Source organism: Toxotes jaculatrix, chromosome 5 (genome assembly GCF_017976425.1).
Source record: "Toxotes jaculatrix isolate fToxJac2 chromosome 5, fToxJac2.pri, whole genome shotgun sequence".
Classification (NCBI taxonomy): Eukaryota; Metazoa; Chordata; class Actinopteri; family Toxotidae; genus Toxotes; species Toxotes jaculatrix.
The window spans coordinates 16,322,331-16,592,727 of record NC_054398.1 but is presented as its reverse complement, the minus strand read 5'-3'; the positions used below and the strand labels follow the sequence as shown (position 1 = coordinate 16,592,727).

General features: G+C 40.3%; 22 protein-coding genes across 32 annotated transcripts; 13 read left to right on the top strand and 9 right to left on the bottom strand.

Annotated features, from left to right (window-relative positions):
* The first annotated feature begins 16,325 nt into the window (after window positions 1-16,325).
* On the top strand, window positions 16,326-18,606 carry nr2e3 (nuclear receptor subfamily 2, group E, member 3). Its single transcript, XM_041038706.1, has 8 exons — window positions 16,326-16,401; window positions 16,575-16,725; window positions 16,865-16,968; window positions 17,112-17,366; window positions 17,610-17,797; window positions 17,905-18,145; window positions 18,230-18,335; window positions 18,474-18,606. The coding sequence occupies exons 1-8, from the start codon at window positions 16,326-16,328 to the stop codon at window positions 18,604-18,606; spliced, it is 1,254 nt and encodes a 417-aa protein (XP_040894640.1).
* Window positions 18,607-19,662: 1,056 nt separating this feature from the next.
* On the top strand, window positions 19,663-22,728 carry stoml1 (stomatin (EPB72)-like 1). 2 transcript variants are annotated; one of them, XM_041038395.1, is made up of 7 exons: window positions 19,663-20,021; window positions 20,374-20,480; window positions 20,576-20,725; window positions 21,453-21,656; window positions 21,745-21,955; window positions 22,047-22,238; window positions 22,434-22,728. In XM_041038395.1, exons 1-7 carry the CDS (start codon window positions 19,865-19,867, stop codon window positions 22,628-22,630), a joined length of 1,218 nt encoding a protein of 405 aa, XP_040894329.1. In that variant the 5' UTR covers window positions 19,663-19,864; the 3' UTR covers window positions 22,631-22,728. The 2 variants fall into 2 exon arrangements, with proteins under 2 accessions (XP_040894329.1, XP_040894328.1); XM_041038394.1 differs by having other exon boundaries at window positions 22,044-22,238.
* Window positions 22,729-23,114: 386 nt separating this feature from the next.
* On the top strand, window positions 23,115-25,904 carry LOC121181976 (cholesterol side-chain cleavage enzyme, mitochondrial). The gene is made up of 9 exons (XM_041038223.1): window positions 23,115-23,386; window positions 23,629-23,784; window positions 23,938-24,137; window positions 24,237-24,440; window positions 24,609-24,769; window positions 24,849-25,015; window positions 25,307-25,385; window positions 25,496-25,687; window positions 25,782-25,904. Exons 1-9 carry the CDS (start codon window positions 23,115-23,117, stop codon window positions 25,902-25,904), a joined length of 1,554 nt encoding a protein of 517 aa, XP_040894157.1.
* A 527-nt stretch (window positions 25,905-26,431) lies between these two features.
* ccdc33 (coiled-coil domain containing 33) lies at window positions 26,432-46,517 on the bottom strand. The gene is made up of 13 exons (XM_041038218.1): window positions 46,512-46,517; window positions 45,960-46,100; window positions 45,564-45,692; window positions 45,336-45,404; window positions 30,924-31,109; window positions 28,604-28,799; window positions 27,825-27,913; window positions 27,575-27,706; window positions 27,340-27,433; window positions 27,159-27,209; window positions 26,930-27,054; window positions 26,658-26,747; window positions 26,432-26,557 (listed from the first exon to the last, which is right to left on the bottom strand). Exons 1-13 carry the CDS (start codon window positions 46,515-46,517, stop codon window positions 26,432-26,434), a joined length of 1,434 nt encoding a protein of 477 aa, XP_040894152.1.
* Window positions 46,518-71,244: 24,727 nt separating this feature from the next.
* On the top strand, window positions 71,245-83,878 carry stra6 (signaling receptor and transporter of retinol STRA6). Its single transcript, XM_041038948.1, has 17 exons — window positions 71,245-71,315; window positions 72,593-72,659; window positions 73,500-73,582; window positions 74,306-74,439; window positions 75,028-75,194; window positions 76,173-76,298; window positions 76,928-76,998; window positions 77,781-77,860; window positions 77,963-78,024; window positions 78,294-78,456; window positions 78,730-78,805; window positions 79,229-79,362; window positions 79,616-79,733; window positions 80,125-80,226; window positions 80,356-80,519; window positions 81,255-81,392; window positions 82,785-83,878. The coding sequence occupies exons 1-17, from the start codon at window positions 71,245-71,247 to the stop codon at window positions 83,021-83,023; spliced, it is 1,995 nt and encodes a 664-aa protein (XP_040894882.1). The 3' UTR covers window positions 83,024-83,878.
* Window positions 83,879-84,380: 502 nt separating this feature from the next.
* Window positions 84,381-88,596, bottom strand: islr2 (immunoglobulin superfamily containing leucine-rich repeat 2). Its single transcript, XM_041038947.1, has 2 exons — window positions 88,375-88,596; window positions 84,381-87,742 (listed from the first exon to the last, which is right to left on the bottom strand). The coding sequence occupies exon 2, from the start codon at window positions 87,731-87,733 to the stop codon at window positions 85,592-85,594; it is 2,142 nt and encodes a 713-aa protein (XP_040894881.1). The 5' UTR covers window positions 87,734-87,742; window positions 88,375-88,596; the 3' UTR covers window positions 84,381-85,591.
* A 6,564-nt stretch (window positions 88,597-95,160) lies between these two features.
* On the bottom strand, window positions 95,161-104,707 carry sema7a (semaphorin 7A). Of its 4 annotated transcripts, none has more exons than XM_041037516.1 (15): window positions 104,593-104,707; window positions 103,925-104,160; window positions 103,498-103,637; window positions 102,788-102,829; window positions 102,551-102,652; window positions 102,216-102,318; window positions 101,906-102,016; window positions 101,433-101,575; window positions 100,061-100,239; window positions 98,876-98,984; window positions 98,121-98,316; window positions 97,824-97,936; window positions 97,359-97,504; window positions 97,185-97,243; window positions 95,161-97,103 (listed from the first exon to the last, which is right to left on the bottom strand). In XM_041037516.1, exons 2-15 carry the CDS (start codon window positions 104,043-104,045, stop codon window positions 96,682-96,684), a joined length of 1,986 nt encoding a protein of 661 aa, XP_040893450.1. In that variant the 5' UTR covers window positions 104,046-104,160; window positions 104,593-104,707; the 3' UTR covers window positions 95,161-96,681. The 4 variants fall into 4 exon arrangements, with proteins under 4 accessions (XP_040893450.1, XP_040893453.1, XP_040893451.1 ...); XM_041037519.1 differs by having other exon boundaries at window positions 102,557-102,652; XM_041037517.1 differs by having other exon boundaries at window positions 104,588-104,703.
* A 640-nt stretch (window positions 104,708-105,347) lies between these two features.
* Window positions 105,348-108,553, top strand: commd4 (COMM domain containing 4). Of its 2 annotated transcripts, XM_041037522.1 has the most exons (8): window positions 105,348-105,406; window positions 105,682-105,753; window positions 105,884-105,949; window positions 106,070-106,109; window positions 106,842-106,961; window positions 107,692-107,772; window positions 107,891-108,067; window positions 108,190-108,548. In XM_041037522.1, exons 1-8 carry the CDS (start codon window positions 105,404-105,406, stop codon window positions 108,228-108,230), a joined length of 600 nt encoding a protein of 199 aa, XP_040893456.1. In that variant the 5' UTR covers window positions 105,348-105,403; the 3' UTR covers window positions 108,231-108,548. The 2 variants fall into 2 exon arrangements, with proteins under 2 accessions (XP_040893456.1, XP_040893457.1); XM_041037523.1 differs by lacking the exons at window positions 107,692-107,772; window positions 107,891-108,067 and having other exon boundaries at window positions 105,372-105,406; window positions 108,190-108,553.
* A 129-nt stretch (window positions 108,554-108,682) lies between these two features.
* neil1 (nei-like DNA glycosylase 1) lies at window positions 108,683-112,599 on the top strand. Its single transcript, XM_041037520.1, has 9 exons — window positions 108,683-110,899; window positions 110,983-111,102; window positions 111,286-111,394; window positions 111,495-111,588; window positions 111,695-111,816; window positions 111,899-111,926; window positions 112,028-112,098; window positions 112,187-112,397; window positions 112,476-112,599. Exons 1-9 carry the CDS (start codon window positions 110,445-110,447, stop codon window positions 112,520-112,522), a joined length of 1,257 nt encoding a protein of 418 aa, XP_040893454.1. The 5' UTR covers window positions 108,683-110,444; the 3' UTR covers window positions 112,523-112,599.
* Window positions 112,600-112,622: 23 nt separating this feature from the next.
* Window positions 112,623-119,575, bottom strand: man2c1 (mannosidase, alpha, class 2C, member 1). Of its 2 annotated transcripts, none has more exons than XM_041037514.1 (26): window positions 119,400-119,575; window positions 118,860-118,985; window positions 118,649-118,772; window positions 118,465-118,535; window positions 118,186-118,363; window positions 117,889-118,078; window positions 117,354-117,460; window positions 117,147-117,257; window positions 116,960-117,052; window positions 116,751-116,867; window positions 116,572-116,667; window positions 116,326-116,471; window positions 115,869-115,992; window positions 115,379-115,500; window positions 115,187-115,272; window positions 114,944-115,090; window positions 114,777-114,856; window positions 114,591-114,685; window positions 114,399-114,503; window positions 114,144-114,300; window positions 113,909-114,052; window positions 113,715-113,824; window positions 113,527-113,606; window positions 113,269-113,411; window positions 113,082-113,185; window positions 112,623-112,999 (listed from the first exon to the last, which is right to left on the bottom strand). In XM_041037514.1, exons 1-26 carry the CDS (start codon window positions 119,498-119,500, stop codon window positions 112,888-112,890), a joined length of 3,069 nt encoding a protein of 1,022 aa, XP_040893448.1. In that variant the 5' UTR covers window positions 119,501-119,575; the 3' UTR covers window positions 112,623-112,887. The 2 variants fall into 2 exon arrangements, with proteins under 2 accessions (XP_040893448.1, XP_040893449.1); XM_041037515.1 differs by having other exon boundaries at window positions 114,959-115,090.
* A 4,555-nt stretch (window positions 119,576-124,130) lies between these two features.
* ca12 (carbonic anhydrase XII) lies at window positions 124,131-133,947 on the bottom strand. The gene is made up of 9 exons (XM_041038731.1): window positions 133,816-133,947; window positions 133,406-133,426; window positions 130,368-130,547; window positions 129,083-129,225; window positions 127,017-127,112; window positions 126,867-126,930; window positions 126,503-126,660; window positions 126,200-126,326; window positions 124,131-125,522 (listed from the first exon to the last, which is right to left on the bottom strand). Exons 1-9 carry the CDS (start codon window positions 133,877-133,879, stop codon window positions 124,870-124,872), a joined length of 1,506 nt encoding a protein of 501 aa, XP_040894665.1. The 5' UTR covers window positions 133,880-133,947; the 3' UTR covers window positions 124,131-124,869.
* Window positions 133,948-136,547: 2,600 nt separating this feature from the next.
* On the top strand, window positions 136,548-141,121 carry si:dkeyp-73b11.8 (BPTI/Kunitz domain-containing protein). Its single transcript, XM_041038732.1, has 6 exons — window positions 136,548-136,623; window positions 137,875-138,066; window positions 138,826-139,002; window positions 139,152-139,196; window positions 139,498-139,576; window positions 139,703-141,121. Exons 1-6 carry the CDS (start codon window positions 136,557-136,559, stop codon window positions 139,785-139,787), a joined length of 645 nt encoding a protein of 214 aa, XP_040894666.1. The 5' UTR covers window positions 136,548-136,556; the 3' UTR covers window positions 139,788-141,121.
* A 694-nt stretch (window positions 141,122-141,815) lies between these two features.
* usp3 (ubiquitin specific peptidase 3) lies at window positions 141,816-153,205 on the top strand. Its single transcript, XM_041038730.1, has 15 exons — window positions 141,816-142,306; window positions 142,644-142,704; window positions 143,662-143,799; window positions 144,218-144,301; window positions 144,548-144,629; window positions 145,019-145,098; window positions 146,432-146,545; window positions 146,915-147,028; window positions 147,217-147,366; window positions 147,855-147,961; window positions 148,221-148,301; window positions 148,419-148,537; window positions 148,657-148,770; window positions 150,283-150,350; window positions 151,019-153,205. Exons 1-15 carry the CDS (start codon window positions 142,216-142,218, stop codon window positions 151,479-151,481), a joined length of 1,866 nt encoding a protein of 621 aa, XP_040894664.1. The 5' UTR covers window positions 141,816-142,215; the 3' UTR covers window positions 151,482-153,205.
* Window positions 153,206-154,590: 1,385 nt separating this feature from the next.
* fbxl22 (F-box and leucine-rich repeat protein 22) lies at window positions 154,591-161,646 on the top strand. Its single transcript, XM_041037397.1, has 2 exons — window positions 154,591-155,151; window positions 158,696-161,646. The coding sequence occupies exons 1-2, from the start codon at window positions 154,814-154,816 to the stop codon at window positions 159,042-159,044; spliced, it is 687 nt and encodes a 228-aa protein (XP_040893331.1). The 5' UTR covers window positions 154,591-154,813; the 3' UTR covers window positions 159,045-161,646.
* Window positions 161,647-181,506: 19,860 nt separating this feature from the next.
* On the top strand, window positions 181,507-190,551 carry LOC121181811 (circadian-associated transcriptional repressor). 2 transcript variants are annotated; one of them, XM_041037961.1, is made up of 6 exons: window positions 181,507-181,663; window positions 184,125-184,584; window positions 184,941-185,016; window positions 185,677-185,755; window positions 187,554-187,680; window positions 188,940-190,551. In XM_041037961.1, the coding sequence occupies exons 2-6, from the start codon at window positions 184,165-184,167 to the stop codon at window positions 189,330-189,332; spliced, it is 1,095 nt and encodes a 364-aa protein (XP_040893895.1). In that variant the 5' UTR covers window positions 181,507-181,663; window positions 184,125-184,164; the 3' UTR covers window positions 189,333-190,551. The 2 variants fall into 2 exon arrangements, with proteins under 2 accessions (XP_040893895.1, XP_040893896.1); XM_041037962.1 differs by having other exon boundaries at window positions 181,524-181,663; window positions 184,130-184,584.
* Window positions 190,552-199,572: 9,021 nt separating this feature from the next.
* Window positions 199,573-215,117, bottom strand: dapk2b (death-associated protein kinase 2b). 2 transcript variants are annotated; one of them, XM_041037914.1, is made up of 12 exons: window positions 214,984-215,117; window positions 214,199-214,356; window positions 207,660-207,881; window positions 206,728-206,866; window positions 205,876-206,005; window positions 205,724-205,772; window positions 205,605-205,631; window positions 205,347-205,499; window positions 204,829-204,874; window positions 201,346-201,435; window positions 201,139-201,219; window positions 199,573-200,599 (listed from the first exon to the last, which is right to left on the bottom strand). In XM_041037914.1, exons 2-12 carry the CDS (start codon window positions 214,273-214,275, stop codon window positions 200,522-200,524), a joined length of 1,092 nt encoding a protein of 363 aa, XP_040893848.1. In that variant the 5' UTR covers window positions 214,276-214,356; window positions 214,984-215,117; the 3' UTR covers window positions 199,573-200,521. The 2 variants fall into 2 exon arrangements, with proteins under 2 accessions (XP_040893848.1, XP_040893850.1); XM_041037916.1 differs by lacking the exons at window positions 199,573-200,599; window positions 201,139-201,219; window positions 201,346-201,435 and adding an exon at window positions 201,453-204,108.
* Window positions 215,118-215,686: 569 nt separating this feature from the next.
* Window positions 215,687-228,443, bottom strand: tbc1d2b (TBC1 domain family, member 2B). The gene is made up of 13 exons (XM_041038102.1): window positions 228,017-228,443; window positions 226,997-227,147; window positions 224,933-225,107; window positions 223,713-223,864; window positions 223,163-223,416; window positions 221,835-222,260; window positions 221,453-221,563; window positions 221,137-221,333; window positions 219,891-220,385; window positions 219,685-219,802; window positions 219,283-219,468; window positions 217,774-217,895; window positions 215,687-217,483 (listed from the first exon to the last, which is right to left on the bottom strand). The coding sequence occupies exons 1-13, from the start codon at window positions 228,353-228,355 to the stop codon at window positions 217,288-217,290; spliced, it is 2,922 nt and encodes a 973-aa protein (XP_040894036.1). The 5' UTR covers window positions 228,356-228,443; the 3' UTR covers window positions 215,687-217,287.
* A 4,645-nt stretch (window positions 228,444-233,088) lies between these two features.
* LOC121182182 (SH2 domain-containing protein 7-like) lies at window positions 233,089-237,095 on the top strand. The gene is made up of 8 exons (XM_041038553.1): window positions 233,089-233,305; window positions 233,429-233,499; window positions 234,000-234,166; window positions 234,900-234,989; window positions 235,483-235,648; window positions 235,728-235,883; window positions 235,997-236,653; window positions 236,805-237,095. The coding sequence occupies exons 1-8, from the start codon at window positions 233,251-233,253 to the stop codon at window positions 236,850-236,852; spliced, it is 1,410 nt and encodes a 469-aa protein (XP_040894487.1). The 5' UTR covers window positions 233,089-233,250; the 3' UTR covers window positions 236,853-237,095.
* Window positions 237,096-240,799: 3,704 nt separating this feature from the next.
* On the bottom strand, window positions 240,800-246,650 carry cib2 (calcium and integrin binding family member 2). 2 transcript variants are annotated; one of them, XM_041038762.1, is made up of 6 exons: window positions 246,600-246,650; window positions 245,196-245,230; window positions 243,271-243,382; window positions 241,978-242,125; window positions 241,692-241,887; window positions 240,800-241,279 (listed from the first exon to the last, which is right to left on the bottom strand). In XM_041038762.1, the coding sequence occupies exons 1-6, from the start codon at window positions 246,648-246,650 to the stop codon at window positions 241,258-241,260; spliced, it is 564 nt and encodes a 187-aa protein (XP_040894696.1). In that variant the 3' UTR covers window positions 240,800-241,257. The 2 variants fall into 2 exon arrangements, with proteins under 2 accessions (XP_040894696.1, XP_040894694.1); XM_041038760.1 differs by lacking the exon at window positions 246,600-246,650 and adding an exon at window positions 245,522-245,570 and having other exon boundaries at window positions 245,196-245,250.
* Window positions 246,651-247,772: 1,122 nt separating this feature from the next.
* lrrc61 (leucine rich repeat containing 61) lies at window positions 247,773-251,196 on the top strand. Its single transcript, XM_041038875.1, has 10 exons — window positions 247,773-247,817; window positions 247,938-247,995; window positions 249,041-249,136; window positions 249,222-249,368; window positions 249,483-249,543; window positions 249,718-249,803; window positions 249,889-249,954; window positions 250,054-250,122; window positions 250,333-250,458; window positions 250,582-251,196. Exons 2-10 carry the CDS (start codon window positions 247,968-247,970, stop codon window positions 250,686-250,688), a joined length of 786 nt encoding a protein of 261 aa, XP_040894809.1. The 5' UTR covers window positions 247,773-247,817; window positions 247,938-247,967; the 3' UTR covers window positions 250,689-251,196.
* Window positions 251,197-251,901: 705 nt separating this feature from the next.
* On the top strand, window positions 251,902-256,824 carry idh3a (isocitrate dehydrogenase (NAD(+)) 3 catalytic subunit alpha). 2 transcript variants are annotated; one of them, XM_041038873.1, is made up of 12 exons: window positions 251,925-251,983; window positions 252,330-252,395; window positions 253,051-253,113; window positions 253,258-253,341; window positions 253,507-253,621; window positions 254,010-254,197; window positions 254,443-254,576; window positions 254,722-254,824; window positions 254,959-255,023; window positions 255,431-255,515; window positions 255,683-255,835; window positions 255,924-256,824. In XM_041038873.1, the coding sequence occupies exons 1-12, from the start codon at window positions 251,957-251,959 to the stop codon at window positions 256,005-256,007; spliced, it is 1,167 nt and encodes a 388-aa protein (XP_040894807.1). In that variant the 5' UTR covers window positions 251,925-251,956; the 3' UTR covers window positions 256,008-256,824. The 2 variants fall into 2 exon arrangements, with proteins under 2 accessions (XP_040894808.1, XP_040894807.1); XM_041038874.1 differs by lacking the exon at window positions 252,330-252,395 and having other exon boundaries at window positions 251,902-251,983; window positions 255,924-256,820.
* Window positions 256,825-256,866: 42 nt separating this feature from the next.
* acsbg1 (acyl-CoA synthetase bubblegum family member 1) lies at window positions 256,867-261,522 on the bottom strand. Its single transcript, XM_041038871.1, has 14 exons — window positions 261,476-261,522; window positions 260,920-260,975; window positions 260,465-260,733; window positions 260,258-260,346; window positions 259,941-260,061; window positions 259,780-259,860; window positions 259,536-259,685; window positions 259,213-259,389; window positions 258,650-258,819; window positions 258,311-258,541; window positions 258,017-258,234; window positions 257,695-257,834; window positions 257,128-257,374; window positions 256,867-257,026 (listed from the first exon to the last, which is right to left on the bottom strand). Exons 1-14 carry the CDS (start codon window positions 261,520-261,522, stop codon window positions 256,950-256,952), a joined length of 2,073 nt encoding a protein of 690 aa, XP_040894805.1. The 3' UTR covers window positions 256,867-256,949.
* Between the last annotated feature and the right edge of the window lie 8,875 nt (window positions 261,523-270,397).

Genomic DNA, 270,397 nt, shown 5'->3' with positions numbered 1-270,397 from the left:
CAGTGTATTTTTATTTAAATATTAACATTGCCAGTATGCTGTAGCATGTGGTCTTTCACTAAAATGTAATTAAAGGAAGTTGGTGTGCAGACATCATCACCCTGATTTTTTTTTTCAGTGTACTGAGGACTTAGGTTGCCATCACGAAGCTAACAAAAACAGAAAAACAAATACACTGACAGCTCTCGCCTCTCACATGTTGGCAGTTTAGACTTTCCAGGTTGTAAAACCTGCTTGTCTTTAGGAAAAAATTAGCACCCACAGAACAAAAGCAGACATGGCAAGAAAATGTAGCTACACAGAAATTTATGTCCAATTTATTTTATTTATATAGCACAGAACATGTTTGTCTCAGAGGACTATAAGTTTATCAACACATGACAATCTCATCCTCAGAAATTTGATCCAAATAAGGAACTCCACATAAAAACCCATTAACAGGAAAAATGGGAGAAACCTTAGGAAGTGAAGAGAAATCTTTTCTCACTATTTCATGAATTTAAAAAAGTAATGATAATGATAATAGTAATATTAAAAATTACATGTCACAGCACATTTCTGAAAACTGACATTTCAGTTTACAGAAAGAGCAGGAAAACACATATTATTTGTGCTTTATGAAAAGAAACCACTTTGACTGATCCCTCAGTTCAATTCTATTTATACAGGGCTGAATGATAACATAAGTTATCTAAAGGAACTTATGATATAGAGCACGTCTAAACTGTACTCTTTATAATATTATTTACAGAGACCCAACATTCCCCCAAGAGCAAGCACTTGGCGACAGTGGCAAGGAAAAACTCCCTTTTAACAGGAAGAAACCTTGAACAGAACCTGGCTCATGGTGGGCGGCCGTCTGCCTCGACCGGTTGGTTTGAGAGAGAGAGAAGGAGGGAAGGGGAGCAATAGAGGAGGAAAGAAAACAAAGGACAATGCAGGTTTCATGATGACAGCAGGATTAAAAGTAATACGAGGATATTGGCATTAATAAAAGGACAAATGGCAATACAATAACAATAGAAGAATTAATCATGGTAACACTAATAATAGGACAAATAATTATCATTAATGACACTAATAAAAGGGGCAGCATGGTGGTTCAGTGGTTAGCACTGTCGCCTCACAGCAAGAGGGTTCGACCCTAGTCTGGGCTCTTCTGTGCGGAGGTTGCATGTTCTCCTTGTGGCTGTGTGGGTTCTCTCCGGGTACTCCAGTACACCGGAAAAAAGAAACTCTTTTGACACCTCCCTCTTGTGATTAGTATTTACGCAATAAAAAGAAGGAAGAAAAAGAACACAATTTGACACTTCATGTCCTCTTCCAGGGCATGAAGGTGTCTTAACAGTTTTCAAAATGCAAATGATGAACATACATGTAACAAAAAGCACAGGCCAGACATTTAGGTGTCAAAATGGTTTCAAGACACTGTCATGCCATGGAAGAGGGCCCCTCTTGTGTATGATGAATATTTATGCAATAAAAAGAGTGAAGAAAAAGAAAACAATTTGACATGTACCTCTAGTGAGCAAGAAAACCTCCAGAAAACTGGAGATGTCCATGGAAAGAAATACACAAGAGGGGTCCTCTTCCAGGGCATGAAGGTGTCTTGACAGTAAAAACAATCAACATGACAAGTGATACTTAAAAAAAAAAAGGAAAAAAGAATCAGTTTTGACACCTCACTCTTGTGAGCAAGAAAACATCTCCAGAAAACTGGAGAAGTACTTGGGAAGAAATACACAAGAGGGGCCCTCTTCCAGGGCATGTAGGTGTCTTGACAGTAAAAACAATGAACATGACAAGTGATAATTACTTAACAGAAATGGATAAAAGAAACTGTTTTGACACCTCCCTCTTGTGAGCAAGAAAACATCTCCAGAAAACTGGAGAGGTCCATGGAAAGAAATACATAAGAGGGGCCCTCTTCCAGGGCATGAAGGTGTCTTGACAGTAAAAACAATCAACATGACAAGTGATAATTACTTAACAGAAATGGACAAAAGAAACTGTTTTGACACCTCCCTCTTGTGAGCAAGAAAACATCTCCAGAAAACTGGAGAAGTACTTGGGAAGAAATACACAAGAGGGGCCCTCTTCCAGGGCATGAAGGTGTCTTAACAGTTTTCACAATGCAAATGATGAACATATATGTAAAAAAAAAAAAACACAGGCAAGACCTTTAGGTGTCAAAATGGTTTCAAGACACTGTCACGCCATGGAAGAGGGCCCCTCTTGTGTATGATGAATATTTATGCAATTAAAAGAGGGAAGAAAAAGAAAACAATTTGACATGTCCCTCTAGTGAGCAAGAAAACATCTCCAGAAAACTGGAAAGGTCCATGGAAAGAAATACACAAAGGGGTCCTCTTCGAGGGCGTGAAGGTGTCTTGACAGTAAAAACAATGAACATGACAAGTGATACTTAAAAAAAAACAGAAAAAAAAAACAGTTTTGACACCTCCCTCTTGTGAGCAAGAAAACATCTCCAGAAAACTGAAGAAGTACTTGGGAAGAAATACACAAGAGGGGCCATTTCCATGGACCTTTCCATGGAAAGGTCCATGGAAAGAAATACATAAGAGGGGCCCTCTTCCAGGGCATGAAGGTGTCTTGACAGTAAAAACAATGAACATGACAAGTGATACTTACTTAACAGAAATGGACAAAAGAAACTGTTTTGACACCTCCCTCTTGTGAGCAAGAAAACATCTCCAGAAAACTGGTGAAGTACTTGGGAAGAAATACACAAGAGGGGCCCTCTTCCAGGGCATGAAGGTGTCTTGACAGTAAAAACAATGAACATGACAAGTGATAATTACTTAACAGAAATGGACAAAAGAAACTGTTTTGACACCTCCCTCTTGTGAGCAAGAAAACATCTCCAGAAAACTGGAGAAGTACTTGGGAAGAAATACACAAGAGGGGCCCTCTTCCAGGGCATGAAGGTGTCTTAACAGTTTTCACAATGCAAATGATGAACATATATGTAAAAAAAAAAAACACAGGCAAGACCTTTAGGTGTCAAAATGGTTTCAAGACACTGTCACGCCATGGAAGAGGGCCCCTCTTGTGTATGATGAATATTTATGCAATAAAAAGAGGGAAGAAAAAGAAAACAATTTGACATGTCCCTCTAGTGAGCAAGAAAACATCTCCAGAAAACTGGAGATGTCCATGGAAAGAAATACACAAAGGGGTCCTCTTCGAGGGTGTGAAGGTGTCTTGACAGTAAAAACAATGAACATGACAAGTGATACTTAAAAAAAAACTGAAAAAAAAAACCCAGTTTTGACACCTCCCTCTTGTGAGCAAGAAAACATCTCCAGAAAACTGGAGAGGTCCATGGAAAGAAATACATAAGAGGGGCCCTCTTCCAGGGCATGAAGGTGTCTTGACAGTAAAAACAATCAACATGACAAGTGATACTTAACAGAAATGGACAAAAGAAACTGTTTTGACACCTCCCTCTCGTGAGCAAGAAAACATCTCCAGAAAACTGGTGAAGTACTTGGGAAGAAATACACAAGAGGGGCCCTCTTCCAGGGCATGAAGGTGTCTTGACAGTAAAAACAATGAACATGACAAGTGATAATTACTTAACAGAAATGGACAAAAGAAACTGTTTTGACACCTCCCTCTTGTGAGCAAGAAAACATCTCCAGAAAACTGGAGAAGTCCTTGGGAAGAAATACACAAGAGGGGCCCTCTTCCAGGGCATGAAGGTGTCTTAACAGTTTTCACAATGCAAATGATGAACATATATGTAAAAAAAAAAAAAAAAAAAAAAAAACACAGGCAAGACCTTTAGGTGTCAAAATGGTTTCAAGACACTGTCACGCCATGGAAGAGGGCCCCTCTTGTGTATGATGAATATTTATGCAAGAAAAAGAGGGAAGAAAAAGAAAACAATTTGACATGTCCCTCTAGTGAGCAAGAAAACATCTCCAGAAAACTGGAGATGTCCATGGAAAGAAATACACAAAGGGGTCCTCTTCCAGGGCGTGAAGGTGTCTTGACAGTAAAAACAATCAACATGACAAGTGATAATTACTTAACAGAAATGGACAAAAGAAACTGTTTTGACACCTCCCTCTTGTGAGCAAGAAAACATCTCCAGAAAACTGGAGAAGTCCTTGGGAAGAAATACACAAGAGGGGCCCTCTTCCAGGGCATGAAGGTGTCTTAACAGTTTTCACAATGCAAATGATGAACATATATGTAACAAAAAGCACAGGCAAGACATTTAGGTGCCAACATGGTTTCAACAGAGCTTCATGCCATGGAAGAGGGCCCCTCTTGTGTATGATGAATATTTTTGCAATAAAAAGAGGGAAGTAAAAGAAAACAATTTGACATGTCCCTCTAGTGAGCAAGAAAACATCTCCAGAAAACTGGAGAGGTCCATGGAAAGAAATACATAAGAGGGGCCCTCTTCCAGGGCATGAAGGTGTCTTGACAGTAAAAACAATCAACATGATAAGTGATAATTACTTAACAGAAATGGACAAAAGAAACTGTTTTGACACCTCCCTCTTGTGAGCAAGAAAACATCTCCAGAAAACTGGTGAAGTACTTGGGAAGAAATACACAAGAGGGGCCCTCTTCCAGGGCATGAAGGTGTCTTGACAGTAAAAACAATGAACATGACAAGTGATACTTACTTAACAGAAATGGACAAAAGAAACTGTTTTGACACCTCCCTCATGTGAGCAAGAAAACATCTCCAGAAAACTGGAGAAGTCCTTGGGAAGAAATACACAAGAGGGGCCCTCTTCCAGGGCATGAAGGTGTCTTAACAGTTTTCACAATGCAAATGATGAACATATATGTAAAAAAAAAAAAAAAAAAAAAAAAACACAGGCAAGACCTTTAGGTGTCAAAATGGTTTCAAGACACTGTCACGCCATGGAAGAGGGCCCCTCTTGTGTATGATGAATATTTATGCAAGAAAAAGAGGGAAGAAAAAGAAAACAATTTGACATGTCCCTCTAGTGAGCAAGAAAACATCTCCAGAAAGCTGGAGATGTCCATGGAAAGAAATACACAAAGGGGTCCTCTTCGAGGGCGTGAAGGTGTCTTGACAGTAAAAACAATCAACATGACAAGTGATAATTACTTAACAGAAATGGACAAAAGAAACTGTTTTGACACCTCCCTCTTGTGAGCAAGAAAACATCTCCAGAAAACTGGAGAAGTCCTTGGGAAGAAATACACAAGAGGGGCCCTCTTCCAGGGCATGAAGGTGTCTTAACAGTTTTCACAATGCAAATGATGAACATATATGTAACAAAAAGCACAGGCAAGACATTTAGGTGCCAACATGGTTTCAACAGAGCTTCATGCCATGGAAGAGGGCCCCTCTTGTGTATGATGAATATTTTTGCAATAAAAAGAGGGAAGTAAAAGAAAACAATTTGACATGTCCCTCTAGTGAGCAAGAAAACATCTCCAGAAAACTGGAGAGGTCCATGGAAAGAAATACATAAGAGGGGCCCTCTTCCAGGGCATGAAGGTGTCTTGACAGTAAAAACAATCAACATGACAAGTGATAATTACTTAACAGAAATGGACAAAAGAAACTTTTGACACCTCCCTCTTGTGAGCAAGAAAACATCTCCAGAAAACTGGAGAAGTCCTTGGGAAGAAATACACAAGAGGGGCCCTCTTCCAGGGCATGAAGGTGTCTTAACAGTTTTCACAATGCAAATGATGAACTAATATGTAAAAAAAACACAGGCAAGAACTTTAGGTGCCAAAATGGTTTCAAGACACGATCATGCCATGGAAGAGGGCCCCTCTTGTGTATGATGAATATTTTTGCAATAAAAAGAGGGAAGTAAAAGAAAACAATTTGACATGTCCCTCCAGTGAGCAAGAAAACATCTCCAGAAAACTGGAGAGGTCCATGGAAAGAAATACATAAGAGGGGCCCTCTTCCAGGGCATGAAGGTGTCTTGACAGTAAAAACAATCAACATGACAAGTGATACTAAACAGAAATGGACAAAAGAAACTGTTTTGACATCTCCCTCTTGTGAGCAAGAAAACATCTCCAGAAAACTGGAGAAGTCCTTGGGAAGAAATACACAAGAGGGGTCCTCTTCCAGGGCATGAAGGTGTCTTAACAGTTTTCACAATGCAAATGATGAACATATATGTAAAAAAAAAAAAACACAGGCAAGACCTTTAGGTGTCAAAATGGTTTCAAGACACTGTCACGCCATGGAAGAGGGCCCCTCTTGTGTATGATGAATATTTATGCAATAAAAAGAGGGAAGAAAAAGAAAACAATTTGACATGTCCCTCTATTGAGCAAGAAAACCTCCAGAAAACTGGAGATGTCCATGGAAAGAAATACACAAGAGGGGTCCTCTTCCAGGGCATGAAGGTGTCTTGACAGTAAAAACAATGAACATGACAAGTGATACTTAAAAAAAAACAGAAAAAAAAAAAACAGTTTTGACACCTCCCTCTTGTGAGCAAGAAAACATCTCCAGAGAACTGGAGAAGTCCTTGGGAAGAAATACACAAGAGGGGTCCTCTTCCAGGGCATGAAGGTGTCTTAACAGTTTTCACAATGCAAATGATGAACATATATGTAAAAAAAAAAAAAAAAAAAAAAACACAGGCAAGACCTTTAGGTGTCAAAATGGTTTCAAGACACTGTCACGCCATGGAAGAGGGCCCCTCTTGTGTATGATGAATATTTATGCAAGAAAAAGAGGGAAGAAAAAGAAAACAATTTGACATGTCCCTCTAGTGAGCAAGAAAACATCTCCAGAAAACTGGAGATGTCCATGGAAAGAAATACACAAAGGGGTCCTCTTCGAGGGCGTGAAGGTGTCTTGACAGTAAAAACAATCAACATGACAAGTGATAATTACTTAACAGAAATGGACAAAAGAAACTGTTTTGACACCTCCCTCTTGTGAGCAAGAAAACATCTCCAGAAAACTGGAGAAGTCCTTGGGAAGAAATACACAAGAGGGGCCCTCTTCCAGGGCATGAAGGTGTCTTAACAGTTTTCACAATGCAAATGATGAACATATATGTAACAAAAAGCACAGGCAAGACATTTAGGTGCCAACATGGTTTCAACAGAGCTTCATGCCATGGAAGAGGGCCCCTCTTGTGTATGATGAATATTTTTGCAATAAAAAGAGGGAAGTAAAAGAAAACAATTTGACATGTCCCTCTAGTGAGCAAGAAAACATCTCCAGAAAACTGGAGAGGTCCATGGAAAGAAATACATAAGAGGGGCCCTCTTCCAGGGCATGAAGGTGTCTTGACAGTAAAAACAATCAACATGACAAGTGATACTAAACAGAAATGGACAAAAGAAACTGTTTTGACATCTCCCTCTTGTGAGCAAGAAAACATCTCCAGAAAACTGGAGAAGTCCTTGGGAAGAAATACACAAGAGGGGTCCTCTTCCAGGGCATGAAGGTGTCTTAACAGTTTTCACAATGCAAATGATGAACATATATGTAAAAAAAAAAAAACACAGGCAAGACCTTTAGGTGTCAAAATGGTTTCAAGACACTGTCACGCCATGGAAGAGGGCCCCTCTTGTGTATGATGAATATTTATACAATAAAAAGAGGGAAGAAAAAGAAAACAATTTGACATGTCCCTCTATTGAGCAAGAAAACCTCTCCAGAAAACTGGAGATATCCATGGAAAGAAATACAGAAAGGGGTCCTCTTCCAGGGCATGAAGGTGTCTTGACAGTAAAAACAATGAACATGACAAGTGATACTTACTTAACAGAAATGGAAAAAAGAAACTGTTTTGACACCTCCCTCTTGTGAGCAAGAAAACATCTCCAGAAAACTGGAGAAGTCCTTGGGAAGAAATACACAAGAGGGGCCCTCTTCCAGGGTATGAAGGTGTCTTAACAGTTTTCACAATGCAAATGATGAACTAATATGTAAAAAAAAAACAAAGACAGGCAAGACATTTAGGTGTCAAAATGGTTTCAAGACACCGTCACGCCATGGAAGAGGGCCCCTCTTGTGTATGATGAATATTTATGCAAGAAAAAGAGGGAAGAAAAAGAAAACAATTTGACACCTCCCTCTAGTGAGCAAGAAAACATCTCCAGAAAACTGGAGAGATCCATGGAAAGAAATACACAAAGGGGTCCTCTTCCAGGGCATGAAGGTGTCTTAACAGTTTTCACAATGCAAATTATGAACATATATGTAACAAAAAGCACAGGCAAGACATTTAGGTGCCAAAATGGTTTCAACAGAGCTTCACGCCATGGAAGAGGGCCCCTCTTGTGTATGACGAATATTTATGCAATAAAAAGAGGGAAGTAAAAGAAAACAATTTGACATGTCCCTCTAGTGAGCAAGAAAACATCTCCAGAAAACTGGAGAGATCCATGGAAAGAAATACACAAAGGGGTCCTCTTCCAGGGCATGAAGGTGTCTTAACAGTTTTCACAATGCAAATGATGAACATATATGTAAAAAAAAAAAAAAAACAGGCAAGACCTTTAGGTGTCAAAATGGTTTCAAGACACTGTCACGCCATGGAAGAGGGCCCCTCTTGTGTATGATGAATATTTATGCAATAAAAAGAGGGAAGAAAAAGAAAACAATTTGACATGTCCCTCTATTGAGCAAGAAAACCTCCAGAAAACTGGAGATGTCCATGGAAAGAAATACACAAGAGGGGCCCTCTTCCAGGGCATGAAGGTGTCTTGACAGTAAAAACAATGAACATGACAAGTGATACTTAAAAAAAAACTGAAAAAAAAAACTGTTTTGACACCTCCCTCTTGTGAGCAAGAAAACATCTCCAGAGAACTGGAGAAGTACTTGGGAAGAAATACACAAGAGGGGCCCTCTTCCAGGGCATGAAGGTGTCTTAACAGTTTTCACAATGCAAATTATGAACATATATGTAACAAAAAGCACAGGCAAGACATTTAGGTGCCAACATGGTTTCAACAGAGCTTCATGCCATGGAAGAGGGCCCCTCTTGTGTATGATGAATATTTTTGCAATAAAAAGAGGGAAGTAAAAGAAAACAATTTGACATGTCCCTCTAGTGAGCAAGAAAACATCTCCAGAAAACTGGAGAGGTCCATGGAAAGAAATACATAAGAGGGGCCCTCTTCCAGGGCATGAAGGTGTCTTGACAGTAAAAACAATCAACATGACAAGTGATAATTATTTAACAGAAATGGACAAAAGAAACTTTTGACACCTCCCTCTTGTGAGCAAGAAAACATCTCCAGAAAACTGGAGAAGTCCTTGGGAAGAAATACACAAGAGGGGCCCTCTTCCAGGGCATGAAGGCGTCTTAACAGTTTTCACAATGCAAATGATGAACTAATATGTAAAAAAAACACAGGCAAGAACTTTAGGTGCCAAAATGGTTTCAAGACACGATCATGCCATGGAAGAGGGCCCCTCTTGTGTATGATGAATATTTTTGCAATAAAAAGAGGGAAGAAAAAGAAAACAATTTGACATGTCCCTCTAGTGAGCAAGAAAACATCTCCAGAAAACTGGAAAGGTCCATGGAAAGAAATACAGAAAGGGGTCCTCTTCCAGGGCATGAAGGTGTCTTGACAGTAAAAACAATGAACATGACAAGTGATACTTACTTAACAGAAATGGAAAAAAGAAACTGTTTTGACACCTCCCTCTTGTGAGCAAGAAAACATCTCCAGAAAACTGGAGAAGTCCTTGGGAAGAAATACACAAGAGGGGCCCTCTTCCAGGGCATGAAGGTGTCTTAACAGTTTTCACAATGCAAATGATGAACATATATACACAACATATATCAAAAACCTGCAGTTTTTACACCTCCATTTACTAAGCAAGAACAATCTCTGAGACAATGGTTTCAGAAATGCTATGCCATGGAAATACAGCAAGTGGTCTCTGAGCACACAAAGAGAAGCTTATGCAGAGCAATATCTCACTATGTCAAAGCTTGAAAAGAAAAAACATCTGTAGCTTCAGCCATGTTCACAGAGTGCATAGCAGTAATGTGAGACAGAAAAAAGAGTGGCTATGAAAACAGAGACCACTGCACTAACATAAACCTCACACTAGTGCCCTTCGGGACACACACCATCACGTAACATTACAGTCAGCATTACAGCCCTGTAATGCATTAACAGGCCCAAATGAAATCTCTTATTCAGCACGTCGATCCTTACCTGTTAGAGCCAGCATGTCCATGCCTGCTGCAAGACCTCACCAATCTGATTTGCGAAACTTGAAACAGTCAACAAACGCTATTGTGACACTAGATGCCAGTCACAATGTGGGAAAAAAAGCATATTCCTTCTCTCCCACAAATGGTGGAAATTTTTCCATGTGTCTCGAGAATTCACAAGCATGGGAAAGTTAAAAAAAAACTTCAATAATGAGGAAAACTCCTATGTATCTCCAATCCAACCAGATCCAAAGTGTGTCTGCCAGGTAGTCTGTGCAGCCTCTGGAGGGACATTCTAAAGTGACCGGCATATGGTAATGAGTAGAACTTTGAATGACATGTCTTTATGAGGTCACAGGATTCTGACACACACACACACACACACACACACATACACACACACACACACACACACACACACACACACACACACACACACACTTGTTTTACCATATTTGTGGGGTCCTGTCATTGACATTATGCATTCCCCAGCCCCTTACCCTAATTTTAACATCACAGCTTAATGCCTAACCTTAACCCTTACACCAGCAGCTGTGTTTGGAATTATTATCATTTCATTTAACTGTAAATATTCTGCCAAGATTTTCTATATGTTTCAATATGGGTACAGCAGAAAAGCACGGAATTTGCTCTTTTTTCTGTTTTGAATGTTTTTAACAGTTATGAAAACAATATGTTAGTGTGCAAATGTACTGCAAATACAGTATTTAGTGTTTCACGGGATTACTTACCTATTGCCACTGTACCTGTCATCAAACTTTTGTTTTAATTAATATGTAAATAGGTCGACTGCACCTTAGATACACCATGGACAGTTTCAGTTGTTTTATAATCAAATAAATTCAATCTGCAGTGGTTTCAGGGAACTATTCTCATTCCTTCAGACTTCAGATGTTGCTTTACTGCAGTACACGCAATTCACGCAGTTAGCAGTCAATTATAGTTTTTGTTTTTTATCCCTTGTCAAATAAAAGTACAGTTACAAATAATAGCAATAGGTAAAAGTCTTTTTGACATTTCACCAGATTACATTTTTTACCTCATGTCATTGCTCACTTTTCCATCTTGTTCTTACTAGAAATCTCACTTTCAGTTTAATTGGTTTAAATGAGAAAAACAAAAAAAAAAAAATCTGTGCAAAATAATAATGCTGTGGTCACTAGTTTCCAACATGGATGAATTAGATCCTGCATCATGTCAGAGTTTTCACATTGCTCCTCCAAAACTCCTTCAACTCTCAACTTTTCTTGGATACATAAAGAGACATACTGATATATTCTTCCGCTGACACTGTTTTGAGCAAATGTAAGGGAAACCAAACTGGGTTTAAATTAACACGGATGTGACCCAGAAGATCCTATTACTGTAACTGAATGGTAACATATAAGCCTATCAATGCTCCAGTTTCAAACAGCATCTCTGACTCATCAGCTGTGGGTTTACTCAGCTCTAATCAGCTCCACTGCCTGTGACCACACTTTTGTGAAACAATCAGATAGCGACTGTCTCCCTCTAGAGACCAACCTGGGATCCACAGTGTTGATGAAGACCGTGACAGCTGAAAGGACAAGCTTGTGGCCACTGATTGTCACAAAGGCCAGAAAGTTGATATTTTACTTTATCTTAATTTGCAACAGGCTACACAGAACCACCTGTAGACCACAGCAAACTGTGTATATGGTACAGTACATTATTTTTGCTGTAGTGACGTTTCAGAGTATGTTTGGCCTTCTTTTTAATATCCAATTAGAGCATTATAAGCTATCGCAAAAAATAAGGTGAATGGTTCAACTGCAAGAAAAGTAAATAATTTCATTGCATGAAACCATCTCTCAAACAATGTGACTGTTTATTTACATTTAAATTTCTGATCAATTATTTGGAACATTCTGTTTCATCTACGCCAGAGAGTATGAGCTTTTATTAGGCCATGACCAAATAAGCTTCATGATTCCTTCGTCAGCAGTAACATGGATTTTACATCAAGTCTCGCTGATGTTAATTCATCTGCTGAGGTGAGCTGACATGACTTTGATATAGACTGAGACAGCTGATTTTCTCAGTGTGGATTACAATAGTGGCAGCAGATGGCAAGGCGGGGCAATCCCTGGTAGCCATAGTGCTGACACCTCAATCCTTCTACTTCATCTGACTCGGGGGAGGCGCACAGGAAACGCTGAACTGAACCTAACAAAGCTTAACCAAGCAAGCTTGGTTAGCCACTCTCTGCAGCTGCTTGGAATCAGATCGACATGCTGAGTGCAGTGTAACAGAAGCTTATGCCATGATAACAGGGCAGGAATAAGATTATCCTGCTGGGATATTTCACAGTATTTATTTGTGTGTAATGGTTAACTTTTAAGTTTGTGCATAAGTAGTTATAAAAGTTTATTCTGATAAGAATTTTATTTAATTCATCTGTCTGTTTTGTAAGGCCAAAATGTGTCTACCTATAAACATTCTTATGTCAACTGTGACATACTTTATGCCTCAGCAACTTGAGACACCTGCTCCCTGTGTGTAAAGACAACAGCAACAACTTTAAAAGTTAATCTCACTCTTTGACAATAGCTGACATTCAAAGAGATTATAATAAAAAAGCTGCTTAGACTGATGCAAAGATTTGTGAACTCACATTCAAGGGCATCATCTGAATGACAATAAAATTGTTGTGCACGTGTTGCTTCTGCAGTGGATGTGTCTCCAATGTTTTATGAGCTGCTAAAGATTACAATGAAAAGTATTACATAGTCACAATATCGAGAAAGGTAATGGCACTCCGAAACAAATGAACAGCCGATCTGTCTGATCTGCCAGTCAACTGAGCTAGCGTTTTGCTTGTGACGTATGTTCAGTCACCTGCAGGGCTCTTGTCATCACAAATGTTCTCACTAAATACATAATCATCCGATTGCCTCATGGCAGCAGGCTGCTAAAGATTGGCTGCATCTGTACAACAATCACAGGGCTGAGGAGTGAAGAAACTTGACAGTTATCCCTGCCAGGTAAAACCTCAAAGCAGCACTTTGCTGATGGCAGCAGCATTTCACTCGTGCTGACAACTGGAGAGTTGGGATTCCAAGGAAAGACACGAAGGACTATTACAAGTTTTACTATCTTGGAATCACAAGCAAACTTGACAAACTCTAAAATTTTAAATGGTCTGAAACATCCAACCAATCATTTAGCTCAATGGTAACCTTTGAGAATACACCTTACAGGTAAATTTCCTGTCTGATAGTTTGAAGAACAAGATAATCAGCTCCTCCTGACATGTGAGTAACACCTGTGTTATGTAATCTGATATGGAACTCCAGATTACTGTATTCAGTACTGCTTAGGTCAGTATAAAAATGTATTTCTGGCTTATCCATGAAGTAGAATCAGCAACGGCAAGACAATATCTTTTCATTGCCAGAATGTTTATTGTAAAAGTTAGTTATGCAAATGGATCTAAGTGTCAAGTGACAGAGCAAGACGCAAGACAGAGAAAGCAAAAGGCATTTATTGTTCCGCCTCACTCATCCATCACACTGGTCTGAACCGGTTTTCTGAAGACTTACTCAAGCACATAGTCTTCCCATGGTCCATCAAAGTCTGGCCTTGGCTAGTGCTGATAACAAATAATGAATTTCTGCACAGATACTGTAACAAGTAATGAGTTAGGCAGGAAAATTCAAATAAAGCTAATCTTTTCCACTTGCAGCATCAGCAGACTTAGATGCATGAAAGTCACAAAGTGTGAAAGATCATTTTTTAAGCATAACTCATTAATTCCTTCTTGAAGTCACCCAGAAAATATGAGAATTTCCCTCACAACTGTCTGTTTAGAGTGCATAAACATCCAAACTCTATTTATTTATGCCACATTTCTCACCAATAGCTGTGACTGAAGAGCACACATGCATTTTTTTGTATCATATTTTTACAGGTTCCCACAGACAAAATTAGCTGAGAAGTGAAATCAGATTAGAAGTAGTTACTAAAGGTGCATGTGAAATGTTTTGATTTAAACTTTTTAAAAACTCCTTTCTACTGTTCTAAATGGTTTTACATCCAATCGGTATTAAACACAAACACAAAATTCCTCAAATGCAATGCTTAGAATAAAATTGGTTAAAGTATAATAAAATTAAAGAACTCAGAATTCTGCAAACATATCACAAATGCATCTAAGGTATAACTGTATTATAGGAGTCTGTTTTTCCCACGGTAATAGTGTAAGCTACGGCATTACTAAGATATCTAAAACAACACCACGTAAAAAATAAACATGAACGTCAAGGCTGACGATTATTATATGTATGTAATATTGCAACTACTTAGGCCACTGAAATCCCGAGGATTATAAAACTGATTCAGACAACATGTTCTGAGTTCAAAGGACTCTGTGTGTTCAACCCCTGTAGTCTGTAATCCTTTTATACGCCAGTTTAAGTCAACAGAAAGAGCTCTGTTTTCCACACTAAGTTCTTCTCCTAAAATCAAGAGTGACTTAATAGGGATTACAGATGTGACAGAAATCAACAGAGCACATAGTGACTTCAGTATCTCTAGTGTCTCTGTTGTTGATCTGATTAAAGAGCTGAACTAGATTTTATTAGCTATATGCAATAGTGCCTTAAGTCAAAATTGTTATTGGCAGACAGGTACAGAAAATAGCAAGCAGGTGTTGATGGTTCTGGTGTTTCTTTGTGGCTACCTGCTGTTTAATACCTTAGGGTAAAGAAAAGAGAGAAAATCAGTGACGAGGAGCCTTATTAATAGTAAATTGCACTTGGGTCACTAATTAGGCAGACCAAGGCCCCAGAGAGCAGCCACCATATGGCAGAAGAATGGAATTAAGGGTCAACTTTGCTGGTCTTTCAATCTCTGCACTAATTGTTTTTCTTCTCATCACCCCCTTTCGTGACCCCCCTCCAAGCAGAAGACCACATTTCATGGAAGGTTAAGCTACTTTGCTGATTTGGGGTGGCTGTACACTCCTGAGACCATTAGTGTCATTGACAGGGCCAATATGGCACAGAGGGAATGTCTTAACTAGACCACAGTGTAAGAGTAACTCTGTTAACAGGAAGGTGAGGGACATATGTGTACTAGGAGAGGGACAAATAATCAATATTACAGTATCTTGAAATATTTCATTGAATAACAGTAGTTGAATAGTCTGCTTATTCATTAATAGTCAACAAGAGGACCTTAAGTTCATGCTGTGGGCTGTAGTGGACTACTCATGGATGGTTTTAGCCAGCATCACCTGATCCAGAATAGTTTAGATAACGTGTGAAGCATATTGGCTTATCTTTCCTCAGTTCAATATGATAATAATAATGATAATATTAATACAAAAGACAGACCCACACGTTATATGATCTTTCAGAAAGCCACTGAAGGAGCTGCACTTGTATTAAAAAGAAGTTCTATGCACACTGGTGTTTTTGCAGCTTTTTTGGTCACCATTGGTGACAATGGTGACCATTAATATGTAGCAGTCTTTTCATGAAGAGTCATTTCATAGTGGTGAAGGTAAGAAGAGATATTGTTTTCCTTTTCTTTTTCCATTGTTCACCTGTGTTGAATGTGGTTATGCCTGCAAACAGTGTGACTGATTGATTCACCCTTATAGACAGTAAAGATTAAGAGGATGACAAATCAGCATTTGCTTACACAGCGCCTCTGGCTAATCTCCTTGTCTTCCTCCAGAAAGCCCCCAGACGACTCAGGCTCACACACTCATTCTAACAGAGAGAAAGAAACAAGACAGGGAGTAACTCAGTTGACCCCATGTTACATCAGAAAAGGCAGAGAAAGGACGTCAGCACTGGATCAAGATTGTCGAGCACTCCTGGAATTTATGTCTGATGATCTCTGAAGAAATTATATCTGAACCAAAAGCTTTAGTGGAAATTCTACCTCTTTTTTTTTGTTTTTGGGGAATTGCATGTGTCAACACTTCACATGATAAAATGCTTTGATCCAGCCGGGCAACCACACACACACACATACACACACACAAAAAAAAAAACTTTATACAGAAGAGAAAATATTTCTGGGAGCAAAGTTATAATTTTCCAAAAACAAGTTATAAAGTGAAGCTCAGACATTAGAACACATCTTAAAATGGAGGACCACATGAGCAAAATGAACATGTTTTCTTCTGACATCTCTAATGACTGCACAGATGGAACTCAATCAGGTGAGCAACTTTTGTAATATGCTCGTCGCTCCACAGGAAATTATGTTGTCAGAATATTGATGTCCATAATATTTTTGTGTATTGTGTTTACACTATTTTAAGTCTTCTGTTTATTCTTAAAAGAATGTACGTATAATAAGTAAGTATTTATTTCGTCTGTATGTTCTCTACAGAAAAAAGTTCAGTCCAAGGTAAAGCACTTGGCCAAGGACTGCTTTGTAAAGTGTGTTCTGATTCAAGCAGTGGTAAACACTATGGCATCTATGCCTGTAATGGCTGCAGTGGCTTCTTCAAGCGCAGTGTAAGACGAAGACTCATCTACAGGTGAGTAGGACGCAGACTATAGTGTATGACATTTTGCAGAAGAACGTCAAATATAACAGAAAAATAATTGTCAATTAACTGTTTGCAATTTTACATTTGACTTGTCTTTATTTAAAAACATTTTTCATTAAAATCATAGGTGTCAGGCTGGAACTGGGAGGTGTCCTGTTGACAAGGCTCATCGGAACCAGTGCCAAGCTTGTCGACTAAAGAAATGTCTCCAAGCTGGCATGAACAAAGATGGTGAGAAATTTTTTCAATAAAGTCACTGTAGAGTATACTCTCTGTGCACGTTTCTTTTGTATTACAGCACAGTACAAATCTTGTGTAGCCTTGACTGTCCCTACATAATATAATACCTCCTGATTTATCTGTTTGCTTGGCAGCTGTGCAGAATGAGCGACAGCCCAGAAGCACAGCACATGTCAGTCTAGACTCTATAAGCGTGGACCCTAAAAAGGAGCACTTGGCCACCACACGGGAACTCACCTCTTCTACCACGTACCCATCGGCCATCTGCAGACCTCAGGTCACTTCATCTGTCACCAACATACAGCCCTGCAGCAACCCCAGTAACAGCCACCGCTTCATGGTCAGCCTGCTGACTGCTGAGACCTGTGCGAAACTGGAACCTGAAGATGGTAAGATCAAATGAAGGATGTTACATTTTTGGATATAATGGATATGATGCATATAAGCACAACACATTTTCACAAGTATGATGTCACACCTGGGACAAATCATTCTTAAAAAACACATTATGATTTTCTTTTTGCTGACCTACGTGTCAGTTTGCCTTTGTCAGTCACAAAAACTGAATACCTTTACAGTATTTTACTCCCAGAAATAGGAACATTTGTTTAATCTCTTTCTCTAATGTACAGTGGAGGAGAATATTGATGTGACAACAAACGATTCAGAGAGAGATCGGACTCCCTCTGACTTTCGCACGACCCCGTACACCTCCAGCTGTTCAGAGAGTGTATATGAGACATCGGCAAGACTCCTCTTCATGTCTGTCAAGTGGGCAAAAAATTTGCCTGTTTTTGCTCACTTGCCATTTCGAGATCAGGTGAGAGTGACTGGCATGAGTTTTTGTATGTTTACTGAAGTGATTTACACATACATGAATCATGGGTGAGGCTCACAACACGTGCTGTATTTCTGTGATATCCTCAGGTGATCCTCCTTGAAGAAGCTTGGAGTGAGATGTTCCTCCTCTGTGCCATCCAGTGGTCCCTGCCCATGGACAGCTGTCCCCTTCTGTCTCTGCCAGACCTTTCCCCCACACAGCAGGCCAAGAGCAGCCTCCCCACAGCTGACCTGCGCATCCTGGAAGAGGTCTTCAATCGCTTCAAGGCCCTGGCTGTTGACCCTACTGAGTTTGCTTGCCTGAAGGCCATTTTACTGTTCAAGCCAGGTAGGGAGATATTTATCCAGCGACTGGTGCTCCTTTTTGAATGGACAATGTAACTAATGTCTGTTTTTTGACTTCCTGGAGCAGAGACGTGCAGCCTCAAAGACCCAGAGCAGGTGGAGAATCTGCAGGACCAGTCGCAGGTGTTGCTGAGTCAGCATATCCATTCAATATACCCCAGCCAGAGTGCCAGGTGACCTTGCTGTACCTTTATTTTCTGACAGAATACAAAGATTTTCAAACGTAAGAACATCTAGAGTATATGAAGTTTGTCATGTAAATGGCAGTGTAGAAACATTAAGTTCACTCTACTTTGTTCTTGTCCATCAAGGTTTGGGAGACTGTTACTGCTGCTGCCTTCCCTCCGCTTTGTGAGCTCTGAGAAAATAGAACAGCTGTTCTTTCACAGGACCATTGGTAGCACGCCCATGGAGAAGCTGCTGTGTGACATGTTTAAAAACTGAACAAGCATTGAGAGAAGCTGCACTCTACTAGGAAAACCCAATAGACCAACCCCCATACAACAAGTTTCCTCACAGTACAGTTCACATATTCTGGTTTTTAAAACTCAGCATAATAGACATTTTCACAGAGGGCATTTTGACATGTCACAATAGGAAAAGCACAGGTAAAACTATTAAAACTAATGATGGCTGACTTCCATTTAGCTGCTTCGGTTTCAGAGTCCTGGTAGTGTGCCTGTGCCTGCTCACTGTCACATTGTCACAACTTATCAGGGCACTAAAATAAAACTGAGTCAACGTTTATATCATTTGTAATACCTGTACTTTTCTGACTACAAGTCAAAATGTCCCAAAAACCTGTTAAGCTTTATGACATTCTGATTTTTAAATAAGCACCATTTACTTTGTAAATATTACAATTTTGTTGACCACAGACATAGCAAATAATTTTTTGTAGGTAATGAGTTGCAAGGAAAAGCATCTTTTTTTACTACAGCATAATAATGAAAATATGTGCTTAAATTTAAGCATTTGTCCTAAATAAAGTTTGGATTTGCTTTATTTGAGAAGCATGTTCTTTTTTGGTCATTTCTGTCCTTTATTGGGTCATCAGAAACGAAACAAAACAGAATAAATAACACAAGACACATTACAAAAAGTTTAGTTTTAAAGGTTAAAAAGGTTAATTTTAAAAACACAATCAAATATCTGTGGCGTCCTGAAAAATCCAGTGAGTTCTGTCCAGCGAGGACAATCTTTGGAGTGGCTACACAGCTTGCTAAAAAATGGAATCAACTGTTTTCTTTCCAGACAACGGTCTTGGATACTGTGCAGCTGTACTTTCCATCACCTCAGACAGTAAAAAAAAAAAATTAAATAAATAAATATATTTGACTGTGGCAGTAAATACAATAACATTTGACAGCAAAAATATCCGAAATGGGGAAACCATGGAAGATCGGCTCTGCTCTGTCCTGGAGTGGAAACGTCAGTGGGGCTATATTACCAGTAGGTGGCGGTAGTGAGCGTATTCACTGATGAGTCTTGTAAACAAAGCGAAGAAGAGCTGCAACAAGACACAGAAGAACTTTACCTAGCTAGGTAGCATAATTAGCTAAATCGCCCTGCATTTTAAAAACACAACCACTTTGTTTGTTTGTTTGTTTTAAACAAGCGGTTTTGGCTGACAGCTGGAGTGGGGACTGATAAATGATAAGATGTTGCTTTAAATAAGAAACAGCGGGTATTTTGTATCACAATGTTTAGCAAGTCGTATCAGCTGCTCCCTCAGAGAGACTCCACCGCTCCGAGGACTCCTGGCCTGTTTGTGGACAGTAACAGCTTCACACAGCGCAGCTACCACAAAGGACTTTCATTTGACTACATCCCCAATGTTTCTGAAAACGACTTTACCGGTAGGTAACTAACTAGCATCGACGGTAGCATGTTTTAAGGGCGTGGTGAGCTACTGTATTAAATGACTGCTGACCTAAGTTCAGCAAACCTGCCTCAATAAACTACTAAAATAAAATGTTAATGCCCAGTCCATCATTTTAACTTCAAAGTTACCTGTAACGTTGAAAAGCATATAGAATTTATACAGTCTCCGAGCCTTAGAAAACATCATTTCAGTCATTTTTTGAAATCAAAGTTAACCTCAAAGTTACAGACATCATAACAGTTTTTTCAGGCTAGTCTGTTCTCCCCATGAAAGTGACATTAAAACTGGTAACTCTTTTGTTTCATTGTTTGTGTCTTTTTCTTAAGATACCTCTCAGGGATGGCTGTCCTGGATTTGCAACCTGGTTGTTGTCTTCCTCGTCTACATCTGCACCTTTATAACCTTCCCTATATCAGGATGGTTTGTACTGAAAGTAAGCTCAAATGATGTCTCAACAGTTACTCCCACAGCATGTCCACTTACTCGCTGAGAATATAAACAACCAACTGCCACTGATTTTGTCTGCAGACAGTGCCTAACTACCAGAGGATAGTAGTGTTTCGTTTGGGGCGAATTTGTCCTCCAAAAGGCCCTGGTATTGTCCTTGTGCTGCCCCTCATTGACCAGTGGCAGAAAGTAGACCTGCGCACCCGTGCTTTCAACATCCCTCCTTGCCAGGTAATCCACCACGCTCCATTCATCATTACTCAGCTGATGTGATGGACAACTCGTTGAAGTCATTACAGATCACAGGCAGACAGATTCAAACACAGTGTCTTGTGTCACTGTGTATCACACTGAATCATGTGATTCTTGCAGTACACACGAGCCGAAGAGCTGCAGTTCCTCAGCAACCATACAGAGTCAAATCAGCTTTTCTGTTAGTTTTCTATGTTTAACTTTGTCCTGTAGATGGCAGTATTGTTTCACTGTTGTTCAGTGTGAAGGTGACGCATGTAAGTTTAAACTGGCAGAACTCTGATCAGTGTATGAAACTTGCAATAGGTTCCAAAAGTCTGAGACCACTTCACTTGAATGGGAAAGTGCTCTCAGACTTTTGGACCCCACTATAAAGCTGAAACCTCTTTATATTTGGCACTGCTCTAATGTTAGTATTAAACTGTAGGTACATTAAACTTTTTGTTGCACTGAAAGTTTTGTCTTTAGTCGTACTCATATTTGCATTGCTTAGCTTTCCAGTCTTTGCCTCCATAAACTTCATAATTACAAGCAAATGCCTAATTTAATGATACCAAGACTGAGCAGTTAGAATGAGTATGAGTTGTTGAGTATTACACAGACAAGGTTGCCTGGTCAATACTTGCAGTAAGAATGAAAGAAGAATGAATGAATTCAGCCATAGCCATAGTCATATTAAATATAAAATGTTATTATTCTGTTGTAGGTGACCACTCAGGATGGCGGTATGTTGTCAGTGGGAGCAGACATCCAGTTCAGGATCTGGAACCCTGTCATGTCAGTAGTATCAGTCCAAGACCTGAATGCCTCAACCAGGATGACAGCACAGAATGCTTTGACCCACAGCTTGGTCAAAAAGACTGTCCGGGAAATCCAAACTGAGAAGGTTAAACTGGGAGAATATCTCAGGGTGAGACTACATTGAAGCTACTTTCTGCCAGATTTTTGCTGATTCAGCTTCAGCTGGTTCAACTTACACCCTTTCCTGCTGTCTACAGGTGGACATTAATGAGATGACTCAGCCCTGGGGGTTGGAGGTGGACAGGGTAGAGCTTACTCTGGGCTCTCTCCTGAAGGCCCCAGAAGAAGGCCCCTCTGGACCACTCATCATGCCTCCCTCTGTGCCTGGACTGGAAGGCCTCACAGGCCCCATTCAGCAGTTGGCCATGCACTTTCTGAGCCACAGTGGCAGTTCACAGCCTCAGCAGGGTATGGCCCTACACTCACAACTGTTTCTGCACAACATGCACCCATTGTGAGGATGTTGTTTAATATAATTGTGCCTTTTATTCCTCAGAAGACAGCATAACATTTACAGATGAGCTCAGCAGTGTCCCTCAGGCTATCATACCGAGTTCTGTTGAAGAGCTGCTCACCGGGGTCCAGCTGGTGCTTTCTGAAACTTTGGTCTGCCGGGTCGGGGCCTGTTTCCAGTTTGACATCAGCTCTGGAGATGGACAACATCACAGTTACTATGTGGATTTAAGCCAAGGTTCTGGTTCATGTATTTTTCTAAATATGCAACAGTTAAAAGAGAGTTTTCATAGAGATGAGCCCTGTAATTGAATGATTGCTGTGTAAGCTAAATCTGCATAATGAGTCAAATGTTTGTGGTAAATAGAAACAAGTACAGGTACAGTTACATAAATACCAAATATCTCTGTTTCTTTGTGTGTGTACTCTGTAGGCAGTGGTGCAGTTGGAGTGGGGTCCTTGTGCAGGGAACCAGATGTGACACTGAGTATGAGTGACAGCGACCTTCTGGCCATGTTCCAGGGCGGGCTACGACCATTTGCTGCATACACCAGTGGCAGACTTAAAATCCAGGGAGACATTAAGACTGCCATGAAGCTGGAGGAACTCATAAAGCTACTAAAGAGATAGTGTTCCTAGTAAAATGTTTATATGTATTTATTAATTGTTTGTCATTTTAACTGTAAAGTCGATGTTTTTCCTGGATGCACTGATTACACTTGCTATAAACTGAATTTCTGTGACGGCCTTGTCTTTCTTCACAAATCAAAGCAAATGCTTGTTTACAAAAACAGCAAAGTTTTTGAAGGTCTTTAGGTCTTCAGGTTTGAGTTTAGATAGTCCAAATAGTTTCTGACGCACTGAAGGATGATTAAAGGATGCTATGTTATAAAATAAAAATATTCAGTAACACAGCTCAACTATGCCATAGCACATATACAGACACGTTGTGTTGTATTCTATTGGGCTGTAAATATCAACAAGAGAGCCTTGATCAGCACAGCAAGGAGGGGGCTGAGTATTTAGGCCAGCGTCCTTATTTTGCACCAGATGTCCCTGGGAGAGCCAGAGTAGCTGCTGAAGGTAGAGCAGAGAGAGCATTTTTGTTGCTGTGATGACCAGGTGGAGTTTGTGGCGCAGCCCTGTAACGCTTCCCCTGTCCTGGATAGAAGAGCTGCCAGCATCAGGTGTGCGCTGCAGCAGTAGTATGCCAGTGGTCAAACAGGTGTTCTCAGAAGGTAGCAGTATTGTCAGACCTTTCAGAGAGATTCCTGGACTGTGGAAGAATGGGGTGGCCAACTTGTACAACTTCTGGAAACTGGATGGCTTCAGAAACCTTCACCGCATTATGGTGCAGAACTTCAACACGTTTGGACCCATCTACAGGTATGGAAAGCAAAGCAGTTTATACAAATCTTTAGTAAAACAGAAACTGCATAATGCTACTCATCTTGTCATTAGGTCAGTAGACAAAACAGTAATGACTTTGAATTACATCACTAATTTGAAGTTATTTTTTGTTCATGAAAAATATCCGTGACCAACATTCCACAAGGTCATGTTTTCTAAAAGCAAGTAGCTGATGCAGCATTTTCACCCTTTCTTTTCTCTTGCTTTGTGTGTGTCAGAGAAAAAATAGGTTATTATGAAAGTGTAAATATCATCAGTCCTGAGGATGCTGCCATTGTGTTCAAAGCGGAGGGCCATTATCCTAAAAGGCTGAAAGTTGAAGCATGGACAGCATACAGAGACTACAGGAATCGTAAATATGGAGTCTTACTAAAGTATGTGGTATTATTATCCACTTCCACCTATATAATTTCTGTATTACTAATATTTTGACACTTTGATGGAACCATAGATTTTTATTAAGTGCTATAAGACTGCGTGTACTAGTTGCCTGGCTACTTTTAAGTTAACATCCAATTTTCTGACAGGAACGGAGAAGACTGGAGATCAAACCGGGTGATTCTCAACAAGGAGGTGATTTCCCCCAAAGTGCTGGAAAACTTTGTGCCTTTGCTGGACGAAGTGGGTCAGGATTTTGTGGCCAGGGTTCACAAAAAGATAAAGAGAAGTGGCCAGAACAAATGGACAACTGACCTCTCACAAGAACTCTTTAAATATGCTCTAGAATGTGAGACTGACTTTTTTGAAATTATATATAATTATTATTCTTTGTCTGTCTGTTAAGACAATTTCTTTCCTCACATAATGCTTAATCTGTCCTACACAGCGGTGAGCTCAGTGCTGTATGGCGAGCGTCTGGGTTTGATGCTGGACTACATTGACCCTGAAGCCCAACATTTTATTGACTGCATCACCCTCATGTTCAAGACTACCTCACCCATGCTGTACATACCGCCTGCTCTGTTGAGACAGATTGGAGCGAAGGTGTGGCGGGACCACGTGGAAGCTTGGGATGGGATCTTCAACCAAGGTAGGACTCAGAGGACAACCAGGATGAACATGATGTTTTCAAGATGTATCAGCTGACCACTAAGTCCAGATCTTAGTTCTGTCATTTGAAAACCAAATTTTCCATTTTTCCATTTGTAGTGTATATGGAGCAGTTTCTTATTTCATTTGTCTCCTTTTGTTGCTTCAGCGGACCGCTGCATCCAGAACATCTACCGGCAGCTGCGTCAGGAGACTGGCACTCCAAAGAAATACCCAGGAGTCCTGGCCAGCTTGCTTATGCTGGATAAGCTGTCCATTGAAGACATCAAGGCCAGCGTCACTGAGCTAATGGCTGGAGGAGTAGATACAGTAAGAAATAAATAATTTCTATCCAGAATGTGACTTCTTTTCGACTTTTTCAGACTGCTTGATTCTATTTGTGTTTCAGACTTCTATAACACTGCTGTGGACATTGTATGAACTAGCCAGGCACCCCAACCTCCAGGAAGAGCTGAGGGCAGAGGTGGCTGCAGCTCGGGCTGAGAGCCAGGGAGACATGCTGCAGATGCTGAAGCGGATTCCTTTGGTGAAAGGAGCTCTGAAGGAAACGCTGAGGTGAAAGAAATGGTTGCGCAAGATTTGCGACAGTAGCAATGATACTTCAGAGACAGGATGCAGTAGATTATAGATGCATTGAAAGACTTGAATTTCCTCAGCCACATTCTACAAGCGCACCTTTTGTAAAGACACATTATAAAATATTAGACATAGTTTCTCTTTCACATTTCTCTTACATTTTCCCATAACACATGCTGCAGTTGCTTTGTAACTCTCTCAGTTCTGCCATTTACTGTCATGAAGTTAATAAGTCTCCTTTCATATAGAATTTTCACTTTCATACTTCAGGTTACACCCGGTTGCAGTGAGCTTGCAAAGATACATAGCAGAAGATATCATTATTCAAAACTACCACATCCCAGCTGGGGTAAGAGCAATTTAAAATTAGAAATCATCTTATCATGTTTTTGTATTTAAGCTTTTCTTTTTGTGTGCAGTGTCAGGAGCAGTGCTCACTGTTTTTTTGTGTGTGTTTAGACTTTGGTTCAGTTAGGACTATATGCAATGGGGAGAGACCCCAAGGTGTTTTTTCGTCCGGAGCAGTATCAGCCTTCCCGCTGGTTGAGGACAGAGACGCACTACTTCAGAAGCCTGGGCTTCGGATTTGGCCCCCGTCAGTGTTTAGGACGCAGAATAGCTGAGACAGAGATGCAACTCTTCCTTATCCATGTGAGATGTACAAAGAATAAAGAGCAGTTTCACCATATTTTGTAGTTCATTTAGACATCATGTTAACTGTTCGCGTTATCTTTTGCATTTGCAGATGCTTGAGAACTTCAGAGTGGAGAAACAGCGCCATGTGGAAGTGCAGAGCACCTTTGAGCTCATTCTCTTACCAGACAAGCCTATAATTTTAACTTTGAAACCTCTACAACACCATTTTTGAAAGGAAATGGTGATGCATTTTTGTAGTCCTTTATCACAAATAACTGTTATGGGCTTCAGAAAACATGATGATATAAATATTGAATAAAATCTTCCAACCATATACACTGATAGAAAGCAAGAAAAAACGCTAGGAAAGAAAACGCTAAAAATGTGCATGAACAAATTACCTCAGCAATCCCATAAGTGATGAACAACGTCATTATATCTATTGTATATTAGTTAGTGAATAATAATAGAAATGTATAATCTGTGTCTGTATATAATATACTGGCAAACCTGGAATGTACAGTACCTTTATTCCATGTGTAAATGGCAAAAATATCAAAAAATAACAATCCACGCTAATGAATAAAACAATACACCTGACTCAAAATATGCCGTGTAATATGTAATTTTATTACATAGTTTAATGCCTAAACCTATTTCTTAGTCAAGTAGATCATTTGCAGGCCATTTTTCAGGTTTCTACTTCCTTTGTGAATGCTTTTCTAATGTAATGAATCTGTAAGAACTAGAAAACTGCACTCAACGGACCGAAGAAGCATTATGAAGGATTGTGGTGGACGTTCGTACAAAGCCGTGCCTGTGCTCGCTAAGTTTGGTCAACATTTCTTGTTTCTGTCTCCCCCACAATTTAGAGTTTTCCTCCAGCTGAAAAAAGGCAAAACATGGAATCGACCATGAACGAAAAAGTGATCAGTGACCTTAATCCTTTGAGACATATACAGTCAAAGAATATCTCATTTTTTACCTGTGCCTCCAGTATTTGGACTCTTGCTTCAGCCTTCTCCAGTTTGTTTAGTAAACTCAGTTTCTCCTTGACTGGTAGTACCTCTTTTGTCTGAGGAGGACATGATTTGAGATTTCAGTAATTGCAAGGAAATTATAGTATATTCTACTGGACATACTGTATGGAGTCTTGACATTGAGCTGTACTGAGTCCTCATCCCTTAAATTAGATAAAAGTTTACACCACTTTCATATTACTGTGTTTGAATGCTGGCTTGAATGTGTGGGAGGTACCTGCACTGACTGCTGTATAATGACAGGGGCAGGCTGCCTGTGAATCCTGTCCAGCTCTTCACGGAGACGAGCGTTTTCTGCAGCCAGGGCCGACTCTACCTTTTCTGTATTGTGATCAGTCTTGCCTACACAGCATCGAGAGAAGTCGAGTGTCCTAGCCACATAAATTGTCGTGAATATAAATTTGCAGAGCACTTTATTAGGAACAAGTGTACACCTGCTTGCCATTATCCAATCAGCCGATCATGTGACAGTAGTGCAAGTAGTGGAGCTGACAAATCTGCAGAAATGATGTGATGATGATCATGTCAATGTGAACCAGAATCTCAAAGGAAAGTTTTAGTATTAGTGTGGTGTTCCTAATAAAGTGCTTGGTGAGTGTCTTTTTTCACCTCACCCAGTCCACTCACCTCTGTGCTTTTTCAACACCAGACTTTTGTCACCACTTTGTTTGGTCTTCTCTCTGAGTTTGCCATCTAATGCTTTCTCCATCCTCTCAATGACCTAAAAAATCGGGATAGCACAAGTATAAAGGATATTTCATAACATTTAACTGTTACATTTTATAGACAGAAGCATTCCCTGTTGAGAAATTGAATTGGTATACCAATGTGTGCCGAGTGGACAGCACTGCTAACTGTTCACCTTTTCCTGTTGTTTGACTCTGGCCTCCAAAGCTGCCATCTTTGCCAAGCGACTTTGGTGGTGCTGCAGATCCTCCTGCTGTTGCTGGTGGATTCCCTGAAGTTTCAGCAGCTCCTTCTCACTGTCATTCTTCTGCACAACACACATGAGAGGAAGACAGCAAGTAGAAAGCTACATAAACACTACAAATACACTGACACAAATTGCTTAACTTTAATTTGCGTAATGTGTCTAATGTGTTTCTTCTAACCTTGATCAACTCATTCTGCAGCTGATGAATCCTGTCCCTTTGTGAGACTGCCTTACTGGTCTCACTGGCCAGCTTGAATTTCAGAGAGGCTTCAAAAGAACAGCAGGGCAAAGCGCACACAGTGGAATAAATCTGGGTATAGATACACTTAAGTCTGTTATTTGTGCAGTTGAGAGTTAGCATTTGATATGTTACCACTGAAACAATTTCAAATTTAGAATGATGAACATGTCAAGTTGAAGACTTTTACATTTGAACCATAATGATCAAGAACAACCATCAATAATTCTTTTGAAATCTAATGGATTTTCTTTTGGATGTGACTTAAATCCTGTCCCTTGGCTTTGATGCCAACAGTGAGACCTTGAGGAACATCCTTTCACTGAGGGTCACAAACTGTCCTTCAGGAGATAAGGGATGTTACTACCCACAGAGCTTATCAGGGCCTGTGGCCTAAATGAGCTGCCTTATCACAAAATGACACAGTCTGCTTGGGAAGAGACACTCACAAGGATTAGCAAACACACAGTGGACCACCTTGCACATCACTACTTCATCTGCCAGTGAAATTCCCTTAAATCCAACGACATGGAGAGAAGGTTCAGCAGTTGCTAGCTGGGTAGTAAACTTTGAGACATTAATAAATCTGAACATTTGATCTCAACTTTTGAAGAGCAAGAAGAATCAAAGTTAGTGTTTTAGCATGGTTTTAATTCATGCTTGTGTTATAATATATTGTATGGTAAAATAATTAACCACAGAGTTTTGCTGTGGTTTACCTATACGGTCAGCAATTTCAGCCTTGGTCATGACGTCGATGTCTGTGTCATCCAGCAGATTTCGACCAAGGTCCTGGTGCAGAGACAGATCACTGCGGAGCTGGCTGTTTTCCGCCTCCAATGCCACCACCTGTGTCCTCAGCGCTATGATGTCCTCTGCCATCTTACTCATGGCAGCACGATAGTTTTCCACCTCCTGATGGAGAGGTGTTTCCTGTCAGTCTCACACAAGGAGCTTGAAGGGGGATATTTGTTACAGTGTGTTAACAAGAGTAATTCAATGCCCTATTTTTAATCCTCATTTCAAGCTTATCGGGGCTCATTAGTTGAGTGTTTGCGTTGCATGGGTACAATCTAGGTTGGTGTGAAGTGCAAAAAGGTCTGAAAACTATTTCCTGTTTTTTTTTTTAATCGGTTGCATATCTTTTCTACAAAATTCAAAAACATATAAGGACCAATGTCACACAGCTGTCAACACTATCCCCAGCAGCCCAGTGGGATGTTTTGATGTTGTGTGGTTCTGCATGATCATCCCCTCTAGATGTCTCTTCAACTCCATCTTTTGATAAAGTCCTCTAGGATGCAGTCAACAGGACATTTCTGTACATGAAGAGAATTTTAAAACATCCCAGCAGAAAATGCATATTGCATGTACAGTTTGGCATGAGGCTCAGTGTCTCAATAAATAATTGATTTCTCCTGGTTTTCGGAAGAGCACATAACATGAGAAATTAGTAATGGGACATAGCTGAGCCTAAAAAAGAAAATGATCTCATACAGTGTGATGTTCCTGTAATCGATTGTCTCAGGCTGGGTTGCAATGTATTCAGACCCCAGCTCTTGAATTCCAGAGGGACAATAACACCCTATCCTTCCAAGGTCTTTTGTCACGGAAGCTTTAACCAAGGATTTTGTGTAAATCCTAGTTGTGCATTCACGGTGCGTTGTACTGTGAAAGCCCATTTGCTGAAATGTACAGGCAAAACTCATGCCAAATTCTTGAGACTGCTTCAGTGAGACAGACTAAAGAAAAACACTGAATTTTAGAAGAATCTTCAAAAATTCACTGACTATAACTTCCTGTAAGGAAATCAGAGCTGCTTTCCAGGAATTGTTGAAGAGCTCTGTTATCAAGACATTTCTCTGTGTAAGGCATGTGTCTGTCCTCTGTCCGCATTGTTCCCTGGTCTGTCACATGCTCCTCCATCAGACAGGATTGAATGGAAACTGGGAGCAGGGTCCAGCTGCATGTGGAGGGAGAGGGGGGGTTGCGATTAGGGGATTCCAATCTTGGATGGTGTAGTTGTGACTCCCGTGGGACACAAGGGTGAAATTGAGCATCTAATTGAAAGGCCAGAGAGGAGGTGACAATCATGACTGTAGATGAGATGGTGTCTCTGTTGGGGGGCCCACAGGCATGATGGGAAGGACGGCTCCCCATGATGAGTCTGGAAAGTCCCTTCATATGTCAAAAATAAAAGGGGAGTCTCTGTTCCTGCTGGGGAATAGTGGAGGTTCCCTCCCCCCTCTGTGATTTGAAGACACTAAAATGGCCTTGCTGTCATACACACCATCCACTCAGAGATATCGTACCAAAGAAAGAAGGCAGCTGGATTGAAGCACGAGGATGTGATGTTTACATCTGTTATCATCACCATTATGCATGTGCAGCAGTACTATGCACTAATGTATGCACTGTCACTCTGAAATCATCCAATTAATACCAAGAAATCTGTCAAACTGCATGAATCAGCACATAATTCCAGTCAGTCAGTCTATCTAAACAGTGAATTTAAATAAGTAAATTTAATTATGAAGAAAAGATCACAGCAACAGGAGAAAATGCCAAGATATGCATATATAACACCCTCAGACCTCAGCATAAGTTTAGACCTCATCAACTCGATCCTCCTTCAGTGCAATCAGTCTGAGAAATGTTAATCTATTCTACTAGCTGCCATTTTGTCTCCCAACTGTGAGTTTCTGCTTCAGTATACTGTCTCATCTCACAGGCCTTCCCATGTCACTGTTCACTAACTAAACGTGACATTGGGGATTGCCTCACTGATTGATTGTAGATCATGTATTGATTATGTCCAGTCACCTTAGTTTGGAGGTCGGTGATCCCTGCCATGTTAGGATCATCTTCAAAGTCATGAAGGGGGGCTCTGAAGCATAGACGCATTTAATCAAAGTGACTCACTAGTGAAGTTAATGCATAAAATCATTTTTAGTCTTGTTGAAATACTGTTTATTCAATGATCGTCACAATAAATCCATGTCTCACACGTCTGTCTTACCGTTTATGTGGATGATGTACTTGATATGTGCGGTTTATGTTGGGTTTGTTGGCCTGTGTAACTTCTGCCCTCTGAGTAGATCTCTCCTGCTCCTGATAGGTTGTGTTTTGGAGCTCAGTCTTCGCTTCACTGGCAAAGTTCCGGTGATCTGGTAGGATCTGTGCGAGGGCATCATGAGATGGGAGGCGATATCCGTTCTTCTGAAGCTGTAGAAGAAATATTGTTTTCAGTGACAGAATCTATCTCCACTGCTTGTAAAAATGGTTTTGAACTGCAGTGAAACATGATTAAATACGGTGGATTTTCATTGGCTCTGTATCTGTGATTGGTGTTGGCAATCATTTTTATGCTGTGCTAGCCCTCCCAAATCCAAAATGGGTCTCTTAGGGTTTATGACCTCAATTGACCTCAAACAAAAGTAATCGCATATATGAAATCTCCAAGGCCAGTTTGTGGCAAAGGGAATGATTAACAATTAAATATTTTCCTAAAAATTGGGATTTAAAGTCAGAAGAAAAGGAAAATATTTAAAGGAAAAAACTGATTGATATTGGAATCACTATTATTATTATTACATGTACGGCAGGAAGTAAAGCCAATTTCAGCAAAACACGGGGCAACAAGGGTTAAATACACAGCAGAAGTCACAAGCAAGGAGCATTAACTCTTGGCTTGTGCGGAACAAGCAAAATGGTAAACAACCTCCCATATCAATGTGGGAGAACTAAATGACCTATGCAATGGTAACATTAAACCTAACAGTCCTGTTTTTACAGAAAACAAAAGCTTTTATCCAAAAAAACGTTGTAGCTATGACCTTCCCCTACTCACTGTGCTTGTATGTGGCCTGTTCTACCTCTTCATCTCTTGAATATAAAGGATGTTACATCACTATGCATACAGTACCCACTCTATATCAAGAGAGCTCTTAGTCAATAGCTCTAAAAACCTTCAAGTATGAGCCTTGTACATACAATGTACAACACCATCAACGGTCACGGTTGCCAGGTAGCAGAAATTCAAAGAAATGCCATGAAACAGAATCATTATCTATTATCTTCCCACCGGCTCTCCCTCCAACACAAATACCTCCACACTGTCAGAGCGTACCTTCACAGCTGCAGGGCTGCTGAGTGATTTTGTCTTTTTTGAGGCCTTCATCCAACAGCAAATGTCAGAGTCCTCACTAGAAGAATGAACATGTAACTGATGGTGGATGTGAAAGTTGGAGCTGTGTCATCAAGTTAGAGCGATCAACCTGTTACCACAACAGAAGCCTTAGCAACATTTTCAGGCCAATGAGAAGGATTCCTGTTGTGTACAAAACACTGTGGTATCATGTTTTATAATCGAGAGTTCAAAGTAAAACAACAATACATTATGTATTTGTATCAAGAATTTCAAAATCCCTCTTTTGTACTGATATAAAGTAACAAAGTACATTTACTCAAGTACTGTACTTGTGTACAGTATTATTATAGATTCAGCTACCAGGCAGTATGTGAATTAGTTAAAATCAACTCCACCTTTACAAGCTTCAGCATTAAAGTAATAATAATAAGTGTCTATTAATAAATTGTTCTGAAATGGGCCACTCTGTGTGATGAGTACTTTTACTTTTGGTGGTTTCAGTGTATTTTGATGCTATTATTTCTATGCTTCAGTAATATTCTGAATGTAATGTCTTTTATCTGTAAGAGTATTACTACACTGTGGTATTGCTACTTTTAGCTGTACGTTTAGTTAAAGGCCTGAGTATTTCTGACAGCAATGCTCTTTTGTATCCTACCATTATTAAAAACAAAATAAAATCAAACCTTATATTTATGCCTGGAAGCATTAGGTAAGAATCAATGGAATCAAAGGGAGGTTCCTGCTCAGTAAATACCAGCCCCCGGATGAATTCTGTCTTTAGCCTGGATAAGCAGATTGATGGGGACTGACTAATGATTTCTAAATGACGTGCTGTGCAGCACCTGTGGCGCCTGCTGAGCATTTATTCCCAACTCCACTCAACTCAGTGAGGGTCTGATGTCAAATCACCAATACTGTGTGAAAGAAATATTTCATTTCAGTGAGAGTTGGGTTTAAAACAATTTTATAGAAAAACAAAGCAAAATATAAACAAATTGTCACTGTCAAGTAAAAACCATGTATCTCCAAATTTGAAAGTTTTCAGGGAATAAAAAACAGAATAAGTGTTCTGTTGTTTTCTGCTTGAGCTAAAGTAACCATTTAATTTGATTATCTGAAATATACAATGTCACAAAGATGAATACGAAGAGATACATGTTTCTGTGTGTACACATACTTCCATGCAAATGTATGTGAAACCCTCAATAGCTGTGGATCAATAACTTTTCTGCTTAGGTTGCTCATTAGTGGTGAGGCTGGGAGTGACAATCACTGATGTCACAAGATCTGACTGAAACTAATTGATAAAAGTGGGGGAAGGGAGGAAGAATACATTTGAGAGGTAAACAGTGAACTTCTTTCACATGCAATTAGCAAAATGTCCTGCTTTAGCCGTTTGTTTTCAGTTGGACACAGATTATTTTAGCAAAACAGCTACGAAAAAAAATAGTGACCAAATACATTTTAATAAATCTTTGTTCAAATATATGCTTTTCCAAAGTAAACGAATAAACATGTGCGTGGATCTCTCTGCTGCAGCTTACCATTTAAAAATCCTACTCTGTTCAGTTTTTAGATAAATATTTTCAGAGCTGACTGCTTTAATTCATGATAAATAATTCACTCGGTGCTTGCAGCTATGTGCTTTGCTAGAAGACATAATCTCTTGTAATCCAACAAGGGAAAACCTGTACAACTGAAAACACTTCCCGCAGAGTCTAATATCACATTATTATGTATGAAATTGCCTGGCAAATTTACAGAATCCTCAGAACGAAATAATTCATATTCACATGTTGTTCTTGGTGGTCGCTGCTCGTGTTCAGAATGTCTCTGACCCTGTTACATATAATCTGTGAAGAGCCTGGGAGGGGAATGGGATGTGTGACGTGTATCCCCATACAGGAGAGTGGTCAGGGGTGGGAGTGTGGTGGGGTGAAGGGGGGGTCTCAGTGACAGAGTCTCGGTCTGTGGCTGGAGCTTTTGGTAACATAATCAGAATTCAGCACACAGCCTGCAAAATGCAGCAAATGGGCTCTTCATGGGAGTGACAGCTCTGAGTCTGCTGCCACACAGAGCTTCAATTAGCCTGCCAGAGCAAGGCGGCTCCCAGGAGCTTTCTCTACCTCCCTCCCTCTACATATTCCACCTTTTCTGTCCACCACCTTTTCTGTCGACCTTTTTTTTTTATTCCGTCCTTCATCTGACCCAGAATGTTTTTCCCTTTTTTCTCACATTTACGCTCAGCATCCTCCCCATTCATCCTGCTTTCTCAACCCTCCCATGCCAAGGTCTGCACAAAACAAGCCAAGCGGAAGTACTTGCAGTGTTTTAATGGACACAGAGGTAAAGGGGGCAATGGAGAACTGATGACAATTGAAGCAGAACAGAATAAAAAAACAGAGAAAAGAGGATGTGGTGCCTTACACAGATGGTCTGTTAGTCACCACAGGAATTCAACACAACAGTGCTCAGTTCCTGTTCGTTTGCACATGTCTGTGCTGCTGCACTGAAGATCTTAATCAAGGAATAATAGCATTAAAAGGGAGAAGCAACTGTTACAGAGTCCCACTTATCTTTAACAAGAGGACATTAAAGTATTCTTTTCTCATAAATATACACTCTGTGTTCACCCTGTGGTTGGAAATGGAGATGTAAATACAGACGGTTTTATTTTGATAAACCTGCTCATTAATGTTGATATTCGGTTTAGACATTGGATATGTTCCGTAAGATCATAGCCATTATTAACTATTGTTACTTGCTAAGATGACATTTTTGTTTATATTCTTTTACATGACACAGAATTCAAGTGACTTTAAATCTTTACAGGCCATTGACTGCTACATTTTTGTCAAACTAATCTAATCTGTATAATTCTCATGCACCAAACAATAAAAGCCTTCATCAGTTGTAGAACTGAATCATATCTGGTTCTGCCAAATTCATAATAATTGATCTGCATTTAGGCTCTATGTGCAATAACACTCAAAAATGTAAAATTGAGTTCCAGCTAATTGTTGTTCCAACCTGCTGTGACTAAAATGTGTCTTGTGGCACCAAAAAATGTAATTACTAGGCTCCCCTGAGAAAATGACATTTTGCTCTGTATGTAATTACATCTGTGCCCTGTCAGCAAAACAAAATCACATCTGCAGTGAGCCGTTACCGGACTGTGGGTATAAAGGATTTTAAAACATGGCAGTAGAGAGGGAGGAGGAAGGCAGAGAGAGGGAGGAATGTGTCAAGGGCATCATGCAGCTTTGATTCAAGGACGTGTGAGGCTGAGAGCCAGTACTACTCCCTATGAGGTCCACAGTGAGAGCAAAGCCAAGGATTATGAGTAAATCAACGTCTGTCAATTACAGTTATGTTGCCCGGAAACCACAACACTCCATAAACAAACAGGGCATATACGTAAAAGCAGGGTCAGCCCTGAGTATAATGAAAAGAGCGGCCAATGAGTGCATCCATGCACAGCCCAGTAACAACTGTGGGGCTGGGTATATTGGGTTGAATTGTTTGAATATCTTGACTAGATCCTTCTACACATTAAATTAACAAATTAAGAGCTTCTTTTAAGTGTAACCTGAGGTAAACAGGAGCTCATGTCGTGTCTATTATCATGCTTTTGTGTAAAAAATAGAGCAGGGGTACCTACCTATAACTTCCCAATCACAGCCATGACAGCAGCACATCATAATGTCCCTGATACCTAAAAGAAGAACAAAACAGTTGCTTAGGGACTATCAAAAGCCTCTTAGAGTCTTAGGGACAAATTCAAATTAAGATTCTGACATCGTAATTAATCTTATCATTGATCTTATGCTTTTTTTCAACGTAAAATTTAGTAGCTGTCAGATTAATGTCAAGGAGCAACAGCTTTAAATCGACTGAAGCACAAAATGCATAAAATGTAAATACTCGAATAAATTAAACTTTAAATTTGTACGTTAATACAGAAAGAGGGTAGAATTCCACCACTGCAAAAAGTTCAAATTGGTTTCAGAGATCAGAGTAAGGAGACTAAGCGAGCCAAAAGTTCAAAACTGATGTTTAAATAGCTTTGAAGGAAAACAAAACAGCAAACCAAATCCATGATAGAACATACATAGGCCTTTTAATTTCTCTGTGTTTTCTGTGAATTCAATAACCCAACATGCATTGGTAGCATGAGTAAGCGTCTGGGGACAATGAAGTAATCTGAACCAGCCCTAAAGCCTCCAGCAGGTTGGTCTCCAGGCCACACTCAGCCACAGCACAGCGAGTATCAGTGACTGCTTTTCCCCACCGGCTCAACGTGACCTTTCCAAAATGCTATACAACCGAAGCTTAATGGCTAACACACCAGCTGACATTTACCGAAGCCAGCTTGCCATCAAATAGTTCAGAGAAGCAACAAAAACGCTAATGTTGCTTGTATCCAAAAGGGCCCCCCCCCCCCCACCGCTCCCCCCGCCCCCCACCCAAGAGTGAGAGGTAGGGAGAGATGTGTGAAACTTAGCACAGTGCATCGGTATCTGAAATAAACTTTAAAAACATACTTTTCAAGAGAGTTTACAGAAATTGTCCAATAGCACAGTGGGGCATCATGTTGGGTAGCTACAACAACAAAACAAACATATCCACATGGACTAAACATATCTGTTTAAAATTAAAAGCATGCCACGTCCTGTCTGAGGCTGTGGAAAGGGCTTGAAGATTGATGAGAGAGTGGTAGGCACGCCTGTTGTGTTATACATCATTCCCATTTTGGCAGGACTGTCACTGCGATTGAATTTACATCAGAGAGTGGACAAGTGATGTAACAATGTCAACACCCAGCCACACACCCTTTCCTGAAAACATGGGTCTGAGGTCAGACAGCCAACTGATGTAATTACAAAGCTTAGGGAGAAACACCCTAGATACCGTAAGGAGATGGATGTCTTGAAAACATTATGTGTCTGAAAGCCGATGACCTGCATCTTGATTATTCCAGTATGAGAGAACAGGTCAGAGGAGCAACTGCCATAGAAGAAAGGGTCAATGGATCCAAATAATGACCATATAAATTATCCCCATTCCAGTGTACATTACTGTGGAGAAGATGGCTATGAAGAGTGCTGTTTGGTATGCATTCATCAGTCATAGCTTCTATGCAACCTTGGAAAAGAACCTTTATCATGTGTAGAGAGGAATTAATGGCATTAGCCAGGGGTCCATCAGAGGGTTAAAGACCTTACATTAGCTTCATATCGACCAAGGAGAGTGAAAGCGCAGGGGGCTGACGGGATATTTTGCAGTCTGCATGCATGATTTACATTTCTAAAATCAGATAAGACTGTGGAATAGACAAGTTAACCCTTCAACCCTTTTTTGTGCGGAACAATGCTCCAGTCTTTAATGACCAGGCTGGGCTATTCAGTAGGGTTCCATGATGGACAGCCCTGCATAGATGGACAGATGATATAAGCCATTAGCTGGAGCATAGCTGACACAAGACAAGCTAGACAATAGCTGACACTGCTGGAACAGCTTCATTGTGAAGCAGCAGCACATCTGTATTCAGGGATGATTGTGAGGTTAAACATTTAGCTGAGGTGGGAATAGTGGAATAGCTTTAAATCTGTTCTACACGGTCTGCTCCAGCTGCAGAGTATAGATACAGGCCTCCACATGGCACTTCAAACAGAGCAGCCCAAGACCAGCCCAACCTGCATGCCAGACAGGGGCCAAGGAGCTCCCACCATTCCCACTACACCCTTATCAGAGAACAGCAGGAGAATGAAGTAAACAACTGAGGAATTAGCTGTAAATAAGCCTTGTAAGAGCTGTTTTAGTGACTCTGTTGTCTGTTAAATGTTGAATCATGGAGTGCTGTACACAGGGTTTGGTAAATACAATTCCCAAGAAATGCCTCTCAAGTAAGTTAAATTGGAAATTTACATAAATGGTGTTTTCTTGTTCACTCCAAGTGATAATAATAATAATAATAATAATAATAAACACATGCCTGAGGCTCTTCCATATAACAGCTGTCTGAACCTTGGCTTATAATGACCCTCAGTGTTCAAGGTCTCCAAAGCTCTCAGCTCTTGTATTTGGAGTCAGAGTCTGAACCGCCCACTTCATGGTTCCCCCTCCCACACATGGCTGGTTTGCTGCAGAGCCTTTCTTTCTGCTATTGTCTGTCAAGGCCAGCGTGTATCACATCGGCTTTGCCTACATTTCAGTCCAAGCCTTATTTGTAATGTACCGTGCCAAATTCCTGTTGGCCTTGTTGATTACATTATCGGTTTTCAATTTCAGTGATTAAATGAAAAAAAAAAAAAAAAAAGAAACAATCACTGTCTGCATTCCAGCACAAACACAACACCGAGATGGAAAATTCCAACAGCAGGTTAGAAAGGTATTTATGAGAAAAGAGAGACAGTCAAGGTTGGACTCATAATCATAAGAGGAATATATTTTACACGTGAAAAGATGTGAACAGTTTCAGTTAATACTGTTACCAATTGGTGTCCTAAAACTAGAAAACATAATTTTTTACCAAAAATTAAACTCACTTGACAATTTATTTGTAATGGTCAAACTATTCAAAACAAAATCAGATGATCACAATCCAGGAGACACTTCACAGTGACAACACATAGTCACTAGGTGTCACTGTGGCCCCACTTCATCGTCTATCAGCTGATTGTCCGACACTAACCTCTCTCAGTACCGCCTCTTCAATGGGATGCCTACACTACTGTGTCTAAACTGCACAGCTGCAATGTGTGGAAAGTGTCTGTAAGGTTATTACTATTCAAGACCACTTCCACTCTTCCTTTCCCTTCTGTCTGCAATACTCTCAAAACACAACAGTGCCCGGCAGCGGGGGGGGCTTTGGAAATTACTGTACGCTGCAGCTCTGCTGGAGTAGGACTGCATATATTATGCTGCATCTGAACCTGAGGTCCTGCCTGTAGGGAGTACAACAGCCCTGCCAATAAAAACACACACAAAGGATTTCACACATGCTTACTGTTATTGTTGAAACAATTGCAGTGGTGATGATGCTCGGAGAACAGTTTGACAATCAAATCGAAGATAATTTTAATATGATGCTGACTGATATCACATGCTAGGTTGATTTCACTAAATGATTAAAAGCAGAGAGATCACACGTAACAAGACTGACAAAAACATGCTTTCTAAAAGGGACAAATCATGTCAATACTTCTTATCCTATCCCTCTCTTTCTTTCTCTCCCTTCACATTCATACCTTTCAGCCATATAACACAATAATGCACAGTGGAAGTATTAATGCAGGGGAAATCTACCTGACTGCTGCTATCAAGCCTCTGTTTGTTCTGACTGATGGGGGAAAAAAAGTAATCAGATTCTTTTCAGAGCAGCCATTGCACAAAATCAATACTATATAAGGAGGCCTGATGAATTTGAAATTTGTACTCAGAGTGAGTATTGATCAGTCACAGTCAAAAGACTTTTGAAAGCCCATGTAGATTTACAATCAATATGTAGTTTAAAACACAAAACTCTACGGTTATAAATCTAACATCACTTAGAATGCATGTGAGTAATAGCTATGCCATTAATCTGTTTATTTTAAAATAACTTAGCTTGATCATAGTGTAACATACAAAGCTGCTATAGCTTTTGTATTCATCAGATAAAATGCGGACACATACAATATCACTGAGACTCTAGCGGGAGGACTTACAGAGAGCTGGTCTGGGCGTGGTGCTTTTGCCTGGGATGGACAACATGAGCAAAGGACCCCTCCTCCTGGCCTGCCTCAAGCAGGAGAGATGGGACGGAGACTGGGAGACCGCATGGAGCAATCAATAGAGATTCTGGACAGCACCCAGATGCTGGATTAAATACCACCACACAGTCAATGCATTACGCCAGGCATTAATGGCATCAGTATTTTCAATGATATTATAGAAATGCAAAATTCATACGTGATTAATAAAATGCAATTACATATTATTTTGCATTGGTTATGTAACCTTGATACTCTTGAAAGACTCATGGTATCTGAGAGAACATTGCAGCGTAGTAGACGGAGCCTGCATCATGTGAGGTTGAAATTATCTCAGTCCAGTCTTCCTCTGGCTCATCAAAATAAGAGCTGTGTGCTGGAAGGTATTCTCCAGACTCCTATCTAATATCATTAGGAGCGGATATACAAAGCCTGGACTAATCCAGATGTTCCCCACAATTACATTTTAGCCTCTTAGAGATATGTGGCCATTGCAGTTCACTACAATAACGCTTTCTGGGCAGTTCATAATAATTAAGTCACTGGCTGGGGATGGAGTCTGATAAAAATACTTATGAGTCCCATTCATACTTAATTCACTTTCAAAGATATTTCAACCAGGGCCGCAATTAAACACTATTTTCATTGCCAGTTAATCTGCAGTTTGTTTACTTGATTAATTGATTCATTATAGTGAAAAATGCGTGTTATGATTTCCCACAGCTCAAAGAGATGTATTCAAATTGCCTGTTTTATTAGACCAACAGCACAAAGACATTCAGTTTAGTCATATGGGTCAAACAAAAGAGACAAATCTTCACGTTTGAAGAGCTTGAATTAGTAAATGTTTAGCATTTTTTGCTTGACAAATGATTTAAACAACTAATTATCAATTATCGAAAACAGTGGAAGATTGATTTTGTGTGGATCAACTAACTCATTAATCATCTACATGTTGCTCTAATCTAAGCTAAGACCTTTTGCAACAGTCAAAATATAAGATGTCTGCCAGACTTATATAAAGGGAATTACCTATGGGGCCAAGGACTACATAATGAATATTTACATTGGCAACAGCTCAGATTCAAATGAGAACTTTAAACATGACCAAAAAACAACGGAGCATTGTTGTTCAAAGCAACACAGAAATACTATGTTTAAATCTCAGTGCCAGATCAAAGTAAAAGTTAAAAGTTCAGCTGGAGCAAAGACACACATACTGAATAACATTTGTAGAAAACAGATTAGCCAACAGGATGAGGATGCTGCATGCATCTCAGAGACAGACGAGCCAGACTCTGCTTTCTATCTTGCAATTTGAATCCTGGCTCACAAATGGATCCTTCATTAACCTGGCATCTGGAGGTCATCTAATAAGCAGACTTTTCCTTGGAGCACAACTCCAATCTGTCTCTCTGAAATGAGGGTGCTGAACTGCGAGGAGCGCCAAGGATGTGTATCGTCTGTGTCTGTGCATGTTTGAGGAAAAAGAGAGACTGTCACAGAAGAAATAGGCACTAAGCTATGCGCAGTCACACCATCCTGTCTTTGTCTTCTTAACATTTGTTTGTCCTGCTTGTCTGGCCCACCTGCCCACTGACACATGAATTATTCTGAGGGGATGTTCTATCAAATACAGATTAAATGGGCTATTGAACCTTTCGATCTTTCTTGTTGGGCCAGCTCCCCCAATCTAAAGCTGGACTAGTAATTTATGGTGTTGTAGAGTCTAACACACCAATCTTCAGCCTCAGTGCAGGAGTGTAATGAGAACAGCTGCAGAGATAGGCACTGTCAGAGCGCAGCAGTGATGATGTGCCTCTCCATCCAGCAGCAGGCAACCAGTTGCAACGAAGCCCCCCTGGCACTGTCCATGGTTCTGAGGAGAACAAAAGCATCAAAGCCAGAGCTCTCCTCCTCGCTCCTCTCATACGGGAGGGGCCGAGCTGTGAAGGGGGAGGCACCATGTGTACTTGATTCAATTAGGCAGTCTGTGAGGCCTCCCCTGGGAGCGGGCTGCAAAGAAGGGGGCTGCAGGCCTGTCTAACAAAGACGTTCAGCCCACCCCTTTGCCCCGAATGAATCCACCTCATTAGTCAGCCGAGTAAGTGTTGATCATCTCAAACCGTGTCCTCACCACACAACAGTAAGAGCAGGAACAGATCTTCTTCTGACTCTCTGTCAGGCTGAAGAGAGGCAACATGAAAGAATAAAAAACAAAACAACAACAACAAAAAAAAAACGAGAAGAACAATAGCTTTAGCTAAAGCTATAGAGGTACCTAGTGTACAATGCAAAGCAATGCACCGCTAAAAACCTTATTTTGTGCATTTTATATATACTCTATATTTCATCTTCCATGTCATGATTACTAGTTAAAATTGCTTTTCTGTAAAAGTTAATATATACTTCTTTTTATCCATACAAGTTGAGCCATTGCAGCGCAAACAGATATTAACACAGGAATTCAGAATGAAAATAAACCAGCTGCAATATCTCTGTCGGTCCAGGCTGTGTGAGAGCATCAATACAAAACCATATCTCTTGGCAAACATCTGTCGTATCCATTATCTGACTCCCACCACTGAAAGTCCTACATGTTTCAAAGTTTCCTCTGTATCACAGAGAATAAGTAGAGCATTCAGATCTTTTGAATGCCAGACAGATAGATGTGGTCCGGCGACATTAGTATTCATTTTCCATCCTGCTGGTCCTTTGAAACACAGCAGATGTCTGTGTTTCTGTGTTTGCACGTTGTCAGAGTTGCTTAGAAGCAATGGAGGAATTTTAAAGGAAAAAAAAATTGAAACATCTGGCAGGTCTGCCTTAATCAGTGCTACACTATTTCTGTCAACACCTATCTGTTCAAAAATATCTTCAAGATCATTATACAGCAAAGTGAAACATGGCAGGCTGAAAAAACATGTTAATGCAGTGAGTTATAATATAGCAGTAGGTAACACAGGCCAGATTTGAGGTTGGAAGTTTTCGGATAAGACCGCAGTGTGATATATGGTATTTGATCCCTCAGGAGACTTTTGGCTCTCATGGTTATATTAAGCACCGTGCAATAAATCAGACTTGAGCTGTTTCCTTTTAATCAAATTCTTGTGATTTGTACAAGTAACTACTAGTGTGCCACTGTCATCGCAGATGAACAAAAAACAAACCTATCAGTTCAGTCACAGCCACAACTGCTCGTGTGCACTCATATCCACCGACAGGCCCACCAACCTGCAGTCTGACAGTCACACCTGCTGTGCTCTGGGACCACTTGGCTGTTTTAGCAATCATTGCCATCATAGGAACCAGAGATAATTACACAGCTTCCACCCACCAGGCTGGCCTGCTTCGCTAAAACCGTATTGCTCCAGTGCAGCAATAACACTTGTCTAAATGAATGCACACCACTTTACTGCACAACTGACAGCGCCCATTTATTCTGCCGTCCAACTGGAAAGAAAAAACAAATTAATTTGGCACTTAAGGCCCCCACCGGTGTGAATAATATATCACCGTTCCCCCAAACCACCACCCCGTCCTAAAATCACTATCATTCAGTCTGTTTTTATAATTCTCGGCTTTAGCTAACACAACAGCTAAAGAGTCTTCCATCAAAGCCTTTTTACATTTATACAGAGAGATGAATCACTGGTGTTTGATCTCAATCTGTTCTCATCAGCATTGTCATTTATCTTGTGCTATTATTACGTTTGTCTAAAACAAGCATCTATTCACTGTCTCTCCTTTAAAGACAATGGAAAATGTCCATCTGTCAAACTAAAGAGATGGGCAAATTGTAATAGTGCTCTGGAGACAAACTAATTGAGCTACACGTTTTAAAAAAAATTTAGTGTTGAGTTTTGAAAGTCAGTATCAGGTTTATGGTGCATTTGCTTGTTAGCCACCATTTCTTTGTTCACTTCACACTGTGTAGTTTATGGTCTGGGTGTCAGAATAACAGCTCTCTAACAATTATCACTTGTGCACCCAGATCCCAGTAACACCTCTCCTCCTCCCCTTGGGGAGGACAGACATTGGGCTTTACACTCTCTTGTGCCCCATTATATTTATGCAAATGAGAATAAAATCAGGGGAAATCAGGGGGCATCCTTTCCTGTTAGTGCTAATTAGCAATGAATGCTATATTGTATACATTATGCATGAGATCCCGCTGTATGCAGCTATACATTGTGACCTTGAGCACAAGGCCAAGTTTGGATTGTAACACCAATAACTCTTGATTTCTACACTTTCTGACAGCGTACACACAGTCTCAGCCAAACAGCGACAAATTCTGTACACATCTGCAATAAAATGTTGAAGTGACAGTCTGGAGAATACCTTTTTGAAAATCATTGTGGGAACATAATTCTTAATAGTGTAACGCTCAAGAGACCCATCCTGGCTGCACAGAGATCTATTAATACTGTATGGCTAAAGCTTGCCAATGAATCAGACCTCATAAAGGAGCCAAACAGCGGGAGAGAGGCAGCAGGGACATAGGTGACGAGACACATCACATTCAAGATTGCCACTCTGCTCCCGAGAGCTAGTAAATGGTATTTTCACAGATCCTATAAAAGAGGCTGCATTATGATAATAATGTTGAAAAGCAATTATTAAAGAGCAATAAAGTATGTTTAGTACCCTCTCCAGGCAAGTGGTGCAGATATTTTTTTAGTAACTGAGCTAGGATGTGAGACCTGGGGCCCCAAAGCTATCTGGTTGGCTTCATGTGAAAAAGAAAAGAAAGGAAAATGATTTCTGACAAAGTAGGCATGAATATTTTCTTTGTTATAGTTGAGTCTTTTAAAAAAGCAAACCTATTTCTTAGCTAATCTTGTTTTAAACCGAATACAAGGTTTGTGACCAAGTTCAAAATCATTGACTCCTGAGGAAACAGAGAAAACATCTACTGAAAACGGAGATAAAATGAACCCCTAAATCTGGCCAATATGGAGTGTAAAAATGAAAAGCATCCATGAAGGAAAGCAGTGAGGATTAAATGCAGAGTTACAATGATATAAATCATTACCGCAGAGGTAAGGAGTATGTGATATACTACAAGTTATTAAAATGATTTAAACTGAAAATGACCAAAAATCCAAACTTCTTAATGAAGCTCACAAAGTGCTTAAATCAGGAATTGCAGCATTTAGTGATTCTAAAAGTCACTTACACAGTATGTAGATATTTCTGACAGAACAAAACATCATTATTTGAAGTAAAAAAAAAAAAAAAAAAAAAAAAAAAAGATATCAGAGTTTTTTCACTGGTTGTGACTGAACATCATGTCATGCTGACAGCTAGCGTGTTTAAATCCATGAAGAAAATCAACAATTCACCCTTCCCCTGAATGTACAGTATATCTATAACAATAAAGGAAAACAGTCCAACAGGAAACACAAAGAATTGTGGTTGTCATGACAATATATTTAAAACCTTGTGAAACAGGACACTATGTACCACCTGTAATGAAATACAGTATAGCAGTGAAAAAGTATTACAAGTTAAGCATAAGCAATTAAGCTCCTCACTCACCCTGAGGAGAACCATTTTCACCTTCATCCCCTTCTGCCCCATTTCTGATATCAGCTTCCTGTGCAGCTCCTGGCGGAGGAGCCATGTGAATACAGCGCTAACTTACACAGAACAGCAACACTCAACTCTGCTGGAAGGATTCAGGGCACATTCAGAACTGTGTAAACATCCCTGATTTAGCAACAGTTTAGTTTCACATATTCACCCATACATGTTGGACTATGTTACCATGTGGTTATGGAATACTCCAACGTCAGAGCAGCAGCTCCAGTAAACAATGGTTGCAAAGTCTTGCTGCAGAAACCGAAAGCTGTGGTTCCACACAGGCTTTGTCTCGAGGGAAACAACCTTGGAGACCTGCAGCGAACACATGGGAGGAGCACAGCAACACACAACAAAGACTGTGGGCTCAGGAAATTATCTGCATTCATCAAAAATTTAAACATACTCTGAAACCATCTTTAGTCTACTGTGAATCTATATTAAGCACAGCTTGTGCCTGGGTTAATAAGAGAGTCTCTGGGCGGGACTGAGAGGACATGATGATCAACAGTTGGCACAGCGAGGCTGATCCCAGCAGGCAGTGCTGTTGTGGCATAGCTGGGGTGCGAGCATGCCCAGCACCTGGTTAGAGTCCTGAGGGGAGCTGGCAGATGGTAGTGACGCTAGGGCGTGCAAAAGAAGGAGGGCGCCTGCAGGTGAGGCGAGGAGGTAGTGCCAAACAGAGGCTGGGGGGGTCGGGCAAGGGGACTCCAATGGACTGGGCTGTAGAGGGGTCACAATATGCCCCAGGCAGACAGATGTTCCAGCTCATTAGGGCTTATAACACTGGTCTGCATCCTTTACTGAACAAATGAATTATTTATTTCTGTAATGTCTGCATCTTTCTGTAACCTGTCTCTAACTCCCTTGAAGTATTTTCTGGCTCTACGCTACAATGTAGCTCATACTGAACATACAGCGCAGACTGCTTCGGTGCATCTATGCGTTCTGCCAGAATGAGCACTGTTTAGAAACACACACAGATTGCCAAGAGTGTCATTTACACCCCGTCTGATGAGTGCTTATCCACGGGGACCTTTGAGCTTAAAATGTCATTGGCTGAGGGTCCTCTGAGCGCACACAAAGGTCACCAGTGACACCGGTTCCAGAGCTCCTTATTGATTCCCAATCTACCGCCATTATGCCTGACAATTACAGACGGAACAGAAATTTTAATCATGGAAATAAATTCAGTGTGAGGGTGTATCTGGAATTGTAATGTAGTGCCAATACATGTATAATTCAATCTAAGATCAGGGATTCCTCTGTGTGTTGGTGGACACTTTTCCCACTGCTGCATCAACATGTGCCACGATTAATGATGATATTAATACTTTCAGTGTTAATATCGAACAAATGCTGTCAAAACAATTTAAATTCAAGACAAATTTTAAATATTAAAAAATGGTGATGTACAAACATCACGTCACAAAAAGGGACATGATAGGCTGACAGAATAGGCATCTCCATCACCATGCTATTAAAGTAAAAGTGATAGAAGCAACCATTCAGTATTTAGCTACAAATATATATTATCATAGCTTGGTGTTTGACGCAGCTCATGTTTTTTTTTTTGGTTTGTTTTTTGTTTTCCCTTTTTTTGGTTTTGTTTCTGCACCTACTTGATGAAAAAAAGGTTGGACACACAGTAGCTCTGACATCAAACAGAAGCTAAGTACAACCTTAGATGAAAGCAGAAGTAAACTGACAACATTAATTGTAGAATCAATTGCAAATACTTTGATACCACGCAGTAATTAGATGCATGTCAGCCTCAAACCTAAAATTCTAATTACCCAGTTTGCCTAGATTATCGTTAAAGTAACGCAACAATCACTAGGACTGCGTGGCCTTTCACAATTATTTTTAGAGTACGGCATATTTGTTATTTAGAACTGAAGACATCTTCATATTTTAAACTAGCAAAAAACAAACAAACAAAAATAGAGCTGTGTGGCTGTATGGAGAGTGTGAGAGTGTATGAAGTGGCCTGTCGCCTGCCTAAGCACAGATGGTGGCAGAGCAGGATGTACCGACCTGTAATTGTGCCCACATGCACGTGCACACATACACACTCAACACACACATGCATTCAGAGTAATGACATATGCATGGGTGCATATGTAAATACACCCCTCATACATACACACCCACACATAGGTCCTGATCAGCCAAGTCGAGAGCTCATTCTATGGCTCAGGAAGTGACTGCAGATAGACAGATTGGTCATTTAAGAAGGCATCACACTTGTTTTACAAAGATCAGAAGTCAAAACCCAACCTACTCCTAATTCTTTAATCAAAATTGTTTCTCTCCTTTTTCAACAGTGATGCAAGACATCCAGACATGTCGATCAAAGGCTGACTGCAGTTCACAGAGACATCCAAGGCCAAGCAGGATAATTAGTGCACCGAAACGATCAATACGCCTCGCGTGGGGGTTGTATGCAGAGGAAAAAGCAATCTAAGGAAGAGTTGGAAGAGAACTGCAAGGGAAAGCAAATTCCAAACAGGCGGCATATATTACACAGTAAGAGATTTACACCACTCACTGTGTGTGAGGAGTACATACTGGGTGCAGGATGTCCAGCTTTTTGGATCCATATTAAAACCTCTAATATTCATTATTTATATTCTAAACATAGAGGAACACAACTTATTGATTACTAACAAAAGGGAGTGAGTGTACAGACGTGCACAGTAAAGCCTGGAGACAAATGGCAAACCGTAAAGACAGGAAGATGGAAAGAGAGGTGGATGAATGAAGGCGAGGGTTCAGCAGATCGATTGGCAGAGGAAGAGTAGGGGTCCCTCGGGGGGAACGGGGCCTTTTTAGCACTATGTGAGGAGAGAAGGATGACATGTTTCCCCTTTGAGGTGTTGAGTATGTGAGGGAGGGTTGTGCCATGATGGCCAGGATGGAAAGATGCATGAGAGGAGAATGTGTGGCCACGGCGCTCTGCGGCGTGACAGACGGTGATAGTGAGCGACAAACAGAGCACTCTGAGAGAGGAGGACATGCCGGTTCTCCAGACTCCAGCTCCCCGCCATGACTCTGGGAAGTCAGCCATGCCCTGCCCATCCTCGTTCAGTTACAGCCATCAAGAGAAACACAGAGCTTTTGATTTGATCTGGAGGCTTTTGGATACATCATCCCGTCGCCTTTCTGGAAGAACTTCAGGGGGAAACCCAATTAGAACAGGCCAAAAAGCACACGACAAGAATATCTGAAGTCAGCCCTGTGCAGTGAGGTGTGGAGGATGAAAGCAGAAGGGTGGAAAATATATTATGGTCACAGATAGTCCTGCCGCTTATGCCAACCTTTAAAACCAAATGACAAATAACATTTTTTTCCAACATTGCTACTACGTTATTATTAACAATCATTTTTTTAGGGAAATGTTCAGTTGTCACTGTCCCAAATTCACCATTTACATTAAACTGAGTGGTGGAAACATGGCTTCTATGGACATATAGAAAATTGCGCCCGGATTTCCAGAATAATAAGAATTTGTAATGGCTACCCCCACTCACAAAAGGCATAAATGAAAACATGATGCGGGTGTCGACCGCCATCCCTGCAACAGATTAAGGTTCTGACACTCAGCTAGGAAATCCATTTGAGTGAACAAATAAATAAAACATTGAGTTGCACCATTTGCACCTTGGCAATATCTATTAAAACGTAGTGGACAAAATGTCACTCCAACAGAGGTCTAATCTGTAATGACAATTCCTATCATGGCATTAAACACACACATTTGCTTCACACATTAGAACTGTAAGCAGTGCTTTTAGCTTGCAATGCACAGGACAGTTGTCCATTGTCTGTCTTAATTGATGTCAGAGCCCTGAGGTGCATTAGTGTGTTACAGGATGAGCCCATGCTGGTGTGCATTTGCCCTCGCTGCAAGAAGCACCCGGCTCAGCCACCAGCTGCACAATACAGCCAGAGCATATTGATTATACTGCTCATGACGGCAGAGGGATATTTTTTCTGACTGACCTGTTTGAGTGCTAGTTAGGGACAATATTGGCCACGGTGGACAGGAGACCTACTATAGAGGGTTCCTCATTGGGCTTTTCCATAGCCTGCAGGAGCACCTAAAAGCATGACTGATTTATTGAGCAGGAGACGAAAGAGAGGGAGGGAGGGAGGGAGGGAGGGAGGGAGAGAGAGAGAGAGAGAGAGAGAGAGAGAGCATGGACACCACAGATCCCTAACACTGTCTAATCTGCAAACATGGCACATCTCTGCTGGTCAGTTTAAGTTATGCAGTATCACATGCAGACATTTAAACTCATGCAATGCAATACCACCTGGCGGGGCAGAAGATCAATGGAGAGATTCAGTTAATATCAAATTCTCACTTGATTAAGTTATAATCTTTTTCATCTCGCTGGTACAGAGATGTGAAAACGGAAAACTGAGATTGGGTATCTTATCAGATATTCCAAGATCTAATTAAAGCAAAATGATTTGTCGGCATTATAATTGCTTGAATTCAGAGCCCGAAAACGCCTTTTTGCATCTCACTGGATATTTATCACCTCCAGACGACTTAATCCATTTATCAACCATACAGAGGGAAATGTGGGTTTGATAACAAATGTATAAACCAACTCATGCTGGATGGCTACTGAGGGCTACTGAGGTAGGATGTGGACTTTCCTGATCACAAGAGACCTCAGCTGGCACAGAGTGGTAAAAGGAACAAAATAGGCACAATGTGGCACTTGGCCACAGCAATATTACTGCCACAGTGGGGCAGTAGTCCATTAAACTATAATTCATTACTGTAGTATGATATATCCTCAGCAGTAGCATTCATTGCATAATTCACCTGGCAAGAAATAGTGTTGATGATTAGTAAAGCTACAGCAATGGTCTTTGGAGAAATGAAAAAAAAAGAAGAAAAAAGAAAACACTGGACTTCACAAACAGTGATTATTGCTCAGAGCTCTCAAGAGGGTCCTCCATTAACAATGCTGCACAAATCAATGTTTATGACCATCATAAAAAAATGTGCAAACTAGAAAGCCCCCAAAGCCCGATTCATCCATAAAATCTGTTCTTTACACACCCGTGTCAACCAGCTTCAAGCGGATTTAACCAGAAACAAGACCACTAGTACTTCAGCTCCCTGCTTTAACTGACCAGGCAGTTCACTCCCAAGAACAGATGATAATCAGTGAAGTACTGGTATCACTGCCCGCAGACCTTAATTTGCTAAAATATAAAGAGCATCAGAGATATTACACAACTACTGCTTCAAGTAGAATATAGAGAAGAATGGGCCAAACCTGTGGGGAGTAAAGTAGCAAGTGAAGTGTTTAAAGGACACTTTCTGTTGCCTTTTTTCTGTGATGTTCATCTACATAATAATGAAGAGCGGTCTGCATTGTCTGTATGTCCAAGAAATAGTCCATGTAATGTTGGAACACGGGTAATAAAATGAGACCTGCCCACATGAAACAGTGAAAGGTTAACCTCAGGGGTATTCAACCCTTTATGCATGTGACTGCGGGCTTTTACCCTGGGTAATTGTTCACCTTCCCTTCCCTGAGTTTAGTCATGGTATTTTTGATGCAAACAATATTAGTCTCATACTGGTGGTGATGTCTGTAATTTTGGAACATGCCTCACAGTAATTCCCAAAGGCTTTCCCAGTCATTAACTAACATATCAGACATTCTTGGCAACATATCATCTTTGTTTATTTCTATTCTAATATATTTTTAAGTTTATTGTACACAATACTTTAAATACCCCAATTATACATTTGTAGATAAGGCCTGTTTATTTTAAAAGTTAATATTAAGTTAAAAATGTTAAATGCAAATACAGCAGTTGGATATTTGAAGAAAAGGCAACAGAGTAATGTAATGGGATATGCATAGTTACACAGGAAAGGGTAAAGAAAGCATGGATTATTCATGTCTATTCCCACAGTGCAAACAGCTCCTTTTTGATGGATTGTGCCCGGGGCGCTCCTCCCTGCTCAATACCAACAGTCCCAGGCAGCCCAGCGTCATGCTGCTCCACACAGCCGGGATGATGAGCTCCCCCAGAAACACAGACAGGGCCAGCGGCTCTCATCTCCCCTCTATAGTCAGACATAATGATGGTGTGTGGTCTGAGGTGAACCTAAATTTAAACTAGAGTATTGAGAGCAGGGTAGTAGAGCAGAGAGGCACTGGGAGAGAAGTGCTGACGGCGTTTGACTGAGCTCATTTTAGTTTAACTGAAGGAGAGGAAGTAACACGGATGGAGCATAATGGTCTGTCATACCAATCAGCTGACAGGTGGTGGTGCAGAGAGGGGGTGACAGGTACGCAGAAACATGTACTGAACATATTACTCTGCATCAGTTTGTCATCCAGAAAAAAAGACTTTGGAGATTGTCTTTGTGGGGATACAGTAGGTGAGCTCACCTGGATCAGCTCCAAATGGGAGCAGTGGAAGAAAGCCTGCAGGGGTGTTAAGACAGGAAGGTGGTGGAGCTTCGACTGTCAGCTACTTCAAGTACCAGCAAAGATATAAGCAACATTTCATGCATGGTTTTCTAATCGCATTCTGCTTATTTCAGATTTTTGGCTTTTTTGTGTTGCTTGTTTATTTTTTGTATGTAACTTATTTGTCTTGCTGCCCAGATTGGCAGGACACTATTGAAAAAAAAGATTTATAATCTCCAGTAGGCTTTCTTGGTAAATTAGGTTAAATAATAAAAAATAAAATAGTGAACATGGATACAAAACAGAACCTTGAATAAACTGGAGATCATACACTACTTTGTCTTGTTAATACCATAAAGAAAAATGGGGGAAAAAAAGAGGAGAAACATTTTCATTAATTCCCCAAAAATACTCAGAGGTTAAAACTACATAAATGAACACATACAAGTATCTAAGTGAATACATGCAGAGATAACTGGGTTTAAAGACAGCTCGTCTGACTCTTGCCTTCAGTGATGTGCTCAGCCTGCATCAACTGAAATAGCTTTCCCTCCACATGAGCTCTGAACTGAGGGTGAACCTGAGCTTTCTTCCAGCTCCATTTATAAGAGGCCTATCTGTAGACAGCATGAGTCTTTGCCAAATTTCTCTTGGCAGAGGATTTTAAAGATGTTCAAAATAAAGAAATCCAACACGATGCAGGTCAAATCTCAATACCAAATGCAGCCTGGAGCCATCAACACCTCAGACAGTGAGTGATAGTGTAGACTGTCTGGCTCACTGTTGAGAAACTGACTAATCCTGAGATTTCACACTTTCAGCAAATTCCATGCCATCTCCCAGCATCCAGCAGGTGAAGATGGATAGCAAATGAACTTGTGCTATGGTCAACTAACCATTCAGAATACCTTAGCAACAGTTTGAATCCTTTATGCTGCAGACTTAATCATCAACCCCGTGACTTTGCTGTCCTCCAATGAGCTCGCTTCGCCGCAAAGGGGAGGAGGCAGCCGTAGGCAAATAAAGCAGGAACAAAGGGAGGAGGCTTCAGAAACATTACATTGCCTCTGTTGGACCATCAGTATTCCCTCCACATCCACTGCTATCACTCCCCGCACTCATTGAGAACGCTATTTAGGCTTGTGTGTAATTATTCTGTCACTTAACAGGCAGAAACCATGCTGAAGAAGCGGACCCATGCTCGACAATTATCATCAACACTGAAATCTTTCCTGGTGAGCTGATCAAGGCAAAGCTGTTTTACACGGATATATACATTCTGCCACCGATCTTTAGTATAAACCACAGTGGGAAATATGTGGCATTAATATTCAGAGAGTGGCCAGTCAAGTGCAACAGTTTCTCAGAAGCATAGGCCCAATTTCTACATCCCCAAAAATGAATGTTCATTCTCAGTGGCAGGGAGACTTCAAAGACACATGCAGATCAATGTATTCTTCTTCTCTTGATGTTGGTAGTTGATGTTCAGTAACTACTTGATGTTCAGTAACTACTTGAAAGGTTATAGCTGTATCCACACATGGAGTAATGGGATTTTACGAAGCATCCCAGATTTCCTGAATGCTCTCTGAACAGTCTGAAGACGAATTTGAATCATTAAACCTTGACAGAAAATGTATTTCACTTAGAGTCAATGCACAAAAAAAATACAGCTGCAGCATTAGAAGGATTGGACTGATACCTGAGTACAAACAGCCTGTGTACCTGCAAACCAGCTACGATTTAAATCAACTTTGATATCTCATTCAGTTCTGTCTCTTCTTTTTCAAAATGTTTGTCCTGTGCTGATGACTCTTTTCAAACTACACCATTAGCAACATGCAGGCATGCTAACAACACGACACACCAGAGTTTCTGCACTTAGAACAGTTTTATGCATCTTTAACTATTAATACTGACAGATCCCACCTTCTATACCACAAAGGATTAAAAGCCTTTTCTTAGGCATCAGATGCAGCAGGACCTGCCTGAAGCTATTTAAGGCTTTTAGCATGAATCAAATTTAGAATTGAAAAGGGATTTGCCAAAATCAACCCGTCACATTTTTAATGAAATGAGCGGCAACAAATTGGTAAAACTTGACCGAGACTGACCATTTTCTGTTATTCCTTGCACTGTGCTCTTAGCGCTTTGTAGTGTAATGTACAATCTGAAGCTGAGCCCACACAACATTACCCAATAACTTCATTCTATTTGGTGGTGGTGTACTCTTTGGCTGCTTACCCTCCCTGTAGGCCTGCAGCTTCTGGAGCTCAGTGGAGAGTCTCTCCTCCCGGGAGGGGCCTGAGTGTGGGCGGGTGGGTGCAATGGGTCACCCGCTGACTCTGCCGCCCACAGGACTCATCCACTCTACTCTGCCTGTAAACGCAGAGACACAAACATATGTAATATGCTGAGGAAATAAAACTTATAGGATTTGTTTTTTGTTATGATGAAGCCAGACACTTTTCTTCTGAGGAACTCTGCCACTAAAGTGTAAATTACACCACTGTGATTCTTGTTGATTTGTGTTGTTTTGTAAATGTTGTGTTTTGTACTTACATATACACCCACATATAGCAGAGTCTGACCAGCTTTTCTTCATTCCTGAATCAAAAGTAATTTCAAGACAAGATGTTGCAAATTACAACATCTTGTCTTTTGCAAGATGTTATAAAACTGCCACTACCAAAGAAATCAGGACAATAGCTCAAAATGCCTGGATAATTACATGAACATGTCTCAATTCTCCCAAATCTTTGAAAAGGCTTATCAAATATACTCCCTCTCCCTTCAGAGGCCTAATCCCTAGGACGTAAGAAACGTGACACCAGCTTCCAGTCATACAGCTCGAGGCCTGACTGTCCGTGTGACAATGTGACAAATGCACAGCTTTATCTAGATGCCACCACTGGACTTGGACTCACCGCTGCATGCAGCCACACACTATGTATTTCCATAACTTACCACAGTCACAATCATTTGAATCAGTTTCCCAAAAAGGTTTAAGGGACTCTGACCCAAAGATAGGCCAAAGACTTCGAAAGGGTTAAACAAAGAACCTCACACTTTCTTTACATAATTTTATTCTACTGATTAAACTCTATCAAACATAAAAAATTTACTGTAATGAAGCCAAACTCTAGTCTCCTGCTCTAGTCTATCCCCATTCACACAAGTCACGTCCTGGCCAGCAGTGGAAAAAAAAACAAACATCATTCCCAATTCAATCTATTTTAATCCCATAAAACGCTAAACTCCAGATACATGTGCAGAGACTGACGACTGACTGCCACAATGAGGATAAAACTTTTTCACTTCTCTTCAAATCTAAAGTGCCACGATTATCCATGTGTAGGGACAAACAGGACACTGCATCTCTCTATGATTCACAAGTTGTTAACACAAATCTGCTGAAGCCAGGTATATGAACTTTTTGTGAGAACACGTGAAGATTGATGCAGAGTTTCTCAGGATTTCCACCGAGACTGTGTCACTGCTTTCAGCTGAGGGGATGACTGCATGTATGTGAAAAGTGTGAGAATAAATTTTATATGAGGCATCAAACCAGACAAATTGTATTTGGCATGATAAATTCTCTGTAGCATGTAAAAGCTGCATACATAAAAAAAAACACTATTCAGAAAATCAAATACATATATAAATATATAAAATCAATACTTTTAAATCAATAATTTTGTGTTCAAAAGGGCACAGTGCTGTCGTCTGATTCTACAGATTGCTTGCACAATATTTTCAGGATCAAACTGGACCAGATCAAATCTACTGAAAAAGTAGAGCAGTAGTGTTCAGATGGGTCTTTGTATTAAAGTTGCCTTTAATTTGTCGTTGCAGTAGCCCATACAGTGTTGGGCTGGGTTGTTTAAACAAGGATGGAGATGTCAGGCTGCATTAGCATCCAGACAGGATGTGCACCCAGAGGATTCAGCAGTGCCGGGAAAATCAGTCATTAAATTTGCAGCCGTTGTGCAGAGCTCCACCGTCTGCTTATGGGATGAGGGACAGCGTTTTATGGCCAGGATGCTTTTACCACAGCGCGGGTTCATATTTCTGATTCACCTCACAGATAAAGAGACGCCTCTAACATATGACACAAAGGCCCAGGATTTGTCTGGTGAAGTTTAGCAGTAAGAAGATGTAGGTTATACTTTTGTGTCTGAAATGTGGAAGAGATGGCATGCCATCTTTGAACAGCAGGGTCTTGAAAGTGCCCATTCAATATTTACTGCATACTAATTCATTACCAGTTACCAGAAAAGGACTGTGCTAAAAATACACATTAGCTTGTATTGCATGAGTAGTCCTTGCTTCTATACTGGTTTATAATTGTCAGTAAGGGGTGTTCACCTTAACATGGGCTTCAAGAGCCTCTTTGCAAGTGCATCAAACATAGATTTCAAAATAAAAGCTGAGTACCATTAGAAGGCTGTCACTTTGGACAAAATTATTCAATGAAAATCAGTGAACTATTGTGTGAAAGCCCGTGTTGCAACAACTAATATTTATTGGATGTTTTATTTATGTAGGCATATCATTAACTTACTAAATAGTTTGAAGTAATGCCTTACGGAAAAATCTTGGCTTTAATTTTTCCCCCTCCCTTCAGTGTTCATACTAAAGACACGATGGTATGGATGATTGTAAAACAAATTGCAATGTGCAATTTAGCAATCTCTTCAGGTTTGTTATTGTGGCAGCCATTATCTTGAAGCGTACAGTATTCACAATTGTTGCTCTGCCATTATCTTTTTGATTGCTGTCGAGATATTTGCCACTCCTGCAGACAGATTTTCTCAGCTATGGCAGCCGAACATTTACTTTGTTTACAGCTCTTTGCTCATCCATTGTAAACAAAAGGATTTTTGTTGTTTCTCATTTCAAGTGCCCTTCCCCCGTCTACCTTTTGTCTCTGAAAGCCCTGGTTTGTTGTTAGAAGCCTTCAATTGGAGCCTGGCTGGCCTGCCCCCCTCTCCTGCCTCAAAGCCGGTCGCAGATGAAAAATTTATGACTGTATGCCTTGAAAACCTCACATTCCATTTGAAGTGCCGCTGTTCCTCTGATGCTGCCCCCGCTGACGGCGGCTGCGTCTGCCGTCTTCATTTGACCAGTGCTTTTCCTCACAGTGGGAGTGCAAATCAAGGAGAGAGGGTGGGACGGTGTCCATGGCTTTACACCCCTTCAGTAATCAAGCACAGATTTCACTTGGCTGTGTGCAATAAGACATTGATTAGCTGCTTTTAAAAACCACCACAAAAACTCGCCCCCACACAGTTCAGCAATGTGTCTACATTATGTTCACTTCTGTTCAATCTTTGTCTAATTTTTGGATAGTATAATACTAGAAAAATACACACGTGATGTTGAACCTTATACCCTTAGTTGTAAAGCTTATATTCACTTGCAGTATCCCCTTTCATTACAGTGTATAAATCATATTATGTATAAGTTATCAAGCATTACCCTGCCATAACATTTGCTCAGTTAAATCAATGGGAGTAAAGTACCACCATATTCAAGACCCTCTCTGATATGTATTGGCATTTTACTTGAGTTACATCTATTTCACTCCATAATACATATAATACATTATTTCAAGGGCCAATCATTGCAGAAATGCTTTACCAATATACATCACATATAGCTTTCCCACACTGCCATGGCAGCCTGACCATTAATCATGGCAAGATTTGTACTAAAGAGTCACTCTATTAAATATAATTCCCATTAACTTTTAGTTAAGTCTTTATTTCTTCCAAAAAATAACATTAAAAAAAGATTTAGATAAGACACTTTTTTTTTTTTTTTTTTTTTTTTTTTTTAAACTTTTTTTACTTACTATTTTTCTGTGCTTCAAATGTTGTTTGTTTCTTGTGGAAAAAGTGGTATTTTAGTGCATTTTTAAATAAACAAATTGCTTTAAAATAAAAACTGGATCAAAACAACATCATGGGACAAATTCCAGATGTTGCACATATTGTGATTCATACTCATCTTCTTCAGATGTGATACTCACACTGTTTCAGATGGATGTGAACCCTGTCTTTCATTCAGCTGGGGAAGACTTAATCACCATGCTTACTGACAATGACAACCTTTGTTCCAGGGACTGAACATGTGGGCGTCTTCTCAGAACACCTCTCCTTGCCTCGGAGCCTCAGGATCCTGTAAAAGATATTTTCACACATTCCTTTGGATGATCATGAATTGTACAAGAGGAAACAATAAAGACAATATGCTAAGGAGTGAATGAGTAACACAATACATACACTCTGATTACGATGTTTTGACTCACAAATATTATCATTCACAAGTATTACATTATCATATTAGGAAAAACAAGAGCTTTATCCTGTCTCAAGAGAGAAATAGTAAAAATAAAGAACCCTCAAACAGGATGAGAAGAGGGTAAGATGGTCAGTTTGCTTCATGATTTCCATGGGGTCTAGATTATACATTATATAGGAAATAATAATTAAGATTTAACTGAACAAAAGACTGTAGAAAAATTCTTGTGTTGAAAGACCTTGGCAAAGCCTGCTCTCATGCATAAAGTCACACTGGTTCCTAAGCAACAGGTAATTTCACAACACACTGCTGTACGTGTAGCAGCAGCTTTTCATAGAGGATTTTCAAGCCAATTTAAAGTCACACAAGATGGAAACCTTGAGCCTTGAATTCTGTTCAAAGCTCTGTTCGCAGGTTGGGGGGGGGGCGATGTCACACTTTTCACTGGAATAATCAGTGCAGGACAATGAAGTAGCATTCATCTCAGGCAGCAAGGACTTCTCCAGCTCCACAAGAATCAACATTCCCCTGAACATCCTACGGTTTCCAGGCACAGGCTCATGTTGCTGAGTTTAAAAGGGTCATCATGAAAACCAACTCATCACAAGGCCTCTTCCAAGATGATCCCATCCCCAGCATTTACACTTAAAAATAATCATGCTCAGGTTTAAATGATTAAGAAAGACTGTGTGATAATATGCTGTGAATAAAGACTATTAAAAGTTTGTTTGATATCACAGAAAGAGATGTCAAAAAAAATTGCAGGAATTTTCCAAGCAGTGATTTCATAGTTGCAAAGCCTTGATAGTACTGATGAAGCTGAATCAGTGTAATCATTATTTTCCAATACATTTACATTTACTACTATCATGAACTAGCCATTAAATTTGGACAATTTGGACAAAAGACAAAAACAAAACCAAAAACAATTAATTGAATCTACTTCTGTATCATTTTCTGTGCATGACGCGGCTTATTCTTCTGCGCCACAGACCTCCTGACAGTATGATCGTCTCCACTGTTTATCTTCCAAAACAGTGACAATGCACGGCCATATTTCTCAATGTTTTATCAGCCAGAAGCCACTGATAATCTTAAAAATCTATTTCCCGCAACTGATTGACCTTGACAAAGTGCAAATGTTAACACACAAGCGAGGCAATCAATACATACCAAGAAACAGATATAGATGACCCAGTTATAGACAGTTTTTTTTTCCATGGTAAACATTTGCAGCCTATAGCATCCAGTCATCTAAAGCAGTTCAATTCATACAATAAAAATGTATTTATTCATACACTTTTTCTGCCCGTCAGTACAGTACGTAACTGTTATTATATGGGGACCAGTGAAATACTATGCAGACCATTCCCTCTGACTCTGAACTTGACTCCCTGCACATTTCGGTTTAAGGACGCCACAAAAAAGCTCTGTGCTGCTGCTGCTGGACAACAACACAGCACAAGCTTAGTCTCGTGGGACTCCAGACTAGTCAATAATTCAGAGCAGGACAAGACATTTTATAAGGAGGCAGAAAGATAGTGGACAGCTCAAAAAAAAAAAAAAAGTGGGGAGAGAAAAGCAAAGAGTAGATATGGGGGAGTATGGAAGCTAACTCCTGTTTGCCTGCTCCTGACCCAGAGCAATAACATGTCAGCAGAGGCTTTCAGGGATTCTACCTGTCAATCAACAAGATACTCAGTACAGGGGAGCGGTCAATATGGAGCACAGGAAAAGAACCATTTTCTTCCATTTTCTGTGGCTCACATTTTATCTGAGAAATGGAGAAAGTGAGATAATATGCCAAGGAATATGTTGGCCGCAGGTACAGACAGCAGACACTGGTACAGACAATAGAGCAATGGAGCACTGAAGGGTGTCTGCAGCGTAGATGCAAATCACTGCAGAGAATATTTGCATGAGCTGTAGTTAACAGCTTAATAACAGTATGAGTGATGGTGTGGGATATTAAACTGGCCAGTACAACTGACAACCATCCAGACAAATGATACAGATAATGAACCACAAAAAAAAAAATTCAACACAGAGTACAGAAAAATGTACTGTGTTGAATAATAACAAGATAAATTCTTGTTCTTATTGAGAAAAGATATAGATTCTGATAAGGATAAAACAACGTGTTTGACTTTAATTTACTACAGGCGGTTAAAGAACATTTATTGAACACAGGTAAAAACAAGAAGCCCACTCAATACATCAGTTTTCCTGTTGCTGATATGTTTCTTTTATTTCCTTTTTGAACTCAGAGCTTGCATGTAATAAAAAAATGTTGTATCAATGAAAGAACAAAGCAGCAACTCTGTGGCAGACATGGCTTTTTCACTTTAAAGCAAACAGCCAAAGGCATGTTGCGTGTAAATGTTGCTGCCTGCTTAATAAAAGGAGGAGTCTCACAGTGCAGCACAGCTCTTTTCTCCAGAGGCAGGAATTCCCAGCAGGTATAAGGCGGATCTTTTGTCAGGATCAGGGCACACTTTGAAAAATAATGACGCTCTTTGGAATTTCCTTATGTGTTGTGCATATCAAATGTTGCCAAATGGCATAGTGACAGTGAGTGGTGAGAAATTCAAAAAGACAAACCTTTCTATGCCCTCTTATATAATGAAAATACAAAGTAATTCCGGAAAAGCACATTGAATTCAAGAGACAATCTGACATAATAAACTTAGTTTATTTTTCAATTTATAATTTTACTGCATCTGCACACCACACAAGAATGATTCTCACTTTAAAGGGAAATTGGGAACAATAAATGTATCCACTAGCTTCCTCCACTAACACTTCTGAATTGACTGTACCTTTGGGGTCTGTTAAGCAAACTGGCCCTGAAGTGCCACTATCTTTCCCCCATATGTGCGCCACCTCCCATCTACTCACTGGGGCACGTACATGCAAATGACAATCTGCTGCCGTACTAATTAAGGTCTAGGTCACGTGGAAAGACAGCTGTGTGACTCCTCGAGCTCAGGTGTCAGAGAGGCGTTTTTATGATCCAATCAAACAGCGAAAAAAGCCTTTTGAGAAAGGCAAGGGCCGTGATGTTACAAGAAGTGTGTCAGTAATAAAATAACTGTATTCTGCCCTGCCCATGCCCAAAGGGGTTTCCTTACTGACTTATCGTCAGCCCTCTCCGGGAAACATGACTCAGTTCTTTGTGGCAGTCATATGGGGAATCAATACCATGATGTCACTGTGACAGCATCAAAACCAGTACTGATAATACATCAGGGAAACTATAATCACAAATGCAGTAACATAATACTGGGCAGATGTTCCAAGAAAGTATATAAAACCAATATTACTAAATGGATGCAATATTTCTTTCTTCTGTTAAGAGAATTCAATAGTGTACGTGAGACTGTGCTGCAGAAATAATGTCACATATTGTCAACAGGACCAAATTACAGAACGGTTTCCTTAGAGAAGCAGCACGCAGAGTTGCAGAAAGTGACACAAATATTGCTTTTGTGATAATCGACTCCTGTCTTTGACGATCACCACTCCCTTTTATCAGCTGATCCTGACTCTGAAACACATCAGTTCAGATTACCTGAAAGTCATTTCACATTTCTATCAGGTCCCAACACTTAAACCAAGAAATCCAGCAAAAGCTCCAGTTACACAAAATTGTAATTTACAAATCACACAAGCTTTTTCTCGTGTCAGACCATGTTTACCAAAACCTAATTTATGGCTGCTGGCATTCCTCCTGTAGTGTCAGATGAATACATGTGTTCTTTGTTCAGGCAGTGACATGTGGAGAGCAGCCTTTTGCTAATGGAGTCTGGCATGAGTGATCTTTGCAGGGAACCCACACAGTGTGATGGCACTCTAGTCTCTATGGGATTTACCGTCAGCTTCAGAGAACACCCAGATTCCCGGTCGTCTGACCATTCGTGCTTGAACTGACTTTTACAAATCATCACGCTGACAACTTCCCTGTCTTCAAAGGAATCACTGCAATCCATCCTACTCTGACTGATCAGATCGGTTTTTAGAAACTCCAAAAGAAACCTAAGTCTTCAAAGAACAAAGCAATGGACAAGCTGCACCTTTCTGTGTTATATAGCTATTTACAACTTATGTAAGGAGGTCATAATCTGTATGTATAACTATTATCTATTGTTCCATCACACTATAATAAAGGCATTCACATTCACATTAACAGTATAATGTTACCCTATCTCTTGTCTTTCATAATTTGTCTGACTTGTTCAGAAGTAACCGAGCGTTTATCTCTGATCTCAGACAACAACAGTTTAAGTAACACACCTCAACATCTTTTATGACTGCAGGTCAAAATCCTACAACTGACAGGAGACCATGCAGAAAGCGCTACCCACGCTGATGAGAAACTATTTTTCCTACGTTTCAATAACATTTGATATGAAAGGAAAACAGATTTGATTGACTTTGTGTCCCCATGTAAGCAACGTGATCCAGAGTATTGATCCTCTTCAACTATAACACAGTAGTCTCAGACTCCCTAATAATTTCTGCTGGTAGTAATACTTACTTAGTTTACTGACTTATATTTACTGTGAAAACAAAACCTGACCCCCATGCATGTATGGTGTCACATCTATGTAATCACATCTATTCCTTCAACATGATAAAATATGGCCACAAAACTTACCACAGAGTTTATCTGACACAGTTATCAAAAAAATTATATATAAAAAAAATATTACATTTAGGTTGGAAATGCTAATTATGAGAAACTAGCAATCAGCCAGAGTTCCACCTGTGCAGTTGTTAAGTAGATGTTGAAGCAGCCATCATTATAAAGCCTCTGAAGCCAACGCTTCGAAATATCCTAACGTTACTGTCTGTTGTGCACAGAAGGATATTCCCCACAGCTGTTGATAACCGAGACAAGCTCTTGATTCAGGCTCATTCCAGCAGAGACGTGTGAAAGTCAAGCATCTCTGAACACACAGTGAGACACGTCTGCAGCTTCAGACTATGAATACATTATTCATCAGAAAAATCTAACGCTCTACAGGCCGGGAGGCGTCTCCTCTTATGAAAACTGGCCAAACTCAGGCCCTGTGGCACAAATGATACTCTGCAGAAAAGCCTATTAAATAACCAGACATTAGATTCTCAAACCCCAAAACATTCAATACATTATTTTTTCTAAAATCTACAAATACATTACTCTACAGCATCTGCTTTTTAACATACTGGTGACCAGAGCAACCACAATACTTAAATAAAGGCTGGATGGTTTCCAATTTATACTGAACAGACACAGTTCTATATTCTACAGCACTATTAATCTTTTAAGAACAGAAGAATTGAATAAACAAAAACACAGTATACATCTCTAAACAGAAACAACACACACACACACAGGCACAGGAGTGAGAAAAAAAACACTAATCAGTATTCCTCTGTCCCCAGTTATCTCCCTTGGGACAATTTTCTCATTTTGATAGCAGTTATGTGAATTTTTCATTTCATTATTAATTTCATTTTCTTTTAAGAGATTTGTTGTGTTTTTAGCTTTTAGGGCTAGGTGTTGCTAACTGGTCTCGTCCCTCTTAAACAAAACAAATCCTGTTCCTCATTCAAGAAAAAAAAAATTAAAGGTCATGAAAATATGTCAATATGATTGAACTTTCTGCCCTGCAGTTTTCTAGGTTGTAAGATAAGACTGCAAATCTAAAATTCAGCAACAAACCAATAATCCACTGAGCACGACCCACACCAGCACATCACTAAAGCCTTTAAATTTATGCTTACAAAGACCACCTAAACAGGACACACAAACACACACACACACAGAATGACAAAACAGAGGCCGTGGCAAGGACATCATCTATCACACTGACATGTACAACACCCCAAGTAAAACAGATATCAACACGCACACATACACAAACACCATCTCAAAGAGCAATAAACACCTGACATCAATAACAGAGAGAATCCATTCTCTGTTTGCTTTACAAACTCTGAATTTCACCCTTTTTTTAATCTCACTGGATCAGCTCCCTTCAGCACAACATACAGGACAAACACTGAGCGACCAATTTATTAGATCCACCTACACACCAGTCTAATACAACAGCTCAAATAAATCCCTTCCTTGTGACACCTATATTGTTCAGTTTTAGTAAAACTGCGTCAGAGAAGTATTGTTTCATTGATAATTTACTAGTATTATATTAAAAGCTGACATTGTGTCCAGCTCCATTTACACACATGACAGGAACATTAGCTTGTGTAAGTGTAGCTAGTAAACTGGCAAGCCAGTGTGAGAGCACTGGTAACGTGTGATGTCTGTAAAGTATTTCTCCAGTAAAGCATCAAGTGTAACTGTCATTTAAGATAAACAGATTGTGAAGATCAAATCAAATTCTTAAGTGTGTGCGCTGTTTGCCAAGGTGTTAACCAAAAGGTTATATAAAGAAGATTATTACACAGAATCACCGACACGGCCCCACCATGAATTCAAGGTGCTTGTCAGACAGTTGCAGCAGGAACGTGACAGACTGAGCGCTGCACACCGCCGTGTCTGCGGCAAAGTGATCACGACCACTTTAATAACTATCAGGAAGATTTGTGCTTGTCAGCGGCTCCTTAGATATAACATCCCATTCTCAGTGCTCATAAACTGGGAAATAAATCTTTCACTCCTGGCAAACCATAATGACAGTGATACATCAAAACAGAAATGACCTGTATCACTGAAATTGATTTTTTTTTATAGTAGACATTTTGATCCAATCAAGCTTAGATGTCAAAATGCAATATGAAAGCAAAACTAGATTTTTGAAGAACATTATAGGACAGTATCCATAATCCAGTTTTGAATCAGCTTCTCAGACAACACTGTTAAAATTTCAATAATCACGTCTGTTAAATTCGGACTGAAATTAAAATTCATTTTAGTAGCCTGCTGGCACATTTTTACGTGTTCTTATTTTGTCAAAACTGTAATGACCAAAGAGAGGACATTTAAGGTTTATTTATGTTTTGATAACGACGCCTGGATTAGTGTTCTTCAAGAGCCATGATTTTTTTGGTTCTCCCTTCTTTACTCTACTGAATACGTTAGTTACTCTGAGTTCAAATCATGGCCCAAGGTTAAAGGGCCATGTGTTACTTAGTTTTGATTGTAACAGTTTATGTGCTTACAAAAAAGGGAAAATACACTCTTGCATCAATGTTCATACGCTGACAATGCGCCTCCTAGCAATCCTGACCTTCAGTCAGTCAAGTTCTGCCATGGAAACGTCTAACAAAAAGCTTGACACTGTCACTACAAATATGTCCAAAAACTGTTTTATACCTCTTTCCAAAGATAAAAAAAGAAAAGACTCACAAAAGATGCAGTCCTGTGTCACTTTAGTTTATATTTCCCTACAGAAAAAATGAGGAGAATTTAAATCAACTCTTTCTGTCATGTGTGAACTATACATGTGGACTCATTCTATTCAGCTAGCACCATGTGCCCTGCTGTAAATTATTAATTAAACATTAAAATGAAAATCCAAGCTGTTTTTAACTGAGCCAAAGGCAAGACACCTGGGCGTAGAGTCGGAGGGGATTGTTGGATTACACTGACACTGACTGAATTTTTATGAAATTTACAATTGGCCGCTTCATTACAGCTGTCAACAGAGATAAGCAGTTCTTTCATGTCCTTTCAAATGTACACGTTTTTCCACCTCGGCCACACACAAATCCAATTATGTTCTAATTGAGTGTTACAAGGCTCATTGATTATGACAGAGGCAAGGCAGCAGACTGAGTGGGAGAAAAATATCCTCAGTAATTAGCCACCCGCACCCAGGAGGCCTGATTTAATACTGAGATGATTTTTCTCAGCATTACTCAATTTGAATTGACCTTGCCAACAATGAAATGTTAATATTTCAGGAGCACAAGATAAAGAATAAAAGAATAACCAAATTCAGGGAGAGAGAGATTTCAGGGCAGATGCAGTTAGGTAAGTTTATTTATTTGAGGTAGTTCGGGTTGGAAAAACTGAGAAGCTGAATTCAGATACTGCCTATTAGGATCTAATTTATTGCTATGACAGGCAGATGTCTCAGGCTTGAGTTCTTGCCTCTGTAAGGACAGCTGTGAGAGCAGATTGCTAACTGTGTTTCATGTTTTTCCAAAGGAAAAACTGGAGTCAGCTAGTTAATAATTACGATGGCAAGCTTTTCCTCGTGATATGATTGCTTTGCTCCCTCACGAGTTATTTTGAGTCTGTGTTTCAGTTTTGACAAAATAGACTGAGTTACTGGGAAACAGCAGTCAGAGGAGGATGTACTTACTTGCTATTATGGAAGGGTCATAAGAAGGTCGATTTTGCCTGGCGAGCAGAGGAATAAGTGTGGACTCTTTAGGAGGTTCACACTTGAGATTTCCACTTCAGTGTCAGCGTCAGGAAGCTAGCCGAGAAAAAGAGAAACAAACTTGAAATCAAACTATACAGTCACCAGTGATTTGGGCCTTGAAGTGCTGAAATCCACCCTACAATGCAGTTCACGTTATTACTGTGAACCAGGACCAGGTCTCTATAAAGACCAGAATCTAATTTTCTGAGATCAATAAAGACAGTCTCTGTCTCTTTCTGAACCACTGTCTCCAGTGAGTCACTGACAGTGCAGTAATCTTGTGGCTAAAATGCATTTGGAAAGCACATGATTCACACTTGATTCAAACAATCCTAACATAATGATGCCATGAAAACAATGAGAAGCTAATCTTAGCAGTTAAATTTCATATTACAACTGTTCTGGTTGCATGTGGCCCCCTTCTCTGTGCACCAACAGAAAGTCACAGCAAGGCCGTAACATAACGGTGACTTTCTGTCATCGGCAGCTAGTTTCCTTTTTGGTTTAACTTCACATTCACTACTTCTGCCTCCTTCCCTTTCACCACGACGGGACTCTCCTCCATTGTGACGAAACTGCAGTACAATCAGAAATATGCGTCAAAATACAGCGTAACTGTGTCATGTTGATGCAACTATGGCATGAATCATGAGGTCTCTCACTTGAAATGTCAACATAGCAAAAAATTCAGCAGGTTTTCACAAAGGTCACTGAAAATATAGATGGCATCAAAAGGTTAAAACATTAATTTCATTCAAAAGGGCACACCCGGGTTACAAAAGGCTTTAGAGTTGTTTTCTTGTAATTTCATTAATTAATACATACAATATACTGAAAAAGGTCTTTCTGCAGTCTCAACTTGAACTTGTCCACATTAGCCACGTCTATGGGTTTCACATCAACTTCTCCTCAGTTTGCCTGCAACAGCACTTTTATGATGTTCTCACCACAACAAGATAGAGACAGTTCAAAGTCCCCAACTTGACACAAGGCCTACATGAGGTGTCCAGAAAAAGAAAAAAAGCAGAGCTGCTCTTGACATTGATGTTTTGTTTATGTAATTATTGAACTTCAACGAGGTGAGTGTATGGAGGAAACTGACCAAGACTCAGTCATTTGACACTCTCCAAACCGACAGACAGCACAGGATTAACACAAGGTAAGCTCTTACTATCAAAATGAATATTAGTGGATTTTGTAGGCTAGAAATTCAATTGCTAATCAAAATTAAGCCTATGTAAAAACTTGTTGCCTATATTTCTCTGCTTGACAATGCTGGCTGTTTTTGCTAGTAGCCATGTTTTGACACTGATCCGCCTTCCACGCCTACCCGGCGCTGCAGCACACCTGCAGGTGGTCGGTAAGTAGCCCTAGGCCCTAGGATCTTAAACTTTCTAAAACGGAGTAGCCGATGGAGGAGATATAAAATACACACGCAATAAAACCCAATCCTGCTGCCAAACTTACTACCTAACGATGCATTTTGCCATTGAAAGGCGCACGTTTAAGTCCAGCGATGTAAATGCATACACAGAAAAAAAACTAAGACATTTTTAACTACTCTCGTGAACGTTGCTGGAGTCTCCAGTACGTGGAGCAGAAGCGCAGGTGACTAAGTTACCTGTTGTGGCGCTCAAGCTGAATGTCTCTTTGTTGTCAGAAGCTCAAGCTCAACTTCAAAGGCACGAAATTTGTCCATAATGTCTGTTTGAAACCGAATCCAGAAGGGCCTGGCTGCTGCAGCTGCACCTTTCAGAGAGGAGGCAAGCATGCTCAGCTGTGGGAAGTAGGACAACAATGATCTGCCTGCTTCGCTGCTCTATATTGTTTTTAACAGTGCGAAATGAAAATGAAGTATGGAATATCTAGAGGTTAATTGCTTACATATTTAAAACAGGAAATTAATTGTTGAATCCGTGAAATGGTTACAGAAACATTTAGTCTTCTCAGAGTCCCTGAGCTATGATAACATTGATATGAAAGTCAGTAAGAAAAGTTATGGAAATGATCTTCCCTAATCGGACTGTTTCAGCAGCACTAATGGGTCATGGAGGTTTGAGCCAAAGAACTTTTAGAGGTAGAGTCAACATTTTGTTCTACATACCTGCATTATTTTTTGAAGGATTATTTTTAGAAAAACAATTTAAGCATTGGAGATATTTACTTCTTTTCCACGTGTGTTAGTGAATGTTTGACTTGTCACCATAGATGATGATGCTGTTTATTAAAAGTGGATCAGTAAATCAGTAATTAAATTATGTTTATTTTCGCAAGGCTCCTGCTTAATATTCTTCCTACCAAAGGGCTTTTGAGCCAACTTCCTAAACCTGATACAAGTGAGATGTCTGGCTCAATCAAACAGCCTCTCTGTGATGTAATTATAACTGTTCAAAGCATTCTTTGTTCAGTGACCCCTTTATTTGCTGGGCTGCTTTTTCTTCAGGAGCATATTTGATTTGGTGGCTGACTGTGCTTGAGAAACCATGTTTTCTCAGGAGTGTTAGGAGGGAAAATTTGTTGCTTTTTAATGTTGTGTGACTGTAATCCTGGCATAATGAGTGTATGCTGACATGGAGGCAGTGTTGCAAAACTGACTTAGTCTCAGCTGGCTGCAGCTGAATGCAGGAATAGATGCAGACATGTTGCACACAACCTTTTGTGTATATAGGGGTAAACATGAAAATGTGAGTGCATTTGCTGTAGCTTTATTCAGCTTGTTTCAGAAAGAAAATAAATGGAGGGTGTTGCCGTGACCATTGACCTCAGTGTGTCTTTGTAACACTCACATGCTTGTGCTTTTCTTACCTTGGAGGCTCTTTGTGGTCATTTTCTCTCTCTTTACACTGTTGTTGCTGTCATTACTCGAATTCCAAAGGAAAAACCTGTTGCTTTTCTGTCACCTAAGAAATAAATAATATTGCTATTTGAGATCTTCTCTTTTCATGAGAAATAAGAAGTAACAGTTGAGATCATGAAGAGGGTGCTGATAAGACTCTGCAAAGGTTTAATATGCAACAGAGATTTGTCTTGACTCAGGAGTTAGGACATTGCTAAGGACAAGATCCAACCTGGTGTGCTGAATGTGCCAGTTCACACTGTCATATGAAATATAAGATGTAAACTCATATAATATTATTTAGTTCTGCAACTAACAGTTAATGTGATTATTGATCAAACTGTATTTTTCCCCATGAATGAATTAATCAGTCAGTCTATAAAATAGCAGTAAGTAGTAAAAAAAATACCCCTCACAGTTTCTCAGAGCTGAAGGTGACATCTTTTTTCAATGTCTTGTTTTGTTTGATCAACAGCCATATTGGCAATAATGTTGGTTAACTGGATTATTGGAGAAACTTAAGTGCTCTGTAACAAAATGTTTTAATCCATCAGCAGTGCAATAGCTTTTGCTTTGGTGCTTTTTTTTTGTTTTGATTGAGACTGTTGTGATCATTTTAAAAGTCTGCAGTGGCAAGTTGAATTTATTCTGTCTCCTCTCCATTGTAAGTCCATACAGTGGAGAGAAGTCCACGTTTATTGTTTGATATTATTTGCGTATTGCAAGCTGACAAAAGACACCATTGGCACCAAAAAAAATCTAAAGCTTAGATTAAATTCCTTTCCTCTGGGCAGTGTGACTCTCCCTATTGTGAAATCTATGTCATTCTCACATATCATGTACCCTGCTGAAAACATAGATTTTTCCCTTTCTCATTACATGTGTGTGATCTTAATGAGAAGTTTACTGGATAACTATTTGGAAACTGCCTCTCATCACACATCTGATAAACTGTGTTTTTTACTCAAAGCAGCATATTAAAAAACCTTGACATTAGCGTGGCAGACTAAAAATGCAGGTACATGGTTTAGAAAAGTGTTTTTTTGTCTTAACTGATTTGCTGAAGACAAAGTACTGGGTTGAATGAACCTGTCCTTGATCCTTATCAAGCTGAAGGTGCAGAGGTATAAATACAAGGTGTGATCTGTGTGGTATAGTGAAAACATGCAAAACGTGAATGAAAACATGCGTCCTGCTTTATTTAGTTCCATGTTGTTGTACTGGTGATTTACCTGGATTTAGTTTTAGTAACCTTTCACAAATGTAACTGAACCATGACAGAGGGGAACAATGTGAGAATTTCCCTGTTATCACTGTGGAACTCCGCTCTGATAGGAAAGGCTCATCGCTCCCAGCTACCCACACAGTCCTAGCCGGAGTTTTATAACTCTGCACACCTAACCCCTTCAATCACCAGCCACAGGTCCAATAACACAACTCCAAAAGTAGATGTAATCCCAGTAAGCCGCAGGTGGCCTTGCAGATTGGCTGCCCAGATCACCACATTTTTCCCTCCTTTCACACACTGCTCCCCTCTCACTCTCTTCCCCAGGCTCCCAGTGTGGTGGTAACCCTCAGCTGAAATAGGGCCTTTGCAGGGTGGAGGCAACTCGCTGCAGCCAGGACCTGTCACATTACTCTCAGCTCCACAGTGGGACCAGGGCACCTGAGTACAGGCTGTGAGGGAGGGTAACAGAGTGTTAGTGAGAGCAGACCAAACGCACGGAAACAAGGACGTCTTTGCAACAGAGTCCAACTTGGGACTTAGGAGACACTTTTTCCTCTCGAGTCAAGGGGGATCACAGCTGTGTGTCGGCAGAGATTGTGGTTAAAAGCACCTCCGCTCCTTTGTAACTTTGACTTTGGAATCTGTTTGAAAAAGAGAAAGCACAATGGATAAGGATGCTCTACTGGACTATGAGTACCCAGACCTGGATCCTCTGCCATCCAAAAATGAAGCAGAGTAAGTACATTCTTACATTTCTGAGGACTACTTCTTTCAGACCTCAATGTCTTCCACTTAGTTTTGTTTACTTTTATTGTCTTTTATTGTATGGTTTAATGTGCATCAGTTCTTACTCCAACTTTTGTTAGTCTGAACAATTTTGCAGTGAGAGACAGCTTTCTTTGAGATATCAGGTGACACTTGGCACACTTCACCAGAGCCAGTGTCAGTGTGTGATCTTGTTTCCGTTCATATTATTTGTAATATTATAGTGGAGGCTGTATCATTTTTATGTTTTGAGAATGCAGGTTGTTATGGAAACTGCCAGGTTTTGACCACAGAACTTAATTCAAAAAAGTGTGTTAATGAAACTTAAGTTCATTCACACTTTTAAAAAATGAAGATGTATTACATGATGCCATGCAATTTTAGACATAATCACCAAAAGAAATACTCATTTTTTACTCCTGACCAATCCCACGATGCAACAGGGTACACGAAATGTTTTTCAGTTTGGGAAGTTTTATTGTGTCTAAATTGCTTTTGCTTGTCTAAAAAAATTCCACCATGTTTCCATTGGTACAAAATGATTAATAGTAAAAATGTTGATGTTTAGTAATGGCCTCAGATGAACAATATGACAGAAATACGATGGAACAAGTGTCATTTATCACCAGCCGCCATGTTTAGCTAATAAATGTCTGGATGTCATGTAAATTAATAAACAGTGGTGAGCTGTGGTCTGAAAGACTGTGGCCACTACTGTAGCTCACTAAGCCAGGCAATTTTTCTGCTTTTGTAAACACTCAAATGTCCTGTCAGTCTCTGGAAATGTGAATTTTAAAATTACCTTAAATTTACAAATGGTTTGATCTGGGCCCCTTAGTCCCAAATTACAAATCCACACATTGTTTGGACAGGTACAAGACTGTTCACAGGCCATATGTGAAGTGTTTTTAAACTCTCACAACTTTATCATGGATGAGGCCTTCTCTGAATGTCAGACTTGTAATTACTTCCCCATGACCAGGCATTCCTGCTCCTCTAGTGTACAGGAACGTGAACATAGGCGTTTGTTGTTTTCCTGTATCACGCTGATACCAATCCGTTTAAATGCAAATCTCTGCTGCAAGGATTTCAGCTACAAAGTTTCCAGCCACAAATGGTCCTGAGAGTGACGTGTGAAAGGTTTAGTGAGGTACACTTTAGGTCAGCTCACTGACTCAAAGCCTTGAGTTTTAAGACACGGATTGACTGTTTTGCTTATGTGTGAATGTTTCGTTCCCTTTTTTTAGAATAATCCCTCCATGTGACCCTACTGCTGATGACAGACTCTACCATATATGCATCACTGCCATATCTGTAAGTCCGCTTTCCCATTGGATTAACGTGACACAACATTACACTGTCCTGTCATTCACTGTCAGTCATTCATTCAGTTTATGATATCACACCTTACTGTCAGACATAAAGCATGTGTAATGATGTGCGCAGGTTTTAATGAAATAGGGTGGAACAAGTCCAAGGAACAAACAGTTTTGGACAAATGGTTTTTGATGCAGATCCAAATCCTGTAGTAGATTCAGGGCCCAAGAAAGATTGGTGGAAAGATTCACATATTTTGTTCTTACTAAAATCTGCACTTTTATATTGTGCACTTGAATACAATAAAACAATCACTTGTAGCCCGTAAAGGCCTATCAGTATGTCTTTTTGATTGAAATTCTGACCCCAAAATGATGGTTTAATATATCAGATTGAGACAGTGGTGCAGCCACTATGTGATTTATAGTTACATCACATAAATTAAATACTTAGAACAGCACAGAAGATTTACCTATTTGGCCTTAGCACCAAATTGGTTTTCACTTTTCTCCCTCTGATGTCTGTCTGAAGACATCCTTAGACGTTGGTCTTCACTGGCCCTATTTAGAGCAAGGCATTCCTCCCACCTTTGTGTTTCCTAAATGTGTCAAAGGTCATGACAGGTCATTGAACTCTCATTGGTCTGTGATCCTGAGTGATGATGCTTCATTCAGACCACATCCATGTGGTGCACTAATGAGATACTATGGTTTGGCCTTTGTGTGGCATCAACTCCCCTCATTTTTAGTCAGAAGCAGGGTGATGCCTGAACCCTGGGGAGCCCACAGCTGCACACTGCTGTGCAGGTCACGCTAACTGATGTTTTTCCTCCTCTAGCTTGTTGTCATGCTGATCCTAGCAATCTTAGCCAGACGCATGAAGGTGGGCGACAGACAGAAAGGACTCCCAGGTTTACTCAGGTGAGAATCTGTTGTAAACAATAAACACCATGGTTAAATGCAAAATGAAATAGGTGCCTTCTCCCACAAGAACATATTGGTACCTTTGGATTCAAACTGTGCTGCTATTGATTGTTTTCCAAAGATTTATAGATTGATTTCCAGTCTTCCAGGCAGTCATTGGCTTCCACTTATTTCAGTATTGTTTGAAGATCTACGTGAAAACACGAAGTAGAACTTTTTGGTAACAGTAGCCCTTGAAACCGGGCCTACTTGCAACTTAATTATAATACCACAAATGCTATCAGCACTAATTTCATCTTTTACCCGGCTGAAGTAACCTTGAGTAATTAACCCCTAAATTCGCTCCAATGGAATTGCTCAATGCTCAGCAGATAAAACTGGTCACACTGGGTAACTTATAGGTGTTAGTGTGATTAACTGTTTGTTTCCCAATGAAAAAGAGCTTTCATGCTCAGTGAACCTTCTCTGGATTAATAAAGGTTAAGAACTGTGATGGATTTTCATGTCTCAAGCATGTTGCAAGCCTCAGAGTTGATTTTTATACCATGCTGAAATGAATGGAAGCCAAGGGCAGCCTGGGAGGTAGAAAATCACACTGAACAAAACAAAAACGTTTTATATGGTCCTTTGAAGCTTCATCATTTCTGGCCAATAACCATTTCATCTGAATGTGAGGCTGGTAACATGTGAACTCTAAATACTTGCTCCTTGATTTCACAGTCCAGTCAACTTCCTGGATCATACACAGCACAAGGGCCTGGCAGTGGCTGTGTTTGGAGTGCTCTTGTGCAAACTATGGGGCCTGGTCATATCGCCAAACCCCCTCCCCTTCACAACAGACTCTGAGAACAAACGTGAGGAGGTTATTTTGGTTCTTCCTCATCTAACATCAGTCTTTGTGCATTTGCTTTTTTTTTGACAGATTGTAAATCTTCTGTAGCTGTTTATTTTTTTTTACGATAATTTTCCTTTAAGTTGTATTTTGGCTTTTATATAAGTTATTATAATTTCCCTCTTTTGAATAAGTAGACAAGAGAAAGATTCTGTTAAGAGTTTAGACAGTGACACACAGATAGATGTATCTCCCCAAATGTCATTTCTGTTAAATATCCGTGTTATGTAATTGGATTATTGTGTTTTGTATTATTTTTGACTTAGGAGTTTGATGATAAGCTTCACAAGAAGCTTTTCTGAAATGAAATTACATAAGAATTGACTGTAAGGAGTCGGTCCCCTGCTGTTTTACACAATCCCCAAATAGTACAAGGTTCAGTAGAAGTGGAAATATGGTGGTTGTTCAACATTGTGTGATCTTGCTGAAGTGAAGAAGAATTAGCAGTCAAGTTATGTTATGTTTTTATGTCACATGGTTCAATTAATCACAAAGTAAGTGTGTATTCCTTCTGATGCTCACAGTCTCTACACACTTGTTGTATTTGCAGAGAACTGGGTGATTCTGGGAGTCTTCTACTATCCCGCGCTATACTACCCTCTCCTGGCATGTGGCACCTTGCATAATAAAGTTGGCTATGTACTTGGCAGCCTCTTGTCATGGACACACTTTGGTGTTCTGGTATGGCAGAAAATTAACTGTCCCAAAACACCTCTGGTAAGCAAAGATCACTTTTGATACGAGTTCCAATTTATTTCTTCCTAATAGTTTGAGACAGCAATAGAGTGGTGAGGAATCACTGTCTAAGGATTTTTAAATGTCATTTTCTCTGATGTGTCATCTGTCTGAGTTTTAAGGATTACTTCAAAGACAAAGATGATTTGTTTTGGTCTGGAAACCCATTGATTAGCAAACAAAGTGGGTCTGTTTTATATGTAAGAGATGTGATTTGAAAAGATGAATATCAGGCTTTTCAGCTGGATCCATGGACACATGGTTGGGGATTTAAAGCTTTCTCAATCCCAGATTTTGTGCCATATCCCTTTTGTTTGGGTTTTCTGTGCGATGAATGTCTACGACTCACAATCATTAGTTCCACTGTCTGTTGGTCTTAATCAAGAAGCTTTGTCACAGTTAATCAGTTTAGTGTGTGTCAGTAGAAAGAGAGGCATCCAGGCTTTATGGTACATTATGTCATGGTTGTCTTTTGTGTTGTTTTTGTGCTTTTTTGTTTTTTTAAAGTGGCAATGCCTGTCTGTTTATGCCACCATGAGCTGGCACACACCAACCCTGCAGGGAGCATTTCGGCTGAACTGAAAGACTTAATTACATAGACAACAGAATACATTTGAGAAATTATTATATTTAGAATAGTATTTCTCTTTGAACATGGAAAAAAAAGTTGCATGATTAAACGCTAGTGTTCGGTGTATGACACACACAAAACACAAAGACTTTTCCCATGCCCTACGTTTTAGTAATTTTGACCACTGAGGTCTCAGAATTTTGTGTTGTGATGAGGATCCCATTTGGCCAGTATATATGTATATATATACTTCCACCAAAACACACAAAGCCTTCTGTGTCTTTTTGTGTCAATACAATATAGTTTCAAGATGTATTCCTGGTGTGCTTCTCCAAAACTCCCAAACCAAGTTGCTAGGTGATTTAAAGTCTTCTTTTATTCCTTTTCAGATACACAAACACTACTCCCTTTTCTCCAGCCTGCCCCAGATAGCTTGCTTGGCATTCCTTAGTTTCCAGTATCCCCTTCTTCTATTCAAGGGCCTAAAGGGCACTGAAAAGAACAATGCTACAGAGGTAAGTTTTGATCTTCGAACAGTTTCTGGATGTTTGCTTCAGAATGGTTGCAAAGCTCCTACAGCTCTAATTGTTTGGCCTGTTTACATAACAAACTGGGTAAAAGTGTCTATGTTGATTAGTAGTCTACGTTCAGGTAATCCTGACCTATTAAAAAAGAGAAAAATATCACTAAAACGCACATTTCCTCTGAATCTGTGCATGTGAGGAACCTTTATAAGCTGCCTGCTAATCAAGGGGCTTATCATGCTCGTACAGTCTAGGCTGAGGGAAAATGTGAAGTCCAGAGCAGCACACCAGTGGCCTAATCATTTTTAAGCAGATTTGACGTAATTGGTTTATGTTATGTTCTTGATCAGATTATGAAAAGGTTGCCTTGTTTTTTTCACTGAGGACACACAATGCTGTGTTTATTTGATGCTAATCTCAGCATGGGTGTGACAAAACTGGGGTGAAGCCACTGCCTGGAGTCTGACTCACCATAGCCCCTTTATCGTAAGGAGGCTTAGTTTGTGGACAATGGTTTGACCCCAAAAATCAAATCAAATACATAATTCAGCTTTGCCACATTATGTGATTCTGTTTACTTTGTACTATTTTGGTTCCTCATATGGTTGTTGTTCTTTTAGGATCTAAGCAGCAGCTACTATAAAGACTATGTGAAGAAAATGCTCAAGAAGAAGCAGCCTGCCAAAATCAGGTGAGAACTGCAGCCTGTTACCAACACACCAGATTTGCTGTATTGTTACTTAGCTATGTTTTTCTTTGACATCTCTTCAACCAACATTTATGCAGGTCTGAGTTTAAACAACTGATGGTGGATGTCTTTCATCTTAACAGCTTCGATTTACCCAACTTTTTTTATGGATTTTTTAAAACTTTTTTTAAGGAATCTTGTTGTTGGCATTTTAAGCCTTTATTGTAGACAGTAGAGAGATGGCAGGAAATGAGAGAGAGAGTGAGATACAACAAAGGAGTCACACCATGGACACTGCATTTCACTGTGGGTGTTTTAACCCCTAAGCTCCAGGGTGATCCTGGGTGATTTAGCTTTAGCTTTTAGCTTTGAGTCCTAAGTTACAGGAAGGCGGTTTGTAAAATCACATCAGTGAGTGTAGGAGTTTTCCAGCCTGGAAGATATCTACTGTTACTGACAAATAAAGGTGCCAGGTCTCTCTCACAAACTTTTATTCATGTCAGTGCCCTAGATACTGAGGATTTTTGCAAATAATCATAATCATAGGAGCTGGTTAAACAGTTGTAAATATTTCCTTGTACAGTCAATGCAAATGACTTAACACGCTACACAGAGGTTGGTATCATAGTGAATGAGAACCAGGACATAACGCATTTCCTCTTTCTTTTGTAGTGCGTGTTTGACTCTGCCTACATAAAGGGACTTTCTCTTTAATTTGATACATTCAAAGATGATGGCACAATAGCTCATTTAAACTTGTTTAAATCTGTAACTGTTTACCACAGCACATCAAGCACGGAGACGCCCAAGCTCCCTCAAAGAATAATTGACGCTGTGAAGTCATATATTTATACACCAGAGGAAGGTAAATATGCAGTCTTTGTTTTCTTTTATGTCTGGCCAAGCCTTCATGTGTTATCTCCTGTTAAAATTTTATGACACTTTCTCTTTTCTTTTTTCAAAACAGCTTTCCGTTTTCCACTGAAGTTGGCAATATCTGGTGTAGTATCATTCATAACACTGTATCAGGTAACTACCATGTTAGCTATTAGACTTAGTAATCCATGGATATTATGTTAACTTTAAAATCATGCATTGCACATGCGTATTATGTTAATTGTTACATAGCACATACGGTCAATGTGATAACCACATATTGACCAAACTCAGTCCTAACCCTGACCTTGGCCCGGTACTTTCAGTCCAGACTCTGAATATCATCAGGTATATCATCCAGTAATGAGTAAATAATATCCTGATTTGTTTTTTTGTTTTGTTTTGGGTTTTTTTTTTTGTAGGTGGGTCTTCTACTGATCTCGGCAGTGGTGCCACATCTCCAGACCGCCCGTTTGGGAGTCGATGAGGACGTCGCTAACCTTTTGGCTGGCTTCAAGATTATGCTGTCTCCAGACAAACATGAAGTGGTCAGAATCGTGGTTTATTACATGTGGTGTGTGGAGGGTGAGTGAAACCATAAAGCAAAAGCAGCCATTTAGTGATATGAGAGATTCTGAAATCAGTTAAATCACTTTAGAATCTTCTTTTCTAATATTATCTAACATATTTGTTAACCACCAAATACAACCTGCAGTTGCTGTATTCTGAATTGTTAGCTGCTTATCGGCTGTATTGTTTTAACACTGCAAAAAAAATGATATAACATGCCAATTGTTGTTGAATGAGATCCTCATGCAGTAAACAACCTGAAGTTCATGTGCTATGTTTTTCTTTCAGTGTGCTATATCTCAGCAATGACCCTATCTGGCTTGGTCAACCTGGCTTTGCTCATGCGGTCTATGGTTCTACATCGGTAGGTTTCAGAATAAGACAGTGTTGTAGCTTTCTTTCTCTTATGTTTTTTTTTTTTCATTCTCTTCCCAAAGTTTCCAGGAATTGTGAATGTGTCCCTTCATTATAATGTAATGGTTCAGACAGGAGTTATTATAACATAATAGAGAACTAATCATCCAGACAGACAGAATAGCATTCACTCTGCGTTAACTGCTGCTAGAGTTGAAAATGGCTATTAAGATAAGACATGAAAAACTGTGCCATTACATAAAATTACAATGTATTAAAAGAAATGGTTTTCCAAGTCGAGTATTGATTTGCATTTCTGTATCCCCTGCTAAATTACTTCTTCAATTTACTGTGTAATTTGTATATGCAGTGATAAATCAATTTATGTGTTGCATAGTCCTGCATTGTCTTGATTGTGTTTTTCCCTCTGTAGGTCAAACCTGAAGGGGCTGTACAGAGGAGATATCTATAATGTTTACAACTGCCAGAGAAGTATCAGGGCTTCCCGGCCTGCACTGGTCTGCTGGATGGGATACACCAGCTTTACAGCAGCTCACATTTGCATCGGTACAGATACATACTGAATACTGAAGAAAAATAGCAAAGATTTCACTTTTTTTAAACAATTTCATACAGTTGGCCTATTTTTCGTCTTTTTCTGTGATGTTTTTGCCCAAGCATTTTGTGTTTTATCCCTTCAGAAATGCAGCTAAATGTTTCAGATTTTGTGATATGAGAGGGAAGTGTGCAGCTTAGGTTTGTTGGATACTGGACAGGGTGTAAGCCTTGAGGGCCTGAAGCTCTGATGTTTCCCCTGCAGGCATGATCGTGCAGACCATGGTGTTCTTCCTCTGCCTTCTGATCGCTGTCTTCCTCATTATCATACCTGTTCTGCACAGACAGAATCTGATTCTCTTTCAGATCCTGTTAAGCATGTGGTGAGCACCGTCACATCTCTCACTCGTTACTTCGCTTCATCCAAGGGCTACAGCATATGAGCAAAGAAAAATTCCCTGCTGTTGTCATGTGAAAACTTTCATTTTTAGTTGATTTTAAGGTTCTGAATGCCTAAAAAAAAATCTACTGGATGAACTAAAACGTATAATGATTAATGAAGAGTTGAGGTTACATTCTTAGTTCTTTTTTGATGAAAACTTGATGTCTGGAACAATTTTCAGTCAGCAGCAACAACACGCTCCGTCTATGTTGTACAGACAGACAGTTTTGGCTCACATAAATTCTTGTCAGTTGCAATTTTTTTTTTCCCGTGCCTTCTGTCTTTCCTTTGTCACCACAGGAGATGTTTGATTGTTGATTTTATCTTCTCAGGCCCTTCTGGCTGATGATCCTCTTGGCTGTGTTGATTCAGCATATCACCGCCAGGTTTTGCTTCATCAAAAAAACAGCAGGCACTCGAGACCTGGACAACAGGTGATTTACTAGATTTGTTCCTACATATGTTCTGTATTGTGTTCACTTATTTATCATTTCTAAGTGTTTTATTTTCTGATTATTGCAGCATCTCTCTGAATGTTTGATATGTTCTATCCTTTCTAACAGGGGTAATCTGTTCCTGCTGACGTACCTGCTTTTCCCAGTCAATGTTCTGATCGGGGTGCTGTTGGCGCTCTGGCGCATGATCATCACAGCCCTGTTCAACATTGTTCACATGGGACGCATGGATATCAGTCTTCTTAACCGCAACGTGGAGGCATTTGACCCAGGTTAGCGAGACATCCTGCTCTCTATACATGGTGATTAACAGAGCCATATTGTCCCTGTCTGTTGTACTGACCACACCAAAGCATCCAGTTCAATGCCATCTGCATAAAAACTATATCTTAATATAATGAACAGCTTGTACCTTGGCTGTCTCACCTTCAAACCTAGTTCTGAGTCCATTATATATGTGTTCAAATAAACAGCAGTGCATTGCTTGGGAATTCAATGCCTTACATTACATTCCTCAATTATATTTTTCATTTTCCAACTGTGTTTTTTTTTTCTTTTTAGTCTGACACATTGTGTTAACATATTTATTAGTATTAACATCATGCTTTTACCTTTGTAGATATCGCTGTTTTTTTTTTTTCACTCTCACTGTGAAGGCTCAAAGAGAAGCAATTTTCTATGAGCAAATGCACTTTTACTGATCCCACTTAGAGGCCAGAAATGCGTATCCTATCCATTTTACCTTGCTAGCGACTCAATGCAGCTCGTATGATATCTGTATTCTGCGCGGTGCGAGGGACTCTAATTGCACACCGATCTCTGAACCGGCTGCAGATTTAAGACATCTGTTGTCAGGAAAAGCAGGTGGTTACAAAAAAAAAAGAAGTGTGATTGTATGGCCATTATGTGTGATTGCCTCAAAGCCAACATGGGGTGCAGTCCTATGTGTTTATTGCTTTTGCTCAGAAAGAGTGATTCTCCCTCCCCCTCCCTGTGTCTGTCTGCAGCCTACCGCTGCTATGCTCATTATCTGAAGATTGAGGTGAGCCAGTCTCACCCTGTGATGAAGGCCTTCTGCGGGATGTTGCTACAGTCTGTGGGCCAGGATAGCAATGCTGCACAGAGGACACGGGATGCTGAAGAGGGTCTGTAACACAAAACTCAGTCAGTTATCCAGTATTGGGGTTTCATTGTATTCATAAAATATAAAGGAAGAGGCTGGTGTTTTTTTCATTCTTATTGTCTACAAATGTAAAGATTAAAACCAACACTGCGTTAGTGCTTCTCTCCTAATTCACTCTGATTTTCCTTCCCTTCAATTTAAAATTTTGCAAAAAATATATCAAAATAAACTACAATGTCCAATTTTATGGTAATGAAGGAATATGTTATTCACTGCAACAGTGTGGCTCCTTCACCTGTTTTTACTCGTTTTTGGAGAACAATGAATGTCCATGGCACAGAGGAATGACCTACAGTACATCGAGATTTGGCTGCATTGGAAATACTTGTTAGTAGTATCAATTAATTGATGGTTTTCATCTTTTCATGACAATAGGAAAAATACAGAATATTGCCAGCCTTTAAAGATAAACAGTAGATTCATGTTATGTTCTCCAGAGGGGTTTAGAATTCAGTAGCAGGCCACTGTAACACATAATCAGATCATAACACTTTCTTGTGCACACAGAAGAAATGAGAGCTTAGCAGTTCTGATTTAATATGTCAAGGGCAAATTGAGTCTCACTGTGGAATAATTTACAGACCTGCTGCTGGTCTCAATCTAATCTGTCATAAACTAATCATCTGTCCTTATGGCATGCCTACACTAGCCTGAGCCCTCTCTGGGCGACAGAGATGGCTCCGTCACCTAGAGACAATGGCTGCCACTATAAACGCTATTTAACCAATACAAATAAAACCAGTGTATCATTGATAAACGTTAACGTACCCAAAATCTGAACGCTAACTTTAAGGCCAGTTGCTGATCTGTAGAGATGGTACTGACTCAAACAGGAGGTGAGTTATAGTCGCCTACACGTGGTGACAAGTGAACATACATTATAGTGAGAAATTAGTTGAAAAATGCATCAGGCTTCATCTGTTGTTGTGGAATCCAGTTCTGTCTGGTATATAGTCACAGCTGAGTCCATTTACAAATGAGCGGTGGAGATGCTGCTTGTTTGCATCTAGAGAACAATGCATTATCAGGAATAATCTGTTGTATTACAAAGATTAGTTCTCGAGTAGCTGATTACATAGATGAGCTACGCTAATTGCCTGTTTCATATTCATGTGGCCCTAAGGGCTTAAGCTTTCAGTGTGTTAATGGCAAGCCCAATATGCTCCTACCATGCTTAGAGGATTAGAAGATGATTGCTTTCTATTATTATTCTTTCTGTAGTATCTAGCTGGTCCTGGGTGGCCTTCAACAGAGTCTTCTACCAGTCCAGCTAAGATTAAAAAACAGAAAAGAACTTATCTGTTATAAATGGCATACCTTCGATGCTATCATGATGTCTGGTGTCTGTTCTCAGGGATCCAGCTGGTCCAGCAGGAGAAGAAACAGCACAAAGTGTCCAGTGCCAAGAGGGCCCGCGGGCACTGGCAGCTCCTCTACACCCTGGTGAACAACCCCTCCCTGGTGGGCACCAGGAAACACTTCCAGCGTCAGACCGCAGAGAGCTTTCTGAATGGAAGCCTCAACCGCAGCACCAAGGAGGGGAGCAAAAAGGAGGCAGCAACCAAGGAGGCAGAAGCTGCTGCCAGCAACTGATTATGAATGTGACCCTGATTAAGGATTTTCTGCAAAGTCTCTCTTGGTTTTGGGCAAATTTTACTGTCACATTATTTGTCTAAACCTGCTGTAGATGTATCTGCATTTGGTGAAATAAGTGCACTTATAGTGCAGTGTCTAGAGAGGCACTGTAGAGATATTCAACAAACCCTTTTTTTCTGTTTGTCTGGAGGTTGCGTGTTTACTTTGTGCTCTTCATGTTCTCCTGGCCATTGATGTGCGAGAACCACAGTCTCCAGCCTGATGGGAAAGCTTGTGTGGCACTGCTCTCCCAACTAAACACACTCATTATGTGTCATTTTCAACACTTTTATGTGCTTTTTTTGGGATAGCATTCTTGTCATATTTCAACTTACAGGTTAATCGCATGTTTTCCAATATATTGCTATTATCATATAGTGCAGATAATGCAAAATAGTAATTGCCCAAACTAAACACACGGATGTCCAATCCACTGACGCATCCCTTTAAATAGGGTATTTATATGTAGAGCTTTTCACTATTTATAACAGAATGAACGGTTTTCATAGACTGGGTAATAAATTTACTTTTTTTTTTTTTCAATTCTACACACGTTGTGTAATGAACAGTAACCTGTGGAATAAGACCTACCAGACAGATTAAACAGTTTTTGGTTTATTTGTAGACATTTAAGTCCAAAACCACTTGCTGCTACCAGCGTTTGCTTATTGTTGTCTAAAATCCTATCTGGTTTCTGATATTCATCAACATTACAGCGTCTGACTCTGCATTGACATTTAAAATGACTTTTAAGTGAAAATATAAACATCCGAATTTTCCTCCTGATTACTGTGAAAATAAAACTGAAACACGAGTTTACTCATTTTTTTTTTACCCTATCATTTATATTATTATGGATTATTTCATTGGAGAGATTCTAGGTTAATTTATAGTGAGTGCATGGTGTGATGTGATGCTGCTCCTGTTGCGTTGAGCGAAATGAACAGAGCTGGACCCAAATGAAAATGAAGACAAAGGGAGGCATTTTTTTTTTTAAATCAGATTTTTTCTTTACCTTTTGCCTAAACACAGTACATCCTCCCAATTTAATCTTTTCCTGTTTTTTGCACTACGCTCCCATAGTAAAAACACATCAGAAGAAAAAAGAAAGGGTTTTTTTTTGTTGAGAGCCCCGTCTGAATCGATTTCAAACTTAAACTAGCTGTATCAAAGCCTGATTTTTTTTTTTTTGTTGTTATCATTATTTCTGATGAATTTAGAAAATAAGGTAGCTGTGCGCTCTATTTTTTCTTTCCCTGGATCATCTCACAATCTGTGTCCGCAAAGTCAATGACAATCTCAGAAAATTGGTCCGTATAGTTTCATGTTTTATTAATTCCACTTACATAAAATTATATCAAAAAATCTCGAAAGCTCACGGGGTTTCTTGTTTTACAACATAGTTCACAAAAACTCACTATGCATCAAATTACAAGACAGTGAAGCCGTCAGACGCTCTCATGCGCCCTCTTTGTTGAGGCTTCGGTTAAACTAACTTACCGTCGTAAAAAAAGAATAATTTCAGTTCACATGGCTTTACATCACAGGTCGACAGTAACATCTAAAGTCCTCTAGACTACACTAATAAAAACCACACAAGGAAATACGTGTGACATGCCATGGACACGTTCGTTGTAAAAAGCGAGAGTATAGCAAGCACCCGTTGATTAAGAGGTTAAAGTCACTTTTTTTTTAAAGCCTTACATTACGTGAAACAAGATTTTGTTGGTAAATAACCTGGGATATCCCGTCAAGCAACAACACAGTCGAAAGTGAAATTTCCCTTTTGGACTCACAGGACAGCGGGCAGGGCGCTGCGGTGTGCGATGCCAGGCGCAATTACGCCGAAAGCAAATATCTGCGTATCTAGTATCGTTTCATGAAATATCATCACCCAAATCTGTTGCTACAGTTCCGTGGACGAATCGAAGAGAGCCGGAATGCCGACACCTGAGAGGATGGTTGACCTGTGTGAGAGAGACTCATCCACAGCCACGCACAGACGCACACAGCAAAAAAGAGCAAATTTTTCCCTGATGTCACTTAATTTAAAATGGCTTTAAAACATATGACACGTTTTGCATCGTTGTTATTTATTTGTGCTCTCCAAAACGGCGATTAAAATTTAAAATGACCATTTTTGCCTTTGATTACGCACAACTCGACGCGCCTCACCGTGTGCACAATTTTGCGCGAAATGCCCATCCGTGTGCGTCCTGCAGAAAGGGAACAACACGATCGTTTCAGGTCAGTTTTGAGGTCTGATAAACTAGAAATCTGTGCTTGCATCGTAAATGTATGTTACTTATTTTAACCTTACAGTAGACTACAAATGTCACATGAATCAATTCACAATCTCAGTGATTGACGGAGTACTTTCTGAGGTAAAAAAAAAGAAAAAAAAAACAAAATTAGGCGCCGTCGTTTTTCGCGTGTAGTAATGGTGGGTGAAATACCTCTTTGAATGTAGGCTACTTAAAAGTAAAATATTTTACATTATACTCGCAGACAGACAGACAGCGGAGCTCAGCGGCTTGGCTGCTTGTAGTTGCCGTTGATCTCCTCCGAAATGTTGACTGCCTCGGCTCCCAGCGGTAATCTGTCACTGTACTCCGAGCCCACCTCGAACTCCTCCTGGTTGGTTTTGGATGAGGATCCGGGGATGGACTCGGTCACCACGCTCCCCTCAGCCTCCCCCTCTCCGTCTCCTTCCTCTCCTTCGGCCTCTCCCTCACCCTCTAACTCGCTGGGATTGAAGGTTTTCTCTGATTCCACAGAAGACGCCCTGCGATCAAAATCTCCAGCCATTTGTTTCTCCATCTGATCCGGATTCTGAGCCTTCATGATCAGCTTGTAGGTCTTCCCTTGGTACTTGTATAACAAATGGCAGCAGGTGGCCCCCAATAAGGGGACAGTGGCCAGACCCAGTAGGAAAATGCTGACAACAACGATAATAAGAAGGGAGGGGATCTTCTTCCTAGTTGTGAAGACTACTTGGACTTGGCAGTCCTGCCCCCCATAGGTGAGACAAAGTGTGTAATTGGTGCCAGGCTGTAAACCATGGAAGCGGTAGGCATTAACCCCCTCCTCTATTTTGGACCACTGAACTATGGAGTGTCCATTTCCTGTATTTACACAGAGGTAGAGCATGTCCAGGGTGGCTTTGCTGGATGAAGACTGGTACAAGCCCACAGGCTCTATATTCACTGTTTCCTGGTTTTCACTATGACTAAGATGAAGGTTAGATTTGCTGCTGTGAAGCTGGAGAGGATTTAGCTGCACTTTGGCCTCCGTCTCTGACACTTCCAATGCAATAACACCAAAATCAAAAGTGTACTGTTTCAGGTCATCCAAGCTCATGTTGAAGGCATGGTTGGAGATGTATTCACTGCTGTCCCTCACGCCGCACTTGCTCGCAAAGGTGGGGTGCTTTGAAGCGTCACCAACCTGCTCTGTGCCGTCATTTTTGTCTGAAGAAATTTCAGAATTGCTCTTTGTCTTTTCTTCAGTCTTGGCCGAGTTGATCACATCGTTTTTGAAGGTCTTGGTCTCTGTGGGCTTTTTACCAGATGGATGGATTTTGTCTACAACAGGATTGAGCACTGAGTTACTGGCATGTTTTTGGGTGCCTGCCATAGCCACTCTAACAGTGCTCTCTGCTTTACCCAAGTCATTCACCGCAGAGCAGCTGTAATTTCCATCTTCCGTTTTACTCATACGTGGGATGATGAGAGTGCCATTTACAAAGATGAGAAATCGATTGCTGGTTGTTTTATCATTAATTGGCGAATCACTTACGAGTCCAGTGGATGGCAGGGGGAACAGATAATTTTGATTTCCTGATGTCACCTCCCAGCTGACTTGTGGTTTGGGGCTCCCTTTTGTCTCACAATGTAAGGTGACCATGAAACCCTCATAGAGCTCTGTGTTCTCAATGTTGGGCTGGGAGGTTATAGTGACAGTAGGGGCCCTACAGTCCAGTTGAGGAATCTTGGTAACCATTGTACCTTTCAGGTGCTCAGGGGCCTCACATAAAATTGAATTTGGCTCAGGGACAGATATCTTAGTTGTTGTGATCCAATCTCTCAGCCACTCCAGGCTGCAGGAGCATGTGAAGGGATTTTTAAAAATCTGAAGGTGGGACAAGGAGGAGAGAGCACTGAAAGTATCCTTCACAATGGTGGTAAACTTGTTATTGTTAATGCGCAGCGACCTAAGGTCTTTGAGCGTGGAAAAGGCATCCTTTGGAAGGTTCACCATCTCGTTGTTGTTCATTTTCAGAAGCTGCAGGGCAGTGAGGTTGTGCAGATCCTCCCATGGAAAGTTCACAATTTTGTTGTAACTGATGTCCAGGTTGCGGAGCTGAATCAAGGGGGCCAATGTGTCCCTCTCTATGGTAACGATCTCATTGTGGGCCAGCCAGAGAGAGGTGACCTGAGTGATATTGATGAAGCTTTTACTTTTCAGTAATTTGATCTTATTGGCAGAGAGGCTCACGGTGGTAACATTGGAGGGGAGACCCACAGGTACCACCAGCAGGTCCTTGTAAGCACAGTCTGCAAACTGGTGGGCAAATTTATCCTGGCAGCTGCAGAGCTCTGGACAGCACTGCACAATGCCAGTCACAGTAGTCCACAAGGCAAGGAGCTGCAGGAGCCTTCTCGCCATTTTCTGTACCTGCAAGTATCAATTACCAGACATTAGCCAAATATATATATATATATATATATATAATTTTTTTTTTATCTGAGGTTTAGTTGACATCCATTATGTCAATTACAGCAGCGGAAATGTACTGTGAAAGCTTTCATCTAATATCAATTCAAATGTGTTTTACTGAGCAGGGTGTGCTTTAAAAAAACAAAACAAAACACCACCGCTTTTTATCACAACTCAAAACTGCATTACAAATTAATAAAAACAAAGAGGCTCAAAACAACACCCACACTAGATGCACACTACAGCTGCTACTGCTGGCATTCAATCTGAAAGCATCACATGCAAAGTTTTCCATTGCATTTTGCCCAAATCACATCACAAAAATAACACTGATCATTTTAGGGGTTTTTGGACATCCGTGCATTTTACAAAGCAGTTTCAGGGTCAGGTGGTCTCTCCTGCTCTGAGCGCGTTTTCACAATCCGGTGCGGACAAACTGGCGCTGTCTATGGTGTTAAAACCCTTACAGTTGAAACGTGCTCACAGGGCGATTTCTTCCACCTCATCTTCCATCTAGATTCTGCTCATGATCTGTTTTTTTTTTCTTTTTTCGTACAGTCACTGCTTCATCAACTGATGAATTGTCTTACCTGTCCAATGTTAACTTCAGTTCCTGTGTCTTATAAATCACCCTCGTAGTTTACAGTCCTCTGAAACAAGTTTAATGGTTGGAAAAACTCGAGTCCTCGTATGCTGTGGATCCTCTCACATGACTTTTGCAGACCTGGACAGCGCTGAAAAAGGGCGGTGGAGGAAACATTTTTTCTGGTGAGTCGCTGTTGCAGTCCGACGGCGCTTATTTCCTCTCCAGCGAGTGTGGGATCCACTGCGCGTTCCCGCCGCCGCGGAGCGAGAAAAGCAACCGTGAACGCGCAGCCTCTCCCATCTCTCTCCTCACTATTAAAGATACAGAAGCTACGGGCCCTCCACCCTCAGAGTAAATACATAATTCAGGATCTCATGATTAATTTATTACTTCGACCCAAGTCTAATCTTTGACCTCATTCGGTTTGATTGCCTATTGTTGCTGCCTATTGTCTTTACTTCGAGAACCCAGCCAAGAGTTTCCTAATGCACTGCCAGATTTCAAGATCAGTTGCGAGAACCAGACTACAGAAAGAGTTTCCTGCAGCATTATTAGAATTGAGCTTTAATAATAACAAAGACAAACAAACAAACAAACAAACAAACAAACACAGCTGTAATTCAGAGGAGCCCAAAGAGAAAAAAAGACCCAAAATCTCGAGTCATATCAGATTATTTGATGACATTTCATTACAACGCCGGTATGTGAAGCCTGAATTAATTTCTAAGCTTCAGTGTATATGTAATAGCCGGAAGTGGCACAGGAAGCTCATAAGCATCACTTCAAGGTAAAACACAAATTTGTTATTCTCCAACATCCTCACCTGAAACATTCTCAATCGTGCACGTTTTTTTAACTAGTCCGCTGGTTTGTTTTAAATTCATGAGTTCGCCTGTGACTTTAAGCCTATTATTATTATTTTAAAACAGCATCATTAGTAAATCTAGTCCCTTAAGTGTTTGACTCATTTGAAGTGTTAGTATTTGAGACTTGTTTCCTGCCATAATACTGCCATCGTCTGGTGCACCTCGGTATGAACTCTCTCTCAACAATACATAATAAAGGAGTAGATGAGAGTTTAAGACGGAGGGAATGGGGACATTTTGGCCTTTCTGGGAGCTCCAAAGAGCCTGATTAAGGTTTAAAAGATGGAGTCACAATTTTTAGAGTCTGTCACAATAGTCAGGTGCCCATTCAATATCCTCCTGAGACCCGGCAATTCATTTTTGCCCTCTGTGGGGGACACGAGTCTGAGACCTCTAGGTGAAAATATCATTTATAGAATCTATCTCAATCTCAAGTGGACATCCTGGGCTTTCTTGTGATGCCTCAGTTGTGGGGATGTGGCCAACACAGCAAATGCATTGTCTATTCAAAGTGGGAATTCCAACTTCCACATTTTATGTTTTTTTCCTTAATATCAAAGTCTTGACTTCAATTTAGTAAGATTTTTTTAAAGGCACAATAATTTTAATGCATTCAAAACACATTTTTGATTCAATGTCCTACACACACACACACACACACAGAAGAGGCATAAAACAAAACCCTGACACAAGGGTGTGCAGCTCTTAGGGACCCTCCCCCTGTAACATTTCCACCGTATCTCTGCGCAGTGGCAGTGTGATTATTGCTAGTTGAAAACTTTACCCAATACTCCTTGAGCCTTGAAAACCTCATCACAGGCAGCAACACTGGTCTGCGTTGAACAGGGAATGACCTTTTGGTCCCAAGGTTTTTGTTCCAACCAATGAAGAGCACACAGTTTGACTAATCAGCTGTCTGAAAACTGACATCAGTTGATTAAATGATTCAAGTCTGGTGTGCTGCTGCTTGGTTGCAACAAAAACCTGCAGCCACACGGCCTTTTGTGGAACAGTTTGGACACCCCTGGTATACATCAAACTGTAACCTAAATAATGGAATCACAAAGCAGCATAAACCCCACAGAATACTACACACAATTATATACAAATATACACTCTTATTTTCTACCACTGCAGTTACATTACCTCCTTGTATAAATTCTGAGTAACTGTACACATCTTCTGTCTTTGGTACCCTGACCCATTTGCTCACTCCCTTATACTCTACAGTAACCAGCATGTCACCGCCTTCAATGACAAGAACAAAATCGATAACACAAAAATAATCAATAAATACATACTTAATGATGAGACCGATGCATACGAACTGATGAAGCCCCTTGGATAAGAGGCGAAACGTCTTCCCAGACAAACATAAGTCCAGTTGCCTTCGATTCAATTTTCAAAGAGAGAACTATGACCTGAATGAATGAGAACATTCACAGACTTAATGATGAGGCTATTACATACATTTTGTTAAGGTGGTCTTTTCGAAATACAAGAACAGGAAATCTTTCTTCTGCCCAACACTGCTGCCTGTCAGAGGTGGGTAAAAAAAAGATTCTGCCGTCTGACACAATATTAGCAAGAGACATGCTATGAAAGGTTTAACGTCAACTAGTAAGTTGACGTTAAATCTACCGCACTTTCATAGCTTTTGGTCGTATATTAAACAGTAAAGAACATGAGTTACCTTGCACATTTGAAGCATGAACTGTGTGTAACTGGGTATCATTAGAACGGCCGCAAGAAATAAACAGACTCCGCGGTACGGTTAAAGTAATAAAAGGGGGAAAAAAAGCACGGTTACTGTGCAAAATACCCACATCTGCTGCCGTATTTGAAGGCCTGACCTGTTTGTGCCTGGTCGGGAAGGAATAATTCCGAGGACGCACCTCTGTTAGCTTAAATAGCAATTTAGGCTAAATACAGAGCTAAATGCTACAATTGTGGTATGCGACTGGCAGACTAAAGCTTAAAAAACTATCGAAAGTCTGTCATCTGGCCACTCCGCTCCTGTTGCAGCCAGTCCACCCTACAGTTACTATATGCGTTTCGGTAGATTTACTGTAAAAGAATAAAAGAACGTAGTTCAACTGGTGGCAGTTTTTATTCAGCATGTAGAGTACATTAAATTAGCTAGATAACCGAGTTCTTGCTAGCGACCAGTCAGTTCGACAAAAACTGTTTTCAAATTGAGTATACCCCGTAGAGCATATGCGCTGTCGAACAATTGAAATTCATTTAACACTTTATGCCAATATTTGTGTTTATTTCGACCTAAAACTATAAATTCTATCGAATACCCCCTTACCCCTTGGCGATGAGGAAAATGAAGACACACTTCTAGGCGCTTCTTCACAGGAAATGAAAGTGTAAATGCGCATGAAACGACCAAAATCCCTAACACTAGCTCTGCAACTGTTAGTTTTTAAGGATTAAGTGTTATGTGGTGCCAAGGGAGCGAGCTAGCCAGGCCCCCTACGTTTAAATTTTGACAGTTAGAAAGGGGCTCCATCACGCCCAGCCAAGCCTTGCGGCCGGCAATTTTAGTTTTAACAGCGGCTGATCTCGCCCGTTGGCCGGCCTGTCAGACAGGCCAGCCGTGCAGGCAGGCTTGATCGAGCCAAGGTGCCGGCCTCGCGGCCGGCGGTTTTAGTTTTAACAGCGGCTGATCTCACTCGTTGGCCGGCCTGTCAGACAGGCCAGCCGTGCAGGCAGGCTTGATCGAGCCAAGGTGCCGGCCTCGCGGCCGGCGGTTTTAGTTTTAACAGCGGCTGATCTCACTCGTTGGCCGGCCTGTCAGACAGGCCAGCCGTGCAGGCAGGCTTGATCGAGCCAAGGTGCCGGCCTTGCGGCCGGCGGTTTTACTTTTAACAGCGGCTGATCTCACTCGTTGGCCGGCCTGTCAGACAGGCCAGCCGTGCAGGCAGGCTTGATCGAGCCAAGGTGCCGGCCTTGCGGCCGGCGGTTTTAATTTTAACAGCGGCTGATCTCGCCCGTTGGCTGGCCAGGCCGTGCAGGTAGGCTTGATCATACACCGCCTATGCAGGCGGGCTCGAGCGCGCCTATCGCTCGGCTTGTCATACAAGCCAGCCGTGCAGGACACCTGGCTGACGGTTTCAGTTTCTACACTTAGACAGGGGCTCACGCCAACCAGCCTGTCAGACAGACCATCAAATTGTGAAATAACTTTGTCCACAGTACAAAACCGTCTCACAACTGAAAACTGTGAAATGAACACGTTTTTTTGTCCCAGACTTCAGTTTCTTTTTTGTTTTGTGAAATGGATAAAGTTTTTTGTGAACTGCATGAAAATGTGTTTTTCTTTGAAAAATCAAGAAATTCACAAGTGATCCCAAACTTTTGAGCGGTAGTGGCCATCTCCCATCATGCACCTATGTGCATGTATGGTATAAGGCATGTGCGATGGGTGTGAACACGCCCCCTGCAAAGTGTATAAATGAAAATGGGAAGGGTCACTGGGTCGTTCATTTCAATACTGAAGTCTGGGTCAATGTTAGTGTGAGGTCATGAGGTCATCAAATTTTTCGTTTTCCTGATGGGACCGTGAAAATCTCCACCAAATTTAACACCAACCTGATCATTAAGTATCAAGAAATGTTGGTCAAAGACAATGTACATTAAGCTAATTACATAATGACAATTTCTTTGTGATGGTAGACTAATGGTATATTATAGCAGTCCATCAGAAATGATGACAGTGTGTTTATTTCCTTCATCTGATAAACGACAAATGAAACATTTTGAAGAGCTTAAATTGCTTTATCATTTGCTGCTTTGGAAATATTTTTGACTAAATATAATAAAAATGAAGAACTTGAAGGAAAAGTCGTTAGTGACGCTGAAGCTTTTACTTAAGTGTAATGTCCTAAAGGGAGTTCAAAATGTTAGGATTTGCAGCTCCTTATCATAAATCAGCCAGGACCAGATGATTTTTCAAAACAAGGACTCATGGTAACTCAACCCAGAAGTGTTTCCTATTATGCACAGTTTCTGTATACACACCCAGAACCCTGACAGCAGGTGTATGAGCATGTCAGGAGCCATTCATCTCTCTTCAGTGGTTTGCTAGTGTGCTAGTAGTGTTGTCTTTCTGGGGGTATAAGACAGTGTGTGATTATGTGATTATACACATTCTTACAAATATTTATAGCATCAGGACACCTCAGATCCAAATGAAGATCCTTACAGTGTTGTCTGAACTCTGACTGCATGTGCATGAAAGGCCAGTTTAGGGTGAAGAGTTTGGGGTCAGGAATTTAGTTGCCATAGTAATGGTTGAGATTATAAACATGTTGATCCCATTTAAAGACTGTCTAAAAAAGCTGACAGTGACCTCTGCTGTTACAATACTGTAATTACAGACAGGCTTTCTATGATTCTTGTACATCAAATAAACCTGTAAGTAACTTATTCAAGCATACAAATACTAATAAATATTTTTGATAATGTTGAAAATTCATAATCATTTCATATGTTTTAACTAGTGTTTTTAATTCACTGGGTGTGGTTCAAGCCAAGAATCATGACTTTGGTTTCATTTCTTAGAGAAAAGAAAAAAGGTTGTTTGTTTGCTTTTGTTTCACAATTTCAGAAGTTCCTTCCCACAGACTTTCCTGCCACAGAGGCACAACAGGAAAACAAGTAATTGCACTCCAAGTCTTCTGGGGATCAAGGTCTTACTCGTTCTCATATCAAAACCAGAAGCTCATGGCCACCATATCTCACAATTTAGACTGCAGTTTGGCACCTTCCAGATATTGACACTGAAAGTATCTTAAAGTAGGCCTTCAGAAAATCCTATCAGCGAGTTTAGCTATGCAGTGCGAAGCCAAAGGCTGTCATGAAAACATGTTGATTTTATCCAGCAGCTTGAGCAGATAGCTTTGGAATTAATTAAACTGCATGGACTCATGTGAACCCCTCAGACAAATTATGGTTATCACAGCTCTACAACAACATGTTTATCTCCACCCAAGAAAACACCACAGCTGACAAGTAGCTGCTAGGACAGGTGTCCGTGGCAGCTCTGGCTTCAGCCTGAGCTGACCTGCCAGCCTCAGGTCATTAAAGCGATCTGAGGCTGGCTTGTATAAAGCATGCAGAGCCACCTCTTTCTCAGCCTTTAAAAGTCTATGGTGAAACCTCAGATGAACAACAACTAGCAAAAATCTGTGACATTAAGTGAGTTTTATAGCATGTGAAGTCACTGTTGAACAAAAATGTTTTTCCAAAGCAACCCAACCCAATCCAACATAACAACAGCAGGGTTAGGTCACAAGCATGAAAGCTTGAAAGAAACACACCCAGGCAACTGTGCTCCATTAATTTTGTCCTGTTCATGATGTTCCTTCCTTCAGTATCACTAAGAATCACAGCAAGTTCACTTTGTTACAGGCGTTCGCAGTGTTCAGTATCTGAAAATGGAAATCAGACTCAGTGGTGCTGTGTAGATATGTAATCCTGGTGTTTGTCTTGGAACTAGCAAGTGAAATATAAATTTGAGAATTCTTAGGAATTGGGAAACTGCCCAATTAGCTTATCTGAAAGAAAATTTGACAAGAATCCAGGATTTCCGTCCCCCCCGATTAGTTCTGGAATGATGACAAAGAAGATAGTACGTACTTCCTGCCGTATAATCAAGATCTACTTGGTCATCCTCGGCAGGGCTGAGACTTTGGATCCGGGAACAAGACAGATTAAGCTAAAGATCTTTACAGTGTTGTCTGTGCTCTGATTAGGCACCACGTGGTTTACTGAGTGCCATGTCAGATGAAGGTGTGACCTACAAAGGCAGAATGAAGTGCTTTCTTCAAATCATTTATGAGTGGATATATGAAGAGAGAGGAAGAGACTTGTGACTATGACTCCTTGTGAATAATATTATGGATTTTCAGCTCCATTCTTCTTCTCTTATTTATTTTAATAATTGGGAAAGCAAAGATTATGCAAAAATAAACATGTTTTGACATTGTATGGACATATATTACTTTTGAGTTTCAAAACCCTCCCTAAAATAACAGATCTAGCAAAAAATAAACATTAAGATCGTACCAAAATATACATAATAAATACATTTAGCCCAGTAACTTTATCATGCAATGGAAAAAGAAATAACATTCATTTTCTTACAAGCAAAAAGTTGAATTCATACAATATAAAATATACCAGAATTCACTTCATTACAATGAGGGGTTTTGCTTAGTTTTGCTAGCAAACTTAAGTTAGATATTGCTAGTTCTCTGACTTGTCTCTAATTTTGCTACTGCTGCACTATGAGTTAGTCTCAAAATTATCAGTTGTGGCAACAGCTGTTCTTCTTACAGAGTCTCGCTTTCATATAAAGAACTAGAAAAGCAGCTAGAAAAGTAGCTGTTTAAAATCTTAAGTGACAGTGTGCACATTCTGTAGATAGAGTCAAAACCATTCCCTGCAACAACCATCTCAAATATGTTCTATGTTTCTGTATATAAATACAGAATTCAAAGAAAGTTGTACTTTTGGCCAGAACTGACGTGCAAAAAAAACAAAGTGCCTTTTATTCTAGGAGCTACACATTGTTTTCTCTGTAGAAAAACATTTCTCATTGTTTTCCTAACAGCTCCCTCCCACAGTTGGAGGAGTTGAACAAAACACTGAAGTGAAGGTCTCCGGGTGTGCCCACCCTTTACTGATTAATGCAACTCTGTGAAGGACATAATCTGAGCGGGGCACAGAGGAGATCCACAAAGGAACATTACATTTCCCTGACCTCTAATAAACCAAAGAGTTGCAAACTGACCTCGTCATGTGCAGAACTTAGAACTACACCACTCTTACTTCCTGTATTTTATATGGTGGTGGGTGTCTGACTGGAAGCTTTTATGATCACAACATTTTAAGGGTGTGGTTGGTTTGATTGTTATGGTCATACAGAGAATGAACCTTGTAAAAGTGTATTCCTTCAGATTACTCATTACACCTTCCATTTTTACTTGCTTTAAAAGTGCTCAGTCAATGAAACATTGCAGTACTTCATTCAGGATGCTCAAGTCAAGAGCTAAGCAAACACTATTAGGAAACATTAGGGCCTCTCAGCTTTTAAGCTGTGTCCTACTGCTTTCTTACTCCATCATAGCAACCTTTTCCTGTTCTGGCCTCTCTTTAAACAATGCAGCAAACTTGGCTACAGCCTGTTCCTGTAGACTTGAAACCTAACTTTTCAGCCAAACCCGTCTACTATGTGACCATATGCACAAAGACTAGCTCAAGGTTTTAGAATGTTCCAGTTCCAGCTGTTATCCTTGGAGTTTCAGTGGATTTCCTTTAGTGTTACCTGTGTCCTGGCCTTATTAGCAATGGGCAGAACATTTTCAAATGCGAGGGTTTTAAGAAACAGGAAGACCTTTCAAATAGAAAGTAGAGTGAAGTTTAAATTGTTATTAGTGCAAGAGTGCTGCAGCCAGTCCAAGTCCAATGGCCGATACTGTATTTGACAAAACAGATGCACCATTTTTTCTATAATGGATATCAAGATCCACCCGGGTGTCTGGGATTATTTGCTTTGTAAGATGATATTTTTTCACCTCTTTGGTGTAGTCTTTCTCTTTGGAAACACACTCGTACATGCCATAGTTCTCTTGTGCCATGGCAGGGATGAGGTGCAGGCAGTTAGATTGCATTTGCAGGCAAGGGCTGCTCTGGCCTCTATGCTCCCAGGTGTAGACGGCGTGGTAAGAGTCTATTGGACAAGACAGATAGAAAGGGACGCCCAGGGGGACTGAATGAACTGAAATCATTGTCCCCAAATTGACTGGTGATGTTGATTCTATGTCCCGTTTGGTGCGGCTTACTGTGTTGCTTTCTAAAAGAAGAAACAAAGAGGATTAGATATAAATGTGACAATAATTGTTTCGTGAATGATAACAGTGTAACCATTAGTTACCTTCTAATGATCTCGAGCACACAGTTGTTTTCCCATCCATGACATTTTGAATAGCCCCACTGTGAACAAAAACAAAACACATATTCCACCTGACACACTTTTTTATGTTTGAGATGAGTAACTTGCCCTGATGATCTGTTTCATCTGTATGAGTCTGTCATTGTGGACACTTACGGGACAGTCGGGACACATCCAGACTTAGTCCAGGCACAATATGGGTCCCGGGCCAGAACACAATCTGCGCAGGAGCTGTTGTACTCCTGACACCTCTGGAGGTCCACTATGGAGATCTCCTCTGAAAAACCCACGACTAACTTTTTCTGAGCAAGAAAAATATCAAAACATAATGTCCATTTAACGTTGCATTAACAGTTTTTTTTCATCACCTTGAGTGCAGTGCAACAAGCTGTAAACTATCCACTGACATATCATCACTTTAAAAAAACATATTAGAGCAAACATATTAGCAAATGAGTGCCTATTCACATGTCCAGCAGATGTGGAGCAACATTAGCATTCATTTGAAGTTGTGTCTTTGGCTACTTTATGTATGTAAGTTCAAGCTAAACCAAAACTGTAGTGTCCAGCTGTCAAACCAAAACAGAGTTGAAAAGAGTTGAAATTTTAAATGAGCTTTACCTTTTTGGAGTCAAGCTTCACTGATTGTATTGTGGAACTGTTGGACAGCTGCGTTTCAGAGATGATGAAAGGTTCAGATCCAGCCTCTAAGATTTTATGGACCTTCCCAGAATCTGTTGGAACGGCACACAGTTTGAAGTATTGTTATTTTGGGAGTGCTGCTCTAGGTTATATTTTTAGCCAAGTATTTAAAGCAAAGATAATAAACAATGCTTGACTACAAGCCAAACAAAGGGGAAATACACACACACAACTAGCAAAAAGTACTGAAGACTGTCTCTGTATTGAACAGTTTACCTGTGGCTAGAAGCAGGATTCTATACATGTGCTGGTCCACTGCTTGAACTTGATCCACAACTATCTTGGTGTAGTTGTTGCTGCTTATATAAAATGGGGCTGTGTAGTGCACAGAGTGAACCCAGTCAGTCATTTCTGGGTAATCCTTCACCATATTGACTGTGGTCAGTGGCAGGCTCTTGCTGTTTTTTACACACTGAAAGATATGGACAGAAAGTTTTTTTTTTTTATATTTGAAAGTAGTCTACAAACTAGGAGGTGGGAACATAAAATGAATGTTTGCAGGACACCCAGGTTATGAAATTCTAATACCCTCAGAAACACAAAACTGGAGTCTTCTGAAGTTGTATAAAAACAAATTAAGTGGTTTCCATATAGAAAAAGCCACAGTAACAAGTCTTCCTCTTGAAAAGAAAAGCAATCAGTGGATCAGTTAATATTTACATCTACATAGAGGAAATTTTGCAACTCTATATTTATGCTTTAGTTCCTTACCAACGGGCTGAAGTCAAAATAGACTTCACGTACAAAAACCTCTACAGTCTCTAAGAAGGAAACAATGAACCACACTTGATGTGGATAAAAAAAATGTAGACTGACATTTTCCTCATATCCACCCATTACGTAACATGCCTATTTGTTTCCACTTACAGTTCACTCATGCACATGTGACTGTCCACAACAAATGTGACTGAAATCGTCAGGAGAATTACACTGTAACTACAAGGCAACACAGCAACAAAACAGATCCTTACTGTTCCTGGCCTGGGTTTTGGAATATCTTTGTCATAGCCTTTGAAAGTTGAGTTCTCAAATACGTCTTCAATCATTCCTATGGAATAGATGCAAACTGCTGTAGAGTTCCTAGAAGTTAAAAAAAAAAAGACAATTGAGGATAGCACGGCAGAATATCTCAAAAGTAATGATTGGATTTTTACAAAACTTTTTTGGTACTGGGCGAAGAAGAACTGAATTAACTGGCCAAACTGGGTGTAGTCCCCACAAAACAGAACATGCGAGATTCATGTAACCCCATTAATCAACGATGTGTATCTGACAGAATACACAGGGGTTATAAACGAATATTCAGTTTCCACTAACATGTCTGTTAGTGAATCTAAATATTTGTTTATACAGTTTCCGCAAACAGACATAAGTGTCCTTTCAATTGCTAGTGGCTTGGTTGAATGGTAGAAGGGCAACTCCCCTGGACATAAAGCAAACACAGTACTCACTGTCCATATGGTGTGATAATCTGCTCAGGTTGTGCTCAGTGAGGCATACACATAATGAAGAGTACTACTCAGTGTCCAGAAACACTTGTATTGTAACTTCTGTGGCTCTGGGGAAGCTTTGTTAAGTCTGACAAGATAATTCCTGATGATATCATCTGATTAGGCCCGGGGATTAAAAATTCATAACAGAAAGTCATTGCACTATAGACAGGGGGCATTAAGTCTTAAAGAGCCTCCTGCCAGGCAGGGGTGGTCAAATGAAATCATGGTATTGTGGGATCCAGTGATTTTGGAGCTTGATCCATCTGTCTTGAAGATAAGGTATCTCATATGCTTTTTGGGAGTGCAGTACTGAATTGCGGGAGAATCCCTTTAAGCAAACAATCAAGTCTAACAAATATAAACATGAACATGTGCACATCTCCTAATATGAGACTAAAAGGTAGTAAGGGATGAAATGAACATTAATCTTATTTGTGGGTCTAATCTGAAAGGCTAAATCCATACATAAGAAGTACTATGTTAACATGTAACCTCAGGTGCACATTCACACACTCTGTGGGTCAAAACGGTTAGGTTTAGGTCAAACATATTTCAAAATGCTGAGTTTTCTGTCTTAAGCAAGTGTCATTCTGTGCTGTCCAGTAACCACATTACTCATGTTGTTGCTTTGTTGTTGCTAGTACGGAAGGGAAAGTGTCGAACCAGCTGCTTGTGAAGAGAGCATAGACTCTGGTGTCGTGCCAGTCCTCAGCATGCACCACATAAATGTCTTGGAGACGGCTGAAATACAGTGACTCCTCTGGAAACCCGCAGACGAGGCGAGCTTTTAGGAAAGATGTCCAGATGTTCTGGAAGAATCTCTTTGATCCGCCTTCATCTACCTGCAAAATAATACCAGCAAATTACACCAGGAAGACGCTCTTTCACTTTTCTTCTTCAAACTGAAATTCATCAACTAAGGGTTATTTGATAGGACTGTCTTTACATGGGCCATGATATCTGGAGCAAAACACCTAACTGCTTTTAGGGCAAGTCTTGTTTTGCACAGATGTCAAATAACAAGGTTGTTGAAAACACTGTAATTAATCAAGGAAGAGGAAGCCTGACTCTTTGGTACTGGTAGTGGGAATGAGACCACCCTGCAACTGGTACTACAACATTAATGTAGTTCAATTATGTGTACACTTGTCAAAGCTTGGCAATGTATTCATAAAACCTTGGCCTGTCACCTTGCCCACAATATTTCCATCACCCTGTGTTTTTTTTAGCACAGTGCAGGCAAAATACTAATTTCCTACAGGGTTATTATATTATCCATGATAACAGCATAAGAGCCTCAGACCTCAGTCTGAGTACATCCAGATCCTGCACTTTACTGATAAACCTGTAAATAAGGGATGACCTTAACCATTGTTCCCAGAAGAAACAAAGATTAACGTCAGCACCAGACAACACTGGTTTGAGAGATGGTGGCTTTTCATCTTCCTTTGCTGGTAATTTCCTGAGGGGTTTTTGTATTAGGCACAGCAGACACACTAACAGAGAATAAAATTATTACTGCATTTCACTGAGTGAAACTGAGAACAGTAACATTGAACAAATACTGTCTCTAATGAAATACGAAGCCCGTACACTGTTCTTTTTCATAATTATAGGCCTATTTATATCTATCTTTTATACAGTTATAAGACAGTTTTTGTCTTATAGCCCTGTTAGCAAACAAACCCAAGTGGTTTGAACTAGATTTGGGTAGATTGATATCTTATAATGACATTACCAACAAAGTCACCAGTAGGATCAGTACCAATAAAACTGATCTGTGGCACATTAGATCACATTCTTAGTGCATAGCCTGCACTCTTTGCTTCTCTGCTGCTGTTACGTGCATGCATGTATTGATCACTTTGTTAGTTCAGAGAAATGCTTCTCAGAGCCAAATTAATGATGCCTTATGGACTTGGATGGCTATTAGCTTGATTACTGAAGCTGAGCTTATAAGGTTTCTGGGAGCTTATCAGTCTAGAAAGGTGAGAGCTTCACTGAAGTAATGAGTCCACTGCAGTGTGCAGCATACCTTACAAACTCTGGCAACCCTAGATATCCAGGGGTCAGCCTCTGGACTGTGGTCTGAGTTCTTTTCACGGAAAAAGATGTAAATTTTCTCATTCTCTGGATCTTCTTTTCGCTTCACCCAGGATGCAGAAATGTATGTAGGCTCTGTAAAAAAGAACAGGGGTCAAATGAGGAGAGCATGTTTACCATTCTCCATGGTTTACAGTACAGTGCAGGGCCAGGACTCAACATCTGACGCAAATGCTCAACATGGAAAAAAACAAAATGAGGTAAACACTCTGGACCGAGATAAGGGTTGAACAGTTTCAGGGCAAACTGACCCACTGTAAATGATACTAACCAGGTGCAAATACTCCATGTGTGATAGCACATGCAAGATCATGCGAGCATTCTGTATTTTGTATGATATGGCAACACAATACTAATGGACTTACATGATGCTCCATCATGAATTGATTTAAGTTATTTACCCACCTGTCACCCAGTTTTCATACATCCAGACATTAGTTCTACTGCCAGCTTTCCTTCTGAATTGTAATGAACTTCTGTCAGTACCCAAAGGCGCTGCTGCATATAGGTCCTCCTCTAAAAATAACAGAGACACATCACATGAAAATGAGAAGAAATGTTCAATTATTGAGTATATTCCTGTGAAAATGCACTGGCTTGCCAACTCTGCTATCACACATGACTTGACATTGTTTTACATAAGTGTGCTATTCTGAGCCACATTTTAAAAACATGGCCCACAGCGATGCAAGGAGATGCACCATGCTGTACATACCAACTGTGAGTGACAGGGAGTTCTGGGTGTACACAAACGGAGAGATGCCCGTCCCTTCATAACTCTCCACTATTTCATGAGACTGATTGTTCACTGATGAAAACTGTAGAAGCACAGAGAGTCAGCAGAATATTAACTTAGCTATAAACAACTGTGACTGGAAAATACTGAAACACACAACAGCAACTAGCCAACACTCTATTTAAATGTAATTAAAGTTTAAACAGAGCCACAGCTACATCATTAATCAGCTCTGCACTGCTGTGGACAGTATGGCCATAAAAACTACAGTGTTTTAAGACAAATATAGCATTAAGTGTACCACATGTGCAAACACTCACAAGTTTCCAACACTGCGGTTTGTGTCCATTTGTTCCACAGACAAACAGGCTGTCCTGAAACTTCTCAATGACCGTGATCACATTTTCACAGGGACCCTGCGATACAGAGGTTGTTACTGCCAAGTTGTTACACACAACTGATTCTATACTTCATTTTAAAAATCAGATATTTAGCAAACTTGTTGAAAATTGATTTCTGATATCATAAATCATCATTTTCTAGTTACCAACCTCTTGGCACTGCTGTTGCCCTGTTGTTTTCAGAGGAAACTTCTACAGGAGAGATAAATTGACAAAGCCTTTTAGTTTTCAATGAGACATTATACATAGAAAATGAACATTTTAAACAGTCCTTATCACTTACTAACCAATGCGGAATGCTGCACTCAAAGCTCTGACTAAAAACCTGGTGCCTCTGATAATTTCATAATGTTTGAAATAGAGGGAGGATAGATAAAATTGCAAAATTTGGCACCCAACTTTTATTTCTCAGGTTTACTTTCTTAGCCAAGACCTGTATCACTCAAGATACAGATAGGCAAGTATCCAGTAACCACTGAAATGAAGACCCTTGCGTGCCCTACAGTCAGAGCACAATGAATAGCCTGTTACTCATTAATTTTTAAGAGATGGACGCACAAAAGAAATCTCTTTGCTGATGGCATTATCTGAATTTTCTGGAATATAATACTACAGAAACTCTAGTATATTATATGTTGCCAGGTACTGTTTGTGAAGTAATCGCCACCAGCAGCCAAACACCAAATGGCTTTGAATGGGTGAGCTGGCAAATGACAGCCACCTGTTAGGATAGCAATTATGTCCAGTTGCATGGGAAAACACTGTCTCACTCATGAAGCACACAGACATCAAACACAGAGAATACATAAAAAATAAATCATGAGGCAACTTGAGAAGACTGTTAGCCCAGAAACACTCACCTCAATAACGTGATAGTCATCCATATCGAGCTTCAGGACAAAATCAGTCCCCCCAACATACATCTCCTCGGAGTCCTCTTGATAGAATAGCACGCTGTGTTTTTGATTGACATGGTATTCAAATCCACCAACGACTGAATCTGCGCAAAACAAGGAAAGGTCACATTATCATATTTTAGATTTAATAGGATGTAAATGAGACTAGAATGTCAATGGCAGCATTGTGCATTTGCTCGTTCGTGTCGGGTAGTAATGATAGGTCATCTATTTTAGCAGCCTTAAAAGAAGGATTTGAAGGCAGGATTAAGTCTGTTACTGATTTTAAGTCTGTAACTGAACAGCGACAATGATTAGAAACGCTGATACATCTAAAATACAGTCAGTTGATTTTACTTGATGGGTCTCAGTGCAGGAGTGCGGTCGTTACCTTTGCTCAGCAGCCTCGGGGTATTTTTAGATCCAAGAGTCGGTACGTCCTTCAGATCAACACTAAGGACTCGCTGAAACCCCGCAAAAAGCCAGACATGAATTAAAACGAATCGCCTCATTTTGCGTCTTGGCTGTGGATATTTCTTATGTCTCTACGCAACATAATCCAGCGGACTCCGGTACACCATCTCCAGTCAGAGTCATGTACGCAAATCCTAAATCGACGGCCGGAAACTGTGAATGAAATGTAGAAAATAAAAAAATAGGGGAAAAAACTATAGAGAAATCTATGTCAACATGAGGCTTAGAATAAAAACGTTATGAGAAAGAAATTACAGCTAAAGGGAATTTTTTTTTATGAGAACCACATCAAAAAGATTAAACATCTGAAGGAGACTCACTCTAAGTGGCATCAGATAGGACAGGACAGTCTAAATACATAATGTGAACCGGTTTCCTACACTGACTCATCTATTCCCCAAGTGACAGAATGAATTGTCTTCTCCACAACACATTCTTAAAGCTTAGATTAGCATGATTTTTTTTCCAGCGGAACTTGGAGATGCACCATGCAGGTCCAAGAATACAGTCTGGTATCATTAGCACAGTTTTCCACCCTAATTTAAACTGTGGAGAACATATAAGTATTTCAAACATAGACCTTACTGCATTTTGTATCTTCCGTGTCAATCTTTCATCAGTTTCACCGGTTGGTCTTTCTGTGGCTGTGACTGTGACACTCTGAGGGAGGGAGCCGCTCGCCTCTTTTAGTGTTGCTATGATGTCAGGAAGGGAGGATATCGCTGCGGGATATTTATTGAGATTTGGTACTGTGCAGTATACAGTATACTGCAGTATACTGTGCAGTATACAGGTTTCGGTGCAGCCCCCCCCCCACTTTAGAGTAAAATTAAAGTTGGCGCTTGGTCTGCCTCCCTCAGTCTTAAGACCACGTCAGAAGAACATACAAAAAATTCTGTGCTCTGTTGACAAAGGCTTTACTCCCTCTATTTGACTCACACAACCCACAGCTCCAAGTATAAAGGTAACAGTGAAAATGTAGAGACAATAACAGAAACGAGTGACCAGTGGCGGTTCTACATTGAATTCTACATTCTACATTGAATTACTCCCTGGGCGACGCCCCCTCCGAGCGCTATTACACCAAATAAGAAAACACTGTCCTGCTATCAAATTCAATAAATCAAAATAGACTTATGTGAGATTTTGGAGAGATTGTGTTGTACTATCAGCACCAACCATAGAGCATACCATAGAGAACACAACAGTAGGAAAAGTCAAGACCGTAAAACAATGCAAAGTATGTTTTTGAGCTCTTAACATAGAATAAACCTTACGCCATCAGGACCACTACGGGTCTGTAAGACACGCCCCGAGCCCATCGTCCAATCAACGTGAGAGGACGTTCTTCCGTTTCCGTTTTCTGTTTTTGCATCTACTCAGCTGACTGACAGCCATGGTAAAGACGTTTAATAATCATAATCATAACGCTAGTTTGCTTGTTTAGGAGTCTGTTTATGCAGAGGATGTTTTAGTCGCGTGATATGTTAATACCTTATGTAATTATTTAAAACACTGTCAACGTTTAGCCCGGCTTTCAGGTATAGCTAGCAGGCTAACCTAGTAGCCTTTAATGACGGACGGCTAATGTAAATGTTCACGCTGCAGTGTTTTGGAGGATGCTTTTGTTACAGCACATTATACATTACTTACAAGGTGTCTTGTCTGTTGTAGCGGTTCCGTTTCTGTGGCGATTTGGACTGCCCAGACTGGGTGCTTGCCGAAATTAGCACATTAGCGAAAATTGTGAGTAGTTCCAAAGGTCCTGTACATAATCAGTAATGTCACATCTTCAGTGTCAGTTTATAGGGGTTTGTTTGTTTGGTTGGTTGGTTTTTAATAATATGTGTTTCTTCTGCCTTACGATTTTATACAGTCAAGTGTCAAGATGAAACTCCTCTGTGCTCAAGTGTTGAAGGATTTACTTGGGGAGGGCATTGATGTAAGAGTTTAACTTGTAGTTCAACATAAATATATATAAATCTAGTTAGTTCAACTTACATATAAACATTTCACTCACTGTTATGAATTCTGTCCTCCCACTGTCTTACTTTTTTTTTAGTATGACAAGGTTGCAAAGCTCACGGCAGATGCAAAGTTTGGTAAGTCTCCCTTCTACTCATACCCTGTGGTGGAAAATATTTAGATCTTTGCTACTTCCATGAGTGCAATAACTGTATTTTAAGCTGCTAACGTAACTGCAGACACATGACACTTTACCCACCACCCAACTCCATTCCTTCAAGTGCAATTTTTGTATTTAAGTTTTCATTGCAGCTTCCTTGTTTGAGTTTTTTTTAAATCTTAATACACTTTAAAGTTAATGTTTCATCTCTATAGCAGATGAAAATATGCATATAGCATTTTAGTTGTTTGCTTCATAGACCTCTGATGTTGTGACAATAAAGTTTACTGAAGTAAAAATAGCAACACCACAGATAAAAGTAATACACAATAATGTACTTTAGTATCAAATGCTAAAGTACACATTAGTATTCCCCCCAACAAGCAGCATGTTCTCTAAGCTGATCATATGTTTTGTGTGTAAAGCTTTAATCAGCAATGCCATTAATAACTGGTACTTAAACTATAGTAGTGCAATGACAAAAGAGTATAAAGTGACACAAAACTCAAAAACAAGCACCTTAAAATTGTCCTTATGTGCAGTACTGGAATAAATATTCTTAGTTATATTACTTTACTGCTGGAACTGAATTTAAATCTGACTTATTTACTTAACACACAAGCCTCCTGAATAACACTATCATACTTTATATCATACATTGTACTGTTTGTTATATAACATGCATTCATGACATCAATCTTTCTTGCAGAGAGCGGAGACATCAAAGCTAGCGTGGCAGTGCTCAGCTTCATTTTCTCCAGTGCAGCAAAGCATGATGTTGACAGTGAATCTCTGTCCAGTGAGCTGCAGCAACTCGGTCTGCCTAAAGGTTAGTCCACTGGGGATCTCTTGCCATACTTCAGCTTGAGCCAAGAGTAAGTGTGCGGAATTCTTATTATAGCAGATCAAAGGTGGAAACACATGATCTGATCAGTTTCTTTAACTACTTGTAAAATCTGCAAAAAATACTGTAAAAAAGAAGTTTATGTAGCAGACTCATACTGCGGCCAGATGGCCAAAGGCTCCTTAATACAAAGTGTAATATTTACAAGGTTTGCACATTTTTAATCGGAAACTGTGCTCAGAATATGAGCCTTGGTAGATAAAATCTAAATGAAAAAAGGATCATAGTTCACAGGACACAAACAATTGCCTCATTCCCAGAAATGGTCAGGTCCTAAATCTCAGCCTATCATGCTATTGTTAGAGCTTTTTCCACTGTATAATTGCCTATTGTATCACTGATATGTGATATGACCTGTATGCAGCTGGTTCTTCAAGGGGACAATGTACAGCAATGACAGTGCATAGTTGTGGGGTGGGTGGTGTGATGCATTGTGACTTTGGGACCTTAATAGTACAAAGCACTCACAGCTGACTCTCCATCAGCTTGAGATTGTATATTCTTTTTCAGATATTGTGAACATACCCAGTATATTGGATAGATGTTAATGCTTTTTTATTGTACAGTCTTCATACTTCTGCTGATACAGTGTTAAAACACTTTTATGTGATTAAAATAATAATTGACTATTAATTATGTACACCCGGCTTTTTAGAACACACAACGGGGCTCTGCAAATCATATGAAGACAAACACTCCGCACTGCAAGACAAACTAAGGGAGACAAGCCTGAGATGTAAGCATTTCTATCTTACCCTTTTTAAAGAGGAAGACAAAAATTCCCATTAAAGAGTGCAGTCATTTGAGAGGCTGCTGACTGAAGCAGACATTGAATCTGCTGTTATAAATTTCAGTGGGACGACTGGAGGCTGTGTCATGGCGCATTGACTACACTCTGAGCTCCAGTGAGCTGCGAGAGGTGAATGAACCAATGATTCAGCTTAAACTCCAGGCACAAGGAGCAGAGTCAGGCTCCACAGAGACCACTGTTGTCTCTGTTTCTGCTGACAAGTTCAGAGTCTTGCTTGCAGGTCAGTTCTGCATCTTGGCGAATCACAATTTTCTCACAGTTCTTCCTTTTTGAACAGCTGTTATCACAATGTTTTATCAAATGTGTGTTGTCATAAATCTTTTCCTATGTGTGCTTCTGCAGAACTCAAACAAGCCCAGGCTATGATGAATGCACTACAGTGAAGTCTGACCTCAAGGTCTGATCAAGAGCTGGACACAACCGATGCTGATAGTTTGCCAAAAGTGCCATAGTGAAAGGCTCATTACTTATTTAGAGTGACAGATGTTTAATTGTATTTTTCTACCACATTAGTAATAGTTGGTGGCTGATTTGTCACTGAAGCAAAAATTCTGAATGGACCATTTTTGTAAAATATTGACTCTTACTTAACATTTTTTTATTTGAATGATGTTGATTATTTATGTGTTTACGTTCACATGCTCATGGAGAACTAAATAAAAATGTGTAACACTGAAAAATGTGTTCTTTGCCGAAAGGCCTACATCTCCCATCATGCATCGGGCTTTACTGCTTGCTCGAGTTGTGTTCGGTTATGTTTCTACGGTGCGTTTACTACTAGAACGTTTTCAATAAACTATTGGAGAACATGACAAGAAACGTCCACTTAGATCAGAAACACACGAGAATGGGTCCATTATAAATAACGAGCACGAAAAGCGTGGAGATCTCGCGACATTTTAAATCAAGTGAATGGCGTGCGATGGTGTTACACAACTTGTTTGATAACAAGCATGTTGTGAAAGCTGTGTTGTTAGTGCTGTATCCCGTCATAGTAGCAGACCTGGCTAGAGTGTAGGAACAAGACAATATCTGTGGGTTATGCATTTGCACTTTCGGCTTGATAAATTTGCAAGTTTATCAACAGCGAAGACTCTTTCCTGGCTCGGGTGAGTTGTGCGAACCGATACCCTTGCAACTCCGTGAAAACGCCTGTTTTTATCAGCGTGAAGTGCCTTCAGATACACTTTCCCATTGTTATGGCATGAGCAATGTTGAAAGGTGGTGTTTTTTTTTCCAGACCGGATGAAATGGTTAAACAAAAATACACCCACCACACGCATGGTGTTTATTTTAGGGTCCAATGCAAGGCGTGCTATTGCCGTCTGCGTATGTGCAGTGTTGTAACCTCCGAGTGATGCCATACTCCTTGAGAGTATGGCATCGTTTTGTGTGGTTTAAGAATGAGTCTGCGGAATGTTTCGTGTTTTACTATGCGAAAACTTTGTTTTTGTGTCTAAGTCTGGGCAGTGGTGCTTGATGTTTTCATGGCAGAAGCATAGACTATAAATAAAAAGGGCCCAAACCAGGATTTTGGAAATACTGAGGTCACAAGTCCGACACACATCCGGCCACTCTCTGGGACAAAAAAATGAACACAAACCAAGATATTTTTTTTAATATATTTATAAACAGATGGGTGATACGAAAAAGAAAAAACAGAGTGGCTTAGTAATTTGTTAGGCCCCCATGTGCTGCCAGAACAGCTTCAGTTCACATTAATTTTATAAGTCTCTGTTGGAAGGATGGAACACCTTTAGTCCATTATTCCCTTATTTGGTGTTTTGATGATGGTGGTGTGGAGCATTGCACTTTGGTCTGGAATCTCCCATTGGTTGAGGTCTGGTGACTGCAAAGGCCACAGCATATGATTCACATCATTTTCATTATCATCAGACCATTCTGTGGCCCACCAGGGCAGAAATGTTTCATTGTAGGATGAAGGTGATCACTCAGAACCACTTTGCATTGACTCAAACCGTGCCAGACAACACTAGGCAGTTGAGCAGCCTTTGTGACTGAAGCTCCTTTAAAATGTGCCCCAACAATGAACCCTCTTTCAAAGTTACTTAGCCCTTTTCTCTTGCCATGTTAATACAATCATTTGGGCCTGCTCAGCTTTTATACGCACCACAGAGAATGAGTGGATGTTGATTGCTTAATCATACTATGCAGTACACCTGCATTTTTTTTTTTTTGATTCACTTATTCAGGTTTTTCCTTACAAGTTGCCTCAGACTCTTGGAGTCCAGTGTATACTGTATATATGTAATATTATTATTTGGATTTTTCATATTTAATTCATTCAGTTAGTTCTTCAGGTACACCTTGTATAAAGTATAATATTTCTCAGCAGCAAGGTCTGAATGCTGTTTCAAAGCCATCTTCATACTCCAATGAATAGAAAATTGGAGGAAGCTTATTTTGAGTTGAATTTAAACATATTGTTTCTTAATCTCAAAAGGTTGCTAAAAACAGATGACTGGTCCTTAGTGTTCTTAATGGCAGTTACGGCCATGGATGTGATATGTTGTGTCATAATTTCTGCTCAGACAGTTTCTCTGCAGCTGTAGCACAGACTCATCTCTTCCAACAAAATGCCTGAGGGACCCGAGCTCCACCTGGCCAGCCTTTACGTGAACAAAATGTGCAATGGTGTGGTGTTTACTGGACCGGTCAGAAAATCTGAGGTCAGCAAGAGTCCTGATGTGCCCTTCACCTGTGAGGCCTATCGCATCACAGCTGCTTCCAGAGGGAAGGAAGTGAAGCTCACGCTGACGCCCATGAAGAGTGATAGTTCTAAACAGAGAGTGAAGGCAGGAGAAGCAGACCATCCTATGGACATTGTCTTTCGCTTTGGGATGTCGGGCCATTTCCGCCTCACCCCAGAGGATGAGCTTCCCAAACATGCCCATTTGCGTTTTTATTCCAAAGAGAAGCCCTGCAGAGTGCTGAGCTTTGTGGATACACGCAGGTTTGGCAGCTGGCAGCCCAATGGGACTTGGCAGCCTGACAGAGGGCCCTGCATCATGTTTGAGTACAAAAGCTTCAGGTTAGTAAATGCTCACAGTTTCACTTATGTCCCATTCACAATCAAAATATCGCTGTCACACTGACCAGTTAATAATTTTGCAGGGAGAACGTCCTGTCGCACCTGTCTGAACGTGCCTTCGATAGGCCCATCTGTGAAGTTCTGCTCAATCAGAAGTACTTCAATGGTATCGGGAACTATCTGAGGGCTGAAATCCTTTTCAGGTGATAAACACGCACAACCTGCAGAACATTCTGTTAACGGGTGGATAGTTGGATAGTGGATAGTTTCATGTTTCAGTTTCACACTTCCCATGGGAGGCACAATGGTTCAGACACTCATCAAAACAAAAGAGCTTTTTAGTTTTACAAGAGAAAGGGGCCTTAAGAAATGTTTCTTTTTTTAAGGTTGAACATTCCACCCTTCGTGCCTGCCCGGACTACACTGGAAGGCCTTGTGTGGGAGGATTTATATGAAACTAACAAGACTGTGAAAAATGAGATCACAGACACAAAGGTGAAAGAAACAGAACAGACAAACACATTCTTCAGACTGAGAGACCCTGAACCATAACCAGTTTGTATTTTACACTGCTTCTTTGTATTCTTTCCAAAAGACCTCAGGCAGAGCTAAAAAGAAAGGGGTGAAAGGAGAGGCCGGTGACCTGCTCAGACTGTGTCATACAGTGCCTCTGGAGGTGGTGAACCTAGGTGGGTTATCATGTGTTTATTGTGAAAAACACAGCTCAAAGATTACTTTAGCTTTCATTTTGAGTTTAAGGCTTCACCTTAATTCTTCTTGCATGTTGTGGCTTAGGTGGAAAGGGCTATGATCCCATGAAGGCAGACTACTCTGAATTTGAGGCTTGGCTGCAGTGTTACTGTGTGGATGGAATGAAATCTGTTCGGGACCACAACGGCAGAACTATGTGGTTCAAAGTGAGTTAAAGAAAAATCCTACATTTTAATCTCTGGTACAAGATTTTCTATATCACTGATACAAATATATACTGTTCTTCAGGGAGATGCAGGCCCCATGGTACCTAAAGGTATGTAATGCTTTGAATACATAAAACTGAGCACTTCAGCTGAAATGTATCTGAGAACAGTCAGTACATCTGACTGATGTCCTATTTTTTGCTCATCTTAGATTCAAAGTCACCCAAGGCAAAAAAGAGAGTAAAGAAACAAGATGACCATGATTACACAGACAAGAAAAAGGTATTTATTAACAGTCTTTTTTTTTTTGCTAGGCTTGTAATAAAATCTACAGACATAACTCTTAACACCTGTTTGGTTTCATTTGTAGGCCAAGGGTCGAACTGAGAGCACATTAAAGAAAAAGGTGGTCAAACAGGAAACTGTGACCAAAACACCAAAGAAAGAAAAGGATGTCCGCCCAGCAGAAGCCAGATCCAAGAGACGACAGACTGAAAAAGCCCAGGAAGTTAAAACCCCTCAGAATGAAAAGAGATCAGCTGCACGTAGACGGAAGAGCAGTAGTGCAGAGCCAACTGCAGGTGAGCTCTTGATATTTTATTTTTCTCCTGGAGGGGAATTCTGAAGGAATGTTAAACTAATAGTCCTCCTTGTTGCAGGCCCACAGAGACGGAGCAGCAGAGTTACCAGACAGAACAGGAAATAAGGCCTCTCTGTATGAGACTGTTTTTATATTTTTATATGGTAAAATATTTTTTAATAAAACACATTTCTACAAACGTTCTGCAAGTGTTTGATGTTAAGCAATCCCATTGTTTTTTGGCACTTTGGTGGCAACAATGTGTACCTCAAATCGATGTGTTTCATTCAGTATCAAACTATTTTTAAATTGACAGACCTGACAGAGCTAATAGACTGTCAACAAGGCAGCATCAGATGATTCATATAATGTTTAACTAGATTCTACCTTCAGGACCAGTTGGTTTGACTTGATTTGTACTCCATTTCATTCTCTCCAGCAGACATACATTTATTCAGTTTTCCAAATAAGAGCACCCTGAGACCTGGTAATCACAGGATGAGGAGAAGTGACACAATTTGAAAGGGGGTGAAGTTCAGAGTAATTCCCTCTGATGTAATATATGCTGGCTGGGTGGTGTCCTGTCTCTCCAATAAGTCACAGCTGAAAGGCGGAAAAAAAGGCTTTGTTTTTGGCAAGTGACATAACGTAAAACATGCCAGACAACAATTAACACAATACTTACTGCCATGCCTCCCTCACTGGAAGGGTGGTGCAGAGAGTTGCGGTCACTCTGCTCCCATGTGACTCATAGAGTCGGATTACGATTGCTCTCTCCTGGTCCTCAGCCTTATGGTAAATAATGGGTTAGAGTAAATACCATTTAATGGAATGAGTGGATAAGCCAAGCTAAGTCAGTGTTTGTTGGATACCTGTTTAACAGTTTCCAGGATGACTGCTTCAGTGCTGATGGAAAAGGCACTCCAGGGCACCATGTCAGGCGTGCACTGGATTAACCTTAGAGGGTAGTTGAGGTTGTATGCACACTGGATTACAGAGGCATCTTGGAAGGATCCTATATAAAACAAAGAAAGTTTTATCACATCTTACATATGTGTTTAAAACTCTAGTTTGAAATTCTAATAAATATGTTTTATTTTCAAAAACACATCTGAAAGACAAGTAAAAACCTGCGTGTGGCATGACTGCGTAGGTGAAATGGTGAGTCCCCATGTCAGCATTGGCATCTGGGGCCTTAGGTGCTCTCAGTCTAAGACAAAGATATCCACCATTAGATCTATGGGTTATCTAAAGTAAGTGGTGTAAGTGAACTGTACTATTTGTAGAACTACAATATATTAAAAGTGGGAAACCTCACAGGGACAGTGTCATTGTGTTCTTGTGGACTGAGTAGCCGTATTTGCAGTCATTCAGCAGCGCAACTCCAAAGTTGTGCTCTGACAAGTCGGCCCACTTGTGACCCCAAACCTGAGAAAGAAACCATGATGAACAGTGAAAGACAGTGTGACGGTGAATGATACTACTCATTCACTTGACTCCACAATGTCGTACCTCAAATCTGGCCCAGTCCCATGAAGTGTTCCTGTGTGTGGGTCTCTGCAGATGGCCAAACTGGATCTCATATGTAGCAGCGGGACTGTGCACTCGCACTGGGAATTCCACCTTGAGAAACTTGTGCGACTCTGCCCACTTCACCTGAAAGCAGAGGATGCAACATTGGTTATTTCTTGGGTATTGAAGAATTTGTCTCTAGATTTCTCCAGCCATCACTGATGTTGAAAAATACCTCCGTGTTGAATTTGATGTAAGGACACATGGCGTCCATGACAATCTCCTGTGTGATAGTGCTTTTATCACTGATCCTGAGGATGAAGCTGACGCTGCCTCGTAGCCCACCTGAGGACGCCACACGAGCAGGCTGCACCACCTCCAGCACCGGCTTCCTATAACGTCATAGTTTACATATCTAGAATACCTGCAAATACTCGCAATGTGTTTCAAGGTGGCATTAGATAGATAAGATTAGAGCAATGACTGACACCTTGTCTGAAGATGGTAGTCCATTACATCCCAAGCATCCCAGTACAGGGGGACATCATCAAACATGACAAACTGGTTCCCATGACAGCCGTCAGAGATGGCTTCTCTGAAACCAACAAATAGCGAAACAGATGTGAATTTATTAATGTTTATGTTGTAGTAGATGCAGATGTTTCTCATGGTTTCACAGTACCTGTTTGCTTTGATCAAACACAGCGAAGCCAGTGTGCCATCTTTGTTTACAACAGCCCGTAAAATCCCGTTCTCCATGAGGACAGTGCCGTCAGCCTGTAACATAACACAACAGCTCAGTCACCCAGACTAAACTACAACATATCTAAATTAAATAAATGCTCTCTATTCTTAAAACAATACACACCTGAACAGCAACAGAGACTGGAGCCACAGGCTGTGTGTCTTTGACAGGAGACACACCGACACTGGGAACTCTCACCAGAACTGCAGTAACACAGACACCACACAACATCAGATATGAAACTGCAGTAATGAGGGCAAGAACAGAATTAATTGAAGTATTTAACATACTCAGATCAGGTTTACCAGCACCATCTTGAATCTGGATGACTTCATGGCGTACCCATGGCAGAGAGTTAAACACACCAGCACCGCCTCCTTTAGACCCCAGGGCTCCACATGCATCATGCAGCAGTGCAGTACCATCATTACGGATTTCTAATGGACATAATTTTGATGTACTTTTAATTTGGGAAAACTCCTCATCAATGTGGCTCTGATTTTCATGAACAGCTGCTGTAATGAAAACTGTACCTTCATAATACCTAAGTGCATCCTCCACAACCATCTCTATACAGCTGCCAGGGATCACATCATGGAATTGGTTTAGAAGAAGCACTCTGAAAAGAAAAAAAAAATCTAAAATGAAACTAATGTTATACTGTCAGCACTGAGACCATCTATTTATTTAATGTCATCATAAAAGTTTAATGGGTATGTCTGGACCTCCAAAGCTCTTGCAGTTTTCCCACAGGATACTTAAATGTGCTGTCCAGACACAGTGCCAAGCTGCTGGCTATCTCCACGTCATGAAGGAGGGTCTCACACTGGCGGTTCCCTCTTTTAATCTGGAAACAACAAAGGAAGCAGATCTATTTCCTGCATGACCCTGAATAATGTATGACCCCTTTTGTCACTCATTTTCATTTCTGCTTTGTTGTGTGGGGCTGTCTCACTTTGTAAGGTAGTGGATAGTGGTAATTTTACCTACTCTCTGCATATATGCCTATGTGTTACTTTTATACACACACACACACACACACACACACACACACACACACATATTTATATATAAAGATAGATACATATATTCTATTATGTGTTTTATACTTTTATTTTTTCCTTTTTCTCTGAGGATCCCATTAGTTTAGTAGTTTAGTTTCGGAAAGTATCATTTGATCTTATAATGAGGACTGTGGACCGATTTTTATTCTACCTGTGCCTGTGTGGTGTACGTGCCATTGTGCAGCTCCAGAAAGAGCTCTCCAGTCCAAGTGCACAGCAGAGCCGAGTCGGCCTGAAGCTGAGAGAAAAGCTTGTGAGGACTAGATGTCTGGACTCTGAGAAACACACAAGAGATGGAATTGGAGATGGAAGTGAGCAATATTGACTCTGGTTACACCTTAGTTATTCATCCTGACTAAAATATGATTGTACTGACTAATATTGTAAAACAACAATGTGATGACATCAGTAGACATCACTCATATCCTTCACTTAGGGGTGGTATACTGCCTACATGCTGACACACACTTGATTCACAGAAATCCCAACGTGTAGAGAGACTAACAATAAAAACTATTATTATTGTTGTTAGTTGTAGGAAGTGTTTCTGGCTCAGTTTGGGCTTGTCATTGTTGCTGACAAGCTTCTAGATTTGGACCCGTACTTACTTAGGAAGCCCGTCCGTGTCCTGTATCCTGTGCAGTCTGTCTAGCATCAGCTGTGTGGGTCCGCCCCCACCATCGCCAAAACCAAACAATGCTGCACTGTGGTTGGCCCTACCCTTGTCTTTATTATTCTTCACAGTTTTCACAAGCTGTGGGCAGAGAAAAATCCAAATACAGATGAAAGTTTTCTGATGACTGTAAATACTCTCTTCACTGATTCAGCATGTGTCTAGAAGAAACTCAACTCACGTCTTCGATCTTGCCTTTCATTTCATAGGAATTTCCTGGTGGGAAGTGTGTTAAAACCTTGGATCCGTCCAGACCTTCCCAGAAAAAGGTGTTGTGCTTGGAAAGAAAAATCAAAACCTAAATGAAAATCTACTTTTTTCCGTTTCTGTAAGCTAGTGCGTGGTTTGTACGAGACTTACAGGAAAGGTGTTGACTAGATTCCAGCTTAGCTTCTGTGTCAGAAAATTAGAAATACCACAACCCTGCATTATCTGAGGAAGTTGGGCAGAGTAGCCAAATGTATCTGGAAGCCAGAACTAAAGAGAAAAGATCCTTACATTATGTGTGGCAACAGATTTTATATGGTATGTAAAACCAGGTTATGTATACATATTTTATGAATCCCTACCTCTTTGCAATGGATCCCAAATTCTTGGTTAAAGAAGCGCTGGCCCTCCAGGAACTGCCTGACCATGGACTCACCAGAGGGAAGATTGCCATCCTGATATGTAAACACAGGACTGAATAACAGCAAACTTAATAATACAGTTGCGTTCACAAGATACATGAGATAATGTGATTTATTTCAGGTTTACCATTTCCACCCACGTTCCTCCAACTGGAATGAACTGGCCTTTCTTCACATAATGCTGGATCTGGGAGAAGAGTCCAGGGTACCAGCACTTTACCCACTGGAACTGCTGGGCCTGGACACAAAGGAAAAAAAGGTCTAAACTGAAGAAGGATGCTCAAATTTGCAGAACTGTTATGGCTCCTATAAAACTATGCTAGTGTGGAATTACCTGAGAGCAAGTAAACACAAACTCTGGGTTCTTCTCCATTAAACGAATCACTGTCACCCAACTTCGGCCACATTTGCGAATGGTCTCTTCATAGGGCCACAGCCAAGCTATGGATAATACAAAATTAACTAATTTGAAACATTCTGCAAATACTGCAAGAGTTTATTCATTTCATTTCTATTTGGTTTTCATTACAATAATCAAAACAATCAATACTTATTTGATACCAGTTTTTCTCTGTTTTCATTTAACAAAAGAGCCCACAGTTCTAAAATGATAAATGCTGTGTAAACACAAGCAGCCTTATGAGAATTTTGCCTTAACAAAACAGTCTAAAATTGGCTAAATTATTATTTAAATCAGTATATACTTAATTCACTAATAAGTAACAATACTACTAATCTGACAGCACTTTACATGCCAGCTTTTGGTATTTGACCATTTTTGATACTACAGACACATTTCATTTCAGTACCAAAACAGTATTGTGATTTGATACTCAGCTCTGTGAAATAACAGAAATAAAAAGTGAGACCTGAGTCTATGTGGCAGTGACCCATTGCATGGACAGTGTGTTGGCTTTCGCCGTTCCTCTGGCTGAAGAACTTGTGAGCCAGACTGCATGCTTTGGAGAAGGAGCTTGGATCAGAGGGATCACAGAGGTTGACCATCTCATTCACAGTGAAGAGTGCCTGGTAGCCTCTCTGCTCTCCCTCTCCCAGTTCCTGTGGACGAAGGGTAAATAATTCAAGTAATTTTCTGTTTCCCCTGATTGAACTTCCATCCTCCAAGAAAATATTGTGTCAGCATGCATTTTATTGTGTGGGAGTACCTTCACAATGTCAATAAGCATCTCAAAGTCAGTCAGCAGTTCCCTTACATCGTGGTTAAATACCACCAGCTCAGCTCTCTGTACAGAAAACTTCCTGTTTGGGTCTGGAGCTGCAATCATGGACCCTTGACCAGCTCCAAAAAGCCCGTTACAGGCCATCTCTACATAAAGGGTGACACTAAAGAATAAGAAAAATTGGAAAGTTGAAAGGCGCCCAAACGTTCAATAAGCCAAGTTGGTTAGAGAAGCAACAGTGATCTCATGTTTTACTTAACTGACCTGTGTGGCTCCTCATCTTTCAGACAGTCAGACAGGATGTAACTGGTCTTTTCACCCTCTTTAGTCAGGCCCTGCAAGTCCATAAAGTATGTTACGTATCGCATTTAAATCTATACATGGGCTAAGAAAAGAATTTTGCCATTTTAATCTAGTTTGATGTAAAACTGAACTACTGCTGCATTACCTGAACTGGCTGTCCATCCCTCCATACCATTGCTTCCCCATCACTTTCCCACAGAAGATGAACCTCTTTCCCTCTCCAGGACTCAGGGATTTTCAGGGTCACCTTAAACCAGCAAGTCCACCACCTTGAACAAGAATCAAGCTTGGATTAGCGCCAGGATTTGAGGGAATAAAATATACAAGGGTGATAAAAATCTGATAATATTACTGACGTCGGTCCAAAGGTATCGCCAACTTGATAAGGTGCAAAGTTCTGCTTGGAAGCTTCTGTGAATGTGATCCGTTTATGGGACAAGAAGGAGGCGAGGGATTCCAGCGGGCAAGAGTCTCCATAGAGTCTGCAGAGATTAATCATTCATAAAGAAGAGTCAAACCTTTTTTTTAAACCTAAAATCACAAATAACAATCTCAGTATCCCAGCATGTGAGCAGATGAGCAAACCTGGACATCATGAGGACATTTTAAGTGATATAGGATTCTTTATTTTAGAGCCTAGAAATTATTTTAAGATTTTCTATTTTTTTTTAACACTATCTTGCAGACCAGTATCCAACTAATGACCACCTAAAAAGAAACGGTGAGAAGCAGGATGTGCAACTGTGATCTGCAACAGTGAAATATTATGAATATGAAACAACAACCGTCTGCAGAAACTAGCACAAGTAGCAGCAGAGACAGGTTTGGTCGACTGTACATCATCGCTCAGTTGAGTTTGTTGAAAGTCAGGTGCGGCTGTGTGGAAGAAGCCTTACCGTCCTCTCAGGTTGCAGTCGGTGAAATAAATATCAGAGACAAATTTCTCTGCTCTCTCGAGGAGAGTGCGCCTGTTCTTCAGCACAGGCTGGTGATACATCACAAAACCAACACACAAACACTTGTAGATTAGCACAACAGCGGGCACTCAAACCAATGACTGTAACCTCAAATCTTGAGACCCGGAAGTGAAAAGTTGTGTTGTTGCACTTCATGTAACCAGCCGCTAGATGGCGGCACTATTCAACAACTGGAAGCATTGAGGCCAGGAAGTGCAGGTGAGCAGTGGAAGCGCTACCAGGTCGTATATTACTTCTTTTAACAGGATGCGAAATAATGTGAAACGGGGAACATTATTCATTTTCGGGGGTGTCAAAATAGGTCACTGATCGCATTATTCACTGCTAAAAGTAAACCCATTAGACATTTAAGCCATTGAAAGCTATAGAATACGATGAAATTTTATTTAAAATCACACAATTTTTATATATATATTTATTTATTTAAAACAAGACAGCAGTTATTCAGGTATTTACACATATACACAAAATAACAATTATATTTGTGCAAATGGCACAAATATAATTTACAGTTTAACACGTGGAGTGGTGCTTTTTTGTTGTTTTGTTTTGTTTTTTAATATGACATCTGGATATCAAGTGTGGAATGGAGCCACAAGCAGCAATGAGCAGGCAAAGCAGGTCATGTGTTGGAGGACTTGTAAATAACACTTTGATGTGGAGAACAATGCACTACCACCACACAAATTTCTGTTGTGGAGAAGCAGTCAAAATGTCCTCACTCTATCAGGCAGCCTGTTTAATCAGTCTAAAGTTTCTAAAGTTTGGGCTTTCATGCCATAAGCGTGCAAATACATTGAACAAAAACTTAAGAACATCTAGAATGATCCAAGAGAAATGTATGGATGTAATAAAGACAGAAAAGAGGATAATGATCCTGTGAGAATGACATGATGATGTGATGAATCTCTGGCGATCCTGTGGTTAACTTCACAGGCTACAGTTCTAACTGAGAGGCTCTCGGGAGTGCTGGGGAGTTAGTCTTGTGATCTGACTGGCGGACAGGGGTTAGGGGTCAGCCCACATGCAGCCTGAAAATACAAAAGCCTTTTTTCTCTCTCAGCATTATTCACAGGGAAGGAGCTGTGTGTTTCTGTGTTTGTATGGAGCTGAGTGGCCTTTTATTATAAAATCCATAGAGCAGCTCTAAGTAGAGGGTTGGTTGAAATGTGGTATAGCCCATCCTTCTCAGGCCACCCTACCATCAGGGATGTCTGTCGACTCCTATCCCCCTATTGTTTGGACTGTGGTTGGGCTTTCCGCAATGCCAGGACAGCCCAAGGGAACGGGTGCCAGGGTCCGACTTGACCTGAGATTCTCACCAGCTCAGCTCTGGCAGTTCAGCTCTGGCCTTATACTGAGTTTGCCTGGAAGCGTCCTGGAGCTCCTCTTAAGAAACTGACCACATCATGTCAGATAAATAAAGGGGGATTAGAGAGGACAGCTGTTTCTCTTGCTCTAAGGAAGTAGTCATACAGCATAAAACAACCCTTGAAACATCCAGCATGGAGGCCTATCACGTTCTGCCTGCCACAACACAGCAAAGAAAATCCAGACTGTGGCTTGAGAAATAAAAAAAAGAGTGCTTCCCAAAAGCCCAGAGCTGCATGCAAACTTTATCATGTGATCTACTTAAACTTTGCATGCTTCCACAAATGTCCAAACCGATCCATAGGACAATTTCACAAATACAGTATGAGTAGTGCAAAAGGATGATGGTGTATTGAGTTCCTTTGAAGCGAGGTCCTGGAAGATGAGCTATACTCTTGAACTGTACTCATCTCTCTCCCCAGTGTTGATTCCAACACCTTTGCCTTTGTCCTGTTCAGCCGCAGATCTGAGAAATAAAAGACCCATAGGACAGAATTTAGTTGTACCTTTAAATACATGCAATTTGCTGTCTTAAACAAATTTCCATGTATCAGCAGTTGGTTCGTTCATGATATATAAGATGTTTAAGTGATGTAGGCAATTTAGAGCCTACACCCCCCCCCCCCCCCCCCCCAGCTCTTAATTTGTCCACATTTTCCACTACAACTGCCCATTCCCTTTATACAAGGGATTAGCCATGTATGAAGGCAGAACCACTGTTGTTGATATTGTGATGTAGGAAAGCATAATTACTTCAGAAGCTGGGAGGAAGAGATATGTGGAATGTTTGAAGTAAGGAGGAATATTAACACTGTTTAATGCAGACAGCTGCAACCGTCCCATCTGTGATGAGCCTGTCATTTAGCCTTTCACTTCCAAAAGTGGCTTGTGCATCATTAGCATAAAAAATAAAAGACTAGGTACTACTACTTCCTCTCCTCTCTTATTTTAATGGTATTTACTTGCAGAAATAAGTAACAGGAACACAATAATCTTAATGACACTGCACTGAGATTTACCTTATTTACCAAAATCATTTAAGACGAAATGAAATCTGCTTGTCAGGCCTAATGCCTATCATATGGACATTATACACATTTTTCCTTCTCTGCACATTTCCTCCTGACTGCAGAAGTCATTAAGGGTTATATCACATCACAGGTTCCTCTATGGATTTAGTTCTTCCCATAGTAAAAGAGATTATCAGGTGTCACATCTTTGCTCAGTTGCTACAGTCCAAAAAGAAACAACCTGTTTGCTGCTATGCATGGCTTTTTAATAAAAGTCCCTTTCCTATCAAACGTGCTATACAAGTGTTGATATGTGAATATATGAAGATGTAACCAATATGCTTTCTTCAAAAGCTAGTTTTCTCCAATCATTTTCTCAAGTTAATTTCCAAATGTATTCTTAACTATGTACCGCAAAAAATCTCTTCTAAGTACACAGCAATGTAAACCCAAGAAAATATTCTCCAGGGTATGACTAGTCTTTTATAGAAAACCACAATTATACAAAATGGGCTCATAATTTACACGTCACATTGTCATGGGTGACTAAGGGCGGCACAAGTGAGTCTACATTCCCAAAACTCCCTACTAATGAGGACACAACCCCTATAAACGCCATCATTGCTTTCGTAAACCCTAGATGTATGGTTCAATTAAGGTTAACCATTCTCTTGAAATATCCTCTGCAATGGTCCATTTTATATATATTTATATCTCACCCTCTAAACCCAGTCATGGAAAGCTTTGAATTTGACCACTAAAATAGTTCCACTCTTTCTAATTCATGTTTGGGAGATTCAGGCATATGGACAAAAGTGTGAGATACACCAGGTTTGAGCCATCGGACAAACATCAAATTCAAAAGCTAATTTCTCAAGTCAAGTTGACCAGCTGTGATTGGTCGAGCTAACAGACAGCACTTTTAATTTTATATACATAGCATGATTTCAACAAGCAGGATTGTTTTTTCCCTTTGCTTACCTTTTTCGCCTTAATAGACAGTATATTAAAGAGACAATAAGAACAAGTCCCAGTACAGAGCCCACCAGAATGGGAACCAGTAAACCTGCAGCACATGAGAGCAACAGACACAGAAGCGATTACGTGATAATTTGGCCGCTGTACATGTGCATACAGTGGAAAGAAAATGAATGTAAATTAAAACAAAACATTCACTTGATACAGTGGGTACGGAAAGTATTCAGACCCCCTTAAATTTTTCACTCTTTGTTATATTGCAACTCTGTTGTGGTTTTAATGGTAAATGAAGTATTTTTTTATATTGTTACACTTCACAGTAAATACCAGTGCTGCATCATAGGCTGTTATATTCAATATGCACTGTACATTTATTCCAGTAATGGTTTAGTTTGGTAATTGATTTGCTTTAAATTTATAGCCCTGATTTTGATGTTGGAACAATTATTCTTTTTCTTGATTAACCAGTTAACTGAATTCAGTTCTTACAACTTGCTTATTTGTTAAAATACAAAATGTTTCTGGCCCACAAAGGGAGGATCCCTCAGTGAGATGAAGCTGAAGACAACATATGACAAAAAGTGTAACTGCAGAAAATGTATGCAAAAACAACATACCAGTATTCATCCAAGATAGATCAGCTGAGTAGCAAAGAAAAAACAGAGAAAAGAAGGTGAAAAGGAAATTCACAGAGGAACAGACAGACATAGTACCATCTGAAGAAAAAGATTTTAAATTTTAAGAGGTTTTGTGACGGATGAAGGAAACAATTAAATCATGACTTCAAGGTCTTTTATGTGAGAAACAATCCTTTTCATAACATGAGCTGACAGTTCAGACTCATTCAAATTCAGGCATTCTGAACTAGATGTTGCAGAAAAGTGTTAAGACCATTTCATCTCCACGTCCTGTTCAGTTTGGCAGTCAGACACACAGACACACACACACACACACACACAGCCAAGTGACTTGAGATTTTTCTTAAAAATCATTTAATCCCCACCAGGCTCCTGGATCTGGACAATTTACGTGTGAAACACAAAACAGTACTTCCATGACAGGTGTACTGTGGCCTAACATCTGCCTAAGGTCCTCTGTTTCTGTTCAAAATGTGTAACTTAAAACCTTACATGCTTTACATACTCTACCATATAGATATAGAAGATAAATGTATAAAAGTTCTGTGACCCCACAGAGGACTAAGCTGTCAGAGATTCTAAATGATAAAACCATTTCTAAGTTCAGAGTGAAAGGTGAAAATGCAGTAGGGAACAAATCTGCCATGTGTGATTCAAGTATAATGCTTTTATTGAAAATAGTTCCTTATGTACTGTACAGTAGCTGTATCCTTACTGAAAACTGCAATTTGAAGAGATGAACAAATTGTGGGAAAAGACAGGGATCTCATGTAAAGCGCTTAAGCTCTTGCAAATTCTTTTGGTTTAGCTGCATCTCTATATTGTGCAAGGCAATAATTACCAGTTAGCTCCATACTATAGAACTGAACTTGGCACACTGTAGAACATTATAAATGTTCCATGCCAGCCATTTTGTGTACTACAATATGCAAATCTATATGCTTGATGCATATTTTCAAGCACGAAATATGAGCTTTGATGATGTTTATTCAAAGGTAAAGTTATGGTGATTTCAGTCATTGTGAAAAAGAAACCATTTCTTTTCCTTGGCAAATTTCCATGACAAAAATCAACACATTCAGTTCGGCTTAATGTTTTAGAATCTGCTTGTGTTACTGAGCACAGTCACTGGTGATGAGTGGTTATGCATATGAGTAAGCTTGCAAAAACAATAACTACAGTAAATTAAATCTACAGTCTTTTTCTGATAGAACCTAGAATTATGTGCACATACTGGAAAGAATAATTTAAATATTAAACACATTTGTGAGAACCATCGGTCAAAGGAATGCAGGGTGCGGCTTGAAAATTAGTCTTTCATTGTAGGACACACAACTGATGTCTACAACTGAAAGTGACATAATGTGAGTCTCAACTATGTGAGGAACCTCTCTAGTCTTCCCACTCCATTGGCAAAAGCCAAGGATGTGGATAACCTTGGCTGTGTGGTTTCCTGGGAACAATGGCAGGAGAGAGACTACCATAGTTTGTCATTGGCACACTTTGCTTGATGGCTGTGGAAGTCTTCTTCTGATTCATCAAGGCTTTTGTCAGAGAGCGATTCAACTCAGTCGCCTCGTCTGTTGGCCGTCCACGGAGAATGTGCCTGATAGTGGGGAGGGCTAAATCTGATTTACAGTCCAGGTAGCTCTTGAGGTTGAGCTCAGGGAAAACTGCATCTCTGAGAGCATGAACCAGCTGGTTCTCAGTGTGGAACTGTTTGAGCTGATGGAAAACTCTCTGCTCCAGTGAGACGTAGCAGAGTGCATCTTCAGCCACCCCTAACTTTCCCACAGAGTGGCTGGTCTGGCTCTTCTTCCGCAGGAATGGATTCAACATCTGTTGTTTGGACTTGGCCAGAGTCTCACTCTGCTCGTTCTTGAGGTCTTTCTTCTTGCCAACTTGGAGCTTCTCTGAGCCACTTGGTAGGAGCTGATAGAGCCCTTCATCAGCCAGGTCTGCTAGGTCGCCAACCAGCAGCTGCTGAACGATTCGCTTCCTCGTGAGTGGAGATGTGACTGTAAGAGTACCATGCAGTCCTCTGCCTGCATCAGACACAGAGCCAATCACAGCTTGTTAAACATCCCAGCCCGTGGGATACTCCTTGGAACGCTGTTGGACCTTCACGCCCAGCATGCAACAGCACTGCCTGTAGTGATAAAACTAAAAGCACAAGCCATCACCTGCTAAATGCTGCTCATGGAAGCTAACAGCAGGGGATTCCACAATGTCATGTCAAAACATGTGCCATTAGAAAAGCATAGCTCAGAGAGGACAGCTTTGGAATGAAGAAAACATGCACATTAGTACTGTACTATATGGACCTAAATACCATACAGTGTGGTAAACCAGTCAACCACATAAAAGTAAGCCTTTAAAGACAAATTTAAGGGTTGGAGACATTCTCAGTATGTCAGTGGGACAGTTAATTTGTTGTGTCTTAAAAGATGGCCTACTTTCCAACAAGCTCATCAAAGTCAATCAACTTTAAAGATGACTGACAATGACATCAACATACAAGCTCAACCGCAACAAGCAGGTGATATCACACAAGCCAAAGCCCGCATGACAGCCCTGTGCTTTGCAAAAGAAAAAATGCCCCTACATCATCCAAACCTGTCGTTTAGCCATTTTTAAAGCAGCGCAGTGGCCATGTCATTTATGCGACCTTTGCACTCATGCTCCGACAATAAAGCAAGCCCGTTTTAAAAGCCATACTTACCCTCCTTAAAAGATACCAGCACAACTCGGCTGTCAGCAAGCTGCGGTTTCCTGAAGTTGCCATTCAGTGGCACAGGGGCTGAGTCCTGGGCATGGGAGGAGTAGAGGGCTGTTGCCAGGGTCAGAAACTGGGAGGACACAACAAAACAACAGCACAGAGACTTTTCCACACCCGTTAAGTTTAAATATAAGGGACTGACTCTATTAAGATGTCTGAGAAGTCAATTTAGCTTCTCAGTGGCTCATTGACCCTAATATCAAATCTGCCAAAAAAAAAAAGAGACAAATAAAATTAATGACGCACCTGTTTGCGAGATATTGTTACATGATTCCTGAACACAGTCCACAGTACACTAGGATAGCAAGGAGGAGTGGTGAGTGACCCATCGTAGCGATAATACTCATCCAAACGTGCAGGCAGCAGCGCTCTGATGTTGAAACCAGGCACTTGTACTCTCTGATCTGAAGGTACACAGAATTATTTTGTGACTAAATTAGCCTTTCCAGTAAGTTCTCAATAGTTTCTAGGTGGATGACGTGTCACAAACAAAGCCTGAGTACTGGCAATGACTGTATCTCCTATTGTTAATTACGCATGCTCTTAATTTATACTTAATTTTTTAAACTGCAAAAGACATTGCTTGAGAAAAACATCACTTTGGACTTACCTCTGTATTTGATGCCATTAATGAACTTCAGAAACTGTTCAAAGGCAGGATTAAACTCACCAACCTGTACAGAAAACACAGTTAGATGGTTCTGCTCCACAGATATTTGCAGATCATTGCCCCCCCACAACAGAGTCTGCAATGTCTCACCTCAATCAGGACACCCAGCACTGCCAGGCCATCAGATTTGTCCACAGCTGTGGACATATTGGGGTACTTGTCTGAATTGAAGTGTACCACATGCATCTGTAAAGGAAAGAGAAATAAATTAAGACCCTGTGGAACAAAAATATCGTGCAGAATTAGTCAAAACCTTGAGCTGTTGTCACTAATTATAACATGTTCTCCATCCACAGTAGGTGTCCATTGAACTGGAAATAGCTTGTGGTGTTCAGGCGATGCAATACTGTAGAAAAAACTATGACAAAAGCACATGAGAAACACTGAAGATTTTTTTTTTTTTTTTCAGTGGGTGGTCTATTACAGCACAACAACACACACAAATACCCGACTGTCAGTTGTTTTGGTGACAGTATTGTGTATTCAGTGCAACACAAAGGCATGTTGGTCATTCCAGCCAAATATGACAAAATTTTATTTACAGTCTTTGTTCTGACTTGGGAATTAAGGTAGACATTTGCACTATATTTGGGAAAAGTTCAATTTCCCATCATTCCATCCCTCAATAACAACATGTCATCAAGGAACTGTGGTTCTGTCGTCTGGAGAGACTTGAAAAGACGCATGGTCTCGATGTGTCCACTCACAAACTCAGGTCAAACCACAGCACCTTAAATGTGGCTCTACTGCAGCTGGGGCATGGTCACATAAAAGCACACAGGTTGTAACCATTACAGCTTCTACCCACTGTAATTCAAATGATACCAAATTATATAAAAAAGACTCCTATTTTTGTTTATATCATAACAGAGACTCTCAGTTTTAGATGTTATAGTCAAATCTTCTGCCTTACTTAAAGCAGCGATGTAAAAAGTAAAAACTAGTGTGTGAAAACTGCTTACAGGGCTTGACACATTAAATAACACAGACAGCCACTCCTTTCCAGAGGTGGTTGGAAACCAAAGCATAGTCTGGTACTCTAATCCCTTTAAACTCTTCAAAAAACATAAGACATACTATACATACTGAGGCTGACTGAAATGATGTCTTTGCCTTACAGTCTGTGCAACTAAGTGACAAATCATGTTAATCTGACTGGTAAAGGGATGATTTAAAAAAAAAAAAAAAGACAACTTTAATGTTTTGGTAATCAAGATTTTAAAGACTCAACTTGTTTATTGCTTAAAATGCTTAAGTGTCTTTAATTAGAATGTGTTTTATACAAACTTTCAATTGTGCTTTACAGTTGATTACACAATAAAGTGGAAGATGCACAGTAAGCATTCTCTGACACTGTCTGGCGGCTAGATATAAACAGAATGTCTGCCACAGCATCAAGAAACTGGAACAGTAACATGCAGATGCAGAGCTTTTGAGAGTTCCTTAGGCTTAATCAGTGTCTGAAAGTCTTGAAGTGTGTCAGTGGCTCTGATTTCTCTGCCAGTCAAATGTCACACGTTTAAGTCATAAAGTATTAAATCATTTGTCTGGAGCCAGAGATGCTGTCGCCTGATGCTGCGGATAAGTTAGAGACCTATTTAAATGAATGGACTGAGCTAACCTCAAACGCTGGTAACAAACCATTCCATCTAAAAGTAGCAGTATTGCAGTATAAACATACGCCATTACAAGTGAAAGTCCTGCATTCAAACTTTCACTTGTGTAAAAGCATATTAAAGTATAATCACCAAATGTACTCATTCAGAGTGTTATATACATATGGCACCATTTATATGTGTTCAGATTATTATTACTATGCATTAACTTTTAAACAGTATTTTAATGTTGTAAAGGCGGAGCTGTTTGTTTGTGGAGTTGATTAATAACTTTATATGCTGTTGCATGTTTTCAGGAACAATACATTTCATTGTGTGAACTGTTTTATGTGTAAAATCATGTAAAGTAAAAAGTACAATCTTTTTCTCAAAAATGTGTAGTATAGATATATATAGGAGCAAAATAAAGGAATCCAGTAAAGTACAAGTATCTAGAAAGTGTAGCTAGGTTCAGTAGTAGAGTAAATGTACTTAGTTACTTTCCACCACTGTATTTTACATCAATAGAGGGTAGTAAGAAGTGCTGTTTACTTTCTTTACCTCTGCTGCATACTGTCTGCTGTTAACCATGTGTTCAGAGCCGGCAGGTCTGCTGGAGGAGCCCCAGTGGAAATGAAGCTGAGCTGCAGTGTAACGATGAGGCAGGCTGGAGATGTGCATCTTAGAGGGCAGGGAGATTTGCACTGTAGATCGAAAGAAATGAAATCCCAGCACACACAGAAGAGCAGGGAAGGGGTTACATCATTTAATGTCAGGGGGAATCGAGAAATATCAACTTTCACTTTATCTAAACTGGGGAAGTCAGCATGGCCCGCTCTGTGCTGTCAAAGCGCCTTTGCAAAAGTGTTCTAACTATGTTTAAGATACTTTATGGCGGAGTGACGCAGGGCGCTTTCCACATGTTTGTCAGTGTATGACGAATGTTTACAAGTGAAAAACCTTTGTCAGCTCATTTCAGACACACGTCACGCTGATGATGCCACTCAGCCTGTGGTATTGAGGCCCATCAGGCATGCATACCTAAGCATTTGTCTGGTTTACTTACATAGATTACAGCAGTTGAATCGTCAAAAACACGGGACAGACACTACATGTATGTTCAGCCATTCACATATAGTTTCTGCTGTACGCTTTCAAATGTAAGAAACTAACCAGCTCTGCAACATGATTTTTAGTTTACCTCACTTTTCTGAAACAATTTCTTAAATCAAAGCAGAATAAATGAATGAATAATCATATTCATCTGCCTAAGTACTCACAAATATTTTTGTGTAGCACAGAGGCATGATTATCTCTTTTCTGATTGCTGTATTTAAGAATTAAATTTAAGACTGTGTTATAAATAGATATCAAACAATAAACTGAAATTAGATTCTTTTGTTATGATGCCTCAGAGCCAGTAGATGCAGAGCAGATGACTGATCTCTGCTCATATTTTCCCAGACTAAACACGGAGCTCGTTCTTCGGGTAAAAGAACAGCTAAGATAATAAGAGAGTGATTATGGAAAATTGCTGTGGCAGCTGTAGAAAGAAGATCCTCCTATCATTTTCTTTAGGTTGACCCAGGAATTAGGACTCAAGAGCAAGAACAGACTCCTCCACGTTTATGTGGGGCCATTTCTAATGAATACGTTTACTAGTGAATCACTTTGATTTGAAAAACTTCTGCATCCCGAGCCAAACAAAACATAGTGTTGTTAAACATTTGCTTAGTTTAATTCACAGTTTTGTTACCCGTGATGAAATCAGGTTAAGTACACATTACATTTAAAGTATGGTACGTTATTAAATGTTTTGTGGATAACACTGAGTATTTATACTCACCAGAATGTCCATTATTTCCAAGAGTGAGATGCTCATGGGGGGACAGGTTGTAATTCTGAACCTCAATTGGACGCAAAGTTGGGTCGAACCTTAGCAGCTCTGACTTGATGTCTATTGGAGACTGGAAAGCTCCACCACAATATGGATAATTCTTGGACCAGTGGTGCTCTCCTTCTGGCCCTGCAACAGCATCAATGTAAATGTTAACCAGTAAAACACCTTTGAGACACAGCTTCTGCTTGATGTAGCCCAAATGTAATTTTCATAATAATTGTAATATACTGTACAGTGGTTCTACATTTAGTCTAAGTTATCCAAAAAAGTGTGTTTCACCTCAGCTGTACTGGAGACGCATTGCATGTCTTCCCAAATGTTAAACTGCTCCATTCTAAAGGGCAAATGAGCAAATGTGCATACCCCAGAGCATAACTGAATAGGGGATGGCTTGTCCTGGCCTACTAAACATTTTATCTGTAATCAAAGTGAAGTATCATTATCTATGTACTAGGCGGCATGGGAGAGGCCCGTGGCTTCTCTCTTGGCCCTTTCTAAGGCAGTGAGAGTGAGAACCAGGCTGTTGTTTGCGGAGAGAGCCAGTGAGAACGCTGTCTCTCTCCAAATGAGAGGTTTCTATAAAGCACAGGACAGCGAAAATGGCCACATTTGCAAATCAAGTCTTGCAGTTTACAAAGTGACCTCAATCACACAAGAGTGTCTCTCAACAGTGTTGGCTACAAGGGCATCAAGGCATCAAGGGGCTTTGAAATAATGCAAGAGGGATGGAAACAACGATGCTAAATTAATTGACGAGAAAATCAGGAAGCTCTTTCCGATGTTTTCATTCAGTGTGTTGACTGAAGTGTAATCATCCATACTGAGCTTTTCAAACATGATGCTCAGTATGAAGTGAGGCTAACAGTTTGCAGTGAATGGACCTTATCAAATCTGAAATGACATAATCGTAGCAGAATAGAAAACACCATGAAAGGGCCTGAATGTACCAGTGCTCTCATCACTTCTGCATATTTACCACTAATTCATTATCTGGCCAGAATGAATCTAAAAATCCACCATTCACCATATGCCAGCTGACCGTGGTTAAATATGAATGATGCAGCATGAAGCCTGCCCCCAACCCAACTGTCATTTTCCAGTGGATTGATTGTACAAGACATGCCAAAAGGCATCAAGTGAAGCTGTGAAATCACTGAATACTTGTTTGAAGAAAAACTCATAGTTCAATCTAGGCAAACACTCCCTATAATAAGAAAGAAACTTACTCTTATGGCTATAATTACTCAGCGTCCACTTCATTTACTGTTTTAATTAGACCCAGCCTGCCCTTTAATAATGGCCTTCAGTGGCCTTTGGTGGCCCCTTGGCAGTCCTCGGTAGCACATACATGACTGTGGGTAATTTCTTAAATATGGGGCCTTTTCTATGCAAAAGGAATGTTAGATGAGAAGATTTATGTATAAGGCTTTCTGCAGAGTAAACCGTTGAACATAACATCAATGATAGAGCAGGGTGAGAAAACTACAACAGTCATCATCGTCATTTATTTTACTCCCATGTTAAGGTTCACTGTCCTTTGCCAGAGGGTGGAGTGTTGAGGTGGAGATAAATTGTATGACTCAGCTGTGCCCCTGTCAACAGAAAGTGCTACCAGTCCTCCAGACTACTGACTACTATGACAAAACCTCTCAAGGGTTTGTGAGTGAGGATGAAATCCACCACGCTGCAGTTAAGAGGAGACCAGAGGTTTTTTTTTTTTGCTATATATATTATTATTACATCAACTGTTTTACTCAGTAACATCACAAACTTTTGCAGTTTAGCTAATGCGTTGTAATTAAGAACATTTGTGATTATATGTCTGTATTTATTCTTGTATTTCTTGTATTTATTCCTGTATTTATTTTTATATTCATAGCATTTTTTGAAGGATCCAAGTGTTTATGTTTACATTGCTTTGTACAGCACAGGATGACTTACTAAGGTATTTTGCCACATTGTTAAGGTACTCCCTGTAATGACACATAAATTAGAAATGTTCCTAATTTTCAATTGTTTTATTAGGTGTTGGTCCAGTTTTCTAAATTTCCACAGGTAGAAGACAAACCGCTGTGTATCTACAAAGCACCACTGGCTCCCATTAATGCTAAACCACTGCTATAATAAAACAGTGTGGATTTGCCTTTCTCAGAGCTCTGAATTAAGCAAGTATAATTTCCTCTATTATTATTTTAACATAAATTACTGTGCAGAGAAAAAAAGCTCTTTTTAAAATTCATCCCTCATCTGTCTGTGAGAGAGAATGTGTACACTGTAAAGTTGTTTAAAAAAAAAAAATGGCAGTAAGTGTGAGCAATAACTGTTGCAGTCAAAAATAGTAGGCCAAAAAAAAAAAAAAAAAGAAAAAGGAAGAAAAAAGATTATACAATGATTTGCTGCACCTGTCTACTTATTGGTTTGTGATATTCACTCACTAAATGCAACAGACTTTTGAGTAGCAATGACACAATGACAAGAGGTCATGCACTGAGCACAGTTTATGTAAGAGGTAGTCATGGTTCAAGAAGTGCTTGCGCATAGACCTGAAGGCATGAAGCAAAGCCAGTCAGCCACTTAGGAAATGTTGAGATTGCAGAGTCGATAATGAACTGTACAATTACATGAGTTGACACAAGGATTGTCCAATTTTTCTCCCTTTTGATCAGAAAGCACTGTATTTGATGCTGTTATCACTTCTGTTTTATTATTTGGAATTGCCAGCTCAAAGCAAAACAACAATAACATTTTCCCTGCCTCAGTCATTGCCTATCAGAGAGCAGCATCAAAATGAATTCTAACACTTGATTAGTTAATGATGGTTTAAGGGTAGAATACCATTGTGAGGTACCAACACATACAAGTGCACATGGACTGGGACTGCAAATTAACCAAAAGTGAAAAGAGGATATATAGGAGATATGTTATCTTATGATCTACAACTTACAATTTGTGAGGAACTGTGAGAAAAATATTATGAATCTTACCACTGTATGTCCATTTGGCACCTGAAACAGACAGAAAAAAAAACAGTCCCACTGTATATTTAAAATATTATAATCAGACAAGCAATTACACATATGCAACTTAACATGATACAAAATAATAGTCATTTTATGCATAAACAAAATAAATTGAAAACAATTTATCTGGAACAAACATCCAAAGTGTTAATCTCGGGGACATGGTAACATGTCATGTCACCCTCATTCCTCTGTGAGAGCAGAAGCAGGTGGATGGAGACACCTGCCATGAAGCATCCTTTCTGCTCAACACCTTGCAAGTGCTAAATGGCCCAGAAGTATGTTTTCTTCTCCTCCTTAACCCAAATCTAAAAGCAGATACAAAGTTGGGTTTTTTTTAACTCGCTACTTCATGCTCTGATCAAAGCTCTTACCATGCAGTACAGCGCAGAAAGTCAGCTGTAGTAAAACAACGGATGTGAAGCTCAAAAAGCGCATCTTTGATCCCCCTCAGCCCAACCTCGTGCGGCAGCCTGACTGTTAACCCGGTACAGAGCAGGAGCTTGGAGCACCAGAGCGCCAGCCTTCAAACCGGCTTTTATACTCACGTTGTCGGCTTCATTGTAGCTCGAGTTGACGTCAGAGCAACAACAAAACCAGCCTCCAGAGTCATCTGGTCACCGGAGAGTTGACAGCTCAACAGAGGCGACCGCATCCGAGCGAAGTCACTCATTTTGGGTTCAGGGCTCAGATCTGCCGACGGATGAAAGATGTGGGAAATGCTGAGCGGCGTGCACGTGCGCCGGTGTCACACACAGAAATCCGCGAGCCATTAAATTCTCTGACGGCGGAAAGTCGCAAGAGTGTTGGGTTGACAGGTGGGGGTGTGAGGGCTCTACGTGGGCACGACGAGCAACCTGTTTGTGCTGTCATTATCAAAACGTGTGACCCTGTCAAAACACAACGGGGTCACACGGGGGTCATTTTTGACAAAGAGCTATTAAAATACAGCTGAATATGACGCTGTTGGTAAAGGGCACCCACAGACTCTTTTCCTTTGACCCACATTTCTGTAAAGTGGAAGGTTGTTTTCCATTGTTGCACTGAAGTCAGTTAACATTAACCTTTAAAAATACACCGTCCCACATGTGGGACACTTTGGCCTTTGTAAATCTACTTCAGGTGTGTTTTGATCTGAACAGGTTTTGTGTCAAAGTCTATTCCCCCTTTAAACAGAGTTTCCCTCCCAAACGATGTTGGCCGTGGTTGGGTTATGGTTAGGCATAGCAGAGATAAGTGCTTAGGTTTAGGGTAAGTTACGTGGAGCGTCTCCGAAAACAACTGCAGGGGGTGTGGTATAAAGTGGGCTTATGCTAAGGTTAAGGGGAAACACATATCAACAGAGAAACAGAATCTTTGACACAACACCAGACTCAATCTTCACACAACCTTGACAAATTATACTTTGTTTGAAAGCTCTACGTCTCCTGGTTCTATCTGTGCAAGGTGTTAAAAAGAATAGCCTGCAGCAGTGGGCAGGGGTGTGGAGTGGACATGAAAGCGAAAGACACACTTTTTAACCAGAGGCGTCTAAACTGAGGCCTTCCTGGCAGCAAAGGCACATTCATTAATCTGCTACCTGTAGCCCTCACAGATCCATGGACCATGCTAACTGGCCCTTAGCCCTCAGAGAAGTTACAGCTAGTTTCTCTGTCCTGCATCCGGTTGCTAACGTGGGCCCCTATGCAGCTACTCTCGCTCATTGGCTTCATTCCTGACTTGAAACAACGTATGATCCTTAAGGTTTTTCAGATTGCGAGAAGGGGAGAGGGGTGGAGCAGGGCCCTCTTATATGATTCTACACTGGCCTAACGTGGATTGTTAGCTGGGATACTCTCAAAGGCGCGCCCTGGCGATGCTTCTTTTACCTGCCTCATTATGGGCCTGAAGCTGGTAGAAGAGTGCTTGCACGAACCCACAAACCTGCCTCAGTCATTCTATCTAAAGAGCCCTATCGGAAAAACCCTAACCAAAATAATTCCTAACAGTTATGAGGATCTTAACCGGACACGAACACCTGGTTCGTCTGCGGAGGGTTCCTACACAGGTTATCCACTCAAAACAAAATGAGGTGTTTGTATATGTGCCTAGGGCTAATCAGTGTTGCCGTAGTGTGGATGCACTGGAACTTACCTCTCACGGGCGACGTGGTGTCCTTCTCAAAGAAAATTCTCTGGCCTAATTAATTTACGGTGTGGTGATTCTATAGACATAGAACAGGCTTTGGCCTTTATTCGCTTTATTCACTCAGTATGGCAGGGTTATATTTATCACAAAGAAAATAAAATTAAAATTACAAAGGAGGCTTTCAAACTGGCCTAGTTAGGATTTACATGCGGCTTATTTATTTTTAATTTAGATTTTTGTTTATGTGACTTAAAATTCAGTCACTCAATTAATAACTATCTATAATTCTGTCTTAAATTCTATAACTGGTTGACATCAATTGTATTACAAAACCTCTGTTCCTGGTGTCTGTTACGCAGAGTAACTCGTTTACAGAGAGCTGAGGTCGGGTCCCTGGGTCACAGAGCGAGTTTGGTCTCTCTTGGGGTGTGGTTTTCGGCCTTAGCCAGCAGTGGCTTCTGCCCTTATATAAGATTCTCAGCTCACTGTACCAGTTCTATGTCACCAGTGGTTGAGATTTGTTTACAATCACTGGGTTTTTTTTTCTTTTCAAACAGCAGAAAAGTACTGTATTTATCATTACCTTTCCTCTGTAGTCCAAGTCTCTGTGGTGGAGCGTTTGTGTGAAAGGAGGTGCGCCCTGTGATGTACGGTTTCCGAGAAGAGCCCTGGACAGCAGAAAGCTCTGCTTATATAGGCCCCTCCGCTAAGCTCGATGCTTGAATCTGCACATGTGGGATGCACATGCCTAGTTAAAACAGAACAAGGCAAGTTGTCAGCCACAATCTTGAAGTAAGAGTAAAATGGCAGCCTACAATAAAGGTAATAAAAAGGGGAAGATGTCTATCCCAGCTGTTAGCATTTGTTTCGACTGAAGGTGTGACCATTAGGGAAATGACTGTCCAAAGGTCAGTAATGACAACCCACTTCCATGTACTGTACAACTGTTACTCGCTCCAGCAAAGACAGCACAAAGAGAAGCAGCAAGATGAAGCACCTGCTGTTTTGGGGGATAGCTTTTGCTGCACTCTACGTCGGCCATTCAAGGACTCCAGGTATATCAAAATACTTTCTTCTTAAATTACCCAGCATTTACCATAACCAAAAAAACATTTTATAGACCTAAGGTTTACTTTTCAGAACAGGCGAGACTATTAGTAAACAGCCTCATCTTTAGCCTTGTGACTTTTATAAATTGCTGCTTTTTAAAATGAATTGCAAAAATATTGTGGTTTACATATTTTATCTATTATTGATTCATGTCTTTCACTATGCAACGTTTTAGTTTAGGCTGTTTACTAATAGTGAAACTGGATCAAGGAAATTAAACGTCACCTTCAGCCCTTTCAGAGCAACATGGAGGTTACATTGGCGCGTAGATCTCCGTTTTTCTGTCACATGGGGACCTACTAAGGACTACATAAACTGTGGGCTGAATTATGCGCAGTATAAAAATGATGTGTGTATATTTTTGCAGCATGGTAAGGGGGAAAAACTCATTCAGTTCAATCAGAAAGCAATAGACTTCACAAAGAAATCAGTTCATGATACAAGTATAGATTACACCTCTCAGCAGGAGATAATTGTATTTTACCTTCTTATTGAGTTTATGTTCATGTTGTAACTTGCAACTGAAGCCAACGATGATTATCTTTAGCAGCGACCAAAAAAGATGGTGTTTACTTTCCATTTACTCTCCTAGAAATGTTATTTACACACTTTTAAAGATTTCGCTAAGCTGACTGGACAGTTCCTTCCTCTGTAATTCCAAACCTTTAAACACTGAGATTATTTCTGTCTGAGCTGACTGTTATGAGCATGATTAGCTGAAACTATGTCAACCTGCAACTTCTTCTCACCTCACGACTGTGTAAATTATTGGGAAGGTCCAAATTTTGAGCATTCAGGCAGGAATAGCCATTTATTTAGTTAGTTAGCTTCTTCCCTCCAAAATCAAGTTCACTTTGTGTAAAAGAACCATTTGAAAACACTTCCTTTCTGTGACATGCATGAAAGGTGGGAGGACTGAAAATGGTAAATGGTAGTGTTTTATTGTGGTCATAAAAAAGGGAGTGGGTCTCTGGTGATGGGGTTAGTTAAACATTAGTTATGTGATCTGTGGTATCTGTTGATGATTTTTAAGGAAGCATATATCATACAGAAACTGCAACGGTCATCTCACCAGCTTACTCTGTAATTAGCCAACACTACCTCTCACTGGAATGATGAGAAAATCAAAGCGTCGCTACAGACTTCTTACAAATAAAACTTATCTGACTTGCAGTTTATTTTTTATCATCCAACAGATTTCTGTCTGCTGGCCCCCGAACAAGGTGATGGCCCAACCTTTACCCCCTATTTGTATTACGATGCCGCCAAAGACCAGTGCAATCCTTTCCTATACAAAGGCACAGGAGGAAATGCCAACCGTTTTCAAAATGAAAGGGAGTGCATGAGAAACTGTTCCGACAATGCAGAGTGGTTCTACCCCAGGGATGGTAAGATGATTTTATGCATTTTTAGTTACGGTAGTCTAATGCAATCATTCATTTGGTTTAACCACTAATCTTCAGTTTTAAATATGCAAAATGTCTTAATGTAACTTCAAAAACCGCCTAAAAGTATATGTGCGCAGACTAAAAAAATATGTCCTTCTTCCTGTCTGTTTTCTGAGGACTTTGGAACATGAACTAGCTAATAAGGTGGAGTTTTATGATCTAAAGGGCCATGAAAGGAAACTCTACATCATCATAACTGAGAGAGAGAGAGAAAGGCCCTCTTGAGTCATCTGCCTCAACTAGATTTGAGGCACACCTGTGCTATGCTTGAAGAGGAGCATGTTAATCATGATCATTAGTTATTAGTGCCAATGTTATTTTGTCAGTTTAATAGACCAAAATAATGAAATTTAATAATAATTTAATAATTTTCACATGTAATTACTGTATTTCCTCAGAGGCTGTAGGAAAGACACATGTCAAATTGAGTATTAGCAATACGCCACCAAGTGGTGAAAGAGCAGGACTACTTTTGACAGACATGAATGTATAAACAAATACACCTGACGTTTTCACAGCCTGCTTAATAAAGTTTTAATCATCTAAAGCTCTGCTGTTTGAATAGCTGAACAATTGAGACATAATCAGTCACATTAGTGTTTTTATAATGCCATCATTAAAAAACTGCAGCCACTGATATGACTATTTCTAATGATGATGACTGATGATGATAATGGGGATGATGTTTTCTCTTCACAGAAACTCAAGCTTGCCACTTCAAAAAGGCCAAAGGTATTTGTGGTGGTCAGTATCTGAGATACTATTATGATTCTGTTCATGACAAATGCAAAAAGTTCCTTTGGTCTGGTTGCGTTGGAAACGGAAACAGATTTTTCGACTATGACAGCTGCAATGCCACATGTGCTGGCATCCACGGTGAGCGCAAATCTCTCCTATGTACACAGTTGCTGATAATTATATATATTAATAATAATCAATAAGTCAATGCATATTTTAAATCTAATGATTCATAATGATACTATCATAGTTTTTAACATGCTGATGTTAAATGTCTTGGTTCTAAGATGATGGTGATGAAGAGGAGGAGGACGAGCCAGACACTCCTATTGGTGAGTAGACACACAATGAATTCAGTGTAATATTTAGCTAAAAGCCGTGACAAGCTACACAATCTTTATTTCCAAAATACTGTGAATTATTTCTTATTTTAAACGTGACAGTGTAATCAGAATCAGAATCAGATCTCTGTTTTATTTGGGTTAGTCCAAGCTGTTTTGTACACATTATTCATCAGGTTGTAACTGGTTACAACTTTGTGAATACAAATGTTGTTATATAGTTAGTTTGTTGTATGCTATCTAATCTATTTACATGAATTTTCATCTGTTACACTGTTGTCCTATTTAACAGCAATCATCTGTGGAGTTTTGCTAGCTGTGATTGTTGCCGCTATCATCATCACTGTGACCGTCTTGACCGTTAAGTCAAAGTAAGTTTTTTTGTCTTTAGTTTTACATAAAGAATGGTGATAGACAACAGCTAAAAAGCAATAGCATTACTTACTAGTTAACGATTACTCTCTTTAATTATATTCATATTTATTGTACTTCTATAGGAAGAAGAGCTCCAAGGCTCCAGGGAAAAGTAAAGACCCCAAGTCTGACTTACCTCTTCGCGAGCAGGGAATTGAAATGGCATAGATCATCACGTAACCTCAACTGCAACATGTGGAGTTTTTACCAGCTTGCTTTTATGTTATAACTCTACTGGTCTTGGTGCCAAACATATCAACTGATTATTACATTATAAGTTCAACTTGCATTTTTTACTGAGATTGAACAGTTTGTTCAATTTTCTGTTTTGTTTCACCTCAACTGCTTGTTCAAAGTGACCTGTCTCAAGTTGGTTTGTTTGTTTTCAGCAACCATTTTGATAGCTAATTACTCACACTAAATTTTCAAGCAAAAATGACAAACATTCCCTTTGTTTCAGTTTATCATTTGTTTGGATTTTCTGCCTTTCTTTGTTTTATGTGAAAGCAAAATCAGTATATTTAGTTTTGTACTGTTGGCTGGACAAAACAAACATTTGGGGATCCAGGAAATTGTGAATCCTTACAAATTTCTGACATTTTAGAGACTAAACAATTAATTGAGTAAATAATCATCAAAGTAATTATTAATTCAACTAATTATGACTTGCAGCCCTAAAAGATACAAACCCATCATTCAGACGTTATGGAAAAAAACTTCCACTAGAAGAAAGTCAGTGTTTTAGACAAATGTTCGTGCTCAGGAGCCAAACTACATAATTTCAAGTTCAGATACTCATCCTCTTCTGCACTGTTACCTGATATGCTTTTAACTGTGTTATCTCTTAATCATTTCAGTGTTTCCAAAATATAACTGCATCATCACCTGGCTAGACCATTTGCTAAAAACTGTCTGAAGTCCTCTGAATGCATGTGCCAATTTAAATCCCAACACATATTTAGAGATGTTTTTTGTTATTATGTTTTCTTGCTCAGCGTTTGTGAATATTCAGTGTTAGACTGTAAAGATCAGCAAGTGTCAATAAAACCTCACATTTATCTTAAAATGTATGGCTGAAATATGATTTAAGCAGACGCTTTGTATTTGGTATATAAAAATGGCTGAGGATATTGCAGAATAATCACTAGAATGTTTTATTTTGTAGGAAAGGTGCTGGTGGAGCTGCATTTTTTTATTCACTATAGGTGGTGTTAATGTTTTGATTATCATTGTTTTAGTGCTGAAATTCTTCTCGAACTGTTTGAGTACAGAACACATTTACAGAGGCTTTTTTTCCAGGGTGTTTTTTGCTGTTTGAGTTGGAACAGGGTTTTTCACTGTTGTTTAATTAGTCTGTCTAATCTATTGAACTAATAGATTATACTGTTGGTGTTCATCCCAAATTTAAATCGGAAATGTCAGAGGAAGACCCAGGTTCATACCTAATCAAAACAAGAAAAAAGGTTTTTGACAACCCTTGCCATGTGTAAGTTGTAAACATGGAAAGATGCAGTAAATTTAATATTATCATTAAATGTTTTAGACTTAATGGAAAATGTATTTTTAATTTGTCTCCATTTTGTGACATTGTGTTGTGTTTTATAAGTTTTTTCTTTCAGATCTTAATCTGAAAAGTAACTAAAGCTGTCAAATAAATTTGGTTGAGAAAAAGTTCAATATTCTCTTCTTAATTGTAGTGCAGTAAAAGCACCCTATGAAGTTGAATGAAATGGAAATACACAAGTAGAGAACAAAAGCATCTTTTTAAGTACAGTACAGTACATGTACTTACCTACCTACCTACCAACACTGAAAGTGTTGAGCTACATCATCTAAAGCGTGGTTAAGCACTTAACACTGATATAATTCTAATGTATATTTATGATAAAACTCTTTCAAAGTTTTAACATGTCAAAATCACGCTGTCAAACATGATTCCCCGGCTGTACATGTTAATGGAAGAGAGGAAACGGCATCAGCAAAATTACGCATGCGTGACACCGAGCGACTGCCAAACAAGCAGCTTTCACGATATGGCTGAATTTGGTTAAATATTAGAGATGCGGGTAGGTGTAAATGTAATAGAAAAGAATACCGACTCCCATGTGAAGCACCTACAGTATGTCTACGCAGCCTAGGGGAGCGTAAGCGAAGCAGGAAGTAGTTCAGTGCTACTAACAGACGCTTTTTCATCTTTGTTCTCTGTTTGGCAAACGGCCGAGCCGGCAGACTCTACGTCACTTCCTCGAGTTATTTCCATTTGTTTGTGACAAACGCTAGCGGTTATCTAGTACCTTATACACCAGAGATAACGTTGCGGTTTTATTTTACACCATGTCAGGGTGAAAACAGTATTACCATTTTTTTCTGTAAACGGGTGTACTCTAAAATTATGCTGGAAATCTAGTCGCTACCAAACGTGTTAGCGTTAGCAAAGACAGGAAAACGTGCGTCCGCGAACAGAAGTAGTTGGTCAGCTAACGTTAGCTAGCTAGTTTAGGTTAATTGGCTGCCCATTGTTAGCTGCCTTGTTCCAGGTAGCGCTGGTGTTGTAGTGCTGGATAACGTTAGCTGACTTACTCACTACTGTAAACTGATGGAGTGCTCTCATCTGAACTCAAACGTGAGCTGCGCTGTCGATTCCTCCAGGTTCCCTAACGGTACGCCGTCCTCCTGGTGTTGCAACGGTAAGAGAAATCTTTGTCACTATTTCATTTAACGTTTACGCTAAAGCGTTTGGATCATCAGCGTTTATGTAAACTTAAATTATAGCTCTTTGTGTGATGTTTTGGATCCCTGCTTCTGGCCAGGCTACGGACACCGCCACATATGTGTCATCTAGATAGATACTGTAGCTACAAGTCAGTGCAACAGCTACCACAAGGGCAAATCACAATTCACAAGACACGGTGATGTCCCTGTGACACATTAAAGAATGACCAATTCAAAAACAAATCCCAGCAGTACATTGTCTCATTAAACTGCACACTTCACAACTAAGACAGCTTCATCTTTCATTTCCAGTTTGCAGGTCTAATAAAAGTCCTTGGATTTGCCTTACCTGTCTGGTGGTTCACTGTGGAAGGTAAGTTGGTGTCTGTTGTTTGGTTGGCAACAAAAGCTGCACGCAAGAGTGGCAAACATAGTGTCTCAATCCTTTTGTTTTGGGGGATTATTTTGACTTTGGAGCTGGCAAGTCCATGCAAGGGCTGCAATATGTAAATTAAGGATTGTAGTCTTGAGAAGTCAATCAGTGGGCACTGAGATGGCTGTGCATAAATGTGGCCCTCAAAACCTGAGGTTAATAAAGCACATGTTAAGTATTTTGTGGAAGTATTTCCCCTGAGCTGCGATTGTATCAGGGTATGCCTAGTTAGCCCCAGTTTCAGCTTCTTGTGAATCATAACTTCATTGAAGTCACAGAGCTAAGCATCCATTTTGCTCCCTGAAACCTTTGAAAAACCTAGAAGGTCGTGTTGCAACACATGATACTGTTTGTAGTTTGTTGCTTGAATTTGTACAGCGTCAGAAAACTTTAAACACACTGTTGTGTAGATACAGCTTGTACTCATATAAAATAACATTAATATAGACAACTATACATCACAGTAATAAAAATAAATGTCACTGATGACAGATCTTTCAAATTTTGGTACATGTCCTTCAAAACAAGCAAAGCCACGTCATTTTCAGTTACCATCTTCGTTTGAACAAGGGTTTGGAATCTGAACTTGGGAAACAGGTTAAATATCTATTTTATTACGCTGCCGACAGATTATTTTTTTATCCACATGGTTAGAAGAGTCTTTGAGGTCTTTGGGAATACTTTCAAGACATCAGGAAGTGCTGTCAAGGACCTGCTATTAGACAGATGCTTAGCTTTGTGACTCAAATGTATTCATGATGCATGAGAGTCACAAACCGTTATGGTCCGGTAGTTGAGTAGCAGTGTAGTTGTTCAGGAGATCAGAACTGGAACATCTAATTTTTTTCAGCATGTTTTTTAATGGTTGTGTCCTAAAATAATCATTTTTTTTTATAGATATGTCAATGGACATGCAAAGAAGCACTTTGAAGAGGCTCAAGTCCTTGGCATTAGTCAAAGGAAGGGTGAGAAACAGGAGAAAGAGAAATCCCATCACTCTGTCTGCATGGACTGCAGCAACTACAGCGTATTTTGGTGAGTGTCCTTCGTGACTAGCCTATCTATGTCTACAATCTGTGAGTCACCGTGGGGCCCTACAAAAGTGCAGTCATTAAAACTTAACAGTCAAAGGGCTGTTATTCCATGGTAATGGGAACCAAATGGTTTTTAACAATCCTCATTAATTTATTGAAGCTTGATCAGTTACTTTGCAAGTGATCCAACAGTCTTCTGGTTGCATGCCACAAATAATCAAGCGCTAATTCCAAGCAAAACACAGTGATCCAAATTTCATAAACAATATTCTTAAGGATTTGATAAAAATCACTCATATGTGGTTCAGTGCTACGTGCTAACACAGCTCGGATACATTTAGATTGTGATGGGTTCAAATCTCAGTACGTTTATTGTGTTTTCAAATATGTATGTGTCTTGTCTAATGTAGATTTTATAGTTACAGATGTGATGAATTTGTTGTCAATGACACCAAACTTGGACAGGTGCAGAAGGTGAGGGAACATCTTCAGAGTTTAGAAAAGTAAGTACTAATCTCAAGAATGAAGTCTTTAAATATGTTTTTTGTCTTGTTGTTTTACTCTACCATTATTACACTCGCCAAATTATGTAAATAACAACAATTGAAATGGAGCAGCAGTTTTGATAGTTTGACAAAATCTGACTTAAAAAGCCATCTTAAGCCTTATCAGGAAGATAAAAAAAACGTGGCTCACCGTATGCTCAGTACAAGATCAGTGTCCAGAGAAAATGTTTTCCCCCCTTCCAGCTCAGCACTGATGGGCGACAGACAGAGGAAAAGAAAACTTCAGGAGAGCCCAGCTCCAGACAGCAAACTGTTAAAAGACAATGTAAGTGCCAGAAAATATTACGATTGTTTTCTTGTGAAAGAAGAAGCAAAGTTGCAGCCACCCCACAAATTAATTAAGTCAAAAGATTGTACTATGACTCAAACATTGCTCAAATTTTCCTTTTACAAGACTATATTCACACTGTGGGACAGGGCTTCAATTAAATGAGTCATAGCAGCCTTTACAGAGCTCTACACATAGTGACCATTGCAATATCTTTAAACGACAGTTTACATTTTTTTTAAGTTAGTTTCTTTACTAAGGCATTTATAAAAGGCATTTAAAAAAATAAATAAATAAAAAATAATATATATATATATATATATATATATAGAGAGAGAGAGAGAGACACACACACACACACACACATTAATCTATGTCTTTGTCAGGATGGGACAGCTTTAGGTGCTACAGGCCTGCGGAACTTGGGCAACACATGCTTCATGAACGCCATTCTGCAGTCCCTCAGGTAAGGTTCTGCACTGAGGATGAGGTATGTGGGTGGTAAACTGGGTTTGCTGCCTGGTTCAGTGGCTCTGCCCCTGTAGACCCAGGGCCCCACGACCAGTCATCCTTTATTAATACAGTCTGGGGCACAGTTAGAGGGATTACACAGGCTGCTTGGAAACAAGACGCAGTTACAGACCAGATTTTCCCAATAACACACATTTGCCTGGTTCCTAAAGGATTATACTGCTGTATTTGCACATTTGCCTTATATAAATTATATCTGATATTACTGCTGACCATTTGCCAATGCATTTGTAGATTTGAAGACTACTTTCCAGGCACCTATTAATTTCAATTTGGTTTTAAAATCAATTTGCAGAATCTTGATATGTGCTTCATGCAGCCAATTCATCACTAAGAATATATAGTTCTCTTTGTTTGCGTTTATATTATCTTTGCAATGTCAACTTTGGCTTCCCCCTTAAATTCAGTGAATAATTAATATCATCAGAACCAAACTGCAATGTCATTATGTCATATCCTATATAAAAATGCAACTTAAAAGCATAGGCATGCTGCAATATCTATTTTTGTTGCCAGAAAGTGAGCATCTAACATTGAAACAAAATAAACTAATTTAACATGTTAACATTTAGCATTTTAACATGGCAAACCACTATCTACCGATATAATAATATTTAATTTAGGCTGTAGTTGATAGAGAAATCCAGAATGTGCAGCCAAACAGACATCTAAAGAGAAGGACTGGTGGACAAGCCTGCCAAAAAGAAAGTGTTGGGCAGCTGGTCTGTCTGAGCTTGACTGTCATTTCTTGTAGTTCACTGTACAGTGTACAAATGATGAGGCATTGCAAGTAGATTTTAAAAATAATTTAATAAAAATTACAGAAGTGCAGGAACTAGCAGCCCATAAATGAGAAAGAGATAATAGTACAATGGAACTACTTAATTAGATTCAGTCTGAATTTTTGTAGTCCCTTTGTAGTGGCAAATTCTTCAAGATGCCATGTTTATGTGTTGGTGGGAAGCTACAGTGTTTAAGATTTGAGCAGCAGCTGAAGAGTACGGCTGTGTTGTCAGAAAATCTAATCCCGAAAACTCTATTCATAACAAGAATGTATATAATTTGAAAAAGACTTAACTGTGTAATCCATAACATACCAGTAAGTGGATAGTAACTAATGGCTGCTTGGAAGATTGGAAAACATTTAAAATCTTAAAAAAGAACTGATTTAGTCAGCAGCAGGGTCAGGCAGTAAATGAACATTTACTTTTTTGGCAAATTTTGCAAATCTCAAACATGTTATCACTAAACATGCGTTTCTTTGACAGCAACATCGAGCAGTTCAGCTGTTATTTCAAGGAGTTGCCTGCTGTAGCTCTACGCAGTGGTAAGACAGCAGGAAGAAGGATGTACCACACCCGCAGCCAAGGGGACAACAGTGTGTAAGGTCCTCTTCTACAGGAGGGAGAATTTATTGTTACTAGTGCTTGATCATGGAAGACAGCCTTCTCAGAAATCTTAGGCTCCTAACAACAGTAATTATCTTAATTCTGCTGCAGAGTAAGTGTCACAGTGTACACATTAAACAGTGCAGATAGACTGTCATACAATCAGTGCCAAGAAAAATAAGCTGTAAACACTGTATGTTATATTATAGTCTGACACAAGTTTTTGATGTGTATTTATGTGTTAAGCGTTGGTAAGACTTTTGCATTGATACATTTTCGTAGCTCCTCAGTATTAGATATGCTTCACGTTTTGATTGTCCCAGATCGTGCATGGTGGTAACAGGGTTGCTTTATGTTGAACAGGTCTTTGGTGGAGGAGTTCAGGAAAACCCTTTGTTCCCTTTGGCAAGGGAGCCAGACCGCCTTCAGTCCAGACTCCTTATTTTATGCCATATGGAAAATCATGCCAAGTTTCAGGTATGCGAACACTGTGCAGAGAATCTGCCAGACTGCAGTAGACTGCTTCCTTCTCAGTCCTGTGTTCTGTCCATGTGTAGCATGTTTTAGCCAAAATACTGTCGAAGAAGGAATATGCACCAATGTTCTCCTGTTCCTATTGTGAGTCATTACAGTAGTCTCATTTAAAGCTGTGTTTGTGTGTCCAGGGGCTATCAGCAGCAGGATGCCCATGAATTCATGCGTTACCTGCTGGACCACCTCCACAGGGAGCTCCAGTACAGTCGCAACGGGGCGTCTCTCCCAGTCTCACCTCAGGATGGGGTCAGACTCTCCACAGCGGAGGGCAAATGCTGCATGTGAGACCATCTAACCTTATAATTATTTTGTTTTTGCCAGTTTATGTATGTGTTTTTGTGTTTCTGCTGCTTTCCAGCTGAATTTATATTGACAAAATAGGCAGATTTAGTCATGCTGTCAGCCATCCGTGACTTGGCTTACAAAACTCTTTTCTTTTTGTTCTTCCAATAGCTCATTTTACAGCAGCATTTTTTACATACTGTGTTTAATTTTTTGCTTATTTTCTCATTGAAAGCAGTCTTGTTCTCCTGGCCTTTAAAAAGTTGTAATGGTCACAGCCACAAATGAGTTTTGTTTTACTTGAGTAAAATTTCATAAAATGCTGATATGTACCGTTTGCTAGTCGGTGAACATTCATTGGTTCACATGCAGAATATGAGGGGATCTTTATATGATCCTTTGTCTCTGCATTAATCGAACACAAGAAGTTCTTAATGAACATTTATTGATATAAGCTGCTTTTTGTTTGCCTTTTGATGCTTTACAGAAATGGGACTGCCAGTGTTGTCACATCAATTTTTGGGGGAATACTTCAGAATGAAGTCAACTGCCTGATATGTGGGACAGAATCTCGGAAGTTTGATCCATTTCTTGGTAAGACAGATTTTGTTGGTGAATAAGGCACAGTATTTTCTCCTTTTCAGTAATTTTGCGATCTAGCAAAGCCATTTCTATTGCAAACTTCTGACCATTAGTGTTACTTCCTATTTCAAAGTGAACAAAAGAATGTGTAACATGAATGTAAATGTGACAGCAAATCATTAGATTGTTACACTTTGGGGTATATAAATAAAGCATGATACAGCATGATGATTTAATCAGAAAATGTATTTCCTTTCTTTTTCACTCACAGATCTGTCTTTGGACATTCCCAGCCAGTTCAGGCAAAAGAGAAGTAAGGACCAGGAGCCAGGGCCAACATGCACCTTACGCGGTAAATTATTATTATTATTATTTTTTTTTTTTGGCAGTATAAGTTTCTATTTGTGAACTTGCTGAGATTAATCACATCATTTTATATTTGCTTGTTTTTTTTTGTTTGTTTTTTTAGACTGCTTACGTAGCTTCACTGACCTGGAAGAACTTGATGAAACCGAGCTGTACTATTGCCATAAGTGTAAAAAGCGACAGAAATCCACTAAGAAGTTCTGGATCCAGAAACTTCCGAAGGTAGGAGACAGAAATTCTCAATGAATCTATTACAGTTCACTAATTTAAGAGTTTATTCTATGAAAGTAAAGCAGTGGGGGAAATAGTGTGTTTTGATGTAACTTTATTTCCAATTATAGGTTTTGTGTCTGCACCTAAAAAGGTTCCACTGGACGGCCTTTTTGAGAAACAAGGTTGATACCTATGTGGAATTCCCACTGAAAGGCCTGGACATGAGAGGCTACTTACTTGAGGTGAGCTCAAAACAGAGGAGATGTTGATTGTGGAATTTCACTCAATGGTAGACATTCTGTGGCAATTTAGGTACAATTACAAGTCAGTGTAAAATAAGTCTGAAAATTATGAAAAAAACAAGGAGCAATTAATTCCTAAAAATGAAACTGCAGCAGTTTAGTTGGAAAAAGTCAACAGTCATATATCAAAGGCCACAGTAAGTAGCATAATAGGTCAGAAGTCAGCTGTACTCATTCAGATCAGGCCTGTGTGATAATTAGCTGCAATTTTGTGGAGTCCAGGAACACTGGCTGTACCTAAACGACAGTATGATAACAAAATAAATATTGTCATAAATACTTGTGTTAATAAGCCATCCTTGCTTTTCTCTGCGTCCACTGTCCACTGGAAGATTTGAACAGAAAAACAAGTTTGCAGAAGTTGCCATTGTGGAAATTTTATTCATTTTTACCTCAGTCATACTTGTAGGGACCATCAAAATACCACAAGAACCTAGTGTACTTCTGCCAAATTTAAACCTTTTGAAATGGAGGGGTACAGTTTGGTAACTCCGGGAGCCACTAGTCACAGTATGGAAAAATCATAAGCAAAATGCCAGACAGCTGACTTTGGTAAGACGTGAACTATGACGGTAAGCTGTAATGACTGCATTGTAAGCTGGGCACAAACAGAGCAGCCGCAGACAGCATGAAGAATAGACTATTTGAAATATAGATATTATAGAAGGTCTGTTTATATACACAGATTACAGTAACTGCCAAACTGGTGATTTTTGTGAGTTTCCCTTTTCACGGTCAGCGGATGATGGATTTATACCCACAAAGAAAAGAAAAAACATGTCTTTGAGAGAGATCACTGTTGGCCTCTGACCAGAGACACATTACATCTGGAAAATGATGATGATCACTCACACATTAATAAATTGAATGCTTTAAATATACCAAAAAAATATAGATTTGCCGACTTATTAACAGTCTTACTGGGTTCACTTGGTGGCGTCTGTATTGGTGGCAGATCACCAGCCTGCCATGTAGGAGGCCTGCACTTGTTTTCAGGACAGTGCAGGGCACTCACAGCTGATGTAGCCTGGTGTTTCATTCCCAAAGAGCATCATTTATTGTTCAGGAAAGCGGTAGGGTTCTACATAATGCTAATAACATTTGTGCAATTGCATGAAATGTAATGTACTTGGAACATTCTGTTTCAAAAAGCCGTGAAGTATTCACCCTCTGAAGTGTCTGAATGTCTTCTACCTCCAGGGGGCGCAATTGTAAAGCAATTCTGTTGTCCAGCAGCCTTGACAATGCTACAAAGGAACAACTGGAATTTTCATGTGAAACTTTTCTGACTTGTATTTGTCTCCCATTCTGAAAGTGAGACCTCTGGCTTAAATACACATTCAGACGGCTGAACTGTGTCTGCCTTCAGTTGTAAATCTCTGGGGCACAGTGGTTTGGGTAGAACTGAGAGTCCAGAGAAGAAATGCTCATCTTGCTCTTTTACTTTTACAGCCAGAGAACTCACTACCAGGGAGCTGCCTGTATGACCTTGTTGCTGTCGTAGTGCATCATGGTTCCGGGTGAGTAGATGCTTAAGCATCTTTCAGACTTGATCTTATGATTTATTTCAATGATTATGATGAGAAAAGGCTTTTTGAAAGCCGTTATAATAATTGTAAAATGTGCCTAAGAAGCATCTTAGCTTAAACACACAAAAAGGGGCAAGTAGTAATTGATATTCAGTTCTTCCAGGTCTAAGTTTTATCTGTTTAAACAGCAGCATTGAGCTGTAGCATCTTTATATCAGATGTGTGCTAGATGTGCTTTTGTCACCATGGTAGCAAAAACAGCTGCATTCACACATTAAAATAAATAAATAAATAAATCAACTCTCGACCATAAATCTATACATTATCATTTGCTGACCAGCTCTGCCCACCGCAGTTGGCTGTCAGTCACCTCATCGTTGTAAAAACAATTCAGATAGAGTTTTGTTGAAAAGCCCTGTGGACAGCTGCAGTTTAAAAATTCATGAAGCCACTAAATGCTGAAAGGCATTAAGCTGAGAGTCCTTGAAAATGCGTTTAGACATGCCTAGATGAGCCGCTGGTCAAAGTGCTGCTGTTTTACCTGTTGCCTTTGAGTGGCGATGTTGCACTGCTACGTGTCCCCCTCGCTCCTGCAGCAGTAAAAGAAATCTTGTAGGAAGCCAGAGAGAAGAAGGTAATGCATGTGTCTGTGTTCACAGGGTTGGATCAGGGCATTATACAGCATATGGCAGCCACAAGGGCCGCTGGTACCACTTCAACGACAGCACAGTAACTCTGACTAATGAGGACACAGTGAGAAAGGCCAAGGCCTACATCCTCTTCTACGTGGAGAGGACTGGTCAGGTGGCCTCAGACAAGGCTGCCACGAACAGCACAGCCACAGACAAAGCTGCTGTGGACACGGCAGCGATGGACAGTGTTTGTTCAGAAGCAGTTGCTCCAGACGAGGTTGCCGCAGACACGGTAGCCACGGACGGTGTTTTGATGGATGCGGCAGCCTCACACATGGTTACCTTGGGCGAGAAAGCCCCAGATAATGCCACGCTGGAAAATGTGGGCAGAGACATGGCTGCACTGGTCGAAGCTGACACAGATAGGGATACCTCAGACAAGGCTGCAACAGAGGAAGCTAGCCAAGCTATACAAACGGTTGCACAGTGATTCTGTCAGACTTTACTGCCTCAGACCAGCTCCTCACTCCATTTTGGCTTCACCACAGCCACATCTCTCACAGTGCTTGACTATAATAGTTAATTTTCACGTTTTAATATATGTGTGACTATTTTGCTTTTATGACCTGCATGACAGCATCATGTATAATTCGCTGCTTGATTTTTGTTTAGTATGACTTTTTGCATTTACTTCCTTGATGTTGTATTCCTCAGTTGAGGTAGACCTCTCCATATCTAATAGATTCCAAAGGTGATCGTTTAAAGTAATGAAGTAAAGCTTTAGCCTTGGAGAACCTCAGTTGGTCCAATGTTTATCCTAGACTCGTGAGATTCATTGTGTTAAGACAACGTGTCATTGTAATAATATTTGGAGTCTCTATTGTTTTTAAAGTTTCTAATTTTATATTTTCCACCTCTTAAGAACCACATAGTTCTTTTTTCCAGGTATTAGGGGAGATTTTAGGATTTAGAATGCAATGCATTTATTGACTGACAAGTGCTCATTAGGGCTGTAGGAAGATGTTTTAACCTCTTGACCAGAACCAATGTGAAAGAAATGATCATTCTCAGATTGTCTTGTTTGTCTGTATTGGTGCTGGAGTGTCTTTTAACTTTTTATGTTGATCTGAAATGGGCTTAGACACAGGGCCTGATGAAATTCTCTTTTAAAATGTGTATCGGACAAAGTGAATATGACAAAATACAATGGAGAATCTTTTTTTCAAATGTTTGATGTTCTGTTTTTTTTTTTATCTTTGGAGAAAAAAAAACATAAATTGCATGCTTCCCTGAATCCTATTCCTTTCCTAGTGAGTCCACCAATCCATTACGACAACCAGACGACGTGTAGCAGTGTGTCAACTAAACAGGTAGATAGGGTTATCTATTACTACCATTACTCTTTAAAGCAGCTAAAATCTTTTTATCCACTTGGTGCTAATGTCTTGTTTTAGTAATCCTGTAATTGACAGAAGCTCCTATTATTGAATAAATCAGAATGAATAGGGCTTAGAATAGTGCAACCACAGGTTTTAACATAAAGAAAAATATCAGAAATAAGAGCCAGTTTGACTTTATTTGTGAATCCTTTTAATTTAACTGGGAGAATTATGAGCTATAGTTGAAAGGTAATGATGCTTCAGCTGTTATTCAAATTATTTGTTTTCAGAGAAGTAAGTTTTCAGTGTTCAGAGGAAGAAAAATGAAAACTTTGGGTCAGACAAAGCAGAATTGACACAATAAATCGATCTGCAACGGATAACAAATTAATTGTTTAAGTCGTGTTATTGTCAAGTCATTTTGCATTTCTTTGTCTGGGTTTTGAACAGTGAGTCAGACAAGAAAAAAAGACCACCATGGAAACTGTCCATTTAAATTTTTGTTTTTCTTTATGTTGACCAAATAGTTCATTGATTATGAATGTAATCTGTAATTGAATCCTTCAAGACCCGCAAAAATGTCAGCTGTGTCTACCTATAATTCTGTGCCTGGATGTTATCTTTTTCATTCTTAGAGATGTTTAATAACAAAAATATAAAATATATATGGATTAGAAGTCAGATTTTTTTCCAGATGTAAACATATAGTCTACCTGTGTTGACCTGTGTACCTATGATGCCATTTGATTTTATAAGCTGGACACGTGCGCACCAGAAGGTACATTATGTTTACATGCCCAATATAATTGTCCCAGCACCCTTATTGTGGCTTGTAATGGATATGACTCAGAGGAGAGAGAGCCTTTATTTTTTTAGCATGCCATTTTTTTTGGTTGTTTTTTTTTTTTTTTTCCCTGTAGCGAACATCTCCGCCCACACACACACACACACACTCATAAGAGCTCCCCTCGGGACACGTGCCAGCCAGTCAGCCTTCTCGCTCAGGCAGGAACAAGCGCTCCTGTATGCTGATGAACAGCTGCTCTTCCTCGCCCGCTCACAGGTGGCTGTGGGCTCGCTACTCTGTCCCCATTAATGACACAAGTGGCCTTTTTCCCCTCCTTTTTCTTTTTCTCTCAGAGGCTAGATCACAGCTGCTATTATTGAGCTCACATTGCACTGTTTGTGTTGGTTTGTGAGATCAGAGGTCTGGTTCAGGACATCGTGACATCGTGTGTCACGGTACACACTGTGATCAACTTCCCAACGGTGGCATTTCCCAGTGTCCTGCATGTTTGTTTTTTTTTGGATTGGTGATAACAAGTGGAACAGGACATAACTGGTAATGTAGTGTGGAGTGATGACATAGATATAATGGTATTTTGCCTTTTGCCATCTCAGTACATCCTCTGTGCTCCAATTGAGCAATTTCAGATACACACACAAACACTGAGTCATAGTTCACCGTGTTCCATTAGGCAAAGTCCTGCGTAATACTGTTTGTACTTGTGACTTTCACTCACATGAAAGGCTTGCCAGGTTCAGGTTATGAAATTATTAGGCTCTATAATTATCTTTAACATGATAAAGGAAAATGCATCATTAAAGTCGTGTTTATTAGGCCTTCATTTAATCCAGTACAATAGGTGTCTACAACTGTAAATACTGCCTTTGTAAATTAATGTTGTAATTGTAATGATTGTTATCTACAGTATGTCTTGAAACGACACACTAACAACAACTTAAACATCCTTTCCAGACTGGTTTAAAGACTTTTTTTTAGACAATACTTTGACGTGTTTTGTTTTTTTTTTTCACAAAAATGTTCAACTGCCTTGTTAAACATTTTTGAAATTGCATCTGCATCTTTCTCCCTAGTTGAAAATTTTTGAATGTGAAAACCGCCTTCTTGTGTCAAACTGTACTCATACATCATTCTACACACCGAAGGTCAAACATCAAAGGGAAGAAAAAATCATACAAAACACATTTTGGAGTGAATTACAACTCAAAGTCTCTACAACAGCTGCACACTTTAACCAGGGAGGTATTCATTGCAGTTGCAGGGCTATTGTGTTGCAGTGCATTATGGATATGCGTCTCCTTCTTGTGTGTCACTCAGTGTGTATATGTATCTGAGAATTAGGCCAGAGCAGAGTAAACATCTGGCTCAGTCCAGCGCTTGCTGCCTGTTGAGAGCCATGACAGATGGAAAGGGAGCGTATGGCTCAAACACTTCCATCTTTGACCGTACCGGCAGTTGTCTTCCCAAAATAGCCTGCACTCCACAGCCTTATATGTGCAGGCCTCCAGCGTGTGCCTGAGAAGGCATCATGTATCTAGGCCACACAATGCAGGCTGTGGGCTCATTGTTGCTGCCTACCAGCAGGCCTATCACCGCCCCAGGGACGAGGCCCCTCTTTCTGTCTTGGGACGGCTCACCATGCACCTCACCCAACTCAACCATGAGTGTCTCCTTCACCTTTTCTCCTTCCTGGACAAGGACAGCCGGAGGAATTTGTCCCTTACCTGTCATCAGCTGCGTGAGGTCTTCCTGGACCCCTGTCTCTGGAATCTACTCCACTTCAGCTCCCCGTGTCAGCTGAGGAGGGACAACTTTGTGCTGGGACCTTCTTTGCGTTACTTGACTATTTGCTGGTATTCCAGCAGGGTCCTGCAAGTGTGCAACATCGAGGACTGGCTGAAGAGCTCGTTTCAGAAGGATATCTGCAGTAAACATGAGAGCCTCGTCAGCACTTTCCTGGCCCATGTCTGCCACATGTGAGTTTTTGTGTGTGGTTCTCCATTGCTTTGTCACCTATTATAAAAGACGACCAGCAATAGTTTTTCGGCCACAAAACACACCAACAGAAGGTGGATATAACAGCACTAGGGACTTTTTGACTTGTGACCCCTTAAACAAAGAGATGCCTGTCTGTGACCTGCCATAATCTGTATCTACAGGCTGTGACTACTTCAACCAAAGAGTGATTTACCTAAAAAATTTGAAGTAAAATTATCCTGTAATCCACTAAAAAATAAGAAAAAATCGAAGCAAAACATGCTTTCCCTGTTTTAAACTCTTATTGTTTCTCTCACGGGCCTTCATATTTATCCTCTGACCTTTTGTCAGGGTCCCGACCCCTAATACTACAAACCACAATCTCAAATGTGACCATAGAGGTGAATTAACACCATTCAAACACATCATCAGTTAAAATTGAAACTGAGTAGCTGCAAATTTTTTGGGTTTCACTATGTTGTAAGGTGTTCCTGTCATTTAGTCAGTCCCTGTAGCAGCTTTTAACAAGATGATGTGAAAATACTTTACTGGAGTCGAGTCTCAGATCTCACTGCTTAGTGTTACACGTGAACATTCATAATTTTGGCTTAAAAAAAAAAATTAAATTTTTGGTCAGATATGTCTCGAACATGATCACACAGTTTCTGGGTTTTTTAGGGTCATTCATACCCACCGCATGGAACTAAATTGTTTTCCTGTAGAGGCACATGGCTTGCTGAGACTGCCAGGTTTAGCTGTTGGCAGCAGGGAACAAAATCATTAGAAACAGATGGTGTATCCGGAGCTGGCCATAGAAACAGAAAAATGACACATCTGTGGGACAGAAGACTGATTCTATTAACTAACATAACTGTGGTCAGATATCAAATTATATTTATTGAATGATGTGACAGTTGTATTTGCTAGGTCACTGAAACGTAGCTTTGTTGGCTTTTGGCCTTGTGTGCATGGCTGGCTGCATGCAGGAATCAGCCTGGAGAGGCATAATGAGGTCTCTGGATAATTTCTTCTAGGTAGCCAGTAATAACCGTTGATGTGAGGGAGCCTGGCCGCCCGCAGCTGGCCGGGACAACAGGAGGGAAGAGGGGCTGGCTCGTGGGCTACGTGTATGACCCTGTGAGGATTTCCTGTATTGTGAAATTTGAGACGCAAAACATGAGAGCTGCGAAGCCAGTCAAAACTAGAACCACCTACTTTGTCTGGATCCTGTATCTCAACGGGCTGAAGGCACACTCACTGCATACTGATAAACCCGCCCAAATAGGGAGAAGAAAGCAAGTGCACGTGACAAAGTGGGAGGGGACACAGAGAAGCTGTGGGGGTGATAAAGAGTGATTTGGCTTCAGACCCTCCCAGTCAGCTGCAGACTGGAGATTTAAGCAGGCAGGTGGAGCCTACAATTGGCTCTTTGTTGCTGTCAGAGGAATGAACATGTGCGTCTGTCTCTGCCTGCCTCTTCCTGGATAAGACTCCACGCAAACTCTGACGCCAGACTCATGTCTGCCTTTTTTTTTTTTATGTTCATGGAAAAAACTATAAAACATAGCATGTCAGTGGGCCTCTTTATAGTGTAGTTTCCAGTGTAATGCTCCTATAAGACCAGATGACGACGGTAAATCATTTATCAAGAACTCACTTATTTGATGTTGTTTATCTTCAGGTCACAGTATTAGAATTATGCAACATGAATTAACATGCTAAGCATGCCGTGTAGTGTGGGTTGCACCGTGGGTGGCACGTGAAGCTTTGGCTTTCATGTTTAAATATTTCTTAGTAGTTTCATTCCAAGATGAGTTATGCACCATTTGAATAAATTGATGCTTTCTCTTACAAAACAAGTACAAGCACGTCTTGAGTGACTATTTAGGTTATAAATAATGACTTCTGCTCACAAAGTACGCACAGTTTCGTCTGACAGCTGCTTTTGAAAATATTCACTACTGAATATAGATAGTAAAAGATTCCCAAAACCCATTTAGCATGTTTGAAAGAAGCCCTTCCACTTAACAGACCCAAAGGAGCGGAATGTTAAATATATGCCTTAGTTCCTTTCAGAGTTCACTGGATAATTTGACCAGACAGAATAACCGTCAGGAAACCAAAGAGGTCATTAGAGAGATGATTACAGGTTAGCGGTGTGGTGTTCTGCTTGTGCTCAGCTCAGACCAGACTGTCCTCCCTGTTGTGTGTTTTAATGTGAACTACATCATGTCTCAGACTTTAATGGAACCAAGGAAATACTGCAGACATGTTTGTGGCATACAATATAGATAGATAGATTGGTAAGGCTAGATTAAGACAAGGTGGCATGAAGATGATTATGTGCTTTTGTGGAAAAAAAAAACAACAGCAACACACAACAACAATCTGCACAAAGTGAGGGGAGGTGCCATGAGAGGGAGGATTATGTAACAAAGGTTGATGAAGTTTTTATACCTATCATGTTTGCCTCCATTCTGAACCTTCCCTGTTGAGGCACACTAGCTGTAGTTATTAGAGAGCAACTGAAACAACTGAATCTCTAAATGTCACCAGTGCAACCAGCTTTGAAGTCTTGTCATTCCACTGCTCTGCTTCCTCCTTTTTTTCTCCTTTTTTTTTTTTTTTTTTTTGTTTGTGGTTAATGTCAATAATGTGCAGTCACATCCGCTGATAAAATCCCCACATTGGCCCCATGCAATAATGCAACCAGGCACGTGGATAGACTATGCTATCCCATGTTCAGAGGTTACTGGGACAGCACCCTCAACACTTGCAGGCAACTGGAATATATTTGGCTCACATGTGGTAAAGTGGTAAGATTATGTAAGTCTTTATGTAATCTGCATCAGTGAACGTGAATGACATCCCCGATCCTTTGCCATCAGAGTGTCTGTCTGCCAGCTCTGTGCTGCCAGCCTGCCAGTAGGTTGCAGTGCACTCCTGATACTGGGTGGAAACATGCAGTAAACACACGCATTTTCACGGCAACAATTCGCATGCATTTTTTGATGTAATTCCCTCAGAATTAAGCATGAGAAAATGTATTTTCTCTTTGCTGTAATTCATCAGACATCCTGTCATTGTTCTGTGCGATAGCAACATACTCCATTTACTCGCAAAAGCTTGTTAAAGGACGGAAACATTTAAGCCCAGTGGGACCCAGTGTAAAGAAAAGATAGCTTGGTCTAGGTATTAAACTGCTCTATCGTTAAACAGATCATGTTGCTGCCTCTCAGTGGTGCTGTTTATGTCTCATTCACATATGGCTCAGATCAGGTCCCCTGATCTCTGTTCCTCTCCATTATCTCATTCTATTCAAGAAACCTGAAGAGTATTCATCTGAAAACAAGCACACGCCAAACAGCTTTGCTTACTTAAGACTAGTCCTTCTCCAAACAAACTAATCCTGCCCTTTATTATATGGCCTAAGGCACGATGAGTAAAGGTGACACACATCAGGTGTTGTACTGGTTGTACTAGATCACTTATGTGGAAACCAGTCATTGGTTAATGATGTTACTGCACCTGTCTGTGCCACAGGTGTCCCAACCTGCTGGAGCTAAGCCTGTCTGGCTGTGGACACATCACTGACCAAGATGTGATCTCCGTGCTGCAGAGCTGCAGGAAGCTTCGCTGCCTCCACCTGGAGAACTGCGTCCGCATCACCAACTGCAGCCTGGAGGGTGTGGTGGCTCATGGAGACAGTCTGGAGGAGGTGAAGGTGGACTTTTGCAGGAACATCACTCAAGAGGGGTTGCAGGCTGTCAGGGAAAAGAGGCCAGGCATCCAGCTGAGTGCAGAGAGGAGCGCTGATATGATCCCTGACAGCAAGCCTGAGGAGAGGGTGCCACTCAGGAGGACGTTGCAGAAAGTCCTGCAGTTCTCCTGAGGGAGGGGCTTCACATGCTTTCACATGGACCACAGGGAAAAGCATTTCTGTGACATTTGGATTATTTAAGGACATGTCTGTGTTACACTGCTGTTCTGATTTGTTTTTGTATTTAATAGAAGTATTTTACACCCTTTTGATATCTTTTTATACACTGTATGTTGAACATGAATCTTCTTTACTAAGACATGCTTTTTAAGCCGTCTCTATTCCATTTTTTTCTAACCAGAGAGAATTCCACACACACTCACAATGAAGTCTTATACACACAGGTGGCCTTAACAGTAACTGTTAATCAATAAATGAAGAATTTTATATTTTATAATACACATTTTCTGTGTTTTTCTATGTTACTGTAAGAAATATGCTAGTTCACTTTCTCATCAGGAGTTAGATGAAAAGATTGATACCATTCTCATGTCTGTGCAGTAAATATGAAGCTATAGTCAACAGCCACTTTGCGTAAGCAAACATCTTACCTGGCTATACCCAAAAGTAAATAAATCACCAAGCAGCAAACTCTAATTCAGTCACTAATTAACACGCTGAATCTTGTTTCAGTACAACCAGAGTAAGGAAATGTCATTTTGCTGTGTTATGTAGGGGGTTATGTTTAAGAAACCGCCCCCGGTGATCATCTTTTTTCCACATACTGTTTTGTACATATGAAAACACACAAAATGTGACTTGTTAATTAGTGATCTTTAGATGATCAGAGCCAGGATAGGATTCCCTCGGCTTTTTCAGTCTTTATGCTAAGCTATGCTAACTAGCTGCTTGCCAAGGCCAAATATTGACCATAGAGATGTGAGGGTGTTATCAATCATCTCAAATAACTCTCAGCAAGAAAGTGAATAAACACATTTTCCAACGATGAACTGAAAATGATGAACTATTCCTTTAATAGCATATGATAGTTTAATTAAAATATCACCTCCCCCAAGGGAGTGATGCACACCTACACAGTAAAAAAGAACAGAAGTTGTGTGGGTGCACTGTGCTCTGTCTGTGTCGTGGTAAGACATGTCAGTGCAGGAACTCTACCCATCCCGTCCTGTGACTGCATCTCTAAAAAATGACAGGTCAACTTAATGAAGAACAAGCTTTTGATGTTCAAAAAAAAAGGTCACTATACTGTGTGTTTTTTTTACTTCATGTTTTTGTTTGGGTTTTTTTCTACTTATTTATTAGCTTCAAACTAAAATTTCCCCCATTTTGTGATGTACAATAAAAAGTTTTTTGTGAATGTGAATCAGAATCTGCCTAATGATGAACTCACACAAATTAGACCTGTTACAGTTTTCAGATTTATAATATTTGTTCAACCTACTCGCATTCTATAATGGTGTTAAATAGCTTAAAAATAATTATTAAAAATGTTTATCTGGTGCTGTCATTTAAAAAGGAACATGTATATAAATGATAATGGCTCCATGTAATATCACCACTGAGGCAAAATGAGCTATAAACAGAACTGTATTGCTGTATTCAAAAATCATGGCACTGATGATTGTAAATTGTGTCTAGACACTTTCTCTCAGCTTCATTATACAAAATGTTTTAGGATCAATTAACACAAAAAGAATCAACACAGCTTTTAAGTCATCAGATAAGCATTAAGAGTACATTGAAGAGTAATTTTATCTTCCAGTAAAACAAAAAAAAAACTTTGCATATTGAGTTGATAAGAGTCAGAGCACATTCAAATTAGATAGAATCACAATATTTTCAACATTTCCTCCACACGATAGCTCTGAAGACACATGGGATGCCTGTAATACTACATAGACTAAACTGAAAATAAAAAGACAGCCCCCAAGGGTGGGTGAGGACAGTAGAGCATGTGCTGTTTGACTATACAATAATGTGTGACAAAGAAAGCCCCAAACCAACTTGATAAATATAACTCTGCTGTTGTACTGAGACAGAGGCTCGCTGTTTAGCGGCCAGACAACAAACGCCATATTATTTACTATCAAGAAAAGGTTCTTGCCTAGACCATTAAGAGTTATGAGTCCCAGGTGGGGATACTCCGGAGGCACATCCGGCTGCCTGTAGCACTCCAACACAATAACAGGACTGAGGCATGTAACAACACAATGTTGTCAAAGTGACACTGCTCTGCTTGTTTCTGTATAGGGGCAGGTTTTTCATGGTCCTATAGTTTCAGAAGAAGACAATCTTGAACGACGAGTCCTTCCATGCTAGCTCACCCAGAATTCTGAATTTTTCCAGTTCATGTCACGGCTTTTCGAACTTTGGCCATCAGAGCTCAATTTAATAATTTCTGTGATTCTTTGTATGTGTATTCTAAACCTCACCAATCACTTATATTTCATATTTTTATTTTTTTCTGGATTGGGCTGACAGTACTGAACTGAAGATTCAAGAAAAAGGATCATTTACAACATGTATTCGTGTGAATAGTTGTTGCTGAATCTCATACAGTAATCAAGTTAATAACAATAAACAAATTTTAAATGAGTTAAGAATCTTTAATTTTAAAAAATTGATATCTGCCAAATTTGATTCTGTGTAGTATTAACACTGTTCTATCACATCTGGAGGTTTTTTTGTCTTTCCTAAATATACAGTGGGTACGGAAAGTATTCATACCCCCTTAAATTTTTTACTCTTTGTTATATTGCAGCCATTTGTTAAAATCTTTTAAGTTCATTTTTTCCTCTCATCAATGTACACACAGCACCCCATATTGACAGAGAAACACGAAATTGTTGAAATGTTTGCAGTTTTATTAAAAAAAAGAAAAACTGAAATATCACATGGCCATAAGTATTCAGACCCTTTACTGTGACCCTCATATATTTAACTCAGGTGCTGTCCATTTCTTCTGATCATCCTTGAGATGGTTCTACACCTTCATTGAAGTCCAGCTGTGTTTGATTATACTGATTGGACTTGATTAGGAAGGCCACACACCTGTCTATATAAGACCTTACAGCCCACAGTGCATGTCAGAGCAAATGAGAATCATGAGGTCAAAGGAACTGCCCAAAGAGCTCAGAGATAGAATTGTGGCAAGGCACAGATCTGCGTGATACTTATGGAGCCTGATTTTTATTGGGTTCAGGAAATTTGCAAGTTACAGCCTGTAATGGTTTGGTTCTATCTGTTCCATCCATGTCTTGACAAAATATTAGTCTTACTTCCTCAGCTCAATACATATCTTTATTTCAGACTTATCTGAACTAATTTCTGACATTATCAACTAGTGGCATAAAAAATGAAAAAAGAAAAAGTCTGGGCAAATCCCTCAGGTTTGTGTGGATTCTTGCAAAACAGATCGCAACAGAGCCAGAAGTGTATAAAAGAGTGCAGTCATTGCTATTTAAATCATTAAGCAGTTTGGTGTGATAGTAAGATCATGGATCCCTGCTCTGCTGGAAAAAGCCTAGAAGAAGAAACCAACTGTCACAAGAAAACAAAGCCGTTACAAGCTTTAACTTGAAAATTTCCTGAACCCAATGAAAAACAGGCTCAAGGGGTGAGTTAGTATGGAATGACCCACATGTGTGTCCTTGAAAGCACTGCATGTTGCTGTGCAAGCTATTCAACGTGAGGCAGCTGCAGCCTTTTTGTTACCAGACTATTACTGATGTGTGCAACACTGTCCGACTCCTCATTTATACAGCTCCCTCATTACATCTGAAATGTGAATAAAGTATCCAAGCACAGCCTTCACTTTCAAGGAATCCAGGGAAAAGTAATGATTTGTACCAAAGAACAAAAGGCCAGCTTGTGTTTGAAAATAGTGGCTTCTGTGTTGAAAATTATTTCTTAAACTGTGAGAGAAAGTTAGTCTGGGCTGAACAAGCATTTTCTGTATGAGTGATTTGATATTTCAGTTATTCTGCAAGCTCGTAAATACATATTATGGAAATTCACCGTATCTGTCATTCAGATCTCAAACGTTTCATGTAATGCAAATGTACTTTTATTGGATCTCTACTAGTACATTCAGTGGAATCGTGTTCTTGTGTAGGCCTTATTTTGTAGTACAAAGCATTGGTCATATGAGAGTGGTCGCAATAAAAATCCTCCAAGATCAAATGTGGACCCCCACATACATCTGTCTCCACTGTGGAGTGTTAAGGGCCTAAAACTTGTTTAAGCAACCCTGGCTGAGGTGGAGCAGTCTGGGTTTGGGGGTTGGGGCAGACCATGTCTTCAAACAGCCCACACTTTGCAATTATAACCCTCCTTTATGAGAACAGTCTGTTAGAGGGTTCACGTCCAAAAGTGCTTAAGTCGAATACTGTGCCAACAGTCCTGTGGCTGAAGCATCAATCAAGATGAAACGCTTTATCTTTACAACACTGCTACAGAAGATATGGTAAAAAGAAGAGAGCAGATTTGTTTGAATGGCCCAAGGGATTATTCAGCTGAAACACTGGAGGACGTCTCATCGCCTGTATTTGTCTTTTCATTCTCTATTATGTAACCACACCACTGATGACACAGAATTGTTTAGATGTTTAGCATCTGCTTGTTTGCTGTTGTTTTGCTTTCTATAAAACTTCAACCAAATCATCCACCCAAGACTGGAAGAGGTGCATCATCAGTGGTGGAGGAAATATTTAAACCACATGTAAACCACATGTAAAATTATTCCATTAACAGTACAAGTCGTGCACTCACAATGTTACACAAATAAAAAGTATTAATAGCAAAATGTACTTTAAGTAAGAAAAGTAAAATCACTCATTATGCATCAAAATGACTCTGGCCACTTATATATTATTAGGTACTGAATTATTATGTTATCGGATTCATATTACTGATGACTGAATAAGCATCATTTTGATGTTGCAGCTGATTGAGGCAGAGAAAATTTTAACTGTTTAGTTTACGCCTTGGAGTATAATATGTCATATTAAATGAGCTTTTGTTTGTAAAATCTTAATTTACAAAGTTACTGTAGCTGTCAATTTTTTTTTTGAAAAAAATGGTAATGTAAAAGATGCAAGTAGAATAAAATGAAATCACTCTTGTCAAGTACAAGTACAAGTAGAGTGCAGTAGTGTGAATAAATTTACTTAGCAATCTGACACCGAAAAATATAGAGAAGGAACACTGCAGACACTGCTAAAGTTGTAACTAAATGAACAGCAAAATTTCAATTCTGCGGTCCTAACACGAAATCATATAAAAGGCTAATTCTAAGGGATTGATTAAATTTGTTACTCTCACTCCATTAGAATAACAAATTTCATTAAAAATTTTCAGCCGAGGGAAACAGCTAACTCTCTAATCATTTTAATTAGCTGCTCAGCTTTCAACAAGCGGCATCACATGGAGTGATGAGAGACTGGGATGTGAATGATGTAGCATTTTTTTGCATGTAGTTAGGAAGATATGTGCTTATTACATTTTAATGTGAATCACAAAAGACAGAAGTCTATATTTTAATCATTTATTTGTTAGTATAATGTGTATTTTAATATGTATTATGCTAAACCAGGATCCTGGCAGGTGGCAGGAGCATACTAGAAGCAACAGTGAGAAATAATCACAATTCCAGAGAGGTTACAGGTTTTTGTACTTGTATGAGGCCATTTGGAAAGTGTGCTCTCTTACTCTTAACTCCCTTGCCACCCAGTGGTAATGTTTGTTTTAGTTCCTAAGCTTACAGCAAATTACTTTTGAAATCCATTGCTGTGACTAAAAAGGAAAGTTGAACTAGTGGAAATAATCCTGTGCAGTTACTGTGGTTTTCAACAGCTTCACAGCAACTGTGTCTCACTGTTTTTTCAACCTAGACCTTACAAGAGTACTTCACCGATTTAGCATTGCTCTGCTATAAAACAATTAGACTCACTAAGGATCAAAAGCAGCGCAGCAGAATCACCATTTTATTTTCATGTACTTTCTTCCTTGTCAAAATCTGGCACCTACTTTACCTACAATGCAACACAAGTGCCAGTAGTTTGGTGGGAAATGTGGGTGTTGTGCTAGTAGCAGCTAATGTAGCTTTGAGCTGCTAGCTCAGAGTGGGCTGCAGAGGTCTGCTAAGCTCACTCCTTTTTAATTCCACTCCCTCTGAGTTTTTCATGTTCAAACCTGTATTCTTCAGACAGAACCAACCCTGGCCTCACTTGAAGCAATTCATCAAATTTTGTGCAGCTCCCTTTGGAGCCACAAAAGGCTTTCTACAACTTTTTTCTCCATATGCAGTAGTGCTCCTCATGACCTGTAAACAGACTTTGATGTGTAAAACCAGTTCCCCTTTTTTAAAAGGTAGTTTAATTTATAATCATGCACTGGACCACTTTGAGAAATATTCTGTTGCAGCCTCTCAGTGGGTTTAAACACTGTCCAGTGAGCCATTTGTTACAAGCTTCAGGAAATTTTGCATGTAAAAAATATACACAAACCATGCTGTCAGTCTGGTTTCATTCAGTGTATTTGAAAACTTTTCCTGCTGCTGGGTTGGATATAGTCAAAAGAAACAAAGCGATAGAACCTGATAGAAAGTGGACTCACAAAGCACATTTATCCTGGTGATTGAAAATAGACTAAACTATTGTCCAGAAGCCTGTTTCTGAACTCACTGAGAAACCTCACCCGAGTGGGTAATGTCTGTGAGGTTTTACTGCAGATATCAAGTTGCATAGCACAACTTCAAGTCATGGTAAACAGCATTTTAATGAGCTGGACTAAAAACATGTGAATGTGTTCTCTAATAAAAACAGAGAGCAATTGTTACTGTCTGGTCTGAAATGATAAATATATACATGTTATACACACAGTGCCAAACATTTTGGGGGGGGGGGTAAATAACATATAGTCTGCACCCTGCTATTAGCAGAGCATATTCCCAATATCATACATAGATGCTCTCAGGGTGGCAGCAAGCAAAGGTCCAGCGTGTTATCTTGAGGATTCATGCTGTGAGAAGGCCTTTGTGGAGCTAACAGAGCAGGCCTTTCCCCTGTGTGAAATATGAGCTGATAGAGACAGGATGCTGGCGGTAATAGCGGGCGGGGGGACTGAAGCAATGGAGGTAAAAGGCAAGGGGTAGCCATCTGAGCCCTGAAACTCGAAATCAGCAGTTTCCTGACAGCCTTATAAGGTCAGCCATGGGAGGTATTTCCAGTATCCATCCACTGATTACTCATCTATGGACGGGAGGAGGGGGTGTAGAGGCTTCAGCAGAGCAAAGGGAGGAAAAGGAAAAGAGGGAGGGTTTGTGTTTTTTTTTTTTTTTGTTTGAGTGTGTGTTTTTGAGTCCGTGACTGAGTGCTCGTCCAGAGCCAGTCTGAGGGAGGGGCTCTGTCTGAGAGAGGGGCTCTGTTGATCTCATTCACTACTGAGGATATCAGAGCCTGGGTGTGATATCAGATGCAGGGTCACTGATTAGTAAATGCAACATTTTACGACCTCAATCTTTCTGTCGCAAGAGTTTAGCTGTAACCTAAAACTCTACAATGGCGATGAGCAATGCAGTCTAGACAGTGGAAGCGTGTGTTATCTTCTCCTGAATGAGACAGGGCATAAATAGGTTGTAAATTCTTGAGTTCCTGCCTCTGTTATCACATGTGAATATTAGTGGTGTAAGAAACAAGCACATTTACACTTGGCCACTTCATGTGTCCTAAGCTGATCAGATACCTCTTGCCATGTATCTGTCAACAGCAAATGCAAATAAGACAAGCTGAGAGGACATTCAAATTTAATTTTGAAAAACCACTCATTTAACTAAATAACTTCTTTTGAAAGTATTAACTTTTACTTTTCAGATTTCTGAATTTACTTTTACTTGTAGTAGAGTGTGTTTAAATTGTGGTGTTGCTACTTTTACTCAGGGAAAACTTCTAAATACTTATTCCACTACTCCTGTTTCTCCAACCGGCAACACTTGCAGTGGGATTTCTGAAATTGATCTGGGAAAGGGAGATGTTTGGATGTGCCCACATGAACATGGAATGTAGATAAATCTTATCTAGGTTGCAGACGCATTAAGGGACGAATGTAAACATCTCTGAATCTGAGAGGTCTGCTCAAAACTCCCTGTTAGAGTTTGATTAGAGATACTTCCCCGTAAGGCATGTTTCCGTTTGGATGCTTGTTGCATCTGTGAACTTCAGTGCTTTCGTGTGCTATCTTACACCTGCTTGAGTAGGTGTGAGTCTGTCCTCAGGGTCCGGTCTGCAGATGGAGAGATCATTTTAATAATGTAGCAGTGCTTTGCCTCTCTTGTCCCAGGCACTTTATTCTTCATGTTTCCTGTGGGAGTATCTCAAAGGCTCATTGAGGTCTCAGTCCTTAGATGGCTCTCAGGAGTCTGCCTTGTGGCTAAGGCCACAGTTGTGAATTATTTAGAGAGCAGTAGCCTTTTGTTGCCATGCTCACACATATATAATCCTAGAATTGTATGATGATTCACATCTAGGCTACACACAGGGTATTTATCTAAAAACTGAGAGTGAGAAAAGATAAAATCACTTCATTTTTTTTTAAGCAGCAATGCACATTCAAGTACTTATACAACATTCAAGGACTGTTACTTAGACCTGAGAGTTATGATTTGTCTTCCTCTCTGCACACCCATACTGATATTGTGCAAAGTGCTGAAATGAGATGGGTCACGCAGCAGAGAGGGAGATAAAGACGGAAGAGAGATGATGCAGAGCAGGGGAATGGAAGGCCAGCTCAAGAACACATGGAGTCCAGGAAAGAGACAATATTTGTGTCTGTCACAACATGACAGCCAAAAAGCCAACAAAAAAAGAAAAAAGAAAAAGAAATGGCTTAGGAACTGCCACACAGACGGAGGTTTGACTCAGTCGTTGGCAGTCTCTCACCTCCCACTTTCACACGCGGTGAAACCGCATCAAGATTTTATCCCAGTTTTATATGCAGACCTTGCTGAGAGAACTCAGTATTAAACCTCTCTCAGTGTGAGTTTTACTGAATGTACACTCTGTCCTAACAGTTAAATTTGACACATATCCCAGTAAAATGAAGATACTATATTTAAAGTCAATGCTGATTTTTTTCCTCCACATTATGCTAGTGTAGTGCAGGCTCAGTTTCCACATATTCTCTCAGTGCGAGTGCTGCTTCCTTCCTTTCATCCACAAAGCATCATGTAACATGAGAAATCCAATCATCACACTAATGGCATCCAGGAGATAAATGGCTACTTTCATTTTCTTATTGACTATGTTCAAAGGTAGTGTGTCTCTCGATTTATTACGCCGTAGATTAAAAGAGAACTACAAGTTATGGCAAATCTGTTACACAAGGTGATGTGAGGTAAATACAACCACCTACTTTTGCTATCATTTCAAATTAAGATGCTCCAGATTGTGTTATTGACAGACAGCAGAAAGCTCCAGAAATCAACCTATTTTCATAACAATATGTATTTATGCACACACTTCTCTTTCTCCCTCGATACTTTCTGTACGATCTAATAATTCCAAATTTGATTTCCCTGTGGTTCTTAGCTAACTTGTTTTGGCCCGAGGCACACACGAAATAGGAGGCAAGAGCGCACAGAAGTGGGGCTACTGCTCCCCTGTGAGCCAGAGGATGGGTCTATTTGTGGAGCTATTTCTGTTTCTGTCTGTCAGAGCATCCACAAAGGCTGCCGAGCTCCGGCCAGAGTGCATGTGAGGGAGGAACTGGAACACTAAAGGGGAAGACAGCGAAGACACCAATGATGCTCCCTGGCTGGGCTTCAGGCAAGGACAGAGTCAAATGCAGTGCAGGATGTGAAGGAGCTCAGTGAGCTGATATCTTACACCGTGTGCTGTTTGCTTCTTCCCCATGTGGCCTGGTAATTAGACAGGCAGTATGAGGGCCCTCTGTGTCTGTCGATCACAGCCTCTACAGAGAGGTTGCTTTCTTGGACCGGGCTGCCTGCCCAACTGGTCACACTCTGCAGGCGATGTAGGAGGACAGCCAGCCTCCTCTGACGTTAGCATGGATAGAGGACAGAGCAGCAGATGACATGTGCAAATAGGAGTGGGAGGCTGAATGAAGCATGCTCATGAGTCACAGCATGGGCACATGAGTGCGCTACTTATAATGACAGGCTTTCAACTTGAGTTCGTAATGCGTTCAGTCTTTTGTTGTCAGCACTCAAATTGCAGGGGGAGCATGGATGGAAAGGATCAGAAACATAAAGAGCATTAATGGGTTTCTAACCTTGGTGAACAAAAGCAAAGCAGTAGCAGGCTGATCTGCCACTTACCAACACTATCTTTTATATGTTCTCTTATATGTGTGATCATTATTTAGGTCAGTTATGTCAGTTACCTTCTTGCTTTAAAACAAGATATACTGGATAAACAATAATCCAAAGGCATACACATACTTTGACTCTATTGGTGCCTTTTTAAAAAAAAAAAAAATAGAAGAAGAAAATAGAATAGAAAGTCCTACATCCAAATTCTTGTCCTTAAATAAAAGTATTATCAGCAGAATGTTGTATGGCCCCTTTCATGGCTTTACGGTTATTATCACTGATATATGATCTCAGAAAGCCATTTCTGTCTGTCATAAAACCTTACTTTAAGGAGCAGTAAGAATACTTTAAACTGTTAAAAATTCTAATCTAAATCAACTTAAAAAAGTTCTAGAAAAAGTGTCGTGCATCTTGATTCTCGATGATTAATTCGTTACCTTTCATGAGTGGCTGTCGTCACTGTACAACACAGCAACCTATCTCACAGTGAACCCTCGGACCTCTGACCTCGTTCACATGACTTCCTGGATGATATATGGCTCAGGCGTGACATTTTAGCTGGCTCTCTGCGAATGTTTTAGAAAATGAATTCACTGACAGGTCAAACTAGACCTCACATTTCACACTGTGTCTTGTTACATTCTAACTTAATAGGCAATGCCAGAGGTCAGGTCAGGCACAGTAAGAATAGCCAGGAGGTCTTTTTTGTCAAAACCTTTCTGCAGAAACTCAATGGGCTGAATAGGGACTCACTTTTGCCCCAAATTCTGCAGCACACTATTGTATTTCAATAATTGTTCACCAGCAAAAAGATGGAAAAAAAAAAGTCCCATGCTCAAAAACTGGCAAAACTGAAGGCACAAGAAAACTTTCCTTGTGGGTTGACTGAAATTCTGCAGACATTTGTGTCAACATTCAAGAGTTTTGTTTTTTTTTTTTTCCAGCATACTATTTCCCACTGAGTGGACCTAAGGCGTTAAATTCAACAAACAGATGTCTAGTCGTGCTGACAGGTGTTTATAAGTTGAAGCCACAAGTTGAATGACGTGCCACTGTCTATCAGATGGATAAATACGTAAGTGCCAGCTAAAAAACTGTTTGTCGATAAAAGCATGCTCACCCAAGCGGATGCTTGAAAAAATCTTGATAGAATACTTTTGGGAAATACATGGATTTTATATTATTTGAAGCATAAAAATAGCAATTCATCATTTGACAGAAGGTTATGTGCTGGACAGTTACTTGGCTGGGAGCACTAACTCCCTTGAGTTGTCGCTGGTTGCCTGGCAACTGCTGCACGCCAAGAAAAAAGTCTGACACATAACTTGAAGGCAGATTTTGTAACCTTCGCACTGAGTCAGGGTAGCTGTTTCCACCTGTGCCCAGGTTTTATACTACGTTTACACTGCGGGTGGTAGCTTTATATATTTACAATGCAAATGAGTGAGTGGTATCAATCTTCTCATCTAGCACATGTCCCAAAATGTCAGACTCTAAATACAGTACATACCTGGAAACTGTTTGCCAGCAGAAGTGAACAGGGTGATTCTAGCAGATGCTTCATGAGATCTTCATTTATCTCCTAATTTCAGGTGACAAGAGACAAACCCTTACCCTCTTTCTGCGTTCACTTCAAATTGTTTAAACAGTAATTGCAAACAACTGAGTATTAAAAAAAAAAACAGTCATGGCAGCCTCTGACTCACAAATCTGAGATTCTCAGAGATATTATCTGACACCAGTGATATTTGCCACTTGGTGAAAAGAACTGCAGAGATGTCAACAAGCTGCTCTAGCGTGACTGCCATGTTAGCATTAGGGTTAACCATCTTTGAATAATGCTTGTGCACTGTTCTTACCATTCTGATGACGTTGTGTGAATGCAGTATAACACTGCAGCGAATCAGAGACTGAGTTTGAGATTTAAAAAATGACCTGAACCTTTACAGGCGGTATATGAAGTGACAGTTAAGTCACAGCAGAAGCAGGAAATACAAGTTGTTCCATGGGCAGCTCGCAACAGAGCTCATGTTTTCACAAAAGAGGAACAGAAAAGTTGCACTGAGGCCAAGGACAATGAGAGGTCAGTGTGTGTTAAGTGCCAGCAAGTGCACAGTCGCTTTACTTCTCAAGTGTTTCCTTATCAGGTGCAAGAGAGAAGCTGTTAAGATACACAGCGCCATTTGCCATTTTGGGTACAGCTGGTGATTTCTGGCTGTGCTTCTTGCATTCGTCTTTGAGCTGTTGAACCTCATTACTCTTAAATCAGTTACTGCAAACCTCCACTATGACATAAATCTGTAAATGAGAGGCCTTTAAAATGAGCTTACGTCATTTCTGGTTCAGTAATTAGTCTTTGTAAAGTGGAAACAGAAGGCTTTGAATCCAAATTTCCATTCAGAAATAAAGACTAATTGGTTACTCTATAAAAAACAAAAAACAAGAAAAAAAAATTGGGACACTAATACAAACACACTAATGCACGTGGCTTTGCACATACATTTACAAGCACGTACACACACAAATGTACACAAACCCATTGACCTGCTGAAAGCCCATTCCCCTGCTCTCTGTTTCTCTTTGCTAAGAAATACCAGCTCCTCAGCTCCTGGGCTCAACCATCTGTGACACTCTGAACCTCCTGACCTTGTGGAAAAGCAGACCCGTAAATTAGCCTAAAACATTTGGCTGAAACCTGTCCTCCAGAGGATCAGTTGTCAGACTCAATGTGCTTAGCTTCGTTTTCAAGCTATTTCCCCTCCGTTCACACTTCTTTACCGCCACACACATCTGTCTGAGAAGTTAGAAACCAAAATATATATGTTAGTTTCCATTACATCATGCATCCTACTTACATAATTATGCAACTTCCTGTGCCTGCTCCTGTGCATTTTTTAAATATGCAACATACAACGCTGCCCAGGTAAAATTACTCTTAAATGTCAGATTGTTTTTCTGTACTGTATTAAAATGTGTTTTGCTGTTTCATGGCCTTGTTATTTACAAAGGGGAAATACAATCACGATTGCAGACATAGATATTTATCACAGAGGAAGCTGAGAAGCTGTATCTGGAAAAATAACCCACAGTCTCACTACATGGTCACGTTTTATTGACTAAATGAAAATACCACAGAGAGGATGGGCTTAACTCAGGCATACTCCAGCCAACACAGTATGAAATCATAAGCAGAAGCAGATTCACATGCACAAAAAACATATATGGAAAATTTAGTGCTGTATGGGAACAGAAAACATATCATTCAGAAGTCTTGGCGCTTGCAGCAAAGGAAGATTTAGTGCAGGATAAATGGCTGTAATGTTCAGTGTCCTTGACTGGCTTAGTTTGTGGCTATACATAATTAGCTGTGTGACCATTAAACTGTTTAACCAGGATCCTGCTGAGCTGAGCTCCATCTGATGCTGCATGAATTCAGACCTCCTTGGAAAGTTAATGGGCCATGGGGGAGGCTTGTGCTAAAATTAGGTAACAGCGTTTCATCCTGACTATGAGATTTGTGCCCAAAGTCCAGCCACCTCCACCAAAACCCCCACCATCCCGTCACCTCTGCTCTTTAGGCTGTTGGCAGATTCATTTGCGCTTGACCTAGTTAATGTCTCTGGAGAGATGGAGGAGTAAACACACGTTACTGCTCCTCTCCAGAAAACCTGGAATTTTCCACACTTCACACACCCAGTTCACAGGCCAGGCCAGCGTCCACAAAAAGGAGAATGAAGGGAACATTTTTGGCATGTAAGCTACTACAGGGGAAAATCCCCAAACTTTACAGTTTGATAACATGTTGACATTAAACCAGACCTGGTCACAGTGACATGCATGCCCAGCTTTAAAATATTCTGTTAGGGTGAGATTTCAATTCTCACAGGTGTGTCCCTAGTGGTCTCATGTTTAGGGCCTCCATATTCTGAATGTACTATTTAGTGAAATTAAGTTTTCAGATTACTCTTCAGAGATTACAAGTAAGCATGTCTCTCCTTTTGGTCCTGCCTCTAATGCACCTGGAAATGTTTACTATAAATAGACAGTACACGAAAGCCCTGGTATGGGTGTGATGAAAACAATTATCCCTTGAAGTAAGCATTAACACCCTCTTAATTTCCTTTAGTCTCAAATGTCCTTAAGTTCACACCTTTTTTTAAATGTCCACCTTCATCTTCTTTATAAGTGCCCAGTATGCCTGTTCCTGGTGAAGGCTGTGTAGTATGACTATAACATCTAACATCTGTTCAAATATTTGCATTACAATTAAAGCCATCAGGATAGGAACAGGTTGTGGAGTAGTTGTTCCATCAACCCAACCATTCCTCATGGCCTCAGTCATGGCTGAGTGATACAGTATATTGGCATGATCATTTTTGTGCAGTCAGTTTGGATGTCCATCCATGGTATTGAAAACAGCATAAAAGAGAGCCTCAAATGAAAATACAATAGAAGGCCTTCCATAGCAGAATCATTGGCATCATCATCAACATTAATAAAGACTGGACTCTATAGGTCTTTTTCACCACAGACATTTTGGCTTGTCGTAGGAAAAGTATTGCTGTTACTATAACATCAATAATGGCCCAGCCTGCTCTACTGGGTATAATAGTTCTGCCTACCCCAAATCTGGTGACAGTATGTAGTGCAGTGTAACCTTGGACGCCAGACACGCTCAGAATTATGAGAAAACACATAACTGTTGGGTTCATGTGGTCTTCATGACCTAAATATTGGGTCACAGGACTGAAAATGTATGTTCTAAATTAAGGTGAAAGAAAAATATCACCTTATTATCAGCTTAGCTGTGATGCCACTGGCAGCTCAAACTTGGTGTCTGAATCTTTCAGCCTTTTTTTTTTTTTTTTTTTTTTTGACGCAGACTGTTTCCTGAAGCACATTTTCTCTAGTGACAGAAAAAAAAAAAACTTCAGCACAGTGCAGCTCATGTCATATCCATTCTCTTCATCTGCCTCATGGTATCTTTATTTAACAGAAGATTGACACTTTTTAACCGCTTTAAAGTCAAGTTACACAAAATGTGTCCAAACATGCCAACTGGAAGGAAAGCTGTGAATCATGCATTCCTTTGTATGGTGTTTTTTTTTATATCTATGAAAATTTTTACATCTTTAAATGATTTATTCAATGAAGTCATCATGCTAAAGATCACATGGAAGAAGGATGCTGCTGTTTGCACGTGTGTATGGGTGGGCAAGATGGGATGAGACGAGAAAGGGATGGGGGGTCGGCAAAGCGACTGAGGTGACTGACTGAAAGACCACTGAAGGAAAGGAAGTGTAAAAATGTGAGAGAGGGCAGTGAGGGGGCAGGAACAGGATTAGTGTACTGTATGTAGAGTGATAGGAGGTCTGTGTGTATGTGAGAGAGAGAGAAAGCGAGAGAGAGAGAGAGTCACGTGTATTCCAGAATAAGCACAGAGCTGCACCGGGGCGATCTCTGGAAACAGCAGCAGCAGTAAGTCAGACCCTCAGTCCCTTAGGTCCCTCATGCTACTTCCACATGTACTTTCTGTAGCAACCACACTTTGACACCTGTCCTCCCCCTCGCCTTATCTAACCTCACCACCCCAGGCTTCTCTCTTGCTCTCCAGCTCTCCCTTGAGAATCACCCACCTCATGCACACAGCTACCACAAATCAGAACCATCTTGTTGCAGTGATTCAGTCTACACTGCTAAACATTTTCCCATGAAGGCAGAGGATTTTGAATGACTTCATCTCTGCATACTTTATCACGTTATTATGCGGAATGGGCTTTACTATAAATGTACTGTCTGTTGTTGACATTTGAAAGCCATTACAATGCACTGCCTCATTTCAGCTCATGCATAAGTGCAGGTCCAGTAGGTGTTGTATGGCTGAGTACAGGGTACAGTCATCACTCTAAGTGCCATCTTGATGTTTCTGTTTCAAAGGAGGAGATGGAGGAGAAGCGAACTACTCTCTGTGGCCCTTGCTGAATCTCAGAACTGCTTCTCAGAAGAAGGTTGGAGAGATGCCAGGTACTTTTTTCACTTTAAAAGGTTGGGATGACATCCAAACAAAAGAGCTGTAGTCCTAATGTGGGCCTCACAATGTTATGCAAGTGTAGTGACTGCAGCAGCAGCATAATAAAAAAAAAAAAAAATACAGAAAGCCCACATTGAAGCTTTTCTGTTGAAGCCTATTGGTGAGGAAAGCAGAAACCTCACACCTGGGGCAGGGCCAAGGACACGTGTTAGCCACAAACAACCCCCGCTATTAAAGATCTGTTCTGGATGGAAATTTCTGAAGTCTGACTCTTTAACTGCACTGTAAAGCAACTCTGAATGGGTGGCTACCGTGCTCCACGTCAGCTCACACAACAAACGTTATTAATAACATTCAACATAACTCTGAACGTTACTGTCTTTGCTGTTTGAAAATTTAAATTTTTATCATGAATGACATGATCAGATGCTACACAAACTTAACATTGTGGAGGCTGAATTGCTGAAACCAAAATGACAATGTACTCGCATAGCTCCACACAATGGGCCGAGTTTGAGACAAATAGTCAATTTTCTGTTTTCCAAATGTCTTGTCCTTGCAGTTCCAAATATCTTGTCCTTGCAGTAATGATTTTTGAATCTTTAAAACAACGTAACGTTTTTTCCTTTTCTCACTTCTTTGGGCTAAAACTGTCTGTAATTTGGTTCCAAGCCAGCACAAGTAATTATTGCATGATTGTGAGGGGTTGGAACTCATTTCTCAAACTCCAGCTTGACCTCGTTCATGAAACAAATCACATGAAGCAATCTGTAAAATAGATGGAACGATAACGAGTTTCTTGATAGGAAACTAACTAAAAATATAATAGGAACAGTGTATTTGGGTGGATGTGTATTTTAGTTAATATTCATCTTTATGAATTGAAAACCTCCTCAAACCTCTGAAAGGACACGTCTGTGATGCGGTGAGAGGAGGTCTGTGATGAAGCATCAGGTCAAAACGAGCTATGAACTAACTATGATCATCAGCTCCTCTCTGAGTGAGGCTGGGCGGTTGCCTACTAAGAAATTATCAGCCCATATCACACCACTTCTAGATAGGATCTCACACTAAAACGCCCACATAATGATCCCATAAAAGTGCTAGCAGAGGGAGCGTGGGTAGTTCTACATTGGACATAGATTTGGCGGCTAGCCTGTTGTCAGCCATCTCATCAGCTCTCCACGGGGAGGCTCAAGTAAAGACTTGGTCAACCTGTCAAGAAGTGTCTGCATCATGTCTACATGTTATGACTACCCCATTATCAACTTATTTCACACCACGTGATAACAATCCACAGACAAATCTATTTAACAATAGCAAAAAAAAGTGTGTGTAGAGCTGTCAGTGCTTGTGTCAAGTTCACTTTTTCAACTCCTGCTTTTTTTTTTTTAATCTCTCATAAATCCCCTTATGTAACCCTAACCTTCACAATAAGATTATATTTTACTGCTGCTACTAACTCAAAATGTTACATCATCTGAAATCAATATCAACACATTTGCTGATGGCAAAGATAAGCTTTAACAACTATGAATCACAGGAGAGTACAATCTATCTTAAAAGGTGTTTTTGAAGTGGAAACCAAATACTGAAAAGCCAGTTTCTGTGAAGTGTGTACTGGCCCGAGTTCCAGCCTAGTGAAGGAATTATTCAATGTGCTGCGAAGGCAATGCTTGTGGTGAGCTCACAGTCCTCTGCATCATGCGTAGCCCTCCTCATCTGTGCGTGGAGAGCGCAGGCTGGAGCACTTACATAACCCAGTTAAAATATACCCCAGTCACATGTAACGTTCAGCCCTGCAGATACAGTAGATATCCCACTGTCGCTTGAGCTGCTCTGGCAGCCGTTCAGACATTAGAGAGAGTATAAACATGCACGCACTCATACACACACACACACACACACACACACACACACACACACACACACACACACACACAAAGCCATAAAAGATGTGACAGTGACTCGCTGCCAGACATTCTCAATTGCCTGCATGTGAACTGAACTGTCTGTGTGGAAAATGGTCAGGGAGCTTTCTCTCTGAGTGAAGTGCATGTGACTGACTAGAGCTGGACCGGGAAGAAGCCACAAAGGGAGAGGGAGGGTACATGACAGTGCGCCGGAAGTCCAACCCTTTAAAGTCACAAAAAAAAAAAATGCGCCCAGTATCACTTCTCCTCTGACTACATAACCTCCAACATCAACTCTAAATGCTATTGGCTGAGTCTTGCCACACACAACTGGCAGTTTCTCCCGCCCCCCCCCCCACACTGCTGCAGAATGCCCACACTACGTGCAGTCACATTTCTGCTGTGTGGGTGGGGTTAACTCGGCGGAACTAACATTTACCGTAACAGGATGGCATATCTGGAGGAGTGAGCTACAATAGTGAGAAGTGGAAGGTGCATTTTCTAACCAAGAGTTACAGGGTCCACACTCAGTGAAGCTTTAATTCCAGAAACACACCTGTTTAGATTGTAAGATCCAGTCCATGGTGATTTCAGGTTTTCTGTTATTGTAATGTAGAACATCTGTGGAGATCATTATGAAACAAGATCATCTGGAGTGTTTTCTGTCCTGAAAACTTTCAGTATGCAATCCAAGCTCCAAAGTCCTGTTTCCACTAGATTGATGAATGCAATGAGGTTTTAATCCTTTGCAGAAGCCGACATGCTCAGTGTACTTCAAAAGACAAGAGGTGACTTGAATCAGCTGGTCCAAAACCTTGCAAACTTTACAGGAAAGGTTATGTAATCTTATTACGAAGCTATGAATTGCTGCAAGGGCCGAATATTCTGCACCAACTGTGTCCAGCCAGTGCATGTGTCTTTAAGGTCTGATCCACACTGTCATGGCTCACATGTTTGTGTTTACGTTTGTGTTCCCTGCAGTGGCTTCGGTTGCTGTTAACACAGTTATGAACATTCCAGTCGGTCTTCTCCTCCCTCCGAGCTCAAACCAAAACCCGTGCCTGGGTAACACTCCAGCTATTAGTGGTGAACAGTCATAATGTGAACAATGCTGTGGAAAGCCTGCTGATTGGTGTCCCAATTTAGAGACACACTGTACACTGGGTACAGCCTGCACACACACATTCACACACGCACACAGACACACACGTCACTATAGGTCCAGATTTGGGAAGAGGACAGCACATGGCCCAAAGCCAGGGTACACCAAGCTGAGTCATATGCACATCTCATGCACAGCAGGGGACAGCTGCTAGTAAGACTAGACACACACAAACATGTTCCCCTGCCAACAGCACCCAAACACTCTCACACTTACACCCGTATCTACTTGCAGCATACTTTCAGGTAAGGACACGTTGTCTCACTATACAGCACACATGTAAAACAAGGGTCAACTCAGGCTATCAGCAAACGCTCCACACTCCACTGGATGTTTTCAATGGCTAGCTATTGCATCAGACACGTCACCCTGTCTGAAAATGAGAAACACACTTTTGCAATGTCTTGTACAATAAATTGTACTCACATGCATGAAAACCCCCAGAAGGCCACGGGGCTCCTTGACTTTCTCAGTCCATAGGGTGAGGTGTGGCACTGATGTGCACCCACGCACACGTGCTGCACTTTCTGCAAGGGCGGGTTAGGACAGCTGTTTAGTGTATGCCCTGTAATAAAGTGGGTGTGAATCTCTGATTTGCCTTTTATTTTTTATGAATGAGAGCGGGAGACATCCAGTCTCTGTGGGATACAGAATCAGCCAGCCTCTTTGACAAATTGAAAATCACAGTGCCAGTTTGTGCTGTGTGACTCATCTTGGATCCTGACAGGAGAATGCACAGATAAAAGAGTTTTTATTTTTTTTGTGAGGAGATTGCAAATTGCTGCTGTTGTTCTTTATGCGGATGACAAATTGCAGCGCAACTGAATGGAGCCGGATTATTGTTAATAGCCTACATAAACGTTCCTGGAGATCACACAGATGATTTACTGAAAGGTTCAGAACAAGCTGAGGTTCACTCTGAAAAACACTTTCAAAGAAAAACATTTAAGTAGCTGTGAAAAGCAGTTACTTATACAAATACAGACACAGTTTTCTCCTCAGTTTGATACTGTGTCTGTACAGTTTAAAGTGCTGCATGCATGTGCCTGAAATATCTCTTTGATCCCCCCCCAAAAAATGTAGATGTCTGTTTCCTGTGCTTTGAAGTGGATGTGATGTACTCCACAGTGACATGGAAGCCTTGAAGACAAAAAAGGGAAATGAGAGTTTGCTGGGAAGCTGTAGGAAGCTCTTGGTCGTCACAAAGTCTGGGGTCACCGGAGGATCTGTGCCTGGGGGAGCGGAACGACAGGAGATAGTTTATTGGATGTTTAAAAGATTGGAGTGGCTCACAGGACAATTAAAATTCAACATTAGCGGCCCACTGTGCCAGCAGGCGTGTCACCTCCACTGATTTTATGGGTGCTTTGGTATCTCTGGTGTACGTTCTTCACAGCGGGATGTGATTAAAGCACAGCAGCAAAATGCAAACCCACCGTTAGGACACTGGGCTGCTGGTGCCCGTGCCCTGCCTGCTCTTCACTTTGACAGCTGCACATAAAACAAAAGTAGCCACATACACTCCTCTATGATCACTTGACCACAAAACGTTCTTAGAATCTAATTGCCATGGCACAAGCTCATTATAGAAAGCACAGAAGACTCTCCAAGAAGTCCTTCTACATTTTATGTCAGACAGATTTGCACCCAGTTGTTAAAACAGTCTGGGCAGAGTCTTCGGGTCTGTAAACAACTCACACACACTTTTCACATGTGACCTGTTCACTCTGCAGTTAGAAGGGAAAGAAAAATGTGCTGTTTCAAATTTTGTTTGTCCTCTTTGTCAGTCGAGGGAGTTGAGGAGAGGAGGCTGGTTATGCCTTTTGAGTGGGTGTCTCCGGAGCGCACGTGATCTCGTTTGCTGCGAGAAGGTTCGTGACTCACTGGCTCCAGGCTCAGGATCCTCGTCTGGCTCTGACAGAGTGCTCCTAATCCCACCCTCTCAGGCAGTCATACAGAGGTCCTGTGAGTCATGCCTTTACCGTCACTGTGTCCAAAAAAAAAAAAAAAAAAAAATACAGCTTGAACACACTCTGCATGCCAATTGCATTCCCAATTACAGGCGTGGCTTGTAAAAGGATTTACTTGTTAGGTTTTAAAGGCTAGAGCTGAAGATGAGCAACATGATGCAATTATTAATTAATTTGATTAGAATTCATCTTAATTTACCACTTAATCACTCACAATTCAGAGACCTCTCGTGACTCACATACATTAGAAAATTGTTCATTTCTGTGGTACGTTTACTCAAGTGCTGTATCCAAGTACAATTTTGAGGTACTTGTACTACCTGACTTATTTTATTTCTACTTTGTGCTTCTTCATACTTCAACTCCTGTTGAGGGAAATATTTGTGATATTTTTAGTTTACTGGCCTGCATTTGTACATATACTACAAATGCACATGCAAAAATATGTTCAGTTTACAAATTAGGATACATTTATGTGGATAAAATAACCAAAAATTTGTAAAGCAGATAACTTTAGCTCCATCTTGGCCAACTGTAGCATTGCATAACAATAATGATACAGTAATTTAATAACACTGACAGGGGCCAATCTGGATAATACATACTTTTACTTTTAGTACTTTAAGTACATTTTGTTGTTGGTCTCTTTATAGTGTCTTATTGTTATTTGTACTTAAGAAAATAATCTGAATACTTATTCCACCATTGGTTAAAAAAAAAAAAAAAAAGTATCATAAACTTGGGGAAATTACTGTCTAAAGCAGATGCCCAGGCGATCTTTGTTTAAATATAGTCTGCTCAAGTGTCCTTGAGCAAACTCTTGCGTGAACTATCGCAGTTGTTCCTGAAATTGCTGACTGTGCCTTTACCAGGCAGCTCAGCTTACTGACATGCCACAAGTCAGGCATCATCATCCAGATGATATAATGAGGAAGAATGCCTGCAGAATGACCAAAACTAGCCCTGGATTGACTTTTCGCCCAGCTGCTGAAATGAAACCGATCCGCGTGTCCACGTGTTTGTGTCATTTCCATGTCATTTGCATATGTAAACCGGCCTCGCCTATCGCTCCGCAGCTGCACTGAGAGAAGAAGCCGATTTGTCAGTCGGGGTCGTTTGAGGAGCAAATGGGAGAGCCGGACCCCTGTAATCCCGCCCTCCCAGACACGTTGCCTTGGGAGAAGCAACACGGGCCGATCAGTGGCTGTACTGCCTCCTCACTCACACGCCGCACGTCCAGCACATCAGCTGCTTTCTGCCGCGACAGTCCTGCTGGATTTACCGCTGAACAAAGGAAGTGTCCGACCAGCCGCTCCAGCCTGGGAAGGTAGGCACGTTCTCTGATGCGGATCTCACCTTAATCATCAGACCAAAGCCGATAAACATCACCGATTATGTGTATGTGAATGTAGGTGTGTATGTGTATGTGTGTGTGGAGGTGAAATACGGAGAGGATTTTCTTTCTTTAAAAACATCATCCACAGGAATTTGACACAGTCACGATGATCGGAAATCGGCGGTTATTTATGTTGAAGGATGAATGATAGGACATTATTTTGTAGGCCATGACTATGGTGATTACATCTGTCCGCGTTTCTACTTTTATATAATCTGAACAGTGCATGGTGCCAAATTTACTATGACTGATGAGGAAGTCTATTGTGTCTGTTACCCAACTGATTTGAAACCTGCGTTTAGGCGGATAGATCCCGATGATAGGACTTTTTTCATTTGTTTCTCCAAGGACAGATAAAGAACCTTTGGATGAGGGAATTTCCCCCAATATTATTCATATTTATCTTTTTTTTTTTTTTTTTTTTTTTTTTTTTTAAGTAGAGTGTTTATGTGTTAAGTGGTGGACATCTCTATTCAGGTGCCCAACCTATACAGGTAGATGGAGACACGGGGATTATAAAGGCTAACTGCCTTTATGATCATCAAAGAAATGTTGATGATCATAAGAATGATAATCGAAGAAATGTGTGTCATATAAAAGCATATGTATGAATTTGAATTTCTATCAGTAATACTGAAAGACTGTAGGCCTATGTGTTGTATTCAAAGGTCCAGGACAAATGAATAATTGGACGAGCGTTGTATGATTTATATGTTGTTTTATTAGAGAATCAAGTCAGTGGTGAAACAAGTCGTGGCACTTTATGCCATATCCTTTCAGATGTATTGTATATATGTGATGTAATTTTAATTGGAAAGAGAGAGGACAAGTGGTTGCTTTTCCCCTGATATTGCATTGATATGTCGCCTTATAGAGAAACACAAATGCATGAGAAGATCATCTTATTATGGGATATTATAGGATTTTATAAGATATATTTAGTAGAATAGGATATTCCACAAAAGTTTGATAACCAGTACGTTGTTCAGACTAGGAATAAGATAAAAGATTCTTTCTGACTTATCTGAGTGTGTGTTAGTATGCTTGTGTGGTGTTAGTATATTTTTTTTAATGATCATTAATGGCTGGATATCAAAACACTAGAAAGTACATTTCAGTTTCTTGAAATCCTTGCATCTGAATATCTTATATCTTGATACCGTATAATTCTAAGCTCAGTATATTCCAATCTACACTGGGCATTTTATCACAGCTGTTCCCTCGGGCCACTGCATAATCCTCCTCTTTGCACTTTGTTCTGTTTTCACTAAAGCTGGTCAGTGTGGTCACTGTTACCCAGGAGCCGTATTATAACCAGCAATCGGACACACTAAATATTTATTTTATTTTTGTCTTCTGTGTTTTTGTTTGTGTTATACTTGAGCATGTAAAATCAGTAAATCTCTGCTCCACCCTCCTCTGTAACAATAAGATCAGAAGGTGGTCGTCTTGAGACAAAGAACTAGGGAGCAATTAACTCTCCTACCCTCAAATTTCACAGGAAACAAGAGACATGCCAGGCGTTAAGCATTCAAACACCAAAAATAATCTCTGTGCTGAAAATGCTGTTCTCACTTCCTTTAGCTACTAATCACTGAGGAAACATGTCGGAGCGATGTAAAGATCCCCACAAGAAATTAAGCGTCCGTGAAAAGCATTTGGTCGGGGGAGTTTTTATTCATGAGGCAGTTTTCATGTTGCGAACAGACAGTGCCAGTCTCTCATTTTGTAAAATCCTTTTCTTTTTCCTCCCCTCTCACAAGTGTCACTTGTGTTGAAGGGAGGTCTTCAGTCTGAGGCGCTGGTCGTCATGGTGGCTGCCCCTTCTGAATAAACAACCTAACAGTGTTTATGAATGAGTGTGGTGGTGGCAGCTGGTGGCTGATAGATTCAATGTAGAAATTTGTTCTTGTGTGACGTCACGATGTGGAGATTTACAATGATAATAAAAGATTTGAATCCGTGTGTATCTGAGGGCTGCACGGGGGGTTTTTGTGGACACTGGCATGCGTGGTGTTTGCTTTTGATGGCGGCTAGTTCGTGTTTACTACCTCAGGTGTTTCATCTGCAAAACAAACAGGTCATTGTGGTCTCAACAACTTTGCTCTCACTGCCACCATCTGCTCAGATCTCTCTGCTGTGTCTCAGCCTGTATTAATGTCTGCTTGGTCGGAGGTGCATTGGTTTTGGAGGGTTTATTTTTATCCAGACTTTTCTTTTTGCTCAAGGACATTTCAGTATCAAGTAAATTTTATTTTGGCTTCTGCTGCATATATTGAAGCTGGTGTAAAGCTCGAATCTGTTGCTTTTAGCTACAGTTTCTCATCCTGATCGCTGCGCTGCTTTTTCTGTCTGTGTTGCATTACAGTAACAATGACTTTCTCTCTGTCAGGACAGTGATGGTCAGTGCTAGTTAGAGCCTGCAGCCGAGGATGTCTGCTACAGATTCGGACAACTCCATTGACTGGCTGGCTAGTGACAATGAGGACAATGAGAGCGAACGGGAGTCCGACTGTACCAGAAAGCACAGCCAGACAGAGGCTCCTCCATCCCCCAGCGCCCAGTCGCACCTGGGCCCATCTGACGGCAGCTGCCGCCGAAGCAGCGAGGTGAAGGAGGGCGACAGTAACTGGAGCGAGGTCAGGGAGGCCTCCAGCCGGGGATCTCCCCCCGGCTGCACAGAGACATATGAGAGCGCCATTGGACTGTGTAAAACACAACAAGGAGAAAAACCAAATGGCAAAAACACTCAACAAGCACTGAAGAGACCTCACAGCTCCACAGAGGAGGAGTGCAAGGAACGGCAGCTCATTTCCAACATGTCAGAGAAAGACAGAATTTTCAGCAGTAAGGTGAGCGCCTCTGTGACTCATGTCTGTTTCCCACAGGAGGTGGTCAACAGTCAGCAAAACTAGAGCGTGCCCTGTCACCTAGATTGACTCCCCTGCTGGTTTTACAGAGTGCCTCATCCATGACATTTCCAGTAAAAATTACCCTACCTTATAAATCTGTGAGCAGAATTAGTAATGCTTTACTGAAGAACTAGATTTGTTCCATCACAAGTCAATAAATAGAATAAAAGGGGAAGTTTAGTTTATTTTTTTTTATCATATTGAGCAACGTTTTATGATATATCAGCTTGTTATATGGTTTTTGAACACATTTTGACAGAGATATCACCTACAAATATATCTGTTGTTGTTTTCAGTGCATGGAGCTACAATGCTACATTCATCCACTGTCATTAATCTTGAATGGCCTTCGTTCAGGAAGATACAGAGAACGTAAGTCAGTCATTTCATATCTTTTTCTGTTTTTCTCTTTAGAAAAATCTTTTTAACACAACCATCCTTTACATGTTCCTGTCTGTCTGTCTGTCTCTCATAGCTCCTGTCTTTCCTGTATCTCAGAAAAAAAACAATAGACTGAATAGACAGCGTGTCGCTCTTTATGGACTATGTGTCCCCGAGATTTGAGAATGAGATGTCTGAAACATGTATTGTTGTAGAACTATCAAGTAACCACAAGTATTTCCTGTGTGTGTGTGTCCATATTTTATAATAGAGCTCTTTGGGTGAAGGTTCAGTTAGCAACTAGACTGTTTGGTTTTTACGTTTCAGACTTCCTTGTAAATTAGCTGCTTGGCAGAGGGGAGTGAGAACATACTGTGCCACAGTCTCCACTAAAGCAGCTGCTGTTTGTGAGTCGGCACATAGGTATTATGCAGGTCTCTGGAAGATAGCGCCATGTTCAGACAGGCTCTGGAACTGCTTTGTTTGGGATCTTTGTCAAACCAAAACCTTGTGTGACCCAACACTTCCTGGCCACAGAGGCAGGGAGTCTGTTCCCTTACACACATTTCACACAACCCATCTGCTCCACAGACTCAGCCCTGCTGTCAGCACAGTTCATGCGGCTCATGGTACAACTTTCTTCTTTTCCAGGACTCAGCAGTTTCCAGGAGAGTGTGGCAATGGACAGGATTCAGAGGATCATGGGTGTCCTGCAGAACCCCTGCATGGGGTAAGTGTCCTGAGCTTGACCCACATACTGTTCTATAGGCAACAATGAGCCCTGTATATCTCCTGTATGTGTATATTTGCGTAGCTACAGTTTGAGACATGTGCTGTACCCAGCCTGTGTTATTTGCAAATATTTTATTTTTACTGAAACACAGAGCCTTTGGGTTTTTTTTTTCAGAGCTCCTTCCAATCAGATCAGAATCACAGCCTCATTCACATACTACATTCAACCCCTGTAGTGCATACAATTACAACTGCTAGAAATGGTGTTCGCCTTCTGTGGGTCAAAGTGGTCTCCAACATGTCCGTGACACATGGTTCACAGCAGGTTGCCCTGCGAGGAGCTGCTACCCCCACACATTCAGGATAAATTTACTGAAGAGATGGCTGGGTCTCACTATAGCTGGGCATCTTGTTAAAAATGTATCAGGCTCCACTGTGGGAGCAGCACACTTGTGTCTGCTTGATTAGCTCTCCACTGGCCAGACGGTATAATGGACTATGATATCACCCCTTTGAAAAAGAAAGTGTTAGTCCCTGAAACATGATCACTTTTAAATGTTTTGGTATTATACATTAGTTTTACATGATAATGTAAAATTTATGAAAAATTACTTGTAAGATAATAAAACTAACGTCAAGTGCAATTTACTTGACATTGCACGATAGAAAACTCTTCACAAAAGCAAAAAACTGCTAATACAAATTTTGCGAGTATTTGATTCCAATTTTCAGCTAATAATTCTGTTCTTTATTGATTAATCTCAATGAAGTACCCATCACATTTTTTCAGAGCCCAATGTGACATCCAACCAACAGTCAAAAACCTAATGGGATTTCATTTACTATGATTTTAGGGCTAAAATGGACAACAAAATTTTTTTTTAGAACAGTATTATATTATTATCATGTCAACACTATCATGTACCACTTAGTCCTGTATTCAACTACATGGGTAGTAAATTGTGTCCTGCTGGGCAGATAGTCACTGTGAGCTTCTGCATTAAGATACACCGATATACGATAAAGTGCTGCAGAGTGTGGCACAAACTAATTGGAGCCCTCACCCACCAGCTGCTGCCTTCGTATGGGAGACAAAGAGTGGGTGTGGCAGTCTCCCTGCAGACCGTCGGGGCAGAGGCTGGAAGGTGGACTACACCCCTCCCTCCCTCTCTCCGTTGCTCCCTGTGCCTGCTCTGTGTTGCCAGCTGGCAGCCCCTGCAGCAACACAATGGCAGATAGGATCAAAGTGACTTTTTTAGCAGTCACTGTTGCGGATAATCTTTCACATGAATTTAACATGCTCTGAATGGAGTATAGCAGGAAGGTCCTGATCACATGACACGGGCTAATCCCTACCCACCATCTGGTTTTGACGGGTGGGAGTTAATGGGACGTTGCTCTGTGCCTACCTCCAATGAGAACTGCGTCACCACGACTAGTTTGTTTTCACAATGACGCTGTTGGAGACCGTTGTGGCTTTGGTGTTTATATTTAGAGGCGAGCAGAACCATTATATATGAGGCCACGTGTGAGCTCAAAACATGTGAGATATGTACTTAAGACAATTTCCCCCTCCACACATGGAGTGCAGCCTTTGTTGAGTGAGCGTACGTGTTCATGCGCTGTTCAAGATTGCATATTTCCTGTGTGATCTTGATGGAGAGATAACATTTCAGAGAAGAGGTTGGCAAGATTTTTGGCAGATTACTCAGATTTATGTATGATTGCATGAGTAAATATTCATTTTTTTCTCCATTTCTTTCTCTCTGCTTTTCTCCTTCCTTCCTTTATTCCAGGGAAAAATATATTAATATCATTCTTAAAATGGAGGAAATGCTGAAGAGCTGGTTCCCTAATGTAAAACTCCAAGACCAACTTGCTGTCACACAGACAGAGGAAGCTGTTCCTACCAAGAAACCGAAGGTAAAGTTGTAAAAAAGCAGAACTGTTGTGTAAGAGCGCTTCGGTTAGACAAGGCTTGCCTGAAAGAGCATATGGTGACGATGCACTGAAGGAGGGACTAAAATATCTATTATTATTTAATCACAGGTCTGGGACAGGGAAGGGTGGATTAAAAGCTATTTTTACTGAGGTATTACTGCAGTCTCAGGTTCGCTAAGAACAATGACAGAGGAGAAAAGGTAATTTTGGAGGAGTGTCCCTAAGGGGATAAGAAAGGTCAGAACACTCTGGAACATTCCTCTGTATTTGATTGGTGAGGATTTATTTCTGTGGCTAATCCTGACACACCCTCCAATAAACAGGTACCATTTTAGTTTCAGTCACCACAAAGAAGCTATTTAGTAAATGGCCATACTGTAAAAGCAACACATTAACTTTAAATCTGCTATCATCATTGGCTGAAATTGTTCATGATCATGTGAAAAGGGTCGCTTATAGTGACAAATACACAGAGAACTATCATCCAGTTGTGCAGTTCTTGACTCTGCAGAGCATTTTAGCTTCATTTTGCTCATTGTTTCAGTGTTAAGACCCACAACTTTACAATTTCAGTTCTGTCTCATTGCTCTCATAGGCGCTGTTTTCAGCCGCAACAGGCAGCTTTTTGCAGCAATAACGCTCGGTGTGCTTCCTGTCCAGCACCAAACCCCAGACAAAGTTAGTGACTAGCTAGTGAACATAGTGGAACATTTAGCCACTAAAGAGCCACAGAGATTTCTCAGGTGATAGTAAAGACCATAAAACTAGCTAGAAGAGTAAATGTTAGACTTAACATTTTACAGGTGGCTAGCAACAAAGCTCCAGATCAATGCTAAAGTGACTCTGTATTTGCTGGATAACGAATTAGCCATTTTGAAGGATGATGAAATGTCCATGTTATATTTACACCTCGTTACACTGCCCCCAAGTAGACACAAAAATCAATTATTGTAAAGATTTAAAGATTTTTGTATGTGATGATAATGGATTTCATCGTATTCTGAGTACTGGTTGGCACAGCTTTCCTGGATCAGAAGCGACCACTGTTTCAAATTGTAGTGGCTTTTTAAAAAATATTTTAGGGTGCCTTTTTAATACATGACAGGGACATCATATGAAAACTATCTTTCACTGCTAACTCTGACCAGTGAACAGTTCTCTTGTGGATCAGTGGGCCTTGATCCTGACATATAAACTGCTGAATGAATGAAACTAAACCACATTTCCTTCTTTCCCAACAGCTATCTCCAGTGACCACCACTGCAGCTGTGAGCCCCGTCACCTTGAGTGAACCTACCGTCGGTGCCAAAGCCCTGAGAGTCACCGACCTCACTCCTGCTGGAGCCTACTCCGCCAATAACCTGAAGTGGCTCCACACATCACCCATCTGCTCCCCCACAGCAGAGCAGGCCCAGGCTGGCCCCAGGCACCTGCTGTCCCCCAGAGACAGAGACCTAACCCAGGATAACGCTGTGTCCTCCAGCACAGACACCCTCACTAAGACAGACTTGGTGCCCAGAGGCCTTCCGCCAGGCAAAATCAACGCGCCCTGTCTAGAGAGGCTCCTTAAGTCGACAGAAAGCATCATCACCCGCAAGGACACGCGGGGTTTGATGGACAGTAGCTGGTCGTAGTCCACATAGAAGGCTGGGTGTCCAGCTGTAAGCATCGATCAGCCCAGCCTCGCCTTGTCCACCTTGCCGGGAGCCAGTCAGCTTGCTTAGCCCATTCCAGCCTTCAGGGGAGACGGGATCCTTCAAAAGGGACGTCACAGATTCCTCTTAAATGTGGAAGGAGTGTTGACGAACATGTTGTACTCTCTGTATGGGAATGTGCCCTCTCTGACATGACAAGTGTCTGCTTTAGTTCCCTTTTGTTGACTTATCTTTGTTTTTTGTTTGCACTCTTGAATAGCGTGTGTGAGAGTGGGAAGGCTAGATTTCACATGCCGAGATCACCAAAGCTAGTGATTTCACAAGTGAATTGTTCCCACTGGCTTGTAGATGCAATAATACAGTTTGGGTATCTGTGAAACCGCCATTATGCCTGAAAGGGAAAGAACTGCAGGAGTAGTTAGTGCTGGAAGGGAGTATATCAGATATCCAAACACGTCAGTGGTCTACATATTGTTGTGCTGAAAATGTGGGTGAAACGTGATGTTATTTTCTCCCCCCACCCCTCTCCCCAATGACTCCAGTTTATTGATGTGACTGTTACTCATTTGTATACTTTATGAATAAGTCTTTTGGTACAACTGTTCTACCTCAGTGGGCACCACGTCACGGTTATTGAGTGGGAATGTGAACGCTGCGCTCAAAGTCTGGACACCTCACCAGATCTGCAGTGAGCCAAACGGCCTCTGACAGCGAGGTCTGCAGTACGAGTCGTCCTGCTTGTACAAACAGAGGATGCTCTCTCCATGGGGATTCTCTTGTGGCCTGACTGGTGCCATTGTAAAGAATGTCAACTGCAGATTTCTTTTTTTGAGTCTCCCAGTAGAAGGCAAACAGTGCCTGTAATGTCAAGCTGTGCCTGTAAGCTGGTTTAATAAAAAGAGAGAACCGTTCAGAATACCTGCTCCTCTGTGGGATGTACAAATCAGGAATTCTCACTCTCCTGCCATTTTCCTGTATTGAGTAAATTATTCTGATCTTGCCAACTACTTTCTGTGGTGGAGTAGAACAGTTCTTTTTTTATTTTGCCACAGAACTGGACAGTGTGTTAGACCAGCAGAGAGGGACAAGGTATTTCTCTGTGTAAATCTTACAGAAAGGTTGTCGATTTACCCTGAAAAGTGGCCTTTATAGTGTGAAATTTTATACTTTCAAAATAAATGTGGTTATATTTGTTTGATGCGAAATGCCTACAGATTATTTTTGTTGTGATTTGTCTTGATGCAGACTGGAAGAGGTTACCCTAAATGTAGAGAATCTGCAGTTGCTCAGGGGTTGATTGTCTCAGGTGTTTTTTTTTTTGCTTTTAAGTTTCCCCCAAAAGCATCTTTAGTGTTTCCAACGTTTTCCACATTAAATTTTCCACAATTAAGTATCTCTTTGTTCAACTCAGCACTTTCACCTTTATGTTGTGTGAAATATTCAGTACCACTTTGCAGTAACATAAAAAGGCATATTTTAAAGGGTAAGACGGGGGTAAAGACCAAGCATGTCAGCAAAAAGAATCTGTGAAATAGCCCATTGTAAGTCTCAACCAAGCTCTAAAGCTGGTGAATTAAGCATCAAAGAGCCCCAAAGAAAGGGTGCTATCTGATTTATATCCCAGTTAGACCAATTATAGGGTGAGTCGACTGGGAAAACTCAAAGGGAGCTTACTTCCTGAAGGAATAATAAGATTTATTGTTTGCAAAGAGGATGTAAGGATGCAGGATGTAATTTTCAGTACAGTTCTGCTGCAAGTAAAATTTACGCTTTTACCAAAGTGCAGAGAAATATGCCGCGCCAGTATCACTTCACATTTCTCAGAAAGTGTTGCAGCTGTGGGGACATGAGGTTTTCTTTTTTCCATACGTGCAAAGATCTACTTTCACATACTTGTAGACAAACCAGCAGAGTTACAGCTGTGTGACCAGCCTGTACAGCACACACTATGACAACCAATGGAATGATAATAATAGAGCTAATGATGGATATATGAGCATCATTTTCAGTAAAAAAAAAACAAAAACAAAAAAACATACTATATACATAAAACTACATACTATACTATTTACTATATTCTGCTGTACTATAAACTTGGCTACTAAAAAAATATACCTTCTCTGGCAATAGTCATACAGTATTTCTGCCAACTAGACGTGAAATGACTAGTGTCCCCAAATCTAAAACAGAATACTGCCATCTATAGGTGAAAACTTACACACAGTGAGTTCATCCCAGTTGAGAATATCTTTGAGTGTAAAATACATTATGCATTAACATGGTTTAAAATGGAGGCAGTTTTCTTTTTTTCAGAATTCTCATTCGGAAAATACACCTTCTTGAAAACTATAGAATAATGCTGCTGCACCTCAACTGTGGATTCAGTTTCAGTCAGCCCATTCCAGACCTATTCTGCTCTCTTCTTTCAGCTCGAGAACATGGTGTATTCAAAGAGCATGAAAACACAAGTTTCAGGGAGCACTGTGACCTGGAAAACAATCTGTCAGGAAGTAAAAGAGACTGAAAATGGTAGAGGTCTACCACTTTTTTTTTTTTAATTTGTCATTCTCTGAATTACATTGTATAGTCACGTGTCTCTTTTTCCAGATTAAAAGTGGCGACTGACATGAGGTAGAAGGGTCGATTATTCAGACTGCATTGTTTCAGCATTGCCGCCCCAGATTCCATCTCCTAGGGCAAGGCTAATGGTCTGGACTCACGTGCACAGAAGACCTGACAGCATCCATATCCAAAGACAGCTGGCACAGATCTGCGTCGCACTTCCCTGGAAGGGGAAGTCGTTATGAATGATAGGAAGAGCTGCATCAACAAAAAGGCACCTTTCTCATAGAGCTCTCTGAGGGAGTTGGACCAAATTACATTGTGCAGTGATAAGACTGCCAACGGTGAACATGTGATGTGCTGAGAAATTGCACAAAAAGCAAAGGGCAAGGAATATAACTATAATCAAAGAAGGATCTGCAGATTAATAGGATATGTTTGGGTGCATTACAAAACAAATATGTGAGGCCACGAAAAGCTACAAGGACATGCTCTGAATATATTGGAGGATATTTAATGTATTAAGTATTTTAATTTTGAAAGATGTCCAAATAAGGGTTGTTCTGCATTACTGGAAGCTTGTGAACCTAAGAAAGGAAAATCATGTGCACAGAAAAAACAGCAATTGCCAGAATACCCCATAACTGACAATGAATTAAATCCACATTTGTTCAGTTATGTGTTTAACTACATAAGTGGCAATAGAATTACCTGGTAACATTATAGACCAATATTACCATAGACAAGAAATCATATTTCCATTTTAAAGGTTCACAGAGGTGATGCTTTACAAAACTGATTGATGTCAGAGCATTTTTTTTTTTTTTTTTTGAGGTAATGTGTGGGCAAAACTACAAAGACTAATCATTACTGGAGGAGCAGAGATGGGAGCCTTTTGTTGAAAGCATTCAAAGGCGAGTGGGAGAGAAAAAAGGGAAGAGGGAGGAGGACAGGTCCATGGTTCCAGTTGCAAAAAGCCGGAAGGAATAATAAATAGAGCTTAATTCTCTCCTGCTACCCTTTCATTGTAAATTGGCCTTGATTTGAGCTCCAGCTGCGCGTGAAATGACAAGGCAGTGTGGTGTTGAACAGGAGCCAAGGTGGCGGTGCTTCACTCTGCTGCAGTTATTTATATGTACTGTATCTATGTAATTCATCTTTCAAGTCTTCCCAGACAGAAAGAGGCAGATGTGAAGTCACCTCCCAACAGCTAACTACCCAATCAGAGAATGAGTACTGTAAAAATATCTAAGTCAAAGGAACATTATGTCTCACTTCATGCTATAAAAAAAGTCTAATTACCTCAGTACAGTAGCAGTATCGAAGTGAATCGAAGGGAGATAATTACGCCATCTTCCCTGCAGACCCTTTGAAAAAATATCCCTCTAGCTGTACGACTCAATTTACCAACTACATGCTCCTGTAATGCATCAGTTTGATGCTCATCTTGGCGGTAGTCTTTAATCATGCAATTTTAAAAGGCAGTCACGACCACACAGTCATCACGAGCATAATTATATGCTGTGACCAAAACTGATTTGCCATCAGCAGATTGTAACCTGTTAGCATCTCAGAGTCAGACAGAGATTACCTGCTCTGTTGTTAAGCATTAATGTCCAAAGCTTAATGGTCACTTGTGTCTTTTGACACAAAATCAAGGCCCCATTGATTCCCTTGTAAAATGAAACCCATTACATTTTTTTTTTTTTTGCTGCAGTGTCCATCAACACAAAAAAGTAAATCATCAACTTCCTCTGCAATTTGCTGGTTGTCAGCGGCAGGAGTTGCGAGGAAGAACAGCGTGTTTCAGAACATTCTGCTACTTCGCTTGAGAATGTCGCACATTTTGATCTGATCCCTGCAACGCAAGGAACTCATTATGTTATTATGAACTGTACAGCTGATTCATTCACACCCTACAGAGATAATGGTCTCATCTGTCAGAGGACTGAGCACCTTTAATTAAGAGAGAACTGTGAAGCCAAAATATCCTCCGCTCAATTATTAGAAGAGCAGGTCATACAAATGATGACACAGCCACTGCAATCTGTAGCTGCTTTTCACTGGGGAGTGTCTCGATTTGCCCATCAAACCTGTGCGGTTTGCAGTAACACCAGTGAGATCATTGTCTGAGCTTTCACCAGAGAAACATGGCAATTAATGGCACATGTTACAAAACAAATGTTTTTTTTTTTTTGCAGGTTTACTATTTATTATTTATAGCATAATTGTACAGCATATTGATGCGGACAAATCAATGCTTTATGAGGGAGGCTCACTGCCGCTTCGTCCTGATATTGCAGTGGGAATATCCTGGTCTCCAGAGCCAAATGACCATCAAGTACATTGATCAAAGATACAGACGACCTCTGCAGTTCAGTACAGTGCTATTGATTTGGCCTTCTCCTATAGGTTATCTTCAGCCCTTTTAGGCAAAAGAGCATTGTTCAAAGAGCACTGTTTCCATTCTGCGTGGGTCTTGATTTTGAAAAGATCTTCAGATACCAGTTTTTTTTGACATTTCAAAAACCACATGAATTTTAAATGCACAGGAAACTGACATGAATGACGTGAAAAGTATGAACAGTGTAGAAGCTAGATTTTACATAAGTAGCTGTCGAGGAGGCCTGATAAATTTTTCACAGCGTGTTCACAGCAGAAACGGTGAGGATACTAAATATGAGAATTAAACATTTAATTGAAGTGAATTGATGAATAAATGAGTGATAGATATATCAACAATATGTTGATGCAGACTTTTAAAGGCACTATGTGTAACATTCAGAAAACCCCAGTTAATTAATACCACTGGTGGCCCCTCAGTGAACTGCAGTTAGCATCCTGTTGCTCACACTTAGATGGGTCTGGCAGTGGGTTAACACAACAATAATCCCAAACTAACAAGAATTATAAACACGTTAGGAGCGGGATGAGTACTAGACTGGAGATAATGTACATTGAATCTAGAAAGTGAAAGGTTACAAAGATTAGATGTTTTGTTTTGTGCTAAGTAACATTAGTTGGTGTCACACGCTGTGGTGTGTGTGGGCACAGAGGGACATTCAGGTAAATCACCTGGGAGTGAGAATAAACATCACATCCTTTGGATTTTCCAGAAAATTTGTCCTGAGTCCTTTGAATAGAAATCAGTCCACAGGCTGATATAAGCAACCGAGAAAGTCAGCGAAGGTCTAAATTTTCTCAAGTTACGTAATCACTCGTTACCATATTAGCACTAAAAAAGGAATTAATACATGTAAATTGCTTCACATTCTTACATATGATACCTTTAAAAGAAATCATTCAATTCAGAACACTTGCTCAGTATTACTCACAGTGTGGTCAGCTGTCACTGTTTTAACATCACCACCGAATAACTTACACAAGCTTCATCTTTCTTGGGTTAATTTGTATTCAGTTTTTCAAGCTGTGCAGCGTTGGTGCCTCAGAGACCAATTATGTGAGTGTGGCATCATCAAGCCCTCACACCACAACCAGTCACATATTGCCAGCTAATTACTTGTACTTAATCTTGTAGCAGAGGAGCAGAACTGATTCTCGTGGGCTTTCCATCTTCCTAGAAGATGCAATCTACACTTTAAAAGAACAAACAAGTAGCATTTTAGCCCAGTGCATCTTGGAATTTTCACATCCACATACATACTTATATCCATATATCTATGACATGAGTCATGAAGCACACCCTAGCCATATGAATAAATAACAATAATGCAAAGCTTTGTCAGATCCACAGTTGTTTGTATTGCTACAAAACACAGCTTTGATGAAAAGGTCAGCCATTTAAATGACAGGCTTTGCCTTAAAGAGGTGTACCAGTCATCCTCGGTATCCTAATGAGTAACACCTGTCACCTCCCTTGGGTCTAATCATGCAGGTACATGGGATCCAGATTGCTAAGGATAAAGCATAGAGGGGAATGAGATTACTAACACAGACATACCACTCAGTGACATATCAAGAGCACAGAGCCTAAATATGGCCACCCTTCATTAAATCTCATTTCCAAGAATAGGGAGCAGACTGTGCTCTTGTAGGTATGAATAATGGAAGCAGCCTCCAGGAGCTCATTTCCAGAGTGATCATCATGTTCAAGTATGGCCCAATGATCACACAGATAAAGTGAGAGGCTGACATTCATGATTAATGCCCTCAGGTCTGTCTCCAGTGCTACACAGCCTCCTCTGTCAGATCTTCTGACGACTCTGTTCCCCAAGCGTACAGCATCAGATGCTCACATAAAATAAGATACACTATGAATCACTGGAGTCAGGAAATGTATTGTGGACATTTGTCACTGCGCACACAGCTAGCTGTACTATCAGACATATATAACGCATACTGTATGGTATACATTATATATAAGAACCACACAAAACTAAAATGAAGTTCATACAATATTCATGTAACATATGGTTGATTATTTTCAATATATGACAAACCCCTTCGCAATAAAAGAGCAAAATCTCTGCTAGTATTTATCTATGCTTTGAAGGAAGAATCATTCATACACAATTGACACTTATTTTGTCATGTGTTTGAACAAGATGCACCTTGTGAAGTGCATCAGCTTTTTAATTATTATTATTTTTAATTTAAAAAATAGATTCTTTTTCGTATGCGTGTTGATAAGCTATAGCTTTTCTCTTTGAATGCGAATGCTTATTTGCACACAATATTTAAAAGTATTCCTAATCTTTGAACATGTTAGATATAAAATATACATCTGTAAATTTATCATAAAAATATAATACAGCTATCACATATAACATATATCTTACTTTTAGTTCAATTTAGTATATTTTTGTTCTATTCACTGCATTATCATTGCATAGAACGTCCTTAAATTTAATTTCTTTTTGTCAATTTGTTTATGACCATGACGATGTCTTTGGCATAAACTGTTTTTCACATTTACTCATGAATGTCTTCAGTTTTAAATGATTATTTATTTACATATACCGATCAGGCATAACATTATGACCACTGACAGGTGAAGTGAATAACACTGATTACCTCTTCATCATGGCACCTGTTAGTGGGTGGGATATATAAGGCAGCAGGCGAACATTTTGTCTTCAAAGTCGATGTGTTAGAAGCAGGAAAAATGGGCAAGTGAAAGCATTTGAGCGAGTTTGACAAGGGTGAAATTGCGGGGTGTTCCCGGTCTGCAGTGGTCAGATCTATCAAAAGTTTACGTCCAAGAAAGGGACAGTAGTGAAAAGGCGACAGGGTCATGCGGTTCACTGATGCAAAGAAAAAAACTGAGCGAAGGCCAACCCGTGTGGTCCGATGCAACAGACGAGCTACTGTTGCTCCAGTTGCTAAAGAAGTTAATGCTGCTTCTGATAGGAAGCAGTCAGAATACACAGTGCATCACAGTTTGTTGTGTATGGGGCTGCATACCCGCAGACCAGTCAGGGTGCCCATGCTGAGCCCTGTGCACCACCAAAAGCACCAACAATGGGCACGTGAGCATCAGAACTGGACCACGGGGCAATAGTAGAAGGTGGCCTATTTGAAGTCCATGTACACCCTTTCACGGAAACAGTATTCCCTGATGGCTGTGGCCTCTTTTAGCAGGATAATGTTGTTGCTGTTTTGGCAGCAACAGGGGAACCAGCACAATATTAGGCAGGTGGTCATAATAATGTTTTATCATTTACAAGTCAAAGGCAGTTCTTCATGTTGCCCACTAGGTGGCACTACCGTGAAAGACAAAATCACTAGAGTCCAACTCAACTGCTGCAGTGTACAATGATACATTTTCTTTTTCAGTTTACAGTTAATCAGCAAACTAAAAGTTCTCAACATCTCAACAAGGAGGCAATATAAGTATTAGAAAACCCTTGCAGCAGAGATTTAATGCCGTCATAAAAGCAGAAATCTTAGTTTTGGATATGTTAAGTGATGAATATCAAATGTTTATATGATTTTAGAAGTTACCTCAGTGCCTCACACTTCAGATTTACCTGCAGTTGACTTACTTTAAAATTCTTACAAAGGAGCATTATAGAATTCTTCCTCATGCATCAAACGTTACAGTTCGGCCTCCTGACACATCACTGAGTCGAGCATTGAGACAAAGATCTGTATCTCTGCTGATGAAGGACACGGTTTTGTGTTTCATACTCGCAGCAGAGGATTTCACCTTATTTGTCTGTGTGAACGGTCCGTCCACCAGGTTGTCTCGCCCTAAGTCTGCTGGCATCCCATGATCCCATAACCCTGTCGCTAGTTGACCACAGAATTGATACCAACATACCAGCTGTGACTCTGTTACATGAGATGCTTCAGACATCGGCTGACTGGAAGGCATGTCATTTCACTCTCTGCCGATGACAAAGCTACAAAGGACTCAGCTCATATTACAGTGAGACATGACTGAAATATTTACAGTCACCAGCCTGGGGATAGACTCCATCAGGCTGATGGAGACAAGTGACCAGAGCGTGTTCTAAATGTTTTCTCTTATCTCATCTTATGCCAGTAACTCACAGGTTGTCATTAATGCAAAACATACAACTGTGAAATTGTAGAGTCACTGTTCAGTATGTGTGTGCTCCAATAAGGACTTGAGTTTCAGCCATGTGATATTGTCCATTTAATCCTGCCAGTGGCAAACACTATATTTTTTTTAAACTTCAGTAACAGAGGCTGAACTAAGCAAAACATGCAACATCAAAACGCTTCTCAAATTTTCTCCTTACTGTCAGACAAATATTTATTGAAAAAATTTGTCAGTTCTTTGATGTTTGCACTGGATAGCCTACATTCTGTTTTTTTGTGCCAACAAACTAAAAAGTCTGAAACTAAAACATTACCTGCTTCAGCCTGGAGACTCTTCATCTTTACAGAAAGCCTGTGTTACAAATTCAGGGCATGGTGTTTTAAATTTTTCAGACAGACAGGATGGATCAAATGCAGAATCCAGTAGTTTTGGAGCTTGACCCAAACTAGAGATTAAAAGTCAGGATGTCTCGACCTCTGTTGTTTCATTTTGTCCATTCTTTTCACCCAACTTTATAGAAGTGCAAGGGTAAATCTCTGGAGTGCCTCTTTAAACCATTTCATACTTTGAATGTAATACAGTGTATGAAGTGTCTTGCGTTCTTATTGCTGAATATTAAGTAATTATGCAATGGGATACTGAAGTGCAAACAGGCTTACAGATTTCAGGCTGACGCACTTGCTGATTATGACTCCTTTCTTGCCATCTGTGTGGAACTGGCCTACATTGTGTTGCTGCCAAAAATGTATTTAGTTCAGGTCAAATTATCCCTCCAATCTCTCTCAGCCTGCTGGGTCCAAACAACATTACTGTTGTGAGACTAAATAAATGACCAGTAGCCAAATGAAAAATTAGTAGATGTGCACTACTACCATTAGCTCTTAACATCGTTGATGTTCAGAGAATTAATAATGTATTTATTGCCAAGGGCCTCTGATATTCATGTACATTTCGGAGCCAGGTGCATCACTTTGTAAAAAAACCATGTAAACAGCACGTTCATACCTGTTTTGTGGTATGTGCTAAGTGCACCTTGACAGTGGGATCACAGTTAAAGAGTGAATTCTGTAGTATGAAAAATGTATATATCCATGTCACCGATTTTTATAAAAACTGACAAAAAAACTGTCATGTACATTAATTTATTACACAGAAGCTTGATTTACAAAACATACAAGTGAACTGAAATATATGCTTGTGTATTGAAAACAGTGAATGTGCCTTTTAATCAGCTAATATATAAGTCAAACTGAACTTAAGACATTTGGCTTACATTTATTTATATTTACACCATAAATATATTGAAGAACTAATAATTGCATCAACAATTTAGCTGTGAGATTTGTGTCACATATGCATTTAAAATATTTAAAACCTGTCTTTACATGAGCATAAAATAAAATTACTATCCCAGTGGATAGTATTTTACAGTAATTGAAATGTCCTATGCTCCGTACAATACACAGATAGCTCTGCATAGTGTGCAGGTTTCAGGTAATTATCCTTGATGTGGCAAATGAAGAGGCTGACAGTAAACAGTATGTTTATACAGACGTTGCTGTATGTTAAGCGGAACAACATGTAAACATTTGGTTATGAAGACTTGCTACCATCTTGTCATCCTGCAGCACTAAACCCTTTCCTCTGTCAATACTTTGGACAGTACACCTCTTGTCAATCCTCACACACAGCAGGCACAATAAAAAGAAAAGACTTTGACTCTGTGTCAATACTCAGACGTCAAACGACAGCTGAGGCACTTTTAAGACTGCTGTTATTAGAGGAAGTTGTCTGCATACTTCTATATGCGCTACCATTGGCTTCTCAGTTCCTGTTAACAATAATACAGTCATAGAAATAGCAGAACGCTATCAAACATCTGCTGTTTTTGTGGGTGACAAAGACAAAGTTGCCTTGACCAAAAAAAAAAAAAAATTCTGCATATTCACCCGTCAGTCAAACAGATACTGTAGCTGGTTCAAAGTGTCAGCTGCAAAGTGTGCGTCAAAAATGTGCAAAGTCACTGTTTTGCAACCGGAACATTGTCGACCAACACACTTGATGCCGGTTGCTGCTCTCAGGAAGTGCTGCTTCTCTTTCTGGTCCTGGGTTTTCTTTTCAGGATTTCTTCTTCTTGGTCACTTTCACAATCCCTCTGAAAAAAAAAAAGAGTGTTTAAGTTCAGCTGTACTATTGTTGTTATTGAAAGATGATGGTAATTCTAGGGGCCCACAGCTAGAGAGGACTCACAAAATTTAAGGATTATCATACTGTTTTCTAAAAAGCAGGGTCCAGAACTACTTGTTGTACCCAAAAATACCTGCTTGAACATGTAATGCGATGAGTCCAGGGAAATACAGTTCAGGTAGTAGCTACAGCTTTATGACTGCAAAAAAATACATATAAACATCTGCTGCAATTATCACTTGTTATTACTTATTTTCTTGCCGAGTTAGTTGATAAGATTTATATCATCTTCAGGTCTGTACAATAAACATACAATGTATGGCTACAACCAGAGCCAGTTAATGTAGCTTAGCATAAAGAAACAGATGGAAAGATGTGAACGTTGTATCAATCGACTCAATTTACTCCCAGCAAGAAAGCAAATATGCTAAATCCCCAAAATGTCAAACTGCTGTTTTAAGTCCAGACTGAGCCATGGCCGTTAGCTTTACAACAGTGTGTTCTTACCCCATCCTGCTCAGGCAGCTTGTTGCCCTTCTTCATGATCCTTGTTAAGTGGTTGCACAGAGCCACAATTCTGAACGACAACTGTTGAACAGATAAAATCAAAGAGAATGAGTCACAAAATAAATCCAGGGTGATATTTATTTTTTTACAGAACCCTGATTTGCTGTAAGGAAATAATCCAACTGTGCTCCAAATACTGCAGTTTACCTTCCACCTGCGTCTGGCGTACTGTCTCTTAAAGTTCTCCAGGTTTACAACTGACAACCTCTTCACCATGGCCTGTCTGGGATTCAGAGGCTGCAGAGACAAATTGAGGGACGAAATGGCAGAGAACGCACCTTTCATGTTAATCTCAAATGTTCAGTAAAATTCATAAACAGAATGCTGGTTTTCTCAATAGAATCACAATTACAACAGGAAATAATGGCAGATAAATCACAACAGTTTGGAAATGGGATATATAATAAATAATGAGCATTTATTTCAGTGGTGCTGACAACAGTTAAAAATCTCAGTGTGCACATCCAAGGCGAGGCCAAAAAGTGTGAGCATATCTGTTGAGATGCTGAAAAAAAACACTGATAAAAAGGTGACACACCGTTAAACACACAAAATCTTATCATAAATGTGGGTGTTTTTTTTTTTTTTTTTACCCCTGTCAGCTCAAAGGATATCTCCAAGAAAGAAATAAAAAAAGGTTTTTAAAAAGGTTTTTAAAACAAATAAATTAATTCAATCTTCATTAAAAGTGCATGTTTGAATCTATAAAAATAATATGGAAAAAAATCATTTATGACTACAAAAGTTACAATACAAATGGATAGCCATGGTAAAAAAAAAAAAAAAGGAGGACAACAAAACTTCAATATACAGTCTAAAAAAATAGACTGTAATGAAAAAAATAAATCAATCATAAAATGTGAACTTCTGATACATTCCATTGAAAATAATTGTTCTTTGATCCTGTGTCTTTATCTGACCAGGACACAATAAAAACATTCATGACAATATTCTTCTTCATTATCTCGAAATAAAAAAAGCCACCAAACCTGCTTAGAATAATTACTAATACTGTGCCACAATTACAGTATGCCACTTAAAGGAATAGTTCGACATTTTGTGAAATGCGCTCATTTGCTGTCTTGCCGAGAGTTAAGATCAATACCTCTCATATCTGTTAAATATGAAGCTGCAGCAAAGCTAACCACCACCAAATGGTGGTTGCTGAGCTAACAGCTAGCCTGACTCTGTCCAAATGGTAACAGCGGGTAGGCTACATGTTTTGTATCAGTTGTTTACTCTAAATAAAAACTGTAAGTGTGAAGATGACAAGTTGACATTTTAGCGTTATCATCAGTCACGGCAAGAAAGTCCTGGGCGGACTTTTCCCGTTAAACCACAACTTGCTGATTTATGCTTCAGTTTGTGCAACGCTTAGTGTAGGAGCCATGTTATCCTTTTGGGTGATAGTTGGTTGTCGATTGGTTTTTTTGTGGTTGCCACGGTGATGAACAAAGTGTGGGTCACATGGGCATAGTCGATGACAGGCGGAGGTCACAAAGGGGTGGCACTCACTCACCTGCGCTCAGGTGGGAGGAGAAAGGGGAGATGGGTAGCCATTGTTTTTGTTGACCGCGTGCAGGCAGGCTCACATGCTCGTTTCATTCAGATCGTTTGCACATGCTTAATACTGTTTACACGGCTCCATCTAACTTGCACGTGTAATATGAAAGCCGCTGTTGTACCATATGTTTTCTCTATATAAAGAAAACCTATGAAGATCAACCCGAACTCAGCGTGTTTTGGATCATAGCGCGTCAAACAAATAGACAGGGCCCGTTTTCTACTTCTCATCCGACTTAAGGCTGAATTTTGGAAGTCACAATACTTAGACGAACAATTATGTAATGTGTGAATTAGTGAGCTTTAGAGTTGCTGATAGGCAGATATATATATATATATATATATATTTTACAGCCGTACAGCTTCAGACTAGCTGCTAACCTCCCCTCTTCCTGTAGCTTCATATTTACAGGACATCACTCCTCTCATCTAATTCTTGGCAACAAAGCAAATAAGCATATTTCCCCAGATTTTGACATACCATCCCTTTAACTTAAAAGTATTGTTTACAGAACACAAGAACATTTTTTTCTTGTTTACACAAGAAAAAAAAATCTAGAAATAAAGTAAATGTAAGAACTACAGAGCAATACATTCAATAGCAATACATTCAAAAGTTTGTGCTGCTGGGAAAAAAAATCAATGCGCTGAATTCAAACAGTTTTGTTTTCAAACATGTTAAGATCTTCAACTTTCATAAAAGTGTGTCTTCGTCTGTGCGTGTTAGCCAGACTCTGTGAATGGCTGTTTGGCCTCGGGGCACAGTTCCCCTCCACAGGACTGATGCAGCAGCTCCTTCAGTGCCTGCTTCACGTCCATGTTCAGACTGCTGCTGTTGGCTCCTTCTGGATGCAGAGAGCTCATCACTTCCTGCAGCCACTGCATTTCAGAGTTCAGCTCCCGCCTCAAAGTGTCCAGTTGGTTTTGCCTCTGGCTGTACTTCCCGCTGATGCTCTCCATACTAGCATCCACAGCCTTCATGTCCTCCTGCAGGAGCCTCCTGGTGGCCTCGATTTTACGAAACTCGTAGTGGACCTGGGAAAGCTGCTTCCTTGCAGTCTCGCTCTCCTCCTTGTACCAGGTCTCCTTGTCGTTGTAGATGGAGAGTAGTGCTTCTATGTCACTTTGGAGACTGTGGTGGGCTCCTGCCACCTCTGACAACCCTGTCTCCATCAGGCTAATGTCTTCCACCACATGGGCAAAACGCTCAAAGTTGGCGTATGTGTTGTTCTGGGGCATGCTGGAATGCAACTGAATAGTGTACTCCTTCAGACGCTTGGTCTTCAGCTGCTCCACTTTCTTCTCAGCCTCAGGGGTGGCGCTGTCTTCCTCTATGTGACCACAGGACTTCAGACAGAAGGGTGGAGGGGGGGGGACACTGAGTGAGAGGCTGTCTCATTGTCTTTGAAACACACGTAGGGGTGAATATCCCAGCAGAGGTGGTACTGTAGGATTAGTGTGTGACCCTACCGCGAAAGCCATGGCGGGTAAGAGTGCCAAAAAACAACAGACATTCCTGTTAAGTTTCCTGGTTTCATGCTTATGTATCCAAACAGGACGAAGACTCCACAGCAAACCACTATTCCCATGCATCTCAGAAGCCAGTACTGGAGTAGATTTCTTTGACATTACAGGTTGTTAAATGTCCATGCCATTAAAAACACAATTAGTGAGATGTTGCTTCACCTTGATCACTTGAATATCTAGACAAAAGGACTATTTCAGACTTCAAAAGACCACTGTACATGATGTGTGGGGCTAAGTGGACTGATATATGAAGGGGGAGAAAGTATTCCCAGGAGCAGGAGACTTGATGGAGGTTGCAGTGAAAGTAACTGTGATAAACTATATTTTCAGCAGACCAGAACATATAGACTTAAGTTAGTGTCTGGGAACTCCTTTGAGCCTGTAGGCTTTTTTTTTTTTTTTTTTTTTTTTTTTTGTACAAACAAACCTGTTACCCCTGTTTGACATCAGCTGTTACATGTTGTTTCTGGGTGGAGTGCTGACCATGGTTATTAAGAAAACCAAAAACATGCTATAATACAGCATAAAACATGTGCATACCTTAATCCAAGGATGGTTGAGGGTGTCTTGTATGGTCATTCGTTTCCTGAAATGAGGAGAGAAAGAAGAAGAAGAAAACGCAGCTGAGTAAATACACCCGAACAACTTCAACAGACACAGAGCAAGTTGGTCACATGTTAGGATGTCAATCTCTCAGGGGTTCAGATCCGTATAATTTTCAGAATTCAGTGAAAACACATAAAGCAACAAGAACAAGATGACATGGTACAAACAAAGACAGACAAATAATTACATAATGTGTGGCCTGAGGTAGCTAGTTTACTGTGTCAATTGTGTTTATTTAGCTTATCTTATTTAGTGTACCAATAACAAATGTGCCCAAATCCTTGCTCTAGATTTCTGTGAACAGGCTGGCCTTTCATTCTCATTTGGATCAGGTCTGCACATTTTATGCCCTTAGGATTAATGGCAGTGAAACCTCTAATGAAGGGCTTTGTGCTGGAGTTGTCAGAGCAGACCTTTGTCTTTAGCTCTTTGTCAGCAACCCGCTCTTTTACCTCGTGTCCTTCTCCAGGAGTTGTCGGATGAAGCTCTTGGCCAACTCGCTCGTGTTGCTGAAGAGCTCCTCGTCGAACTCGTAGTTCATCGCAGAGATATTTCCCAGGGTTTCCTGCTTCGTGTCACCGAGGAAAGGTGACGCACCGCTCAAGCTGAAAAAACAGCACAAACATTCACACACTGACTAAGACCTTCCTTGATAATCACATTAGGTACGATAAGATTCCCATTCATAATCACGAATCATCCCAACTTACAGTATATATGTGATGACTCCAATGCTCCTGTGAAAAACAGCACAAGGTTAATCCAAAGTTATGCACTGCAGCCGGTTGTATGGAAGGCAGTAGAGTCAGAGGTAATTAAAGGATCTTACCACATGTCTGCCTCCAATCCCAGCGGCTCATAGTTGACTATCTCTGGAGCTGAAAATAGACAACACACACTCCTGCATCACAAACAGGCCAAACACCAAGCCTCCTCTTAAAATGTCCTACAGCACAAATGTATTTCATATTAAACACTTACCAACAAATTCAGGTGTGCCAAAAATATTTTTGAAATCTGCCCCGGCTTCTATTTTGTGTGCCAGTCCAAAGTCTATGAGTTTGATGCGGGGCAGAGGAACGTTCCTGTCCAGCAGCATTATATTTTCAGGCTGTAGTGCAAAAACAACAAAACAGAGGGGAACATCTGTCAACAGATTTCCTCTAATACCAAGATTGGGAAATACATGAAGAGCACCCAAAGTAACCCAAGTTACCTGATTAAAGCCGCCTTATGCGTAAGCATTAAAGAAAAACATTACAACCGTTATAGTCAAACTGAAAAAAGAAAAGCTTGACAACTTGGAAAATTTGGGGTTTTTTTTCCGGTTTGTTGCAGAATTAGATGATAAGATTGACACCACTCGTGGTATCATCTAACTCACAGAAAGAAAGCAAATAAGGAAATTTCCCAGAAATGTCCTTACTTTTCCATTAAAGTGATTAAGCTTTTAATTTTTGCCAGTTTACAGAAGTTCAGACTTGTGCTATGTTGCTGTGAAACGTATCAAGAGTGAACGAGTAGCTACAGAAAAACAGGGCAGTGACTTTCAGAGAGCAGCTTGGGTAACGCTGCTCTCTGAAAGGGAAAAGATAACCTTGTGGTGTCTGTATCTGAGAGTCTGGATCTCAGCCACTGAAAACAGGAAGGATGTGTGATTCAGAAAAGCAAGACTCAACTGGCACGTACATTAGACACCTGCTATATATATTTCACATGGTCCTTGTCCTTGCATGTACTTAATAGCACAGTTGCTGTAGAGCTAATGAATTTCATCTTCGGCACGAGACAAATATAGTTTTACATGTGATGCACAGATGGATCATGTTGTACCTTTAGATCAAAATGCGCGATCCTCTTGGAGTGGAGGTACTGGACTCCATCTAGGACTTGTTTGATAAACTGAGTGGCCTCCTCTTCACTGAGAGACTCCTTCTGAGCCAAGAAATCAAACAGTTCACCTCCAGAGACCCTGCAACACAGACACACACACACACACACACAGACACACACACTCAGTGACTCATCCGGTGGGCTCAGATAATCTGGAGCAAGGGGTCTCTTGAATTTTTATCTAAAGTGTGTTGGATGGGCTGGTCCTGGATGCCTTACACATGTTTGCTTGTGGTAACAATTTGGGTCTGTCTTGTGTCAGTTTGTCCTACTTATGAATCACTGTAGTTCTCCATTAACCTCAAAGAGCCGCAAATGGCATAAAGCATCCTTTGACCAGCCGGCAGCCCATAAGCATGATGTTCTTTTACATTCATTCAAAGAAAACATAATAGACAAACTGAATGACGCACAGTGTGTGATCGTGCAGCTAACTAACAAGTCTGTCAGTCAGTCCAGCCCTGCTTTGACTCGACTGAGCTTTCAATTAGTCCTAATTGGGGCCCTCAATGTTCCCAGGCACTCGCTGGACCCAAACGGGGCCCTCTGAGGCCTCTTTTCAAGTATTATTAACTCTATGAGAGGCATTCGGCTCTTTCTGGCACACACAATCCTCGCAAATGGTTTTCAGCAAACACGGATTCAACAAAAGATCTGTATACAATAAACTCACAGATGAGGACAAGGACATAACTTGGACAGCACTGACCACAAACATTAAAAACACTGTACTGGCATTAGGCTAAATAGGCTCTAATCATTTTACTGCAGAAGAAATGCAAAAAGGTGTAATACAGCTGTAACTTGGCAAGCATCTGTTCTCTTAAGTGTGCGGATATTGTGAAGTATTGTTGAATCAGGCAGTGACTCACAGTTCGAGGATGAGCACCACGTCCGTGCGGTTCTCGTACACATCGTGCAGTGATACGATGTTTGGGTGCTGGATCTCCTGCAGGATGCTCACTTCCCTCTCAATCTCCTCTCTTCTCACACCTCGTCTGCTGGCCCGACTCTGGCGCTTTTTGATGAACTTGGCAGCGTATTCAGTGCCTGTGCTCTTCTCTGTGCAGCGCTTGACTATTGCAAACTGCCCACTGCAGACACAAAAGAAACAAAAAGACACAGATTGTTTTTTTATGTGGCAAATGACTAAAATCTACTACTTTGTGTTAAACTTTGTCATCTCCTTAAGTTAGAAAACAGTTTGTAAATAAATTATAGCTGCAGGTAAAGACAGATGTCAGGGAGGAAGCTGTGTGTCAAAGCTAGCTGACATATTGTGGTATAGTTCACCACTTCCTGTTTCCCAGCCAGACAAAGAACAATCGGACAGGCCGGCAGTGTGGACAGAGCTGCTGTCCTCCCACTACAGCAACCTTCCTGCCAATTTTCTAGCCATCCTCAACTGATCAGTCCACTGAAAAAATCCCAAAAACTCTGAATATTTCACAACAGAGGTGTGGCTTGGAGACCATCTCTCAGTGGAAAATTGTTTCACTTCTCGCTGTTCTCTTGTTTTGCATGTTACGGTCTGACTGTAACTCCACCGGTAAACTTAGTGTAACATTTTCCTTTATTGTCACTCTCCCCTAACAAAACTACATAGTCATTTCAGTCATAATTGACCCACTGACAGACTGAATGAAAAATGTGAAAACATTTTCCAGCTCTGTCTCCCAGTTAAACATATGTGGTGACTCTCGATGACTTCATTATCAGACCAGCACTTGTAAGCTCAGCTCTGACTAAGCCTGTTGCCACTCCTGCTGCTTACATGCTTCCTGCTGCTGTGGGTGGACCTGCCCCCTCTATACATTTAGACTGTGAAAACAAGCCTCTTAGAGTCACTGATCTGTCAATAATAAGCCACAGAAAGACAAGAGGGTGAGTGTGGTGGCAGAGATGGCAAATACTTTCTGTGTGCGGAGGACGAGCGCTGTCTTTGAATATTCAGTCAGTTGTATAAAGAGCATTGTTGGATGAAATACATTAAAGCTAGTGGAACCGTGGATTTATACCTTTACAAATCTGCAATACAGCAGAGACACCTTGTATTTTTAGACATTGTGAAAGAACACACACAGAGGGAGGAAAGAGATAATAACTGGCAGGCATTTCGTATATTTTGGACATAACTGTCCACACAGAGATTCCAGGGTGGCTGTGAGAGGCTGTCCAGTCTGTAACCACTATCATCATGGTGTCTAGTGGGCTAAGAATAGCTCTGCTTTCAGGCCCATTCTCCACCTGCCACCTCTCTGCTGCTGCTGGGGAGAAAGAAAGGGCCCGCTGAGCCGGAGGACTGGAAAGAAAAGATGAGTGGACAGGAGGAGCGCTAAGAGGAGCTGCTGGATAAAAGACAAGAGTCTTAAAACATATGGATACCCACTCTGCTCCTGCCACACTCATCTCACACAGCAGTTTCTACTTGTACTTTCAAACAGTGCTTACAGAGAGATAGCTCATCATAAAACAAATAAATGGATTAAATACAATCAACTTGTCTTTGTGGTTTAAAGCAGCCCTAGTGAGTTTTTAACCTTCGCTTAACCACATCAGTGTGGGACTGGTGAGGCACACCCTGTCCTGTGATTACTCAGTTCTACATTCACATCTGGGAGCAGTTCTACATTAAGACATTAAGCCTACTATTGAATTAGCATTGGTCAAAAACAACAAAACAGTTACCGAGGTGTACTTATAAACAGGTGGAACAACTTCTAAGACTATATAACTGAGTACAGAACCACTGCAAACTGGTCTCAAAATTTTAAATAGACGTCTCTGTGGAAAAAAAAGAGAGAGAAAAGCTTCACAAAAGCACAGCGGTGTTAGGTGAAGGGTTCTTGTACCGGATTGCGTCAGGTGTTTGAGGTGTTACTTCACTTGGTGTGTCTAATAAAAAGGAATGTTTTTGAACACTTAAACAATTTATGACTCCCTGGTTCTAGTGAAGTATCTAGCCAACGGCAGGAGCCACAGGTAGTCATTAAGATCATTTCATTTGTATCAAGGCAGCAAAACACGGTGAGGATCGGATTTTGTGCGAACATGTCCCAACAGAGAATGCAGCAGAGACTGAAAGAGAGAGTGGGGGAGGCATGTGCATGGTAACAAACAGTCACACATGCCACAAAGGAGAAATAAAAACAGGGTGGGTGGGGTGATGAAGAACAGTAACAGTGTGTAATCTCAAATGCTCCCTCTGTCTGTTCTTTTCACGGGATATCTGAGACATCCCTAAGAGGCTGACCCTGTTAAAGATGAGCACGATAATGTGTGAACTGAAGAGGAGGGTAAAGTCTTCCAGTCACATGGCAGGAGCAGCAACAGTGTCCTTGATTTGCCTGTTAAGAAAGACTGAACAGAATAACCCCTTGTGTTGACAGTTGCAGCCCAAATGTGAGAAAGTGCACAACACAAATGTCAGTGCAGGGGCTCGGGGCTTTACTTTAGTGTTGTTTCGAAGTGTAGAGTAACAGTGGAGAGAACAGTGATGCTGGGAGTGGTATTCCACAACGGGCCAGGCGTGCCGGCTGTCTTAGCTTTAAGCCGGCCAGTGGGGCTGAAAGTACCATCTCTCCACAGAGTTTCCACTTCCAACAGCTGAAGGTTATTATCCACAGCCAAGGTTGGAGGAATGCTCGGACAAGTGGCGCCGGCCCAATATTTAAACACATTTCTCAACTGAACAACCTCTGGGGCGGCATAACAATCAAAGCCAGATTCATAATTGACCAAGCCCTGTCCCTAACCACCTCTACCATCTGTGAATCAAATGTGAAGGAAGGCTAGAGAAGCAGGACAAAGCTCTGAAATATGACTCATCATTAGAAAACATAATTTCTGTTGTGTTATCTAGTTTAACAAGTACTTGAGAAGCCAAATACACCCCTTTATCAGCTACTATATCTGCTATAACTATGAAACATCACAGCATTTCTGCCCTCAAAGTGTAGATTCCCACTGGTTTTTAAGTGGTCCAGTGTCAACAAAGCATGTGTGGAGTAGCAAGGTTGTTTGGGTGTTTGCTGACAGTACCGGGGTGACCTCTGTCAAACGGGAACTCTGAGAATGTCCAAGAGGTCAACGTGGAGTTCCCTCAGTCAGGCTGCACTGAATAAACACATTTTTCATCCACTCAACCACAGGAATGTGTGTTCCTCAGAGCTGACTACATGCATTCTTGACCTGTTCCTTGTATATGCACGCCCAGTGTCTGTGCTATAGATAAACCTTGTACAGTAAATCCCTTTGGAGAAATTCTAGCACTTTACAGCGTTCATCAGGAGCACCTGTCTGCCTCTCAACTTTCATGCTCTTTTCACGTCAACACATCTAGTGTGCATACGCTGCTACCTTAAATGTGCATTACTGCGCTCCCTGTGTTCTCACCAAAGAAAACAAACATCTGCAAAATCAACACACTGGTCCTTTAATACCCTTCTGCTTGAAATCACATCAACCAGAGACAAACTGGGAAACATTTTGCATATCAGGTGTAGTGAGGTGACCTTTTCAGGGTTCCTGCATTTGAAATTTGAGTCATTTAATGACCAGAGGCTTGCATGCTAACACACTCACAATGAATAAGTTAACATAATAATTAGCAGGCATTGCAATGTCATCATCCTAGTTTATCATGTTAGGATGCTGTGTACCAAATATCATGACAATCAATCTATAGTTTGGTAGTTATTGAAATATTTTTTTAAGAAACAAAAATGTTAACTTCATGGTGGGGCCATGGAGGAAAAGTCAAGGGATCACCAAAGTCAGTAGGATTCACCATCTGGGGACCATAAATATCTGTACAACATTTCATGTCATGGCAGGATGACTCTGTCATCCACAGAGTCATCCTGCCAGCACGACTAAAAGCGCCACAGAGCCATGACTGTGTGCACTAAGCAATGTGAAATTTGTGAAGGTGTCATCAAAGCTGAATTGTCATATCCACTATGATGTAAGAGCAGTACTTCCAGATTTCAAAATTTGGAGGAAGTTTACAAGCCTTTTATTTTTGTTCAGACATGCGAAGACAATGGCGCTTCCTATCCGGCAGTGCATCCTGTGAAATTTTGTCGTCGCTTGAAGATGACTAACAAAGGTGATGTTTCTTCGTTTAGTAAGTGTTACATGACCACCAGTAGCAGCATCTAGTAAAGGCAGTAGTAAAGTTATAAAAGTTGTCAGACCAAACGTGGTCTTAGTCATGACCAAACATAGACAAGAGCAAAACTGTTGCTGACAGGTAGAGTTCACATAGTCCACCATCTGCACGCAGGCCCTTTTTTCTCAGCCTTGCCTTTATGGTTACTTGCATAACAGCTCAACAGGGTCTCACTAGTCTCATGGGAGGGCCGGTGGCAGCTGTGGGCTCACACTGAGACACTTCCTACTGTATGTCATCATCAGTGTCATCACTCAGATGGAAAGACAGCTACAGTTGTCAGTAAATGCCTCACAGCTCAAGCAAAGGGTTGTTTTACAGATAGGTTTACTCAAAACTCTCCATCAGTAGTGGAAAGAAACACTGAGTACAACCGTGTGGGCTCCTGTGACATTAACATCTGTCAACAAGGGGATGGTATGATGAATTAACTTTCCTGAGGCAAATGGCTCAACAGTTCCATAGAGCTCAGAACCTCTTAAATACTCCACACTGATCAGTTTTTGCCCCCCTTCATCAAGTTTCCCCACCCTCTTGAGAGGACGATTGAGTAACAGTTCCACTGTGGTGTACAGTGGAGAGGTCTGAACCCATGAGGCTGTCACAAACTGTGGGTGGGGTGGCCTGCATCCTCCAAAACTCATTTGAACACGGTCACAAGAAGAAGAACTACAAGTAAAAAAAACAAAAATCCAGCTGCTGAATTGGTGATAAAATTCTCATTTGCTCTGTGACTGAAAAAGTCTTCTGGTTTTCTCTCACAAACATCTGCGGCTTTTAACCACAGTAGCTTTACATTTCTGTTTCTCATGATAGTAGAGCTGAACATGCACAAACCTCAGGTCACAGCTGAGTTCTCTCAAGCAACACGTATTCAGCTCAACCACAACACAGTGATATTGGCAGTATTTAAACAATACATTTCCCCATCAGCTGTTCATCCACTGGTATTACTTTCCAATGAGGCAAACGGCTTGACAAAGAGCCCGTAAACCCTTTATAAAGTCTTTAAAAAGTACTTAAACCTCTTATAAATGGTTAGTATTTTTAACAAACCATTCACTAAATTGATGAGTTGTGTGACACTTTTGTCCTTAATTGATCAGGAAGGCACCTACAATCCTGGAAAATGATCTCCAATTATAAATCACAGTTGGTCATTAATGAAGGGTTCTTACAGTGATCCACTGAGTTTGTACATAATCAATAAATTTTTAATAGGTGTATTTTGGTCCAAATATTGTGGCAGGTCTTTCCCCAGAAAGTAGGAGGTCAAATTGTTCACTTGATTCAAAAGTTTTTCCTATTAAGGACTTATAACTGATCTATTAAGTGTTATTAAATACTTTATTAACCAGTAAGAAATTGTTATTTGCAAGTTATAAACTCTTAATAATGAGTGTCTCATACTCATTATCCTTCTAGTGAATTGCTGGTCTATCATAACAGTATTCAATCTTTTCATTTACAGATGCGTTTGAGTATTTGACAAGGAAAATGTGTGAGGAACCTGAATGTAAAATAGAAGTTGCTGACACAAGACCCTTCTTCTAAAGGCACTCAAATGCAGCTGGAGCACATATTTCAACAGCAGGTCTTGGTTTGTCCTGTCAGGGTGTGTCAAAGCAGCTGTACAGTAAATGGCTAGCAAAGTGTATATTTTGACTAGTAGTGAAAGGCAAAAGGTCAGATGCTTTCCCTTCACACCCTCTCTATCTGTTAACAAGTCGTGCACATGCCCAGGTTGTTCTTCCGTGCAAAATGAATTTGTAGCTTCCTCAATCAAACTGCACTCTGCCAACTTCCTTTAATTTATTTCCCCACAGGACATACTGTCCTTAATGTCTGCTCTGCACAGGCTTGATTAACACTCCTCAAAATTTACCTTCAACACATTGATCCACCACCCAGGATCATCAAATTGTACAAAGTCAAATTTTATTCTCTTTCCTGGATCGAACAGACTGTGGTCAAACAGAGCTGGAGTGCGTTCACTTCTGAAACTTTATCTTGTGCTGTAAACTTCAACCTACTTTAACAAAGTGACACTCCCAATTTCAAGCTTAAACAGGCCAGCTGTTTGCATACCTATGTACACACATGTGGACCATTGCTTCAAGAGGCATGACAGGGAAAGCCAGATTGCACTCTGACTCACACAAAGCAAGGGGGATCATTTTCTAGGATCTGGAGATAAACATCTTGCACTGCACTGCGTCAGCTTCAAGAAATGCTCACCTTCCTAGTTCCTCTCCAATTTCATAGAAATCATCCACATTCTGTTGCTTGAATACCGCCATGCCAGGTGTCTTCATTGATGTAGTTTATCTTCTTGATGTGCACCGCTTGAGTCTGTCTATCCAGCAGTTTTCTTCCTTTTCTCCACAAGCCCAATCCTGTGGATAGAAAGAGGTGTTCCTACTGATTTCTGAGTAGAACAATGAAAATGCACTTCATGTTTCAGCTTGCAATAGAGCATTCCATCTCAGAGATGTACCTACTTTTACCTTCCTGTTTACAAAGCCCAAACACTATGACTTGACCAGCAAAGAAAATGAAAAGTACACTTAGTAGTCTGTCTTTTACTAGACTAAACACTGATTATTGGCTTAAAAATTTAGTAAGTACCACTCACAAAACTGTGCCAAGCTGGGCAGTATCACAGTGTTTAGTTCTTGTTATTCTAACAGGATTACAAATAAAAAGAAAAGAGCATTCTGAGTAATTAGGGCAGGTTATCTATTGTGAAACCTTTTGTCTGGCAAAAAGGCTGACATTGGCAACAGCATGTTCTTTGTAAATATGAGAAAATAACCATTATTCCTTACTCTCAATGAGAAGGTAAAAATGAAATGGTAATTAACTGCACAGTGCAGGAAAGGAAACATATGTTCATGCAACTGTGAGGACAAAAAAAAAAAAGAAAGAAAGACTGACATACCACAAACTTCCCATCTGGTTAAGTTTTGTGTCTCACATTAAGCAGCTCTACAAATTCACAGCAGCTACGTCTTATGTCTTACCTTCCGTCAGATGCAGAGGTGATGAGAAACTCACATTGGTTCCCACGTCTCCTACAGCTGGTCTACTCTCACCATGGCTGCAGTTCAGTCATGAAACTGCCCCTTTATCGTCTCTGTTGTTTTCTGTCACTTACGGCAGCACCATCAGGCTTTTGAGTGAGCACAAGTCCCTCCCCCTAATGGCTCTATTATGGAACTGAAGCAAAAGAGAGGCAGGCTATCAACAAATATGACTGTTATGCCTGGAGGATTAGTAAAGCAAGAAGTTTTTTTTGTTTGTTTCTCATGAACACCTACAGATGAGACATTGTTTATTGAATAAGTCAGCCATTGTTTATTGAATATGTCTTTTGACAGCCATTACAAAAACATACATACATTTCTGTAACATAAAAGCTTTGCACTTAATACCGATTAACAATGAACAAGATACTGTAGAAAGAAAAACAGGGAAGTGCCCGATAATATTCTGAAGTCATCCTGTGCAATATACTGCTGGGAAAATCAAAAGAAAGAGAGAGAAAAAAGAAACAAACAGAAGAAAAGTGATAGTTTTACATGTAGCTTATTCAATGTGAAAATAAAATGACATAAAGCAATAAAACTGCATGCAAACTAGCCTTAGAACACGAGGTTCTGAAACACGAGTAAACCTTTAAATCTACTGTATGAGCCCTTTGACAAAATTAGTGGGTGTACAAAAAAGATTGAAATTTTGGATTCCTAGAGAGACCAGCTCTCATGAGGAAAAAAACTTAATTTTATCTCTTACAGGTTTTTTTTTTATCATTCACATTTCTATCATCAAAACAACTGTAATTCTGCCATTTGTTCACTAACTCAGGTGGTCAAACAAAGACAGTATGCAAAATGCCTCTGCTGACAATACTGTGGCAGAGAAAATGTGGTCATTTTTTTTAAACTAACAGCAAAGAAATCTCTGTAAACAGCTCAAAATAAAGAATGTTAAAAGTTATAATATTTTGTAAACAATATAACAGCACACAAGAGAAAAGGCTAGGTGAAAAAAAAGTACTCAAACAACAGTTTAACAGTTGATTAACCAATTTGAACATGGTTTCTTTGTGTGTGTGTGTGTGTGTAGGATATTTTTCATTCTAGTTTGGGACAGTGGGAATTAAAAAACAAGTTTTACAGAGAATAGACACAGTGCTTAAGAGTAAACTGTCATGTGTAAGTACCTAGATGTGGAAGAGAGACAGATGTTGCTCCACATGTCAAACAATCTCTTGAAATACTTCCCCCACAGATTACAAATCAAGTCTCCATTTTCACACAACAATCACGCTGCCAGACCGACTTCACAGCCATTTCATCCAGAGCTGAAGTACAGCATACTAAATGGTACCTGCGAATGAATGTAAACACTGGGTAGACAAGTGTTATACTGCCACACTGAGGACAATGAATGCAAATGCATCAGCAATTCAGGGAAGGGCTCAGAAATCCCAGCATTATTCTTGTGCTTTACATTTAGCAAAGTAGCTTAATTTGTGCACCTCTTGTTATTTTTATCCTAATCCACAAAAAAAAAAAAAAAAAACCTTAAGGCACAGTCTTTCACAAAATGTAGGGGTTTGATCGCAAATCTTTGTGTACTTTTGAATCACATACAATCTGGAATGATATGTAAATTACCTAGTGATCTGAAGGCTCTAAGACTTAATTTTTACGTTTCAGCAAAATCTGAATTTCAGCATAAGTGATTCAAGTTCATCCACAGGCACAGGAACGTGTTGCTGAATGGCAATGTTGAAAACTTGACACAATGAGACAATTAAGAATGAAACTGAGGACAAGGAGAACTACGAAAAACAGAATCCTAATGAAAATGAGTCAAAAAAAAAAAAAAACAATCATTCCTTCAACAGGCGTAAAAGCGCCAACTACTAAAAAATCACAGCCATGTTTTTAAAAATACTGATTGGAAGTATTGAAGTGTTGAGCTTGGCATTGGAGGAGGAGACATAAGACAAGTGAACTGTGCACATGCGTCATCATATAAACACACAAGCAAAGAGCAAATAAAGCATTAACAAAAAAAAAATGGCAGGAATACTGATAGAAAGCCCATTCGGCTTGTAATGTTTTGGTCCTTTGAAGCAGTTTTACTCAATATTTGTATAAAGTTGATTGTTCCAGCTTTGATGCGGAGACCAACTCCAACAATTCTTTAAAAAAAAAAAATCCCTTTACAACTGCAACGCATCACTGTTGTGTGGAGGTGATCTCTTTGTCTTAAGACTTCAGCCGCATGGCCTGGAAAGGTGTTTAAGCTTAAGGTCAGTTATCCTCCTCATCGTCGCTGCCGAAGCTCCGTCTGTCCTGACTCGTCTCTCTTTCCCTGAGGAAGGTCTGTCTGATCGCCTCCAACTCCGTCAGCTCCAGGCGGACTTTCTCCAGGTGGAAGGAGCGGCGGTTTTGGATTTGCCTCATGGGGAACGGGTTCATGTCCACAAAAGCGATGCTCATCAGCTTCCTGGAATAAAACAGAGAAGAAAAAAAAAAAAGAAAAAACAGTACTGTCAGTCTGGGATGGATTTCTACGATGTAAGAATGAGCATTAACGATTAGCTTTAATGCTCGTTGAAGTACCTACAAACACAAAACTCATAAGACTGTGTAGATTTGTTCGTATGCACCGGCCACACAGCAAGGAGATATGATGAGCTAGTCCACTGATAATTAGCTTGCTCCTTATTACTGCAGACACACTGACCTCAGAAATGTCACGACCACACATACGAAAACAAATTGCAGTTACTGTACCTCGAATCCAGGATAGTGCTTGTGAAGTATCGAAGATATTTGAAGATGGCTGTGGAATCCTGCAACTTTAAAAACTCTTCCTCTTTGTACTTGAAGAGAGCGAGGGCAAAGCGAAATATGATCTGTGAAGGAAAGTTGTCAAAGCCGTGAAATTCACCACATGGTGTTCCCTGTGTGACCGTACACCATAACACGTTATAATTTTTAACATTTAAGGCCCACTTAAATAACTCAGGAAGGCAGTGTTTATTACTTTTAGAGGAATGTCTGATGATAACTGAGTTTACAGCTGATTAAACAGCTGACAGACCTCTAAATACAGTCTAAAGTATTACAGTGGTGATAATCTATATATATATATATATATATATATATATATATATGTATATTTCAACAATTAATCACATGACTACTTGTATGTGAAAGGTGGTGATGAACCCACAAAGCATCATCACCAAACTTTGCAATTCCTCTCAGCTCTTCAGAGCTTTACAGCATCTTTCAACTTAGCTTTAAAAATCCATTGTACACAGTGGAGCATTTAGCAGTCAGTTATTTTGCTCCTGAGTTGCTGGAGATCAACAGCGAAACTAAAGGAGAGTTAATACTGAGCCTACATTCATCAAGTGGTCACAAAGATGACTCCAAATGAATGCTAATGTTGCCTGTATCTACTGAATGTGTGAACAGCAAAGTGTTTGTTAACAAGTTTGCCATATAACTCTAAAAGGTGATAATAATATACAGTATGTCAGTGCTTTGTCCACAGTTTGGTTCTGCTGTCACCAAGTAGCCAAAGGTTAGTGTAGGTTTAATGCTGCATTGATTTTTTTTTTTTTTTTTTTTTTTTGTAGAAACTGAAAGGCAGAACCATAATCTAAAAAGCACAGTGCTGATTTACTGTTGCTAGAAAGTTGCTAACTCTCCTTTTGGTTATGTTTTGGTCTCCTGATAAAAATATCTACATCTTTAGCTTGCTAGGTGTTTGACTTTCTTCAATGGCTAGTCACTGATGTTATGTCTATCATTTCTTGCCAGAGATGAGATTTCCGAGAGCACAATCTGTAGACCATAAAACCAAAACAAAGAGACAAAACTGGCTAAAAAGGTCGCTGTAGAGCTGGGTGAGTTGTATGAGGGTTTATCAATAAAAGACAAACAGTGGAGCTCCAATTTTGCATAGAAATTACTCAGCCTTATCAGGCTCACAGAGGTCTGGAGGTATTCAAACACAAGTGCTGGTTAGATAAGGTTGGAGACACAGTGGGTTGATGTGCATGATGTGAATCATCTAAAATGCACTTGTGGGAACTGGGTTATACCCAAACAGAAAAATAATGTGACAAACAATCTGTAGAGAAATTTAAACTCTATCATCTACATGGCTGCATCATAATTTTCACCATATCTCATTTTTCAGTTTCCTTCAGGACTCTGTGGGCATGTCTGGACAGAAGTCAGGCAATGTGAGATAAGAGGATCTGTTTCACTTTATCCTCTGCATCTTACCTTTGGACCTTCAAACAGAAAGGCATCCCAGATCTTGAAAAGAATGTCGCTCACCACACTGTCCACAAACACCACCAGGAACCAGTTGAAGGTGATGAGGGAGAAGTCTACCTTGTACTGCTCAAAGTGGGCATGAAGCCGGGGCAGCTTCTCGCTCATCAGGTCCTTGAACACACGTTGGTCAACCTGCACAGACACAACCAAGAAAAAAAATCCAGCAGAGAGAAAGACAGCAAGCAGTGCTGGTCACTGCACTGCATTCCTGTTCTGGTTATGAGCAGCAGGCTCAGTCACATGAACATGACATCACTGACACCAAAAAAACCTGTAAACCCAGGTAAGGAGGCAGCAGCTTGTCCCTGTGGTTTCCTGTATTACAGTATAACCTTTGATCATGTTTACCTGAGAGCCAAGCAAAGTCTTGGTGTAGTAATCTCTTGGCATGAAGACTTCTACAATGGCGATAAGGCTCCAGAAGGCGTCCTCTTGGTCCAGATAGAGCAAGGCGATGGCAGCCAGCCTGAAGAATTGGCATTCAACGAAAATGAATAGTTACCAGGCATAAAAGAAGAGAAGGAGAAGGAGAGAAACTAGATCCCGTCCAGTACCTGTTGAGTCCCTGACAGTAGCCGATATCTGGATTCCTCCAGGAGAAAGCTATCAGGACGTTCCTGAGTTTCTGGATGCCGGCTGCACTTGGGGAGGCGTAGTGTTTGTTGTTGGGCAAAGTACGCAGCAAGTCCAGCTCGATTTGCTTTGAGGCTGGGTTGGGCTTCTCCCGGGCCACATTTAATAAGGTCTCATAATAGTCTGGTGCCAAGTGGTCCTGAAACTTCTTAACATGGAAGTGAACACACCAGCGCCACACCTTTGACCGGTGCTCGTGGGGCACACCGCAGCGAATCAGGGCTTTGAGCTCAGTGGAACGCACCAGGTCTCTGTTCATGTTGCTGGTCAGATAGTTCTCCCACTTTACGCCGACGGACACCTCCTGATTTGTCATGGACAGAGACTTCAGCTCTAGAGCTCTCACCTTCGCCACCAGCTTCTCCTCCTCTTCCTCTTCCTCAGGCACCGTCTTGAAGCCATACATGTCATACTCACTAATGTTACATCAAAGCAGAAAGAAAATGATCATCAATAATTGATGTTCAGTAGCTTGCATATTTTGTTAAAAAACACAACCTGCCTTCCGTTCTGCATCATGTAGGGATTTCCTGAATTTTCTGAAAAATTAAATTTTGAGGCGCTCCAAAAGAACGTGCCTGAGCTTGCACAGAAGTCAGAGTCACAGCAACAGAGATACCAATTAGCAGAGCTAGTTTTTCCAGTCAAGAACAACTGAGCTGCAGCTGTTAATCACAGTAAAACAGGTCTTTTGACTGTTTTGATGTAGGTCTATCAAGGCTGTTCTTTCTCTTGTACAATGGATTTGTTGTAGCACTGTAGTTAAAAAAAAAAAAAAAAAAAAGTTTGTGTACATGTAAGTGCATATCTTTGATACTGAGGGACTGATACTTTTTCCTCCACTGTCTCAGATAACAAATTGTTTTGTCTACACTACAGTGTAACTGTATGTGAAATTCCTCATTGCGACATCATGTCATATCACCCATTTATCCTTGCACATCTTGTAAAATGTTAAAATGCTCTTAAAGCTATATGTCTAAGTAAGAGTAATTTATATTTAACTGAAAAATCTAAAATGTTTTGTGCTCTTATTTTCTTTTTCCATTTCTATTTTCTTATTTTCTATTTTTTTCTTTTCCAGCACCATTCTATTGAAAAATGTAACCTACAATACGGATAAAACTCAAAAGCATCTGCTTACAAGGCTTTTGGCACAGTTCGTACCTGACAGTGGTTGGCTTGAAGATGGGGTGCTCTTGCTGGTCAGGGCCCTCTGCCTGCAGTGCATCCTCTAGTAATCTGGAAATTACCTCATGGGCAGGGCTCTGCTCTGACGACGAACACACTGGGGTCTTCACTTCTTGAAGCAGCACTAGATACTTACTCTCCACCTGACACAACTTGGCCTCCAGGGCCGTATTCTTTGGAAAAGAAAAAAAGACAGGATTACAGTTAAGTGGACTTCCCCCAAAGGTTACTCAAACTTCCTGTTTTTATTAACAGAGTAGTGCATGATTAACCACCAAACACAAGTTAGTACCTTTGCTTCTAAAGCTTTTTCTCTACTCTCTGCGTTCCTGCGTAATACTGTCAGCTCTAGGATCTCTTTGTTCAGGAACTTGTTCTGAGATTTGTATCCTTGAAGACCGTCCTGAAAGTGAAAAAAAAAAAAAAAAAACACACACATACACAGCATGTCCGGTTAATCAGCAAGAGATGAACCACAGCAAAAACCAACCATGAAAAAAATAACAATCTCTGATGTTAAACTGAAACAAAAGAATTAATAAAAATACAAACATTTCCACTAGTTCTACAACCAAACTCAACTCCCTCTTCAGAATGAGTGCTTTGAGTTTTTTTTTTAGCAGCTTTACTGTCCCTATCAACTGTATCTCTGGTTTAAAGGTTTTCTTCTGTACCTTGAGGATGTCCAGCTCCTGCTGCTCTTTGCTGGGAAGTGGTGAACTGGCGTCATTTGGATTTCCACTGTGCTCGGAGCTCTGCTGCGACAGCTTTATGATGACTTCGTCCTTTGCTTGAATGGTCTCCATCAGCATCCCTAGCTGGTCATTCATCTCCCCCACCTTTATCTTCAGGCCCTTCAGCTCCTGTTGCAAGCTGTCCTTCTCCAAAGCGAGGCGCTCCATGTGGCCACAGAGGGACTGGATCTGCCCATCTCTTTCTTCAAGCAGGATCTGCAACTGCTCCATTTCTTTCTGGGTTTCTTCCGAAGCCTGGTTCTGGTCTGAGGCTGCAGATGAATCAGGAGCCGGGGCTGGACGGCACACTGTCGGCCTTTCACTCTGAGATGTCCTGAGAGTCTGCTGTAGAAGTCTCACCAGCTCCTGGTTGATAAGGAGAATTTGTTTGGTCAGCACATCAACTTGTAGAATCAGGACCAGGTCTTAAATTGAAGTTGCCTTTTACCAAATGAAAGTATCACATGACAGCATTTTCTTTAAGCAAAAAAACACAAACACTATTTCACACAACAAAAGTCATTATTGTTAAGGCGATCATTTACTAAGTATACCGATCCTGAAATTGGATGGTTGGATGCATTAGGATGGTTGAACTTGAGCAGAATATTTCCATCAACAGTTACACAGAAACAACCCACTGAAACAGTTACCCAGAGTTACTCGGGCACTTTACAACTTCACAGCAAAAGCATACATTATTTATTCATCTGGCAAGAGCTGCTGTACCACTGTGACCAATGAACTAGTCTCAAAACACTAAAACAAGAACAGAGAGTAACGGCAGGGAACGGCACAGCTGTGACTGTTGTTAAGAGAAATGCTGTTCCCTTATTTTTTGTTTAAGCATGACTAAACATTTGCTGTCTTCCTCTATTAGTGAGAGCACCAGAATTACACCAAAGCTCTCGGTACTCCAGTCAGTTTGGTAATTTCCCTTATGTGGATAATTCACACATTATGAAGTAAATCCCAGTTTTGTTCTTAGGCACAGCGGTCTGTTGTCTTAAATGCTAATATCAGCATGGCTCACAATGACAACGCTAACATGCTGAAATTAAGCAATTATGATGTTCATCATCATCTTAGTTTCGTTTCGCATGTTAGCAGGCTAACAATTGCTAATTCGTACAAAACAAACTACAACTGAGCTGATGGGAATGTGATTGGTTTTGTGGGTATTTTTACCTGATAATGGCGCTGAATGCTTTATGTTTTTAAAATGGTATTACACTGGGGGTAAATAATGAGAGTTAAAAAAACTTTACCTTCTGACTGGCCAGCTCCTCTCTGAGTTTGGCCTGCTCCTGCGTCATACAGCTCAGTTCTTCCTGTTGGCTTTGGAGGCGAAGCTGCACCTCCAAAGATTTGCTGCCGTTACACTCCACTGGGGAGTTTTCAGCGCTGCGCGTCTCAGCGCTGCGCCCAAACCTCCCAGGGCCCATCATGTCCCGAAGCAAAGGCCTCTTAGGCCGCGTCGAGTTGCGCACAAAGTCGAAAGTGAATGCTGATCCAAAAGAATCTGAGAGAGAAGAGAATTAGAGAGAGAATTTCATCACTTGTTTCCTGTAATCTGCACTTTAAACTGTATGTTGTGGACAACAGACATGAACAAAGATGAGCCCTAAAAGTGGCTCCAGAGGCTGGATACAAGCAGAAAAGTATTGGAAAAATGCACCATTCGTTCACAGTGTTGAGCAAATGGGTGAAGCAATACAAGACAAAAAAAAAATTTCTTCTCTGGGGAATGTAAGCTCAGTATGAGTATCAGCGCCTAGCCAGAGGGTTGGTGGCTAAGGCAGCAGGAGGTGGACTTACGTCTGTGGGTGTCTGGGTGATGTTTCTGATCAGGGAAGTCCTTGGGTGGGGCATCCACCAGCTCCCACTCCTCCGTGCTGTTGTTACTGGTGTAAAACACACTGCGCCTGCTCTCAGCTCCTCTGCCCTGCCGCAGATAAGACATGGAGTTCCTGACAGAACAGAAACCAGACAGGAGGGTGAGTAAGAGCAAGACTGTGGAGTGTCAGTGGTATGCTAAACATTAAGTGACTGATACCATGTAAAAGCTGTTCAAATCCACAGGGATCAAGGACAACTGGAGGGAAGCCTGATGCTCTGCTACTTTGTAAATGGTAACATTAGCACAAAAGCTTTCTTTGCTGAGGTATTTACACATTTGCCAACAAGCCAAGAACTACAGCTGAAAATAAATTAAAGAAACACTATAGAATACAGCCTTACAGCTGAAATAATCTATGTAAATCAAATACTAATCAAAAATATCATCATTATAAAATAATTAGGTGGCTACGTATCTTAATTATAAAGGCACTTTTTAAAAAATGTAAACAAGGATGCAAAAGACCATAACTCTATCATTAGACAGGCTCATGTTTCTCACCCTTCTAAATTTGAAAAATTGTTTTTGGTTTAGCTGTGTGAAGCAGAACAAAGTTCTCGCCTGTTTCACACCTCGCCTATGTGTTTCAGCCATCCAACACTTGTCCATCTCATAGAGCAGACACACTTCAGTTGTAATCGATGCAGCTGTCTGCAGAAGCCACATGACAAACTGCACTTTACTCACACTTGCACTATGGGTGCAGAAACTGCCTTTGGTAAACAGGTACAGTTAGCTGCTCTACTGACCAGTGTTTTATCACTGGAAACACATTTTGCCTTTCAAAATATGAGAAGGTAAATCATCATACAAGGTTGAACAGACTGCTATTTAGGTATACTATTAAGAGTAGGCAGCTCAACTGCTCCAAGATGCCTGTGCTTTTCTTTCCCTCATGGATACAAAGCAAATTCCAATCCACATGTCGCATTTTCAGCATTTCAGTGTGTTGTATAACTTGAATAGAAGTGTTGTATTACTACCCAGATGGGTAACCGTCCATGGCTCCATACAGACAAACTAGTTGTGCCTGTTTAGCAGGGACTCAAAACAAAGACTTGAAAATACACTTCCATTTTAGAAACTGTGTATACGATATAATTGTGCTAGACTGGAGAAATCTTTCGTTTACTCTTACCTGAGTTCTGTACCAAAGTTTTTGAGAGAGAAGTTGAGGGGGTTTGTGGACGCAGCAGAGGGTCCTCTGGCTGACTGGATCCCCACCATCCCTCCACCATCCGTTTCTGTCTCCATGGCAAAGTCGTTGCGGACCTTCTCCATGCTGTCACTTAGCTTGTCAAAGACGAAGCTATCTGGAATGTAACAGAGAGACAACTAGAATAACATCATAATAATATGGCATGACTCACATCACCACTACTTCTCCGTGAGGACTTTGGATATGACTGTTTGTAGAGGAAATGAGGTAACAGTGAGGAAATATTCTGAGTTACCCAGAATACTATTTACAGCCGAATGGATGCCTGTGGCTTCATGAGCTGCTCTCTAGCCATCAGACAATACAGGATGTAGCATCTCTGCGCCCAACGTGAAATTAGCTGGAAAAGTGTGGGAACATTTTATAAAGGAGCCGAGCAGCTCCACAGTAATGCTGTCACACCCGGAGGGGAAACTGGCAGCCACCAACACACAGCTGACAATGACAATATGATCGGACTCCTTTTGCTCTTTGAATCTGCATTTTCAGACAATGAAATGAATCATTTTACCCTCTGTAAAACAGTGTCAGCTTTAATCAATACACCAAATTAGTCAAGAGCTATTACTACTGAAAAAATAATTTAATCACGTTAATCTTCTACTAGCCAAGAGCTTCATAAAACATTTAATGGCCTCTTCGCAGTTAAATGGAAAATTCTAGTTAAGGAGACATAACTGAAAGAATGGCTGACTTCACTGGTCTTTTCTGCAACCACACATTTCATCACAGCTCACTGACAAAAGGCCAAGGATGACCAAACCTGAAATAACACAGGATATAACAAAACAAGCACAGCACTCTCCTTTTTTTTTTTTTAAATTTCCTTCTTTTAATTGGTGGTTTGAGGTCTGTGTGGTAAAGGGCAGACCGATGACCAAAGAATCAAGTATTACAATATTTTTTACAAAATACTTCTATGTTGAACATGGTTATTTGTGCTGTTCTGAAGGTAGATACACTTCGCAAAAACATTAGTTGTGTGTGTGAGGACAGGAAAAGGAAGAGCCCTTCACAGTTCATTTCACTCAGCATGAACTGTCACAACAAGAGTAAGAATTTGTCACTGAACTATGAGCAGCCTTAAAAACTAGGTAAACAAAAAGCAGTTTTTTTACTGTAATGATAGGACTAACACGGGTCAAATACAGTATCTTGCCTTGTGTTATTATATTAACCTTTACAGTCCCAGTGTTTGTGTGCTATTTACATTTATCTGAATCTCTCCTATAATTAGCTAACATATGCGTTTGGAGCCTTTTCTTTTTCATGACAACCAGGACTATTAGAGAATAAATATGTAAATAGCTACATTCCTATTTTATATGGATTACTTACACTGAGAATCTAGGCTTATCTCAAAAAATTCAGTTAAAATGCATTTTATTGTGTTGCTGGATGTGTCAGACATGACAGTTCATTACAAATCAGTAATCCATCTAGTAAAAGAAATCTGGGAAGTTTTTGATGAAATTGACAGAAACTATGGGCTCAGAACAGCCTCATATCCAAGAAATAAAATCAAGCAGAAAACATAACACAACCAGCCATGGTAATTTTCACAGTGGTCACAATCATTAAAGAGACTGATACATTTACTGACTGATAGTGAGACTGGTTGGTCGGTTCTTGAGTAAGTGGAGCACCAGTGTTATGTTTGGAGTGATAGTTAATAATACGTCAGACGGTATAAATATAGTTTTTGTTTCATTGAGTGCATTAAACTAAAAACTCCAGATAACGTAGATGTGAACTCCTTTCTTGTGCCCTCTGCTGATTTCTCGTTTAATCAGTGTTTGACATAACCACTCCTACATACTCCATAACTCGACTTGTGTTGCAAGCACTTGTCAACATTAGCCCATCAGATACAGGTGTTTACTTTAAGCTCATGCTGGGGTGTGATGAAACAGAGCAGTGAAAATGAGCGTCCAGATTGTACATTCACACTGTATGTATGTGTGTGTGTGTGTACCTGCCTACCATTGTCTTTGCCTACTAGGCCAGAAGGAGGGTAGGCCAAAGTCGGGGAGCTCCAGCTGTCTCTCTGGCTGGAGCCTCGTGTATTGCTATACTCCCAACGTTTCTGCTGCAACTGCTGGAGCCAGTAATGCATCACCTGTTTGCTGGGGGCCTAGAAATACAAACACATAAAAACACACACACACACACATAAATAACATTACTCACGCTGAACTTTCAAAAGTTTTAGTAAGCTATTGCAAGCATTGTAACTTATGATACACGTCAATCCGACTTTAGAGATCAAAGGTTAAATGATAAGTGAAAAAACAATGTTATGGGAATGACAACCTGGCGCAACATACAGCTGTGGTGGTAAAGAAAACATGAAACAGTCCGCAAACACTTAAAATAGCAGGTTACTATTAGGATCTGTCATGTGAATGAGCACATAGGCTGGTTTCAGTCTCAGTTCCAGCTTCAGGCCATGCAAGCTGTTTGGTATTAACCATTCCCACCATCTGCTGAAAAACTTGATGCCAGCTTTAGGACGCAGCCGTGCTGAGTGAGAGCAGAGGCACCTGTTTTGGCACTGAACCCGTCATGGTCATATGACAGCAAAGAAGACCATCACATGAGATGTTGTGATCCTTTACAAAGCAGAGATGACATGAGCCTGGATGAGCTCATGTGCATCTAAATCAGAGCCTCAAAATATCTCTGAATGTAAACAGTGGACAGAAAGTGTGTTTCAGCTGAATAATGTGCTGATCAGGCTCTTGTCTGGGAAAAAAAAGACCTACAAGCAAATGTTAATTAGTTTTTTTTTTTTTTTTTTTTTTTTTAAGCAGAGTTTCTTAAATGTGATTGCTGAGCATTTGTCAAATCATATCCTTGTCAGCAGAAATATTTTTGTGTAATCTCTGGATAAAGCGGTAAAGTTAGAATGGGTGTGTCTGCCTGTCCACAATGTGAAAAGGAAGTGGCAAATGACAGCCAAACGGACTACAACGTAACTAACACATGCTGGAAAGTTTATACCTTCAGGAGGAACTCCTTCCCGGCCGTGCGGATCTCAAACTGACCCTCTTCCCCCTCCACATCGTAACAGAAGCACGCGTCGCCTATTTCGATGTGCCCGAGTGGCAAGGCATCCTGGGGAGTCTTGAAGTAATACAAATAACATTTTCTCGGGTCATACACGAACCACCTCGGCTTGTAACCCCTCAGAGGCCCCTTGCCGGACAGTTTGTTCAAGTAGCCGCACAGCTTGGAGGCCTGCTCCTTCGCGCCCTCGACCTCGGCCACATCCATAGACCTGGAGGCCACGATCCGCGAAGCTGTGCAGGAGTTTGTTTCGCTGCCATCCTCTTCGTGCATCTTTCCTCGAAGTTTCTTCTTCGTGCGGTACAGCGGATGGCCACTGCTGTTTCCATCCGCATGACTGCCTGCCTCTTGGATTGGGTAAGCACGGGAGATGTAGTTTCTTTCAAAGGTGACGCGTGTGCGCCTGTGTGTGTGTGAGAGAGACAGGAAGACCGCTGGGTGGTGGTGTTTAGCAAGAGGAGCATCATGAGACGCTATAGCGTGAGGGGTAATGGTGCAACGATCCTGCTGTAAATGGTGAAACACTTAAATGCTTTTTGATTTAAGTTAAAAATAAATAAATAAATATACAAACACTGGCATTGTGGGTATTGAGGGGTGTGTGTGTGTATAAGTATAAAAGCAGCACCGCGACAGAAGGGAGTGGCGGCAGGCGTGGCGGACCTCGAAAAGATTTTACCAACGTTATGTAAGCAAGTACTCTAATGGAATTAGTGGGCTAAAGTCACATAGACTTTCTTCCAAATAACGCACATTTCATTCACATTATAAATACAGGCCTATAATTCCTGCACGGTTTTGTTTTACTGATAATCCTGCTCTCAGGATCACACTTACCCTGCCAGTCACTGTGGCTCAAGCAGAGAGGAGCATTTCAGAGCTAAAGTTGATCAAATCATCAATCATGTGTCACGAATGGCCCACTGGCCTTGCTGACAGTATCAATCACTCAACAGGGGAGCAGGTTTCATATGATGACATTATTGATTTTGCATCAAGGAAGGCCAGAAAGGTCAGGTTTTAGTTTTAGTTTTTTTTTTTTTTATAGTGTTATAATTAGATTTCCTTTAGTGTGTTTTCATTTGTGTGATGAAGGATTTGTGCTATTCACAATATTTATTCTATATTTTATTTGTATATTATTCTTTTATTTTCTTTATTATTCTAAAGTAATAAAATTATATTGTTTTTATTTTATATTATTGTTATTCTCTGCTGTTGTTATGTGTGATTGTGCATATTTTTGCCACTTTTATGTAGAGTGTATTTATTTAATTTCTGATAACTTTAATTTCTAACTTGTTTTGGCATAATGGAGTTGGAGATTGTTAAAACATGGCTGTTTGTTTTAAATGACTTTTCTTTATTTTGGAGGGGTGCTCAGAGGGGGTGTCGCCCAGGGAGTAATTCAGTATATATGTGTGTGTGTGTGTGTGTGTGTGTGTGTGTGTGTGTGTGTGTGTGTGTGTGTGTGTGTGTGTACAAGCTTTGATTTTAAAATGATACTTATGTAAAACTACAATAGTATGAGCAAAATGTACTTAAAGTATCAAAAATAAAATTACTTGTCTGGCTGTATATATTATTATAATATTCTATTATTATAATTGATGCATTATTATGTTATATTATTTTGGGTAGTTTAAATGATCAAAATAATCTCAAAGGTACCGGGGAGTTATATTATTAAATAAATGTAATGCGGTAAATCAGCGGTTTTCACAGTGTGAGGCGCGCCTCCCCTGGGGGGCGCCAGAGGGATTCAGGGGAGGCGCGGTGAGAGAAACAATAAACCTGAAAAGACAGAAAAAGAGTGTAAACATCGAGGGGCAAAATGGGGTCTGGGGCGAGCAGAAAACGGAGGAAGTATGACCCTGATTATTTAATGTTTGGCTTTTCGTGTATTGGTCCTGACGATGCTCCGCTGCCACAGTGTGTTATCTGCAAAGAGGTGCTAGCTAACGACACTATGCGATCAATCATGTAAACTCCGGCGTCGTATTGAAGCCAAGCACCAAAGTGTAACGACCAAGCCGCGGGAGTTTTTTGATCGGAAACTTAATGAATTGCGGTCACAGAAGAAAATCATCGAGGCGTTTGGCACTGTGACTACCGAGGCAACCGAAGCATCGCACCGCGCAGCGTTACGCATTGCGAAGGCGGGGAAAGCCCACAACATTGGTGAGACATTGCTCCTCCCTGCTGCTAAAGATATGTTCGGCACTAATGGGCGAAGCTACTACAGGTGTTAAAATATGTTTAAAAAATGTGTTAAAAACATACAGGTGTTAAAATGTGTTTTAAAAAATGTGTTAAAAACATACAGGTGTTAAAAGGGGGGGCGGCATGCTTTTGAGTTCTCTCAGGGGAGGCTCACTATCCCACACTTTGAAGACCCCTGCAGTAAATAATACAATATAGCCTGTATCTCTGAAATGTGGTGGGGTAGACATATGAAGTAGCATAAAGTGAAAATGTTCAATTAAAGTACAAAGTACCTCAAAACTGCACTCAGGCACAGAACTTGAGTAAATGTACTTTTCGCTGTAATCACATCCCATCATTGATGTTGTCCTGTAAACAGTTGTCCTGTGGTGAAATAAGCCCTAAGTTTCCTGTGTGTTAATCAGTTTGTGATCATTTGATTAAACACTACATTACTTAAGAATGTACACAAGCTAAGATAATGATCCACAACTCATCTTGGTTGACATTTTTACTCCAGTGGCGCAAAATACAATTAATTAAAACACAAAAACCAACTGACATGTAGTGAACTTCTATGGCCCTTAGAGCTCAGAGGCCCAAGTCCTTGGTAATCCAGCCTGGCAGGTTACAATCATCATATCTCCAAATTTGGGCATTTTCATTTTCAAAAGTCTCCTTCAGGCTCAGAAAAGTCTGTCTAATGTTAAGATTAATTGTGTTATTGGACTGAAACTGGGCTGATTCAAGAGTCCTTCAAGAGTTGACATTTTTAGTGACACAAGATCTTTAACAAACAACATCGGCAATACTTTGTAGTCTTACTACATGTTGAATGAGATCAAATCTGCAAAGTATCCTGTAACTATACAGCCACAGATAAGTGAAATAATGTTAAAAATATGATATTGGGTGTTCTGGTAGCCTCGTGGTTAAGACATTTTAACCTCAAAATACCTGTTTTGTTCTATGTGACACTTATCTCTCTCCCCATGTTTCCTGTTTGTACTGTAGCTATACTGTCAGTTTACCCAGTAAAAACAAAAATACCAAAACACAATCTTCATACCTAAAAAAAAAAGTAGTTACATTGTGCACAATATTTAAATAAATGCGTTACTTTTACAGTTTCTGCTCTACAGTATAATGATCACTAAATCAATCTAGACCACAGCTGTTTTATCTCACATATATTCTGTGACATTGACGTGTACTTAACTGTATGTTACTCACAGTGTGACTCACACATTAAAACTAAAACAGAAGAACAAAAGTCTATAACGGACCCCGTGTAGCATGTTGGAACATTGCCTGCCGGCATCAGAGCCTGTTCTGAAGGCGCAGAAATGAACGAGCTTTTCGAGATTCTTTAGGTTGATTGATGGTTGCAAACCTGTACGTGTTATTACAGGATATATGTAAGTCCCAGACAGTAAACAGTAGATGGCTGGTCTTATGCTTGAAATTACACCTATTATTTTTCCCATTTCAACTCTTAAACAGGAAACTGGAGTTTATTAAACCAAAAAACAAAAACAAAAAAAACAAAACCACGAAATAGTGAAACCTCCTAAAATCACCTGTGACAACTGTTCAACACATTTTGACTCAAGTTGCACTATTAGATTTATCTAATTAGGTTGTTTGTGAGTATGCTTGTTTTACCCTGAGGTTTAAAGTAAAGTGTAAGCAAAAGTGATGTACCCCTGTTGTGATGACATTTTACAGGCGTCAACTGACTTGTGACCTTTTAAAGACCCACTTCCCCCTCATTGCTATGTTGCCACAAGACTGAAAAAGATCTTTAAAAAGCCTTTTGCCTGCTGTCTGATAACTCTGATTTTTAAAAAAAGAAAAGAAAAAACTTTTTTACTGTTTAATCAGTGTTATCAATTCATTGCGCGCAAAGCAAAGCAGAGATAACATTTGACCCCAAACATGTCCACACCCCCAGAGGAGCACATGATGACTCACAAAGACATTTTTAAACTGACAAAAAGCACTGTTAAGATGATGTTGAAATTCTGTGTCCTGGTACTGTAGCAATACTTAGTCATACATGGAACATAGGTACCGTATGCCCTTACGGGGTAAATGCTGGTTTACTGGACAGATAATGAGCCAGTAACTTCAGTTTTTATGTATATTGTAATAATATAAACTTTGAACATCTCAATGATCACAATTTCAGAGACTTTTTAACTAGTTACATTGTAGACAACAGCAGCAGTGAGACCTCTGAGATCAAAGCTCCAGCACTGTTAACACTGCGGAGAGCTGAAATCCAGTCTCATCCCGCTCAGTATGACACAGACTGTTTCTGGTTATTGCTTCTCCCCCACAGGGACTTCCTACTGCTCATCACGGACCCAAAACTAAATGGAGGTGATTCATGACGAATGTCTCAGCAATGGGGGGTATGAGTTAGCTATTATTTACGACAACTTCAGAAACAAGGCTGGGGAACATCTGATTTTATTGGGGTTTTGTTTAGAACTTCCAAGTCATCCCAGATATTTCCATTTCTTTCATACATTTTCTCCTTCCTTCTCAATTACGATCAGAATTTATTTCAAACCCAAGTCAGAAAAAAACAAAAGAACAACTGCTGACGCAACTGAGCTCCCATTACTACAGTAATCAGACAGTCTATGGGTAAAACATCTCCTCTTGCAAACCAATGCACTCATGTGCACTCAAACCACAGTTTCTGTACGGCTTACTTTCCGTTTCTCTTCAGGAAGCTCTTGTTTTGTTCAGCAGCCTTTAGTCGTCTTTCTTATGCAAATGAGATGTATGAAGTCTTCTGTGCCGTTGCTAAGTACCACTGCTTTCCAAGCTGGTGGAAAAATGTGTGTAATTCTAAATGTCATCTGTCTATATCTCCCATGTAGGGTTATACTCCCTCTGAACACCTTTGTTTGGAGATTACAAACTTATGAGAAGTTGAGAGAAGCATTTTAATGTTTGCTGAAATGACACCAGGTTCAAACCGGGCACTGTTAATCTCAGGGAAAGGTATGTACTCCATCTGAAACTTTTAATAACAGTAGCTGAACTTTACATTGAAACAAGGAAGAATCACTGTTAATTTTTATTTATATATAATCTTTTATTTATTTATAAAAAAAATCTTTTCAGGGTCAAGGACAAAGGAGCAGAAAAATCTAAAATCACCCTCCTTTAGGAACTGTCTGAAGTTTTGCTTCAAGGTAAGAACTATTTCCAGATCTCATCACTACTGGTCTTATTTACTGCTTTAATGACTAACTTATTAATCACAAATCTTCATGCAAAGTCGCAGTTTGCCTAACATCAGTGTGAGGAGGTTAATGTAAATAAAAGTCTTGTTGACTGAAAAGGGAAAACAGCATTTTTTTAGAGTTAGAATGAACTTTGGACCTTGTGGATTCTGAATAAATTTAGTAGATCATATTAAATTTAACAGTGATTAAACGGTTGATAAATGTTGTACAGTATTTGATTAAAAATGTAACTTAAGGTGCATACACATGTAACGGAGTCTAGAGTATCCACGATTTTCCTGCAGCACCAGCTTTTCACTTCAACAGTGTGAACATTGAGCTGCTTTTAGTCTCTGGTTGACACCTCCCGGAAAATAAGCAAATTAGTCAAAGTACAGCCTCACTGCATATGTTGGCAAACACGAATGCTGGTTGTCTTCATTGGACGTCTGTGTGGCTTTGACTAGGACCGAGCGAGGATGGAGCAGAGAGAAGCACACAAGGATTCACATGCTGAACTGACTGAGGGAAGATTCAGGGAACTGGCATCAAAGTGGTTCATAGAGACTCAAGTGCCTCTCATCGTCCACAATGGCTTCTTCCCCACTTGGTTCCTGGGATTCATCACCAGAAAGTAAGTGTTCACTGAGGAAACTGTTCGAAAAATGAAACAACTCGAGAATTAACTTTTACCATCAATATTAATTTATTTTGTTTGTAAAAAGTAAGATATCTCATTCTCTGAAGTGCTGCAATGCCCTAATTTTTATACTCTGCTGTTTCTTTATGGAGGTGTTTTTTTTTAATTTGTCAAATTGTTAAAAAAAAGTAGGAAAGAAAAGAAAATACATGTATATACTGTAATTTATTACTCAAGTTCTATTAATTTACATGGACAGTCACTGAAGTGTCAGTCAGAGTGTACATCAGATGCAGTGATATTTTAAAGCAGAGATTTTGGTCAGCTCTGTTTAGTGCTGAAACCAAGAGTAGAGAAGGCGGTCTGGCTCAAGAATTCACACCTACTTTCAGATTTAAGAAACTTTTTCTCCAGTGGAAAGTGTCCACTTGGTAACACACCCACTCTCACCCACTGCCCTTTCTTCTGGCAGACATAGACACCTACATAAAAAGTACAAGGGACAGTTACGTCAGAGCCTGAATATTGGTAAAGATGGGTTTAAGGCCTTGTCACAAAGTGGATTTTCCTTTGATGTAATTTCCAAGGTGAATTATGTGATCCGCCTTTTTAAAAAAAAAAAAAAAATCAATTTGTTCCTTTAAACTTGTGCCAAATGAGCTTTTGGGAAAAACATGTACTAAAAAGTGAAGTTTGGGTTTTAAAGCTGTTCTTGTTCTATTTACAGGGATGCTGAAGAAATACTCAGAGAAAAGGAGCTGGGCTGTTTCCTGGTCCGTCTCAGCGATAAGGCCATTGGGTACATACTGTCCTATAAGTGAGTATTGGTTTAGTGTAAACAAGTTGTTGTGGAGTTGTTCACTGATCATACACAATCTCCAGTTATCAGTACTGCTTCTACAATTTTTCAGGCCTAAGTATAAAGAGTGATTTATGTCAAATCAACCATAGTTATATTTTCAGGACTGCCTCTAAGCTATTCATTGGTGGCTTACCATATTAGTAGTGAACATGCAAGTCACCAACGGGATGTTTCAGTGGTTCGTTTAGTCTCAAACAGAATTAAAATACTGTACTATCGTCAGCTTGTCTTAACCACAGATCTTAGATCTAATTTTAACTCCAAATTGTTACAGATTTTCAGTCACTGTTTTATTTCTTTTTTTTTTTTTTTTTTTTTTTTTTTAAAGTACATCATTTTTAGATTTTTGGACTCAAAACTAGATCTAGCTCTATATCTATAACATGGGACCAACAAGAATGTGCTGTGGAGAGTCGGGGCTTTAACAAACTTTTTTTTCCTGTTGTAGAGGCAAGGATCGGTGTCGACACTTTGTGATAAACCAAAGTGAAACAGGGCAGTTTGTAGTCTGCGGAGACAACGAGGGACATAACACAGTACCAGCTCTAATAGAATATTACAAGACAAGTCCCATTGAGCCGTTTGGAGAGTATCTGACATCTTCATGTTTTGAGGTGAGAAAAAAAAAAACTTAAAGTCACTTTAAGTAACATTGATCAAAAATAAAGGTCTGACTGGTGTTTATACTCGCAGGTAATGAACGAAGACCTGTATGACACCATCCAGATCAGCCCTAAAGAAAAACCCGTGGCTGCTCTCAGAGCTGTTAAGAATGTGCGAAAACAACAGACTAACTTGGCCTCAGAGCAGCCACGCGCACGACCCCCAAAGAGCAACAGGACACTAGAGGTGAGTACAGTTCATCATTTTCAGACAGTTAATCTAAGTAATGTTTTAAAGTGAAATTGTTAGTGAATTAGTATTTCCAAGCAGACTGTGACAATTCTGTTTATGTCAAACAGGAAGTGCCACCTTTGCCTCAGAGGAGCAGACACTTTGATAGTGGCCCCCTGACTGACCAGGACAGGGTTTGCTATGCTCAGCTTAGGAAGATACCAAGATCCACACACACCATTCAGGGCCATTTACCTGGGGATAATCCAGGAAGGGTTGAGAGATCCACTTCACAGGATCAGAACATCATTCGCTATAGTCCTCCATTAGGACGAGACTCTATTTACTCTGACCCCAGCCTGCTGGAGAGCAGCAAGAGCAGGTCTCTACCACTCCTGGACAACAGCTCTGACGGAGAGCACAGTCACAGACTGAGTGCACCCCCACACACGCCACCGAGACTTTCTCCCAAGCCCATCAGACCGTGTGCCCCACGGGCAGAGAAGACAGAATCATGCAGCATGGACTACATGAGTGACAGTGCTGTCTATCACCTCGCTGGCAAGCCTGGCAACCCACACACTGCATCGTCTAAGACCAACTCCTTCGCACCAGAGCAGCGTATTGACTCAGTGTACGCTGAAGTCCCCAGTGGTGGCACCTTTAGTCGCTTCTCTCAAGACAATACATATGAGCTGGTTCCTGGGCACGAGGACTCAGCTCATCCTAAACCCAACAGCAACACTTACGAGCCTCTGGAGGACGTCAGACCCAAGGTGTTAAAGGTTAGTAATGTCTTCAAAATGCTTTGATTTAAATACTTCTAATAATAATTCTAATTATCCAATAATAACAATCTAATAATTATCCAAACCTGTGCTTAATGTTCAGTGTGCATCATTTTCATTTGATTATGAACTTATTTACCTCCTGCAGAATGACAGATGGAAATGGCTCTTCCCTGAGGCCAAGAGGAAATGGTGAAGATGTTAACTTACCAGCTACTGAAGAAAATGTTTACTAATTTTACTCTGACACTACTGTGTTACTAATATACACTCTCTGACAACTTCTTTTACATAATCAACACTGGATTACATGTTCATAACCATTCAAATGTCATCTTCTGTCCTTTTTATTTTTAATATATTTATTTAAATATGATGATGCATTTGCATTTTTTCTTTCCACATGTAAATCTGTGTGCTAAATAAAACACAAATTGTATTCTGACGTTTCACAAAACAGTTCATGCCATTAAACACAAATCCAGAAATAAGAGACTCTAAAATAATTATTTTCGGAGTGACAATCACTGGCAAAAATGTATACAGCCTTGGGTGTTCATGTTCAACAGAGAGCATGTGGTTAGATGGTTGAAGATGGCAGAGGCAGCCAGTCAGAGGTAAAGAAGGCACAAAGTATCTACAGTTTGACCACTGCCTGCTTATGACCCTCATTTCATTAGTATTCTAGCTGCTGACACAGAGCTGGGTGTGCTGGGATGTAGGATGTCGGAATGATTATGTCAATCCAACCTGAAAGGAAAAGGGTGACGAAGCTCAGCACAGCCCTAACTATGGGCAAGTTTCTGATGCTGCAATGAAACTTAGTGAGCGTATAGAGGAAAAAATATGCTGTTCACCTGCAGTTTGTGATGTGCTGTGCATGCCAGTTTGTGTTGAGGGAAATTACACTCATCAGCGGAGACAAACTGTGAAATACTGTACATGCCATGTCTGAAAAGGTTGCTAGAGATGTTTTTTTGCCCTCAGCACAGATGAGTTCACATTTCTAAAAGTTTTTGTGAGACATGTTGCAGTTGACGATAGGTAACAACAGCAAAAATACATTTTGTAATGTGTTTTTATATTTCAAGCTTTTGTGCTCAAGATAATGACTATATAACTAATAAATCAGGATGTCATGGATAATTCCACTCCACTGCAATTCCAAGAATTGCCTTCTAAGGTTATCAAAACTCTTCACTTATAACACGGGTTCTTGTCAATTTATGCACATGCTTGGAAAGAATCCTAATAAAACGTATTTAGGTCATACTGATACTGAGAAATACAGTATACTTGCAGTCGAAATTCAACAAAACCCTCCTTGTACTCTATTTACTACTGACCTATAAAATGTTTTGACTACAGACTGCTACCATCAGTGCCGCATTTCACTGACAGGAAACTTTATTTGCATACAGATTTCAAATGTCTGTATACGACAGCAATGGGGAAGTGGGTCAAAGATGTTAAAATGTCATTTATTAACCTCTGTCATGTGCTGCTGTTTTACTTTCCAATTGCAGTTTTAGATGGCCCAGTAAAACTGCTGTAAAGTTAAAACTTCAATGGCCTGTTTATGTACTTGAATGCTTTCTTTGGTAGCCCATATAGTTACTTTTATAAGCAATTAAACAGATGTACAGTCGTGTTATGTAGAAGTCACCAAATAAGGTGTTTCCCCTTCAAGTCAAGTCGAACAAACAAGGGTATGCAAACACACTTCAACATAAAAAACAAAATAGTTTGGACTATTAACAATATTTTGACATTTCTGAGGTTTTGTCTTTCACAACTGAGAACCAGTGTCACTGGAAGATACGAGGTAATGTGTGTAACTTCCTATCAGAGATAAACAAGATTTCGTAACTGACTGTCTATCAGTGAGTTTCTATACCCATGAATAACACTGATAAAATAAGAGAAGGAGGGGGGCAAACAGTATAAAATACCTTTCCCCTATTGGTAAAATCTTAACACCCAATTTAGAATTCATAAGCAGTATATCAACACTTACGTAATTGTTGATACATACTATAATATAGTTTTTGACAGACATAAGCCCAACGTATTTGTCAAAAATTCTGAATTATTCTTAAGTAAACTAATGACTAATAAAACAGTATAAACAAATTCTACAGTGTGTTAAAAAAATCTAATCTGTTTCTACACATCAACTATTGGTTTTAAAGTGTTTATGAATGTGTTCAAAACTTCAAAAGGACATGTTGAAGTTTGTTTATTTATGAGCTTGGAAACTGGCAGCACATTTTAACTCAAAGGCCTATTATTGGATTTCTCCTGACACTTTTAGTTATGTCATGGCCTTCATCAGCAGGTGGAGTTTGTTCATTAGTTAGTCTAGGCCTAGTGTGTCACAATAAGCTGTTTATTAACTGTTTAAATAAAGCTTCCAAGTGCTAAAATGGGGAGGATCTTTTGTATGTTTTCAATTTTAAGAAAAAGTACATCGAGACAAAATGATACTTCTGAACATATCTAGAGAATCGTTATCTTCCATTGAACACTTTGTTAATCCTGCATTGTCGTCATGCTGTGAAAGCTAAAGGCACGATCTTAAATCAGGTCAAATTAGTATGAGTATGACACACACACACACACACACACAGAGTTTGGCCCCTCTCAGCCTCAGAAACAGTTGCTTAAATGGCTGCTTTACAGCCCCAGTATCACATTATGCCAGAAGCTTCTCTGCTGGAATCATAATTAACAGATGTTCTCAGAGAGACCAGTAATTAATGAAGCCACACAATCAGCACAGCTTTGCCCTGACTGTTTGATACTGCCCTCATAAAGGGAACTGGAGATAATGGAACAAATGAACTGGCTGCTCTGCTGATTGCACACTGTTTGACTGACCTCACTGTCCTCTTCCTTCAGCATCAACGTCTCTTCATTTTTCATGGTTAAGACTGTGTACACTTATATTTTGGCGCTGATCAGCATAGATGTAGTTTTCTCAGATGCTGCCTTGTTTATTTTTTATTTTTTATTTTTTTTTATTTTTTGCCACACATAAGGTCCAATAGCAACATGTAACGGGAAATAAACCAGGACTGTTTCCTCTCAAAACACACCAGTCTTGGGTTGCTTGTTCTACTGTGTTATTTTATCCTGCAGCTGGTGTCCTAGTTTCTACGTTGTCCTGCATTTGCCTGACTCAGCACCAATTCACCAGGTCATATTTATCTTGCAACCACTGCACTTAGCAGCAAAGACATAAAGACGAATTGGATGGGACTCTAAGCAGATGACTGGCCTGACCACTTTGGTGACTGATAACGAAAAGTGCCCAACACCCATTTGTACAGTATGACTCACTGGTGAAACCTGCGCTGAAAGCATTAACTGTACTCCATATGTACCTGATCCAAATCTGCGTCCCACAGCCTAGAAACCAGAACCCATTAACCATCAACCAGCATAACCGAGGCCATTTCCTCCAGCTTTCCTTTGAAATGAACTGCGTGTGCAGGATGTAATCATGCTTGTGAGTGCTGAGGCAGCTCGCTCCTAATGATCACATCCTGCTTAACAAGTTATTACAGCTCATATGATGGGCTGCACAGAGGCACAGTCATTTCCTGATCTTTACTGTGCACACTCCTTGATCATCACGGGTGGGTGGGCTGAGGTGAGCTGGTTGAACAGATGGAATATTGCTGAACTCATTTCAGTTGCAGTTCAGGTGAGAGCTCCTGTATTTAACTGATTCTTTCATGCCTTGTCAGTGACAACAATAAACCACACAAATGCATTCACACACAAGTAATTCGCTCAAAACACGCAGAATAAAACATTTATTCAAAGTAAGACAAATACCTGAAGTCACATACAATACTGTAAAATGTATGTCCAAAAGATGGCTGTAACTAACATCTCATGATAATGGCTGAGGCAGATGAAAGCTACCAAAATTAATTTAGATGACAGAGCCCTTCATTTACTGGAGAACAGTAAGATATGATTGTCATCTTGTTCCAGTTTCACGAGCAAAAAACATGGCTTTAAATGACTAAAAGCAACACACTGCATGTACAAATACTGCATAGCTTATTTAGAATATCTGTGTGCCCTTAAGGCCAAGGCTGTGCTTTCATTCACTTCAAGCTTTGTCCTTAGCCTTATATCTAATGTGTCACTGCAGGAAGACGTGTAATATAGGTAGATAAGCATTTTATGCATTCTCAAATGTGCTCAATAAGTGGCAATTCAGAGGCCAGCTCATTTTAGACTTTTTTCGTTTCCCATTTTCAACCTTAAAATGAGGAACAGTGGCAAGCTAGGCCAAGCCCTCTGTATGTGGTAAAAGGAAAACACATTTTCATCTACAAATAAGAAATTCAGGGTTCTGGGAATTCAGCCTTAGTCAGTATTATTCTTTCTAACTAAGCAGACTCTACCGAGGCAGGTGAGCACTGATGTGTGATTTTTTTTTTTGACAATAGGAGTGTGAGAGAGGCACTGTGCTGTGGCCGGGACATGGTTCAGGTAGAGTCCTGCTGTGGCCAGGACATGGTTCAGGTAGAGTCCTGAGGTTCATCACACTGCTGACCTTGAAAACCCTCCATGGAGCCCTCTCATATTCGTATATGGAAGGTACTAGAGTAAAAAAAGAGACAATATAAGGGAACAGGCATTGAAATTACAGCAGTCACCGTGCACGTAAACAGGCTGACTTACAGTATATGTGAGTATAAACACAGGAACAGGAATCAGGAACAGATGTGTTCATCTTTTCTGTGGTTACAGACAGTGGCAAGGCCATTTACATAAAAATTAATCAGCATAGCAGTGTCTCAGGATTAAACTGATGACAGTTAAATCATGGAATTGATAATCAGCTATCTGGGGAATGAAAATTGTTCTTAGCAAATGTTCAAATTTTAGATTTAGATTTTAAAATGCCACTGCTTTTCGTGTAGAATGAGAAACTTGAATGAGAAACACATGCTTTTAGATATGTACACAATCTTAAAATGTTATTTATTAAAAGTTACATGTATTGAAGTACCTTAAAAAGTCGGGAGCCCTTGATATCATATTTTCAAAGTCAGCAAAGGAGAGTTTGTTGTCTCCGTCCAAATCGGCCTCCTCGATGGTCTTCTCACACACCAGCTCCACCTCCTCAGGAGTCAACTCTTCCTTAGTCAGTTTATTCAGAGTCTTTTCCAGGTCCTCCTTGCACAGGTAATTATCCACATTGAAATCTGTGTGTAACAGATAAGTGCTCATTTTTATTTTATACAGCTCTGGGAACTTTGAAAATTAAAATGTATCTTTTAGAAATTCAGCATTACCATATATTTTGAAAGCATAAATGGCCTTGAGTTCTCTAGGAGCCATTTCACTGAGGACTGAGAACATGTCCACAAATTCATTGAAGCTAAGATTCCCCATCCCGTCCTCTGAGAACGACTCTACAATCCTGTTGCGAAATGGATTTTCCTACAAGGTGAAAGGGGAACATTTAAATACATCAGTGCAAATGTATGAAAAACACCCTAAGGAACCATAGGTTTCATGACCATGTGGTTTTATGTGCTGGTGTCAGTTTCACATAGGAGCTGCAGCGGTGTAAACTCTCAGGTGTATTCTGCTGATCACACAATTCATCTGAAAAAGGCTGACTCTTTCTTTTTGCTGGTATGGCAAAGCCAATATTTTCTCCTCTGCTGCTCAACCATAAGTTGCTGCTAGATACTTTATATCCCAGGTAATTAGATGATTTGACACAACTTGTAATAAATTTACACTAAAAGGGAGGCCATCAAAAAGCCTTAGAACCTCACTAACTCTATATCTGTAAGTAATATAAGTAAAACTACGGTCTTGAGCACAGTTAGCATGTCTGAGCTCAATACAAGCTCAGCTGCATTTAGATAAACAGCCATCTAAAGCCATGCAATTTTAACTGAATGTCCTAAGACACAATAGCAGAGTCTGAATCTGTCTAGTCGACTCAACACAGCTCATTAAAACTGAGTCCTCAGCAAGATAGGAATGTATTTATGGTTATGAAGCTGTAGGGGACTGGGTGATTGTGTATTGCCCAGGACTCATCAATCCTGCCTTGACTCTCTCCATCTTCTTCCTGCCATCTTTACAGCCCTGCAATCACACATCAGATTTACACACAAGGGCCAATGATACCCAGAGATGCATTATGAGTCTCTGTGCGAAAGCCTTGGTGGGTAAGGATGTGACGTGATATTACACAACATGCCATTTCTAAAATTTCCGGATTTTCTTTTCAAATGGCAGGTGCATAAAAATAGGAGGGAATGCATCTGTCAGGGTAGAGAGCCAGAGCATTTCATGGCACATTAACCTTCATAAGCTGTGTCACAGAATCAGATCTGTGATGATGATGGTTAAAAATCAATCCTGTCCTCTAGAAGAGAGTGTGTATTGATTAGGTGTCAGCCCACATGAGCAGCGGGTGCCACGTTTGTTTTCCTCATAGTACAATCCAAAATAAGAAAAACACAATACTGGTACAACCTGTTGGTGAAAAACAAAGAATGGCTAAAAAGTGTTTATTTGGAAAGGACTGATACCATACTGAGGTATTCTGTGGAAGGATTTCTTACCTTTAACTCTGGCATGTTGACTATCAAGGCTAAAGGCAGTTTGCAGTCAGGATCATTGGTGTAGTCCATTGGTACAAGATGTGGAGCCAACTCATGGTATCTGCCGTGCAACCTGAAATAAAAAAAATAAAGACCACTGTATGAATGAAAACCACATTTCGGGAAAGTTGCAGCTTATCTACAGCCCCCTTTCATGTTGTCCTTTGACTAATCCTGTCATGGTGTACCTTTGTTGCCAGAGGAGAACCTTTTCAGCAGGTACACTATGACAATTAAATTATAAAAACCAGTCAAAATTATGGAATTCCATTACTATACTGCTGGAAATGAACGAGTAAACCTGCCGTTTTAATGTACGATGACCTTTGAAGCATTAGGTTTCATTTTTAAATAAACTCCACATATGAAGAAACAAAAACACTGCCATGTTATATTCTAGTGTTCTAATGCTGAATATGATATAAGGCCAAAGGCAAATCAGTGACTTTATGGTGATCAGTGATAACCTGCTTTGTTGATGTTACATAACTGTGCTGTAACAGCTGCAGCTGGGGACAGAGACAAGGAGTGTTTTATGAAGGTCATAAAGTGTAGAACCCTATTACGCCCTCTGCTGATTGTCAATTTGGTTTCCAATCCACTGCTGGCCTTGGAATCAAAGTCAATTCAATATCACTTACAAGGAACATGTACATGCTCAATTTGTTGATGAGTGAAAAAGGGAGAGAAAATGACAAATGCTTTGTTTTGTCAGAAACAAAGAAGCAACACAACTGGGGAAAATGCACTAATTTTTAAACAAAAACAAACATGTCTTAAATTAAAAATGTAGGATCATACAAGTAGTGTTCTGTTGAATTTTAATTGTTGAGAGTCTTGAGAGTTCATGTAATTTTAGAAGGTAGGAACAGATGGACACATGCCTTACTGTTGGAGATCATTTCAAAAACAACCTTAATTGCAAGTGCGTGAAAGCAAATCAGACCCCAATTCCTTCACGCCTGGAGTCACATAACCTTCATCCTTATACAATGCTACACTGCAACATTCTTGAGTATCTGCATTTAATTTCTTTAAGCTGCTATTTATCTTCCAACATCTAGAACCGCTGACAAAAGACACTGAAACATGAGCATCACTGGTCAACTGCATTAAAAAGAAAAGCTAGCGATTTGTTTAATTTATGCCTGTCATCGAGGTGGTGCGTGACAGGGAGAAATGATGCTACCCAGTGAGTTATGATACCTCACGCAATCACTAACACTACATTTATATTTCTTTCTGTCTTTTTTTTTGCATGCATTTGCACGTGGAGGTGACACACATTGAAAGAGGTAGAAATGTGACACTACATTGGGTGGTGCTGTAAACAACACCACAGTCAAAAGGTGAACATGACTTTCAGAGGTTGCAAATAACAGCAATCTCCGTGAACAATAAACACTTATAGTGTGCCACTCATAGATGTAATAACATCACAACAATTGTGTCTGTATTGGCTGTTATGCTGCAGCCTGCTTGTATCTGCAGAGACCTGCAGATCAGTTGATGGGGAGATATGAGAAGATTGTACATGTGTTGGATAAGAGAATCATTCAGGATGTCGGTCTGTACAATGACATTTAGCAGCCATTAAGTGATAAATGGCAATATCAAAAATCTGACCACATTCCTTAATTTTACTTTTCGCTTACAGCTTTGTATGCTGTACACTTCATGTGGTAAATCTATAAACACAGACACCAATAAAAACATTATTTAGGCTTTCTGACTGAAATTTTAATGAAATTGACACTACATTACCAGATTACTAAAAACTGTGTGTGATCTGATGTTTACAGCACGTGGTGAAATGTGTGGTTTTTGACTGATCTACAGCGCATCTGTGAGCATCAGAATTCAGAGGTACGCTTCACAGAACTCACCGCAGAATTTCTTTGCGGGTGAAAAACGTACAGTCCTGCAATGAGACAAAAACAGCATGTCAAAACACAAATATGATACAAGTTTGATAAGGGGCTCTACTGTATGACATATTCTTAGAGTTATGGTAATTATTTACATATTCTAAATAAGGACAAAAAGCACTGTCAATGACACATCTGTGAGTCACATAAAATAACATTACAGTTCCTGTAAAGTCACGTGAACAACCCTTACTGTAAAATGCTAGTCGAGGCATCCGGTTTCTCTTAAACGATGATGTGTGTGAGTGTTGTCACTTGCCACTTGCAATAGGAACGCTGAGGCTGGGGAACATGATCTGCTGTTGTCTGACATGCAAGTGCTGGCACACGCATTACCCAACAGCCCTACTGGGAGCACCTCAGTTTACATTCTCCCTTGTATCCATTCTGTCTGAGCTGTGCTCCTGAGTGTGAGGAGCAGAGCGCAGACAGATGAGCTCCAGAGACAATGTGATTAACAAAAAAATACAAATTTCCTGGGAACCCCCATCACCGTTGAATATACTCAAGTCAAACACAGGCCTTCTGAAGATATTTGGGTTGATTAGTTTGTGTCAGAATATATTTAAAGCAATATTTGACTATAATATCATAACCTACTTGTCTTTATCCTACAATATAACACAGTAAAACCCATGGGAAACACAATAAAGTAGTGTTTGTACAATTATACTGCCTGAGCATTGAATTTCTTGGGGGGAAATAATTATTAAGGCAGAAACAGAAAGAGTAGCAGGAGTAACCAGAGAGGCTCTTGAGAATTAAACTGTCTCCTGAGAGTAGAGTTTCACAGCATATCACGCTGGCTTGGCATCAATTATTAAAGTCCACACCTAATGGCATGATAAACCTGGGCCCATGAAGATGTGTTTCTTCTCAGGAAAACCTGTATTATTGTTACAAGGACCAAAAGGTCAGATCTTCTCGGATTCTAACTCAGCACAACACTAGAGCCTCCGGTTTGCAATGAAATCAAGACCTTCGCTATTCTCACCTATCAAGACTTTGTCAATATTTAAACAGTGGAGTCATAACTGATGGCACTTTAGATGGTAATTGATTATTGCCTATCATTAATTGATGGGGAATCCAGCACCACCTACATCCATTAGACTGAGGTCTTTTCTATATTTCTCACAAAAGATTCAAACACAAAACACTACAATGATGAATATTGTTCTTTGCATACACTTGCTTTGTGCTCCACTTTGTCTTCCACAAACGTTTTCTCTCCCCATTTCCATACAATTACATACAAAGAAACTGAATGAATTTCGGGCCGTTGTTTTATATTTTAACATGATTTTTCTGATCCTGGAGTTCATACATGATGCAGGTCTGGACACAGACATGCAAACTTACCTGGTAGGCATCAAGTTGCTCGTCGGTAAATATTGTTTGCTTATTCCCCATTTTGATCAAGTAATCTGTTGCTTGTACACATTCACAACACTGAACGTCCGAAGCCTTTTCTCAGTGAAAGGCATTTAGGGAGGTCCGCGGAGTCAAAGTCTCCGTACAGTATGGGCCGAGGACGTTGCAAACTCTTAATAAAGGTTATTGGCGTCCTTGAAGGAGATGCCCGCCATGGCTGCAAAAATGCAGAGGGTGTATAAAAAAGAAAAAAAAAAGAAAAAAGAAAAACAGAAAAAGAAAAAGTAAAAGACAGGTGTCCAGTTGTGTCGGTGTCAGTGGAGGCTGACTGCTGAGTCCAAGGAGTGCAAACGGATCTGCTCCTCTTTAAGCCCTCATGCTGTCCACCGGAGTCAAGACAAACCAATGGGACCTCGGGTAAATAAATAAATAAATAAATAAATAAATAAATAAGAGCTAGGACCCGCTGGTAATGGAGAAGCTGTCCATATATATTTTGAATGAAGAAAGGGGTATAATTTGCAGAAGTAGAAATGTATTAAGATTATTTCTCTTTCTGCTTCTTCTTATTATTAATGCTTTTAATCATCATATTTTATAAACTAATCACATGTTTTGTTTATGAACTTATCTGTAAAGTATGGTTACATTACATAAATGTAACCTAGTGGGATATAATATTTCCATCTAAAATTGGAAACCTGTATAGACACAAACATAAAAAGATGTCGGATTCTTTCACCATAGACATTTTCCATTAATCTATTTTCCAGTTTTGTCTTTTCCCTCTGTTTGAAAACTGCCTATACTTCTATTTGAATAGCAATTTTTTGTAGGTTATTTCAACCCCGAGTGGATTACACTTTGTATGCTCGTTTATTTATGATCCCTTTGATTTAATTAACACATATAATCACTGCTTATTTTTTATAGTTATCCAGTAGTAATCCACGCCAGAGCACCACAGAGGAACAGTCGTAGTCAGTGCTGCAAGTTAACAAGAATAAAACTTCTGACACACAGAACCTGTTGCTCGGAAGCAACATCAAATAAATACTGAATCCCCCCCTCCAGACGCGTTTTCATTTTCCAGCGCCCTCTAACACAGTGGACCGCCTCCCTCTTTGCTTATCCTGAGCTGGACTGCAGAGACTGAGGTCCGTCTCATCTACATCCACCTGCGTGCTACTGCAGCACAGCAGTACGGTGAGCGTGTCCTGACTGCACCCCAGGACAGTTACCAGTTTCACATCCCCCCAAAGTAACCACTGCTTTTCATTTCCACTGCACTGGTTAAAAGTAATCGGGTTTTTTTTATTGCGATAGGTAGCTTTCTAAGTAGAAAAGTTGCCCACGATGGACTCAAAGCGAGATAAAGACCAAGGTAAGTTGTGATGAATAGCTTGTTGCTACGTCGCTACGCTAGCCACTAGCGGCTTATGCTAGCTAGCTGTGGCTTATGCTAAGATGTGGCTAACAACGTATCGTTTGTTACACAACATTTTTTACGTGTGTCATCATCTGAAGAAAAAAAAGAACGATTTCCATTCCATTAAATATCCCACCCACTTTTCATCCCTCTGTATCATCCTCATGAAATTACACAGACGCTGCCTCACGACGCTCATAGCTAAGACACAGGTAGCTACCAACATTAGCTAAAAACATTTAGTGCTGGCAGACTGAATCTAAACCAAATACCATCGCCTGTATTTCTGCAGGTTTTAACGCATGTGTTAAGATATGCGTTTGGTGGCCATACCTATCCCACCCACGACTGTTTCCCCCTATTTGTAGTGCTGTTATTATTACCAGTCTGTCAGCCCTTACATAATTTATTTTAAAAGTGAGCTAAATAAAGCCTGTGTGTGTGTGTGTGTAAATTTGCAAATATAACAGGATGAAACTGGGAAAACTATACCCCAGCATCATTATCTCTGGCAAACCTGATGAGTCTTTCAGTGATGCTTTGCCCTCAGGGGGTTAGTGTTTTATTTGAGCAGGCTCATGAAGGAGTATTCATGTGTAGTCAGAGTTAGGGGGCTGATTCTGCCTTAGAAAATTAAACCAAATATAACTCCCTTAGTTGTTATTCATGCATGCAACTGGCGAGCCAAAACATCACAAACATCACACAGAACAGCACATCAGCCTGTTTGTGACCCTTCCCTGTGGAGCTGGCAGAGGACAGGCTCAGCATGCTGCCAGATACGAAATTCACATACTGCTTGAATTGGTATTTACTGTTTAGGGATGATTGCATGGGTTATTTGCTTGTTACACCGTAAACAGAAGAGACAGCACTTCCAGCGTTGGGTTTTTGCAGTGCTGAGTCACAAATAAGAATTCTGTGGTTGTGTTGCTTATACAAGAATAGAAAAGTGAATGTGCTCTGTTATGCTGCAGTCGTATTGCTCTGATTCTTTCAGACGCAGACTTTGAGAAGATAACTGCTGTGCTGCTCAAGTCACGCACAGGAGAATTCGATTTGGAGTCAATACTGTTTCTCAAATTGAGAGGTCTTGGTAAGAGGAAATTAATATTTCAATATTTAAGTCTTCAAAAATGCAGTATTTTTTTCTTATTAATTTTGTATTGTATTTTTTGCAGGAGTACATGATCTTGGATGCATTGGAGAGTGTGTAAATTTGGAGAGACTGGACCTCTCCGGAAATAATATCACAAATTTGGCTCCTCTGGTATCTCTTCGGCTTCTCTCTGTACTCAATTTGTCTGCTAACAGGATTTCCAGTTTAGGTAAGATTTCAGGATCAATTAAGTCTGTATGCTGTATATTCACATATCAGGCAGGCTTTATGATGAATACATTTTTTTTAATTAAATTAAATGTTATTGCCTTTGTATTTTCAGAGCCACTACGCAGTTGTGACAGTCTTCAGAACTTAAACGTGGCTGGTAATGTCATATCCAGGTATCAGTATATAACCACTCACTCAAATGCTTACCATAGATAAATGACAACAGATTATACCAACAATTAAATATATCATTGATATTATAATAATATAATATTTGCTGATGGTAACTATATTTTTCAGAGCAGTATTCTGAATTGGTCTCTTTTCTGTTTCTTTTTTTTCAACAGTATTGAGAGCCTTCACTGCCTTCAGTCTTTGAGGAAGCTAGAAAATATACGTTTTAAAGATAACACTTACAATTACACTAATCCAGGTAATTTTTGGTGACTTTGTTTGAAAACAATCCAGTGGATGGAAAATCTTGATGAGTGAACTCACAATGAATTTCTCTGTATCAGTGTGCAGGAACGCATCATACAGAACCTCAGTCCTGGAGATGTTCCCCAGCATTAAGGTGTTGGACGGTAAGACATTTTTCATTGTGTTCTTTTGCTTAGCATTAACACTCAGACTAATGTGAATGTTTCCCAAGGTCCCTGGATTTGTTTCTGTTTAAATTGTAGGTGAGAGAGTGGTCGGACGTGGGAGTGACTTGTACCAGTTATGCAAAGACATTGATGATACCATTAAAGGTACGTTTTTAAACTACTATGCAAGTGTATAATGTTTGTAAGTTGTTATGACACTCCATACATCAGATTAAGATGTTGGGTGTAGTATTTATCTTTCATGCTGTTTTCCACTGGCATTATAGACATGTTTGTGATGTGTTTTTTGGTCAAGTAAAATGTCATTCATCTGAAAGGCTGTGATAAATGTTTTTCTTCCTATGCAATGTTTAGCTGGTTTATACAAGAATGGACAGCTTATTGAACATCCTGATTGTAAGCCATGGGTGGACGATAGTTACTGGGAGATAAAGAGATCAAACAATGCCATTATTGAAGAAGCCTACAAACAGTTTAATGGTAAGGTGTTCTCTGCAGGCCTTTGTTTTCCTTTTTTAAGGCACTGTATTACATGTGATCTCACCACTTATCAACTGTGTGGTATTCTATTCAAATCCTTATCCTATATTTTACTTTCTACAGATGTTCTTCATGAATGCAGACTCCTCAACAACAGAGCCACCCATGTAATTTCACAAACCGAAAGATCAATGAGCCTGAAGAAGCAGCCAAAGCAGTACACCATCTGAGTTGGGCTAATTTGGACACATTTGTGTATAACATTTAACAGCTTTTTGTTGTATATTATGGCTAATGTACTGTAGGTTTTTCAAATTACTAAGCTATATCCAAATGCTTGATAAGTATCATTGCCAGACACACATGCTCTGTCTTGCAGTGTGAGGCATTTGTTGAAATTTTACCGCATCCTATGCATTGGGTATCAGACGATACATGCAAGTGGTTTGAAAGCCTTTATCCATACTGACATCCCTCAGTTTGGTTCCAAGATGTCTTTACTTGCACAGTGTGCATTTTGTACCTTGTTGTAGCCCGCATTTATGCTGAGAGCTTTGCTGCTTATAAATTTCTATAGGTTTTCAGTAATTAAGAGCTCTTTTCCATTTTGCATTGCAGGATAAATGTGGGAGTTAATGTGCCCCATGCTGTATGCTTTCTTTGTATGTTGAGATTTTGCAAAATGTGGTTGAATGATTGTTTCAGCTGTTTCTACTTGTTTTATACCATAAAGTTTATTATGTGTACAACCAACTTGCAGTGCTTATACAGGTGTAATGGTTTTATAGAAGTATTTTTGGCAGTGTCCAATCATCAGGTAGAGATGAGTGTCAGAACCCCCAAACTAGTTGAGTGTGTATGCTGTAGTTATATGCAACAGTCATCAGGATATCCCATATGAAATACTGCATATACACTCACATAGTCAGTCAAGCTGAGTGTGGATTCCTGCTCACCTTGAAAAATAGAAACTAACAGTCTGTCAAAATCAGAGGGAAAATGCGTAGAGAGAGCAGAAATTGATCAAAAATGGCAGCAGAATTGGGATGGTGAAGCAAAAGGGAGAAATTTTATTCACTGCAGAACGGTGTGGGTGGCAAGGAGTAGGGTGGTAAAGCTAGGGAAGAGAAAGACTAATGGGCATTGTAATCTTAGCAATAACACTTTATAAGGAAACATCCTCCAGGTAATTTTGGCTATTGTCAGAAAGCCCTGTGGAAATTCTGGAAATTGTTTTAACAGTTAAATATATAAGGATGGTCAGAAATTAGTTGAAAACGTAGTTGAGAACATGGAAGTAATGGGAATGGGGGGAGATTTCTGTATTTTGAGGGCAATCGGACTCATTAAACGAACATAGCATAACGGGACGTTGACGAGGACAAACACCACAAGGTGGCAGTAACTCAACATTAAGCATGGAAACCGTATAACCCCGAAGAAGAAGTGCCGCCCCTGCTGCTGTTCTTGCTGCTGCATCGACCTTGGCTAGTGCAGGATGGCAGGGAAGGCGTGGAGGTCAGCGGTATGTACAGGGGAAAAATGTAAATACTTCATGTGTTGCATCGAGCGCACGCCATTGTGTTGCAGGTCATTAACTAATTGTAGGCTCTTTGACTGTCGTTCATACATTCAAAGAGTGCAGGAATACCAGATAAATTAGCTCCTCAGCTAACTAGCAAGGCGCTAGCACAGGCTACTTGCTTGTAGTTACTATAGCAACCTGACTCTTGATTGCTATTTAGCTAGCTAGCAAGTTAGCTACGTGTTTTCTTTCATAGTAAATTTTAGTAATGCTTTATAGCTGATTGCTCAAATTGAACATGCTATATAAAAGCTACATTGTGGAAACAAATGTTTATCATCTACAGATTCTTAATCTACTAAGAAAGTGGGGTTTATCGGTCAATGGCAAGGATAAAATCAAGGCACAGGAAGTAAGTCGAGCATACGTATTAAAACGTTGACTGTATTCGCTGCGTCAGGAAAAAAGCAAGCTAGCAATCTGCCACAGTAGTAATGTTACTCAAATCTGAAAGGGCCATTTTGATTTGCCATATAATTTCTAGTCAGAGCCTCTTTGCCATTGCACATGTGCGACTTCTACAATTCATTACGGCTAAAATGAAACATTTACTGTTAACTCTCAGTTTTGCTTTAAAACGAAACTTCGCTTTTCCTGTCGTCCAACTTCACTAGAACATTCAGTTCGACATTTTAGTTTTATTGCAGGTCTTTTGGGGGTAGTGTGTGGGTCCTTAACCACTGCCATTAATGCTATACAAGACAACAGAACATGCGATTTAAAAAGAACCGACACCTTCTGCTGTAAACTTGAGTGTCCTCTTCCAAAATGTCCTTTGCAGATTTCTCCCTCTGTCTATCTGATATTTCTGTGTTTCATGTGATTGCACTGCTTCTCTGTGATTGTACTGCCCAGTTCACTTTACATCATAGCTCTTTTTTTAATGCTTTCAGAAATATACAGAACAGTATTTATGACTTTATTCATGCAATGGAAGTGAGACATCTTAAGTTGGAGGGGGGTATTTGATATATACCTGTAACAACATGGGCTTTTTTGATTGTCAGGTGTCACGGGTGGCTGGAGCTTTGATGAAAGAGACTCCACAACCTAGGACATTCATCCGTGGGGTATTTGTCTTTCCTCTTCATTCATTTTCATTTTTTTATTGAAAAATTTTTGATGTAACGTATTGCTTGTATGAGGCTGTGACTCTGTAGTGCGTAATTTTTCTTGCATCACTGAACATTATGTGTCTTTTTTCTGCCTCACAGATACAAACTGTTACTTTAATCCCTGGTGATGGAATTGGTCCAGAGATCTCCGCTGCTGTCATGAAAATATTTGAAGCAGCTAAAGTTAGTACTGGTGGGAGCGGGCTCAACAAACATATCACATCAAATGAGAATTCCAGTTAAAATTTAGAATTTGTTGATGACAAAGCTTTATTCAAATTTCAGTGTAAAAAAACGTCTTTCTGCTAACTAATATAGTGCTTCTATGTACATAAACTTTTGATCTAGGCACCTATTCAGTGGGAAGAGAGAAATGTTACTGCCATCCAAGGGCCCGGTGGCAAGTGGATGATTCCTCCTGATGCCAAAGAATCGATGGACAGGAACAAAATTGGCCTGAAAGGTAACTTCACACATATTTACTTCAAAAAAATTATTTGCCAATATGTTATTGCTGATGGTGGTGATGATATACTGATACTTATTTTTTCTAGTGAGTAGTAACTAATCTCTCTGTACCAGTGGCTTCACCCCATTCATTCGCACTTCAGAAACTGGGCCTGTTGTTTTAGAGATGTGAATTACTCTTCCCAAACCTAAAAAAGTACAAGATCAATGCAATAATTTGATCTTTTGTGTTAGGAATAGTGTATTTTCATAAAAAATTACTGATATGTTACTTTGCAGTTGAAAACAAACATGGCACATAGGTTTAGCGCTTATCCCTCCAATAGGTACTGGTGTTGGAAAGAGAACTAGTAAATATTATTTTAATTATTAACATTCTACAGGTCCTTTGAAGACACCAATAGCTGCCGGCCATCCCTCTATGAACCTGCTACTTAGGAAAACCTTTGATCTCTATGCCAATGTGCGCCCCTGTGTGTCCATTGAGGGCTACAAAACGCCTTACACTGATGTGAACCTGGTCACCATCAGGGAGAACACTGAGGGAGAATACAGTGGGATTGAACACGTGGTAAAAAAAAAAAAAAACCTTTAACAACACATTACTTATCTACTTGTCACATTGTGTTGTTTATAGTGTTATTTCTTTCTTTTGACCTTTTGATTATTTCCTCATTGAGTTAAAATGTGGGCTATTTTCTTTAGATCAAACACTTCCCCAGCATAGACACCCCATGATGTTTACTACTAGAAGCATTTTGTTTTTGAAATTACTCAATTGTTACTCACATTCTCTATTCATACTATTCATTTCAGATTGTTGATGGAGTTGTACAGAGTATTAAGCTCATTACAGAGCAAGCCAGTCAACGCATCGCAGAGTATGCTTTTGAATATGCCAGAAACAATCAGAGGGCCAGTGTCACTGCTGTTCATAAGGCCAATATTATGTAAGTTGTATTCACTGCAAATTAATTTTCAGTACTTTGTCATTGTAAAGCTCTTTGCTGGCATCAAAAGATTGTCTTATAATATATATAATATATATATTTATATATTTATTTATTCATTCATTATATATATATTTTTTAATAGGCGCATGTCAGATGGGCTTTTCCTTCGAAAATGCAGAGAGGCTGCTGAAAAGCACAAAGATGTAAAATTCACTGAGATGTACTTGGATACTGTGTGTCTTAATGTAAGTCATTAAATTTTGTTATGAATTAGTGTGTATTAATGTAAAAGGTGAATAAGAAGCAATGTTTAGTTAAAAATTTCAGAATATTTAATATTCCTGTCTAATAGTGGTATTATTTATACCTGTTTTTACAGATGGTACAGGATCCCACACAGTTTGATGTATTAGTGATGCCAAATTTGTATGGTGACATCTTGAGGTAAGATAGATCATTAAATTACAGCAAAAAGCAACATATTTTTCATACTGCGAATCCTCCATATTTGCATATGCATTTACACACATTTTGTGCATTGCGTTTTAATATACATATAGAAGTGTGTTAAAACCAGGATAGTAGTTCTAACTGAGTGAATTCAACCAGGCAGCATAGTAACAGAAAATAACAATGTGTGACAAAACTTCACCAAAGGCAAATGACAAAGGGTAACCTGGACTATGATAACATAGTATTGGTGAAAGAAAACTTGACTAAATTCTGTAGATGTCATGGCAAATTTGTGGTGAGGATCCGCAGTAGCAAGTAGTGATTACATTGTCTACAATCCAATTAACATGGTCATAATAAATCTAAAGGTAACTGTATTGTAATGTTTACCATTATAGTGATCTTTGTGCTGGATTAATTGGAGGTCTTGGAGTGACTCCCAGTGGGAACATCGGCGCTAATGGTGTTGCCATATTTGAGTCGGTATGTTGTTTTTATGCCCATTTGTCAGACTTCGTTCTCTACATGTTCCACAGTTATTAAAGACACTGGAACCTTTGGTCCACGTGTTTCTTATATTTTTAGAGATTTGATGTTGATAAAGAAATGTCAATCACTTTTTGTGATTGTGATTAAATGTCTTTTGTCAGGTTCATGGAACTGCACCAGATATAGCAGGAAAAGACATGGCCAACCCCACCGCCTTGCTTCTCAGTGCGGTAATGATGCTGCGGCACATGGGTCTGCATGGCCACGCCAAGAAGATCGAAATTGCGTGCTTTGACACCATCCGAGACAAAAAGGTAATCTACTTTGCCAGAAATTAAGACATGCAGTTTTGGTTATATGTTCCCATTCTGATTTATAATGCTTCCATTGTCCATCTTCCAGGTTCTCACAAAAGACCTGGGAGGAAACTCAAAGTGCTCAGAATTCACAGGTGCCATATGTCAAAGAGTGCGGGATATGGACTAAAAGCATGCTAATGTGGCAGTGAGTAAATTGATTGAGTTTGGGTCTCTTTGCTTCATGTCATGTATCAGCACATTTTTAATCAAAACATGTATTTAAAAAAAAGACTCAGGAGTTTGAGATCCTGAATGTTTTATTTTTCTGCACACTCCAAAGCACTGTCTTAAAACTTTTGACCAACAGTCAATATTTATGTGATATGCATTTATTCTTTAACTGCTTAATCTGTGGTGGATATAGTATATATATATATATATATTGGCTGAATTTAGCCTGGTATTTCGTCATTAAAGAAATATTGGGGTTGGAGCTTATATCATTTGAATATTATCAGGCTCCATAACATGAAACTTGAAAATGTTTTGCACTCCTCTCTGCAAGTCTTCGTATCATAGTGTTCTTAGCTGCAAATATCATGAATGTACAGTATAAAGACAAAGAATATTACATCAGAAAATGCCAGACTTTTTACTTAATCCTGTGCAAATGGCTATTATTGGCATTATAAGCTCCCTGCACTTAAGATGATGACCCCATCCCAAGATCCAGATTTATGGTGAAAGCTAGATACGCGTTTTACAACCAAACCAGTTTACAACCAAACCAGTTTAAACCATATACTAAAGCAGTAAAAATAAAGTGTGGACTAGCAATACAATTAATTAAAGACAAATATTTCTGTCTATGAGATCATGGTGTGACTTGGTAAAAATTCCCATTATTGTGTTGTACTGTAACCTGTATTATTCAGTATTTAAAACATAATCTTGGTTCACTCTTAAATATTATAAAAAAATCTAATGTGGTCCCTCTGTTATTTTTGCATTTCTGTACACAAGACAGATATTATTAAAAATCCATATATGTCCACAAGAATGATGAGATATGCAAATGACGTGATTTTCATACTAACAGTTACACAGTAATGTCTCTATGAACATGACACTAATCTTGATAGAGGCTCTCTATGACCTTGTGGTACATCTCCAACACAACAGGGCGACGAAGCTTCATTGTAGGACCTGGAATGAGAACACAATGTGATGAGTAATAGTTCATTGCAAAGTTGCATGGTTTTCATTACAACAAAGAAAAGCATGGATCAGTGTTCTTCTAAATTTACCCAGCTCTCCTCCAGAAACCGAGAAGTCTCTCCAAAGAATAGTCCACTTTTGTATGCGTTGGGCATTAGATGTGGCTGCAGAGTTGACTCTGTCAATACCCTCTTGAATTGCACGGTACACATCTTTGTCTTTCCCTCTGATGATGTCAGACACCTTGGTTGCTTGGCTTCCTTGCTGTTGGCAAAACTCCACAGCCTCCAGACTCAGCTCGTCTGTTGGCTCCATGCTGTCTCTATTGGTACAACACTGAAACACAGAATTAAATCCCAAGAATCTCATGTATTTTCTCATAAATCATGATTATATTTTAAAATGAACATTTGCATTAATTTGTGAAACCACTTGTTTTAATTGCTTCACCTCCTTTTATATTTCCTGGCTTGTTACAAACCTCTCAAGGGAGCTCAACAAGAATATTAAAGCAAAACATGGTACTAGAATTCATTAGCTGCATTTTAATAATGTTTTTTTAAAGAACATTATTTAGAGTTTATATAAAGACACTTTACCTTGATTTGGTACACACACGCTTCTGCTGTGAAAATGAAAAACTAAAGACTGATTACCTTTAGGGTTAAAAGCATGGACAAGAACTTCCTCTTGTCCCCTATCAGCATGGCATTGCTGATGATAGGTAGCTCCCTTTTCACTGCTTCCTCTATGGGTACAGGCGGAACATTCTCCCCTCCCGCTGTGATGATCAGCTCTGAACAGAGAGAGAGGGCACCCTGACATTACGGTTGTTTGTGACTTATTACAAGGATAATGGAGCCTTATTTTCTATCCAGAATAACATGCACTCAAGCGTGGATCATGTACAGAATGTGAGCTGAGGACTTATGATGAGCAATTTTCTTATAATGGCCTTGTTTGCTCAGATAGCTTTACCTTTTATTCTCCCTGTGATGTACAAGAAACCCTCCTCATCTATTTTCCCCAGGTCTCCAGAATGCAGCCATCCATCTTCATCCAAAGCTTCTCTTGTTTTGTCTTCCATATTGAGGAAACCCATGAAAATGTTGCGTCCCCAAAAGCAAATTTCCCCTGTCCCCTCAGAGTCTACGCTGGCCATTTTGTATCGACAGCCAGGGACCACCTTACCACAACTATGCGTAAGAAAAAGAATTCATTAGATCTAAACTTGAGCTTTAAACACTGTTGTTCTGATCCTTAAACACTTACCTTGTTAATTTGTAAACTTCGGGACCTGACATGAAGTGAGGTCCCGTGCTCTCACTCATGCCATAGGCCTCATACAAGCGTATGTTCAGTCCCAGGAAAAACTGCACAGTTTCACAACCAATTGGCGCAGCTCCAGAGAAGAACTTCTGACAACAAGACAGGCCGAGCTCAGCCCGAAGCTTCTGCAGCACAAGACTGTCAGTCAGGGACAACAGGAATGGTTTCTCGTCCCTGAAAAGGATTTTAAAAAGTGAAACAACAACAGAAAAAAATGCATTTATGGTTTAGGTGGTCATTAGACAAAATTCCACCTTAATCAGCACTTACTTTTGCACGCACTTCTGACTGGCCTCCAGGCTGACTGACATTGCCCATGTCACCAGTTTCTTTTTCACATAGCCACATTCACTAATTCCCTGTTTAATCTTCTCCATCATTTTTTCCCATACCCGAGGGACACCCATGTGGGTTGTAGGACAAACTTCTCGCAGTGTTGTTATCAGGCTTCCCTATAAAGAATAAAGTGTATACAGAGCTTAAACACACATACATTTGATCAGTCAGTCGATTACCCACATTTAACTTACACTGCATTTACCTGCATTTGACTGAATACATTAATCCAGCTTGTTCCCTGCACATATGTACTTTTTCATATTGCATTATTATTTAAGTGAACAACAGAAGTACATTCATAAAAAAATTTCTCAGTCTTTTGGGAGAACAATTTCAACAAAATTAGAAATTAGTAGTACAGTAATATCTCATTGCTTTGACCTTTAATTGACTAAAAATTGCCTGTTCTTGCACAAATTATTTCCACCTTTGGTCTTCTGTCAGATCACTGAGACATCCTGTAACAAGTGTAAAAACAACTGTGTGATGAAGCCATTTTTATTTACCTTTAAGGCATCTGGCTGTGCAAAGTACACCAGCTCACCCCACTGGATGCTCGTCCAGAGATCATAGATCTGAGCTGCAATGTGGCTGAGAGGCAAGTAGCTCACTAGTGACTCCTGTTTAATGTTGGCTGGCTGTATGTCACCTGTCCTGCTGGCTTGATTAGCAGTCCACGTGATCTAAATAAGATTGAAACAGAACATTGTTTCTTTCTGTTTTACCTTAAATGCTGTTTTACTTTAAATACTTGCTCACCATGTCTACATATAATCATAAAATCTGACTCTGAATAGTAAACATTAACCAATGTCAAATGAAAGCTTACATTGTCGTGACTGAGCATGACTCCTTTTGGCGTGCCTGTGGTGCCAGATGTGTAGATCAGGACGCAGCATTGGTTTACTCTCTGGCTGCTGATAATGTCATCCAGTTGTTTCTCAGAAACATCCAGACCCAGCTCCATGAATTCCTCCCACTATACCAAAACAGCAGCATACAGCTTGGATCATAGTCTGAGCTCAACGGTTATTTTGGTTTGTATCATTTCACGCGGTGTCAGATGGACTTACAGAGTAAAGATTGGAGAGCTTCTGCTGGAGCTGCCCATTGTACTGCACTATGGCTTTCAAATGCGGCAGTCTGTCACGTATCTGTGATTTCAAGAGTGAGAAATTTAGCACAGGGTGTTTTGCATGTAAATAAAGACCTGTATATGTCCAAGTAACAGTACCTGCAGGATTTTATCCAATTGCTTTTGGTTTTCAACCATGATAATGTTGGCTTTGGAGTCACTAGCTACATACCAACACGCTTCTGGTGAGTTTGTGACATAAATTCCCATCATTATCCCTCTGCAGGGAATAATAAAGGTTATTATAGACACAGGAGAAGGAAAGACGTTAGTGGATATGTCACTGCAACAAGATCATGGAAGGGATAAATAATGGTTACAGGTTGAACAACTATACAATATATTCTGTGTGCAATTATTGACTAATTCAGATCAGTGATTGGTGTTGCTGTTGCTGTAGGATGTGTATTTCTCACCCTGCCATAATGGCACCAACTGCAGAGAAGAACCATTCTGCTGAATTGGATCCTAGTATTGCCACTCCACGGAATCGCTCTAAACCAAGCTGCACACATTAACAAACTTTTTTGTCGTTTCTTTTTTTAAAAATACAACCATTGATAGAATCAAATAGTTGTCAGTTAGAATACACTATACACAAGTTTTCTTTTTGGATAATATACCTTTATGAAGCTCTTGGCTGTTCTCTGACAGAATTGATAATACTCTAAGAAAGTTATTTTTTCCCATTTGTTGTTCTTCTTGCTGGCGAGTGCGTGCATGTTTCCATATTTTTCAACCGAGGCTTTGAACATTTGGTGAACTGTGATAGGTTCCTCTGGACAGCCTTCCTCTATTCTCAGTCTGACTGAGCCTCTAGCATCAGTGGTCCAAAGAGAATGATCTGGAGCAAGAGGAGTGCCAGCAAACTCCTCTTCTATATTTTTCTTTCCTAAGATGAGAGGGAGAGAAAATCTAAAAAACAAATCTAGTCCTTCCCACAAAGGAATTAAATCAATTTCTGTTGTGCTACCTGTTTTATTCAGAAGGGTCTACTGATCAAGGACATCCACCATAATACCAGCACCTCAGTGGATATCCTCTCGTTCAGCAGACCCATAGCTCACTCATAACTCACCTACAGAAGCATGCTCTTCTCTATCCGTCTTCACGTTTGCCATAGACTCCTGCACCCTGAAACACACAGGAAACATGGGCTCCAAACAGCTCACACACACTCCACCTCACATTGTGGCAGTGGTTTGTGTTGCTGTTTTCATTTCATCACATGGGTCTAATTTTCAGCAGCATTGTCTGCTCAACACAGTGTCAGGCTTTTGGCACAGCTAAAGCCTGTTGCTTTGTTTGACAGAGCATATTCAGTGAAAGCTAAAAGTCTGTCCATTCCCACCCATTAAAAACTGTCGCTGTGACATATGCATATGTATGAGGCTACACTGAGTTTTAGCTTCCATTCTTTATCTGTATTCATTCAACAACTTGGACAACACTGACAATGAATTTGCATGCTAACTGGTGAATCTGGTTCATTCAGACTTAACTGAAAAACATGATAATCCATCCCACTGACAAACTTAATTATATTAATTGTTAACTTCTGCTTGAGAGTATTAGTGTGCTCCGATGAGGCTATAGCAGAAGAGAAACAAAAATGTTCATTGTAGTCTGCTTACTGGTTCTCAAATTGATCATCTGCCTTCTGTTCATCAGGAAATTCCATACTGTTGTAGACCTCCAGGTAGTTTGGCTGGTTATGTAGGATCACGCCTGTGGATTTGCTCAAAGGAGACACTTTTAAAAGAAATCCTTTCTTGTTGGACAAGTCCACCCTTTAAAAGTACCTCATCTTTTTCAAGGACCAGTAAACTAACAAGACATGTTGCTTAACAAATCAGAGAGTCATGTGTGCACAGCACTGGATCACTAGCCCAAGACCCTGTCCTGAATCTCAAGTAGCTCAGTCCTTTCATATGAAACAGCCTGATTATAATTTTCCCTTAAATCACTCACAGGTAAGTAAAAAGCCATATCATGACATTATACTTTCAGTGTTGATCAGGCTTAATTAGTGGTGCATTGCTTTGCATGCACACTAGGCACCTCTATAGCACAGCTATAGAGGTACCTAGTGTGCAATGCAAAGCATGCACACTATTGTTCTTGCGAATCATTAGTGGTGCATTGCTATGCATGCACACTAGGCACCTCTATAGCAAAGCTATAGAGGTACCTAGTGTGCAATGCAAAGCATGCACACTATTGTTCTTGCGAATAAACTTCTTACTTCTTCTTCCTTCCCGATTTTCGGTTCGTAACTCGTCCCACACCGTTGAGCGCACATCAACAAATGATACATCAAAACGTGCGGCTCGATCGGACTCGGTGTGCTTGTATTTTGTTCTCCAGAATATTCACGTTTCGCGAAGAAATTCGCGAAAAACCGGCCGAAATTTTCCCATAGAGAATGGCTGGGAAATTTTCAAAAAAGTCGCAAATTCTCCCCTTTTTCAAACAGTATCTCCTCTGGCATACTTTCACCTAGAAACACCATTCAAACTGTAAAATGTAGACACAAGTCTCGTGTATTCGGGGTGTATTCAACTTTTTCAAAAGTTGTGTAGTTTTTGAACTGTGAGCTCCAACTGATCATGAGTGATTTTGAAAAAATTCAGGCTTTTCAATGATTGTGTATTGCGGAATGTTCCAGGCTAGAGTGGGAGGTTAGAGTGGAGAGGCTTTAAAAAAACTCTCTGAAATTTTTTCTTTACACGACGACTACGGCCACAAATTTTACTCTAGAGCAGTGAAATTCTCCAGAGTTGTAGCCACACTTGTCCTCTCTCTCACAATGTGTTTACTTTTTCTGTAGGATTTACGGTTTCTCTTTGGCGTGCCTTTTAGCGACAAGAGGAGCTCTCAACTGCTCCATTGACTCCAATGTTAATTGAGCAGAGGATTTTTGGAGAAAAGCAGAAAATCCCCTTTTTTGAAACTTGCTGTAAAATCCACATTTTAGACAGTAGGACCATAAAAAATAGATTCAGGTCTTCCTTAAAGTCTTCTCTCTTTGACGGTGTCATTTGTTTAGCGATACCATGTTTTGTTTTTCCATGGATAGCAGTTGTTCGGCAGGCCCGATTCGGCCGAAAATGAGCTCGTCAGAGCACCTGTGAGCTGCCTCAGCGGCGGGAAAGCTCATCCCCATGGCAACCGTGACTGCAAGAGCTGTGGCTCTCTCTCTCCCTGTAACAACTCTATGTCTCTCTGTCTTTGTAATTAAAACTATAGCAGAACTATAGGAGTCAAAAGGGGGCTGTGCTATGCACAGCCCCCTTTTGACACAGACACAGATATAGACAGACTGACACACACAAAGCCAATATTGTGCGGTGCGCCAGCACCGCACAATATTGACAGAGGCACTCAAACACAGACACACGCACAGACTCATATACACACACACACACACACACAATAGTCAATACTGGGTTGTGCGAAGCACAACCCAGTATTGACACAGATCCACTCAGGCACACACAGACAAACACAAACACAGACACACACAGACACACACACACACACACACACACAGTCAATATTGTGCAGTGCAGAAGCACCGCACAATATTGACAGAGGCACACAAACACATTCAGACACACACACACACAATAGTGTCAATACTGGGTTTTGCGAAGCACACATTACTAGCAGTGCAATGCACCACTCTCGCGATTTCCCAAAGGGAAATTGTCTAGTTAGTGGTGCATTGCTATGCATGCACACTAGGCACCTCTATAGCAAAGCTATAGAGGTACCTAGTGTGCAATGCAAAGCATGCACACTCTTGTTCTTCCCGTTCATCTTCTTCTTACTTCTTCTTCCTTCCCGATTTTCGGTTCGTAACTCGTCCCACACCGTTGAGCGCACATCAACAAATGATACATCAAAACGTGCGGCTCGATCGGACTCGGTGTGCTTGTATTTTGTTCTCCAGAATATTCACGTTTCGCGAAGAAATTCGCAAAAAACTGCGAAAAATTTCCCATAGAGAATGAATGGGAAATTTTCAAAAAAGTCGCAAATTCTCCCCCTTTTTCAAACATCAACTGCTCTGGCATACTTTCACCTAGAAACACCATTCAAACTGTAAAATGTAGACACAAGTCTCGTGTATTCGGGGTGTATTCAACTTTTTCATAAGTTGTGTAGTTTTTGAACTGTGAGCCCTAATTGATCAGCAGTGATTTTGAAAAAATTCAGGCTTTTCAATGAGTGTGTATTGCGGAATGTTCCAGGCTAGAGTGGGAGGTTAGAGTGGAGAGGCTTTAAAAAAACTCTCTGAAATTTTTTCTTTACACGACGACTACGGCCACAAATTTTACTCTAGAGCAGTGAAATTCTCCAAAGTTGTAGCCACACTTGTCCTCTCTCTCACAATGTGTTTACTTTTTCTGTAGGATTTACAGTTTTTCTTTGGCGTGCCTTTTAGCGACAAAAGGAGCTCTCAACTGCTCCATTGACTCCAATGTTAATCGAGCAGAGGATTTTTGGAGAAAAGCAGAAAATCCCCTTTTTTGAAACTTGCTTTAAAATCCACATTTTAGACAGTAGGACCATAAAAAATAGATTCAGGTCTTCCTTAAAGTCTTGTCTCTTTGACGGTGCCGTTTGTTTAGCGATACCATGTTTTGTTTTTCCATGGATAGCAGTTGTTCGGCAGGCCCGATTCGGCCGAAAATGAGCTCGTCAGAGCACCTGTGAGCTGCCTCAGCGGCGGGAAAGCTCATCCCCATGGCAACCGTGACTGCAAGAGCTGTGGCTCTCTCTCTCCCTGTAATAACTCTATGTCTCTCTGTCTTTGTAATTAAAACTATAGCAGAACTATAGGAGTCAAAAGGGGGCTGTGCATAGCACAGCCCCCTTTTGACAAAGACACAGACACACACACACATACACACAGTGCTACCGCACCGCACAATATTTAAAGAGGCACACAGACACACACACACCCACACAATAGTCAATACTGGGTTGTGCTTCGCACAACCCAGTATTGACTCAGACCCACTCAGGCACACACAGACAAACACAAACACAGACACACACAGACAGACTGACACACACACACACACAGTCAATATTGTGCGGTGCGGTAGCACCGCACAATATTGATCGCACCGCACAAAGACACAGACACACACACACATACACACAGTCAATATTTAAAGAGGCACACAGACACACAGACACACACGCCCACACAATAGTCAATACTGGGTTGTGCGAAGCACAACCCAGTATTGACAGAGGAACACAGACACACACAGGACAGAGGCACTCAAACACAGACACGCACACACACACAATAGTCAATACTGGGTTGTGCGAAGCACAACCCAGTATTGACACAGACCCACTCAGGCACACACAGACACACAGACACACACACCCACACAATAGTCAATACTGGGTTGTGCGAAGCACAACCCAGTATTGACACAGACCCACTCAGGCACACACAGACAAACACAGACAGACTGACACACACACACACACAGTCAATATTGACAGAGGCACACAAACACAGACACACAGACACACAATAGTCAATACTGGGTTGTGCGAAGCACAACCCAGTATTGACACAGACCCACTCACGCACAGAGGCACACAGGCACACACAGGACAGAGGCACTCAAACACAGACACACGCACAGACTCATATACACACACACACAATAGTCAATACTGGGTTGTGCGAAGCACAACCCAGTATTGACACAGATCCACTCAGGCACACACAGACAAACACAAACACAGACACACACAGACACACACACACACACACACACACAGTCAATATTGTGCAGTGCAGAAGCACCGCACAATATTGACAGAGGCACACAAACACATTCAGACACACACACACAATAGTGTCAATACTGGGCTTTGCGAAGCACACAACATTACTAGCAGTGCAATGCACCACTCTCGCGATTTCCCAAAGGGAAATTGTCTAGTTAGTGGTGCATTGCTTTGCATGCACACTAGGCACCTCTATAGCAAAGCTATAGAGGTACCTAGTGTGCAATGCAAAGCATGCACACTATTGTTCTTGCGGTTCATCTTCTTCTTCTTCTTCCGTGTCGACTTTCGGTTCGCTACTCCTCCCACACCGTTGAGCGCACCCCAACAAATGATACATCAAAACGTGCGGCTTGATCGGACTCGGTGTGCTTGTATTTTGTTCTCCAGAATATTCACGTTTCGCGAAGAAATTCGCGAAAAACCGGCCGAAATTTTCCCATAGAGAATGGCTGGGAAATTTTCAAAAAAGTCGCAAATTCTCCCCTTTTTCAAACAGTATCTCCTCTGGCATACTTTCACCTAGAAACACCATTCAAACTGTAAAATGTAGACACAAGTCTCGTGTATTCGGGGTGTATTCAACTTTTTCAAAAGTTGTGTAGTTTTTGAACTGTGAGCCCTAATTGATCAGCAGTGAATTTGGAAAAAATCAGGCTTTACAATGAGTGTGTATTGCGGAATGTTCCGGGCTAGAGTGGGAGGTTAGAGTGGAGAGGCTTTAAAAGAACTCTCTGAAATTTTTTATTTACACGATGACTACGGCCACAAATTTTACTCTAGAGCAGTGAAATTCTCCACACTTGTAGCCACACTTGTCCTCTCTCTCACAATGTGTTTACTTTTTCTGTAGGATTTACGGTTTTTCTTTGGTGTGCCTTTTAGTGACAAGAGGAGCTCTCAACTGCTCCATTGACTCCAATGTTAATCGAGCAGAGGATTTTTGGAGAAAAGCAGAAAATCCCCTTTTTTGAAACTTGCTGTAAAATCCACATTTTAGACAGTAGGACCATAAAAAATAGATTCAGGTCTTCCTTAAAGTCTTGTCTCTTTGACGGTGCCGTTTGTTTAGCGATACCATGTTTTGTTTTTCCATGGATAGCAGTTGTTCGGCAGGCCCGATTCGGCCGAAAATGAGCTCGTCAGAGCACCTGTGAGCTGCCTCAGCGGCGGGAAAGCTCATCCCCATGGCAACCGTGACTGCAAGAGCTGTGGCTCTCTCTCTCCCTGTAACAACTCTATGTCTCTCTGTCTTTGTAATTAAAACTATAGCAGAACTATAGGGGTCAAAAGGGGGCTGTGCGTAGCACAGCCCCCTTTTGACACAGACACAGATATAGACAGACTGATACACACAAAGTCAATATTGTGCGGTGCGCCAGCACCGCACAATATTGACAGAGGCACACAAACACAAACACACACACACACACAGACTCATACACACACACACACACACACAAAAGTCAATACTGGGTTGTGCGAAGCACAACCCAGTATTGACACAGACCCACTCAGGCACACACAGACACAAACAAACACAGACACACACATAGACAGACTGACACACACAAAGTTAATAATGTGCGGTGCGCCAGCACCGCACAATATTGACAGAGGCACACAGGACAGAGGCACTCAAACACAGACACACGCACAGACTCATATACACACACACACACACACACAATAGTCAATACTGGGTTGTGCGAAGCACAACCCAGTATTGACACAGATCCACTCAGGCACACACAGACAAACACAAACACAGACACACACACACACACACACACACACACACACAGTCAATATTGTGCAGTGCAGAAGCACCGCACAATATTGACAGAGGCACACAAACACATTCAGACACACACACACAATAGTGTCAATACTGGGTTTTGCGAAGCACACAACATTACTAGCGGTGCAATGCACCACTCTCGCGATTTCCCAAAGGGAAATTGTCTAGTTAGTGGTGCATTGCTTTGCATGCACACTAGGCACCTCTATAGCAAAGCTATAGAGGTACCTAGTGTGCAATGCAAAGCATGCACACTATTGTTCTCCCCGTTTTTCTTCTTCTTCTTCTTCCTTCCCGATTTTCGGTTCGTAACTCGTCCCACACCGTTGAGCGCATACTAACAAATGATACATCAAAACGTGCGGCTCGATCGGACTCGGTGTGCTTGTATTTTGTTCTCCAGAATATTCACGTTTCGCAAAGTTATTCGTAAAAAACTGCGAAAAATTTCCCATAGAGAATGAATGGGAATTTTTCAAAAAAGTCGCAAATTCTCCCCCTTTTTCAAACATCAACTGCTCTGGCATACTTTCACCTAGAAACACCATTCAAACTGTAAAATGTAGACACAAGTCTCGTGTATTCAGGGTGTATTCAACTTTTTCATAAGTTGTGTAGTTTTTAAACTGTGAGCTCCAACTGATCTTGAGTGATTTTGAAAAAATTCAGGCTTTTCAATGATTGTGTATTGCGGAATGTTCCAGGCTAGAGTGGGAGGTTAGAGTGGAGAGGCTTTAAAAAAACTCTCTGAAATTTTTTCTTTACACGACGACTACGGCCACAAATTTTACTGTAGAGCAGTGAAATTCTCCAAAGTTGTAGCCACACTTGTCCTCTCTCTCACAATGTGTTTACTTTTTCTTTAGGATTTACAGTTTTTCTTTGGCGTGCCTTTTAGCGACAAGAGGAGCTCTCAACTGCTCCATTGACTCCAATGTTAATCGAGCAGAGGATTTTTGGAGAAAAGCAGAAAATCCCCCTTTTTGAAACTTGCTGTAAAATCCACATTTTAGACAGTAGGACCATAAAAAATAGATTCAGGTCTTCCTTAAACTCTTGTCTCTTTGACGGTGCCGTTTGTTTAGCCATACCATGTTTTGTTTTTCCATGGATAGCAGTTGTTCGGCAGGCCCGATTCGGCCGAAAACGAGCTCGTCAGAGCACCTGTGAGCTGCCTCAGCGGCGGGAAAGCTCATCCCCATGGCAACCGTGACTGCAAGAGCTGTGGCTCTCTCTCTCCCTGTAATAACTCTATGTCTCTCTGTCTTTGTAATTAAAACTACAGCAGAACTATAGGGGTCAAGAACTATAGGGGTGTGTGTGTCTTTGACACAGACACACATACACACACATAGACTGACACAAACAAAGTCAATATTGTGCGGTGCGCCAGCACCGCACAATATTGACAGAGGCACACAAACACAAACACACACACACACACACAGACTCACACACAGACTCATACACACACACACACACACAATAGTCAATACAGTATTGACACAGATCCACTCAGGTACACACAGACAAACACAAACACAGACACACACAGACAGACTGACACACACACACACACACACACACACACACACACATTCAGACACAAACACACACACACACACAAACACACACAAACACACACACACACACATACACAGAGACTCACACACACAAACACACAATAGTCAATACTGGGTTGTGCGAAGCACAACCCAGTATTGACACAGACCCACTCAGGCACACACAGACAAACACAAACACAGACACACACATAGACAGACTGACACACACAAAGTCAATATTGTGCGGTGCGCCAGCACCGCACAATATTGACAGAGGCACACAGGACAGAGGCACTCAAACACAGACACACGCACACACACAATAGTCAATACTGGGTTGTGCGAAGCACAACCCAGTATTGACACAGACCCACTCAGGCACACACAGACACAGACACAGACACACAAACACACACACACACAGACACACACAGGACAGAGGCACACAAACACAGACACGCACAAACACACAATAGTCAATACTGGGTTGTGCGAAGCACAACCCAGTATTGACACAGACCCACTCAGGCACACACAGACAGAGACACACAAACACACACACACACACAATAGTCAATACTGGGTTGTGCGAAGCACAACCCAGTATTGACTCAGACCCACTCAGGCACACACAGACAAACACACACACCCACAGTCAATATTGTGCGGTGCGGGAGCACCGCACAATATTTACAGAGGCACACAGACACACACACACAATAGTCAATACTGGGTTGTGCGAAGCACAACCCAGTATTGACTCAGACCCACTCAGGCACACACAGACACGCACACACACACAATAGTCAATACTGGGTTGTGCGAAGCACAACCCAGTATTGACACAGACCCACTCAGGCACACACAGACAAACACAAACACATTCAGACACACACACACACAATAGTGTCAATACTGGGTTTTGCGAAGCACACAACATTACTAGCAGTGCAATGCACCACTCTCGCGATTTCCCAAAGGGAAATTGTCTAGTTAGTGGTGCATTGCTATGCATGCACACTAGGCACCTCTATAGCAAAGCTATAGAGGTACCTAGTGTGCAATGCAAAGCAATGCACACTACTGTTATTCTGTGGATTTTTCTTCTTCTTCTTCCGCCCCGACTTTCGGTTCGTAACTCGTCTCACACCGTTGAGCGCACACTAACAAATGATACATCAAAACGTGCGGCTCGATCGGACTCGGTGTGCTTGTATTTTGTTCTCCAGAATATTCACGTTTCGCGAAGAAATTTGCGAAAAACCGGCCGAAATTTTCCCATAGAGAATGGCTGGGAAATTTTCAAAAAAGTCGCAAATTCTCCCCTTTTTCAAACAGTATCTCCTCTGGCATACTTTCACCTA

Bases quoted from the DNA above. Each gene is read 5' to 3' on its own strand.
- si:dkeyp-73b11.8 (XM_041038732.1), top strand. From the start codon at position 136,557: ATGAAGCACCTGCTGTTTTGGGGGATAGCTTTTGCTGCACTCTACGTC. The intron at 136,624-137,874 runs GTATATCAAAAT...ATCATCCAACAG, and splicing joins CGGCCATTCAAGGACTCCAG to ATTTCTGTCTGCTGGCCCCC. The intron at 139,197-139,497 runs GTGAGTAGACAC...CCTATTTAACAG, and splicing joins CGAGCCAGACACTCCTATTG to CAATCATCTGTGGAGTTTTG.
- nr2e3 (XM_041038706.1), top strand. From the start codon at position 16,326: ATGGAGGACCACATGAGCAAAATGAACATGTTTTCTTCTGACATCTCT. The intron at 16,726-16,864 runs GTGAGTAGGACG...TTAAAATCATAG, and splicing joins AGACGAAGACTCATCTACAG to GTGTCAGGCTGGAACTGGGA. The intron at 17,798-17,904 runs GTGAGAGTGACT...TGATATCCTCAG, and splicing joins ACTTGCCATTTCGAGATCAG to GTGATCCTCCTTGAAGAAGC.
- LOC121181811 (XM_041037961.1), top strand. From the start codon at position 184,165: ATGTCTGCTACAGATTCGGACAACTCCATTGACTGGCTGGCTAGTGAC. The intron at 184,585-184,940 runs GTGAGCGCCTCT...TGTTGTTTTCAG, and splicing joins ACAGAATTTTCAGCAGTAAG to TGCATGGAGCTACAATGCTA. The intron at 187,681-188,939 runs GTAAAGTTGTAA...CTTTCCCAACAG, and splicing joins TTCCTACCAAGAAACCGAAG to CTATCTCCAGTGACCACCAC.
- sema7a (XM_041037516.1), bottom strand. From the start codon at position 104,045: ATGAGGCGATTCGTTTTAATTCATGTCTGGCTTTTTGCGGGGTTTCAG. The intron at 101,576-101,905 runs GTGGGTAAATAA...TCTTTTTTACAG, and splicing joins GTATGAAAACTGGGTGACAG to AGCCTACATACATTTCTGCA. The intron at 97,104-97,184 runs GTAACTAATGGT...TTCTTCTTTTAG, and splicing joins GTGCTCGAGATCATTAGAAG to AAAGCAACACAGTAAGCCGC.
- stoml1 (XM_041038394.1), top strand. From the start codon at position 19,865: ATGTTTAGCAAGTCGTATCAGCTGCTCCCTCAGAGAGACTCCACCGCT. The intron at 20,481-20,575 runs GTAAGCTCAAAT...TTTTGTCTGCAG, and splicing joins CAGGATGGTTTGTACTGAAA to ACAGTGCCTAACTACCAGAG. The intron at 21,657-21,744 runs GTGAGACTACAT...TGCTGTCTACAG, and splicing joins AACTGGGAGAATATCTCAGG to GTGGACATTAATGAGATGAC.
- ca12 (XM_041038731.1), bottom strand. From the start codon at position 133,879: ATGCGCTTTTTGAGCTTCACATCCGTTGTTTTACTACAGCTGACTTTC. The intron at 130,548-133,405 runs GTAAGATTCATA...ATGCTGTTGCAG, and splicing joins TGCCAAATGGACATACAGTG to GGCCAGAAGGAGAGCACCAC. The intron at 129,226-130,367 runs GTGAGTATAAAT...TTCGATCTACAG, and splicing joins TGGAAATAATGGACATTCTG to TGCAAATCTCCCTGCCCTCT.
- islr2 (XM_041038947.1), bottom strand. From the start codon at position 87,733: ATGGCGAGAAGGCTCCTGCAGCTCCTTGCCTTGTGGACTACTGTGACT.
- neil1 (XM_041037520.1), top strand. From the start codon at position 110,445: ATGCCTGAGGGACCCGAGCTCCACCTGGCCAGCCTTTACGTGAACAAA. The intron at 110,900-110,982 runs GTTAGTAAATGC...ATAATTTTGCAG, and splicing joins TTTGAGTACAAAAGCTTCAG to GGAGAACGTCCTGTCGCACC. The intron at 112,398-112,475 runs GTGAGCTCTTGA...TCCTTGTTGCAG, and splicing joins TAGTGCAGAGCCAACTGCAG to GCCCACAGAGACGGAGCAGC.
- LOC121182182 (XM_041038553.1), top strand. From the start codon at position 233,251: ATGTTTGCTGAAATGACACCAGGTTCAAACCGGGCACTGTTAATCTCA. The intron at 233,306-233,428 runs GTATGTACTCCA...AAATCTTTTCAG, and splicing joins ACTGTTAATCTCAGGGAAAG to GGTCAAGGACAAAGGAGCAG. The intron at 234,990-235,482 runs GTGAGTATTGGT...TTCCTGTTGTAG, and splicing joins GGGTACATACTGTCCTATAA to AGGCAAGGATCGGTGTCGAC.
- fbxl22 (XM_041037397.1), top strand. From the start codon at position 154,814: ATGCACCTCACCCAACTCAACCATGAGTGTCTCCTTCACCTTTTCTCC. The intron at 155,152-158,695 runs GTGAGTTTTTGT...TCTGTGCCACAG, and splicing joins CTGGCCCATGTCTGCCACAT to GTGTCCCAACCTGCTGGAGC.
- lrrc61 (XM_041038875.1), top strand. From the start codon at position 247,968: ATGGACTCAAAGCGAGATAAAGACCAAG. The intron at 249,544-249,717 runs GTATCAGTATAT...TTTTTTCAACAG, and splicing joins GCTGGTAATGTCATATCCAG to TATTGAGAGCCTTCACTGCC. The intron at 249,804-249,888 runs GTAATTTTTGGT...TCTCTGTATCAG, and splicing joins TTACAATTACACTAATCCAG to TGTGCAGGAACGCATCATAC.
- idh3a (XM_041038873.1), top strand. From the start codon at position 251,957: ATGGCAGGGAAGGCGTGGAGGTCAGCG. The intron at 253,114-253,257 runs GTATTTGTCTTT...TCTGCCTCACAG, and splicing joins CTAGGACATTCATCCGTGGG to ATACAAACTGTTACTTTAAT. The intron at 255,836-255,923 runs GTAATCTACTTT...TCCATCTTCCAG, and splicing joins ACACCATCCGAGACAAAAAG to GTTCTCACAAAAGACCTGGG.
- stra6 (XM_041038948.1), top strand. From the start codon at position 71,245: ATGGATAAGGATGCTCTACTGGACTATGAGTACCCAGACCTGGATCCT. The intron at 73,583-74,305 runs GTGAGAATCTGT...TTGATTTCACAG, and splicing joins GGACTCCCAGGTTTACTCAG to TCCAGTCAACTTCCTGGATC. The intron at 78,457-78,729 runs GTGAGTGAAACC...TTTTTCTTTCAG, and splicing joins TTACATGTGGTGTGTGGAGG to TGTGCTATATCTCAGCAATG.
- usp3 (XM_041038730.1), top strand. From the start codon at position 142,216: ATGGAGTGCTCTCATCTGAACTCAAACGTGAGCTGCGCTGTCGATTCC. The intron at 144,630-145,018 runs GTAAGTGCCAGA...TGTCTTTGTCAG, and splicing joins GCAAACTGTTAAAAGACAAT to GATGGGACAGCTTTAGGTGC. The intron at 146,546-146,914 runs GTAAGGTCCTCT...TATGTTGAACAG, and splicing joins AGCCAAGGGGACAACAGTGT to GTCTTTGGTGGAGGAGTTCA.
- acsbg1 (XM_041038871.1), bottom strand. From the start codon at position 261,522: ATGGAATTTCCTGATGAACAGAAGGCAGATGATCAATTTGAGAACCA. The intron at 259,686-259,779 runs GTAAGTCCATCT...GTTTTGGTATAG, and splicing joins AGCTCTCCAATCTTTACTCT to TGGGAGGAATTCATGGAGCT. The intron at 258,542-258,649 runs GTGCGTGCAAAA...AATCCTTTTCAG, and splicing joins AGCCTGGAGGCCAGTCAGAA to GGACGAGAAACCATTCCTGT.
- commd4 (XM_041037522.1), top strand. The intron at 106,110-106,841 runs GTAAGTCTCCCT...TCTTTCTTGCAG, and splicing joins CACGGCAGATGCAAAGTTTG to AGAGCGGAGACATCAAAGCT. The intron at 107,773-107,890 runs GTAAGCATTTCT...TATAAATTTCAG, and splicing joins AAGGGAGACAAGCCTGAGAT to TGGGACGACTGGAGGCTGTG.
- dapk2b (XM_041037916.1), bottom strand. From the start codon at position 214,275: ATGAAGACACCTGGCATGGCGGTATTCAAGCAACAGAATGTGGATGAT. The intron at 205,773-205,875 runs GTAAGTGTTTAA...GTCTATTTTCAG, and splicing joins TGGCACACCTGAATTTGTTG to CTCCAGAGATAGTCAACTAT. The intron at 205,632-205,723 runs GTAAGATCCTTT...TGTTTTTCACAG, and splicing joins GGATTGGAGGCAGACATGTG to GAGCATTGGAGTCATCACAT.
- tbc1d2b (XM_041038102.1), bottom strand. From the start codon at position 228,355: ATGCACGAAGAGGATGGCAGCGAAACAAACTCCTGCACAGCTTCGCGG. The intron at 225,108-226,996 runs GTAGGCAGGTAC...GTTACATTCCAG, and splicing joins CCTAGTAGGCAAAGACAATG to ATAGCTTCGTCTTTGACAAG. The intron at 217,484-217,773 runs GTACAGTAACTG...GTTTTATTCCAG, and splicing joins AGCACTATCCTGGATTCGAG to GAAGCTGATGAGCATCGCTT.
- LOC121181976 (XM_041038223.1), top strand. From the start codon at position 23,115: ATGACCAGGTGGAGTTTGTGGCGCAGCCCTGTAACGCTTCCCCTGTCC. The intron at 25,016-25,306 runs GTGAAAGAAATG...TTCATACTTCAG, and splicing joins GCTCTGAAGGAAACGCTGAG to GTTACACCCGGTTGCAGTGA. The intron at 25,688-25,781 runs GTGAGATGTACA...TTGCATTTGCAG, and splicing joins TGCAACTCTTCCTTATCCAT to ATGCTTGAGAACTTCAGAGT.
- cib2 (XM_041038760.1), bottom strand. From the start codon at position 245,570: ATGCGTGTGCCAGCACTTGCATGTCAGACAACAGCAGATCATGTTCCC. The intron at 245,251-245,521 runs AGCCTCAGCGTT...TGTTTTGACATG, and splicing joins AACAGCAGATCATGTTCCCC to CTGTTTTTGTCTCATTGCAG. The intron at 243,383-245,195 runs GTGAGTTCTGTG...TTTTTATTTCAG, and splicing joins ACCCGCAAAGAAATTCTGCG to GTTGCACGGCAGATACCATG.
- ccdc33 (XM_041038218.1), bottom strand. The intron at 45,693-45,959 runs GTGCTGGGCATG...TGTTCGCTGCAG, and splicing joins CCCCTCAGGACTCTAACCAG to GTCTCCAAGGTTGTTTCCCT. The intron at 31,110-45,335 runs GTGAGTGAGGAG...TTTCTTCTACAG, and splicing joins TGAAAATGGTTCTCCTCAGG to CTTCAGAAGAACGGATATCG.
- man2c1 (XM_041037514.1), bottom strand. From the start codon at position 119,500: ATGTATCACCAGCCTGTGCTGAAGAACAGGCGCACTCTCCTCGAGAGA. The intron at 115,993-116,325 runs GTAAGTACGGGT...TGTGTTTCTCAG, and splicing joins GACACGGACGGGCTTCCTAA to AGTCCAGACATCTAGTCCTC. The intron at 114,301-114,398 runs GTGTCAGTCATT...ATGACGTTATAG, and splicing joins GACTACCATCTTCAGACAAG to GAAGCCGGTGCTGGAGGTGG.